This window comes from Phalacrocorax aristotelis, chromosome 5 (genome assembly GCF_949628215.1).
Source record: "Phalacrocorax aristotelis chromosome 5, bGulAri2.1, whole genome shotgun sequence".
NCBI classification, from domain to species: Eukaryota; Metazoa; Chordata; class Aves; order Suliformes; family Phalacrocoracidae; genus Phalacrocorax; species Phalacrocorax aristotelis.
In genome coordinates this window covers 14,060,632-14,348,989 of record NC_134280.1, presented here as the reverse complement: position 1 = coordinate 14,348,989, position 288,358 = coordinate 14,060,632, and the positions used below count along the sequence as shown (strand labels likewise).

Below are 288,358 nucleotides of genomic sequence, written 5' to 3'. Positions count from 1 at the left end.
GCTGTTGGCCTTGCTGGGATGAAGGGCTCTGTACGCGATTTGCCAGCTAATAACATCAGAAGATGCCAGGCTTGCCAAATGTGTGTGGCTTCTTATAAAAATAACTATATGCAGAGATTCATGACCTGATTACTAGTTATATCCTGTGTATACAGTTATTTATCTAACTACCAGTGAAGCCAGGAGCAAGCTGACTCCTCCGAGCTCCTTTCTCCTGTAGGTGATGCTCCTTCCCTCTTGGCTGAAAACAACTGCAGCTAAAACCATTCATCTCTGGAGGTACAACAGTATCTGCTATGTCTCCTCCCTGATTCTTCTGTCAATGTCGCTGATGTAGTCGGGTTGTATGTCTTCAGTAGAGGATTAAATACATGGCATGGCTGCCCAGATTTGGGAAACCTCTCAGGAGTGTAAAATTTATTAAATGTAGATGGGCTGATCTAGAGAGCAGATTACATGGAAACAGCCTCAGAATTGCAGGAAACTCTAAGGTGTATGACAAGGAAATCTTCTGGTACTTATCCCAGAAATATTTGATCTGAGGACCTCACACGGGATGTTGCGGGCCACAGGTTCTTGGCCTCAAGGCCAACCCCTGAAGGTGGATAATCAAATTCTCTGTATTCTCAAGTAAAGAAACTTTCCTACACAATGCAGTCTGGAAAAAAAAAAAAGGGTTTCTTTGACATGGTTCGATCTCCAAAATAATGCATTTTCAAGACTTTACAGGGGAAGTTGTAGAGCAAAGGGCAGATTTTAGTTGGGTCAGGTTTCTTGCAAGCTGGATATGTTGTACAGTGCTGATTTTGGTTTCCTGCATTGCTTCATACTGTTATTGTTTTGATTTTATTATCTGCATTATCCTAACACTCTAAAATCCCAATTTATAGGAATCCCACTGTGCTGGGGTTTATACAGACAGCAAAAAAAACAGCTTTACTGGCTGAGTTTGCTCTCTAAGTACAAACCAGGAGAAGAACATGGTTTGCCTGAGAAGCCGTCATGTCAAACATGTGCGACCAGGGGGATTCGCTAGCAGAATTTTCAGACTTTTTGACAAACTTCCAGAGATGCACACATCCTTATCATAACTGTGCATAAGTCTAATGAAATCTGGAACTAATAGTACATAAATCTTTCCACTCAAGCCATAAATTAAATGGTCTAGAACTGTAGTATCGTAATAAAGGCTGTATTCATAAGTTGATTATTCTTTTTTTTTTTCCTGTCCTCATGGGAGCTGTGTTCAACTCCTCAGCTGATGTACTCCTAATCTCTGACTATGCATTCATTACCATAAAACTTACTCCATGCACTTTGAGCATGAAACAAAACAGAAATTTAATACCATGCTCGTTTTAGATCCCCATTTCAGGTTGTTTATACAAAATGAGGAAAAAAAAAAAAAGGAAGTTGATCTCTTCAGTTTTTCTTTAAGGAAAATTGACAACCTGCTTTGAAGACTTGCTTTGAGGCTAAGTTATTAGTTTTGCTGTGGTTTTAAGGAAAAGGTGAAGACAGAAGATGAAATTAGATCAGCAACAGGCTAAAAGTCCTTTCCCAGAACACCTGGAGAGGTTAAATAAACTGCATATGGCCCGCATTGAATTTACACATTGTTAAGACTTCTGGGAGTCAGGGAAAAAGTAGGTAGACTGCTAACTTGCCATCTTAAGGAAAAAGCAGCTGGGGGAATGATTATTGCAGTCTGAAATAAACATAATATACAATGAGATATACGCCAAGCTTATAAAACTCAACTCCTTAATTTGACTAAAATCTCCACGAGTGTGATTATGGTCCTGCACGCAAGGTCCTGAAAGCTAACCCATGCAAGGTAAACTTTTTGTTTGGTTTTATTAGCAGTGTGGGGACTTTGTTTGGTGGTTTGATTTATTTTTTTTTTTTCCGGGGGAGAGGGTGCATTTGTTTGGTTTTCTTGCTAAACTACAAATGCCCTGGCTCCCTATGGGCTTGCAACAGCATCAGATTTTGCTGATGCCCTGAAATAAATGGCAATCACGGTACACTTTCACTCAAGTATTCAGGGTATTGAGGTTGGTTCATTGAAGTACCATTTGATGCTATACACTGACAATGTGCTTTTGTTTGTACAAACTCTGAAGCCACAGTCCTCACCCTTCTAGTGTTAATCCAAGATCTTGGCTTGCTTTCAGGCTATAGAATTAACTGGGAAGAGTTGGAACTGCTTGAGATCTCCCAGCTGTCTTGCACAACGGCTTTTCTTCCAGTGCAACTCCTGAAGGGAGTCAGAAGCAATTAAATGTTTGAGGGTTGAAATACTAAGGAATTTTGAAAAACTCACACAGATGAATTTAAAATCCACTGTCCTTCAAGTGGCAGAAGACAACAGGTGGTAGAAGGTGATTTATATGTTTCTTCTGGGAAAAATTAACAGTGTCACATCTTACTTAGATATTTTTTGTGTGTTTTGAGTAGGTTAATTCTCTCCATATCGTACTCTGGGGGTGATTTTTTTGGACTATTTTTGAGAAAATATACACTCCCTACTGCTAGGAGTAGTTGCTGAACCCACAGAGCTCTAATTGTTCTGTTGCCATGCATTGGGCCCTTCACTGATCCCACCAAACCTGTAGCAACAGCCCATGGGAAGGGGGTCAAAAAAGCATTAAAACAGATTCTCACTCTAAAATCCTGGGATTCTCATCTACACAGGGAAGGCTAAACTGTTCTGGCTCATAGATTGCATATGACACCCCACAAAGCCTCATTTGAGGGTCATTTCTCCATAGTATAGGTTGGTTGCCAGTGTTTATGGCAAGAACTGGCTGAAGAAAATACCTCTATTTTGGGTTGTGTCTTATAATTCTCAGCCATATAAATATAAGTATGTCTGAAGCATTTATTATCTTTGGTCTATAAATACATGGTATGTATGAAGCTCTAAGATTATCCTGAGTTTGACCATTCTGTGCTCTATTGTCAGAAAAGGTATTTTTGAATTCTGTAGATGTTTCTGAAACCAATTATGAAGAGTAGGAGTGGGAAATCTTGGAAAGCAAGCTCGTGATTTTGTGCTGTGTGGCCAGGTTAGTTAACTTAAAGGTTAAGTACGCGTGTCTGACAACTGGTTATGTAAATGAGCGTATTTTTGTGTTGAACTCAAGGCAATGGAAAGGAGGCAGTAAACAGACATGTGGTGGCTCATGTGATATTTTTGCATCTGAATACTAACAGATGTTGAAGCAGCAGCCCAGTATAAAGATGGCTATGTGAATGGTATGTGTAGAAGAGAAGGCCAGTAATGTTCATTCAAGAACTCCTACCAGGATTGAAGGTCTGTTGTGTTAGACACCACACTAACACATCACCAGGTGGAGTGGCTACCCAAAAAGCTTTTACACTGAAGAGTTAAGGGACACACAAAATGGTAGCAAAAATAAGCAGTCCAAAATAATGCAGCCAAATGCAAAATCCTACCTCTATGAACACAGAATGTAGGTCACACTTAAAAAGTGGAGACCATTTCCGTGAATGCAGTGAGATGAAAAGGTGATTGGAGTGATGACAGAAACCCAGGTAATTCTGGGCTCCCAAATCCATGCTGAGTCTTAAAATGGCAAATATGATTCTTGACTGTGTAAGGAGTAGGGAGGTAGGGAGACAACTCCTGGGTTACTGAGGCTTAACTTCACAGAATGTGTGGAAAAATAGAAACAGCATTTAGGACAGAGCTACTAAAACGTGTTGAGGACTCAGAAAGATCTTTTGATCAGTGAAGAGAAGTGAAAGTGATGTTTTGTTACCAGTGCAACAGAATGACAGACGAGAAGACTACAGCTACTGTTTGAGGCTTTAACCCTACTGATAGACTTATTAAGGACATAATGCTCTGGATGCCCAATCTGGTGCATTTTATATGGTTAGATGGTGTCTATGCACTAGGGAATCCTTCTTTGACAGTACTGGAGTGGATTAAGGTATGTACTCTTGCACAAGACCTCCCTCTTACATCTAATTTTTCAGCTTGACAAGATGCCAATACCTAAGCTTTGCGGGGAGGTTAAATCTGGATTTTAGCCTTGAAGTTTCAACCTTTCTCAACTCTATATGGAAAAGAATATTAATCCTGACAGTCTAGTTTCTTACACAAAATCAGTGGTAGCTAGCACTTTGATAAGTTCTCAGAAGAGGTGCTTAAAAAAAAAATTTCGAAAGTCAAAGCTTTCTATTGTGTTTCCAGAAAGAATAATAGATGAAAGCTAAGAAGATGTGCCAAGTAATTCCGAAATCAACTTTAAAGCACATGATCATGTCTTGGCAATCTGAAAGCAGTGTGTGGAGAAGAGAAAAGGGTTGGCAGAGGAATGAAGAAAAGAAGTATTCTACAAAAAAAGAAATGGCATGTCTTGGCAGAGAGACAATGTTTGCTAACCTGTTGAAGGGTTCAGTCGAAAAAGAACTGTGTTCATGAGAACTGAAATAGAGCAGAAACCATTTACCACTTGATGTTTTAAAGCAAACTGCCAAATAAAATTCTGAAAGGTTTCACTTTGCAGATCAACTCGACCTTATCATGTGATAAAATAGCAGGAAAATCTGTGCTCTCACTAGGTACCTTAATAATGCATCTGAGAAGAAGACAAGTCACATTCTGCTCTCAGTTACAGCAGAGTAAGCCATAATATATCTGCTGAATTCATATTTATTTAGGCATAGCTGAGAAAATGATGTAGTCCAAAGGTGCAGAAAGAACAAAAACAGTCACTTGGGTGGTAAATTAGAAATATAAACCAGCAGTTGGATGTTGAGTATGACAAGTGTCAATCTGTGGTGGGTGTGGTTGATTTTAAAAGTGCAGGAGATATTGTTAAAATCCAGATTTGGTCTTGCACATCAACATCTTCAGTGTTTGTTTCTTCAGATATATACTATTATTTTACCTCGTCTCATGTGACTTTCTAGGTCAACTTTTATACAAATATATTGCATGCAATTAGATATACTCAAGAGTAAAGGGAACCTCTGATGTAGCAGCAAGCATGGGGAAAACCACCTGAAACAATTCTAAAATCACTATGGAAAGACATGTGTGGGGAAGGTGAGGCTTTAGTAGCCTGGAGAAGACCTGACTTTGTGTGTGACTGTGGTGGTGGCTATCTTGTGCAGACTTGTGCCCTAGTATGACAGTCGGGCAGCACTGCTGCTTTTCTGCAGCACCATCAGGAATGCCAAAACACGCAACTGGCCACCTCTGATAGGTTTTAAAAAATAATTATTTAGACTGAGGTTTTACTAATCAAGCAGGGAGTAGCTGAACTTTACTCATCCAGACAGAAGCCCTCTTACCCCTATCCAGTGACAGATAAACCTGCTCTTTGCTCACCCAAGTGGATGCGCAGGCAGGCTCTGAAGCTGTGTTTGGATACACAGGGGGTTTGTCCAGCTTGAAAGATCCCTGTGTTTGTACTTAGCAATTAACTTTGCTGTTATCTGTCTTCAGTGTAACAGCACTGCTGCAAGTGCTCCTCGGGAGGGCTCTGCCTTGAGTACACAGCTGAGGATGTAAGCAGGATATATACAGCGAGTCTGTCTCATATGGATTGGTTTTGGTATGCAAGGTGTTTCTTGAATGACTCGCATTTTCTGAGTAGAAGCTCTCGTTATATGGAGATAAAAGAAGGGTTAATGCAAGCCCTTTTTTAGCCCCTCCTCTGTCCCCCATGCCAAACACACACACTCTCAACAAAATCTCTAAATCATGCTCTCTTCCCGGAGCTCCAAGACTGCAAGTTACACATAGGACCTCTGTAGCTGCACAGTGCCACACTATTCTGAACGAGATGCTGAAGGCACTTGAGTTTCTTTTACTCTCTCCCCTCCCCTCCGCCCCAGATTTAACCTAGTTTTATGGCATGAACAGCCCCAAAGAAAGTCGGAGAGAAAAGAGATGAAGGCCAGAGAGCAGAGGAGGACCAATGAAAGAAGCAGTAACCATTCTGTCATTCCTTTGGAGAGCAACACTAGACACCTTTAAATGCAGAGAGTGTCCTCTGCCTTTTTGCCAAAGCCCTTTTATCTGTATGAATAAAAAGGGAGGCAGGTCAGCCTAGTTTCTGTTGCCAAATAAAAGCATGAATAAATTAGGCTATTCTTAGTAGGCAAGTGAAAGGGGGGGGGGAAAGTCAGTATCTATTTCTAAAGCAATTTCATATTCTGCCCCAACTGTTTGCACATGATAGAAAGGGGCTGGAGCTGCCTACTATTATGATTAGTACTATTGTTATCGCTGAAGGGCCTCATTGTTCTAGAAGATGTTAGGTTTGCACGATTCACAATCCATCTCTATTCATCCAGGAAAGGTTAGGAGAGAGGATCTGATATTCTGCAAAGGGTTTTCTCCCCCCCCTTCCCCCTGCCTTCTCCTTTACGGGCTTAAGGCAGAAAGCAGGCAGAAGGTCTCCTATTAACTAGAATTAGGAAACAGGGATCTAGGTGCCTGGGAACAGCCGCTCCGTAGCTCTAATCCCAGTGAGGACCTTAATTGTATCTGGTTTAACAGTTATTCATGCAGTTTTACTGCAGGCAGGCGTGGTGATTAGGGACATTGGTTGGAAAAATCTGTTCATTAGCCTAATAAAGGCTGCCTAAGCCTGCTTGTTCAGCCACTAATAATCCAACTATTAGTGCTATGCTAGATGCCATGGTATTAATATGTGTAGTTTACTAGTGTCACAACAGCAATATGGGTCAGTTTAGTAGTTCTTTGATTTCACAGTCAGACACCCTGTGCTGGTGCAGAAGAAAGAAATGAATGAGTGAATGAGTCTGACAAAATATATCACACCATATAGCGAACCCCCAATATAGTTTTGTCTGCAATTCAGAGGCAGCCCAGGAGCCTTAGGAACAGGGTTGTTTGAGGACAAGAAAATCAGCCCCTTCCAGTAATGGATGTTCTTGAAAAGCAGTTTATTTTTTCATAGGTGGTTCACTCATTTTCTTCACAGAAGAGCTTTGGCTGTATATCAAATATTAATATAGGGTAATTGTGGGGGAAGAGGGGTGTTTGCCGTCTTCACAGCACTGCGTGGTGCATGGGCACACACAGCTCCTGGCATGTGCTGAGACCAACACCCATCTTGGGAATGTCCAGGTTGTCTTTGGAGGAGGAAAAAAGGAGGTATTACTGCTTTTTCCTCTGCTTCTCTGATTTCCCACAGCTGACCTAAACTTTTCCTTTTCTGGTAGAAGGAGGTAAAAATACTGCCCACACTCTGGGGGATTCATCTGCCCTAAGCATAATCTTTGGGTTGCTAATTAGAGTGTCAGTGGTTCCTTCTGTAATAAAATCCTGTCATTCATCTTTCTTTCTTATTTATGGGAATGATTTGTTGTATTTTCCAATGGAAGATGAAAATGACACTAAAGCAATATTTTAAATAAATTGTTGCTAGATATCTTTCTAAAGAAGCTCTTTCTAAAGATTTCAATGAGAGATTAAAAAATTAACAGATGAGGATTATTGCTTTTTCCTTCTATAGCTGATCTTTCACCTGCTTGTTTTCAACACCTCTCCCTGTGAGACATTATATGTAACCAAAATCTGCCCTGACTAGGCTCATAATCACAAGCGGGATACAGAATTAAGCATGTACACATACCGTGTGTGTCTGTTACTAGCAGTGGTACCATGAGAAAATGAAAAACCCACCAACAGAGCAGGTAGGTGACCTGTTGTTACCTCTAGCTACCCATCCAAATCCAAATGCTAATCTGTGATAAATACCCCTTAAAACACAGATGGCAAACCAAAACCCGTTCATATTGAGAAAAACCACACTCCTCCATCTTCACTTGCTGTCACCTGCTCTCTTCCAAACCCGGAAAAAAAACTAACCCAAACCATCCGCCAAAGCACAAGAACCAAAATCTGTCCTTGCTGAGAGCTGGGTTGTCTATGTAGGAATGATCCTGTATAAGTATAAAAGAAGTCAGCTATTACTCAATTACCTTTATAATACGTAGATATCTTAATGCACCCCTTTTTAACTAATGACTTTATTTTCTATTCTAGGTGTATGTTTTAATTGCAATTGCTGCATGCCTATTTATAAAAAGATTATTTTAACCCATTTGATTAGTATGTCGGGGGTTTCATGTCAATGCTATTCATTATTTTTTGATAGTATTGCATTTGAACTGTTTGTTTAGTGCGGTTAAGAGAGAACATACCAGGTGGGCATGTACTGTTCACTGCTGTGTCCATGTGCAAATGTGCAAATCTGGGATGCTGGTGGTACAGTAAGTGGTGCTACACATTTCATAAATTTCAGTCAAGTGAATAAGTGTATTTTTCATGCTCCTGCGATCATCAGCTTAATTTCTGTGTTCTGAAACACTGCTTCCAGAGATACCGCTGCAGGTATCGTGTAGATCCAGGCAACAGTGAGGGATGTACTTTTCCTTCTCCGTGACATGTTGGCTTGGAAAAGAAGTGACCAATATTCACCTGTGAAAAATAATAGTGCAAGGTCTTATGACTGACGTTCCCTAATGTTTAAGTCTGGGATTTTAAATGTTATAGTCTAAAAGGTGGACTATTTCTAGGACTACACTAAGTAACATCCCATGAGTTCATAATTCAGAAATGACAGATTTTATCTTTTTCAGTAATTGTAGTAATTTGGAAAATATTATTATTAAAATCAATTCCTCCTCCCTACAGAATTAGACACAGACAGTTGTTTAATACGTGGAAAGCTTCAGGAGTAGAAATAGCTTGTCTTTGTATGAATGCTGCTGTGTCTCCCTGCCTGATGAGAGATGCTTTATGTTGTAATATATTATAAGAGGTTTTATATAATTTTGTTGGAAGTAGAGAGATTGATTTGATATGGCTGAAAGAAAGGTTGTTGAAGAAACTCTGATTCTGACTATGAAGTACCTTTGAAAAGTCCTGGATGTTGGCTATTGCCACATTTTATTATAATAATTTTATTATTACCGTATTTGCTTTTCCTTTTTAACATTCAGCTCTATATCTCTGTCAGTCCCATTTTTTATTTTATTTTACTTTTAAATCATCAGTGAAAAACATAGCAATTTGTCATAGAGATTAAGCCGTGGTAGGAATCTGGAAATAAGGCTGATCCCATTTTTAAGTAAAAGTAACATGGAAATGTTGCTACAGATGCTGCTGTGTTGGGAGTAATTCTGTAATAAGGACAGAAGAGGCGGCTCTCTTGTACTCTATTTCCAACACTGACAGTGCTTGTGAAAAGTTTAGAAAGCAAAAATAAACTTTTTATTACTAGCTTCCAGAATCTGTAAAATTATTATAATGACACTTTCAGTCTTCAGAGGACCCCATAAGACAATTATCTTGGGATTTCTGGGTGAAAAGCTCATAAAAATGAACTTTTTTGCTGGCCACATCTTTTACAAACCAATATCTTTGTTTCATGAACAAATTGCTTTGTTTACTACTTTGTTTATTTTGGGGGATGTATCTTAGATGAAGGGGTGCAAGAACTATATAGGACAACCCTGGCTGCTTTTTAGCAAAGTGAAAAATAATTGCTCTACTGATGCACTCAGGGGAATTAAAGCGAGGAACTTTTCCTGCTGGGGCGTAGCTAGACCTTTGCAATAAAACCTGTAGACTCTTCGTGAATTTAAGTGATCAACAGTATGACTTCTTCATTGCATATTGAGATCTGGCAGTGCATTATCCCTTCTTAGGGGTCATTCAGTGAAGAAAGGGTGCCAGCTGTTGAATCGTGCAAGCAGAACTTCCCCTAGCACCTAAACAGTTGTTCATGGTCAACAACCTGTTGTATTAGTGCCTTCATGTGGGAGTACTGCAACATGTATAGTGATAGAAACAGTTGACCATGGTAGCATGTGATGGAGAAGACAAATTGCCACTTCTTGAAGACAGTACAGTAGAATGAACCATACCTCATTTTATTTCAAGCTGCATCTATGGGGATGAAGGACTAGGATAGAGTAGCCAGAATGCAAGAAAATGCCTAAATTTTGCAGAGGATGTCCCAGTTGCGTAGATTAGATATCTATGTGGACTGTGACAATGCAAGAGAATGGTTCTTACCTCCCTGTAGGTCTTCAGCAAATAACCTCAATGTTGGCTTGCAAAACTGAGATGCTCATAGTGTCTGTGTTAGAAGAGCCATCATGACTGTGGATATTCAAACATTAAGGAAAGAAAATCAAGTGCAGGACTAGTTGCCAACTGACAGCTGAAAAATCTGAAAAACACAGCAATCATTTTTCAGCTGTATTGCATGCGTGTCCATCAGATGTTACTTCAAGAAGATGTAATTTAACTCCAATAGAAGCATTCAGCAGAAGTTCAATGCAACCTTCTAATTCATGCTACCAGTAGTTCACAAAAAGATAATTCAGTCTAGACTTCAGTACAGTTTTAATTGGATTCCGTGGGTTTTAGATAAGCCTATGGCTAGAAGCCTAATTCCAAGAACCCTTAAGGAGCGGGAAATGGTAACTTTTATTTCAGTACCTGCTAAATAATGCCCAGTGAGATGTCCAAAAGTTAACTTCCACATGTGCTTTCCACAAGCATCTGGCTGGAGAAAACCAAAGAAATCCAATTGCCACCTAATGTTGCGATGCTTTTGAATACTTGAAAATGTATGGCAGTCCACATGAGGGTTTTCTGAGGCATTTCTTCTCTACCTCATTGCTTGGTTTGCCATAGCGCTGGTTTTAAATTCAGGCCTTGAGATGAAAAGGCAGAGATCAAAGTCATTTTTTGTAACATTCTGTGACCTTATTCAGCCGCTAATGAATGAGGGAAGGAAGGACGGACATTTATTTTACCTGCTGGTAGGTTAAGATTGACTGTTCTTTCTTTGTAGATTAAAACTTCTGGGTTTTCCACACACTACCAGTATTTATCTCCTCAATTAGGACAGAGTTATCTAGAGTGAGGAATGTAATTTGTGGCAGGCTGCTGAAAGAACAGACGAACAGTGAGTTACTGTGAAGGACTACACTATCTGATGGCGAGAACGTTGGATGAGAATTCATGAGACTTGTCATTTATTCCCAGCTCTGTCTTGTGCCTGTTGAATGACCTTCAGCAAGACACTTAGCCGCTTTTGTCTCAGCTATCATTTTACCTGTTAAAATGTGATAATGAAACACTTTTTTTAAAAAAAAAAAAACCAAACAACAAACTGCTAGGTGCTGATGAACAGCAGTGATGAAAAGTACTGTACAGAAGCTAAGTGACATTGAGTATTAATTGCACTTGGCTTCATGGAATCATGGATGATAATACAGATACTGACCAGCAAGTAGCTTTATTGGTTCAGTAGCTATTATTTTATATCACATTTTCTCCTTGTCTACCATTTTTAGTCTCAAAAATATTGTTTCACAGATGACACTGATTTTACTTTCTGCATTCATCTCACAGAGAAGCTAAAATCCTGAAATCTTTTCATTGACGTTTATTGTGTTTGCTGATCTTTGAAGGGAGAGGAGCTCAGGATGCCTATTCTGATCAGGTAATTTTAAGATTAGTTAGTAGTAGGCTAAGGAGTCCAGAAGACTTGTATTTAGGTGCAATTTCTTGTGCTTTTGCAAACATATAGTTTCTTCCAGCCATGAATCAAATTATTCCATTGCTCTACCTGACCCACCTGCTGTCCTGGTGGGTGGGAGAGCAGTGCTGTCGCCATAAGCTGAAGGAAGCAGAGGTGGCTGAGGTGCTGTGTGGGACACCCTTGCTTAGGAATGGTAGGCAGTTTTAATGCACCTTTTTGTTTCTGTGTGATCATGCAAGGGCCTGCTAAAGTCTAGAGACAAGTAACATTAAGGTAGCTTATGTGCTTTGCCAGAAATCTGTGCTGAAATAAATCCAGCTAAAATTTAAGGGAATACTGTAGGCCTCTTAGCAGACCAAGAAGCCCAAAAGAACTGACCAAAGATCCATCATGCCGCTAAGCAAAGAGATTACTACTAACTTCAAAGGCTTTTTGTTTTTAAAGAGCACCATCTTGGTGCAATTTTTCTTTGGCATTTGACTTAGTCTCACCCTGAGGTTCTCAGCTGTAGGTGCATTGAGGCTCCTGTTTTTTCTAATAATATCTGAAAGTTTGGTAAAATTCAGCCCTAAAATACCAGCTACCTGTTAGTGTTTCTTAATACTAACCTATGTATTTTCGGTACTAAGGTATATGGTTATTTTGTTGCGGGATTTTTTCAGAAACCCAGAAAACAAAAAAACTTCACATGTACTCCTTCAGTGTAAAATTTGTACTCTGTTATTTTTAGATCACTTGCCAAATTACAGGGTTAATATCTCCATTGAAATTTGTTTTAAAAACAGTCTTTTATATGTCTCTATTCGTTTGGAACTGGTACCTTGAACTCTCAGACCCTCTCTCTTGACTGAGTGGTCAGCAGCATAACTTTATTTGATGGCTTTTGGACATGATACAGTAAGGATATGCAGACTCTCTAATTGTGGACAAATAAAAAGAGTATCCTGAAAAAGGGTCCAATAGCTTTGAAATTACAAAGTCATAAACCGGACAAGAAAGAGATATTCAAAAGCTCAGATAGGGAGTAGGTGCCCAGAGTCCATCTGTTCTCAGTGTCAGGTAGATGTCTATCACTCATGTCTCTGAATATCATCTTTCCATCTTAGAAATAAAGGTTGTCCGAAGGGATCTATATTTTAGTGTTTCTGTCATAGAAAAGATTAACTCGTTTCCATAATTATGGAGTGTGCTGCAAGTACTAAAGAAAAAGATATATTTGATATAATAAAAATAGTGAACCAATAAAATATGAGTCTCTGATAATGCTGGATCAAACATCAGAAACAGAAGATTCTGTAAACTTACTCATGTATCCATATGCTTGGAAGGTGTGATTTAAAAATATTTCCCACCTATGTCTAATTAGGAAAATTACCAGGATCAAGGGCTGTCTTATTTCTTGTCTTTTAAACACGGACTACCCTTATAACAGAAAGGGAACTTTTATATCAATGCTGTTATTTCGGTTTTTGTCTCTATCAAGAAAAAACAAATATATATACACACATTTGTCCCCCCAAAGCATAAGAGCATGAAATTTGTTCCCTGATTTTATTGCTCACCGATGTGGAAAGATAAAAATGTCTCCCTGAAACTCTAGCCTAAGCAGAGGGAAATCAGAAAATCAATGACAGCTGGACATCTAATTCCCTTGGGCTCCTCTCAGCTTTTGTTGTTTTAGTTTAATTTCCCAGTTTTGTAGATATTCATTCAGAAGCTGAACTCCTTTGCTTCTGCACCTCCCCATAAAATTCTTGTTTGCTTTGTAATCCCATCCAGCCAGTGAACTTCATCACAAGTAAGAATACAAAATCCAGTAAAGAGTGATTCATCTTCAGCTGACTTACAGACTTGAAGGCAATGCTAAAAGGTATTATTTTAGCACTACTATTATGCATTTGCATTAGGGTAACAACTGGAAACTCTGCCCAGGACTGGGATACCACTGAACTAAGGCTCCTTTAAACACCTAAAAAGAGATGATCCCTGTTCCCAAGAGTTCGCAAACTAACACTCTGATTAAATGTGATCTTGAAAAATGTTGGCAGTAAGGCTACTTTTAAGAAGTTTCTGATGTTACTTCTCACTTTCTTACACAATTTACTTAATACTTCTTATCTTATTTAGTGATGTTATGTATAAATTTTAAGGAATAGAAATTTTAAGTAATATATATTCAGATTTCTACTGTTTAGATATGTGGATTTGTTTAGAGGCTGTACTAATTTTGTCAAAAAGGATAAAAAGAAGAGGTACTCGGATTATTTGAAACACTTAGGTTTACACATAATTTCTAGAACACATGCTGCAGCTTTCAGAGAAACCCCCCAGATAAGAACGTAGTATACGGATATAAAGGTATTTATACGTATCTATGCTATACCAGCTGACTTCTGTGTTTGGTCAGGATTTCATTTAGGTCTTTGCAACACTAAATTTACATGCTCTCTGCCATGCATGATTTTTTAAGGGTTTCATAAACGTGCGTGTGTTACAGCTCAGTGGGACCTTGGGGCAGCTGGTGCTCTCTGCCCCCCTTCACAAAGGCAGAGCAAGGGGCTGCTCCCTGCATTGCACCCCGTGCTCCCACAGCCCTTGCTCTGCAAACCTCTCTCCTTGATGCCACAGCATTTGTGTGACTGTGCTGTGCTATGTGGGCTCGCGCTGGGAAAGTCATAGCTGTCTGTAGGTCACCTTCCTTCACCTCCTTTTGCAAAGGGGGGAACTGAAACCAAATGAAGCTGAGCATTAGCCAGTGAACAGACTACTCTGCTGTTCTGACTTTTAGATGTGCTATTTCTTTAACCTTCTTGCTTTGAGCTGAGAACATTTTATGAAATAGTCATATTTTTCTCTACAGCCTCCTTTGTTTACTTTTCACTCTCAAACTGGTGTTACAAGGAGCTGAACTGATATCCACCACGATTTCCCTACCTCAACAGAACAGATGCACTTGGAGCAGAGTGCAGCAAAGAAAAACTTTTAGATTTATTATTTAACAAAGCAAAGCTAATCTCTGGATTAAAACATCCCTGCAATACTACTTAATTAATTAATTTCTTTCATAGCTCTTCTCCCAAGGCCTGCCTGCTTTCTATGTTCTTCTTTCCCCCCAATGCCTTCCTTGTAGATACGGTTATGATGAACCTCACTTGCGGTGTGGCTGTGGCACAGATGACATGACTGCTCTTACAGGCCCCGTTACTGTAAGGTAGCTGCCAGTTCCAGTTAGCCTCAGATTAGTGTAAGCTGACAGATACTTTGTAATAAGAGGAGGATGATGGTTTCAGTTTATATATTGTTAGGTTATGACCCAGCATATATTACTGGCTGAATGATCTGGCTCACAAAGGCCATGCATGGTAATATACCCTCAGAAGAATTACCTGCTGCAGGTGGTCACTGTGGCATGGAGTAAAAACAAGAGGGACAGGGGCCTCCACTGGCCCTCCGCCTCTGTTGAGGTGTCAGGAAGGGCTTGAAGACATTGTGTGCAGGAATAGGTTATGCCAAGTGGTTTTGGGAAGAAGTACTGTCAACGCATGGATGGTGGTAAGATGATGCTGAGTCTCCAACCAGTTGGAAAGTTGTTGGAATTGGTTATATATAGTCTTCAGTGCAGAATGGGGAGAGAAAAGGAGCCTGAATTACAACAGGAGGCTACCAAGCTGGGCTTTCTCAGCATTCCCCCTTAGCTTTAGTTTCACTAAGCAATTTCTCTTCATAAATGTATTGTGAGTACATACCTGGGACAGAAGGAACAATTGAAGCTAAAGGACAAAGCTGGCTAAGAGTGAATGAGTACAAAAGTGGACAGACAAATGTAGGTTGAAAATGAGAAGGTGACTCCATTCAGCACTGACAGCCTTATAGCTTCTATCCCCCTGTTTTTATAAAAGCCTGACTAATTTTCAGCTGGAAATGCAGAGTTTTAAAGATTAAATATATGGTATGGCTGCTAGCCATAGCAAGGCACAGACCTGTTACCCACACTGCTCCTTCCACAGTCATACATCAGAGCCTTATCCGGCAGTAAAAGTGCAAGCCCATAATATTGATTTTTCACTAACTGATAATCAAAATGAAACTGGGAAATGAGGTGATTGATGTCTGACCTGCGTCTGAATATCTGAATAAAGTAAGTTAAGCTTCTTAAAGTTGACATAGATATTATAGGAGGATGTTTGATTCTTGCTGCTGTTGACTCTGCAGAGCATGAAGAGGAAGTTTAGGTTCTGAACCAGCTCTAGCTCTTGTTTCACTTCTCAGCAAGTCTGTGGCTTTCTCTCTTCAAAATATTTATTTCTTATTCAGTTTTCTCTTTGCTTTAAAAAGTCAGGTTTTCCATTATCATATTGAATAACTGGACTTGTCATTTTGTTCTTACTCTTTCGGCTACTTAGAAAAATTATATCAAACCTCCATCTGTAATCAAAGAGCTAAAGAAAGTTTGTCATCCTCTTCATATAAAATCATACGCTTCACTTGTTCAATAACATTTATTTTCAGTACAAGCTCTGGATTGTCAAATTGACATACAGTAACTGGTTATTATTTTCTTCAGTCCTTTGAAATTTAGCTTTTCTCCAGTGTCAGTTGTGGTCTTCTGAAAAAAAAAATCAAGCAGTCTTAGCTTGAGTTGTTTGTGTTCAGGAAATTATGACATTGCATATCCAGCTTTCGGACATGGCCTCTGCTTTTGAGATATTACTTCTGTCTACCCCTGTAATACTACCATGCTGATACCTAGGTAAACTACAAAATCTTTATGGGAATCTGTTATCACGGGTGAAAAATGTTATTTTTCCCATTTCTCAGTGATGAGCAGTTACAGTCTATCATTCATTAGGCAATTTTTAAATTATGTTTTTGGAGCATAAAGCCATCTACTGAAATAAGACAGTAATGTAACCTTCATGGAGATCTGCTTCCTTTCTCCACTGAGGTTCTGTGTTCTGGCATCACCCCCAGTGCATTCCACCAAGCAGAGAATTTTCTTTGTGTACAGCAGCGACACTTTTGAGATAGTTAGAAACATGCAATTCAGTCCTTAAAGTTTCTAGTGTCCAGTCTATAGCAGTCCTACTTGATCTCTATATGTGGTTTTCTCTATATATGAATTTAATCTTTTTTCTACTTTAAATCTATGCCTTATGCTCTTACAGTTTTATAATATTTTATCTGAAGGAAAGAATAACTCCTGCCCAGAGGTAGTTTTTTGGTAGGACAATGAGATGTAATTCAGGTCTCCTGAAAACTGTTGTTGGAGTTAAGGCAATGTCAAAATGGGAACTCATTAATTCTGTAGTTTACTTACATTCACGTTGTCTCTATATACACAAAGAAACAGCCTGAGTGCACAGCCCCAGATTGAACTTTTATAAAACCAAAACAAACCATGATTCAATGAAGTGCAAATCCAGCGTACTGTTTCAGTCTTCAAAGTTTTGCCTCTAACCCCAAAAGGCGTTTCCTCCCATAGTCTCTGATCATCTTTTCTGGGCCAAAACTGAAGGTCTGATTATTTTCTCATCCTCCTTGATCAATTTTGGTATCAATAGATTACTCCTTCCTTCCCTTGTTTTCCTGCTTTTAAGATTAATTCCTTTTACAAATCTCTTCACCGGATGAGCCTATATTCAATGTCTTACTAGCCACACTTGCATTTCTGTCAGAGACCTAGTATCAATTGCACATGCAGCACAAATGCGTGAAGACCAGAGGGAAATGGTGTTTAATTGACCACAGTCTATCCGATCTGAGCAGTTGCCTGAGATTTTGTTCACCAGGGAACGCTGAAGTTGGACAAAAAGTTCCCAAAGTTCCAGAGGAATAAGAAAATTCTATTAAAAGGCAGATAAGGACAGAGGAAGCTAATTGTCTAAATACAGCAAAGGAATTTGATTAATATCTCAGCCTGGAAGTAACTGGTTTTATGATTTTCATCTTACTGGCATTTAGAATGACTTACTGAATGTTAGAACAGCCACAGTCCTTCAGTTAAGCTCAAGGCTAACTTTCGTTACAGGACTCTGCTTTTAATCATGATCAACTTGTTAGTCATCATCTTATAGTGCAGACCAATTTTCAGTTCTGGAAGATCACTGTAGTCAGTTCATAAATATCTGCATTTGTCAGAGAAAATGACTATCAGATAATGTCTGAAGTGGTGAAGACTAAAAATTAACGTCTTCTTCAGTTCTGACAGCATCTGGCATTTAGTAACAGCTACTAATATTTTTTAAATGTAGGGACCATCAACAAATGATGCTGTAAGTGGACATAACTTTAGTGCTCTGCTTTGTACTGAAACATAACTTCAGTTCAAAACAAGACTATTGCTACCAATTTTGTATATAACCATAAACTTAAGAAAGGTGTTGAAACAGATAACTTCAAGATGACTGATGTTACAAAGGAATTAATTTCAAGACACTTTTAACTGACAACATTAGAATTATTTCAAATATATGTAATTTGTTAATCTTTAGAAACCTGCTTTGTACTATGACTAATTTTGTCCAGTTTTGATGAAATGAAGTAAGTCAGCTTCTATTCCACACTTAGTGTTTCCTTTACTTATGCAATTGCTCCTTTCTAGACCCAATGGACAGGAGTTTTCAAGCAGCTGAGAGCTGCCTTTCACAGACAGAGATTGACTGAGGTAATGATTTTTTAAATGTGCCTTTTTACATGTTATTTCACAACAAATATTTCTGCTCCCATCAGGACCATATGCATATGTTCTATGTCTTCTTTCCTAAGTCATCCTTATCTCAACTATTCTGCTCTCCTTGTACGTTTGGCTTCCCCTGACTGTTATCCTGGGACACTGCAAATCAAAGATTTGATCCCTTGAGTCTGATATTCCAGTTTTCACATCTTCCAGCAAAGACAGACCAAGTTTGATGGCAGTATTGTGTAATCTACTGCATGCCAGGAATATCTTACATACAGTTCTTTAGAAGGACAATCTGGTAATACATGTCACCACAATGTATTTTAAAGATGATTAATGGGCTTTTAAAATGATCCCTCAGGTGAGCTGTAGATCTTCATTACCTTCTCTGAGGACATTGCTTTGGATTTATTTGGAGAAAATGAAATTAGGGTTGTGAACCTTTCTTGAAAGGCTAATTTATATCTTCTGAAATATTGAAAAGCATTACACTCTAATGATGTGATATGATTGTTGATATTATAAAGGCAACTGTCAATAACATCCAGAAGATAACTGTTATTTCTTATTTAACAATGTGGGAAGTTGCTGCTGTCTTTAAAGTTATTTTTAATAGCTGCCGTTCCTACTTTCAGTTTCATCTGGATACACTCCAATTTTATCTGACTAGCCAATAATTAGGTGCTGTCATTCCAATCAGTGTAAGATTGGCTAAGCTCATTTTTTTCTAAAATGCAAAAGTTGTCTCAACACTTCTTGACAATGTTATGCCATGATGTCGTTAGGTACTTAGCCACCTCACACACTGCATAATGACTAATTTGAGTAATGTTAATTGAATTATAGGATTTGGGATTTTGATGAGCCACAATTTGCCTGAAGAAGTCTTGGCACATGGAATATTTGTATGTAATTCATTGGGATGAACATCATCACAAGGAAAAAATTCTGTCATTTCCTGTTGATATATTAAACGCTTCCAAGTAAAACAAACATCTAGATCTGAAAATAGCGGCTCTGACCTATTTTGCGAGCCCCTCATTAGCTGACTGGGAGTTTATGCAGCAAAGAGTCTAAGTGCTTGGTTTTTTATGCGTTATCATTATGTGTGGCCGTATATTTAAGTCTGTCAGGGTTTATGGAAAACTGCACAGCAGATGCCTTGTACCTCCATGATGCTTGGGAAGTGGGTGGTTTGACTGGAAGTACAATTCTGCCTTTAAACTTTACTGCTGATCTTCGGTTTCTCCATGGTTTCCCATGCTGTGACTATCTAAACACTTCCAAAAAATTGTTAGCTTTAAGTGGTCTTATACGTCCTCTGTGGTGCAAAGGGGCTCTACTATTTGGATTGCAATCATTTTAATACACAATGCATATGTTTTAATATATAGCTGAGATTAAAGAGGGCTTTAGCTGTGGACTGCTGATTAAACTGACGTGTTCTAGAATTACCATACATCACCACTTAACAGTACAGCTCCAAGCACAAGTCAGCTGCTTGGAAAGAGTGGGTCTTTTGTGACACTCCGGTGACCCTACTCAAACTGAATGACCGTGTCTCTGAAGACCTGCAAGCACCCATGGAAGCCACTGGTGCACCTAGGTTTAACCGTGTTGCCCTCTCAGGGCTGGAATTAGCGCCTACCACACGCGTGCAGTGCACAGAATGTTTTTCCTTTAAAGACTGGCAGCCCTGGCTGTGTTTCTATAATGGGACTGTCAACCCTGTAATAAGCATCATCGCACCAGTGTTTTGGGCAACGAGATCCATTGTGTAAGCACAATGTCTGCTTGAGGTAAAACGTTCTCAGCGCAATGGCTGTCAGAAGAATAAGTGTTATCTCCCAGATACTGGCAAGCACTTAAAGGTCAGTTTTTAGGTTTTTGGGCTGACAATAGTATCTCGCTAAGCATGGACTGTTCATAGCATGTGTAACTCTTTCAGCCAGCCCTCTCTGAAGAAGGCTTATTGCTTTTCACACACAGAAGATAAATCCACGCCTTCACTCCTGCGCAGCGGCTTTCACAGCTTCTTCAGGGTTTGCTCCAGGTCCCCTTCCTTTCCCAGGGCACACATCTTCTGTGCGGTCCCTTACAAAAAGAGCCTGAGCAGAGGAAAGCAGCATGGACTGTGAGCATGCTGGAGCCAATTAGCATTCTGTTGCCTTTGTGTGTGTGTTCCTGTTTGGCTATAAAGTCTTCCAAAATATTAATATGAACTAATCCCTTCATCTTTGACATTTCTTTTTAAACTGAATACAATCTGTTACCCAAGATTACATCATTTTCTAATTAAGAAAACTAGACAGACTACTACATTATATATTTTTCACCTGAGGTATTTCCAACAGCCCTTAACAATGGGAGTTACTCTGGTGAGTCTCAGCATAGTGAAAAAGAAAAAAAGACATTTTGTATACCACTGCAGAATAATTGTGGTAGGACAAGTGCCTAACACCTCCCCTGTATGTTGCTGGGGATGTCATTGTCTGTGATTTAAAGCTCTAGAAGAAATGTACAGCTTTTTGCTGAGGGGCTCAGCAGCAACGGTTAAAATACCCTTCAACCACACTATCACTTTCCTTTTTAAAAGTCAAAACAGGTCAGCGATGGTGACAGAAAGTTCTTTCTCCTGCTTGCCTTCATTAAGCTTTTGCTTAAAAAAAAAAGAGAGAAGGGACTGAAGCATGCAGCAATTGCTTCAATAACCTTGCAGCAAACTGCCAGAAAGTTTTCCAAGGCTCTCATGCAATTGAACCTGGTGAAAGGAACAGTCCCCTACTCCAGCGCACAGCCCTCCTTAATAAAGTTTCTGGAAGTTGGGTTTTTTTCTGAACACTTAATTGCACAGGTCTCACAACAAACCGATGCCAGCCTGAGAGAATCAGAGCTGATGTATCTAGCAGGAAAGGGAAAAAGCCGAGCTGAAGGAGGACGCTCAGGGGTGTGCGGGAGGCTGGGGATCTGCAGTTTCCAGTTTCCACAGTCAGCTGGCATACAGAAGTCACCAGTTATGACTGGGTTACAGCTCGTGTCTATTTAGACCTGGACACGGACTTGAAGCCACTTCATGTCAGTACAAAGGGAAGAATGTAACACTGTCTCTTCAGTGCCAGGGCGGGGAGAGATTTGTAGGTTGGTATGTGACCTTCACTGCTGGCCCATGCAGGTGCCATTCAAAGGCCCTCCCCATTCAGCTCTTGATACTGATACTAGATTAAAAAGAAGGACTGAAAAAAGTCGTTGTTAAAAATGTTCCTCTCGGTTTTTTCCCTTTATCTCTGTGAACAAGTTGTCTTTTGATTTGCTTGGGTTTGTGGGTTTAGGAGGCTGTTTTCCTTTCAAGGACTTACTCTTGTACTATGTATTTTTCCTTTAGTGACTAACATTTAACTCAGTGAAAAAAAGATTTGTCTTAAGGAAATTCTTGGGTTGTTTTAAAAAAATTTTAGTTTGTGCGGTGTTGTCACAGCAGTTTTTTACACTTTAAATTGCAGCTCCTTAATTTATACCTGTATTTCAGTGTGTGTGTGTTAAAAGAACCAAATCAAGGAAAAGAGAAGCATGCAAAGACAGTAAATTCACATCACTCAGGGCAGTTAAAACAATAGGTAATAATAATCACTAGTTCTTACTGGCTGCCGTTCATGGAAGGGACCAGCATCCTCTCTGGCACCGTTTTCTCAGCGTCAGTTGTATTTCCGAATGGTCCGCTGTTCTGTGTGCTTAGGTAATTCATGGTATTTAAGATGTTTTCAGAGATGACGTGTTTGAAAACTGTTTCTGTTTAGTGAATGTGCTGCGCCGCCCTGTAGACGGAAGAGGAACGGTCAGCCTTCTTCATTCTGCAAGCAGACAACATCTATCAGTGAAGGAAGACTTTGCTTAATGCAGATGTTCAGGACTGACTTTTGGACTAGAAAGATCACAGGGTTTCTGAGGAGCTGAAGTGTGCAACAGAGCAAAGTTTATGTAAATATCTTATGCTAGTAAGTACTTAGGTCAAATTTCTTCTTGAATCCCCTTTGGAAGGCTACAGAACTATGATGCCCTCTTTTAAAGACTGTTCTTTTCCTGTCTGCATGCTAAAAGGACCAAAATATGTAGAACAGAATTGCTCCCTCTGCTTCCAAACTCCCTCCCTGGAATGTACGCAATAGAGCAAGCTTGCCCAGCCTTTGCAGCAATTTTTTCCTAACCTTTATAGGGTTTTCCTATTGAAGTGGTTGGTATAATTAAGAAGCAGCTCAGCTGCTGCTGATTTTCTTTGTTTTATATTTACTGGAGAAAACCACTGTGTTGTTGATCTGTGAGTTTTATGTTATTATTTGATTACATTGAAGGACGATCCTGCATTTTGGCCAATTTATTTTGAGTGCTGCATTTTCCAGGGCCTCGTTTGGTTCTGGTATTAATCCCTTTCCTTCACAGAAGTTTGCATATTGCTTTGGATTATTTATACTTCACTGTGCTTCCAAATCCATTATTAATCACACAGGTATTGAAATACATTTCACAGATAATACCGGACATACTGCTGTATTGTTTGCTCACATAATAGTCATGCTTTCACTCGGCAGGTTTCTCATACATCAAATTATCATTAGATAAGAAAAAATGTTACGGTGAAGATTTGCCAACAACTTAATGCTGAATGCTCAAGCAAAACCCTGATGTTCCCAATTCCAGGTGATGACTCCTGGGAACAATAAATGAGCAGATGCTCTAGTTAGATGAGAGCATATCACCTTCAGGGATGTGAACGTTGCAAGGTTCTGCTCAGTGGACTTAAAGGAAACCTCTTGTTCATTTTTTCTCCGGCAGCAGTCCAGATGACTAAACAAGAGAGATTTCTTTTACAGTTGTATTTTGGTCCCTTTTTAAAAGGGACCATATTTTAGTTTTGAGACTGTCCTGTAGCTGTCAGTGACTCTAAGCCTAAGAACACAGGGCTGGATAGGACCATCTGGGTCATGGTGTCCAGTTTCTGGGTCACCCAGCCTCTAGCAGCTCATAGGCTGCAGGCCATGCTTCCCCAGGCTCGATTACATCATTACAATGTCACAGCAAAAACCCAGAAACATCAACTGAAAAGAAAGGAAAATCAAAGGAAAAAAGCAAGAGTGATCAAGAGTTTTCACAATATTCTAGACCCTTGCAAGAGTAGAAAGTATTTGATAAAGCTCCTTGATGATCCCAGCAGTCAGCCCTAGCCTACTGTACAGAGAAAGACAAACTCCCCTGTCCCCTGCTTTCTTTGAAGGCTTTTCCACCTGAACCCTTGTGTAAAAATTGGTTTAACCCTGGGAGTTAGAACAAGTACATCAGTCAAACTCTGGGAAATCCTAACACTGCTGGGAGCCACAGCACTTTCCACCTTCTGTATAGTCACTGCTTACCAGAGTGAGGTGTTTTAGAGCCAAATGAGAGCACAGCTTTGTACATTGCAGGCAGCTAGCTCATGAGCGTGTTTCTCTGCACCGTACAGAATAGGGCTGTTTGGGGGAAAACGATACACCTACGCTGTGCAACATGGAGGTCTGGGTTGTGTCCCTGGGACAGATTTGCCATGCTCGGTCTGGTAGGGATCTCAGCATGGCACTGACCCAAAAGCCTTCTCAGCTGGCACTGGTTTAGGGAACTTAAATCTGGGCATATGTGCAATGCAGGGACTAGGGAAGAGCACATGAAAATTGGACATCTCGGTGCTGTCCCAAGTCAGAGAAGAAACCTCAAATACCTCTAGTTTTCCATTTCCTCATCTGTACTTAAGGGAAAGTAATAGCAATTTGACATAAAAGCATTTTTCTGGTCCTTGAATAGATGGTTGGTGCTGACATTAAGATATAAATCTATTAGAGCTGAGAATTGGTTAAATAAGTAAAATATTGTGATTACACTAACTCTTAGCTGTTCAAAATTACCTTTTTTCTTAAATTAACACAAGTGAAAAAAGAATAATTTTTTTTTTGTCTGCCCACGCAGTCAGGTACACATGAAGTCCTCTGGGTTTATCAGACTACACAACAGAGTGAAGGAGATCCACTGTGTCATCCTCATCGGTTTCTGCAGTGTCTGGCTCTTTTCAGCACAGTAAAATGTTGGTTTCTGTATACAAATAGCAATAATAATAACAATAACAACAACAACAACAATAATAATAATAATAATGTCTACATCATTCAGATGGGACCTCTTACCTGAAATCCAGAGGAGCAGCAACACAGGTTTACAAAATTTCCTTTCAGTCATCTCAGAGGACTCTGCAAGTGGAAAAAAAGCTTCAAAAAACCCACCCCTCACTCAGTCATTGGCCCCAGAGAAGTGTGACTATTTTGCAGGTGGCAAAGACATGTCACAAGCAAGAAGTGACTCATCAGATATACACAGGAGAGCTGGGGCCCAGCAAAGAGCAACAAAACTTGACTCTGTTGCCTGCCTGTGCTAAAAGCTAATCTTACAAAAATGAATAAATGCATAAAATAAAACCAGGGATTTGTTTCTGTTGCCCTTTGAATTTCAATTTAAGTCATGTGCAAATGATTCTGCATCCTTCCCTCTAGTGTAATATCAGCTCTAACTTGACTTAGCCTTTGGGAAAGATGTTTGATTGACTGAATTAGAGAAGGAAGCTCTGTCCACAGGCAACTCTACCAAAACAATTTTAAAGATTGGCTTAAGTTCAGCCCATTTTGGGGACTCATGAAATCTCTTCATATGGTGATATTTATAATTTATGTGGAATGATCTTAATCTTTATAATTTATATAATTACAGCACACTAATGTGGTTGCTCTAGATTAATTTTTCTGCAGACAAGCACCACTGTGCTTCCCAATGTACAGAATTACAGCTGGGTTGAGGTAGCATCCTCTAAGCTGTCATTCTTCTACCTCAGCAATGGCCTTGAGAGCAGCAGTTTCAGCTTGCTGTTATGAATTCCTTGGTCATAATTTTTCCTCCCAGAACTGTATATGGGCTCCCCTTGTTTTAGTTGCTAGTTCAAAAGCCTCTGTGCTGCTTGCTCTTAGACTGTTAGTTCTCAGCTCAAAATAACGGGGTTGCGCAGAGGAAGCAAAGGGGATTTCTTGGGGTTGAACAGTGTCTTTGATGCATCTAGGTGGAGAGATCTCCAGGCCATCACCATCTTCCTGGTTTGTCTGTTGAGTGCCCAGCTCACTGAAGGGCCGGCGCTGGGACAAGGAGCTCTTGTCAAAAGGCAGTTGAGTGCAATGCAAGAGAGCTTTACAGTAAAAGAGCTCAAGAGTTCATTTTTCCTGTAGGAAGGGAAAAGGTTATCAAAAGGAAATGGAAGTTTTATTTGAGGGGAGAGGGCTGCTGGATCATTATTTTTTAAAACAGCAACATCATGACCCCTTCTGTGTTCATGTGTCATTACTTCTGTGAAAATTCAAACTATCTTCTCTGTGTTCAGGTTTGCAACATCAAAAGGACCATAGAACAGACTTCTTTGATGTTAAATTTTTCTGCTGATGCTGTCTGTGGTCAGGTAATACCACATGATTAATGTGAAAAGATTTGACCTTTGCTTGTTTTCCCATGTTCGCTTGGAAGGCAAAGATGCAATGCATCAGTAGGATATGAGATATAGTCAATCAAGAAATTCCTCAGTATTTCAAAAACAGACTTTTAGCTTCCCAAAATCAGCCCTGATGTATTTTCTTTGGTTGTTTTTTTTTTTGTTTGTTTGTTTGTGTAATTGTTTAATACTAAAGAGAGTGTGGTTTGATCATTTAGTTAATAAAATCAGGCCTTGGGACTACCAGGCCTGGGAAGAACTGGCTCCTCTCGCTCCGCTCAGCTCGGCTATTGGCCAGCCTAAGCAAGTCACTTTACCTCTTTATAAAATAAGGATAATGGCTCCTCCGTTGTAAAAATGTGAGATCTTCTGCTGAAAAGCAGTACATGAGAGTTAGGTAATATTATTTCTGGCTCTCCTACAGATGTGCTTAGTGTTCAGTTTTCCCATCTGTAATGTGGGGATGTTAGAAGTAATCTACCTCCCAGGGTTGTTTTGCTTAATTCCATAAAGTACTTGAAAACCTCACATGGAAAGAGTTATAGGAGCACAAGGTTTCTTAATAAAGCTCATTCATGAGTAATGTATTTTTGAAGTAAGTGACTTGAACCTTCACCCATAATTGGAAACCAACATGAGCCAAGTCGTCTTTGTTGTTCAGCAAAGGTTGGTTGATATTTTTTTCCCCTACATATTTAATTCTCATAAGGCTTCACATTTCTGGTTTCTGGCTATGATTGAAAGCAGAAATGCCAAAATACCACAAGAGAAGACTGGGGTTTTTAACTTTTTTTTCCCTGACCCTCCCAGAAGCTGGAAGTTCTGAAACACACACGAGTCTTCCCCACCATCCCCAATTCTCAGTTTCCCCCTCCAAAGATAGGTGCTGTTTTCTCTGAAGATTTCACAGAATCACAGAATGGTAGGGGTTGGAAGGGACCTCTGGAGATCATCTTGTCCAACCCCCTGCTTGAGCAGGCACACCCAGAGCAGGGGGCACAGAAATGCATCCAGGTGGGTTTTGAATGTCTCCAGGGAAGGAGACTCCACAACCTCCCTGGGCAGCCTGTGCCACTGCTCTGGCACCCTCACAGGAAGAAATTTTTTCCTCATATTGAGGTGGCACTTCCTCTGTTCCAACTTGTGCCCATTGCCCCATGTCCTGTCATTGGGCACTAATGAAAAGAGCCTAGTTTGATCATCCTGATACCCTTTAGATATTTATAGGTATTTATGAAATCCCCCCTCAGTCAGTCTTCTCTTCTCCAGGTTAAACAAACCCAGGTGTCTCAGCCTTTCCTCATAAGGGAGATGCTCCAGTCCCCTGATCACCTTCGTAGCTCTCCAGTGGACTCTCTCCAGTAGTTCCCTGTCTTTCTTGAACTGGGGAGCCCAAAACTGGACACAGTACTCCAAATGTGGTCTCACTAGGGCAGAGTAGAGGGGGAGGATAACCTCTCTCCACCTGCTGGCCACACTCCTTTCTATGCACCCCAGGATACTGTTGGCCTTCTTGGCCACGAGGGCACATTGCTGTCTCAGGGTCACCTCGCTGTCCACCAGTACTCCCGGGTCCTTCTTAGCAGAGCGCTTTCCAGTAGTTCAGCCCCCAGCCTGTACTGGTGCATGGGGTTGTTCCTCCCCAGGTGCAGGATCTTGCAGTTGCTCTTACTGAATTTCATGAAGTTCCCCTTGGCCCAGCTCTCCAGCCTGTCACGGTCTCGTTGGATGTCAGCACAGCCTTCTGGTGTATCAGCTGCTCCTCCCATTTTTGTATCATTTGCAAATTTGCTGAGGGTACACTCTGTCCCCTCGTCCAGGTCATCAATTAATATATTAAACAGGACTGGACCCAGCACAGACCCCTGGGGAAGACTGCTAGTGACAGGCCTCCATCCAGACTCTGTGCCATTGATCTCAACCCTCTAAGTTTTGTTGCTGAGCCAGTTCTCAACCTACCTCACTGTCCCATTTATCCAAATGTGGTCGGTGCCCTGTGCCTTTTGAGATCTGCCTGGCCATGTGGAATGTGGTATGCAAGCAACTTTTAGGTGTATCAGGGCTGCTCTGTTCAGATAACCACTAGATGCTTTATCAGCATTTATCTACCCTGCCTTGAGCTATACAAGACCACATTCAATCTCATCCAATGCACAATTATTGTTGTTGATTATCGCACAGCATGGTAAGGATCTTTTGAGATGCTGCTCAAATGCCAAGGCTGAGATGGTCTTTACATCAAGGGGCTGCAAGAGGAAATTAGCCAAAACTCATTTATGTCAATGTCAAAATTGCTACAAAATGGGGAGGAAGCAAAGTTGGACCAACCCAGGAGGCTTTTAGAAAGCCTGGCCTTTGCACTGTGGGATGCATTACAAACCCGGATTTGCAGGATTTCTGCCTGCAAATAATCCATACTGAGAGTGCTCTGCACATATCATTTGATGTGTGTAAAATAGAGATCGTGCCAGGAGCACAGAAGCTAAGTTGGAGCTTGGGGAAGTTTTCAATCGGTTTTGCCAGGGTTTCCCTACATGGGAAGGCACGGACGGCTTTCTCCTGCCCCCTCCTGGTGCAGCCCTCAAAGCGTGGCTCTGAAAGCACGGCAGCAGGGATGTGCACCTAGAGCGTATGGCAAAGTTGGTCTGTTCTCATGGCACAAAAAGGAAGCGTTATCTTTTGTTTTCCTTGCTTCTTGGCATTGTAAATCCAGTTGATTTCTGTGAGATTATACCAAAGCTGAGTCTGCTTCATGCACTTGCAGTCGAATGGTTAGCAAAGTTTTGCTGCAGAATTTTTCAGGCGTATGATCTAAAGCACTTCATCATGGGAATATGGTCTTAGGAAATATTGTTTTTATTTCGTTTTAAGCTGTCCTGATATTTAGCCAACCAAAGAATAATGTAATGCAAATCATTTAAAGAATGTAGATAAGAATATGTCGTCCTCTACTAAATGTAGGGACTCCATTCTAGGGGGTAGCTGGAAAATAAAAATTTAATCTCAAGAATAAAAATTGGCAGTTTGCAAAATATTCCTGTTGTGCACTTAACCAAAAGACAGCCCCTAATCACTGTGCTACATAGAGAGATAGGGCTGCCTGGCAGTGCGGAGGCTGCTGGGGCCTGTGGTACCACTGTATTTCGGCTCAGTCGGGTGGACAGACCAGTGTGGTGTTAAGTTGTGCAGTGGTTGCCCACAGAAACAGTCAAAGTGTAAAAAGTCAAAATAGCTACTATATGGGGTTGTTCCAGACTCAAACCCTTTAAACTTTTGGATAAAGCACAGACTGAATGCAGGTGAACACAAACTAAAATGGAGCTCCTTAAAAGTGGGCATCCTCAGTCCAGGCTATCTGTATCTCTTCACCTCTGTGCTAAGATATTACACTTTTAAAAGTTATTATCATTCACCAGAGAAGAAAAAGGACTTTCAGGCCTTTTGGTTACAGTGTTTGCTTAAAATAAGGCTAAATCTCCTTATCTCTGGACTAAAAATTCTACCCTGGTCTTGATATAAGTTCCCTTGACGCCAACAGATTTCTGCAAAAAGTCTTACCTTTGCAAACTTAGAGTTTTCTAGTCACAGCAAAAAGAACTGATTAAGAGTTTCTGACTATTTTGTTAAATACCTGTTCCCATATCATGTGTAAGATATGACTATTGGAGAGGTTGATAGTTCTCCATTTTCTGGCAATTTTGTGATTTTTTTTTTAAGGTAAGTTTTAGCCAGCTGTGATTGTGCTCCATTTTCAGAGGGTGTTTGTGTTTCATGGGAAAGTATTGAACTTTCCACCAAGACCCATGTGATTGTCCAAACTGGAGGGAGCACTATATCTGCAGTATGTATAACACAGCTATATCCTAAGCTGAGCTGAAGTGGTAGATGCTTGCTAGGGTATTATCTTTTCTTCAGTATGCATGTTTGAAAGACATGTCTTGCAGCATTATATGGTCAAGCTTAATGGTACAGATTCCTCTCTATGAAAAATAACATCTCTTTCTTTCATATATTTTGGCTGAGAAATTTCTGTACAAGGTCTTGCAACTCAGCTGCCCCTAGGTACCAGACTTTCTGTACAGTAGCTGGAGAAAGGTGTGTGACAGGCTTTGTGGTTCTGGTGGCTGTGTAGCTGCAGCGTTGGAGGGGATACAGAAAACAAAGTCATTCTCGCTAAATGGACAGTATGGGGGCGGGGGGCGGAAAGGCAGGACTTTCAATTTTCTTTTAGTCATGTCCAGTAGTTTTAAGGAGGAGGTCTGGCTTCACAAAGCTTTCTCCACCTGAGTGATGTTTTTTAGGGAAATTTCCAGAGAACAGTTCCTTTCATTGAGTTTCTCTGGGCTTTTCCATTGCAGCGTGCATCTAGCCAGCTTGAAGGGCCATGACTCTCTGACACCTTTTGATACTATCTGCATCCAGCAGTGTAGCTGTTGAAGCTGAAATGCATAGAAAGCTCTGAACAAAACCACAAAAATTCTGGGGGGTGAATCATTTGTTCACCACTCAAAAATTCCATTATGGGTTGACTTTTCAAGAAAATTTTCCATAAATTTATGTTTATATGCAACAGACCACAAAGACAAAACAATTTCAAATCAAATGAAACTGTTTAGTCAGCCTGATGAAAATAGCTTTTTTTTTCATAGTTCTTTCCATCAAGAAACAGACATGAACTTCACTTCAGGGCAGTAGGAATGTTTTTTGTCCCTTCAAGTTCACCTGGCAAACTGAAAAATTTGTTATTTGTACAGGTCTGGTTGTGAATCATGTTGACTCAGATGTGTCCCTGCCGGGGAGAACAGGTTAGCCCCTGCCACCTTTACTTGGTGCTTTTGATTTTCTGCTTTTCAAGTTCACCATGATCCAGTTTGCCTCAGATGGCCTGAAAAACACCATTTCTCAAAAAACACTCGAACTGTTACAGGGCTTCAGGGCAGGTAAGTACCGAGATAGGTATTAGATAACCAGAACCTCCATTTCTGATCTTTCCCAGACACTAGGATATCCAAAGAAGAAGAATAAAAAACCAGGCAGATTTTCCTTCTAAATAGAGTAATTCAGATACAGAAGTTTTGTCAACGTGACATAATGTTATGTCCAAATTTTCATTCAGTTAGACCTTCTGCGTAACTAAGGACCTATCCCTACCCTCTAGTTTTAGAATCATGCCCGCTGCTTGAATCATAGCACAGAAATGATAGCAGTAGATGGGACCTTAGGAGGTAATCTAGTCCCATCCCTGCTCTAAGCAGTATCAGTGGTAGAATAGAATAGAATAGAATAGAATAGAATAGAATAGAATAGAATAGAATAGAATAGAATAGAATAGAATAGAATAGAATAGGGTAGGGTAGGGTAGGGTAGGGTAGGGTAGGGTAGGGTAGGGTAGAATAGAATAGAATAGAATAGAATAGACTATTTCAGTTGGAAGGGACCTACAACGATCACCTAGTCCCGCTCCCTGACCACTTCAGGCCTGACCAAAAGTTAAAGCATGTTATTAAGGGCATTGTCAAAATGCCTCTTAAACACTGACAGGCCTGGGGCATCGACCACCTCTCTAGGAAGCCTGTTCCATGCTTTACCACCCTCTCAGTAATGAAATGCTTCCTAATGTCTAGTCTAAAGCTCCCCTGGTGCAGCTTTGAGCCATTCCCACATGTCCTGTCACTGGATATCAGGGAGAAGAGATCAGCACCTCCCTCTCCACCTCCCTTCCTCAGGAAGCTGTAGAGAGAATTGAGGTTGCTCCTCAGCCTCCTTTTCTCCAAAGAAAGGTTCTTCACAGAGATTTGCATAAACAAGTCTTAAAAAATCCAGTGATGGTGACTCTACAACTTCCCCAGATAATTAATCTGCAATGCTTACAGCTAGAAAAGATTATTTATCTGCCTCTCCTTCTGGGTTTTGGGGTTTTTTTGGGGTGGTGTTTTGTATTGTTTTGGGGTTTTTTTTAAGACATCCACCTTACATGTACAGTTGTTGGAGTTGTAGCACCATCAGCATGTCCAGTGGTTAATTAAAATAACTTTAATATTTTTAGCTCCTTTTCAAGTTTGGTTTTAAAATATTTTTCCCTACTGGATTGTATTGCTATATCAAATTAGAGGTATCTTTCTTGCAGACATCCAGAGCTTCTGCACTCAGAAAGGACCATGCAGTCATCACGTTTTCTGTCCTGCATGCCATAGACTTTTCTATTTCGTGCTGTTACCCAATACTTTGCATGTGAATTAAGCATCGCGTTTATTTTGGCTAAAATATATTTTCTGGAAAAGCATCTCATTTTGATATGAATACATCAGGAAGTGGGTAATCAATCATTTCCTTTAGAAGTTTGTCACAGTGGTTAATCGCCATCACTGTTTGAAAAATTGTGACCGTTTTGAATTTCTGATTTCAACTCCCAGTCACCGGTTCTCATTATGCTTTTCTCTGCCAGATGTAAGAACCCTTTAGTATCCAGTACGTTCTCGTCTGGAAGTAACTATGCAGTGTAATCAAGACATTACTCATTTTTTTCTTCCCAATAAACTCAGTAGATGTGTCTCTAAATCTCTCACAGTCAGGTGTCTCCTTCATTCATGAGGTCAGTCTAACATTTGTTCTCTGTTGCCATTTAAGTTGTTAATAGAGGTTGGTAAAAACTGGACTCCAGGCTTCTGTGAAGCGTTGTACTGTGAGGAGGTAAAATCATGTTACTGCTCACTGCTCCCTTGTTTGCAGGTGTATGGATCATGGGAACAGCTGGCCTTTTTTTAATCTTTCTGGGATTAGTAATCTCATGCTGCCTTACTTGGCCACTGTGATTCCTAAATATTCTCCAGAATCACAGCTTTCCAGGATCCAGGGTCCCATCAGGTTTATTTTGCTCTCCGCCATATAGAACACCTTTGCACTGGCTGCATTTTGTTCAAATGGTCTCCCTTTAACAAGTGACCCAGAATAATCTCCGCATGAGTGTTTTCTCATCATCATTATTTACCAGGCTGCTAATATTTGTGTCAGCCATCTGTCTGTCAGTGCTGACTTTATATTCCCTCGCAGAGCATCAGTGAAAATGCTGAATAGCACCGAGTATACTTCAAAGCCCTGCAGAAAGCCAGTAAAGCATCCTCATTTGATGATGGTCTGATTGATGCAGCTGGGTTTTGAGTTATGCTAAATAGCCATGTCTTAGCCATTTAACCTAAGTTTCCTTGATGTTATATAGTGTTTATCTGGTATGTCATGCACTAAGTCTAAAGCCTAGAGAAAGCCTGCTACATCTATACAGCTACCGTTTTTGCAGGCAGAACATGAAACCAGTTTTATTCGAGAGGAACTATTTTCCATAAAACCCGTGTTAACTGGCAATAATTAATATATTGTTCTTTCATGTTTTGGCAGTGCAGTCCTGTCTCAGCTTTTCCACTATTTTACCTGGGATTGATGTGAGGTTAACTGCTCAATAACTCCCCTGTAATTGCACTTGATTTCCTGTTCTCCCTCCCTTTCTCTTTATCTCTCGTTTTCTCTTTTTTTCCAGGTTACTATCCTGCTTCCAGTCACCTGGAATCCCTCTTATATTAAAATTTATTAAAAATTAACATTAGCAAGCCAGAGTTTTCCTCAGTCAAATATTTTAGGACTCCTGGGTGTGATTTATCTAGGCCTGCTGATTTAAAAATGTTTATCTCTACTAGATGATGTTTAACATCCTGCTTGTTTTTTTTAATGGGCTGGAAAGTACTTATTTAGCCTTTATCTCATGCAAACACCATCACGCTATTACTTTCCAAAACACCAAACAAAAATATATATTGAACAAGTCTGGCTTTTTGTATTGTTGTTTGCAATTTTACTTTATTCAATTCAAACACTCTCAAAAAATCCTGCTTAGCATCATCATGGACCGATTTTTCACAATCTCTTTGTGTTCCAGTATCAGTTTCTTCTGCATCATAACTCTGCACTTCAGACAGTTGCTGTATTTTTCCCATTTGTTGAATCTTTAAAATACTTTTGGTTTACCACTGAAGTAGCTGGGCCTTAGCCAGTCTGTCCTTGATGATGCTGATGGACTGACTCTATTCTGAAAGAACTTCTGATTTTCATTCATGTTTTCCTCTCTGATTTCTTCCTCCCACTCAGTGTTTTCTCATAATTTTCCTCAGCTGGAGGATATTAGCCATTGGGAAGCACCAGCTACAATTGTCTTCATTTTGTCCACTTTTAATTACAAGCTCTTAGGATAATGTGACTTTCCAGCTGTATGACTGATATATTCTTTGTTAATCAGAATGAGTTGCAAAATAAGTAGTTCATGTTGGATGCAGTATCTTCTCCTTATGTAAATGTGTAAGTGCATGTTGTCATCAGATCACTTCCTCACTCTCATTTAGATGAACTGCATTGCACCCAGGATTAATGAGGTTATTAAGATTTCTCCAGAAACACAGGTCAGATCTGGGAATCTCTGCACTGGATTCAGGCCTGAACCTCATCTTCTCCAGGGGATAACAGGCATCAGACTTTGCTTTTCATTCCGGTCTTATCTCACATTCGGTTCATTCCTTTCTGTCTAAATTGCTCCATATTCTGATGCCTTCCTCAGGGCTCACTGCTGCAGATGGTGTATTTATATTAACTTAAAGATTACATTCCATCTTTCAAATGAGATTAATAAATTTTTCAGGCCATTGTGGTTACCCGACCTGACCTCCTATAAACACAGCCTGTAATTCTTCACCCGGATTCCAGCATCTGGTCCTATAACTCATACTTGAAACATGGCATATCTTTTTTAGAAATGCATCTTGTGAATATGTAAAGCCTCTGTCACTTGGACATTTTTCCTTATTTAGAATAAAACCTAGTATCTTGGTGATGTATAGACATCACAGTACCTATGGCTGTTTGTAAGTGTGCAACAGTGACATACGTCCAACTGTATTTCAGCATGTGCCTTCTGCCTACCTAAAATACTGCCCTCAGTTTCTTTCAGGTGGATATTTTTCTAGGCATGAACATGGGATCTGAAAGCCACTGAGAGTTACAGGTGGTTAACAAAAGATGCAAGATAAAAACCAAAATAATCCAATTACTTATGGTTGCATCCTTCTTAGACACATGTGCAGGGATATGTTGACTGTCTGTATCTCTTTGATTGCTATGTTTTACTTACTAGAATGCCTTTCAAATGACGATGGAGATATAGCTGCTGGAATTAGGCATTGTCATTTGCTCTGTGAAAAGGACGTATCTTTTTGTATCTATGATTAGCATCAGAAAGCAGGAACTAGGGTAGAGTGTTCAACTTCTTACTAGTACTCCTGGGTTTTACACTTATTTTTATTTCATTTAATTTCTTTTTCTATAGTGAGATTTTACAATGAACCCTAATATACTCCTGCAGAATGGCATTCTCCCGGGCCTATTTGAAATTCTTGATCTTTTCTGCATCTGTTTAAATCCTGCGTTCATGCACGTACAGTACAAGGTCAACCCTTTTGTTTGTTATTTTTATGGAGTTTAAAGAAAGTCCAAATACCTGACCGAGGTACCTGTCTGGTGCAGCCTTGTGACAGTTGCAAAATCTTCAGACTCAGAGAGTCACATGATTAACTGTTTCATGAGGAATACAAGAAACCATAAAATCGGGGGGGTTGCCACATAAAGGGTAGGCTTTGCAACGAATGGGTATTTAGGGCTGGCTTACCACTGATCAGAATACAGAAGGTGGTGAATTGTATGCTCCAAGGAAACCAGACAAGCAATCTGTTGCTGTCTCGTGCTTCAAAAGGGGCCCCACATACAAGAAGGTTAACAGCTCACAAACAAACCACAAAGCTCAGTTCTTCCTTAGACTCATCATCTTCAAATTTGGTCTCACCCTGCAGCGCAGCTAACCAGCTTCAGGGATCAAAGAGTGTACAAGCAGAGATGGTCAGCCAAGAACACTTTGGATTATTTCTGCAGAAGTTACACACTTGAGTCCAGTACTGGCACTTTCAAAGTCAGTATTGAACCAAGCCACCAGTTTGACATTATTAGAGACATCCTGCTCCCAGGGGGTTGTCATTCGTCTCAAATACGAAGCTGAGCTGCCTGTTGTGGAACTGGCTGCACTGCTGAAATCCCAAGAACTTGCTCATGAAAGGTGTTGTTTTGGAATGGCTACAGTTAGCCCTGAAATTATTATTACTTTCAATTTTTATCTTTTTAATTCTTTTTTCTCCCAAAAGATAAACTCCCTTTAGACGTTTGAAGGGATTTTGTTATATTTCTGCTACATTTTATTGGTGTGAATCTTTGGGGAGAGGCTCATGTCCAAAGGAAATTTATTATTACGAACTAGCTATACTGTTTCCTAGTAGTGATCTTTTTACTGCCACATCTTCGCCTAAACTCTATAATTGGTAATTATGTTTGTCTGACCTACATTCTTCTCTGTAACTGTAGCAAGATATGGTATTTTTCAATTCCTGAGTAAAAATGTCCACACCAGTTGTGGAGTGTTGCTGGGCAGAAGCTTTCGCCCTCAAAAGGCAATAGCATTTTTGTGGTGGAGGATGCTTTTTTTTAAAAATGTATATAGCAGTAGGATCCTATGGGGGTAAAAAGCAATGTAGAAACAAGTTAGATGTAATGACATGATTTTTTCAGAACCTAGGAAACTAACGGTCAATTAAATCCCAGTGGAGGGTGTGTATTAGCTTCCTAATTTGTTTTGGACCCATGACTGGAATGTGTATGCACATGCTATTCAGTCCTGGAGCATTCAAGTGAATGATCCTTTGGGTAATTTAACAGCTACAAATGGCACTTCTATCTCAAATTGTTACTGTGTTGTGTTTCTGCACCAATTGAGTCTTCAGTAACAGATCTGATGATCAGGTTAGAAAATTCTCTCTCTCCTACTATTTTTATCATATAAAAAATGAAAATTCAGATGTCTTCTGAGGTTCTTCAGAGGACAGAAAGTCCTCCTTTCCACTTAACAAATCATTTTTTATTTCCCACAAATAACATGAGAAGTATCTTCCCTACTGCTTCACCTCAGAAGTTTTCAAAGGTTCGCACCCATGAAGACCGGAGGATCTAGCGGATCGTTAGCATTTCCCAGTATGTGGACAAGATAATCCAACCAAAAACCTGGTTTCTGAGCCTTTCACTCTCTGGCTTATTGACCCAAAAGTTTTTCATCTGTTCCTTGGGGGCTACTGAGAATTCTGATATTTTCTCCATCTGTTTCTTGAAATTTCCCCTGTGAGCACTCGGCAAGTTTCCTTGTTCCTTCCAGATGACCCTCTCTTGCTGTTCCCACTGAGTGCCATAAACTCCATGACTACTTCCAAGAAATGTTAAGGTGAGTCGCATTTTATTTATTGTGCTGAGTAATGCCATTAACACATTCCAAATTGATCCATCAAAGAAGTCAGCCTGGAGAGCTTGCTCAGTGGCAACTTCAGGTCAAATATCTAGGTGGGGCACAACTGAAGTTGTTATTGAAGTATATTGCCTAAAATACCCCTCTGGGCACTGCTGGAGTTGCTGGCCTATTCTACGAAGTTGACCAGCTGCTCCTTTTAGAGCCCCCCTCTGAAATGCAAACACAGGACAGTGAAATTGCTGTCCCACTGGATCGTTCATCTGGAAGAGATATTATTAATAAGGAGAGATAGACTTCCCATTGAACTGGGATGAAGTATGTTTATTTTATCAGTGTTTTTTGGTTTTGCATTTTTTAAGCCCAGCACTGAGCCCCTGAGCACAGCCTGGCTGAGGCTAAATATTGCTTTAAGGGAAGCTCGCAATATTGACACTTCCAATGGCTGCAATGAACGTTGGCGAAAGCACTCCCTTCATCTGAGGGAGACCAAAGCAGTCAAAAAACCACAGAATTAGGTAATTCCCTGTGACGCATTAGAGATATGAGGGCTGCTGTCTGGAGCTTCTAAGGAATTGCTTTTTGGTCTTCAAGCTGCTTATGGGGTACAGGGGGCAGCTATTTGTTTCCCAAAAAAACCCAAATAGATTCATTTAAAAAAAGATAAATAGTTTGTACTAAACCTATTCCTCTTTATGTATTTTGCCATGTGACTTCACTGAAACTGTGTTATAGGTTCCTCTTGATCCTGTTCTCTTCCAGCTAGGCAACCACTTTGAGCTGCACATACCATGATGTTCCATGGTCCACCCTTTGGGAGAAGGGGAAGCAGCCCCTAACAGGAGACGCAGCCACAGGAGTGCTGGGCAAGCTGGAAGCCTGGCACACGGGGGAGAACGGGAAGAACAAGACCACAGGATGACAGTGTCCCTAGTTACCAGGGAAACACTCCTAAATTGGAGCATTTTTTATTTCAGTCGGAATATTTGTTTTCATTTGAAATATTTTGATGAGGGTTTTGGGTTTTGATAAAAAAAAATTATTTTTCAGGGGAAAATCTGTTCTTAAAGTCAACTTTTTAAAAATCCTTTTTTATAATTCACAGATTTGATTTAAAAAATATGGTGAGCTAAGTCATCATCATCTTTTCATAAACACCTAATGTACACATAACTTCATAGAAACAGACATCATTGATGGGGCTGGAGGGACTTAGAGAGGTCCGCTGGTACAGAACAGGATCAACTGCACCTGACTTTCCCTCAACAGATATTTGTTTAACATGCTTGTAAACTTCCCATTGTGGGGATTCCCCAGTCGTCTTAGGTGATCTCACAGTTTGCCTACCCCTACAGTTAGCAAGTTTTCTCTAATATCAATCTAATCTTTGCCACAATATTAGAATAGTTAAATACAAATTTTGGCTTTACTCTGTAAAGCAACCTTGTGCATATTTGCAGACCATTATGCATCCCCAGCCTCTTCCAAATACAGCAATGTCAACATTACTTTCTTGGTCAGAGGTCTACAATCCATGACCTTTCATGCTTATTCTCTTCAGACTCTGCATCTTTCTTGAAGTGTCGTGCCCACAGCTCACATGAATGGTTTTATCCCAGTATGCACATTTCTGATTGCAGAAAGGATCCTACTTTTTAAGCAATATCTGCATCTTTTCCTTTGAGCTGAACAGATATCTCACTATATCCAAAACTGTGTGTTTAAACATATTTTACCCTTCATGCCTATATAACAACAATATTTTGACAATGTAATTCGTCAGTAGCGTCCTCCTGTTAAGAGCTATCATCTATAATCTGAAGAAGTGATACAAATCTTAAGTACTCATAGCCCTCTTGACTTGTTCATCGAAGATGATCTTACGTAGCCTTCACACCTGCCATTTCTCTGGCATTTTCCTCCACAGTATCCATTTGATGCTCATTAGGTTTTCAAGTTATTTTCCCAGCTTTTTAACTATGTGTGCAATCTTGTATTCTAAATAGGGTTGTTTATGCCCCATGTGTTTCAGTGAGTATTTTGGTAACAGTACACATGCAGGCGATATATTTGTCCTACACATCTTTGTCCCAGCATTCTGCAGTTCCTTCCCACTCGTGCCTGAAAATTGGAGTACACTGGTTTTTTTCTTCATCTCATCATTGTTGTTGTATTTTTTTTTACCCTCTAGCATTTTTAGAACATAACATATTTTCATGTAAGTAGTGTTAATTATGTAACAGCAATTTATCTCAGATAAGATCTTTTATTTTTGTTGCAATTTTGCAATTAGAATGCAGAAAATTTCAGGCTTTGAACCCTGCCTTTTATGTCAAGTTGTCTGCCCACAACTGATGAGTAGAAGTATCTTATTTGCCTCAGAAAAGGAAGTGAAAAAAGTACCATCTGTAAATTTATTGGGAATTTAAATATCTTGGAGGTATGGCTGAAGGACTAGATCATGGGGTAATCAAAGAGTTGTTCTGTAATGGTGACCATGGAATACTTCGATTCAACATCCTAATAACCATTATCAAAAGGGATCAAGAGTAAAAACAGATCTTGCTGCAGAAAAATCAATATAAGGCAACTGGTCAGTGTCTGATGGCAGAGAATTGTAGGGCAGGAAACCTAAATGAACTTTTTTTGTTCATGCATCACAATTTACTGGGGTTCTTCGAAGGGGTCAGCAAGCCTGTGGATAAGGGAAAGGCAATTTTAGACAACTGGATGTCTAAAAAGCTTTTTATAATGCTTTTGTGGGAACTGGGTAATGGTTGGAGAAGAGGAAAGGCTATTGCATGAATTTAAATAGATTAAAATGTGTAATATAGAGGAGTAAATGGAAAGGCTCATAGTGGACCTCTGATCCAACCCTGATCTTATTAACCATTCTTATGCTCTAATTTAGTCAATGCACCATGTGCTTGATCCAGGACTCTGCGTGGATGGCAAGCCTGACTTCATGTTTCCAAATATGTTGCTTCCACACCAACACCTTCTTTAAAGGGACTTCACGTAGACTTTTTTTATTAGGGACCTGAAACTAGTGGGGCTCTGCTACTTTGTCAGGAGGACTTGATTTCTAACATAAATATCTAAATTAAATATTTGCTTGTGAGCACACAAGCAAATTTGATCCAGTATTCCCTAGCTGCCTTCCTACAAATGTGGATGTTGATATTGTATCATCTTTAGGAGATCTTACAGCTGTGGCACAGAGCAAGCATGCTAGGTTTCCCATTACTGCTGATCTTCCCATGGGAAGAGATGTAGTGTCCTGCTTTATTCTTTTAATTTTACGGTAAGCATCTCTTTAGACGTTGATCTATCTCTCACCATCCCCTGGGATACCTTAGTGACACAGAATTACCACAATTACAGATCCTAATTTAGGTATATTTTTCCATGTTGGTAGAACACCATAAGTCCCATATTCTTTATGAACCCCCATGGCACTCCTGGGTTATGAAGGATATTCCTTACTCTGCTGCACCTACTGCTGTCAGATTTGACAGTCCTCGTCAAACTGATCAGCTGACAAATAGACTGTATTTCCTTGAACGTCAGAGTAGATTTTTCTAACTAGGTCTAGCTACTGAGCATATGCAGGAGCCAGAATAGCAGTTGCCTGCCTTTATTTCATCTTCCTCCTCTGACAAAGCTAAACTAGCTGATGTTCCCTGCCCAATGTGATCTTTCAGGCCTTTTAGCATCCTCTATTCAAACAACTTTTAACTCTTTGCGAGAAAAAATGTAACCCCTTCAAGCTTGCTGGGAGGGTATGATGGAGTGGAATTACCTCAGGTGGGTAGACCCTTGCACATATGTGACTCAAAGGATATCCTGTATTACCAAGACTACCTTCTGAACATTTTGAAATATGTACCTTTCTAACATCAGACATCCAGAAATTAGCATTCTCATGACCCTCTAGGCTGTACATCTGAAAAGAAGTGTAACTTCATCAGTGTCGACTAAAGAAGAGTCTGCTGTCTTTTTAAGTGTGCTAGCATTGATGGCTCTCTGCTGATTTGCAGCAGAGCTCCCCGGTGTACAGAAAGTCCTTATGAGACAAAATCCTGATGACCCTCACTCTTACACCCTGGCAGTGGCAGATCCTGCTCAGCACGGCAAGAAGGCAAGTGTTTGTTTTGGGACCTGCGTGACATGGAGAGAGGGACGCTTCCCAGGGATGCACAGTGCCGAAGGACGTGAGTGCACATTCAGTGGGTACTGTAGTGCTGCAAAGAACATACCTATTTGAGACGTTTTTCTCACACAGCCAGGTTTAAGTCAGTCACCAGATCTGGGCTGAGAGAAGAGTATTTCTACAGCAGGTACCAATGTCTGTCTTTCTGCTTCCTGTAGTTTTGTCCTCTTCTGCAGCATGGTGCAATGGTCCATTTCCCAAGGCCTGTACATCCCAAAGCTTGTCTACTGTATCCACCTATATTAACTGGCCAAATAACAGTTATCAACATTACTAATGTAAGATCACCCACACAGTTTCACCCACAAATGCCCATGAGTCACAATGTCCTGTTCCCCCCACTCCCCAACTGGCTGTGACATTAATTTATCCAATTCTTGTCCTCTTGCATGGTCCAGTCTCTGAAGCTTTTGATCTTTGATGCTGAAAGTTTAAAATGGGTGTTGAAAGCTGTTTCGTGATTAGAGATGTCTGCGGCTGGGGGAAGGTAAAAGGAGAATATGTATTTCTTTCCTTACTGGCCATTCATATATGGTGGCAGGGACTGTAGAGACCTGGTCCTGATGACCCAGCTAGCCTGTTCCAGTTCTGGTTTTCCTCTCTTGAAGGACTGTGGTTCTTCAGCAAAAGGTAAATAACCCTGTTTCCTCTGACCCAGAAATACTTATATGAGTCATAATGTTCTAAATGTGCCTGTCGGTGTAAAACTACATGCCGATGTGAAATCCTTCTTTGGGTTCAAGGTTGGTTCAGAACAAAGTGGATTTTAATTCTTCACAAATGTTTTACTTTATTGTTCCTAGAACGGGAATGAAGGAATCTATATGTGATTTTATTAACACAGAACAAATATATGACTATTTACTTCTGATCTCATAACTGCACCCTAGTAAGGAAAGAAAGGGGAGATGAGGAAAAAAAAGTGCAGAGATTTAAGCAATTCTGACAAGGACAGGAAAGAAATCAGTGCTTCTCAAGAGTCTCTGCCTCCTAAATTGTTCTGTAGTGTCTACTGGACCACCCGTAATCCCCATAGAGTGGGATTTTCAGAACTTAGACTTAAAGTCTTTTAAAATTTGTCTTCCTGAGCCAAAGAGATTCCACTCAAACACTGTGATGTTACTCAGCATAAGGTTATTCTGACTCAGTTAAGTGAGGGACCTCACCTTCTAATGAACTCAGGTGGACACAACACCATAATTAAAACTTGCTCTTAAAGTTTCTTGAAACAAATTCTTTTATGAGTGGAAGAAGAGTAGGAGAGAAGGGGCAGACCAAACTGAAAAATTGCTGTGAATATGAGAATTATATAGGGCCAATAATGAGTTTATCAAAAAGAAGAGCTGGCTAAAAGCTGTAGGAGGACAGTGACAGCTTTGTCAGGTTTTTGTGGTTTTTTTAATCACTATTTTACTGTTTCACAAAAATGATCTGTTCTGTAGAAATAATGCTTTGACATATTTAAAAATATAGCCAGAAAAGCCTCTTGCAACTCTAGAGGTATTGATCCTTCTGTCTCTGGAGAAACTGTGACTCTGCAGGTCTCAGGTGAAAACCCCGTGTAAGTTTATTTGTCAAACAGTCTGTCTAACATGGGCATTGCAGAGTTTGGAGATGCTTAGCTCCATTTGCAGCCTGGATCTGAACCTTGGGGGACTACAGAAGGGAGGGTAAAGGCAGTGAATTCAGGAAGTATTTAAGATAGTGCCATGGAATGTGACTCTATTGCCTTGTGCTCCCCTTTGTAAACAAAGCCATGAAGACAAGAATTCCTCATATTGGACTAATGTCTAATTGGACTAGCAGAACTAAAGTCAGGTAATGAGTACAGGTAAGCAAAGTGCAAGGCAATATCTGGTGTGCCAAGAAGTTAGGACTGAATAATCAACTGGATCATGACAGACCACAACAATAGCAGGCAACCATGTTAATATATATCAAGGTTTTAAAGGTCTATATGTGCCTCTTTCTCCTGTATAGAAATCACATCACAAGCCATAAAATACCATAAGAAGCTTAAAATCAGTAGTAAAAGGTGTGAAACGGAGACTATAATATATTGCATGGTAACAGCAAGAAAGAAATAGTTCTGCTGATGACCAGGGTCCATGTGATAGCTAGAAATCTGTTAGAGAAAACTCACCAATGGCCCCAGGGAAGCAGATTATGGTCCAGGGTACTGAGAAGGTTGCGGGGAAAGCCAACAGCACCCCTCCCAAGAAGTTTCCTCCACATCCAAATTTGTTTGTCAGCTTGAAATAGGGGTGTGTGCATGGATGCCCTGACTATGCACCAGATTTAGCATTTGTGAAGGCAGCGGTACAGGATGGTACTGATCTACTCCAGGCATGAAGCAGAGACATGAAGACATCTTGGTTCCTATCTCTTGTGCTGATTTTTCACAATGGTAAATTAAAGAAGAAAAGAGAAAAACTTTGATCAGAGAGCTGTGATCGTGTTTACACCTGAGGGTGTAGGGATCTGGGTTTTACTATGGGGAAATGATCATTAGCAAAGAGGGTTTTGAGCTCACATAAGGTCAAACAGAAGGGCTGGAAGCAGAGGCAGCAGTGCGAAGTTTTGGGGTTTTTTTTTTGCCTTATAACTGTTTTTGTGCACACTGTAACTGCTGTACGTTGCTGCCATCTACTGCCTGGCCTGTGGCTGTCCCTGCCTGGGCCCCTGTGAACTTCACCAGAGCTACGTGTAGCAAAAGTGCAACACAGGTAGGAAAAACTATACAATTCTCTGTTGATGTCTTGACATGAGAAGAAAAATTGTAACTACCTGTCATGACGATAGCAGCAGTTATTTAAAGAGAACTGACCTGTTAACCAGCAATACAGCTCACTGGTTTTGGAGGTAGGACAGAAACCATGGGCGAGCATCTCTTTGGCCTGGAGGAGACAAGAAGGAATCAGCTAGTTTCCTTAACTATGTCCAAGTGCTATGGCACAATAAGTCTCATCTGACCCAGTAGCAAATACCAACAGCAGTGAGACAGTACTCCTGAGAGACAGGGGAAGAGGTGCTGCAGCTTTTGCAATGCTGATGGTATACGGCATCTTCCCTGGTGTCAAAGCAGAGGTTCATGTGGCATCCATGTCAGGAGCCTGGCACTAGAGGATAGCCCCCACCTCACACCCCACAGCCGCTGTGATTGTCATCATGAGCAGGCAGCTGTGCACCTCTGAAACCTCTCCTTGCATGCTTCTCTGTAGTTCATCTGTCTCTCCTAATGTCATTTCAGTAACCCACACATAAAGCTTTTGTGGTGATCTCGCAAGCTGCTGTTCATGGCTGCTGTAAAATTCATACATGTAAGGGATGTCTCAATCAGCTGGTCTGAGCTGTACAGCACAGTTCACATCATCACAGTTAACTCGACTGAGGCTGCTCCAGAAAACTTTGTGTGCAGGGAAGCCAGGAGATTGATGTTTAAATGTGAAAAAGCTTCTGGTTCTGCATAGGGTTGTGTTATCAGGGGACCAAATAATGACTGGACAGCTCCTCACATGTCAGATGTTGGCTCCTTAAGTAGCCATAGAAAGTGTGGAACATTTTTTAATCTAGCACAATTATTCAGAATAAGCTTCAGTAATATCTGCCTGTATGTTGAGTTGAGCTGCAAGATCCTTATTAAGAGCCTGTATGCTGCCCCGCATTCATCAGCAGCGGTGTTTTCAGCGAGCAGTGGCGTTTGACAAAAAAATCCAAAAGCTATAACAAGGGCAGAAAGAAGCAGAAAGAAAAGTCAAAACTTCTCAGGAGAAGAAGGGTCCAACCTAAGCAAATGGAAGTTCAGCAGGGTATGCTTTGTGCCTTGTATCCTCAGAAAATCCTAAGGAGGAACACTTCATAAAATTAGAAGAGGGTAAATTTAAAATCTGAAAAGAAAAGTCTTTACATCACATATTATTGAAGTAATTCACTGTCCAAAGAAGTGGCTGAGAGGGAGAGAGTGTACGACTGATGACCAAATGACTCTGACATTCACGAGCGCACTGTAGCACCCTGCTCCTGAGGAATTGCTTGGGCTGGTAATGGTGTTCCTTTCGGGGGACAGCCACAGGGATCAGTAAAGAGACCTGGCATCCTCCCCTTGGGGGACAGAAATAGGGTTAACGTTCCTCTCAATCCATGGCATTTGTTGTTCTTAAGAGCTGGGTATTTACAAAGTCCTTAGAAACGCTATGGTCAAGGATTTAATCATATTCAATATACTGTGCCCTCTTTGTGAGTGTGCTATCCTCTCTATCCTCCTTTTACAGGCAATAGCAGCCAAAGTCTGAATCCCAGGCTTGTGATCAGCCACCAAGCCTAGTGACAAGAGCAGTGCCAGCAGCAGTAACAAATGCCATCTTCCGATAGACCTGCCCAGAGGAAAAGAGGGAAGAGTACTTGAAGACATGGTGTTTACCTGACTCAGTTTAAGGTGAAGTCTCATTTAATGACACTTTTTTAATGACTGTTTACTTTGTGACAGAGAGAGCCTCAAATCTTTCCAATCTGTGGGTAAATGCTGACTTTTCTAACGTGTTACTCTGAAGCCTTGTTTGATCATTATGATTACAAGGTAATCTCATAACCAAAGAGTATTTTAAGTGCTTATGGAGTACGTGGGTTCAAAAGGATCTGCCTTAGTTTCACTATTCAGTTTACTTCAAATGAAGATCTATATTTATCATAAACATCCTAAAGCCAATTGCTATCTGCAGATGAAAGTTTTTATAGATAAGAATGTATATTTTTGTTATTATGGAAATTACCATTTAGAAAAGAAAAACACAACAAAAAGTGTTTCATTCTCCTTTTAAGAGGGAAATTCTTTAGAAATTATGGAAAACAACCTTTCTTGATAATTCAGTTTTATACAAATTGAACATAAACTCTTTCTGAGAATATGACAATAAAGAAAGAACATCTTCCCAGAGCTGCAAATCAATGGAGGCTGCCCTTCAGGAGAAGAAGCCTGAGTTTCCCACTGGGAGCTGATCACACACATGACTTTCAGGAAGACCAGCCATGGCCACCAACAGATGCACCATAAGAGCCAAACGTAGGCCTTCAGGCGAATGTGATCTGACAAGCAGCTGCCACTGCTGAAAACTTTCTTTGCAGACCCTGACATCTGGCTTCTTCAGCTGCCAAGCTTGGTCTCCTCCAAGGTGCCACAGGAGACAAGTTGCTGCAGCAGGTAGGAAACTGGGATGACAAAGATCACAATCTGATGTGACCAGGAGGTAGGAGGTGAGGTTTCCTGCATGTAAGGCACTAATTTGCAAACCTTTTGTTACTCCTTTTTGAAAGAAGGGAATGGGAAGGGTTGCACTAGAACTTTTAATCTATGTTGCATATTTAAAAGGTTGGGATAATTTGACATGGCTTCAAACCAAAGCTCTAAATCCAAGTGCCCCACTGCATCTGAAAAGGATCTGCCTAGCAATATTGAAGGTGTCAGCAGAAAGAAATGAGATGGGGCAAGCAGTCGTGCATTAGTGACATCTGAGCTTTAGATAGTGAGGGTGAAAATGAAGGTTAACAAAGCGGTGGTTTCAAACCACACTGGATATTGGGGGCCTGGTGACTGGAGACTCACCTGAGCTTGACATGGCATAGCAGTGTTCAGGTCTGTGTCTGGAGCTCAGCTCCCTGTTGGTGTACAGGGTTTTTGTTTGATGTACAGGGCACTGGCACTTCCATCCTTTTTCAGGTGCAGGTGAGAGTAGGCTGAGGCCTTTGCAGGTACGGAATAAGCCAAGATTTCATTCCAAGAGGTGGTCACTTGAGATCTGAATGGTGAGACAGGGTGAAGGGAAGTTCATATTGCTACGCTCAGTGCGACTACATCGTCACAGTGAAAACAAGGTGTTTGTTTTCCATGGCTTGCCAACTGCACGCTGTACAGGGAGGGAGAAAAAGACCAAGATGAGCCACTCTTTGAAAGCAGTGTTTCCTACTCCTTGCTCTGAAGTATCTGGTCCCGTGTGGGAGACAGGCTAGGCCATTCGTTTCAGTGAGGATAGCACTCTGTGTTGCCTCTTGGCACTGTGCAAATATCTTTTTCCAAATGGTTTAAATAGTTCTTTGCTTTATAATAATTTTTGCATATAATTGACTGAACTGCTTTGTTCAAAACTTGGCTCCTACCTAGACCTCAGTGAGGAGGAAAATAAGTTGCCTGAGTTTAAATGCTCCCCTGTTTATAATCCAAGCACTGCAGCATGGAGCTATTGCGTGAGAACTGGGAAGTGAACCTGACTACAAGCCAGCTCCTCACAAATGTGAAACAAATGTCAACATTTCATTATGCGAGACAAAATGTAAAGCAAACAGCTACAGATACTTTTTAACCTATATCATTGAAGGATGGCGGTATTCCTCGCACTGCAGAAGAGTGTCTTTACCATAAATATTTTAGCTTATGGGTCTTTAGCAAAAATCTTTTATATCCAGTCACATAGTTACCGCCAGGAATTATTAAACAGTACCTTTTAAAATCTACCACGAGATGGCAGAGTTGGATTTAGAACAATTACATTTTAGTGTAAACTAATGACTCTGAAACTTCCCACTATAAAAATGCCTTTGTGTCTTGTAGAGAACAAAAAAAGAAGAGCCAGTCATTAAAGAAACATCTTCTCATGGCACGGATTTGCACATGTGTATAAAACAAATAGTAGCAAACAAACTAACCAACTCTGTCTAGACCTGAAGTCAGACACCAAAGTGTGGGGTCCCTTCTGAATGCTCCTGGCCACAGTGGAGGGAATCACCTGCATCACGATGTGTAAGAGAATTGAGGAGTGATTTGGTGGAACCTCTATTTTTTCCAGGATCAGGCAAAGCAAAAAGCCATCCAGCAACAGCTGCAACCTGATTTCCAAAGATGCCAGAAACACATGTGATGGCCCACTGCTAACAGTCATTGTTACCATTACACTTCCTTGAATACATTTACCATAAAGAGAAAGTTGCACACTTCTTGGAAAGTGCTGACCCTTACGGGTTGTCCCTGCTAAGCAGCTCCCTCCAAAAATGATATCTACCCACAGCTACAGTGGTGTCTCCCACCTAGTAAAGTTGCTATCTTGAGGGATATCCTGAGAATTAGATTTTCTGTGCTTCAAAATTGTGAGATGATTCCCAGGATGCTAATCACCAACATGTCATACAACAGGTCGCTGCCATTTCTACATGCCAAGATAAGGTAGGGAGAAGTTGTGTGGAAGTGATGGAGATGTTTCACTGTTAGGAAAGAAGTTGGAAAAACATGTGCGCATGTCTCTGGAAGCACAGGTCAGCGTTCCTTGGCTACTGGCAGCAGAATTATACAGACTCCTATGGGGAAATCTGGCTCTGTCTGTACACCTTAGGACTGCTCTGAAACCATGTGCAGTCTCCCTTAGACACATGAAATTTTGTTGTTGGGTAGCTAGAAGGTAACTTAGGCTATGCTGAGTTATCAGATCAATAGGATATGATGACTGTTAATAAACTTCTGGCTAGTTATATTGTAAATGTACAAGCACACACACACGACTAATGTTATGAGCATCATATATGGTATAAATACAAGTTATACATACATGCTATACATTTTTGGCCACATACACTGCCCTTTGGAGATTAAAATGCCAACCTAGGGTTATTTATCCATGGAGAGCCTTGCCCGTGCATCTCTTGCCTTTCTAAAATAGCTCATCCCACTCTTTCCAGGTTTCGGGAAATTCTTTTAGTACTTCCTGTGCCTAGTTGAGGTGCGATTTTCACTTTTCCACTGGATGGCAGATTTTCCTAGTAGAAATCCTTGTTCTGGTCCGTTAATGAGCATCGTCTACTTGTCAGCTTTGTAGTTGAGCTGCTTCACGCACAAAGAAAGCATTAAAACCAGAATAGATATAGTGATGCACTCTTCACCAATTTGTTTAAAATTCAATAAGTTCATTTCCTTATTTATAGAGCTTACTATATGTCAGTCTGACATTTCGGTACCTATGCAGCAGAACACATGGTTCCTGGAAGCATCACATGTATGCACCTTGTAGCTCCATAGTACCTGCACAGCGACTTCGGCCCTCTTCAGAAAGGAGTGTGTTGGCCAAATCACTTGTGTACAGATCTAAGACATGTACTGTGGCTCTCTGGGATTTCTGGACACAGGGCATCTCAAAAAGTCCAGCGCTGTATCACGAAACAATTCTTTTCCTCTCTGAACCCTTAAGGAATTGAACCTGCTAAGAGCTGATGGCTCTCCTGGTTGTGCAGAGTTTTTCAGTGCTGCTTCCCTTGCAAGTTGTGAGCTCTTTTCACTAAAGCAGGTCCAGATCTTCAAAAAATCCCAGCAATAAAATCTGCAGTCCTGATGCTCCTTTGTGTGAGGTTCTCCACGTTCCAGCTCTGGCTTCAAAATTCAAAGCAAACTCCACTAGAGCAACCAGATTTTTCCTGTTCCACTCAAACCCATAAATTGTTACAGACCCCTTGAAAGCTGGCCTTGAGTCACAGGACCATTCTGCTGGGTCCAGGTTTTCTCCTCTGGAATTTATTTATAACCTTAAGAAATTCTCTGGTTGTAGGCTTGTCCTAGTGTCCTTCACTGGGTTTAATGGATTTTTTCCTGCTTTACTTTGGTGTAAAAGATCAGAGTCAGTCCTGCGGATTTCTCACCTACCAATAACTAAGTTTGCTGTAGTGCCCTCCTGACTCTGCAGTCTGTGCTAAGGAAGTAGATTAGCTGTTTAAGCATTAAGGTCTGTCCATCTAAAACCACAGCACAGTTTTCACATGCCCAGATCAAACAGTGATGGGGATTGGAGCTCCATTAATTGGGAAGCAGCACCTGAAATTTCACTTCTGAAGGAACACGTGTGATCTTTGCATACAAAGGCAAATAACAAATTACACTTCTGCAAGTGTCAGGTTTATCATGTGCTGTTGCCTCAGGAATGGGGGCCTTTTAACAGCCCCAGAGAGGTGTGATGTACTCACACTTATCCGTATCTGTTTTCCTAAGTCTAGTGCAAGTCTTTCAAACGTTCATTTGGGAGGATCAATGCTTCCTAATAGGTTTTCAAAGGCGTGGAGTGATCTCCCACTTTCCTGCGACCTAGGTAAGGACCTTGACATCTTGCACTGCTAATTGGAGCCTGTTACAGCTGGACTGGCCCATTAGACTGTGGCAGTGTCAGGCTCACAAAGGTCACCCAACATCTTTTGTTTTTGTAAATATGCCCAGAGCTGGCCGTGTCCTGGAAGGTAGTGATCTAGCTTCTTCACACATCTAATTCGAATGACTCCTGTCGTGGTGGATTAGCACTAACTGGACAAAACAATCAGGACAATCCCTCTGCCCCATGCTGCTGGGAGCTTCCTTGCCCGTTACATGTTAATCTTTTCCCTGCGCTTTTGTACGTGTCAAGCTTCCAAACCAATTGTTTGGGTTTATTTGTTTGTTCTTTCCTTGCCCTAGGACCCTACTAGTTTGTTAATGTAAAATGTGGATTTACAGACCTATCTCTTAAGGAGGGTTTGGCTCTTCAGAGAGCTGTACAAGTCCAGCAAATACAGCCGTGTGGAAATATTTCATTTTCCCCAGATGTAGCCATTCCTTCAGGCTCCCAGCCTGCTTCAAGCCCATTCCAGTTTGCGTCCATCTGTAATTTGCTGCAAGAGTCTTTTGTTGCCAGATATCCTTTTGACTACACACAAACAGAAGATCCCTAGAAATCTGAATTGATTTAATGGAAATCTGAAGACCTGTGGCAATGAAAAGACCAGTCATATGGCAGTGGCAGATTTTCTAAGCATAAAATACTCCTGACTAGAAGTCCAATACTTCATAGACTGCAGAAGTGGGAGCTTTATATCATTTCCAGCTCACTAATAGTGTTGCCAACTCTCATGATTTTATCATGAGTCTCATGATATTCTTCTTAAAAGCTTAGTTTCTGGAGTCAGGCAATTACATGAGAATCTTTCTTTCTCTTTTTTTTTTTTAACATTCTTTTCTTAGCAGCAAGTTTCTAGGCCCTGCTGCTTCCAAGAGGGAAAAAAATGAAAGAAGAAAAAAAAATAAAAAGAGCTTTAAAACATGACCAGGGTTTGTCTTGAAGACTCAAAAAACCCAAGAATGCAAACCAAAAGAGGTACATAGATATTACTGTTTTCTTGTTCCTTTTTAATCTTGTTGGCTTTTTTAAAGCCAACCTCATGCCCAACTCATGATTTTTGAATGCTTGGGATTGGCAACACTATTTTGACAGACCTAATACGTATGTGTAGCACTGGAAGTCGTGTTGTGGCATTTATTTTTAGAAAAGCTATTTTAGCTCATTTGGCACGTTCTTTATAGCTCCATCTACCTTGTGTAGTTAGACTCATGGGGCCAGATCCTTCACTGGAGCAAATTAGAGCAAGACCAATGATTTAAACCGGCTGGAGATCTAGCCCATGGTGCAGTCATCTGGCTTTACTGGCAAAGGGATACAAAATATAGTCCCAATAACATTTTTTAAAACTCCATAAAATGTGCCTAAAATAGTCTTTCGTCGTTCTGGAGCAGATGTGGTATATGCAGAGAACACAGGATGAGGAGCTTCAGAGGATTCTCTTGCTGCTTGTCTGAGAGCATCCCTATAGCTCACTCCATCAGATCTGTCTCTTGAGGGTTTTGTGCTCTTCCCATGCACTGCACCACAGCTGAGCTGCTGCTTAAGCCTGTCTGTGCTGGGTGCTGTAAAATCATCTTCACATGGGTGATTTTCCATACCAGAGTTACCTACTGTGCTTCCTTTTCTTCATAAACTTTTACACATTGCAGTGAAACCATGCAGCTTAGCATGCATGCAAGAGCCCCTCATATAATAGCCCACACTCAAATCTCTTTGTGCTGGGCTCTCAGATGTCCTCCGAGGTCAGACAAGGTCAGTGCCGCACTGGGGTTGGATACCTCAAGGACCACAGAGGAGCTGCAGGAAGCGGTCTTGGTGACTCAGCTGATGGCAGTCCTCCCGCTGGTTCAGCACCGAGACCATGCCCCAGCGTGACGTAAGAAGGCAATGTTTGCTTGGACATCCTTCAGACGAAGTGCAAGGTGGGGACTCTGACCACTTTGTTTCTAAAAGATCTTATGAACATTTTTTGTAGGAACAAAAATCGGAGTATCCTTTCTGGAGACACAAGTGGTCAAAGAAATATGATTACTAATTCAAATCTAGGGAAATGTATTTTTAAAAAGTATGTAATTCATTCCAAGCTCTTCCTTCAGACTTTCTGCAGTAAGAGTCCCCACAGCATCATGCAGAGCTCCTGAATGTCACTGAATGTTCCACTGTGCTGGCTGCACTTCATGAAGCTGAGTTCCCCTGGATGAACTTCTACCAGTGTTAGAGTTGTTCAGAGCTGCTCTTTGACTTTAATTTCTGTGACTGTATTGTTGACACTGCACTAGCAACATGTGAGCCCCTCTGCTACTATTCAGTACTTCCAGTGACAATCACCAGAGCAAATTAAAGATCAATGCCCTGAGCCTCTGTAGTGCCTTCTGCTCAGCTGTCTCAATTCACTTCATGGAAGCTGAATGTTTTGCAGCTCACAACTCTCTTCAAAGGTGGTGGTGGGAAGGAGACCGCAGCTCAGTTGCAGATTGTGCAATGCCCTGAACCACGTTTGTGGCTGGAGCTCTTTGCTCCCAGGAAAGCGTTGTAGCTAGGATGGCCCATTTCCTCAGGGACTGTACCCATGCAAGACCCAGGGCTCACTGTGGTCTTCTAAACTGCAGGTTTTGTTTGTTGTGGGCTTTCTGGTGGTTCTGCCTGCGTCACTCCTCGATTGAGTTATTCTCCTATAGTACAGTTTGTGCTCTCTACCTTGTTTCTACATGGTATATGCTGTCTCGTGTTACATCAGCTCTACCCTTTTTCCATGTTTGCTTTGGTATTTTTCTCTGGACTCATCCAGAACCTGATTAAATAACTTTGTCTTGGGTAGTTAACTCTTTAGAAAAGCTGGAGTAAATGGGCATTGGCCAGAGAGTTAGGAAAGAAAACCAGAGGTGGACTGTGCATAACACCCCCTGGAGGGTCAGGGACCCAATGCAGGCTGATGGAAAGCACTGTAATACTCTGTAGACTCACTCGCTTCTTGTCACAGTCTTCAAAGGTGGCACAAACTTCAGACAGTAACTGCGATGTTCTCTGAAAGCCAAGGAGAAGGCTGGGCAAGCACAATCCTTCAGGGTATACCTGATTACTTTTACCACAATCTATTATTGTGTGGTCAGAAGGGGAAAATGTAAGTTAACAGCGTATGAATATGTTTGCTGGATTAAATATGCTCATATCAAAATATTGCACATTTTTCAGACGAGTTGTAGGAAACATGTTGAGAGAAGTCTCAGGATGGGACAAACTGTTGAGCTGCACCAGGATCCTGTGAGTTCCCAGCCCTGTTCTGTGGGGACACTACTGCTGCTTAGGGGCATGGGATTGAATGACAGAAGGACTTTAAATAGTATTTCTTCTGATATTTGGAATTTATTAATAAGCCAGACTACTGGGCTACATTCAGTGTTTGTCAGCATCTCGAGATGATCTTTGCAGAAAGGAATGTTGTTCTTCACATTGATTACAATCTTCATGGTCAGTATGGAGGTGTTCACACCGTAAGCACCTGGGTTGGGGAAGCTTAGCTCCCCTTGGGGCTGTCTGGGTGGCTGGGGGAAAGCACAGCTTCTCCAAAGAGGGATTCGCAGCAACAGCCTGATTTACATGCTCTGACAAGACCCATGCACAAGTCTCTCTCCCTCTGCATTGATACATAGGAAACCTAGAGCAGTACGCTCCTAGATTAAGATGCTCAGCTTGGTGCCCACATTGTCTATCATTCTCACCATGTTACAGTTAGTATTTAGGTTATGTCATACTGGCTTTGCCAGCTGGAATTGAGAATGTTGCAGTGATACTAGAAGATAAATTGGTCTATTAATAGGTCATATTACCACAAAACTGGCTGTATCGCACATTTTTATACCAACATAATACCTTGGGGGTTTTTTCATGTTTTATGCTAAGCAATTTTGTGATCGGTTCTGAGGAAACTGAGGCTTAATAAACTACGTATTAGTAATATAATCTCACTTATCCTTGCATGTATGATTGCTACTACAGTATATTTTCTAGGGTTTGTCTACTCCAAATTTTGAAAGTCTCTACGGATGGAATTTATTTGGTCTTAGTTTGTTTATTAGTAGAAATGTAGTCATTTTCATTCTGTTTTGGAAAACTTGATTTGAATCTATGTGTCAGAAATGATGGATTGAAATGAGTGAATGGTTACAAGGTGGTAAAAATGCATTTCAGACTTTTGGTGAAAGTTTATGTGGTCTTTGTTAGTCACCTTCTCCTGATGCCATTGTTCTATAACTGTATTAACAGATCTAAAATCTTTTGGGTTATTAAATAGCTTCTGCATTTATGCCAAAGACGCTCACATTGCAGTGGTGCTCAGTGTGATTCTAATGTATAGAAGTTGCATATTTATCTTGAGTATGGTTACATAATCTAGCATATTATCTACCACTGAGGACTATATCCCATCTGCGTAGCCCATGAGACGTGCACAGATCATCTCCTGTGTGTAACGCCACCAGGATTTAGGCTCTGTTTTGGAAATGTTTGGGATCTTTCTTGAAGAAAGGAATTATAGTAGTGTTATAGGGCTACATATCCATATATATTACCCTTAAAACCAGTACCAACGAGAGGAGAGAGAAAGGCGGTTTAGTTCAGTGGAAAGGTTTGATGCTGTGCATTTCAACGGAAATAACTTTTGTCTCTGTGGATGTGTAACTTTATAGCATCGGTTCCCTAAGTATATGTAAAACGTACTCTGCCAGTAAACCACTTCTTGTGTAGTCAATATGCATATTTATTTGTAAAACATATGCACACTGTCATCTGTCAAATATTTTACATGTTACCCAATTTCAAAAGAGTAGAATAAAATAACTGCATTAGGTTGCAGTATATTGGTAAAACATATCTATTTTCTTATCATAAGAGGAAGTTCTGAACCTCACTAGTGATTTTGGTTCATAACACCAAACCCTGTTAAACAGAGTATAAAATCTTGCTGCAGTGGCAGTTTGGGTTGTGTTCCCTTCATAAGGAACACTGAGAAACACATTAAGTTCAGCAGAGGATCTAGAGAAAAGGGGTATCCAAGCATTAATCATTCATTGCAGTGCTTCGTAAAAGAAATCTCAGTGAAAACAAAAGCAGGAAACTCAACTATTCTGAGAAGCACTTTAAAGTAGCACTAGTTTCAGCTGCTGGGTGTTTGCACTATCAATCAAAATATATTTATTTATCAGTTGAATCATATATTAAAACTCCAGGCTATGCAGCATAAGAGGCAGGAGAGAAATATTGAATGTATACATACAAAAATACTGAAGCCTACACTTTCTGGAAATAATACATAAATGTCATTTGCTGACAGAAAAACAGATTGTTGTAAAAGGAACTCCAGAAATGACCTGACATCAGAATCACAATTTCCTGTGTCACAGGTTAGTGAGAAATTGCTTCTTTACAGCCTAACAATTCAAGGAATAATGACCTAACATTGTTCCACTGTGAATTGGGGCCAAGAGATATATTTTTGCAGGTAGCAACAAATAAGAACAAACCTTGCAAAGAACTAGAATGCATAAATCCTAAAGCACACCAGAGAATTCACCGGTTTTGACATAAGCAATCTATAAACAATATAACCAATTTGAAATATATTAGGTATGATTGCAAACATTACTTGTCTCTTCAGCAAAACCAGGCTGGACTTCTGTGGGCAGTACATAGGAGGGCTATTATTTAGGGGTTTGGGGTCATTCTGATTCCAGATGTTGATGTCACTTGTTTATTCAACGAATGTAATGGAAATTCACATCAGTTTGACAGAGCTTTCAGGCACCTCATGCTGTTTGGCCTGCAGTTTCATACACCCATGTCCACAGTTTTTGCTCATCATCATACAATATTAGCCAGGATTTACAGTAATAGATGGGTATTTTGGATGCCTGACTTTAGATAACTCACAGACGCCTGATTTTCAAAGAAGGCAGGCTACCTCTGAAAATATGAATACTGAAAATTAGGAGCTCCTTCCAAAACTCTTAGCATTTACACAGCTTTGGCTGTTGTTCTGCAACCCTTGGAGATGTTACCTTGAGAAAGGGGCCATCGGTACACCAGAACTCTGAGATGTTGATGATATGGTCATATTCTTGTTTCTAATCTTTTTATTCCTTTAGGGCCTCTTAAAACAGGGACTGGTGCAATAGTCCATGCTTTAGATGAAATATCATCCAGAAGATTCGCAATTCCTCAAAAAAAAAGAGAGTGACTTACAAAAGCAAATAAGGTGAGATGTTTTCAAACACTTTATATACCCTGAAAGTCAGGGCAGCGGAAGGAAGACTAAGCTCTGACAAAGGATATCTCCTTGAAATGGCACTATCTAGTAGCCTGAATTTGGGTCTAGGAATTGGGATTTCCTTTCCAGGTTTATCAAGGACTCTTTATCTGGTCTTGGATGAGGTAAGCGCTGGATACCCTAATTAATATTTATATTTCTAGAACTGTAAAGGTTAAATGAATAAAAGGTTTTTTTGGGGGAGAGAAAGCGAAAACTTTTACTGGAATCGCTGGCCAGTGTACGTTATGTTTTAATAGTCTGACATCAGGGCAAGTTAGTGCAAACTATTAATCAGTATATATAAACTGATACACAGTGTGTATATGTAATATAGTATAATGTGTAAAGCACCAGATTATACATTTTGCAGTGACAAGGATTCTGATTTTCTACAAAATTCAAGGAATTTTCTCTTCCTGGAGTGAATGAAAAGTCTTCTCTGTGGTTTTTCCCTGATGAAATATAAATAAGGCTTCTATTAAATCTCATTAACTTCATACCAATGGTCGAGTTTTTCTTTCTGTACCTTGCCAACTCCAGTCACTTGCAGTTATTCACACAATGCCACGTACAGGTACCCCAGTTACTGTTTTGTGCACCCCACCACCTGCTCTCCTCTCCTTCCTCTAAGGAGATAACACACTTCAAGTAACCCAATCATCCCTGGGCAAGAAAATTGTTATCTGGCTTCCCATCAAGTCAAGCATTTTGCTGGGGATGGACGAGGTCCAGAAGGGATCTGGTCAGATTGGTGTGATGCCCTTCTCCTTTCTCAAACACCCAGCAGGCAGAGCCCTGTAGCCCATCCCCTAGCTGGCAGAGGGGGCTGCAGACAGGGAGAAGAGGAATGAAGAATGAGAAACTGTACAGGACCATGAGAAGAGACTGACCCCCAGAAGACGTGCGTTTCATTTTCACATCCATGCCAAAGAGCAATGCTTCTGCAGTGCTGCTTATTTTCCATTCCCCATGTAAGCATGATTTCTGGGAATAGACTCAGTCCTGAGCTTTTCATTTTAAACTTTCTGTAGTTTGGGCTCTGGAGATTGGAGTTCCTACTCTTAGAGCAAAACGCACTTTGTGTTTCAGATCTGAATGGGAGAAGAGACCTCTCACCATCTGAGAGTGGGCCGGGTCTGACAAGAGCAGCTGCAGATGAGACACTTCTTGAAAACTGCACAGACACGATGGGCTCCGTGCATTTTGAAGAAGCTTCTGTTCTTCAGCTATGTCAGGTAACTGATGACAAACACATTCCTAGTTCATGGTGAATGCACATTCAGATGGTTTGCTTATCATTGCATGAGCAGTAATTTCAGTGTTCGTAGTCACGTGAATAAGGTCCTGTTTCAGCAGGACATTTCAATTTTTGTTTAAAGTTGAGTAAGATCTTGCATGCTCTCTGAAATGAAAGGGAATCTTCCAGGCCAGTTCTGCAGTGAATAGAAGTACCACTTCCTTTGCTGATATAGCATGGAAGTATCCTTTCATAATCATGGAAAAACCTTTGATAAGTTTATGGCATGAGCTCAATATTCATGATCCAATACAGATTAAACCTGGCAAGAATGGATCCTTCCAGTGGAAAAAACCAAAAACAAACAAAAAAATGAAAACAAAAAGGTATCAGGAAATTAACATCGAAGTTAAACTTTGGATATACTTTGGAGAGAGGAAAAATAAAATAAGGCTTAAAATGTAGAATGCAGGAAGATGGCACCTGCCTCAAGGAACTTACCACTGAAGTTTTAAACAAGAGACAACACATACATGGAGGCAGATAGGAATCAGAGCTGCATATCATCCCAATGAGTATTGTCTCATTGTCTACACACAGTTACAATTTCCCCCAGGTAAAAGGGCTACTTAAAAAAAAATAAGTCAATGTATTATGCCAAAAAATCTTCCTCATTCTCCTAGAAAATTCTGAGCCAGCATTACACACGACATTGTTAATTTATTAAATATCATTGTGATTAATGATGTTCTATAGATTCTAGGTGCATTCAGACTTGGTGCAACTTCATTGACCCCAGAGCTGGTACAGCTGTTTAAATCAGGGCAGAACTGATCATGTACTACTTCCCAGTTGGACTTAAACCAGACAGAATAAAGACATGAGTTCCGTGAAACATGATTTTTAGGCCTCTATCTCCTAGTGATCATCCTAGATGTAATTATTGTCCTTATTCTAAAAGAGAAGCATATTTAAATGTGATTTTTTTTCTGTTAGCTTCCACCTACGTGTATCTTTTGGAATACTCAAATGGGCCTTTTAATTTACCATTAGGATCTATGAAGATTTATAGAAATAAATCCTGTAGATACAAACAGAACAAAATGGAGCATCCCCCACTTCTTTTTAAACATTTTTCTTTAAATATCTTCTTTAATAAAAAATTACAGTCCTCTTTCAGAACTATATCAAACATTATAAAAGCCACATTTGTGCCTTTTGAGGCTAGTCTAACTTCCTCTGTGGTTAATCAGATTCATTCCATTGATCCTAACGGAAATGGGGCAGATCCCAGATTAGCAATCCTGGACCAGGTGGTACGTCTATCTTTCATCATTGTGAGAGCTTTTTTTTTTTAAAAAAAAAAAGTGTTTTAAAAAATGCTCTTCTCTTAGTCCAGAACACTTTTTAATATATCCTCTATATCCACACACTCATGCTACAGCAAGGTACGGTAAGTGTACATTGTAATATATCTTTATATCCCTACTTGGTTTCATCCCCATCAAGTTGTACAAGAGCAGGAGGGAAGACCAGAGGGAAGAGCTGCACTTTGACCCCTTGTTCATATTTTGATTCTTTTATGTATACCAAATGTCAGTCATTCCGTCGCCTATTTAATCTCAGACACCTATGGAAGATTAAGAGAGGGCAGTTCAATGAGCTGAGCAGGAGAGGGAAGGATGGATGAGCTACAGCAGTCAGATAATGTAAAAGCCAACTCAAAGTTCTCAGAAAACTCCAGCCGTTGCCAGCCATCGTCCTTCTGACAAAAAGGGGGAGTTTCCATTCAGGCTTAAAAATCACCATCTTCTAAAGGATTGACACGTATGAATTCTAGGAAGGAAAACTGACCTTCTTAACCACAGAACTGTTCTGAATTAATCCTTTAATTCCTTTTTATTTTTATTTTTAAAAATGTTGTTAGCCAACAGTCTGGATGTGTATGTGTTTGTAACTATACAGCAAGAATTTAGAACACATCTAATGTTAATTCTTTTTGCCAGATTCTTTTTTTTTGTCCATTCAAACCCCTCTTATTCTAACCCACCTAGCAAGCTGCCAGGTCATCTTTCCCCAGTAAAGTAACCTGGGAATACAATTGGGCTTTGTTTTCTGGAGATCAAAGACATGGTTTGTTCCTACTTTTGGTAACCAAAGCCCCTCTCTCCATTGTGGAGTGGTCTTCAGCGGTAGGTGCAGTGAAACCCCTCTCAGCTCAAAATTCTCCATCTGCATGGGGTAAGGTTGCACCAGGTCCGTGCCAGCATGGGCTGCATGTGTGCCATGGTGAGAGGAGGCAGTTTCTCTGCATGAGATAGTGAATGCATGCTAGTGCTAGTCTTTGACCCCCCCAAAAAAAAAAAAAGAAAGTTGTGATGGTGGTGATTGAGAAAATAACCTGTTCCCTTGCAGTCCTCCCCAAGACATCTGAATGGAATAAATGGGATTTGGGGGTGCATGGGGAACCAGTTGCCACCCTCAAACATCAGCCTTCCAGCCCCATCAAAAAAAAACAAAAAAGAGTTGTGCAAGCTTTCAGACAGAAGGCACCCAAATTAGTAGCAGGTTTTTAGGATTAAAATTGTGGTATCGAGCCTGGGGTCCAGCCAGGTAGCTTTGCACAGGCTAGAAGAGGAAGGTTTCTGAATGGCATAAAGCTCACTTTCCACTTGCCCGGACCTGGGCTGCATGTCGGGCGAATCTACTGACAGATGTTAACACTGCCCAAGGGACTGAAAGTGAAGCTGGGGGCTGATGTGGCATGCGGTTGCCATGGTAGTGGCCATAATCCTGCTGGAGTCAGATACCCCGATGATACGGCGAGTTTCAGCTTGCTCTAGGGTACAGCGTGGTGACCCTCCCCAGCAGCATCTGGTTGTTTTTTAAACTTTTGATAAATTCCTTAGCCAAAGAAATAAAAACAAATCAAGTAACGAGCCCAGTCTGGCCGAAGTCCAAGTTAAAACTGCTGCATTCCTCATCGGTATTACTGCTAATGCACCAGATCAGTGCAAAAGTGAAGATATTTGGGGTGGGAGCAGGGCACTTTTTTAGAGATACTTTTTCTTCTCCTCGTAGCCTCGGTCCCAAAACACGGGGATTAAAACAGGTTTTCGTGCTCCGATGAGGTCGGTTACCGTGTTTAGGGAACAATCTTTAATGAACGCTTCTCCCACCGAAGAGGTTTCTTGCGAAGGCTGAAGCCGCCGGTTTGCCGGCCCCCACCCGGGGCACGGCCGCAGGCTGGCCGCGGCGGCGGGGATGCTCCGCGGGGCTTGGCTGCCTCCAACCCCGGCGGGGCGGGGGTTGAAAAGTAGCGCAAACTCCCGGGAAAAAAAAAAAAAAAAATAAAAGAACACCAAACCAAAACACCAAAGTTGGAGGAAAACCACCCCGCGGCTCATCCCCGCCTCTGGGCGACTGAATCTGCTCAAGGCCAAACTTTTGTTGTGTGGGGCGGGAGGGGGGCTACTCTCCCCGAAGAAGGGGGGTTTGTGGTTCTGTTGCAGATGCCCTCCAGCGCAGCGGGGTGCGGGGACGGCCGGCGGCCCCGCTCCGGAGCGGCCCCGTGGGGTGCGGATCCCACCCCGGCTGCGAGCAAGCCCCGCAACCAAAATGGTGCGGCTGGCCGAGGGGAGGAGGGGAGGAGAGGGAGGATCCGGAGCGGTCCCCCGCTCCCGCGCCGAAAGGATGGGAAGGGTTTGATTTCTCTTTCTTTTTTCTTTTTTTAAGGGGGGGAGAGGGCGGAGGGAGAAAACAGACCCTACAGCCGGTTTTCCTCTTCTGTCGGGGCTTGAAAGCGCTCCAACGTCTTCCCTGCTGGCTGCTCAACTTCAGCCTGCGCGCGTGTGTGTGTGCATATATACATAAAAGTATGTATGTGTGTGTGTGCGCGCTGCGTCCCGCCGCCGGGACGGGCTGATGGGCAGCAGGAGCCGCCCCGCACCTCTCCAAACTGCCCCCAGCCCTCCTTCCCTCCCCTCCGCCCTCCCTCCATCCCTCCCGCCCTCCCTCCATCCCTCCATCCCGCCCCGCGGAGCAGCTCCGCGGCAGCAGCCCGGGAAAGCGCGGCGCCGCCGCCGGGATTCGCGGCAGCTTTTGGCGAGGAGCGGAGCGGGGGGGGAGCGGCACAAAAGGGAAGGACGGAGGGAAAGTCCCTCCCACGCCCCCCTCCCCCAAGTTTATGATGGGGGTCCGGAGGAGCAGCTCTGCTCCGCAGCAACCGCTCGCCTGCTGAAAACTTGCTGCTCCGCTTTTTGGGTAAAGTTGATGCTTATTGTGTCTTTTCATTGTGCTTTTTATTTTTTTTCCCCTCCTCTTCTCCTGCTTTTGTCGGAGGTGCCCTGCGCCGGGGTGGGCTGGAGGCTGGGAGTGGGGGGGGGGGGGTGGGTGTAAAAATTTTGCGAGGCGCTCTCCTCGCAGAAGCAGTGCCCGGGGGGGTCCCGTCTCGTGTTCCCACACCCCCCCTCCCCCGCAGGTGAGCGGGGCGGATGCGGCCACGCGTGTCTGTGTGTGTGTGTGTCTGATGTGTGCCCCCCTGGCCCAGACCCCGCCGGGACCGGCCTTTGCGCCGTGCCTCTACGGCCATTGTTTTTCCCGGGGGCTGTGGTGACAGTCGCAGCCCGGGGCCGCTGCGGGACCGCCTTGCCCCGGGTCCCGGAGGACAGCCGGGGTCCCCAAAGCCAGCAGGGAGTTTGTCTTTTTTTTTTTTAAAAATTAAGTTTCCCCCCTCGCCTTGCCAACCCCCCCGGGAGGGGCAATCTTTCGACAAGTATATTTGCTGAGGAATTTAAAAAATTCCCTACTGCAACTTGATCCCTGTGTGATGAGGAGCGGCTTGGAGAGACCCGGACTCCAATCCTATTAAGGACTTAGAGAGTTGAGAGTTTTTCCCCCGGACTCGGTGGCTTTAAAACAATCAGAGAGGCGGGGAGGGAGATGGGCTCATCTAGATGCCTTTTCTGCCTCAAGTGATTGCCATCATTTCCTGGGAAACCTGACTTTTCCAGCGCAGGGGCTTAGGATGGTGGATCAGTGGTCCTGCCGCTGGCCCTGCTGCCGGCTCTTCCGACGGTTACGGGATTTTTTAATATATACCTATTTTTTAATTTTTGTTTTGCTAACCTGGAGCCTGGGCTTCAGAACTTCCCGGGACGGGGCTGCGCCTCTGCCGCGGGTGCGGTGGCGGTGCGCGGTGCGCCCAAAGCCGTGCCCCCCCGGGCCGGCAGCGGGAGCGGGAGCGGGAGCGGGAGGAGCGCTCCCGGCTGAGCCAGGCTCGGTGCCGGTGCCCGGCTCGGCCTCCCGGTACACGCTTGCGAATGAGCAAATGTCCAGGCTGAGCCTTCCTTGTGCCTTCCTATAGATGCCCTCTATTTCATACAGCTCCAGGTACTGGAAACCTGTATGCCCACCTTTGTGCATATAGGTATTAGGACTTTATTGGAGTATCGTGTTTATATTTTTACAGCCATAGATAAAAGGACTAGTTGTAAAACTTTGTCCATCCCCTGCCAATCCCCCCCCCTTTTTTTTTTCTTCCAACTGAGGCTCTTGGGATGTACAAGAATTTGAAAGTAAACGTTTGACTAGCATGCTGCATAAAACAGCATTTAAACAAATATTGTATTGGCATGCACTGCAGAGTTGGTGCCAAAAAAGTAAAGTAAATAAGCCATGAAATTCAAAATATACAGAAGTGGAATAGACAGATTTGTTATAAGACTTGCTGATTTCATCTGTTTGTTCTAGCTACCTTGGTTTAAAAAAAAGGTTTGTGTTTTGTCAGGTTTTTTTTTTTTTTTTTTAGTTCTAAGCCTAATTCCCTTAACTTCACTAGAAAAGAAACTACATTCACCTGGAAAAGAGGATCCTGCTAAATAATTGTTTATGCTCCTGAGATGTTTGAAATGCACGGTAATTGCTGCATACAGCAGCTACAGTTGGTGAATTGGTTTGATTCAACTTTTCTGATGGGTGGATATGGTAATTTGTATCTTGGCTGGAACTTCAGGAAATGTTGACACCTGTCAAACTTTGAATTGCAATAAAAATGTCGTATTGAACGTTATTGCAAAGCTGACAACTTTTAAGAAGTGAATGAAATTCATTATGGCTTTTCCACTGTAAACAACTCTTAGAAATTTGTCATTTGATTGAAAACATGACCTATCTGTAGCACTGAAAAGTGCCTGATCCACTGCAGATGAACTGTTAGTCTACAGGTATGTGCATATCCAAGCCTCTGGTGTACGTTTGTGAAAGAACTAATCTTTAAAGCAAGGTGAGTAAGATGCACTTGATCTTGAATGTTGTTATTGCTTAAAGTATGTGACTTGAAGTGCCCAGAAATGCAACTGCTGTTCTTCAAAGACAAGCAAATCTTGAGGACTGTTTCCAACTTCCTTTCAACGTCTTTTTTCCAGTGTGTCAAAGGGGATGTATACAGATGGACAAATACTGTTTGTGTTAGGTCATTCATTTAGAGAAAAATTAGAACCATAGAAGAATTTGAACTAGATGCATATGCCAGTATAAATTTAGCGTAATTTCATTGAAGCCACTCCAATTTATACTTGTATAAAAAAACCCAGGACCTGACCTCAGATATCCAATACACAGCAGCCTGCATTCCCTAATCTCACACTGAACACTAAGTCACATTTAGAAAAGACAGCCTTTTTGTGGCATGTATATAATGATCAGGATTTTTGGCATTGTTTTGAAAACCACTTTAAACTTTTATGGCAAATAACCATTTTTGACTACGGTTTCTGTGATTCTAATGACCTTAAAGATTTATACCACAACTTCACTCTCAGTGAAATGTTTCTACAGAAGCTGTGCAGGCTCAGGGCTATCTGAACAGCTGTATAAGGGAGGGGTTATCTGATCGCTACAGCATTGTATAACTTGAAAATATGTTTTTCATGATCCTGATACTTTATTTCTGTTCAGAGAGTTTGACTTTTTCTAATGAGTTTTCCAGTCCCATGGCTCTCTTTTTTTTTTTTTGTTTAAGGATATGGTAGAGCATCTGACCTAATATCAATAGCATTATCCTCATTCTCTGCTTGTAAGTACGGAGGACACTTGGTTAACCGCCTCCCCCTGTTTTTGGTGGCCTACTGTAAGCCAGTTGTTTGCCCTGTAGTCTGAAAGGTACACAGATACTTCATGCTTTTGTACTCTGAGAAGTGCTCTGTTCGTAGTGAAGTTTCCAGTGCAGATTAGTGAAGGCGGTGGATTCAGTAAGCGGTCACCAAAATCTGTATGTATTTGTGCAGCAAACACCTATCTAGTGCTCCATCACAAAGCCTCCACTTAATAATCTGGCCAAGGATTTCAAGGCAGTGAGTTTTTTCAAAGAAGCTACTTAGGAACATTGGATGTGACTATAGCATCAAACTAATTAGTTGCCACTCCATTTCTATGAAGCTTCCAGGGCTTTATAGAAATGCGATATTTGCACTTCTCACTTGCTGCTGAGGCACTGAGGTTAAGCAGTCTCTGCTTTTTGTCTGCTTTTTACTGATGGGAAAGATTCCAGGGCATTGTTCAAAAGCTGTGCAACCCCCTAATATACCTGGGTAAATATTTTAAACAGTTGCACATTTGGACAACTTGCCACAAGGCATTAAGTGGTGTTGAGGGTTTGCTTCAGCTCTGTTCCCAGGACCCTTTTAAAGAAAACCAAAACAACATGAGGTATTTGGGAATTAATTAGAACAACACTAAATAAAATAATAGCAAGGAATGAATTGCAGTATGAATGATGATGAGAAGGCATTGTATTAGGTGGTAAATAATATATATGTGCCCACATGTCTCTATGGATATGTGCACACACATTATGTGTGTATGCATGTAATGCGTACAATTTTTGACCCCTGTATACAGCTGATTCTATATATGTGCATCTTCGAGAAATTAACTTCTATTTGGTGTACAAGTAATGAGAATTGGATCTTGCATGGCAATCTTGGTAGCTGAAGAGGCAGAATTGCAGGTTTGTCTTGTGAGCCAGTGACTGGATTGGAAATACTGGGTAATCAGGTCTAATTTTCTGCAGGCCAGCTCCAGTTGGAATTGAATGCATTAGATGTGTATAGTCCAGGAGAGGCCACAGAACTCTTCTTCATTCACACTTGCCTACTGTAAAACCACACCCTTTAACTTCTTGTAAACAAAACAAAAGCAAATACACAAAAGCTGAAATGCACCACACCAAGGGAACAGGAAAGTTGTCGTCCTGTAATTCGAAAGTTCAGAGCCGTAAAAGTTATTTGGGATTCGTGAATATTCAGTACCGCTGAAAAAGAGGCCGTGATGCCTGGAAGTGGTCACCCAAATTAGAAAACATTTGAAAATGGGGTCCTTCGGGCCCCTGTTGTAATGAGTGGAAGCATTTCTGGTACTGTCATGGGCATGGCTGCCCAAAGACATTAGTCACTGGTGGATCTTTTCTCATCGTTTCACAATTATTTGCGACTGGCAGTCACCTTTCTACAATTATAAATATGCCAAGAGGAAACAATACAAATTAGAACTGTAGGTACCAGGCTCTTTGTACTGGATGTATTTCTTTTTACTTTCTAAGTGTCCTTTTTCATATGAAAAGAGTTTAGCCGCTTTATCCTTATTCAAGCCTTTTCTTTTTGTATCTGCTGGGGAGAAAACCATTAATTTTAAGGAATGGTGAGAGTAAGCCTTAAGCTGTCTTTGACATTTTAGTTTAACTTGAATAGGTTAATTTTTTTTTTTTTTAAAGAAAACAAGTTGGTGGGAAGTGTGTTTTAACTGTGAGCGCCCGATTTCGATCATTAGCATAAGAAAAAAAGTTTTAGTGCATTTACTATTGTATTGAATGAAGAGTTCCAACAGTCAGGGAAAAGAAAGTAAAAGGCTGTAAAGAAATGATGGTCTATTCAGATTATTCAGCAGCCTGAAGCTCTGGTCATCTGCCTCTGAAATCTGTGATCGGGATATCACTTTTATCTTCCTGTGCCTTTCTCTCGCCTTTTTCACATGTTCACTTTTGTCAAGGTTTATTGATCACGTTTTCTTCTCTGCAAATCTGTGGAAAATTTAATGAACCAAAAACAACAGAGAAATAAAAGGAACTTTTTATTCATTAGCACTAGATTGAATTTTGTTCTATAGTCACTACCCTCTTGCCTCCCATGTGCGTCATTGTGTCACTCCTGCAGCACTTACAGTACATACAGTGGGGGTGGCTGCATTATTAATTCTCTTCCAGGGAAAAGTTTGTTTAATGTTGTGATCTCATGGCAGACCCAGCCCTGCTGCTTGTCTCTTCTTCTCTGCCCTCCTGACATTCAGATCCTTGACTGTGGTGCTTCTGCTGCTAAATACCTTAAAGTGTGTATTCCGCAGAGCATTTACCTCTTCAAGAATGAAATGTATTTGCTGCCTAGCAATTAAACCCAAATTTAAATGATTGCAGATTAGTAGTAGTTATTTACAACCCCGATTGTTTTGGTGCTATGATCCTTGTTCATTACACATCTGCTTTGCCATGGTGCTGCCCCAGAGCGCTTTGTGATGCAAATGCTTTTGTTAACTTACAAATAGTTTCAGTATCTAGATCATCTCAGGTGACATACTTAAGTCTCTTCTTTTTTCCCAGATGGACTTAAAAAGCTGTAATTAAATGCGGCTTCCAGTATGATTAAGCTTTGCTAACATTTTCCATGGAACGATTTACTTGAACTCTGGCACTTTCTGATCCTGTCACTGGAAGATTTTTCAATAAAGGCCCTTTTTAACATTAATTTCATTTCATTTAGTGCAGCTTGTAAGTGTAGGGAAATGAGTTAAAATGGAGCGTGTGTCTGCCTGAGAGATTTCTTGGGTGTTTCTTGATTCTAAAGAACTTCACTGCTATTCTCTGTTAAATGCTAAGGTGTAAATCCCAGGGGAAGGAAAACCACAGTTCTGTAGGATAGTCCCAAATACTCCTGAAATGAGTAGTACCATCAATGTTGATACTTCTAAGGGATGAGCTAAAAGTGACAAAAGGGCATCCCTACTTGAGCTTGTAATTTCAGCTGCAGTGATGGCACCTCTCTGACTACATCTGTTTTTCCGTGCACTGAGCGAGTCTCCGTTCTGTAGGAATACACAACTGCAGTCTTAAACTGCCTTTAAATCTAGAGCAAGGACTTTGTGTCCAGCAGAATGAACCCTGCTTGGAAAATCTGGGCTCCTGTTTAAGGAAAAAAAGAAATAAAAAAAGTCCTCTATCTCCTGTTAAATGTGGGATTTTACTGTAGATAATTCATTTAAATGAAACGGATGAAATCTCTCCAGAGGAGCATGCCTTCTCTGGGATGCTCTGCTGCACAGCAGAAGCCAGTGTGGGTCCAGCCCCTCGGTGATGAGCACTCTGCGGTCACAGTCCCTCACCCCTGCCATGAGGTGCCAAGTGGGGGACCACCTAGTCCTCCCCAGGATCTGCAAGGGATGGTCAACTGCACAGCTTAATTCCTGCAGTAGCAGTGGAAAAACTTCCAGTGTTACAAATGTAATTCAGATGAGTAGGAGATGCTGTAATATCACAGCGCTGTGGCTTATATCCATCACTGGGAGATTTAAATATCCAACCTTTGGAAGTTAAATCCATTTTTTCTTTAAATGTCCTATATATTTGGTGTTTATATTCCCTTGGAGCAAGTGGATCTCCTGGAAGTTGTCTAGCACTGTGTTAGGCAGTTTAAGTTACTAAAATTCATTGAAAAACCCTTGACAACATCCCACCAATTCTTGTTTTCAGGTTGGAAAGCAGCATCCCTAGCTAAAATCAGTATATCGCTCCTCTCCATACTGATCTGGGCAGTTCTGTTAGAGCTCCTTTTATCATGCCTTCTTTAAAAGCAAGTTCTGTTGATTGCGACAGTGTTAAAAGAGCATCAGTTCCCAACACCAAGATAGCTCCTTTTCAGAGCAACCCTCAGCAATGCCTCTTTGTGCAGTGGACAATGCAATAAGTCAGACAGGACTTTCTGAGCCACCTCTATAAGGAACTGTAAGGGCTACTGAAGTACACTTGTGTTAAGTTGAATTGATTGAAATTTAATGGCTGTTAGTAGCTATGAATGGTAATGATTTTCTAGAGTATGTTCACCATGCTTGACGTTAATAAATGGAGAGTGTGTATGTGTGATGCTAGTGTGTTATTCATTTTTAAAGATGCTTTCTCCCAGCCCTCTTTCCCATAATTTAGTTGTTTTGATGCATCAGAAAAAAAATCTTGGGCTTCGAAGAGCACGTACATCTTGTCAACATAATTTTGTGCTCTTGATTTTTATTTTTTCCAATTCCAACATAAATCAGACTACAATATAGTGAGAGTGATGAATTTGTTTTACATGCCATCATGAATTAATGTTATGCAAATAGAAGCTTTACAGGTGCCATGATTTACTTAATAATTTCAAGTTCTAATATTTAAGCTCATTCATTATGTTTGAGTAAAAAAAAAACCACAGCATGTTCATATTTTTAAATGTGAAAGGCGAGATTTGTGTGCATTTGCTGCGTGTATTTGCTGTGTAAGCACATTTGATGGCTAAGAAAGAATCAATCAGGGTATGCATTCGGCATCTTATTCCTGTAGATGTTACAGAGATATTTCAAAGAGAATAATCAAATATTTGTGCGTAAAGGGAAGATGATGCTGGTAAAACATCCTTCAAGGATATAAAGGAGCAGAAAACTGCCAAAGTAAAGTTTTTCGGCCTTTAAATATTGAGCAGAGCGGTGCGGTTTTGCTATGCAAAGTGGCCTTTATTTCATCCTGAACAGCTCGCTGCGAGCGGCTCCCAGACCTGTCGTCTTCACCATATGGTGAGAATGAGCCTAGGAGCTGGTGAGAGCTATAGGCATCCGTGGTCAAAGGTGAATGCGAATGTGATCGCAGGGTTTTCAGGCTTTGATATAATTTTTAGTGTGCTTCCCAAAGGCTAAGGACAAGGGGGAGAAAGTTTGACACATAAATACATCTTGAATCTCTGAAGATAAGAATAGATTTTGACTTTATTTCTCAAAAAATTGAGGTCACTGTGGTCTGATGACAGGCTGAAAGCCCATCATTCAATTTTTTTCTCTTTCTTACTTTTACTTTTTTTTTCCAAATGAACAGATAGAAGCTTATTTTTGATAGATTGTACACATTGAGTTACTGACAGCATATTCAGGTTTTGAAGTTTGTGGCCCCAGGGTCAAGGCTTAACATCAACATTCAGGCCTCCCTGCCCAGGTAGTAAGAATTTTACTGATTATGCCACAAAAGAACCAAACCTCTTAAATTTGATAATGGAGATGAATTAAAAGTGAAGCTTTAAAAAATGTGTTTGATCCATGCAACACACCCATGTATTTTCCGTGATTGCCACAGCCATTAGTCATGGGCAGAGACCCAAGAATTGGTCCTTGACCTCTTCAAGCCCCAGGGACCATTGGCCAGGGAGCAGAATGGTACTTAGGTTTTAGTAATCTTGACAACTTCTTCTTTTGCTCTGTGTGTTCTTGAAGAACTTGGAGGAAAAACTCATCCTGATGCACCATTCAAGCCAAGGATTTAGCTGGGTGTTAAAGGGCCTTTTGGGAAGTGGTGCACAGTGTAGATATCATGATCAAGTTAATTATGTTGCTTTGGCAACCACAGCTTTGGTATTTCCTGAGTACGGCTCGTTGATGGGGTCATGTTCCAATATCTGGCATGATCAACACTAAAACCTCCTGCAAAATCAGGTCAATTTTGTCAAAAAGTGGCAGAAAAAAGAGTTGGGGGATATTTCTGACAGTGTTAAAATTCATTGTTTTACAGGTTTTGTGTTGAAATAAGTTTTTATTTAGAATTTTAAATTATAATTCCATTATGGGAAATATAGTAGCAATACAATTGATTTTCCAGTAGTCTCCAAGTGATTGTTTTAAAATTACTTCTGTGGAGAAATTTAGTATTTGGGGTTTTGCTCCAATTCACAGTAAGTCAGATTTGGAAATCTTAAATTCCTTTGTAAACTGCAGTAACTGTATTCCTAACTTTGCTCTTTCCTTCTCAGAACTATAAGGGAACAAAGGGCTGAGCATAGTACATGTGCTACTGAGCCATGTCCACGCCTAATTTTTTTGCCTTTGATTTACGGTGTGTACTGTTGTGGTCTTTTCCCCATTTTTCTTTTTTTTTAAAGAAAAGGGAATGAAGGAGAAAACGTTGCGCATATTGGGGTTGCATTGTCTCAGCAAAGCCTGCACTTAACGACTGACCCTGCTGCAGCATTCTTAATCTCTATCTTCTGTCTGAGAAAATGTTCCTACTTCTGCATTTTACTCCAAGGCCTCTGGCAGAGCTTGCTAAAATTTAAACTATGTTTTGGACTTATTCTGAGAAATTCACTGGTACTGCATGAGGTGAGTTCATCCCTCTGGGACAAAGCACATGGGGGGAGGTGGGCGGTGAAAGGCAGGTCTGGATCTGTGTTGAGGGGACCGGGATGAAACAGGGCAGTGCTGGCAGCTGCTGGAGGTTGCACCGTTCTCCCAAGAGTGTGCAAGTTGAGGAATCCTCATTTGCTTTCCAGAGGGCATTTCCAGCCGTGCAGATGGCAGGGGGATCTTTGCCAAGGCATTCGTTTCCTTTAATCTCTTCTCAGGGTAGAGATACCCAAGAGCCAGACGCCATCCAAGCTGTTGAAGGTGGGAGATGAGCAGGGCTTTCTTGGTGGGGGGAACTCACTGGCAGTGAACCGGCGTCATTTTCTGCTGCTCATTCTGGGCTGGCCCATTTCAGTTCACCTTGGATACCTCCACACTGCCTGATGGTTTGGCAGGGAGGCACTGCCTCAGATTAGGCTGGAAGTATTTAGTGTGCTGGGTGCAGTCAGGTGATGATGTGCTCCAGCTTTCAGGCTGAAGGAAGGGGGCACAAAATAACTTGGGGCCCCTAGCCCCGGTTGTTTTGATGTCTCCCTCCTTTGCTGTTGAAGATACAACTTTGCAGCCTAAGGGGACCTCCTGGCTTCACCCCAGCCCCCCCTCCTGTTTCTACATGTGGAATAACCAGCACGTTCATGGGGTTTGCCAGGAGCAGATCTTCTCAGTGCAGTGTAGGACCTGCTGGCAAAGGTGAAGGCGGCGACCACTCAGGATGCCCTCTTCAAAGCGGCTTTTCCCTTCTGTTCTAGGCCGCTCTCTTCTCCTGGCATGGTGTGGCTGAGGGGCTGCCACCCTCGGGCTGGCTGGATGTTAGCTCTCCTGTAATGAAGTGAGAGCAGTTGTTTTTTTGTTCTTTTTTTCCTCCCTTTTGCTATGTGTTGTTAGTTGCTAGGATGAGGTCTGTGCTTCTCACGTGCCAAACAGCGTGCCTTCTGGGTGTACTAAATCACACATCCCAATGAACTTCTCGTGTAGGCTGGACCGGGAGCTGTTGGTGCAGCGGTTCAAACAAAGTGCAGTGCTGCAGGTTCTCTTTTGCTGGCTGATTACTTCAAATGTCACACCTCTCCTCAACTTAACATCTACACTATTTCAACATCTCATATGAGCTAATGGACTTTAGGCATCACCTGTTTCTCTCTCTCTCCCTGGAGGTTACAGATTTCCAGACACCCTTGAGATGGAGTTTTAAGGTCATCAGTGGCAGTTTCAGGTCACAGAACTGCAGCGCTCTGTCTTCTTGCCAGCTAATCAAATGACTAATTAGTTCTTATATTGCTGCTATCTTTTCCTTTAGCTTTGGTTCAGCTCTGCAGGGTGAAGCCTGCTAGGAGATGACATCTGAGAATTATTCGATTGGAAACTTAGAGGCAGATATGGTCAAGAGACTCCATATGAGCAATCGTTGCACTGTTGCCTGTGTTTGTCTGTGTACGTCAATTCACCCATGTATATTAAGGCATCTGCCTAAGCACAGTGTTTAGAAACAGCCTTCCTATAAGGTTTCCTATGATTATGGCAGTGAAGATACCAAATACACGGCTCTCTTAATTCCATTGAATTCGGGTTTTTTCGACAAGATTTTTTGTTGTTATTGTTAACAAAGGCAGCTGTGTACATATATTTTAGTTTATTTTAGTGTACATGCATTTTTGCAGCAGGGCACTCTATCGCGCACCCTCTGAAATGCTTACGAACAGGGACCTGGGCAGTGCAAATGTTTGTGTGTATCACAGCCACATTAACCCACTTTATTTCCCACTTTTCTCAGGTGTTGATGGCATCTGGTTGTGACAGATGCTTTCTGATACAGCCTTCAGATCAACATGCCTTTGGAGACATCAGTGCTCTGTGTTGGTACTTGCAGACTGCTGTATCCAAATACTCTTCTTTAATTGTCTTATTAAGTAGAGAATTAAGCTCTGTGCTTTGACTGTTTTGGTGCCAGTGATTCTTATTGCAGGCGTTGGCATGGCACCACGTTATGTTTTAAAGAGACAGCATCACTTTAATGATCACTTTAATCCGCTGAGAACAATGGCTGACAGAGAGTATGGTACGTAAAATCTGATTTTATGTTCTTCCCTTCAGACTATTAGGTGGGGGGTTTAGTTCAAATGCCTCTGATGATTTAAGAAATAAAAAGCAGAAAGTCTCACTGCTGCCAGACCACAGGCTCCTCAGCGCCAGACTCGCAGACGAATGTCACATGTTGCTGTATGTTTTGAAAGCATACCATGTGTTATTCTTTAGCTGTGTCAGTCCTCCCCCCAGCTATATCATCTTCTCCCTAGCCAATCTCACAGAAAAACTTCTAATGAAATAAACTTTCCTCTTCCTTCCCTCCTGTACAGACCCTGGGATGTGTTCCCCGGTACCTGCCACTCCATGCGAAGGTTTCTGCTTGCAAAACTGCAGAAGTGATTTTAACTTAACTTCATGTAACTCTGTCTCTCATGCTTTAAATCAGGCACTTTTGACACTGATATTGCAGCTTATGTTGTGTGTTAGGATCAAGAGCTCACAAATGACTAAACATATGGTTAAAACTTTTTTTTTTTGTGGAATATAATATGTTTCAGTTTAACTCAGCTGTGGGTCTAGATAACGAATGTTTGCCATTAGAATCATTGTGTTTCCAGAAACAATTTTTTACTCCTTCTTTTCTACTGTCTTGGATTAATGTTTCCTCTAGCTAATGACAGGACCGGACATGCAAACTAGATTAGAGCATAGTGTGAATAGTATGAGCTGAGAATGCTGGCATCTCACTTTATTGCCTACAAGGTTAAGCGGTTTACTGCAAGGTCTCGAGAATTAAACTGAAAGCAAACAGGCAAATTAATCCAGATCTCTCGGGTCCCTCCCATGGTGAGAGCGGCTCCCAGGGGATTTGCCTCTAAAATGTCCTTTGAACCCCCTCCTTGCCTATCCCCTAACCTGCAGTGGTACAGAGCTTTCCCACTGATGGCTAAATTGCATACAGATGGGAGGTCAGAGTCTGGCCACCCATTGGATACCTGGGTGTCACTCCGATAGTGTGACCATGGGATGCTGCTCCTCCTCCTGATCTGCGGTGCCAGGATGAACGTGGCAGAAGAATACATGGCAAGGGCAGCCCGGCACTACGGCTGCTATGGGTGGTAAAGGCTGCTTTGCATTAGAGCTGCTCCCCAGGGCTGCCTTCCATAGGAGGTCTGCTCCTGATTTCAGCAGGGGCAGGAGGCAGCCAGCTCTTTTTCTCGACATCTCTGTTAAGTTCACTGCGCCAAAAAAAAACGTGACTTGGGAAAGCCTGCTGCTTGGGTTTCTGCAGAAAAGAATACTTGAGTTGGTCTGGCGGTAGGACTTCAGATCACATCTCTGATAAGCAAGAAACTGTTGTGGAGTTATGCTAAAATAAAGGATAGATGGTGAGGGCTGGGAAGACCAGAGCAGCCAGTGTCAGGGATCATGCATGCATACCTATGTGTGCTAGCTGTAGGTAGGTTCTAGACCTCTGCTGAAAATTCAACATATTTCATTGATATTCTTTCTATTTTTTTTTTTTTAATTTTTTTTTTTTAAACACTGCCATGAGTGGGATTTGTGCAAGCGCCTGCATCCAGCCGTACCTTGTAATTGTAGGTGGTGCTTTTGCCAGCCTGGGACCTTAGATGCTGGGTATGGCAACTGATGTCCCAGTTTGCAACCATACTGGCCATATTGGGGACTGGATGGGTCTGCACATTTATTCTACTCAGCAGCTTAGATTTGAATCCATGTTGAAAGGCTGGATCCCAGCCTGTGTCTTGGGTGTTGTGCTTGGAGTTCTCTCTCCAGTAGAAATGAATGATTTATTGGTTTTCTATGAAAACCAGACAATAATAGAAAGTTTGTTTCACATTTAGGTGTAATTATGAGTGCGATGCTTGAATGGTGAGGTATGCAGTGTTCAGAAAAAAAGGTGGCACCATCCCATGCCAGTGCAGGGTTGCCACCAGGCCGATCAGTCTGGCAAGTCCCAATGTGACCGGGTACCTCCTTCCTCACCAGTTCCTCATGTTTATTGGGGAACTGCAGTGCTCAAATTGGGCTCAGCAACCAGCTGTGTTGTAGTGGCAGAAATACTGCTGGGACACAGCAAGTGACCATGCTGGGCCCACCAGCCTAAGGGAGAGCAAGTGCTGTGTCCTACCTGGTTGAAATATTTAGCCCATGCCTATGGGGAGGAAGAGGAAGATCCTCATCTCCCACCAAGGATATTACAGTGGAGACTGTTAGAGAACAGGGGGAAGATTGGGCTACAGTGGGGTGGAAGGACCACATGGTATCAAGGTAAAAAGGCAGCAGAAAACCATGAGAAAGCAGGTGTAATGATGTCTCTACTCAAAAAACAACTTGTTAAATTTTAAGTGACTTTTTTCTGTTCAGGAGTTTTGTTGGTTGCAGCAAGGCTTTAACACTGCTTGATCTTAGGCTAGTGCTGCTCACTGAGACAAGGTAGGGGGGGAATTTGGGCCATATTTGGAGCTAGGCCAGAGTTTGTTCTATGAATAAAAGATCTATCGAAGGAAGTATTTTAGCCTGTCAGGGTACAGTTTTCTAAATGTGCAGTGAGGTGGCACTGGTTGCCTTTCTCAGTAGTTTGAAGGGTTCTCAAGAAAGCATTCCTGTCTGCTGCCATCCAAATGTAGCCTTCATCCCTCAGGAGAGCTTGTGGAGGAAGGTGGAGGGTACAGTTCCAAGGCACCTGGAGTCCTCAGAGATACAGTTTTAAGATAAGGAGTTGGAGCAGAAAACTGGTTGCCTACATCTGGCAGCAGAGTTGGATGAGGAGTCAGTGCAGCTGCTGTTAATGCTAACCCACCTTTTAGCATCTCATGAGATGGTTTTGAGCTCTCTGGAGACATTAACAGTGCTTTCCCAAACATTTCTGTTCCCTGAAGAGACCCTAAGTTGCAATGTTGCAGGCTGCCCTCTCCTCTCTGCTGCCCTGAGCTGCCGTGGGTAAGGGTGTTGGTAGGGCCATTTGGAGCATGTTTGCAACAGCAAAGGTATGAAGCCCTGAATCAGTATCTAATACATCTTTCTAGAGGCAGAAGAATGGGTGACCAAGTGTTTTCACGATAGGCATATGCAAGAGGGTATCTTGACTTAGTCCCTTGGAAATACTGGTAAATGTTGTAGCTCTGGCACCCTCATCAAGGAAGCATGGCTGATTTTTCTAACACAGGTTCAGAATCACAGAATGGTAGGGGCTGGAATGGGCCTATGGAGATCATCTCATCCACCCCACTGCTTGAGCAGGCACACCTAGAGCAGGTGGCACAGGAACACATCCAGGCGGGTTTTCAATATTTCCAGGGAAGGAGACTCCACAACCTCCCTGGGCAGCCTGTGCCACTGCTCTGACGCCATCCTGGTAAAGAAGTTTTTCTTCATATTGAGGTGGCACTTCCTCTGTTCCAACTTGTGCCCATCACCCCTTGTCCTGTTGTTGGATGCCACTGAAAAGTGTCTGGCCCCATGCTCTTGACACCCACCCTTTAAATATTTATAAACATTGAGAAGATCCCCCCTCAGTCTTCTCCAGGTTAAACAAACCCAGGTGTCTCAGCCTTTCCTCATAAGGGAGATGCTCCAGTCCCCTGATCACCTTCGTAGCTCTCCAGTGGACTCTCTCCAGTAGTTCCCTGTCTTTCTTGAACTGGGGAGCCCAAAACTGGACACAGTACTCCAAATGTGGTCTCACTAGGGCAGAGTAGAGGGGGAGGATAACCTCTCTCCACCTGCTGGCCACACTCCTTTCTATGCACCCCAGGATACTGTTGGCCTTCTTGGCCACAAGGGCACATTGCTGTCTCAGGGTCACCTCGCTGTCCACCAGTACTCCCGGGTCCTTCTTAGCAGAGCACTTTCCAGTAGTTCAGCCCCCAGCCTGTACTGGTGCATGGGGTTGTTCCTCCCCAGGTGCAGGATCTTGCAGTTGCTCTTACTGAATTTCATGAAGTTCCCCTTGGCCCAGCTCTCCAGCCTGTCACGGTCTCGTTGGATGTCAGCACAGCCTTCTGGTGTATCAGCTGCTCCTCCCATTTTTGTATCATCTGCAAATTTGCTGAGGGTACACTCTGTCCCCTCGTCCAGGTCATCAATGAATATATTAAACAGGACTGGACCCAGCACAGACCCCTGGGGAAGACTGCTAGTGACAGGCCTCCATCCAGACTCTGTGCCATTGATAATGACCCTGTAAGCACTGCCATTCATCCAGTTCTCAACCCACCTCATTGTCCATGCATCTAACCCACACTACCTAAGCTTGTCCGTGAGGATGTTATGGCAGACAGTGTTGAATGCCTTACTGAAGTCGAGATAAACAACATGCAATGCTCTCCCTTCATCTATCCAGCCAGTCACGCCATCATAGAAGGCTATCAGGTTGTCAACCATGATCTCCCCTTGGTGAATCCATGTTGACTAGTTCTGATAACTTTCTTGTCCTCTGCATGCCTGGAGATGACCTCCAGAACAAACTGTTGCATCACCTTTCCAGGGATGGAGGTGGGGCTGACTGGCCTATAGTTTTCTAGGTCCTCCTTTTGAGGAAAAACTCATGAGTTAAGTCTGCTTTGTGACATCAAGTGTGACCGAGACAGCTTTCTTCCTGTCCATAAGTGTTATTGTTTCCCCCCCACGTGGACATCTGTGACCTGTTTGGGCTGATGTAAATAAGGAGCTGTGCCTTGAAACCATCCAGAGGTTGTGCTAGAGCAGGATGGCCATTTACCCTACAGCCCTCCATAGACAACAAGTTCTGCAGTGTGCCTTGTCTGCATACAAGTAGGCAGGGGCTGTTCAAGGTAGCTGCTATGAACCAGATATCTCCACCAGGTTTGGGACTTGCATTGCAGTGACAGACTTTTCCTTTGTAATGTTGTCATGGTGGCACATGAGAGGTTACCTGAACCCAATCGCCTTGATTTATGAAAGAGGTCATTGTAAATTCGGTTATTTCCCATGGGACTCCTCAGAAAGCAACACTTCCTCTGCCCTTTCCTTTTCTGAGAGAACCTTTCCTGTGGTCTGCAATGATCACCTTATCTTTCAGGGTGTTTGTGGGACACCTGTTATGGCTCTGGTTAGTAGCAATGCCTGTGTGGATTATTTTAGGCAGAAGAACTATTGCATTATTATGTGGGAAGTTCATAGACATTTTAAATCTATTTTTTTTAGGGAGCCCTTTGCCTTAAATTCATTCATTCTTCTTCAGTGGAAGGGCCAATGCCCTATAGAGGAGAAGGCTGGAATGTGAAATTAGCAGCACTCTGCTCTGGTAGGCCTGTGGGCTAGTGCAAAAGCACTTCTAGCTCACAGCCAGTTATGGCATATGCTGCCTCTTGGCTCACATGTAGTTAAGGGACATTAAGGACACCTGAAAAGACAGGTTCTCAGATAACCTGCTGGGAGCTGGGGTAAATACCACTGGAGAAAAAGGGACGTAAGACACCAAACCTGGAGGAAACCAGTCTTCATTAGTTCTGCAACCCGTCGGACAACTTGCGTTCTTTTATTAACTTTTTATTACGGCAAAAGTGACTAGAATAAAAATAGTCTATGTGCCAAGGGGATAAACAGTGAATTAAAAGGATTAAGGTCTGAACATTTTATTGCTTTTAGAAAGACGTTGTTAGATTTACTAGCTTAAGTTAAATTCACATGGCTGAATTACTTCTTAACTTAGTAATGAGTTTTGTGGGGGAAAAAACATCTGTTTAGGTGTTTTAGAAGGACTTAATCCAGAATACATCATAATTCTTTAGGCCATTATGGAAGAGTAGGGCAGCTCTCCTTTCTGAACAGATGCTGACTGGGCATTTGAGTCTTCTTTTGGAAGTCAGTGCGACTCACACATTGTGTAGCAACCCCAGCAGGTAAGACAGCAAGGGAACTATTCCCAATGCTGTGTTAGTTATACTGCCAACTGCGATATTTGAGATTATTTCAGTTTTTTTTTTTTAAACTCTTGGGACATTTTAAGATAATTTGGCATTTTTGAACATGTAAAAGCCCTTTGTTTTCTGAAGATAGCTCAAGGCAAACTGACGACTGACAATGGCAGTAGCAGTTCTGTTTGAGGTCACCTGCAATAAGCTTTTCTCCCAATACATGGTGACATAGTCAAGTCCAGTAAATAACTGACATGCTCCTGCCCTTTATAGGGTTCGGGGTTGCTGGAGGTGTGTGAGTTGGTTTCTTCTGAATCCACAGTGCTTGTGTGTGGTTTCTTTCCCCCCGCCGTCCCAGCTCCTCACACAGCACACTTGCATGTTGGACAGAGTCCAAATTTCCTCCCTCCTGGGGATTCCTTTGCTGTTAATTTAAGTGACGGCAAATGCAAACTTCTTGCCAGAGCTTGCTGTGTGTTTTTGGATGCTTTTTTTAGCTGTTCCCTGAGGGGTCAGCTTTTGTCCTTCCCCGCCATACTTTCTGCTGTAGGGAGAGAGGCCATGAGCTGGAGCTGATAGGTCCCACATGGCTTTGAATGTGTCCCTGTCGTGGCTTCAGTACCTAAGTGTCTGTCACAGATTTTGAAGACTTTTGCTTTGTTGTTGTCTATACAAAGCTGGGCTTATTATCACGTTATTATAACGTGACTGTTATATGTAATCTTTTTCTTAATAGCAGAATGAATCATTCATGTCTGTAATATAGTGTGTCTAAGTTCCTGTTAGATGGTTGTCTGCAGCACTGTATCATGATGATTTTAGATGCTGAATGGAAATTAAAATTAGGGGAAAAAAGACTTTTTAATAGGTATGTAAAATAGCTTTTCTCTTCAGAAGTCATGTGGTGAAGACATGGTGTTAATGTGAGACAGAATGAATGTGTTGAAGATAGGCAAGTGCCCATCTGCTCTAAGTCCGAAATGAAGATTAACAGGATGTCTTCTTGAACTGGGATGAGCAGATAGATCAGACCATGATCTGGAAAAGTGCTCAGTCGCCAGCGCCTCCTTCCAGGTATACAAGCAGTAGCCAGGAATGTGGGCTTGCTGGGAAAGCTGGAGGATAGCTCTTCTGTTTGAAGTCATCTGTGCCTTTGCTCACTCCCTCCGAGGGGACTGCCCTTGTCACCAGAGGGGGTTTCGGCGCCTGTCCCAGTGCCGAGCTCTGCTGCCCAGGGTTATTCTCCCAGGCCTTTGTCCTGCTGCGAGGCTTGTGCTTGCACAGCCGAGAGCCAGCTCAGTTGTTGTTTTACCCTGCATCCGCTATTTTCCGCAGTCCTTTTCTTATTTGTCCAGGAAATTTTGTTGGAGGAACCATGCAGCAGGATGTGTTCACAGGACGGGGAAGAACAGTGCTGGCTTTATGAAGACGCAGGTGTTGGAGGAATGTTGTCTGTTTATGCTTCATTTTGTACTGGGCTTCCACGAGGTGCTGCACTTTCTGTGACCACTCAGGCCATTTTTAAAAGCATTGTATTTGGCTTAGCACAGAGGTATAGAACCCCAGTCAGTGCATAGGTGGGGAGGCCCTGGTACAGTGTCCCCTCTCCTGATGGATTGAAAGTCTCTCTTGGTAGCCGTGGTGCATAGAAATGCTTTGTGATGGCACCTGGTAGGGAAGTGGAAATTATGGTGAAGGAGTGCTCCATCATGGCCTCCTGGATGGAGGGATAAACCCTTGAGGCTGGGAGCAGTGTGGCAGGCAGACTTGGCATTTGGTGAAGTTACCAGGTGACTTGTGGAGAGCACACAAGCAGCAGCACAGCACCTCAAAATGGAATTAAAGTAAGAAAACCACCTAGACTATCTCGGGGAAAAATAGAGAAGCAGACACCTAGGAAGAAGCATCTACTGGATACCAAGGTCCTCAAGAATCAATTGCCGACTATGAAGAGGCTGCAAATTTGCTGCTTTTGGTAACCTAAAAAGACCCAAAGAGGGTTTGGGTGCTTGTCCTGCAGTGAGGAGGCAGCTGGGACTGAAGAAGTAGCACTGGTAACCGCAGGAAGCATAATGCATTCAGGTCTGCTTCACTCCATTACAACAGAGATTGACAAATTGGAAAGAGTTCAGGAGGAAAAAAAAAAGTAACAAGAGAGCTTGAGGGATTGACTTATGAGAGAAGACCGAAAGAGCTGAATATGGATAACTTGGCTAAAGGATGACAAATGGGGTGGTAGAGAGATAAATCTACAAATATCTGAAGGGTGTAAACACCAAGGCTATGAAGAATTATTTAGAGTGGTACAATGGGGTGTAACTAGAAGTAATGGGATGAAATTTAAGAGAAGGCAAATTTCAGTTGAATAATGGGAGAAGCTTTTTGACAGTGTGATGTATTATGCCATGGGATACTCTTCCAGCAGTAGTCCTATTGCTCACTATTTAGGACACAACCCTGTTTATTAAGAAGCCAGAGTTTTCCAGAGTCTTTATTAAGAATATTTTCGAATAGTGCCTTTTGTTTTTTATGTATTTGATGCGGAGGCATGCAAGCTGTACACCAAAACTGCCATGCCCCCCTACACATGGACTGTGTCTAGGTGTGACACAGCAGCTCTTGGTATCATGGCAGTGGAGGAGAGGGCACAGGTCCAAGCAGCCCCTTGAGCTGCAGCTCAGCTCAGACGGCCCTGCTGGCATGGAAAGTTCAGCTGGGTCGGTGGTATCCACTCTTTGATCAGGACCTTCTTTTACCTCCCGCACTTCTCCCCATCCGGGTGTTGCAGTATTACCGTTTGGGGGTTAGTTCAGTTATGGTCTCTGGAATAGACATCAAAGTTACACTGCAGCTCTGTGTAAAAACCAAGAAATATCCCACTTTGCTTCAAAGAAATCAGGACAAACAAGATCCCATTGATGCATACAGTCTATGGTCTTATATAAATCTATAATACTGTACCTTAACTTTTTCTTTAGAAACTCCCATTTCTTCTCCTGCTTTTCACTTCACTTGAAATGCAAACTAAGGTCAAAGGATCACTTTCCTACTGGCAGAATACACTGCATTGTCTGACATTTTAAAATGTCCTCCACAGTAACTGAGGAAAGGTTCATTTCTTTACCCTCTATGTTTAAGAGTGACTCTCTTGAACGCATTTTGCTTTTCCTTATCTTGAAAGGCTAAATTAGAAAATTAGGTAAACTAGCTGTGTAAATCAAGTTAGAGCATCTCAACTAAAATGGTAGTTTATCTTCAGCATGGGGAAGATGCCAGATTCATGTAATTAAAGAAACAAATGCAGCTGTAGCACTTAACATACACTGGCAACTCAGCCTTTCTGTTGAAGAGAGGGAGGACAGAAAACTTTAAAGCATTGGCATGCTTGGAGCATAAATGAGACAAGAGCTGCAAGTGTCTTTTATAATTGTTCTTAAATGTGTTTTGTATTGCTTGTGCTGTCCCTGAAGAGGTCTATTTCTGTATGCTTCAGGGAAATTTCTGAATTATATCTTCTTTCAGTCTGTGGGAAGAAAGAACCGCTGAAGTGTTTCATTCTCCTCTGGATGGGGATGAATATTTTCTTTGCTGAAAAATGCAGTTTTGGACTCATTAGAACTGGATTAATTTGGTGAATGCTTTTGTAGGGAATTTTATATGTGTGGAAATGTCAAAACAATTGTGTCTTCATTGCAGCCATTTCTTTCACTGAGGGCTGTGGTGAGAGCACATTTCTGGATAGGAGAGCTTTTCTTTGAACTACTTTTCATATCCAGATCAAGGGTGGATATGTGCTCAGACCCCCTCGCCTCAGGAGAGCAGTGTAACCACTAAGCTACCTCAAGTTTGCCACCTTCATCTAAGTGGTTTCCATTCAGCAGAAATAAATCATTTATGTCAGTATGACTCTAGAATTATTTTTTAAAACTGTTTGGTTTCAATACTGTGCTGCAGTATCAATTATTCTCTGTACCTTATTTCTGAGGCCACTTTAGAAAGGAATTTTAATTATGCAGCTGGGGGTCACTAATAGCATTTGCAGGAGATATCACTGGTTTGTGGGTTTGTTTGGGATTTTTTTCTGGAGTTTGATTAATGATACTTTTGCACCTCTGTTAGTAGACTTGGGCCCTACCCACTTGCAAGGCAGACTTTCTAGCCATCCACTCCACATGAAGAGGATGGGGCAAATGCGGTCAGGTTTCTTTTAACTGCTGTTTCAAAGTCCTCTGAACCCCATTAGTGAAGTATGTCTTGGCAAAGCCATGGCCTGGAGCACACTGAGGGAAGTGTTTGGGGTTCATGAATAAAGGCTTGTGGGAAAGGGCACCTCAGAATAAACTACAGCAAGTTTTGCCGTCACCATAGCAGTGGAGGGCACTTTCTTTAGTGATGGAGGTCTTGGAACACCCTTGCAAAATTTCAATGTGTGCCTGCAGCTTCCTGCCCTTCCTCTACTCCCTTGCAGGTGTGCCTGTACCACTCAGTTCCCAGGCTGGTATTTTAGAGCTAATCCTTCACAGCAGGGCTGGATTATGACCTGGTACATTTGGAGTATTTCCATCTTGTTGTTTTAGGTTGATAATCTGCAACTGAAGGGCCAGGGAGTTGGTTGGGAGCCATGAAGTCCCAGCAGGAGCTGCAGAAGTTCAGCTCCCAGAGGCCCAGCTTGCAAGAGCCAACCTGTGCAGTGTGGCAGATTATAAGGTGCAGAAAGTATACTTTCATCAGTATAAGAAAGAAAAAATGTTGCCCTCTCTCCTTATCTGCTGAGGGCAATGAAAAATCTGGAGCTAGCTTGTGCAGTGAAAGGATTAATTTGCTAACGGTGTTGGACCTGTGTGGATGTTTGATTAATAAAGGAGTAGTTTATCTTCTTACACTTCCCCATAGCAACTGCAAAAGAGTTTCAGATGTGCATTGCCTTTCCTGCTCTCCTTCTACTGTGAAACAGATGTTTTCCTGACTGCCCCTCAAAAGGACAGACCACCACCCAAACCCATCTTCTGGCAGGACATGAAGAGAAATCCAAATAGAGGGAGTCAGCCTGAGTGCAAGGAACCCACCTTTCTTTTTCTTTTGTCACATGGGAGAACACATATGTGCGTGTATGAAAGCCGCACTGTGGAATCAGATTATTTTGACTTGAAATACACTATTCATTTTCTTTAGCAGCATTTAAAAGCTGGAGGGGTTTTAGCTAATTGTACTGGAGGGTTGCACAGTTCCTCGCTGCCTTGTGTCTTTTCCTGCACTTTTACCTTCCATTTCTCCCATACTAGTGCCCTGTCTTGATTTCCTGCAATTCCTGCTCGTCGGCCCAGCACTGAGGGCCTCTGAGAGAAAATGTTTATAATGTTCATTTAGCTTTCGGTGAAATCTCTTCCAACTTTCAAAGAAAGCTCTTTAGTTTGATCTGCACAGATGTGAACTTTCAATAGAAGAAATGCCCTGGATTCAACTAATGGCTTCAGGAGTCCAAGTGCTGCTGATATCCTATAGTTCCATGTCTTTGTAAGTCCATGTAAAAACTGTGTGCTACCTTGGATTTTGAGTTTAAGCATTCCACAAGAGTGTATTTAGGCCTTCTATACTCACAGCATATACTAACAGTACCTATTTTTGTTTATGTATAAATAAGATATCTCTCCGCAAGATCCGTTGGAGGCCAAGATTGGGGTTTAAACAGGAATAAATAAGAATGGAAGAGTTATTCTGTCATAAGGTGCATTGTGTCAACAGAAGTTTATTTTATTTACTTGTTAGAGTAGGAGGTGCTCTGACTTGTTACAGTTTGTTATTGCTTTCCATTTTGTTGGGTGCTAACATGGCTTTCAGGCACTTTTGCTTTCCCAGGAAAAAAAACTATATCAGCATCTTTTTACAGTTATTTTCCTTGGCTAAATTTAATACTTTATTTGTTAGCTGCCATAGACTATAGATGAACTAGCTGATCATTGCAGGTACATAATTCACTCATTTACTTTGCACATTTATTAGAAAAATTGTGGAGATAACACCAGCCATAGGTGATGGAAGTTTTTCCCTTGTTACGTTCTCATTTCACAGGAAATCCAGATCAGTAGTGACTGAAGGTTGTGATAACTAAGGGCTGTTTTCTCTGCCCATCAATACTCACAAAAGTACTTTCCAGCCACACTTATTATAATGCTTTAAAAAAAAAAAAAGCCTGAGCATTATTATGCCACATGCATGTGTTAAGATGCTGCATCACAGATGAACAGTTGCAGGTATCGGGACACCTGATAATAGTGTTTGGGAATGGGGACCTGTGGCTCCCTGTCCTGGGAATTGGACTGCTGCTTCACATCACTGTGTGTGTCAAGTTTCCTTTGAGGTCAGATTCTTAGTGAGTGATGGTCCCCACCTATGTCCCACCACGCCCTGCAGAACTTGGAGGCACATGTCTCTTAAGGTCTCGGCCACCTGCCAGCATTGCGGGATACTCTATTCTAATGCAGAACAAATTTCCCAGGATTTATTGGGATGTCCAGAGAAATCAGCTGTCTTTGCAGTATGTCCACCCTGGATGAATGATTTCTTGTCACTTTTCTCTGACAAGACAGGAAACTGAGCGGCCATGACTCTGAGCTGTGTCCTCAGCATCTCTCGTGAGGGCCAGGAGGAAAGGGCAGCGCTGGAGCTGGGCTCCTTCGGTCTGTGCAGCTCCAGCACCTCTAAGTTGGCATCAGATAAACGAGTGCTAAGGCAGGTTTAGCAGTGTCCTAGCAGCTCACTGACAAGGTCATGCAGCCTAGTACTGGGATGCACTGGACTGGACAGCCCTAGCCTGGAGGTGTCCAACATGCTCCATTCACAGGACAGATGTGTCTGCAAATGACTTCCAGAGCTGCCAGGCTGGGTACTTTCACCAGGGTAAAACTCCCTCGAAAATGTAGAAATGAAGGTGACATAATTAGGAACCAACCAGTGCTGGTGCCCTGAATAGGTCATCCTTTGTTATGGTTTATATCAATGAATCCTGATAGAAGTTGTAGGGGGCTGTGTGAGTGTATATGAGCAGGGAGAAGAGGAAAGAACTGCCAGTATTGATCAAACTGGACCTTAAACTCTGGATTGTGTTGAGCCAGAATGACTTAATTGTATATATTTCACATGCACTGAAAAGCAATGTGGGACTTGGGTAGATCATGCATCTAAGTGCTGCTTGGGATGATTGAGAGCTGCTGAACTTAGATTTTAGATTTTAGGTTTTAGATCTTGGAGATGTGGTTCAGACACAGAACTGTGCTGGTGTCCCTAAACTTTCCTGGTTTTGAACAATATTTTTCTAGCTGAGGTTTTGGAAGTACGAAGCCTGAAGCCAGCTTAAGGAAACTTTATGATGTGAAAATTAAGTTTTCTCTAGTAAGCTGCAGTTTGTCAAAACAACAGCACACATTCCAGTTGGGCTACAATTTGGCAGGATGCAAAGATTTCATCTCTCCCTTTGAATATCCGAAGAAAATGGAAACCTGGCATCTTTGTGCTGCATGGATTTCTACACATCCCTTTCAACAGCTGGGATAAGCTACTCTGCTTTATCACACATTTCCCTTGTGTTAGAATCACCACCTTCTCTCCAGGCAGTTCACATGCAGGATTCTTCAGTCTTTGGAAGCTTGTGTGTTTGGCTAAGGGGGACAAAAAAAGGTTGTAAAGGGACTTGCCCAAGTATAAGATGGATCTTAAATTTGGTTGTCTGACAAGAAAGGAATTGTCATATAATTGGAGCTGGTGTTAACTGATATTTATGCTTTTGGGGGAAATATTTTGAGAAAATTCACTCTGTTTCCCAACAAAGCTCTTAAAAGTGTCTTACGGAAAGGAAATTCCATACTTCCCCCTCCCCCCCACCCCGGAAGCAAAAAAAAGAACTGGTTTTAGCCAATTATTCCAAAAAGAAAGAGAGCAGCTGTCTCTCCTGACTCCAGAGCAGGGGGCTTAAAGCCCCCCTAAGCTTCATGTAGAGCTTGGACTCATGGAGCTCACAAGCTTTCTGCTCCTGCCAGCATCCTGGGATGGGTGTCCAGGGTCCCAGCTGCAGAAGGCAGCCCATGAAGTGGGGCTGCCTGGGAATGGCAGAAGCTGGAGGCTTCCACTGTCTGCTCAGACAGTTGGTGAGAAATTAGGCGGTTTTCTGACCCACCCCACCAACCATTAGCTTGAGCTGATGCAGAGCCACCAGCATTTCCAGTGTAGACAACCTGATGCTTTCCATTGAAAACCTCTTGTGACTGGAGGCTCATGACCTCCATTATGTGTGTGTTGGTGCATATACGATATGTAACATATTGCTAATAAGGATGTGTAAAGCCATTAAGATTTGGACTCTTGCTGGAGCAAACCTCAGTTGGGGAAGCTGCTCGGAAGGTTGTTGTTTGGATTGGAGGTGACCAGGTGGTTGTCAGCAGGAGGTCAATAAACCAGAATTGTCCAAGTTATTCCCTTTCTGCTTTGCGACCTCGGTATTTTAGAGCTTTCCCCTTTATGAAACTCGCCCCTGTATGAATTTACTCACAGCTGTAAGAACGATTTAGTTCCACTCACTAGTGATGAAGCAAAGGTACATAATAAAAAAGAAAGGATAATACATCACCTAATGTATTTTGTTCCTGGGCTTGATGCATACAGGGCCCTTTAAAGTATTAGTTGTTTCCAGATATAGTAGACGTACTGTTGTGTGTTTTGGAAAACTAACTGTCTAAGTAATAGGAGACCTCAGCCATACGCTCCATTATTAAATCTTTGCTAAGAAGTGTGGAGAAACTGGTTTGCTCTGTGTGTTTGTGTGAATTATGAGCTGTGCAGATCAACGAAGTGCAAATTAGCAGTCCTTTACCGTCCTGTCATATCTTGACTCACAATAACAGAGTTCAGAAGTTCATTGCTTGGGGGAGGCAAAAAAAAAAAAAATTAAGAAAGTTTGCTCTGACTTACTTGTACTTTTATGAAGACTGTCTGGAGCTGAATAACCCCTGGTGAACTTGTATCCTCCACCCCAGCTGCAGCCTTTCAGCTCCAACAAAGACCACTCACTAAATCCAGGAAATAGAGCGGCGCGTGGGTGAGTGACTGACTCCACATTCACACCCTGCCTGCTGTCCAGCGGGAAAGCCGCTCCTCCCTGGCTGTTGCACTCGGAGCCTGCAAGCAAAACCCTCTGCATGTGTGTGTGGAAAAAGTAATTCTTTACCATCCACAGAAAACTGCACTTTCCATTGAGTTTTTCCAGCAGTGCAGCATTTTAGAAACCACAAAAGAACTCTGGGCTGCAGGATTTTTATTCTTTGCATACCTCACTGCACAAAAAAGGGGCACCAAATGTTTTTCTGGAAGCAGGATTTCCAGCCATGAGCAACAATTTAGAAGGGTGAGAATATCAGTTTTCAAGAATGTTTCATTTGGAAAACTTTGAGATATACTTGAGACACCACGGATCTGTTTCCTTCGCTTTGATTACTCTGCTTCCATACACATTTATCCACTGGCTGTTGTTCTTTTACCCTCCAAAAATCTGTTTTGATGCCTTAAACATCATCATCTTTGTTATGCTAACGCGGGAGATGGAGCAGCATGCAGAGAGAGAGATAAAAGCAGTGTTGTTTTATGAATCCTACGCAGTGTACTTTGCAGGAACTTTTAAAATACTTTGCACAGTGCTCCTTAGTGGGATAAATGTTCTTTAAGACCATATACAAAACACAAACAAAAGAATACTAACAAAGATGAGTAAGCACAGATTTCCTCATTTAACAGGTGAAACAAAGCTCTGTAAAACTTATTTGTTGGTACAGGCTCTGGTCAGGGTTAAAAATGGTGAGGCTCAACCTGCAGGGCCATCACGTCCATGTGCCATCGTGACCCTAGTTAGAGTGAGATGGTAGTTTAAAGTGACTAATGAAAGAGTTGGATATATCATAGTTTAGTCATTAGACTTTGCTGCTTGAGTGATGTGACATATTTAGGACATGGGTTTCTACCCCCGGGGTGAAAAAAACCAGACCAGAACCTCAACTGCCCCTGCCAGAAGCTGTAATCTTTTGGATCAAGGAACTTAGAATTTTAAGCAAAAATTCAAATTTTGTGATGCTCAAAGCCTAGAAGTTTCCTTGGGAGCTTCCAGCACTACAGCCTGAAATGAAGCGAGTGGGCTGTTGGACCAAGGGGGTTAAGGTACCCAAAGGAGCATCTGTCAAAGAGTAATGCCTTACTGGCCCCATGAATTCCCCTACGCACAGCTCTGTGTGAAAGTCCAGCTATGTGGTTTACAGTTTTTATTAAAACCACTGGTTAGTGGTTTAAAAATAGTTATAATAAAGCTTGTGAGGAGAGGTTAATGCAGAGTAGTTAGAGCTTTGCACGTCTTCTGTTGACTGTCCTGCTCTCCAGCTGCTGCCTCTCTGGGGAGGCGAGGACTTTCAGGCTCGCTGTACTTGGGGATGCTCTTGGTCAGTTATAGTTTCTCAGAGACTCTGTCAAGAGGGGACTCAGAGCCCACATGCCCTGTCTGGAAACCATTACGAGTTCCCCAGAGCAAATGCGAACCAGGGGCTGAAAGGTTGTCCCAGGTGCCTTGTGGAGGCACATTCATGGGCTTTTCTGGCCTGTCCACTTGCACGAGGATTCCCCAGTCTCTGCTGCTCATGTGAGAGGATGTGTTTAGGATTTTTCCTCTGCAAGGTGTTAGTCAAAGGCAACTTAAACACTTAAAATGATACAGCTCTTGTTTCCATCTTTACCCTTCTGGCATTCATATGATGAAAACTGATCTTTTTTTTTTTTTTTCCTTTCTTCCCAGAACCAGGTTTTTGGCTGGATCAGTTCTCTGAACTGATTGACACTGTAATTGCATTAATGTGAGCACAAGAGAATGGAAGGCAAGATGGGAACAGGAGGGACAATGGGATCCCAGCATCCCAGACTCTGTTTGGTGTAAGCTACCTCCTTGGTTGCTGGGGCAGGCTGTGTTTGTGATGGCCAATGGGGCATAAATTTGAAGATAATGTGTGCAGGAGAGTACAGCAAGAAAATCCATTGATTGACCTCCCAGTCCACTGGAGGTAATCCTGTATGTCAGCTACTACACAGCCAAAATAATATTGTCTCTTCGGCATTTTATTTTATTTTATTTTATTTTATTTTATTTTATTTTATTTTATTTTATTTTATTTTATTTTATTGAGTTGGCCTTGCAGTGGTTTCACTCTATGTTATCAGCACTTAGTCTTGCTTCTGCAGTGTGATACTGCTTCTTATCAGTGACCGGGATTACGCTGCAGCTGGAGCTGAACCGCTCATTGAGCAGATCCAGGAGGAGAGCTGGTCCCCAGGCACTGGTCTGAGCAGATGTACACCAAGAGTTTTGCAGCCTCAAATGTCAGGCTGATGTTTTTTCCTCTTCTGACTGGACATTTCTATGTCCCAGTAACTGTAGGTACAGCTGCCTTTTCTTCAATTGCCTGCAGCATCAGGACACAAACTACTTTGGCCTTCAGTGCTTACAGCTGGGTGATTTTTCTCCCTACCTTTTGTACTAGCATCCAGGGACATGGTCTGACCATCCTGGTCTAGCCTGTTTGTGAGCTGTTCCCTGCATGCTTTTAGCTGTTCAATCATGTCGCCCAACAGTAAACTGGAATCATCTGTTTTGCAAATGGTCTCATCTTCAATTAGAAAATCTTTAATGTCTGCAAAGTCACATGTGGGTGCCAGGGTTTGCAGCTCTGTAATGTAAGTTCTGTTGCCTTGCTGGTTTTAGGCATAAAGTTTTAAAAAATAATCTTTCAAGCCTCAGGATAACAGTACTCATTGAACTCTGCTAGCAGATGTTCCATGGGTTAATTTTGGCCCAGAAAAACCCCTTTTATTTATATTTTTCCCTAGTGAAACACATAATAAGGTTTACAATTCATTTTCTCTTCTTTATCCTCTATGGCCAGCTGTATGTGCAGACTTTATTTTTGTTTTCACTGTCTCTGTGCAAGTGCTAACGGTTTTTTTTTCTGTTTTTGTTTTGTCCTGCAGTCCAGTATCCTGAGCCTGTTTGCTCTGTGTCAAGCATTACCTTGTTTTTCTATTAATCACATGTTCTTTCTGGCTGTAGCTTTTGCTGTCTGGCTGCTGCCACCAGGTTTTGTATATATCATGTGCTGGGTAGCACTGAGAGAGGAGCATGTGACTCCAAACTGCAACCTCTCTCTGATGAGAGTGCTCTACAGGAATGCTGTGACTGCAGCCAGTGCAGAAACCATGTAGGCTTCTTGGTATACCCTCCAAATCTCTTTCTTCCATGTCCATCTTGTGTTATGGGAACCTACCTTGCTCCAGACTTAGCAGGAGCCATGGTTAAAGGCAGGACCTTGAGCAGATCTTTACAAATAAAACCCTTGAATGTTTTTCTGACGTTGTAGGAACTAGAAAAGCATGACCATGATTCAGCTCATGCTGCAGTGGAGGAGGCAGCGTCCTTCCGCTGGGATTAATGGGAGCTGGCCTGGAAGAGACAAAGCCCAAAGCTAGATAGACCAGAGATCTCCTGTTTCTTATGCTGTTCTTATATGTTCTAGCATCAGGAAAGGATGCTGCCTCTTTCCAGAGACTAAAACCCCCAACTTGGGGTATTACTTTGTGAACAAAGCTTGTTGACTTGTGCAGAGAAGACTGTTAATGAAATAAAACAACTTCATGTGAAGCAACACTTGGTGCTTTTTCTGCGAAGGAATTGGTCTTTCATGAAAGGCTTCATGTTCCCCTGATTTATTTATTTATTTTTCCACTGAATGAACAAGATTGTTTAAAAAGGGTGGTGGGGAAGGTCAGTGGGGAAAAGCCCCCTCCTTTACTCACTCATCAATTCTTATAACATTAAAAAAATTAATTTAAATTGCCACTTTCCTCAAAATGAAGTGTAAAGCTTTCATAGTTCTGTTGTTTAATTTCCCAACTGGATATGAAATTAAGGAAATTGTAATTGTTTGACCTCTCACATCAGGGAGTCTAGGTATTTTTTCTTCTGTTTCACAGGAGTACATCTATATGAGAATAATGGCTTCCCTAGAGGCTCCATTTCTTGTAAAGTACGATCTAATGAATTAAAATATATCTCTTCTTGTTGGTGCTTTTGCACACTGTGACCTGCCTAGGGTTTGAGTTTGGGTGGCTCCTACTGAATTGTCTGAAGGGTCTCAGCACAATTCTTCCTGGTGAATTGTCCTTCCTGAAGTTTGTCCATTGATTACATCCTCTGGATTGGGTCACTTGTCTTTCTTACAAGGGTCACTAATTTTTCCTCACAAGCATTGCTAATGTGTCTTCCACAAACTTGCAGCTTATTGAGCGTTGATCCAGGAACCTTTCCAAATTAATAAAAAACCACTAAAGAAGCAGGACTTCCCACCGCCACCCCCCCCCCCCCGCCCCCTCCCCTTTGTGTCCTTTGTTACTGAAGAGGGCTGCAAATATTTAATAGCCTTTAAAGCCAGACAGAAACCTCTCTCTTTTGGTGATTTCTCCAAAACACCAGTTGATTATTGTTGGCAAGGACATCACACTGGAAAGGACTAGCTGTTCTGCATGGTTTTGAGGCCAGAATACTGCTGGGATTGTCCCTGGTGTCCGGGTGGAGCTTGTTGGGTACCTGCCTGAGAGCCATGGGGTCCGCACGCAGCAGATGGACCTCTCTTTGCAGGAAAATAGGTTGACAATGAAGAACAAAACTCTTCTCCAAGGGGTGAAAAACAGTACACTGATTATCGATGAGGAAGCAGCAAACATTGGTCTTAAGATCTTTGTGCTCTGAACGTCTGATCAGATGCATATGAGGATTTTCAGGGGATCTAATATACTGTCTTCTAGAGAATAGCTGGATGTGTCAGAGTGTGAGGTAAGGATGCATTCATTTTGAGGGCTTTTGGAGAGAATTCTTTGACATGAAGTCAGCACTTCGAGAGTTTTCCCATGTGGTTGGAATGGAGGCTGAGCTGACTTGCCACCAGAATAAGGATATTTTGCTCTTTAAGAGAAAAGGTGAGCAAACATCAACCTCACTGATATATTTAGCACTCATTTATTGTAAGGATGAGTCCAACTGGATCTATGCTCTCTTGTTTAGCCCTTATTTCCTAAATGGGCCACACAAGTGGCCTTATGCACACCCATAGCAGCTGGTAAATGAGCTCCACTTGTGCAATGGGAAGAAGTTGACAGGAAAGGACTGTCGGCATGGTTTTGCTGGGAGTTTGTGGCAGAGAGGTGGCTTTGTCAAGACCACAGAAGAGTTGTGTCCAGACCCAGTTGCATTTTAGGTGTTAGAAACTCTGGCTTATAAGTACCTGGGTTTTTAATTTGTAAAAATCCTCGTATTTGTTTCCCTTTCTCCAATCCCCATTGCTTTAAAAGGAGAGTAACTTTCCAGCGTGCTCCAAGTAAGATAGTGGCAGAAAGCAGAGGGTTGACCATGCTTCAGGAGAACCCCCTGCGTCCCAGGCCAGCAGAGGAGACTGCAGATGTCGGCGCCCGTGGGAGCGGGAAGAAGGCAGGGGCCGTGCTGCCAGACTACGTCAGTGTGAGAGCTGCAAGCGGCAGGAGTGAAAGCTCTGCCTGTGGCCGTCAGGCAGCTGTGAGGCAGGCAGTGCTGGCCAGCTTGCTGACAGCACCACTCTGGCACCGCGAAGAATCAAGCCCTTTGTATTTAACCATCCAGACCTAATATACTGACATGGTCGTCATCAGATACAGTTGACACATGTTTAAATGGTGTATCTTGCTGCTTTGAACAAGTGGGAATGTGTTCTTGGACTGCTTTGCTCTCCACATTTCTACGGAGTTTCCCACTGTCCATTTTCCATAGTTACTTACAGCAATTAACAGGAATCCAGGGCTGCAGCGGCTGCACGCATAGTCTCTCAAACCACACCTGTGGCTTTTTTGTGTCACGTATAATTCATTACTGAGTGACGCTTCCTGCCTTGTCATCTTTAGTCCTAGATGCATGAATGGTGTAGCTAGATCAGCTTAGCGCCGAACTAAAGCGATGGTTCGTGTTTAGCTGTGGCTTTTGCACAAGTCATGCACAAACTGACTCGTGTTGGAATGGCTGGGTGTTCACTGGAGGCTCCAGCTCTTTTGATATCGGATCCACTCACAGCTTGCATGTCCTGCCTCAGCTTTATTTTCCCTTCTAGGGCATAGATACTGCATGAATCACCGTGTCTTTGCAGAGGCTCCAATGGCTGAAGGTATTTGTGCTGAAACCTCACCAGGCTGTAATTAATCTGTAGACTAAAGGAAATGGTTTTGTGACAGCTAAATGAAAACCAAATAATGCAATGTGATGAAAGGTATGCTCAGCAGTCTGATTCAGGCTCTAAAGTTTATATGCATTTAGCTTTATAGTGAGCTGAAAAACATTTGAAACAAGAATTGCCTCAACTCCCAGTTAGTGGTAGACAAAAGTAGACAGGAAAACATGCACATATTTATATATTAATATGCAGAAAACTGAACAAGATTTAAAAAATTACACCCTGTTATTCTGTGTATTTGAAAATATTCAGAAAGTTTACAGGTAAATTGTATATGAGTGCTGTACATAGAGAGGCATGTGTTTTAAGTGTTAGATCTGTGAGATCGGGGTACATTCCAGTGACAGGTGGTATCTTCTTTGGGCTTTAGTTATGCTGAGATAGAAGACAACGTTTAAAAAAAAATACTGCAGACTTTTGTCAATTAGGCTGTTTCTTTTTTCCCAGATTTGGATTGTTTTGCAGAAGGAAAGAAGTTGCTGATTGTGTTGTTTGAAAGTTAAATATTTCACCAGTGAATTGTTTTGGGTTTTATTTTGATTTGTTTTTAAAGAGGGAAGTAATATTTTGAATTCATGTTTCAGCTTGTTCATCACCATTGCACCTTTGATGCAGGTTCTCTCATATTACTTCATGTGTAGTTGAGTTTGTTTTTTAGCAGAAAGACACAGTGGTAAACCTGGCAGCTTCCCTGCAGTTTGGTGATAGTGACCTCTGGAATGGGCACTCTGAAATTGGTTGACGCTGAACATTTCAAGTAGCAGCAGCAGCGGCTCTTTAGCTAACTGAGTGATCTTCCAGAGCATTGAGATTTCTCTGCTCCACTCATGTAGAATCCTAGAAATTCGGCACAGGGAGAGACCTGGGGGAGCTCTAGTCCAGCCTCCAGCCCCAGTGAGGACTGTCATCAATACCAGGTCAAGTTTGCCATGGCTTGTCTAGTGGAGTCTTGAAAACCCCCAAGGACAGTGGTGCCACAGCCTCTTGGGGTGGCCTGTTCCAGCACTGCATGGCCCTCCTAGAGAAAAACCTTTTCTGAATGTCCAGCCTAAACTTCCCAAGCTGTGTTATACCATCTGCCACTACCAGGAAGGGTTTGGCTCCATCAGATTTATAACTGCAGACTCTCATGCTAGATCATGTGTGCATGCTTATTTTCACTTTTAATCTAAGCCTTTCGTAATGAAACAGCAGTTAGATTGTTTGTATTTAAGCTAAAACAGCATGAGGCTTATAAATTTTTTATGAAATCTTAATTTCACTGTGGCTGTATCATGACTATACCTTAGCAGCATTGTAAGACTGTGACAGTAATGTTATTACGACTACTATTGTTATCATCATCACTATCTCTTTACTTAATATGAACATACCATTTCAGGTTGCTATCCTTATTTTTGACGTCAGAAAGCAACTTTTTTTTATGACTGGGCAGAGTGGCATACTGGTAGGAGAATGAGTTGGATTCTGTTATGACTTTAGCATCATCAACAAAATGATCAAGTACTGTAAATTTACATTATAATTATGATGTCAGTCAGAAACAATATATCTTGATTTTCAGGTTGACAATATGCCTTGGGAATTTGGAGGGAATATATTCGTCTTATTTGGAAGCTGAATAAGTCCTAACAGAAGTATTTCAAGAATATATATGTAGTTCAATAATGTTATATTCAGCAAGTATTTTCTAATTAGCCCAAGTTTTCAGGCCAGAACATTTCATTTTTGGTTCCTGTTTTATTTACTTGTCATAAATTAACTCAGGATTCTGCACTTTTTTTTCCTTAATATAGTTTGCACCCTACACACCTACAGCAATCCCCTTATTTTTTCCTTTCCTTTTTGTCTGAGATGTGAATTATTCATTCAAGTAAGCAGGCTGTAGATAACTTGAATCTTGAGAAATTAATGATGGATAAAAAGCTCTGTTTTCAATACTTTGGTTAAGACATAGGTCAGTATTTTCAAAAGAGTGTAAGGAAATGGCTGCTAGACATCTTAGGGACACTCGGGAACACCTTGTATGTGCAGAGATGGGCTAGCTGAATAACTCCTCCTGGCTGTATAATTTCTTTAAAACAATTTGTCATAGATACCCAAAATCCTCCACATGTGAATGATGGCCATACCTGAGTCACACTTTGCCTCTGTTAGAGAACATATCCAAAGCCATATAGGACCCCAGTTGCTTCTCAAAATCACCTGGAGGGGGTTATTCCTCTTCAAAACAAATCTTTGTACATCTAGTGACTTGGAGCTTCAGAAGGACTTTGTCTTTGAGATCTTTGTGGTTCTTCCTTAAGGAAGGCCCTTCTGGGCCCTGCTCAGGGCTTTAGAGGTTCTCCAGGATGACTTCAACGAGGTGGTGAGAGCAAAGGGCACAGTAACGCGGAGAACGACGCTGCCTCTCATACCACAGTGGGTATGCAGGCACACCTACTGTGATATGAAGCAATAGCTCTTCCAACAGAAGCTGGGTTTACTTCTGTTTGTGCTGGTGTCTGATACCAGTCAGCTGCTTTGTGAACAGACAGCACCCACTGGAGCTGAGCGCCCTGACTGCGCAGCAGCATGGTTATATGAATGTGCTTTCTTACCTTCCTGCCTCTGTCCTCCCCTTCCCCCCATCAGTTTCTACTGTGCTTTCTCCTGTAGACAGCAATATAGGATCAGGCTGCTTTTCATTTCCATCACTTTTCCCTGCTGTGACTGAATCTGTTGCAATTAAATTTTAATTGAGATGCACAGTGCTTAAATAGACACAAGACAGCTACAGCTATTGCTAATTAATTTTCTTCCAAAATGACAACATTTAATAATTATATTCCATGTCGCTTACATTATTTATACAAGTTTAAATCTGGGAATTTTTTTAAAGACACATCAGCTGTGAAAGTGCTTTATGGTGTTTATCTCTTGTAATGCAATTATGATTAACTTGAGAAGTGAAAGTATGTTTATGGTTATTTTGTAAAATAGCATGTAGCTCTGGAAGTTGCAAGAAAGTCTGAGATGTTCCTGTGAAAAGGTAATAGTGTTTCTGGTTACAGCATTCAAATCTAGAGAAGCCCTAATGATAACAGTTTGTGCTTCTGTATCATCTTTGATCTCAGGATCTCTAACTACGTTCTGCCTATGAACGCACAAGCTTTTGGCAGAGTTCCTCCCCAGTTTCTCACTTCACCTTGCATAGCACAAAGAGATCATTTGCTGCCCCAGCTTGCAAAATTCCTTGCCCTCTGCTACCTTGTTCTAATACCAGGCAAAGAAAATGACCTTTTCGTATTTTAGTCTGAAGAATCCATCACTGGTTGCTGTCAGACAGGGTGTTGGATGAGCAGGACCATTTGTCTGTTGCGGCATGACAGTCCTTAGGCAGTGCTGTGACAATTTGGGGAATCTGTCTGTGCGAGAATACATAATTGCTGTATCATGGCATGACTTGATGTTTGCAGAGAGGTGCATTGTCAACCTCCGAACTTCAAATGCTCACCAAACAGGTAGAAACTTCTCGGGACAGCTGTGAAGAGAATTTTTCCAGCCTCTCCTGTGGGGGTGCACAACGGTGATGCTCCTTCTGCAGAACAAAGGAGCAGCTCTGGAAGGTGAGATGCATCAGCCCTGTTGATTTACTGGCAGATCAGGAAGCTTTGGGAAGGACTGGAGAATCATAGGGCATTTCTTTTTCTCAGTAAGTGTCCTGTCTAAGGTGAAAGTTAAAGCTGGAAGGTACAGTGGAGGGATTTCGTGGGTTGGAGAAATAAATGTGGGAGGGAGGGACAGGTAAGACTTTTTGATCCCTCAGAGGACCCAAGACCAATAAAAGTCAACACTAGATGAGAAAAGTGACCGTAAGTACCTGGTTGTGCATATTTCATCTGCTAGCATAGAGTAACTCTTCAGAAACCTCTGCTCCTTTCTGGTTGTCACTATCATGTATCAGTGCAAAATTAAGCTGCTCTGGGAACGGAGCTCTGGAAAAGTGTGCGTTTGCATTTATTAAGGATGTTGGGGATTAGTACTGATATTGTAGAGCAGAATTAGCTGGATGGTGCAACCCCCTTCTAGGAAGGCACAACTGAGAAATTTTCCAGGGATGGCATGAAAAGCAATTCTGCTGTGTGCTGCTATGATCAGAGGAGGTTAAGATGCTGCAGATCTAGAAGGCTGATCCACAGGGCAATTAGAGTGCCTCACCCAAAGGAAATTTGATTAAATATGTTAAACGGGTGGATAGTGAAACTCTCTTGTTGGATATATGGAACTATCATATACTATTCACCTCACATAAACTTCTGTATCTTCTTGAAGCTAGTAATACTGATTCTTTTTATAGTGAATATATAGCAAAAAAATACATCCAGAACCATTTCTCTCTGTTAGGATGGATTTGAATAAAAGGCTGTCTGACTGGTCATCTGTCTATCCTCATGTACTGTCATGGAAGCAAAATGACGTTAAAAAAACAACCCTTTTAATTGTTACTTCACTTTATTTTCCCCTCAGTTTAACAATAGCAAAACAGACTGAGCAATAATTAGTTCTATTTGGGTGTCTGTTTAGTCTTGTGCACTGTTGCACAGTGGCAGAGTTAGGTACTTCAGGAAAGTGCATCTTGGATTTTTTAGGATTAATTGAAACTTTTTGTGCCTTTGTTTTATCACTTCTCAGTAGGTTGTAGCTTATTCTACTCTCCTCCTAAGCAGGTACTGCAATTAATAATATACAGATTTCTGTGCTTATTGGTAATACAGTCACAATTCTTGGCAAAGGCACAGTGTCTTGGTAGCACAGCGGGGTGGCACAATGGTGCGTGCAGCCCCCTTTTTTCCCAGTGGGCCTGTCCTGGGAGCTGAAGGGCTGCTCCATTGCACCTGATGAGACAGGAATCGTTTATTCCCCTAACAAATAGACCTCTTCCTCTGTGTGTTTTCCCTGAAGTTATTTACACACGATGTTGTTTGCTTTGAGGTCTCCCGCGCACTGTATGTAATTTGCATAGGGTGCCGGAGTTACTGATGGTTCCTTTGATTGCTGACTCTCACGGTCCTGAAATATGCCTTTAGCTGCCAGTGCAGTTCTGTAGCTGTAGGGGCTGTAACCCGAAAGGCCACAGGTCTGGTAAAAGGTGGAAGAGTTTTCTCCAAGATGCAGTGGTTGTGTCCAGGTCCCAACCAAAAGACAGGGCAGGAGCCACGTGGCTTTGAGTCTGTTTTATATCATTTCACTGGCCTGCTAGAGGGAAGGCTTAAACATTAATGAGTGTTCGCAGCTACCAGTCCTCTGCTCTAAAAATCTCAGTGGGGTGTAGTGATGAAAGGCCAACCCTGTGCGTGCTTCAGGTCCGTTTCTCTGAAGGCATTTGCCTGGATGTATTCATGTAAACAAGACTGATCTTCAGTACAAGTGCTAAAGGAAGACATCTAATGTATTCGCAGCACGCTGCTACTGATTTGGGGATGGCCAACATTTTTTTATTCTCAAAAGATACACTTTTGCTAACTTCTTCTAATAAACATTTTATAAGTTAGCAATAAATCTGCAAAAATCTGCGTTTACAGTGGAAATACTGGCTCCAAAATACAAAGTGTTTTGAACTGTCTTACTTCTAATACGTGAAAGGCTGGGAAAAACTGAAGGGGACAAAGTGGTGCCAAATGTTGAGTAGCTGTGGGTATGATTTAAAGAGAAGAAATTGTATGGACATCTATAGTTGGTCATGTCTCCCTTCACTGTGCTTTCAGTTCTATGAAACTTTGGGCTCAAATGGGTGACTTCAGAGATGGGACATAACACGTGTTTCATTTCTGCAGTAGAGAAAAACCTAACTTGCTTTTCAGTCAAGTGCTAGGTTATGACAGCAGTTAGGATCAATACTTGAAGAGTTGTTTCGGTATTTCTAGAGTATAATTTTGAATGTCGAGGTGCCTTGACATTACGTGTAATGCAGACAGCATGTGGATACAAGAAATATGCTCTTTCTTTTAGTGAGGAACAAGTGAGTTACGGTAAATGAGTTATGTAAATGATTATTCCCTCACTTGAGGAGAAATACAGTGCAAAGGCAGTTAACTGAAGAACTTTAGTATTTCTCCAAAAATCAGAGAAATGGATCCTAACAGATACACTCGCTAGTTCCTGATTTTTTCAGGGGGATCTGATTCTCATCTCAGAGACCCATAATAGAACAGAAGACACTCCAAGTCCATAGTTTCATTGGTGAAAACTAGATATGAATGAGACTGGAAGTGGATGGATACCTCTGGTCTGTAAGACCAAACTGACTCAAAGAACGCATATTCCTTGATTGCAGAAAGTGCGTATGCATTTGCTGAAGTCTCCCTGAAGCCGATGAGATTGAAAGCATAGTGTGGTAGGCTTTGAAGGGCTTTGAAAGGGGAGACAATAGTTGAGGCAAAACAAAAGAGCATGCCATCAAAGGATGTAAAGCAAAGTGACAGGAACAAAGTGACAAGCTAGGAAAATGCTCTTTGCTCCCACATTCTGAATGGCTGTGAAATCAGCTTTGTACTCATTAAAGCCAATGTAAAGGAACTTGCTGTAAATGAAAATGAATGGCTTAGAGACTGGTGTTTTGAGTTCAGATGTGTAGGTGAGTGGCAGGAAGCTCAAGGAAGCGCCAAACTCTTCAAGACATTGTGCAGAAGGAAGAAGCAGGAGTCAGAGGTGGCCTAGAGGCAGAATCTCACAGTGAGGTTGGGGGAACCTGAGGACCACCCCAGGTTTCAGACCTGAGTAGCAAACAAGATACTCTCCACCTCTATAGCATTTGACATCCTTTGCCGGCTTCTAACCATGGCCAGACTACTGTGAGAAGATATTTGAGAGGCAGGCTGAGGTTTCTGTGTGGTTGGAGGGAATCAGGTCTGAACTAGGTTGATCTGTGAGTAAAATATGGGAAAGATTTAGTGGAGAGAAATCCCAGAGGCAACTGGGTACAGGGGATTGGGTACAGCTTAGCTATGAACAAGGAGGAAGAGGGAATGAGAGTTACAGGCACAAGTGGGATTTTGTTTTTAGAGAGAGGCAGACCAAAGCAGACTGGGTTTGTGGGGAAAAAGAGCAGGAAAAAGGAGAGAAAGGCCAGGGACAACAAGAAAAGTGGCTGTGACGTGGTTTAGAAGGTAGTTGGGGGGAAGTGAAGTGATTAGAGGAAAAGAGCAGATGAAACTTTAGGAGCAGGGAGGGAGCTGCAGATCAGAGGTAAAATACTTATCTTGTTTTGACTGTTTTCTCTAGGAAGAACTCAACAAGATTGTATGCAGAAAAAAGATACAGAGATAGGATATAATTATCTTATGCATTAATATGCAACAGAAATAATGTACAGTAACTACAAGGTAAATAAGTATAACTGTTATTAGCAGTACAAAAAAGCTGTGTCTTTGTGTGTATAAACACATGCTCCTATAAAAGGGTTCTGTACTAATGAATTCATATTAATCCTTTGCATTTTGTCTTAAATTAGATAGTACCAAGGAACAAAGGCAAACAAGGAGGAAATACTTACTGAGCCTTCTCAGGCTAGCCTTAATGATCTGAGTCTTATGTAACGAAATAGTAAAAAATATCTTTTCTTTCGTGTGTTGACTAGTGGCCACGTCAGTCACTGTGCCCCAAAGGCTGGTATAGCCTCTGAATGACCATGGGGACCCAACAAGAGCAAATGCAGTTTCCAGTGCTCAGCCCTTGGCCTGGTTACCAGCAAACACAGTTATTTTGCTTGACTTGCTTTGACTGCCCAGTTGCATGAGCACAAAGTGGTTCCTAAACCAGTCCCCTGAGCCATAGCAACCTGCCGACATTTGCTAGAAGTTTACTGCCAGCCTGAGTTTTGTTCCAGTAAGTTTTGCAGACAGGAGATGTCATCCTGCTTGTTTTGCATGTGAAACAGATAATGCAGGATCAGACCTCCCCACACTTCGTCTTCTGTAGGCTGTGGAGACACCATTGCTGGGGTTGAGAAGGAAGGCTTTTCCCTTAGCTTTTATAACAAGAGAATGAAATAAATTATAATGCTATTTCTTTCCTTTCTGATGCTGGCAGGTACTAATCAGACCAAGAAACCAAGTCAGTTCTTGTAGGCTACCAAGAAAAAATTGCATGGTGTTCTGTTGGTGAACCATTTTATATCTGTCTCAGTCATCAAAATACTTGTAGCACAGTAGACATAACTACATAGTAAAGGAATGTGTACTCGGCAACATTGTCATTGGCAGGACGTAAACACCTTAGAGTTTATCAGTGTTCTGGGAGATGTTTATTATTTGAGTCTTACTAAGTCCTTATCACAAAAGAAAAAAAAGAGAAGTTGAAAGGTAAAAGTTAGTTTTGCTTATCAGCAGAGGCAGGTATGGTAAGATTCAGTCATTATAAATGCAGATATTTTGATCTGTAAAAGTATGGCAAATCAACCACTTAGAACACACTGATACATAGGCACATAAAATACAGAGGATCAAGGTGCTGATCTAGTCTGACTTTATAACACCATCAGAGGACTCTCCTGTAGTTAAACCCATCTACATCCAGTGACAAGTCTTAGTCTACAGCAGATCTTCTGGAAAAATTTCTGAACAAAATGTCAGCTTTGCAGTGCTAGAGAGTCTATCAGCAGCCCGAACCCAGTGTTGTTCTCTGTTCAAACTGGCAGCCTTGTTTCTAATCTGAATTTCTCCAGTTTAACTTATAGCTCTTAGACTTTGTAATTGGTATTAGGTAACTGTAATTGGCTAAGCGATAGGTTCTTGTAATGTCCCTTACTTCTGGGTAAAAGACCATCTGTTATCAAATTTTTGTTGATCATATGTGTATAAATATTACTGATCAAGTCATCCTGCAAGAGCCTCTCTTTTAAGCTCTCTTTCTTTTTTTCTCATGGATAGAACTGCACCCTTTGCAATTTTCATCGTTCTTCTTGAATTGTGGACACCAGAGTCTGGCGTAATGTTCTAGTAACAGTCAATTCAGGGTGAGACAGAGAGGCATTATAACCTTTCAAATTCTGCTTAGACAAACACATTTTACTTTAGTTGTTTGGCAACCTCCATAGAGCTTGTAAGCTACTGTTTGCCCACCATAAACTTGAAGTAATCTTCATTCAGTCTTTCTCAAAACAGTCTTCATTTTAATCATTTTCCAGATGTGTGGCCTTGTACGTGGTTGCTTTAAAATATATAATCTTTGTACCTAACCCATCTAGGGATAGAGAGCAGGTCACTGGTACAAAGCAATCATCTTTATTTGCTGTGTCTGTAGTAATTTGTCACTGACAAAACTCATGACTCTGTATTTGTTCCCAGTCACTGATACACAGAATGATTGTATCTCTCCAATCATATGAATGTTTCCACCAGATTCAGCAGTGTGGGTCAGGACTAATTTGTATATTAAATGAGCTATTCCACTTCTTGTTTATTACTCAGGTTCACAGCGTTAGAGCCTACACAATTAAGGAATCTCTTCTCTTTGAGTCCCTTGGTACCTTGATTAATTTTAATCTTGACATCTTGATTTCTGGCTAAATGAGTGCTCATTTTCACCCTTGTCTTTTGTCATTAGCTTAATACCCTCCTGAATACTTTAGCCTGTCTCCTGAAAGACTTATTCCCTTCCACTGAAATGACAGCCAGCCACATTGTACAGTCTCTTTTCTCGGTAGAAGGTGGACCTGCACTGCTGAAAACTGAGGGGCTCTGTCTTTCACTGTTTACTTAACCGTTAATTTTTGGAATCATATATAGCCCTGCAACTTGAGTCGCAGCTTGCAGAAATGGGTGCTGTTCAGAGTATTAGTTTCATTCTCCCTCATATAAAATTCCTTGCAAGGATTCTTGGTCAGTTTTGAATCTTTCTTCACTGGTGTGTTTGCATCCTTGCAGACTAGGCTGTGTTGCAGTTCATGGGTACATGTTATATAGCTCTGTTCTCTCCTACTACATTGACTGTTAGATATTTCAACAGTTTGGGGGTTTGCAAATGCTTTGTTATTTGTAGGCATGAGGCTGGACTCAGTGACCTCCCTTCCAACCCCAAATACTGTAAGATCCTCTCAGAAACTCTTCTCCCATTCCCATCTGGATGAATTTTTCTCCATTCTCCGGTTTATGAATTGCCAACCATTTTATGTGGTCTGCATCCTGCCTTCAGCTGGAAACTGTAGTCTTATAAAGACAATATGTGTTTCTACCCAGTGTGGAATAGCAGCTTGTGTGGTGTATGTGTTCAGCAGAGGAAAATGAGCCAATTGAAGTGTTGCTTTTTTGTTTTTAATTACATTCTTGTTTCCTTCCCAGGCTTCTCTATTCTACATACTTACACGTGTGCCTCCAGAGGCAGAATTCAATAGGTTGATGTATTGAACAGGAATGTTTAAAAATAAACCAAAATTTTGTAATGAAACTTGTTCTGAAAGAACCCAGTTGCTATCAGGATTTTTGCAAGGACACAGTCCTTCATCTTTCATTGCTTAAAATAAAGGTTTTCCTTCCTTGAGCCAAATGAGGGCTTTCTTATCCAAGCTTTGGAGCCTGTTCAATGTCATCTGGATGGACTAGTCACTACAAGACAATATTACTCATCCCACCCCTACATAAAGCAAACCCATTAAACTTCACTGCATGTGGTTTGTATTTGGGGTTTCATTCATGAGAGTTGAAAGTGCCCAAACTACTGCAGCACGGAAGTGAAACCCTGAGAAGATTTTCCTTCAGTCACCACCAACAAAACATTCACTTCCACCTTCTCAAAAGCCCTCTCAAATCTGTCAGATTTCAAGGCAGCTCTTTTCCTCCTAAACAAATTTGTTGCATTGGTCCTCATCTGCTCCATGGAACCTGCATGAACATCTCTGTTCAGAATCAGTTTTGGCTCCACCTATAGTACACGTAATTTAGTTTGTTAGTATCTTTTACTCATAAACCTATTGAAAAGTCAATAGGTTAATTATCACTCATTTGGAATTAAAGTCTAATTTTGCTGTAAACAGTTTAACTGCTGGTCCTCCACCCTGGTCTTAATACAGTCTGTGTTTAGCTGTTACCCACCCTGGTATATCTGCCAAGTACCACAGATGTTTTATCTGACATGTTAGTTATTAACAGTTTCTGCTCTTGTTGGAGCACGAAGACTTGATGAAGGGATTTTTTTTTTGTTTCTTTATTTTGTGGTTTGTTTTTTTTTTTTCTTTTTCTATTCTGGTGTGCAAAGGCTTCCAAAAATTAAAACAATGTTTTTTCATTAGATACATGTGCACACATATAGGTAATATTTGTATATTTTTTTTTCCTTTTTGGAAAAAACCCAGAGAATTCTATAACGGGAAATTGAAAGCTTCTTTGGATTTACATCAAAAAACAAACTTAGACAACTCTTTTGCCAAAGTTCTCTCTCCCTTACAACAAAAACAAACAAATAAACAAAACCAAATGAAGATTCGTGGACCAGTTATAATGGTGACGCATCACTTTTGAGCAATTTTTGTTTACCTGGTGGCATCCTCCCATATTTTTGCAGCATGTTAACACAGAGTCTGAATGCAGGAGTGTCTTGATTATCTTCTTTGACGGTTTTCACATGTTGGAATTCGCATAGTAAAAATTTTCTCATGATAAGACACGTAGGATTGGCTTTGTAAAAGTACAAGCATGACTTTGTTTTCCTGTTCCACCGCAAAAGGCTCTTCCCTCCAGCCCCTACTCCTCCATCTTCTCAGTTCTTCCAAAGTAAGAAAAAAAGATGACTTCTGAGAGAGGAGGGAAAGTCATGTACCCCAGCCTGCATGTCTCGGCATGGACCAATGCTGAATCTGTGTCTGGCTTTGAGCTTTTATGTCTGCTGGTGTGTTTTGATGATGTATTGTAATTGTTTATAACCCAGCATCTGAAAGATAATTTCTGTTCAAGGCTTTCAGGTTGGCAACTTGAAAATATACTTGAAGTGGGGAAACGATTCAAATTTATCTGATATTTTATAAATTGGTCTTATTTGTAAGGAAGCAGCAACGTTAAAGTGACACTAGTGTTCATGAGAAATACAAGCAGTGGGCTAAACCCAAAGAACAGATGAAATGTGAACTTCTTTGTTCAATACTATCTCCTATCCAATTACCACAGCCCAGAAAGTAAATGACTTTAGAAAGGGAAAAAACATTTATGTTTCAATTCAGTGGCCTCAGAGTTGTCACCTGGTGCCATGGTGTGTTGTAGGATAGCCTGATTTCTGGTTGCCATTCCTAAAGAACACACATCTCCTGTAGGTCCTGTTTCCCATCTGTCAGCCCTGCCCAGGACTGGGGGTCCCAGGGTGCTGGATGCTCCTGTGCAGACATCAGCACTGCACCCTTGCTGTCCAGGGCCCGTTAGTGTCTGGTCACTGCTGGAAGGTCTCCAAGGAGCATCCAGCTGGTGAATGCTAGTTCCGGAACAGGTGGCTGAATACTTAAAGACCTTCGAGATGGTGATGATTTCTGATAACCACCACTAACTCCTCTGGCCTTGTTTGATATAAGTGGAAGGCCACTGTGGTCAGTGTCAGTGTAAGGAGAGACAGTGCTTGTGGCTCTTTCTGAGGTGTATCTGGCATTGTTTCCCTTCACATGCCTGGCACCATGCCAAGTGCTGGATTATATCCTTGTGTCTGGGTACTTCAGCTACAAAGAGCACGCTGGAAGACTGCATTTCTTGGAGCTGTTTGCAGGGCATATTTCTTCTGAGACCCTTGCATTTATCCATTTTGCTTTCCTACAAGTTTCCTGCATGTTTTCTGCCTCTCCTCCCTCTGTGTCATGCCTTCCCTGCCATGCTAGATGTCATGTCGTGCCCTCCCTTGCCCCAGCGGGGCTATGTATCTCCATTTCCCGTGGTTCCATGTTTGTCTTCAGCCTCTTTCTTCTTCTTTCCCATGCCATTCTTTTCTCTCTTCACAGGATTTGCTATTGCCTGCCTTGTGCCTGTACCTCCATTCACTCATATTCTTTAGTAAGATCTTGCTTACTCTAGTCTGTAAGGTCATCCCACTTTCCCCTTATTTCAGCTGCTTCTCTATCTTCCAGGCTCTTCTCCATCTTCAGGAGTCCCCTGCTCTTTCTATATCCAACCGATCATCCTTGCAAACATCCCTCCTTCTCTCCTGTCAAGTTTTTTTCTGTACTTTGCCTCCTTTCTTTACCTCCCTAGGCAGAATTGTGCCCATTGGTACCTGGAATATCCCTGGATCTTCTGGAGCTGGTTGGAGGTGATGTTCTGAGGTTATCCCATTACAGAGAAACACTGCCAAGAACCAGGCAGTCCAGGGCGCGCTTTGACGCTTCACAGTAAGGCAAGAGTGGCTTCTTCCTCATGCTTTTGGTTTGCTGTTGCCATATGGAAATGGCAGATGGTGTTGATCAGGAAGTTAATCTAGAAGCGTATCCGTTTCATGCCATACACGAAAGATTTGTTCATTAAACTTAGAACTCTAATTTAAAGCCAATTAACAGAGTGATTTGAAGAGACTTGTTGTTTTTGAAGTTCAAAAGAGAAGCTAAGTCTCTGATTTCAGCCTTTGTACATTCCAGAACCTGTATAACTATTGCAGTGTTGCCAACTCTCCTGGGTTTTTTTTTTGTCTCTTCCCTGCCCCACCCCCACCTTCTTTTTTTTATTTTTCCTCTTCATTCTTTTGAGTGATGCAAATTTTGCCACGGGCTGGAACTGTTTGGTGAAACCTCGTGAATGCTCAGCTTTCTTAGCAATTTTAGCCCTACATTTGGGGGTGGGTGGGCAGAACTTGTGTTTCTCTCCTCTTTGCTGAAAGCCGGCACAGCTCCCTCCTCCCTCCCTTTGGCAGCCCAGTATTGCACTTCTCTAAGCAGGAGTTGGGGAAGGAGACAGAAAAATGGAAGGAGCCATGGGCAGCTCTGTGCCCTCCGAACACCACTTCTGTCAACATGGGGTCACGTCTGCTTCCTTTTCTCCCTCCTCATAACATCTCCCAGAAGCTGATATGGACTCACCACGGAAGCTTTCACAAGCTTGGAAAGGGCAGAAGAGGCCTCCAAACAGGCAGCTACTGCTCTACACGTGCATGCCCCAGTGTACAACACTAATTTCTGTGTGTAATCAACCCTGTAGGTTAGGCCCAAGCAGACCATCACTAAGAAGTGTCATGATAGGAAACATTATGTCAGGAGGACCCCAAAAGTGATTAGTTCTGAATTAATATTTATCCTGCTTTTACCTGATATTGCTATTCTGTAAACACTTGTAGATCCTTCAACAACAGACAGCGCGTTTAGATAGTCCCAATATTTAGTAGCAGCATGTGTACAGAAAAAACTTTCTTTAGTAATTTGAAGCTGCTGCTGATATAAAAGAAAATAGAAGGGTCAAGTTTTGCTGTGGTACAGAGCCTGTGACTTCACTGGGTTAACTGCTGCTACTTCCGTGTAATTGAGAACATAATTTGGCTCAAACCCTGGGAGTCTGAAAAGGATCACAGCAGCCACTGTATTAAACCAATGTTCAAGACAGTTGGCTCACACTGAATTTCATAAGCAGACTGTGTATTCAGAAGGCTTTAGCTGTATGACACACTCCACTGCAAAAGGAGAGATGGTGGGAGTATCTTTGTTTATCTTAACTAAAATGGCACTCCAGGGAAAACTATCAAACGTGGTATTGCCCCTACATGGGGGGCAATGTGGCAGAACAGATAAAGTATCTCTCCCTGTGGGTGCATGAGGACAAGCCTGGTGAGAGCTGTGCGAAGACTGTCTTTGGTTGTTCCAGCTCCCATGGGTCACACTAGAAGCCAGCAGCAGTGGTGCTTCGTCCTGGCTGTGCTGCGGTGGAGGTGGTGCTCGTGTCAGCAGCCAATACACCTCCATCATGTCCCTTCAGGGTGATGGCACCTCGCTGGCACTGCTGGGGCGGTGTGTGAGGAGACCAGGTAGAGATGGGCTTAAAATGAAGGAGAGGATAGTCATTGGTCTGAGAAAGTGCAAAACATTCATAGAAGCAGAGTGGCTGCTGGAGGCCTCCTTTGGAAATCCCTTCCTGCTGCCCCACGGGGCTGTCAGGCATGGAGGTGGTGTTCAGTGACCATGGTGGCTTCTGGAGGATTTGGCTTGTGTCAGAACATCACCGGCAGTGCCTGCCTTCTGCCAAAGAGGTTCACTCTTGTGCTGGTATTTAGTCTTTGAGGAGAGGCGGCTAAAATTGGTGACTTGTATTTCATAGAAAAGGTTGGGGAGCAGAAATCTGTGTTCTGCTCTGTCAAGAGGGGGGGAAGGGGGTTTCCTGATGGAAGAAAATTCCCAAAGAAGGAAAGAATGTCTTTTCAAGAAAAGGGTGTGCAGGGGATATGGCTGATGAGTATCTGTTTATTCCCAAGTTTGCTGGCAGTCCATCTCAGGCTGATGCCCTCCAAAAGAGATAGGCATTTTGAGACAGCACTTTCGACCATTCCTCAAGGACTTAGCAGGAGGGATTGTTTTATTAGGAAAGTTTATGGCTTCTTGTTTTCCCTCAAAGGCAAATGTGACTTTGTTGTTTTTAATTCTGTTGGGATTTCTGCCTTTTAATATACAACACAGCTGTTAAAATAGCTGGGGTTGTCTAGGGCAAATCATATAGCACTTTCCTTGTTCAGATCTCAGATGGCTGCCTTTTTAGTGTCGCTGCAGAATTATATTACAGGGCATATGAATAGTGCTGGTATTAGTGTCAAAATCAATTACCCAACCCTCCTTCTGCAGAGAAAGCTACAAACCTTAGGAACAATCTGAGTAATCCATTCTGGGTTTCTAATTCTGAGTAATGACGGAGGGCAGAGACTTGTGCTTGAATAAGTGCACAGGGTCTTTCTCCGTATAGTCACTCCTAAATGCATGCTCTTTACAGGAAAAAGCAGGCTCCCTGTGAAACCCTTTTTCATGCCAAATGGCTCGCTCCTAAGATTAATCTGTCACTGAATTTATAAATTCTGTGTGGCACAGAGCAGCAGAAAAAGTTTAGCATTGAACAGAAAGCAAACTATGTATTGCTTAAAAAATGAATGTTGTGCTCCTGGATGGTGTGGATTGACTACCTCCATCAATATATCTTCTTATACTGGTAGTAAAAATACTTCCATAGCCTTGTGCCTCCGAGGATCTCAAAGCACTTTGCAAATAGAGCAAAGTGTTATATCCTATTTTACGGCTGTGCAAACTGGCTGTGAGAGAGGTTAAGCTTTTTGCCCAGGGACACAAAGGAGACTGTAGCAGAGCCAAGATGGGAACCTAAATCTCCAGAGCTCCAGCACTGTGTCCTGGTCACACTCCACACCAAAGCACAGTGGGGGGAGTCTGCTGGTCACTGCCTCTCAGCCATCATCCATGAAACCTCAGGAGGTGAGATACAAAATTGGAGTTGGTGCTCCTTCACTCCCTCATCTCTGTCCTGGGCTGTGGATGGAGGTGCTGAGCAGGGTGGGATCTGGCCAGGGAGGATGCTCGTGTCCTCCTGGGCTGGGACAGTCAGCTCTGGTCATGGGTGGCTGTGGAAAGAGAATGACTTTTGATTGCTGCTGACTTGGGGAAAAGCTCAGAGCCTCGCATCCAGCCTGCTCTGCCTCAAGCACCTTTATGAAGCAAAAATAATTATAAACTTATTATACTAAATCCTCTAAGATTAGAGTAGTTGTATTTTTTTTCCTAATCCAGTATTTGAGAAGGATTTACCTGTTTAATACAGCCATTTATTAGAAAAACTTGATTTTTGAAAAAAAATTTATAATTAATTTGAAAAGAAAGCATGCAGATACAAAGGCCAGTTTTTCAAGTATGGGCCTGATCTCTTGTCAAATTCTGGTTGGATAAATGACACATCTGAAAAACTGGGTCCCGACTGAGGTGTCTGTGGCAGGGATTTAGAGATCTCATTTCAGGCACCTTTCTGTAAAAAAGCATGGCTCTAACCTGCATGTTTTGCAGGAGAACGATTTCTATTACTAGTTTTTTCCTTCCCCTCCCTGTCTACTGTGCTCTACAGCCCTCCAAAGATGCTCCCCACACACATGAGGCTGCCCGGAGGGTCAGGATAAACAGGGAGGAGGGAGGCTGGGAGGGGTGCGAGGGTGAGCGTCTGGTTTCAAACAAAAGTGCAAAGCCTTGAAAGGAGGGACTAAGAAGAAACAGGTGGGGGTCTAGTAATATAGCCTCTGAAGTTTATTTGCTTAACGAACAGAAGCCCGGGCTGTCAGACCTAGGTCAAATACTCCTCCAGTTTGAGTATATTTATTTCATACATGGTCTGTAACCCAATCTGATTTCTGGATTAAAGCGCTGTAAAGTCCTGGCCCACAGGAACCCACGCCATGTTTGCTATCAAGCCCAGCACATGCTGGGGCATGACCTCGGGGTGCCACCTCAGTATTTACTGGAGCCTTGTGTCCTCAGTAAAGCCTGTAATTGTGGGTCCTGTCATTTCTAATGCAAGCTTTGCTGTTTACAGCTATAAATCGTGACCACAGATCCATCACTTAGTGGTCCCATTAATGCAAGCCATGCCTGAAGGCTCCTAGGATAAGCTGCTCGGGCTGCAGCACACGGTCCCTTGGTGGGCCACCAAGCTGCTGGAACCCAGGCGGTTGTGGCAATGCTGAAGGACCACATTCGCCACACGCTGGGTCCCTCTGGGGTGCCAGTAAGGGTGGCTCTGTGTTTATAAGAGAAAGTTTTTAAAGTAGCCATGGAAAAGAGGAGTAAGGGGTCTAGGACAGCCTGTCTTGAACAGTGATGCAACATGGAGGGTCTCCAACAACGGGTGCAAGGGAGTCTGGGACCATGGGTCTGTGTGCTAAGGTGAGGAGCTCATCCTGTCGTGGGGAAAGAGGGACTGCACTTTCCTGCTTGTCTGTCCTGAAGTTACAGCACAAAAACTACTTGAAAACCAGCAAAATAGCGAGAGGGAAAAAAACAACCACAAAACTAAGTGCTTATGCCAGGGTCACAGACAACTAAAGGGCAGAAGTTACAGATCACACACGGGAGTTTCTGAAATCTTCATGTGCTTTTTAGGAGTGTTAACTCCATGAGTTTTTAGGAGTGTTAACTTTTTAGTCTAAGATGCCCAGAAGTCAGAGCGAAGGGAGGGAAGTTTGAGCTGGCACAATGGCAGTAAAACTACCTGCACACACAAAAATTTTCTGGTTTCCCAGATATTTTTTGGCTGATCTCATTAATTCCAGTAAGGTAAACAGACCACGTGCTCCAGAGTATCTCAGGAGCTGAAAAAATTTTCGTCTCAATACTCGCATGTGAAAAATTGCAGATCTGCATTAAAATTAGAGAGGAAAGCAGGAACTAGCAGCAGATTTTCCCAAGACCAACCTGAGGCCAGTAGTGCCAGGTAATTGAGTGGCTTCTGTGAAAACAGGAGTCACATAGAGACATTTGAAATAAAACACATTAAAATGGGGCAAACAAAAATATTTGCAGTCAGAAATGAAGCATGCCTCCTCTTTAAAAGAAGCCCCAGCTTTACATAAAATTTGGGATACGCATATGTTTGCTTTTGGGAGACAAGATACATTTGAGTCATGCAGAACAAATGATCAAACTAACAAAAAGGTCAGGAGCTGTTATTTTTCATGGACTTAATAAAAAAAAAAACAACCCAGGTTATTTGTGTTTTGGTATATTCTTGTTCCACGGAGCTTCCACTGGCACTTAATTCACCATTTATAATGGAGGTAAAACTGTAGCCGATTTTCAGATGCGACTGGTCAGGATAGGAGACCTTGCTTGAGAGGGTCAGGAAGTGGTGGATGTTAGTCCTCACAAGTGACAGCTAGATGGGCTCTGGCAGAGCTGCTGTGGCTTATCCATAAGCACTGTTGAAATGTTCTGGTCAGGGCACTGGTTCAGAACCAGTACATAGAATAAGCACAAGCTGGTGGTGAGGGGGAAACCTTAAATGTATTTTTAGATGTATTTTTATTGAAAGTTTTTAGCTGATTGAGTATTTTTTTAAGATGGGTTAGGTCATATATAGGATGGACAAATTATTTTTATACATGCTAGATTTTTGCATCTCACCTATCCTTTACTCCTGGAAAGCCCTTTGGACCTGTCAGCTTTATTATACAGCCCAAGTTTAAGCAGCGAAAAAGTGTATTTTAGTCTTGGTCTTTTTAGGTCTTCAACTGCATGAAGCCAGTGGGATGTGAGAATACCCATCCCTTTGCAGGGTTGTGCCCTTTCTGCCTGTAATGGCTGTGCTGCTGGATTTAGAAACCCTGGAAAGCTTTGCTGCTCACCGTTTACCTTTGAGCTCTGATGAACCATCACCTGCTTCCTCGTGGAGCTATTTTGCCTGTTTTTTGAGTGGTTACCAGAATCTGGTTTTGTTTCATGTTCTGTAGGGTCGCTGAGCTGGAAGATGCACGTCTAAGATGGAAACTTCTGCTTCAACTGCTACTGGGAAAAAAGAAGGGAAAGGTGCAGTTCTGGAGGGGAATGGCTTTACAGAGACAGAGAAGAAACCCACTCCTTTAGCAGCTGCAGGAGCAGCAGTGGCACAAGGAGGTACTTTATGTTTTCCACACTTTGAAAGCAGCAGGGGTGTTTTTCATTAGACTGTAAGAATTTAATAAGTATGGTGGCATCTGTCCTCCTGTGAACACGCTGAGTTTATTGGGGGTCTTGGCCGTCGGAGGTCACAGGAGTAGGAAACTGTGTCACCGCGTGGTGTCCAAACATCACTGCACTGTGACAAGTCACTGCTGCTCCTAGAGAACTGGACTGGAGTGAGGGAGAGGATGGGTGGTGAGAGGTGGCTGCGGGAGAGTTGAGGCATCCCATCACTCCTTGCCACCGGCCAGCTGGTGCTGTGTGGTGTAGGCAGCACACTGCCTGCAGCTCCTTCATGGAGGAGTTAAAGGGTGGCTGGCGAGGCTGGCTGGAGCTGGGGGAGCACCCTGTTATCATGGTGGTGGAGGGGTGTCGTGTGCCAGCTGTGATCTGCTAATGAGCTAAGCAGACTGTAACGTCTTCAGCCATTGCTGCTGGGATTTCATGGTTAGGGAGGAATTTGGGATTGTCCAGCCCTGATGCAAGAAGTTTCACAAAGAAACCCCCCATTTGCACCATTACTGTTAATGTCAGAAATAGCTCAGGTCCTGACTTCTTTTTCTGTCAGTGTTTCTGGCAAGATTTGGATCCTCCCGGTGTTGAAGTCAATTGGGAAGTTCCTGTGGACACCCACAGGTGCATGGGGTCATCTTTGGTAGGTGTAACACTAGTGTGTGTGGGAACGTGCAGGAACATTGCTCCTGCCTCCTCCCGCCCACTATTGCAGGCAAAATACAGCCCTGGAAAACAGATCCCTTGCTGGTACACATGTGCTGCTGGATCTCCAAATTGGTGCCAGGGCCATTCATGGTGGCTCTAGCTGTGGGCAAGGCTGTGCCTGCCAGGGAGGCATCGCACTGCCCTTGCTGGGGACTGGAACTGGGTGTCCTTTCTGGACAGGGCATAAGGAGACAAACTTAGAAGGGGCTGCACCAGCTTGGATGTGACAAGAGACAGCCCAGCTGTGTAAACTTTGCAGTCAGCTTTTTTTTTCCTCTTTAAAATATACCTTATTACTAGCCAGAGTCTACCTCAAAATGAACCCTTCCCCTCCCCTTCCTTCACTACAGGGTGGTTTCTCATCACCCCAGGAGAGCAGCATGACTCCTCTGCGGGCTCCTCTGTTTCTTACACAGTGTGGCTGGAGAGTTTGTGTTTTCTGTTGGCTGAGTTTTGAAGATAGTTCCCAGCCCAAACTGCTTAAATCTGCTCCATTTATCCTTCCTTTTCAACACATTTGCTACCCAGTTTTCATTTCCACATTGACCAGGGAAGATTCAAATATACAGGGTAAGGCAGCAGCTGCCAGATTATAATCTATCAGATTAGTTAATGCGTTTGATAAATTTTGTCAGTCTTTGTCAGCCAAAGGAACATTTTTCTTAAAAAAGAATTAGAAAATATTTACACAGAATTGTTTGGAGAGAAACACGATTTCATGCTGGTGAATGGGTTTGAGCCATCTTCCTTGTGAGCAGTATGCAAAGTGGCAGAAAAGAAGGCTCACAAGGCAGCAGAAATAGGGGGAAAACAGAGAAAGCAACATGCAGAAGTTTGCCACCCCTAGCAGATTTTGATCCCTGTTGAAGAAGCACAGGCTTTAGGAACGATGAGGCGGCCCACTTGAGGCATCATCTCAGTGACTGGCAGATCCAAAGGGCTGATCGGTGCCAACAAAGTCCACGCATGTGCTAAAATTCAAAACCCACAGACACGTTGTTGTGAATAAACACTTTCTTCCCACTAGGCACTTACCTTGGGTGTGCCTCTACTGAGGAAGCAGTCACTACTTTCCCAGACAGGCAATGGAAATGAGGATGCCCCTCAGGTGGCGTGTCCGTCAGCCCATTTGACACCCCCAGAGGCTTTATTGTTTTTTAAGCATCCAGTATTATATGTCCCGTAAGCAGTGTGCTCTCACCTTTTGGAAGGAATGATTTATGGGCTCAATATTTCTCCTTTTATTAAGAGGAAGTGGAGAAGTAAATGGAGGATTGTTTGAAGATGTCAGGAGAATCATGATGAAAGCATTGTGTAATGAGATATAAAGAGCGAAATCTATGTCATGCTGTGAAGAGAAGTGCTCATAAATGACCTAAAATGGCTAGCAGCAAAGTAGCATGCAATCAGATGCCAGCCCCGGGACTCTGCAGGTGATGCACATGCTCTTGTGGATTAGAGGGCTTTCCTTTGAATTTTGGCTAGACGTAATACATGCTTCTGAAAGGGAGCAGCGTGGTGCCTGTGCTTATAAGTAGAAAAATTAATACAAAGTCATCTTATAACATCAATTAATTGCAAGGTGTGCTTTAGCAGATAATAACAAAAAGGCTGGGTAGCGATGAGACTGTACTTACATGGTATTCATGTTAATATAATGTATTTGCTTCACTAACCTAGTGTAATTTCTCATAACAGGCCAGAAATATACATATTTATGCTCATGTTCTTAAAGAAGAAAGAAAAAGAGGCATGGAGATTAATTACATTGTTCAGCCTGAGGAGGGGAACAGCTTTAAAGGGAGGGCCTCCGAGCTCCCCACCCTGCTTTGGGGCCATACAAACAAGTCTTTATTCTCATCCAAAACAAACTCTTGATTTTATTTATTTTAGAGGTTTTAGTCTTTGTACTAGCATGTGAGAAAGTGGCAGCAAGGCTCAGCTAGTGCTGCAGATCCCCAAGCTGCTCTCCAGAGCCAAACAAACATAATTTGCAACACATTTCTTCTCCTTTATTCTACTGAGTCACACAGATGGAGTGCCAACATAGCATGTTTCTCAGATCATAAGGTTCTCTTTTTCCCTTGTAGAAATGAATAGATTCATAAGGTTTTATTTATAATTAAGGTAATTGAAGCAATAAACTGAATATTAGTTAAATAATTGAAGAATAGCTATTTTATTATATTATTATTCAGACTATATTATTATAAGGTAATAACATGTCCAGTCCCCATTTCTAGTTCCCTTGCTTTGGATATTGGTCCCGAATGTTTGCAGCCTTGAACAAATTATGTTATAGCTGTAGGAAAAGAGATCAGTATTGTTGATGTTGTGAGTGGAGAAGGGTCCTTTCATACTAACAATAGCCATCTCATATTTTTAGTCTACTGAAGCTGCCATTTTAGAGATCTTCTGTGGCATTTTTTTTATAGTAACTCATTGATCAGATGTTCAGAAATTGGTCTTGCAGAAATGACATCAGGGAAGTCTTTCCTAATTTTCTTTTTTTCCATAAATCATGCCAGCCAAGGAGTCAAAGCTCTTCTCTTCTGTTTCAATAGGTGCGCATGTGTGTGTGTGACAGATGGAAGCTGGTTTTAATGACAGTATGCAGGAGCTATAGACAGATCTGCAGGAAAGCCTCTCACTTTCGGTGCCTCTGCTTCTGGAAGGGCAACTCGTAACACTTCATGTTTAGAAAGCCATTTTGCTGAAAGAAAGTGCATATTGCTGCGTAGAGTAAGAGGCTTTGGAGCAGAGCACCATTTGAGCGAGACAGGGTTGGGTCCTCCAGGCTAGCACTGCGGCATCCTCTGTGTCAGCACGCACGAGGAAGCCCAGGCACATGGCTGGAGGAGAAATTTAAATAAGGCACTCTTTCAAAGGCAGAGATATTTAGGAAGATGGGTTTCTCATCTTGTAATAAAAATTAAATACAAATTCTCCTAAATGCTAACTGCTTGACTTTAACAAGGCCCAGAATGCACCTTTCCCTCTCCACCCCATCCTCAGCATGACACAAACACCAAGATCCCAAATTGATGGTGTTTATGTTTGAAACATTTTTCTGATGTCTGGCTCTGTCAAGACTAATTTTAGCATTTCTAAAGCTGGGTAAAAATACAGCCTCATTACTTTGATGTCAGAGCATAGTTTACTATTAGTATATTCTGGGGTTTATCATTTTAGTCATGTTTAACACGGCTGCAGCAGGCATGCACTATTAAATCTGGCTTATTTTACATTCCTGTCCGAGATTATTTATTTGGAACAATTTCCTCTCTATCAAAAGACACGGCTAATGCTGAGTTTTAATGTGTTATTTACACACAAAATAACCTATTTACAACTCAGTATCTGCCGCAGGGAGAATGAATGGGGCAGTGCTCCCTTCATCCTGTTGTATCTGAGTTTAACAATCTGGATTGCTAATAGAACTATTTATCACGGGGTGGTAATTTATTTTATGTTAGCTGCACAGGTCTCCCTGCCTCTGATCTATGGAAATACTTTGTATATAATGAAGTTCAACAAGTCATTTGGTGTAAACATGGGGCAACCAAGCTGCAGAACCAGTAAGACTCTGGCTGCACCTTTTTTTCCAGGAGGTAACAACTCTCTTCTGATATTAAAGCTTCAGCTGATGAAATACAGCCCTTTGCCCTGCGTGTGCTGTAAGGGCAGAGCGTGGGGCTTTTCTGCAGTGGATCAGAGATTGGGATGGAGTTTGGTCCCTTGATTTATGGGCTGGCAGGAATGCTCAGTGCTGCAGAAGTAGCACACTCAGCCCTTTCATAGGCATTGGAGAAGGGCAGGGAGCACCTCCCATCGCTCGCCAGAGGTCTTCTGTAAGCAAGCCCCGAGTGGCGTTGGCAGGGAGTCCTTGTGCAGTTCAGCTTGTCTCAGTGCTGGATTATGGGAAGACCATGTAAATGAGGAGGAGGAAATGCCAGCATCCCAGTAGACCTCAGCGCATTGAAAAAATATATAGTTTGTGTCGCCTAAGACTCAGACAAATTAGAAGGAGAACAGCCCCTATGAAGTCATCTCCTCTGTCCACCCTGGAGGGGCAGGGATCTTCTCCAAAGAACGTTTTTCATTCAGTTGTTCACATTTTCCAGGAAAAGGAATATGACCAGCACAAGCACATTCTTAGCTTCCCTGCCCTGTATTGCTTTGCTGTATACAACTTAAAACTTTGAGACATGCACTTAACACAAAAGTCTTGGTTGGCTGTGGGAGGGAAGGGGGCAAGTGGTTAAAACAGAATGATGGGAAAATCCCAGTATTTAGACTGCTAAATTCTCCTGACAGCCACTGTGTGTCTACTACATATAGCTCACTGGCCCCCACCTTGGGTAGGGCTTCAGTGCAACACTGCTGTAAGAGTCATAGCAATTAAGAATTGTACTTCTTCCCTGAACATTTTCATCAGTCTTATATAAAAGTAAATCTGTTGGGTCTTAAAGTGGGTTTCTTTACCACCATAGCCCCACTGGCTGGTCAGGTTACCCATCGGTCTCTCTTGGGTACACACTCATGTCCCTTTGGGAAGTCAGAGGTCTCAGACACTCAGACCAGTGCCATGCAGAGGCAGTTCCTCAGTCACAGGATATCAAGGCCCACGACTAGCTGCCGGATTTGAATCATGCTAGTCACCTGAAGCCTGCTCTTTGGGATAGTTCAGAGGAATCCCTGTAGAGATGGATGAAGTTAAAGCCATGCTGCACCATTTTTATGTTTAATGAACAGTATTTGATGTGCGGGCATGGTGGAGGACACTCTGGGAGCAGAGGGTTTATTTCTTCACCTACACGGGACAGAATTGTAGTAGCTAAAACTGCTACAAACTGTACCACAAAAAGCATGTCTTTTCATCTGCCTGCTCTCTTTCCTCTGTCCATGGCTTGCAACACTGAGTCTCTCTAGGCTTGTCTCTAAAATAGTCATCAATGCATCTTTGGAGGGTAACCCTTTCCTTTGCCTAATCAAGTGATTGGAGTCCTGCTTCTTGGCCACTTGGGTTTTTTTCCCCTCTTGGGAGAAACCGCCTTCCCGAGCCCCTATACTGGATTTCTCTGTGTGGTAGTCAGCCCTGTGGGCAAAGGTGCAGCCTCAGAGAGGATAACCATTAATGTTTATAGACTTTTTTGTTCACATTGCGTAGCCCTTATGGATGATGCTAGAGTCCATATCACCAAAGCATTTGGTGATGCAGCAACTTTATAATATCAGCCAGCCTTTGCTGATTGTATACAGCTCCCCCAAATTGTCATAGTAAAAGTCCTACAATTTCAGCCCATTACAGATGTGGAGGTACTTTGAAGACAGAGCAATTTAACCTTATACCTAACTACATGGCAGGATCACACACAAACTTGAAAAGCTTTTATGAGTTTAAAATTAAAAAAAGGTATTCTTCACAGGCTGGTTCTGGCCCTGGTGATCCCAGCCACTAAGTACCACCTGAGAGAAGTTTATATTTTGTGAGTGCGTTATTATTATCATTAATAATAGTAATAATCATAGCTTCCACTTTTATATTATTTTGTGAGCTCCAAAAGCTTATTCTGGAAAGTACTGATATATTTTCTTTTCTGTGGATCCAGTTTAGACTCCAGTAAAGTGCCTCTCAGAGATTACCTAAATATAACCTTTTTAAATGATGCTAAATGTACCTATTTGTGGGTTGGCCATTTATAGTCAAGTAAGAAAATCTAGTGGTGATAATGGATTATATTTATCATGGTGCTTTCTTGGACTCTCTCCTCTGTGCTTCCAGCATGCCCCCATAGTTTTTAGTCTCTTTGGAAGCTTTTTGTCTGTGCATCTGAGGATTTGCACAGGTTTTGTAAATTAATTTTCCCAACACCATCCATTAACCATGGCATTTGAGCCTGCCATAATCATGGGGGACCAGGAATTGGACTTGTTTTGTCTGAGATTGGCTGCCTAAATGTTAGACGTGTGCTCTGGGATCCCTTTGCATTAGGGTAGAGTAAATCACATTGTGGAGATGCCTGCTTTGTTCCTTTGCGGGCTTCATACCTGTTTTGAGGTAGCTAATGTTAGGTGGACAAATGCCAGTCTTCCTGGCTTGGCCAAAATTGTAGAGTGGGGTTAAAGCAAGGAACCAAGGTGGGACTAGATTAATGCTTTAAAGCCCTTCATTCACGTTCATCAGTCCATAGCCTGATTTGCAGTCTGAGAGCCCTGACTGCCAGCTCTGAACTGAAATCTCACCCTGTGGCTTCTCAAGTTGGAGGCAAACTCAACACCCAAGTGTGAACACAGCCAGGGAAGCAGCTTCCCAGAGCTGCTCCAGCTTTATACCAGCATTGACAAAACTAGTGTTTTAACAGCCCGTTCAGAGAGATGGACAATTTAAAATTCCCACTAAAAAGACAAGATAAAAACCTAGTAAATTCTAAAGGCTACAAAAGACTCCTAAAAATAACCCAAGTGGAGGAAGGCTATTAATGCAAAAGTAAATAATTATGTTAAGGGAAGCAACTAGAGAGGCCAGTTGTGTAAATCACTTTAAGGGGAACAAGCCTTAGATAAAATCCATTCTTTTATCACACAGATTAAGTCTTTCTTTTGACATTAAATAATTGATAGGGTTTGGCAGTGTGTTCCACGGCTGCCTGTGCAGAGCAGTGGGACTGCTCCCAGGGTCAGACGAGTGGCAGAGAAAAATGTTCTTAGAAATGCTGTGCCTCCAATACCAGCACCAAGAAATGGGGCTTGTATTCCTGGCACTTCCTGAAGAATTTCTGCATGGCCTTCAGAATACAGCCATGCACATCAGAGCAAAAGGAGGACTTGGCATTGTTTGTCTCCTCCTTAAGCTGTCCCCCGTGAAACCAGGTGGTCTGTTTTCATGGTTTCATGTGGCAATGAGCAAGGTGCAGTGGCCTCTGAGGACATAGATTGTTCCTCTGTACTTTTTTTTTTTTTTTTACCTGCGCTGGTGGCTTCTGGGAGCCCGTGGAGAGGATTTTCCAAGGCCAAAGTGGCTATAATGGGATTAGCTCTTTCAGAAAGATGTCAAGAACCGGTTACCTCTGTGACTTCAGGAGTTCATAGGTAGTGTACATGGGACATCCATGGTGGTATAGGACTTAGCCCAGATCCCTTGGGTCACCATATCCAACAGCAAGTCCTTCCTTTCTCACTGATATGCCATGAAACCATGGTGAAGCGACACAAATTCTCATGTCATCTGCCAAATGGAGTAGTTGTTTCTTTCCCTTCAGGACAGTTGAACACAAGTTGCTATGCATCATATAGTGCCTTTGAGGACACCATGTTGCAGCAGTCGGTATAATTAGTTTTGGGCGCATAAGAGTATGAAAATGTTCAGTAGCACTAATAGGATTTTACTGAATTGAAACTCATTTTTGGTAGTGACTATGTCCAGTGCCTAGCACAGTGGGCTCATAATTGGGGAGCTAAAATTTTTTCCAGAACCAGGTGGGACATAACTTGCAGAAACCTTAAATTCTGAAATAAATCAATATCCCATGAATTCTGTGTGGGTTCTATGTTTGGCAGGATGAGTTCTCTGATCTTAATGGTAATGACAGAGAATTAACCTCAGCCAAAATCATAAGTTTAGCTCTTACAGTGAAGGAATGAAGTGGATATAGTCTCTTCATGCTAACTGGTTTAGGATTATGTTAAACTTTTGAGTTTACTTGTGTTTGGAAGTGACCTGCAGTGACTGTTCTGCGGCTGCCATAGTGGTGTTGGGCTGAAATCAAGCAAACCGTGGTGGAAAGAACTGAACAAAAGTTTGGACACATAGGCTGACTGAGCCCAAAACGAAAATAAATTTAAAAAAATCACTGAGTGTGATCCCACAAGAACACAAATGAAAAAGATTTCACATAAACTTGTCTGAAATAAATTCTGCCATTTCTACAGTCTGTCAGAGAGCTCCATGGTGTTTTTCTCCTTTTCTTTTTTATACCTCTTTCCTTCTCCTGGAATCCCAGATGTTTTTAAGACTGTATTCCACTGAAAATGCTTCCAATTTTAAGTAAATTTTAAATAAGAACAGGAGTATTGCAAGCAAAATATTTATATTTACTGCCAATAATATCTGATTTTTAAAATACAGCAACATTTGCAGGGATTGAATGGTGCTGTTTTGGCCAGAAAGCCGTTCTCTTCTTTTACATGGATCAGCTCCTGACTCTGACAGATTTTCAAAAAAATCACAGCTTGCAACAGATGCATCCTTAAGTAAACAGTTGAAGTAGATATTTTGACGACTTCAGTTGTATTGATATAAAAGACCAGTGTCTAAGCATTCCTGAAAACCATCCAATAGAGGAGTTACCTTCCAGTAAGCCCCTGGCCCCATGTGCACTGCTTCAACAATAGTTTAATCATTTAAACAAAACAGAGATACTTCTGCACCTGACAAGATGCTCCAAACCTAGAGAGAGTGGTAACAGCTCAGCACTCCTCACGCCGGGCCCGAAGTGTTGGGAAGTGTTGGGCTTTTCCCCAAGTGAATTTTTTTCTCTGTTTCTCAGGGAAGAAAATTATCTTCCTCTTCTCTGTTTTTCTATTTGGGATTCACCTTGTTTTATGGCTGCTCTTTGTGGGAGGAACCAAACAACTGCTGCTTCTGAGTGCTGTCTGTTGTGAGCACCAGTGTCCTGCGTGAATGCATGGAAATGCCCCTTTCGTAAGGCTTGATGTTAAGCTAAATCTTGTTCGTATCAGTTTGCAGGTAGAGGTGGTGGTGTTCTTTCTGAGGTATTTACAGCCACACTTTAAAGTAAAAACAGAGAAACTTAAAGGTGAGGACTTTAGGCATTGGTTTGGCTGTCCCATTTTAATGAGAGGAATTATTATGTGTTGTGGGAAGCTGACCTGACTCCCAGAGGCTGCTTGTATGAAGGTACCCAATTTTTTTGGTGGCTTCCTACAGTGTGGGCACAGAATTGAGCCTGGGGAAAATTAGTTTCAGTTCCTGATCCAGCCCCAAACTTCCTTCATGATTTTGGGAAAGCTGCTTGACTTCCCTTCACCTCATCCCCCACCCCCCATTTATATAATGAATTTACATTGTTCTTTGGGCCTCGAGGCCCATCCATCAGCATCTGGTTAGCATGTTTATGGCATCGGTCATACTGAAGCACTTAACAGGTCAAACTGCATAGAGGTTGCTGTTCCCCCCTCCCCACTGCCTGCAAGAGGGTGCTGCTGCCCCTGGGCGCTGTGTTACAAGGGTGACCTTGTTCATATGTCTGAGGTGTCAACCTGCTGCTGTCAAAGGGGCCCAATAAAACAGATTTGCAGGGTTAGGGAAGATAAGGTTAAGTTCTTATAGCAAAGGCATTTTCAATATCTATACTGGAGAGACTGTTTGGGGATACATAGAGTTGACTGTATTCCAGGGGGTCATGCTGTGCTCTGCAGTAAGAAAGTTTTTCAGGCGATCGCTCTGGCAAACGCATTTGGAGAACATAGTGTTGTTAATAGCTGTGTAAATCTCTTGTACTGAAACACGAGAAAATTATTTTTTCCAGCTTAAGAGGGTTTCCTACATACATAATCTACGAGTGAAGTTCATCAAATGGTTTGCTGAAGTTCAAGTACCTGGAGACAGTTTTGGACAGACCTGGATGAATTTACAGAAACCTATACAGGGCTTCAGGGTTTCACCCTGATCCAAGCAATAGACAGTGGTTTTAGCAGTCTTTTGTAATTAGACTTGTAGGAAAGGTGTTGTTCTGGGGACCAGGTGATGGAAGGAGAAGAAAATCACTGATGTGGGATGACAGTTTCAGAGAAAATCTTAGTTTCAACTTTCCTTCCCTTTAGCCTTCTGTGCGTGTGCACACTAATACTGTAATCAGCTGCAGAGGAGCTGGCAGTACTATTGTTTGGAGCAATTTTTTCCCTTTGGAAAACTCTGGAGGAACCTTCATATGCTGTTACAAAGATGTCCTTAAAATGCCTTTACTGCAGGGTCCTGTATTTCAGATACTGGAGCAGTGACTCTTAAAATAAATATGAGATGGCTGAACGTTTGAAAAACATTTGCATCTCTCTTTCTGAGATCTGTGTGTGCTGCATCACCTCTGTAAGCAAGCTAAAAGGGTTGGGAGGCAAAAAAAGTGTTTTGCAAATTTCTGTGCTGTATTTAATTCCACTTGAAACAATGTCTTAGTAGATGAAATAAGATCCAGGGCTATCTTGTAGCCATATAGTCACTGACACGTGAAACAGGCTGGATTTATATGTAGTTACTAAAAAATATATAGCAAAATGAAAGTCTCAGACACTGAGTTCATGTGCATTGCCCATTGTAAAGATAAGTAACAGCTGTTATAAGATCACTTAAATGGTTACCTTTGGGACATAAAAGGGATCTTTGAAGACAGTAAGTCTTAATACAGAAATGTTTACTCATAAAAAATACATTTGGAATGGGGGAGGGGAACACATTTCCTATTAATGTGGGTTTTGCCTTTTATGGCAGGTTGTAGCAGGTCTTTAACCTCTGTAGCACTTCAATGAGGATAGAAATGAGCTTTTCTAAGTATCAGCCCACAGGGCCTGTCCTCACTGCCCGTATCTGCAACATCTCTTGTAAAGATGGTTTTAGTTTATTCTTCCTTTCTGTGACCCAGCTAAAAACCTATTCTTTTCCAAATTCAAAACCTTCCAGTAGTTAATTCCTGAGGGCAGAATAGAAATGTCCTCCTGAATTTGGTCCACTTAACATGGTGTTTTGTGAGGTATGGGGCTGGGGGCCCAAGCCGTGCTTAGACACAGTGAAAACTCCAAGGCTACGTCAGCCAACTAAGGCATGGGAGCAGAAGAGGGAATTGGTCCTTGAGTGCCATGGTCATAGACACCACAAAGGAGGGATGATGCTTCTCCAGATGCTCACAAAGGATGCAGATGTGCAAGCCCAACATTCCCAATCTGCCTCTGGGTGCACACAAAGTGGGTGCTGACTCATGTTGTTTGCGAGTTTTCTAGTAACATTTCTGCAGGTAATTTTGAAATCCTTTTTCTAGACCTTTTTTATGCTCCTAAGTGAGGCAAAAGGTGGTGTCAGCAGCATTTGGTTGCTGCTGTGAGAACCCATAACTAGGGAGGGTGTGATTTCTGCTTCAAATTTTTGCAAAATTATTGCTAGATGTAGTAAGACACAAGGTGCCAGCAGTCTCAGAGTGGCAGAGAGAAGTTTAGAGTCCTTTATGGAAACTATGGTGGATTATGATCAAAAGTCTTTGCTTGGATAAGATGATTCACAGAGCAGCAGAGGTAGCCTGGAACAGAGGTGTGGAAGAAAGGCTGAGTTGTGTAGAGGGACTGGAAAGCCTTTGACCAGCTGTTGTCCAGAGGTGTAAGGAGCAAGACTGTAACAGCAGGGTTTGAGCCAAAAGACATCCTTTTGTGGGATCTTCAAGAGGAGAACTTGGTAGCAAAGGGAAACATCATGAAGTATTTGAGCAGAAGAGATATGCTCATGAAAGCATAAGAAGGAGCTGGCTAACTGGCTGGGTGCAGAAAAGGATGAAAGGTAGAGAAGCTAGAAAAAAGTCCACATTTGCTGTGAAGATGAGGTTACCAAGCTCAGATGACTGGATTTCTGATGAACCTTTTCTCTAAGCCCATGGCTCAGTGCAAAATTATGTCTCCTTATGCCAGTGACAACGCAGGAGTACTGGTGGACTTTGTTTTTCCAAACCATGATGCTCATCCAGGCAGTAGTCCTTTAGGTAAGTAACAGAAATTAGGTTTTGAGTCACATACTGACCTGTCTTTGTAGTTAGTACAGCATGTTCTGGTCACCTAATGAGACAAAGGACAGATTAAAAGAAAGACAGGCAGAATTTTTGTTCAGGAAATTGGTATGGTAATGATAGATACGGGGTCTTGGCATATTTCAGATAGGCTTCATCTAGCCTCTTCAGGTAGCAGATACAAGCACAGCTCTCGCATATATTCACCCAGTCAAGTATGAGGAGGTAACAAGTTCTCCTGGGAGGCTGGTATTTAATATCTGCCAGCTGCCTGCCAGAGAATACTAATGCAAACCCCAGGTTTAGTGTGCCCTGGGAATGCAGATGGTTGGTAGCAATATGCGTAGCCCGACAGCCACATCTCTCTTAGCTCCATGGCAGAGCTGCCTGGATTTTCATCCTCTGCTATTTGGATTGTAAAAGCAATGTCTTGGTCAAAGAAGCCTTTCGCTGACTTCCCTGGGAGATTTTTTGGAGGGTTTGTGGACAAGAGAGGGAGAGACACTGAGGTTGCTATCGGGGTATTACACTGGTGGGTAAGGGAAGCGGCAACATCAGTTGCCCCAGGCTTCCCTTGGACCATCTTCTCAGGCAAGGATAAGCCAAGTGCTGTGCTGTGACACAGTGACAGCCACGGGGAGGGTTTGTGCTCAAGGAGCACTTCAGACAGTTCCTGTGGTGCATGCATCTCCCTCCAAGACCACAGCAAGGGGCAAGGGAGGTGGTATCCCTCAGCCCCTGTGGGAAGCCCTGGAGATCCCACAGACTGTCCTCAGGCTGGAGTGGGGAAACGACTTCTATGAAACTCACTGGCTTACAAAAAAAGGGGAAGGAAAAAAAGGAAAAATAACCCCTGCAAGGCTCCATATAAATCAGGGCAATAAAACTGCCTGTGGTCGCAATCAAATTATACGGTCTAAATCTATGTAAAAGAACTGGAGCAGGTTCAGTCCAGCACTAATGTCCTTGCTGCTGTAAGCAGCGAACAGGGAGGAGCAGGAGGAGGGAGGGCAGGCAGGCAGGGCAGGCAGGCACTGGGCTCCCGGCACCAACACACCGGGGAAACAATTTGCTGAGGTGGTTGAAGTACATGTTTTCAAAATCTGTTTGTGTCCATAAGGGTTTGAGAAGAGGATGTCGTCTGCTTACTCGGTAACTTGTGTGTGGCCTGCGAGTGGTTTCAGATGCTTGGCCAAAACCAAATAATCTCTCCTTTTAGGAAATTTGAAAAGTATGTGTGCATCCCAAAAAAGAACGGAGATTTGCAGTGATGTCCCGTGCTCCTGCCGTGGCGCGTTGTGTAATCGTGGCATCGTGTGTTGGCAAGGTGGGGAGAGAGGGATTGCTGAGCCCTCTCTGCTAGACACAGAGACCAGATATTATGATTTGGGTTTTCATGAGACTCTGAGTTAATAGATTGTTTTTAATGGGAGGAAAGTCTACTGGGGTATGTCATATATCTTCAGAATTCAGCTGAATGCCGCAAAAATGTCCAAATTAGGACATGGTACTTACTAGAAGTGAAATAACAGAACTAGTGAACTTCCACAGTGAGAATAACTTGCAGATAAAGTTGAAATTTATGACGGTGTAGGAGATTTTTAAACTGAAGGTTTTGGCTTCTTTTCCAAGTACCCTGGCCATGCTGACAAGTTTATAAATCTCTGCGGTGTTTGGCTAATATCCTGAGGATCTGCACTGTCTTACTTGGAAATGGTAGCTGCCTTTAGTATTAATTAAGGCCTGTATTAGGAAGAGCAGTGGGAGCAAGAGGGGTCTTTCAAGTCCGGCAGCTGCCGCTTTCAGAGGAAATGAGTGGAAAGGCTGCACACGCGCGGCCCAAGAGCCGGAGGGACTCCCTGTGCCCCGCGTCTGCACAGCAGCTGTGTGGGGCCAGCCAGAAGGTGTGAAAGACTCATTGGCTGGGGATGGGGGAACATCAAATCTCCTGGGGAAAGGGGAAAAAAAAAAGCCAGGAAGCTAAAAGCAGTAGCACGACCCATCGAAGACCACTGCAGACTTAGATGAAGGAAATGGCATCAAGAAATTCAATAACCTGTTATATTTATGTAGCACATTTCATCCTCAAAGCATTTTACGAACTTAATGATGTGCAAACTACGTGCACCCGTATCCTTTCATCTGCCAACTGCTGTAGCTGCCTTCGGTGTGAAGCCTGATGATGGCTGCTTTGCAGCATCTCAACAGCACACGACAGCAAGTGAAAATGCCGTAACTGATTGCACTGGGAGCTGGAAACTTTAGGGAAGCAAAAGTTAACCTTCAGGCAAAACGGAGGGATTGAGAACAATGGTGCAGGCAAAGGGCAGGTGTGGCAACATTTTCTGCAACTACAGTCAATCTGTGATTAAACTTTTAGAGATCCCACCAGATAGAGCTTTCTTTAGGGAAAGCTGGAAAATTAACCTTAGCTGGCTAGAAATCTGCTATGAGCTTTCTTCAGTGCCTCTTGGCAGTCTCCCACCTTAGAAAGTACTTGCTGACTCCAAGTTGCAGGAGCTGCTTTTCCACCTGAGACCCAATGGGATCAAATAACAAGGTTCTATGGATGGCAGTGTGATGTTGTCCGTTTCTTAAATTTTCCCACCTAATGGCATTCTTGTCTCGAAGGTGTTTATTTTTAAAGAGGGTCAATTAGCAAGCATTAGAAGTCCTAGGAGATGTACAAATTGATAGCATTTCAAAGTTGTTGGGAAAGAAAAAAAAAATGCCACACCAGCAGCTTTGCCCCTGTTATCTTTCCAAGGAAGTTCTGTATTTTCAGGCATGATAGTTTTCAATGTCACCCACCTTGTAAGAGTTTTGGTGTGCTGTCTAATCCCCCAACTTAATGAGTTCTGCAGGGATGCACCATGATAGCTAAAGATCATTTACCTGAATTGCTTTTTAATTTCTGGAATGGGAAGCTGCTTGTGCAGCAGGATAATTACATTATAATTTACAGCAATCCAAAATCAATAAATTTAGTCATATTGAGATAGAGAAGGAGGGTGAAAAATCCCCCCGCCATTAAATTACTTCACACTGTACTTGATGTTCCAAGAACTCAACAATAAACTTTGGGGGATGGGAGAGAGAAGTGGAGAACCACTGGCTCCCTGAGACCGGTCAGTAAATCAGCTTTGCCCAGTGATTTCTATAGTGAAATAACACATGGATGTGTTTGCAGAAGAGGTCAAATACCACAGATAATGTCCTATTTCTGATTTATTTTAATTCTGGAGTATTAAAGAAGACAAAATGCTTTATAGTCTCTAGCCCCTTATTCCAGTGGGGAAAAGCTGATGAACCGTGACCAGCTGCACACTAAACCTGGGCATCCACCCGAGCTTTTCTCCCTGCCTGAATGTAACAGTAGGTTTGAATAATTATTGGCGTAAGCCACTATGGGAGATGGTGGGTTTTCAAGCTCTTGATGTCTTCATCAAGATGAGATTGGAAGCTTTTCTCCCAAGTTAGTATTTTTCCCATATACAAGCTATTGGGCTTATTGCAGGGAGAAATTAATGAAAGCCTGGCAAGTGTGTCGTAAGTAGAACAGACTACATGGCCTCAGTGTTTCATGAGTTTCAGAGGCTCTGCTCCTCTCTACCCTGTATCCAGGAGGGACAACATGAGGGACAGCCTTTTTTTTTTTTTTTATTGAGAGTCTTCAAAACCCAGCAGCACTTTGGCTGCTGGAAGCACTAAGGGAAGAGGGATGACCTTGCAATGAGAGGGTTGGTCTCAGGACCTTTGTATCTGCTGCCAGCACTTCTTTGGTGCAAGCCAAACCCTGGCAACACCAGGGCTGATCTGGTGGACCCCATGGCCACCAGGCCAGCGGCATCCACAGTGCTCTGTGTTTTCCAGAGTCCAGCCAGGAGACAGGTTCAGCTTCTGCAGGCAGGAGGAACAGCAAATAGACATAGGTAGCCCAAACAGACCCTGCGTGATTTAAGAGAAATATTATTTGAGTAGGCAGTTCAAAGGGGTTCAGCTGGGCACATGGAGATTGGAGCTGTGGTTTGGGTTTGTTTTTTTTTTTTCCTTCTATTTTCCTTAAAAGAAAGCTTCCTCATTGTATTAAATCTCACCCATGTCTTCACTGAGGTATGGCATGCTGAATTCATCTCACAGGAAGATGTATGAGGCGTTTCTGGACTTCCCTCGCTCAGTCTGACTGGATTTTATTTTTCCTTTGAAACCACAGAAAAGCTGTCTATGCTGCACCCAAAAAAGGATGTTGTATGAAAGGAAATCACTTTGTCTCTTGTATTTGAGGAGTATTATGATCTGGCATGACCTCATTATGGGTTAGGCGAGGATATTTCTGGAAATACTAATTAAATACTTTTTCCATCCCTTGTGCCCTTGTAGCATGTGTAGACTTTATAACAAGAAAAAGAGAAAAAAAAAGCTGTCTGCAAGGAATTTTTTAAGCTCTTTCTCCAGTCAAATGAAGCAAGTACAGTTATAGTCATAGTAGCAATATTAGAAGCTATTAAACAAAGTTTTCTTAGTTGTGATGAACTAGAAGAAAATAATTATCTGAAGGAAGAGAGTAAAGCTGGGACTCTGCAGGCACTTTTGTCTATGTTTGACTTTAAGAGTGTGAATAATTCTTGTAGTTTCAGGAAGACCACTCTGGATTACTGAAAACCTCCTTCCTTCTCCGCATTATTTTTTCTTTTAATTAGTTTTCACATTGAGGTTCAGTGAGGACAAGCAGTAGCGCACAGCCCCACAAACCATCTTGGTGGCAAAAACTGTTTGTGAGTTGTGTCATGGGGTGGAAATCTGCTATGCTGGCACAGCCATGGAAGAAATTACATGGCACCACGTTGTAATATATTTATTAATAGATATTCTCCTGTTATTTCTTATGACGGTGTCCTCCTCCTGGGCTTACCCATTTTGCTCCAAGAGCCATGTCCTCAACTTGTGGTATTTCAGTGCATTTGAGCAGATCTGAATCTGGCCCTGACCGTCTGAGCTGTTTCCTATTGAGGTCAGTGGGAGTCTTCCAGTTAACTTCAATGGGAGCTGGACTTGGCTGCTGAAAAAATGTCTTTAAAAATTGCCTTTAGCAAATAAGCTTGTAAATGTTAGCACTAAAATAGCAACGTCCAGGCCCAAATAGTCTGTATTGAAAACACATGCTGTCAAATAGATAAAAATGCATTCTTACAAAACCTTCAAAGATCATCACATAGAGGTTGTAAAGTTTTTTTTTCTTGATTGCAAAATTATTTTATTTGTATGTTTAGCACTTCGGTTCACTCCCCTGCTGCATAGTACTTCGCACAGGGTTGAGTCTAATCAGGCAAACCCCTGACTTCTCTGGAAGAGCGGTCGGTGGCTTTTGTTTCCAGTTATTGTTCTAAATCCAGGGATGTGGTTCTTTTTTCTGTAAATGTGAGATTTTCTTCAAATTGCAATATTCCACTGGTATATAACAGTATCCAGTCCTGCATTTCGTTTGAAGTCTCATTGGCCCCATGGATATGAAATGGGACTGCTATATTGAAGCCAAATGAAAGAAATGGATGCTTTCTCATGTTAACTCCAGGAATTGCTTCTTGACCTGAAAGTGGCCAACCTTACATTGTAGCATCGGAAATGGAGAGATGATGTGGGGGACTTGCCCACGTTCTTAAACTTTTTCTCTCTCTGCCCTTCCCAATGGTTAAGGTAGATGAAAGCTCTGGTTAGGGTGGCTTGGGGCAGTTGATGAGCAGACCATGGCTGGTAGCTCACCTTGCACCTCTGTGCAACTGCCAGGGCAGTTTGTCTGTCATCAGCGTCCTAAGTGCTGTACTTGAGAGAGTGATGGTTAGGGCAAACAGAGCTGGGAGATGGCTTAAATGCCTGTTGTAAATTGTTGAGACCTGGGAGTGGATTGATAATAGATAACTTGATTCAAGGCAAAGCAGGGGTAGCTGTAGAAGGGGTAGCTCCATCAGCCATCCTGATCCATGTCAGTGAGCCAGCAGCACGTGGCCTTTGGCAGAGGGAAATGAAAAGATTTTATCTGGGCTCATCTGAGACGACTTGTGTAACCATCTCCATCCTCCAGATTTAAGTTGATAATATTTGAATGCTCCTCTCACCACGCGGGTGATACAAACCCTGTTGTTGCCTTTGTTTCTGTTTCTCTCATCAGAAGTACTTCTTTGCAGGGGTCAAAATCAAAGCTCTTCCTATGAAGTCTATAAAAATGAGTTGAACCTGACTGCCCGGAACAGGGAACAGGAAAATCTTTGGCACGGTAAGCCCTCTTGGGGAGCTAGTGGAAACTGGAGCTCAACAGATAAAACATTGAGATGGGCTGGAGTTTGCCAAGACAAACACTTGGACTTTTCTAGACCATGTCCTCGCCTCCCATGGGACACACTCGCATCAGGGGGTCCTACTGGTCCCTGTGGGTGATGGCAGAAACATGGTTTTGGAGCTGTGGTTTGGTGCCACCCCCCTACCTTGCTCTCACAGGAGGACTGCTGAAAGAAAATCTGTTAGTCAGAGCTTGGTATTGGTGTTATCTCAGAGAGGCCTCTCCAGCCTCATCTGTATCAACAAAGTACTCCAGTGGAGAGTACAGTTTATACCAGCAGAAGGGCTCCTCCTACAGCTAAAACCCATTCTGAACCCAGCACAAACTGCACAGGAAAAGTATGTTTTCCTCCTCATCCTTTTTTTAGTGGGCTCTTGTTTTTGTTTTTGGTTTTTTTTTTTTTTTTTTGCGAGTGCATCTGTCTGTGCTCAGGACTTCAGGAAGGTAGAGCAGGGTGCGAGGGGAATGGTTCCAGGACCCATCCACCTGCAAAGGAGCTGAGGAAACCTGCAGTGCTTTGCAAATTGGGGGTTGGGTGACCAGCCCAGTCTGAACCCATCCTGAACCCATCACCTAGAGGAGAAAAACCTGCAGAGGTTTCTGGACAGATATTTATGCATGCCATGATATTTTTTGCTTTGCAAGAGAAGGGAGCCTATTCTTCTCTTTAGCAAAGGAGGCTTTTGAGCAGCTCAGACCTTCTTCCTCTCTGACTCCTGAGCTGAAATAGGTCTGTACCTTTGGGTAAACACACTTTTGGAAAACGCTGCAGATGGTTCAGGTCCTGGTCACTGCCTTTGCAACATGCAGTGAGACTACAGCACAGCTGAGCACAGACACTGAGTCCAAGACGATTATGTGAAAAAGAAACATGAGCAGATTCAGGGTGAGGCAGAAGAACAGCATGGGATTTAAAAATCTCAGCCCTGTTATTAATTTCCCTGGAAAAGGTGAACTAATGATTCTGCTTTTAATTCATTAGTATTTAGGCTAAAAATATGTTGGCTCAGAAAGAAAATGATAAAGGGGAAGATGTAATAAAATCTCCCTCCTCCTTTTCAATGTTTTGCACAAAGCAAAGACAATTCAGTGATTAGAAATGAAAGTTGTAGTCCCGTGAGGCCAGGCTGGAATTACTGCATACCACTTGCCTTTGAAATCAAGGCCTCCAACCTTCTTAATGTCCAGGTGGGGAATTCCGGTGGCTTTACTCTAATCCAGGCAAATCTGAAATCCAACCCTGTTGGGAGGAAACAATGTGGGAAACAGATTCATCTTGATCTCGGCTTTGTGCCTTGGAAAACGATTAAGACCAACTGTTAAGCAGCTCCTGATAGAGTTCACAAACCTTCCAGCCTCTGTGTGACACAGATTTCTCAGTTCAGGCTTCACCCCTTAAAAAGCAGATGGAACTGATCCGGTTAAGCTACAAAGTGGGTTTCCCTTATTCCCCAGTTGTTAAAATATTATTTCTGTAGTTGCAATTGATTTTTAATCTGATTGCTTTGCTACGATTAATTTTTTTCACTTTCTATTGTTATTTTAAAAAATCAAAACCAAATAGTTTAGTGCTGCTGACAGGCAGCCATGCTGACTTCTTTGAGATTGATGCCCTGAGACACTAAATCCTGTGCAGTACTGTGGAGGTCACACACATGGTCCTATCAAACTCACGCAGTAGGGCTCCTTCTATACCCTTTTTCCTGTCCCGATCTCAGTCAAGATAACTGGTTTTATAGCAGCTTTTGAGGATTTCAAAGTGATTTAGAAAATCAAGTCCTTTGAGGTACAGAAGTATTCATGTTCTGCACATAAATAAAAGGGGGAGCAGAAAAGCTGCTCTTTGTTAAAGCTTATTTTGGCAAATCCATGAAGAAAACCAATGACTTGCAAGTCCATCTACTGATATAGTTGTTAAAAAAATTTCCTCATGGGAACTTGCTTTCATGAGATTTCAAACCTGGTGAATGCTGGAAGGACATCCTGACCTTGCAGAACCTCTCTGAAAGTGAATATTAGAAAGTTTTGAGGCCTTTATGCTCCTACAATGCTGGTTAAGGAAGGGGGTTAAGAAAAGAATAACTACACATTCATGTAATCTTTATTATTCTCATTTTTCTTACATATGTTACTTGAATATGGTTACAATCAACAGCCATGGGTAGCAAAACTTGTTGCTAGTTTGATACTTGGGTGATTTTGCAAGTGGTTACTAGCAGATTTGTGAAGATTGGTACCTGAGGATGCCATTTAAGGGTGGGATTTCAAAAGCTTCCAGTGGAATTTGGAGCATAAATCCCTCCATTTCTCCCCTGCAAATAGACATTTTATTGTTTACAGTGGATTTATCATTATTGCAGTTTTGACAAGGATGTATCAGCAAATTTTGTTTAACACCATTCCTCGGCACTCCATTACTTAAAAGGCACAGGCAGCTTTGTTCTTCTCCCTTTCTTTTTAGATAGTACATCCAATAGGTGATTTTTTTAAAAGTGCAGTTAAATATGCACTATTGTGTATGTCTTTTGCAGTATGTCAAGGATACAGGGATGGATTCTGTGTTTGGGATTTTGTTTCGGACCATTGATATTTTGCTAAAGCTCTGTGTATGTGTGTGTGCGCGCAGGAGCTCATGCTGGCTACCAGTCCTGCTCCATACTGTAGGCATAGTTGATGTCTTCTGCTAGGAGCAGGAGGAACTAACAAGCCAGAAGACGAATCAGTCTGAAAGTCTGTTTCAGCCTTAAAATGGGGGCAGAAAGATTCCTCAGTTTGTCATGGGGGAATGTTTCTGCCACCCGTGGGGTTCCTCGAGGTCAGGTTTGGCTTCCGCTTTACTAGCCCCCTTTTCTCCAAAGATCGTGCTCTTTCACCCCTTGGAGGTTGCCCAGACATCACACATTTGAGTTGAAACAGGAGCTTTCTAGTTCATGGGCTGGCTCGAAGAGACAATTGCAGCCCCATTCCCTGTGCCCAGCAGGGATGAGGGGCTGCACAATGACACGGGCACGTCCTGTGGGCGCAATGCCAGCACAGCCCAGGCAGGGCAGAGACCGGGGGGTAAGGCCTCCCGCTGCTCTGTTTCAGGGTGGAGGCAGGGCTGTGCTTTGCTGCCTGCAGATAGTCCTGCTTCCCCTTGCTCCTAGTTTGCAGGGCTCTAAGCGCCTTCTCCACTGAATTGCATCCCTACTCCATAAGCACCAGTGCTCTGCTTCCAAAAGCACTTTGCTGTGGTCCCTGCTGAGTTCAGTGATAGTTAAGTATGTCCTTAAGTTGAATTCGGGCACAAGAGTTGGGCTGAATGGGGATGTCAATGTCAAAAAAAAATGCTATATGGTTCTTGCTCTTCACCTTTGCAATTTTGTAGAGTTGCTTGCAGTTAAGGATGGGTTTTTCCTTCTTATGTGCTGGGAATGGAGTAAGAAAATGGCGAGCATAAAAGAGGGTTCTGTTATCACCAAGCCAGAAGTCCAGTCAGATAGTCAAGGAAAAGTTGGAAAGGGTTTGAGAGAAATTCACGCCTGTAAATGACTAGGTTTTTATGTAGCAATATACATATTTAATTTATGCTTGCAGTGACAGCAGTTGCATATGCAAAAGCAGGCATGCTATTACATGTGCACTTCTGCTTGGGATTCCAGGCCTTAAGAAGCGATTATCATCGTAGATGAGTTATAATGTAACGGCTCTTGGTGTTGTACAAGGAGCATCTGTATGCCATATTATGCACATGTGAAACTATTTTTATTATATTAATTTGATTTCCATGGGAGATTGCACAGTAACCATTTGCATTTAAGGGCTGCATAGAAACCTGTCTTGCAGAAAGTTCACCATTTATATACATGGCTCTTGATACGCAGGCTGTACCTAGATGATTGACAATTACCTATGAACAGTTACTGTTTTCACAATGAAATATCCAGTTGTTTTGCCCCAGAGGAGTTGCCTTGTGAGATTTTCATTGCAATTACAAGCATGTAACTTGCCAATTATTCTATTCAGGTACACTTTTAACTAGTAACAAATTTGTTTTATAAGAGTTAGCCCTCTGTTCACTGATTATGAGAGGATGAGTGGAGGCGGATGGATGTGAAGGAGCTTTTGCAGTTGCCAGTGTGAGATATCTGCTGTTCTTTATTTATTTATTTATCTATTTTGAACAGTGATTTCCTCTTAGGCTTCTCCCCATGATAAAACTCCTCACTTTTCACAGGATGTAATTTCCTCATTTTCCTGGTTCTTCTAAGGCTTAGGAAAGTATGGTTCAGAAGTTCAACCTGCTATATTGAGCTACCTTCTCAAGAAAAGAGATGCACAAGACCTTGCCTCAGAGGCACTGGAGTATTTAAACTTCTCCCTTTCCTAAGCTCATCCTTTAACATGGTTATTTATTGTTTGTGAATGTTATTATTCACACCGATGCTCAGGTCTTTATGAATTTTGCTGAATTGTCCACACTAAGTTCTTATGGCAAAGGACTCCCCTAAGGAGGCACATGTCAAAATCTCTTATGTTTGCAAGAGGTAGTAAGCGATGCGTTACAGCTGACCATCTCGATTTCCAGCTGAGACTTCAGACAGCATTGCATTTGAACAGCCGCTTTTGCTTCTGAGCCTTTCCCCAAGTTCCCAGTTTTCAAATTACCTCTGTCACAACCAGGAATTTTTTAACTTCAAAAAAACAGCTCAGGAGGGAGGGTGCATGGATGATCAGCTTTTCATGGTTTTCCTTCTTTACAGCACAATAGCAGAATAAAGAAATTACACAGGGTGAGATGGATTCTAAATAATTATGTTGATTCAGTACACAGAGATATGCCAAGCCTTGCCACAGAGGTACTGCTGCTCTGTTTTATGTGGCTTTTACATAGCATAGAGGGATCCCTCTGAGCACCACAACAGACTTTCAAAGTATTTCAAGGGCTGTTCTAGTACATTACCAGTCCCCTTCCACAAGAAGTGCTCAAGGGGAAGGGGGGAGGACAGGAGGATGCTGAGGACTGCAAAGAATATTCATGTACGTTAACAGAGCATAAGAATTTTTGGTACAGAGCTTAAGGTTATTTATCTGTGAGTTTTGTTAACAGAATATTTAAACTGTAGTAGTCATCTGGTGTTGGTGTATATCTTCTTGGTGGGGCTTTTTCAGGGTCTGGGTTTAATAATAGTAATGTTCTTGTCATATATTTTAGATAATGGTTTAGATATTTGCCTGTCTCTGTAGGGACACTGTGAAAATTAATTAGCTAGTGTTCATAAAGGAGGATATTCAGATCCTGTTGCTCTGACTAATTAGTCTCTGAATACCTGTATTGGTTTATCAGGAGCGTTCCCAGTATGCAACAATGCTTTGCAGGGAGAAGAGCATCCAAGTCTGGCCAGAAGTGCCCTGGGATGACACGCTGCTGGTTTCCCAGCCAGCTCTGGGGAGCATATTGACAAATACCTGACACTTGAATGTGTCACCTTTCCTTCTCCAGGCTCTGCAGGATGCATTTATTGCAACTGATTATCTCCACAGTTTGTTAGACCAAATAAAACATGACTTGAGGAGGAAATCCTCAGGTTCCAGGGTCTGAACACTGAGGAAGGCAGTATCTCTTGTAGACTAATATATGCATGAGTGCATGTGTTTGGGTCTGTAATGTTCATACATGTCAGATCAGGAGAAATGTATTCCAATATGTATATTTTTTCCTGATCTAACAAGTACAAACTTAATTTGGTGGTAAAAGCACCAGTTAGTAATTGTATTTAATAAGAAGGTGGCCTGCAGCCAAGCACCCAGAGATCCCAGCATTTCTGGGTTTGGGAATGAAGCCGGTCTTGATGAGGGCTCCGTGGTGCAGACGCATCCCTTCCCTGTGTTCTGTCCCAGTGAGGGCTCCGGCACCTGCTGTGGGTGACAGATACAACAGCTCCAGCTAAATTTTGCAACCACAGAAACTGGGGCTTCAGGCAAAAACTGGGACAGAAGAATATGAGCTGAAAGGAAAAATCTAATGACTAAGTAAACACCAGGTAATACAAAGTTTTCTGAGTTCAGCTTTTAAACCTGTTGTTCAGATAGCCACAGCAGTTGAACCTTGGCAGCCCAGATTATAAAATCCTCTCCAGACCTTTGCAGAATTAACCTGTCCTGAGGCCAAACTAACACACTTTAGCTTGTTACCTGAACTATAGGGAGCTTGCCCCAGCCACCTCACAGCTATTGGTACAGACAAGCAGCTCCCCTGAGCAAAGGATGAAAGCATTGCATTTGCACCACAGGATTGGAGAGCAAACAGCAATTGATGGTGTAAAGAGCTGGCCATTAGCCTGGGACATCCCCACTTTCATGGCTTGCAGTGCTGTGGGACCACAGTGCAGACTGGAGAGTGTATTGAGCAAGCAGACCAGCTCCTCCGCCCAGCTTCAGAAGCCTCATATCTCATACTTTGCCTATCACGAGCCTCTGAAATGAAGGAAAGTTTATCCCAGGCCAGGTACGGAGTAGAGGATACACATTTCTGCCTGCTATGACTCACAGGCAAAGTAGCAGCTTTGGTCTGGCGGAGGTGGAGCTGGGTGTATGTTGCAGCCCAAGCATAATAAAGGTCTGGAGGCTATAAGTGGGGAAAACCATTCACAGTCCTGACTTGGCAAAGCTCTTAAAAAAAAAAAAAAAGTCTTTGCCCCAAGCCACAGAGCCTCCCAAATCTCGGTTGGTTCCCAGAATTCAGACACTAGTGTTCCTACGAGAAATGAACACACACACAGTTCGTTTTAATAAGGATCAAATTGGCAGCTGTGTGGAGTATTAGTTACAAGAACATAATAGACATGTAGAGGGAATCTTTAAGCTGTTAAAAGTGACTACAGGGATGTTCTGTCACTCCTGGAGTCCTTTTCCTTCTGTTTCTGCTGCACAACTGTTTGGATGAAGCCAATCATTTGATAGAGGTAAACATGTAAATATCCTTTTGGTGGGACAGTGCTGCTCCTGAGACTTTTGCTGCTTCCTAGATTGCATTAAGGCTTGTACTTTGCGGCAGCTTTTGTAGGCCTTTCCCATAACTGTTCCACAAGTCCGGGTGTATCCCGAGTGTTGTGACCTGACAACACAGCGTGTACTTCTTGTGTGACTCTTGTGACGTTGCCTCATTTAACAGTAATGTTGTATCACCTCAGCTTCACATCCTCAAGGGTCAGATGTTGTGATGACTCAGTTGTGGCAGGACAGTACTGCTCACCATTATTAACGTTTCTCCTTGCAGAAATTCTGAGTGTGTGTGTGCATACATACATGCCATGGTTTATTGTTCTTTAAGTACCCTGAAATCTCTGTGGATCCCTGACTCGATGCAAGGAAAGCATAGGTGTGACTCGATTCTAATTTTCTTTGGGACTTAATGGCTTTGCCTGTTGGACCAATATATGTTTTGCTGTAGAAAGGCCTTAGATAAGATAGTATTTCTGTGCAGCTGAGCACAGAAGCCCTACTGAAACCACATAAACCCTGTTTGGAGCATGCTGGTGGTAGCGTACAAATGAGCAAACTGAAGGTTGGAGAGGCTAAGATCAGGGCATCAGAGGAAGAACCTGGAAACTGAGTTTCCGCCCCTTTGACAGCAGGGAAAAGAAACTGAAGTTGCTGGTTCTCCCTCTATGGCCACTAAGCACGACTGCTCTTATTGTATTGTTGCAGCAAAGTGTCTTCATTCAGAGGTGGTCCCCTACGTAGCCTGGATAAACCACTGAGGATTAAACCACAACAAAATATCCTCATCACTAAGTCTGCAGATCTGGAGGGGAAAGAAATGAGGGATAGAAACAATGGATGTTTTTTGCTAGTTGCCAAGATTTATAATGATGATTACAATGATGATGAGTAGCTGAAGGAATGTTGCTCACATTGTAAACCACTGATCTCCTGACGCTCATCAGCAGAATTTCAGCTCTCAGATGTTTTTAGTGCTGGGGTGTTTTCTATCCTTATCCAAGTGGTTTATTTAATACAGCTGCAGCCAAAACCCCAGCATGGTGGCTTCCAGCTGCACAGCCTGTGAGCCCCCTCCCCAGACCCCCCTCTTCGAGCGGCTGCCGTGCTGAGAGCCCAGCACGAGGAGGAGGAGGAGAAGCATCAGATGTCATCATGCGACATATCTTGTTTATCTTTTATTTATTGCAGGTATTTATACAGGGCAGGTCTCTCTGCTCCCTCCTCGCAACTTTGTACCAGCGGCAGCTGCCGCTTGCCAGGCAAAGGCAGGAGGAAGGTGAGGGAAGGGGCATGAATAATGCAGTGTAACATATTTATCATCATTGTCAAGTTGAGCCTCAGATCAAGTTTAGTGGGTAAAGAAGGGGCTTTGAATTCCCGCTGTACAACACATTAAGATTCAGATAAGTTGATTTTGTAAAATAAGCAAGTCCGAGAGGCTGAAACCTGGGAAATCGCTGTACAAAATGCAGCTCTGGTTTTTGTTCTTTCCTTTTTTTTTTTTCCCCCCTCCTGGTGTCACTAGTGGGGGATTTGAGGTGGGGGGGCAACTTGCCTGAAAAACTTAGCTGGCTGCAAACACATGTCTCTCCTTGCTCTGCTGCATGTCTCTCCCACGCTGCAGGATTGCCCTCCCGTGCGTGGAAGTGTTGTTTCTGTGCCTCCCCAATCCTCATGCAACTTTTGGCACTTCTTTGATGTGCACCGTCATTTGTAATTGTCAAGGCAAAAGTAATAAACAATTCCAAGTCAGTAAGCCCGGGCAGCTGGATGATGGTATTCCAACTACTTAAAGTCTCTGCTGGGATTTAGTGAGCATCAGCCCCGATGGGGCCAGGCAGTGAATCCGTGCTGTTGGCACTCCCCAGAAACTTCAAAGCTGTGTTTGACGGTGGCGCTGGATGCTGCCGATCTCCACGGCATCCCTCGGACATTGCTCCTACCCCTGCCGGCACGGGGGAGCAGAGCTCGATGGAGATGAACGATTTCAGAGTAAGTCACCCCCCGGGTGGTCACAGTTACCTCTTTATCCCCTGGCTTTGTGCTGTCCTTTCCCCATGCAGCCATCCCTCCTGGTGTCATCTGCATGTCAGTGGCTCTCCAACCTCATCATGGTACATGCAGGGTACGGCATGGCTCCTGGGGATGGCTGTTGTGCTCCGGCACTGGTGGAGCAGCCCTGCCTATGTCCTTATGCTTGCAGTGGCATGGGCTTCTCATGCTGCCCTGCTCAAGTCCTTAGGCTTAGAGAAAAGGGATTTATTTATCCGTCTATTTATTTATTTATTTATTTATTTATTTATTAGAGCACTGGACTAGGACTCAAGAGATATGGTCTGTCACAAAATTCTCCATTTGTTTTGAACAAGGCATTAAGGCTGGATTTTCTTAAAGCATGTGGCAATGGTTCAACTCTTCTGCTGTTTAAAAAAAAAATAACAGTATGTCCCAAGTAACACCAAGAGGCAGAGAGAAAAGAAGGAAAGTGCAAGTTAAATTAGCACTGAGGACTTCAGAAACCCGCACCCCTTGTGTTCCTATTTTTGTCTCTGTGCAATGGGAATGACATTTCCTTACAGTGCAGAGAGTCCCGAAACTTAGACCACCGAGAGCTGCAGTAGTTTTGAAATGTCATGGACATGAATAACTTATTTCAGCCAGAAGTTGGTATATTTTTATATACAAAAGGGTGTACATAATCTGTTTTTAATGGGAGTTGCTCATAACCTAGCCAGCCTGTGCGGTTTGGGTCCTGGACACCTTTAACCTTATGCCTTATCTCTTTGATGTTAAACCTTGGTTTGTCCCCTGGGTTTGGGGGATGCAGGTGCTGGTCCTGGGCTCTGGGGTTAGGAACTTATCTGCAGCTGCTTGCCCACAGGTAGTCATTCATTAAGACATAATTCAGGGGACCTTTATTTACTGATACCACTTTTTGCTGCAAACAGTAATTGCAGATGGAAAAAAAATAGTAAAGCTAGGTAGAAGCCAGGCTGGCCCTTGTGTAGTGTGCGATACTGTTTTATAGCCCCTAGTTTTTAAATGTCTGTGCAAGGACACCCTGGTATGTGTGTGTGTGTGAAATTAAAATGGGATTGTTATTCAGCCTGCATTTTAAGTGCCTAACCCCTCCATTTTAAAGACATCCTTCTGCTTTGTGGGAAAGCTTATACTCCTTAAATCTTTCTTTTTTTTTTTTTTTTTTTACTGGGGGGGAAGTCCATGGGGAGTTTCTTGGGCAGTTCATACTGTCAACTCAGCATTTCTGCACACTTGAAAAACATAAGTCTTCACAGTCAAAAAAAAAAGCCCCCGAAGAGATGATCTTAATTCTTAGCAATTTTTTTTTTAATTTAAAAGGCTCTGAGCTTTTTTTTTTTTAATCCAAATAAATATTTTCCAGAGAGCAAACATAATTTTACTCTGTCTACAGCACACAAGGGAAAGAGAGAAAAGACTACTTGACCCCAGGACAACATGATGCTCTTTTTTTTTCCGTTGTCTGGTTGTGGTGCAGGAATGTGCAATCTGCAATCAGAACTGGCAGACGCACAACTTTTGTTTGTAAAACTGACTTCATTATTCCTGCTGTAGGGGTGGGCCGGCCGAAGATGTTTGGGATGCTGACAATTTCTGGCCTTCCTGTTGAATCATCCGTGTACTTGGCCTGGACCGAGCGAGCAGTAGCGTCACTAAGATCAGATCCAGAGTTTTGGGAATGAGGGAGCAGCTGGCATGTTTTAACCATAGCTTTTTAGCACTAGGTCTCATTATCTCAGCATTGTCTTGATTTTATTCCACCCTGTCCCTCGGTTTTGTCATCTGCTGAGACTACAGACTTTTTGGACTGGGGTCACCTTCTCACATTGCATGCAAAGAGTGGGGCAGAGGCGGTTTTTACTGGAGCTTTAGATAGCACTATCACATTACAAATAACTATGATCTAATGTTATATATCACCCTAGAGCTAAAAATCCCAGCCGCCCACCAGTACTTAGCTATATTTTACTTCTGATGTCTTGTGCCGTGCTGCACCTCCTGCTTGTATCACTCTAATGACTGTCTTCCCTTCTTTACCTTCTCACATGTCTGTCCTAGTCTGAAGCAATTCCCTTAAGGTTAAGACAAAGGCACTGGGGACAAAAATGATGTATGATTATGTAATTAAAGCCTGTATTATTATACGCAAGATAATCTGAGCAGCACAAACTTTTGCATTTCTTTTGGAGCTCTTGACTCGATCTTCTCATTCATCTAGTAAGAAAAAAAATATTTTTCCCCCTCATTTTCCAAAGTGAAATTTCTTTTTTTCTTCATAGAAAACCCCAGTTCCCCTATGCCCAAAAATGATAGTTCTGTTTCCTTTGCAACCACCCATGGGATTTGGCCCACAGACCTACAGCACTGTAACAAAGGTCTCCATCGTGTGCAAATTAAAGGGATTAAAACCAAAGTGAGACAGAAGTGGAAAGCAACAGCTCATGGCTGGGTGTTGGAAGTGGGGGGTTGATGCAGGGAGACATTGCGTCCCCTCCTTGGAATCCCTGGCTGATCATGCTGTCTCCTTGTGTCACCTCTTCTGTTCCCCCATTGTTGATCAGACCACTGATCATCCCTGTTTGTCACCTGTCCCCTACCACATCTCAGCTGGAAACTTTCCCTTCCCAATGCTGTGGGGCTGGCTCTCTCCTCCCCCTCTCCCTCTCTGCTGTTATTTATCCCTCTAATTGTGTAAAACGTTTTGGGCTGTAGTTTCCATGAAGGATGCTCTGCAGAATAAAGTTGGTGCTGTATATATGAAATTGTGATCTGTAATTTGTATTTCCTCCACTGTATAACTCAAGATTATTAAATAAGGATGTGGCTGGATGCAGTTATTAATATTGAGTAGACAATGCAATTTGTTTTTACTGTTTCCTTTTGTTGACTCCTCTTTATTACTTCTCATCTCACTTGGAAACACAGGACATTTGATTCGTGGCTTTGTGAGCATTGTAGCAGTGGGTCAGAGATGCAGGAGATGGAAAGGAGGTTAGGAGGCATGATATGAGTGTCTGTGACTCAAAGTGAACAGCAAACTCCCCAGGGAGAGTTCAGTGTCTGCAAATCTCATTAGGTTGTTTATTTTGTCTTACCTTACTAGTATTTGATTTTTACTAACACTTAGAAATCTTGCACTTCTGAACCATGTTGGATTGGGATCTGAAGCACCGAACAGCTCATTACTATGGCAAAGCTAAACTCCTCTGTGTCTCGTGACACTCCTACAACTCAATGACCTGTGTGGTGGCCCTACCAAGGCCTCTGATCCTACCTTTTTGTTAGTACAGACAGGAAAAAAAAAAAAGAAAAAAAAAAAGAAAACGCATTAAAATTAAAGTCTCATGACTGTAATGAAAAGGTTATTTCTCCTTCTCTTGCAAGTTAAGTTCTGTGCAATTGCAGCTCACTTTGTCCTGTCCATCTCATAGTCTCATTAGCTGCTGGGCCACAGAGGAATTGAGGAGAGAGAGTTGGGGGTTTTATCTGCATGTCGTTCCAGCATAGAAGATTCAATGAGATGATGGCTTGTCATTTTTTATTAATGAGATGGAGCCTGATTCATTATAGATGTGTGGAATGAGCTCGGTGTGGCTGCAGGGGGAGGGGTGGGACTCTGCCAATGAAGAGGTAAGTCCATGGTGGGTCTTATCCTATTTAGCCTTAAGCAAATTGGCTTACCAGTGTTGTTTGCCAGTGTGCTACAGTGCAGCTGAGTTAGCATACAGCTCCAGTTTCCCACTGCCCAAGCCCGTGTGTTTCAGCATATGACAAGTAGCCCCAGAGGAGAAACAAGTATTTAGCGATGCTCAACAATTAGACATTACAAAGAGGTTTCTAAGTGACCATCCCTTAGGGTCTGGCTGGCTGGCATGTTGGTGGCTGAGAAAAAGGTTTACAAAGTTTCTGTTTGAGGGGGTAGATTGACATGATGGAGAAAATCATGTTCTCACCAATGGAAGCAAACAGCTGTGTGTCTTTCAGTCCTTCCTTATATGTTGTTGGCACAAATCACACATATGTGTGATAAGTGTATATATAGATACAGACATATATATACCTATATGTAAAAAATTATTTTTTGTTTATATTTATAAAAAACTTGTGATAAGAAAATCCTCTTTGTGTTCAGAAGGTGGTGTGTCAAGTACTGGGGATGTTGAGGGCAGGTGACCCTCTTTCCCTTGGTGAATCCAAATGCCCTAGAGCAGAAGTGAATGCTGACACTTTGAGGAGTATTTAAGCCAGGTTAAAAAGCCTAGCCCAGGCTCTTCTTTTTGCACAAACTTAATTAATTCTATTTTTGATGCTTCTGTGTTTCTGCGTATCACTAGAAGAAGCCCTGAAAAGCTGTGGGAAGGATTCCTCTCCTACACTTTTTGTGATATTTCTATGGGCCAAAGAAGTGCAAGTAAATATCCCATCTTTTAGAAGTGTCTGTGACAATAATCTGGCCTTTTGGAGAGTCACCACGTTGCAGCTAGAGGCAGAATGGGCGTCATTTAGCTTGCCTGTTGTATTGTGTTTATTATGTGCTTAAATTTGTAAGTTCTTTGCTCTTTACAGAGATAGGAAACCATTCAGCATTAATCTTGGTGCAGACTATCAGAAAGAGACATGCAGTTGGAGTTGTCTCTTGTGTTCTTAATCTAAAGCAAAAGTCATTCAGATTAAGTTATCTGACTGGACATTATATACAGAAAAGCATCAATTGTGTGCATTTGGCAGTGGTCTCCCACTGGGAAGGCGTGGTATGTACTCCTGTGTCATGCTGGTGCACCGACCATTGCGCAAGTTTCTTCTCTACAACTACCAACTGGGAGTGATTAATGAAATATTCTTGAACATCTTAGAGATTCATTAGTTTAATTGCTCCTGTTGAATAAGGGGAATTTTCCCTGCATTGCATTTACACATGCCCTTAGATAAATTCTAGCTAAGGTTATGTTCTGGTGATCTGCAGAGGACAGAACATGCTTTTCCCAGTATTGTTATTTATAATCATGCAGTGTGGTTCAAATGTTTTAAAGGTAGCTACACAGCTGGGTACACACAGAAATAAAGATATGCTGCTCCTGTCTTTGGTGAGAGCTTTCTTTTCCAACATTTTTCAGGTCCCCAAGTCTTTTCAAATGGTTGGGTGTACTATGTAGAAACTTAAATAAAAACTCAGGGTGCTGTTTGTTATTCTCTGCTTGCAAGGAAAATAAAAGATCAAACTGTCCTTGCAGTAAAAGTGCAGGCTTGAAAGGGTTAATGCAACAAACAGACCTAAAGGAATCTTTTCCCCTTGTAAAATATGCAGCCAGCATGACAGCAGTATTCCCAGAGTCAAGTTATCTTTTACATTAGTGAATGTTGTTCCTAAAGCTTTAGCTGGGGTAATAAATGATTCATGGTAACCACACCTTTGTGCACAGCCGTCCACTTGATGTTCAGTCCATACGCGACTTCAAGAAGCCTTGTGCAGGAGCTCTACGGCTCCAGTTCAGCAGTTTTCTCCTGGTAACTGCGACAGGGTGAAAGGCATTTGAGTAACAAATGGTAAGTCGAAGGGAAAGGTTTCTCTTCTGCCTTTTAAAGTGTAAATTAGCAGTGTTTGTTTGTGCTTTCTGTGCAACCCAAGCTTGATGCACGCTCCTGAGAGTCTGGATGTGGAGAGGAGGCTAAGGAGGAGGCGGCTGAGTCTATTCTCTTCGGGAAAGAAGAAAATAAGAAGGGAACTTTAAAAGTTTTGTGTGTCAGTTCTCCAAGCGCTTCCCCAACATGTAACTAATGAGACCTCCCGGTACATCTGTACTGTGAGGGAACAAGGGAGACCCCCTTGTAGAGGAGATGCAAGGCAGATGATACGCGGAGTTGGGCGGGAGAACAGGTCTCCCATTCCCTGACCTGCTCACGTTAAATGTCCACCAAGAGACCAAGCTCCTCCCAGACCCTTCTGTGCCCAAATGCAGCTGTGGACCCAGGCTCCTTCTTCTGGGAGAAGGCAGCTGGCCCAGGTGGGAGCTTAGCTCTGGATTTTGGAAGGCCAAGCCTCAGGCCTTGCCACCTCCTCAGTTTTTCTTGCTGGGTTAGTCATTTGACAGTTATGCCGCTTGATATGACATGTTAAAAAAGTTAACTTGACCTGACCAATAGCATGGTCTATGCTAAAAAGGTTAAGCCACTAGCATAATTAGAGATACACATCCAGAGGGTTCTTCATCTCATATGGGGACAGATTGTAAAATGGTTGGGAAAATGGGCTTTGGAAGACTCTTTCTGCAGGTGGAGGAGAACTAACAAAGTTATACATAGCAGAGATGAGCCTTATCTTTACTCTCTCTGGTTGCATTTATACAGGTGAAGAAACCAAGGCAGGACAGATTCTCTGGCCCTGTGGGCCAGTTTAACAGCACCACTCATTTTCACACAGCTACACGGCCTTCCTCCCCAAAGCAAAGCAGTCTTGTCTGTACCACATACAGGGAACAGCCCTGGGCCAGTGCTCTCCTCCAAACTGTGCCCACAGCTTACTGGGCACAGCGCAGGAGAAAGGATGCTGTCAGTCAGACAAGACACCCTGATAGTTCTCTGGTGGTATTCACAACCCTGCTGATACTTCTCCAATGGATGTGACTGAGAGGAAAACTGCTAGATTTTGAGATCCTGTGATTACGGAAGACATATTTGTCCAAGCAGTAGAACTCGTGCAAGACTAAAAGAAATCTAGAAAAGAGTCTTCCAGTTGGGACAAACAAGGTAGGCACAAGGTTTGACCTAATTAGACAGTGGGCATTGCTAACAGGCCAGGACTCTGGATGGTCATTTATAATGTTCACTGTGTTCCCAGATTCAGTGAGAAGTGAGTGGAGAGAGGAGGTATCCAAACGTAGGCTTGGACTAACCTGAGAAGTTTCTCAGCAGTTTAGAGAGGATCCCAGAACTAAGCAGGACAGCAGACATGTCCAGGCATGACAAATACTAATGAAGGGAATTTGGCCCAGTTCTTTCAGTTTCTCCACAAAAACACATGGGGGAGGTTTTGATCTTGAGTTGACTTCCAAACAGATAGTCCTTCTGTCATTCCCCTTATGACTATCCCCCGTGCAAGCATGAAACATTAAGCCAAGCATTCAGCTGACTTTCCCAGAGTCTGGTTTCAGGGTGCGGCAGCTCTCTGGAGCAGCAAGCGTAATGTATTGGAGACCTGCATTTTATGTATCTCTCTCTCCAGCAGTTCATGAATAGTAAGCACAGTGGGGTTTACAAGGACAGATACTGAACAGTCTCCATTGCATTTGAGTGGAAAGTGCAGCATACAATTGACATAGCTCAGTCTTGGGCATTTGCTGGTTTAAAAGAAAAAACGATTTCCAACAATTGAGGGTTTTTTCTTACTAGACCAATCACAAACTTTTGAAGCATGAAATGAATTTCAGTGGTCCTTGCCAATAAGCTTCTTTCTCTGATATTGGTTTTTATGAAATGGCTATAATCTTCATAGGTAATGAATGAAAGCTACACTATGAAGTCCCACCTAACATTCTTCTTCTTGATTTATGGTGTATCGGTTAAAATAGTAAACTGATAATGATCACAAAATAGCGATAAATCACTATGGGCTGATGTATCAGAAACAACAGAAAATGTTCTGGAGGAAGAAACTTGGAGCCAGTCGGGGAACAGCTGGGCATTCTACAGGTATGAAAGATACCAGGGAATCCACAAAAATACAAATTAAATTACTCTCTCTCTCTGTTTCTGTCAAGATTGGGCTGTTCCTTGCTTCTGTATGAAATAAACTTGAGACATTTATGATGAATTAAGGTTCCCACACCCCCCAGTGTATCAAATCTAATTAAAAAGTGCTGGTGGAAATCCATTCAGGCCAAAATCCTGGCTGGATCTGAAGATTAGATTGGGACATGATAATTCCATTTTGTACAATTCTGCAGAAGGCTGGTATTTAGATCTTAATCCTGCCAAAAAAACTACCCTTGTGGATGTATTCATGCATATAAGTAGTTTTCTAAAGGTGAAGCAAAGTAATGTTATCTTTTATTGACTCAGCTTCTAGATAATGCACCTTTTCTCTTCTTTTTTCTGTCCCTTAGATGAGTTTTCAGACTGTCCGTATTTTTTTTGTTGCGCTCATAAAATTTGGCTCAGATGTGCTGTGGGTAATGATATGCCAATAGACAAAAGAAAAGATGGAGCAAAATCAGCCCTGCCTAAATGTAGTTTGAAGAGACCATGATGTCCCCTGAAGACTCCTGAGAACCAAAAAGTTACCTGATCTTTTGGGGACTTGACCTATACCAAACTGATCTTCCTAGAAAGGTTTTGGGTTAAATTCTCCCCCTTGTCTTGTCTCGTAATGGAAACTTTCTTTGGACTTGGTGCTAATCATACCAATGAGCCAGCTCTGATTGGTACTAGCTTGCAAAAGGCCTCTTTTGTTCTTGTTAGAGTATCTAACCTCTAAATCTATTTAATACCCTTTCCCTGGTTGTCCATCATTATGACACATGATTTTCCAAAGGATTTACTATTAGTTAGCAGCACAGGGCTTTCTCCCTGGGGTAGCAGCTACTTGCAGTGAAGAAAATGCATGTTCAATGTAGCAATTTGTCTTTTTTTATATATTTATTATAAGAGTAAATGAGTTATTGTGGGGGACTTCAATATTATTGCAAATTAGGTGCTACAAGCCAAGCCGTGCACATTTGTTATGTTTCCAGGCATACACAGCATGCATAGCAGTTCAAAAATCAGCAGTCATATTATATCTAGGCCTTTTCCTGGGCAGCTGCTACTTCACAGGTATTTTTGTAGTGTGACTGTTCCATAACTCTGCTTACCTCAAATGAAGGGAGGGGGGAATCTGTCACAAAAGTGATCGCTATAAAAAAGGTTTTGATGAGCATGAAGGCATGAATTATAAAATCTCTCAAGATTTAGTTTCCAAAGTAGGCATGGGCTAATGAATATACAGAGAGCATTGCTTGTCGTCTATTCCTTCTATAATAGTAATTTATGAACTGGGGTTTTTTTTTTTTCCACTTGTACCTTTCTAGATGTACTTGCAGGATGGAAACTTATTGAAATTATAAATTGCTCCTTTATTCAGAAAAGTATATGGAATCAAGCAAAGCACACAGTACCAAATCCTACCCAATCTCTGCTTCAACAAGGGGCTTAAATTAACTGCTGAACTTTAAGTCAGAAGAATTAGTCAAATGTTTTGATTTCAGCAGCTCTTAAAGCTGAGGTCTCTGTGCTGGGGGGAGAGAGGAGGGAGTTCTGCCCTGGGTTAAGTTTCTGAGTTTCTGGTATGGGGGAAACCAGACTTTCTCCAGAAAAATCTCTTTTCACATAATTTCATCTCACAAGGATGTAGAAATGGACAGCTAGGCAAGAGACCCTTGCTTAGATCCTCTGCTTCCCAATTTGAGCCCTTTTCTCTAGCTTAGTCATGAGCCTAATCCTGGATTTAAAGACAATTCTGGATTCAGACTCTCTTTCTTTTGAGGTTCCTGCAGGACAGGTGCGGTCTGGTGGGAGAGGAAAGCATCCTGTGTACAAAACAGTACAGAAGAAAATTCTGAAAACTCTCCTTGGCTCCATCATCTTTCAGAATAGATAAGAAGGTGAAGCCCTCCTGCATCTCTTCTCTCCTACTTTTCCTTTTTTTTTTCCTCCAAGAAAAGAGAGCCTATGTGTCATGTTTCATGTAACAGTGGTTATATTCATCATAGGTGACCTGGATCATTTGTACTTGTGGTTTATAGTCTCTCAACATGCATTGTTTTCTCTAGCTTGAAATATAGCACATTAATGAGGTATGTATATGTTCAGATGTACGCAGTCAGCTCATGAAAGATGTTGTGGTAGCACTTCAACTAGTTTGTCAACAGCTAGCATCCTGGCAGCTGCAGAGAAAAAACATCCCGAATTCATGCAAGGGGCTAAGAATATCTGACATTAAACTTTTGGGAGCCATGTTTACACATGTTGGAACTCACTGTGTAATTAGGCACGTTATAACCTCCCTAATCCAAGCTCCAGTGAAGTCGCTATCACTTTAGGATTAATGCACATCCAATAATGATGGGGCTACTTTGATACTTCTGTTCCCTCTTTGCTGTGAGTGGACAGCAGCTGGTGTAGCCACCAGCCTGAGAAGGTACAGCAAGCGCTGGAAAATAACACCATGCTCACAGAGGTTCGTGTTGAAGGTTCAGGATGGGTACATTTGGTGAGAGGAGCCAGAGATGCTGAAGACATGGTGGGATGGCCTGGGGAGCTAGTGCCTGGGCTGCTGCCACAGCTGGACCACGTTGTGATCTCTAGCACGGGAGATTCACACTAGCCTTCAGTCTGAGTGGGATGGCCCATACAAGCAGTCTGCTCCTCTTGCTCTGTGGAAACCTCCCGTTCTACCTGTGCTTTCCTGTTGAACATGAGCAGCAGGTGCTCAGCAGTGCCCGGCCAGGTATTTTGCTGCAGCGGCTCCCTGTGTGCCGGTTGCTTACTGTTCCCAATATTCCTGATCCACTGCAGTGGTATTTTTGCCCTTCCTTATTACAAGAAGTAGTCACTTTTTACTATTTTCATATATAAGGTCTGGAGTTGTTTGGTGGTAAGAACAGAATGACTGGGAAGTGCTGGGAGTCCAAAATGTAGCTCCTCATTTGGCCAAAGCTTACAGCATTGTACTTACATGCTTTAGTGGTGCCTTGGAAAGCTGTTAGTATGTCAGTTTATAGGTGTTGACTTCAATAAGCATTGGACTAGGACCTATTTGCAACACGATATTAGATCTACAGGAGCATTGGGAACAATTTGGATTGTGTTCCCAGTTACTAAGGCAAGCTGGGAAGAACTGTCAGACAAATTTGGGGAGGAAAAAATACTATTGCTATTTCTCCATCAGACGAAGAGAAGAAAAAGAATTTTCTTACTGAGAATTTGTGAGGTTTAAGCAATTGTGGAGTACAGTCCTATCGCTGTGCTTGAACTCAACTTATTATTATTAAAATACAATCATCCAGAAAGCTGTCTCAGTTTGGCAGAAACAACTTTATTTGCATGTTAGTGCCTTCTGTATCAATGGATTACGAGTACCAATCTGGAGTGGCATACTAAGGACAAAGAACATGAAAAACTACATCTTGAAATCCATCTAAACTTGAATAGTTCAAGTCTCAAGGGGCAAAACCGGGTTGTAAGTATTCCTGTTGAGTAGTAACAAGTAGTCCCATTAAGCAGTAGCTAGAAATCAGCATGCCTCTGAGACAACCCAGCAACTTTTATTCAGAGACCGATTTGTGGGTGAGATGAGTGGCGGTGTCTTTGTACTTTGCTCTGAAATACTTATCCCCTGAACATCCCTCTGAGCTCCCTGGTTTCCAGAGGCCAGGGCTGCCTTTTAATCTTTGTTTGCATTCACCTCTCAGAGATCGGTATTTTCCTGTTACAAATTGCTGTGCTTTTTGAATTACAATAAAGGTACCTTTTAGCCCAGAGATTGAGCCAGTTGTTTGATTTAACAGAACTAGTGGTGTATATTTAGGGGCTTTCTGATTCACAGGAGTTTGTGTGTATATGTTCTTAGGAGAATCTTTGCTGTCAGGGACTCTTTTTCCTGGTAGACTCTCAGAGTTCATGCAGTACCCTTTGTAGGAGCTGAGACCACAGGAAGTTTCTCCCAGCTGTACAGAAATCTTTATCACCTTTAATTGTTTAGTATTCCACAGAAATAGTATTGTTGTAGTCTTTTTTTTTTCCATGCACTACTCTGATATAAAGGCATCTTTTATGTTTGCAGTTTTGGCCAAGCCTGTATGTTATTTCAGCTACTTTTCATTAACAACTTGGGATGTTTGAGCTGCGCAGTAGCTTTTTCATTGAGTTTCTACGCTACTTTACTATTGAATGAAATTTAATACACTGCTTATAATCAGCAGTGAGGAACGCTACCCTATCATCAGTTCACTGCTACGAGGGTTGCTTAAAGATTTTAACAAAGAAAATATTCTTTACTCTTGAAATGCATTGCAGTTCCACCCAGGCTGCCCAAAATAAACATTGTTTTTGAACCAAATTCTTCCCCCCCCACCCCCCCTTCCAAAACAAACAAACTATTTTCAGTGGCCATCAGATAGAAATTTGACCCTAATTACATGCTATGTCTATTCATGCCATGTAGTAGGGGTCCAGAGAGTGATAGTTTGAATGCACTTTAACATAGCATCACGTGCTGGCAGAAATACACAGCGTGTGCGTTGAAAAGTATAATGAGAATTATGTGCTCTTGTAAGCTACAATTTGCATACACCTCACATAAGTGAGGTGGTTTTTTTTCTATAATGATTAGCAGTTCTGGGACAAGCCCAGAAATCCTTACTCAGCTGTAACTCCTGATGCTTCATATATTTATAATATAAATGGGACTTCTGCACTAGTTGAGTTTCCAAAGGCTGTCCCATTTCTTGCACCACTATGGGTTTCAGTAGTCTCTGGGGCAAATCTCTAGTGCTCAACACCGCAGTTTTACTCTTCACCTCCTGCTCCAGAATTAGGATATGGAGTTTTGGGGGTGAGGTGGGGTTGGGGGGGTGGGTGTTCCTTGGAGCTGATGCCAGACTCTCTTTGCTTGTAAAGTCACCATGCCATTGCTTGCACTCCTGGGCATTTCTCTGGGAAGCCCAGGAAGCCAGGTGGCTTCTGCCGCCCATAGCAAAGCCCCTGTTCATGGTTGGGTGCCTTCAGCCCCCAAAGACCCAGCAAAGCACACCTGGAAAGGCGTCTGCCCAGTCCAGGCCCTGCTCAGTGGGACCTGTTGCAGAAATGGGAAAGCATCAAGTGCAATGGTAGTTCCCTTGGGGTCAGCTGGAGGAATGTCTTAGTAAATACGGTTGCAATTGGTAACAGTGAGGATATTAATTTGGCTACAGTTTTGCTTGTGTCTGTGTGCACCCAAGTGGGGTCAATCACTGGCTTGGACCTAGAAGTGCTGCAGGCTGGTGCTGGTGTGGATTGCCCACATGGAGAGGTGAATCATTCAGCAGAAAGGTTTTTTACTCTTCCCTGGATTGTTATGGCCTTGTTGCACTGTCTCAGCTCTCATGCACCAGTGTCTTTTACTAAGCTCGGTATGCCACACTAAGGTCCTCTCCTTCCCAAACTCAGTGCCTCTTCTGAAACCCAAATTAAAAATAACAACATTAATGTTGTTTCATTTCCCGTTGGTGGTTATTTTTGTTTCCTTGTTTTGAATTCAGTTTATTACTTTTTTTTTTTCTCTGATATACAGGAAAATTTTGTAGTAGTTCTGTACAGGTATTACTTCTAGGCAGCGACATAAAACAAAACAAGAGGGAGAGAGAAAAAGGAGATTGTTTCTTGGTTACAGAATAGCTACTTTGTTTGTGTTGAAAGAGAGACTAACTCTTAAAGACTGCACTGTAATTTGTATTGTAGATCTAATTTGTGTGAGTGTGAAGTGCAGCCATGCATTAGAGTGTTTGCAAAAATTAAAACTTTGAGATGTGGGAAGAGATTGAATTTAATTTGTAATTTTTGCAAACATTTTAATCTTCCTCACAGAAGACTTGTGAGGTCTCTTCAAGACCAGAATGTTTAATTGTTCAGACAGAGCTTTTCCAAGGGGGCCAAGGTAAGCAGGGACAAACTCTCAAATGCATATCACATACTTGGCCTCTGTCCCTGTTTTGGTCAAACCTGCACTTTGCACCTCTGCCACATGAGCTACCAAAGAAAAGTACTGTGGTTGGTCCTATGTGGTCCATGAACAATGTCAGCTGTGGCTCCTGAAGGGGGCATGAGTATGCATCAGATACAGGTATCTCTGCCTATCTCAGCTCTAAATGGCTTTTAATAAAGTCAAGAAATTGTAAGTACAGTCAGTGAAACAGTATTACCATTGGATCCTGGAATAAGAAGGAAGAAGATGATGTGAGGTTATGCAGGGAAAAATTTAGGAAGGCGAAGGCCCAGCTGGAACCTAAACTGGCCACTACCGTTAAAGATAACAAAAAATATTTTTATAAATACATCAGTGACAAAAGGAGGGCCAGGGAGAATCTCTCCTCTGCTGGATGCGGAAGGTAACCTTGCCAGGAAAGATGAAGAAGAAGGCTGAGGTACTAAATGCTTTCTTTGCCTCAGTCTTTAATAGTCAGACTGGTCATCCTCAGGGTTGTCAGGCCTCTGTGCTGGGAGATGGAGACAGAATGCAGAATGAAGTCCCAGTTGTTGAAGAGGTGACAGTCATCAACCTGCTCCTTTACCTGGATGTTCACAAGTCCATGGGGCCAGATGGGATCCACCCAAGGATACTGAAGAAGCTGGCAGAGGAGCTCGCCAAGCCACTGTCCATCATTTATCATCAGTCCTGGTCAACCGGGGAGGTCCCAGATGATTGGAAACTAGTGAATGTAACACCCCTCTACAAGAAGGGTCGCAAGGAGGATCTGGGGAACTACAGGCCTGTCAGCATGACCTCGGTGCCGGGAAAGATCATGGAGCAGATCATCTCGAATGCCATTATGCATCACATGCGGGACAACCAGGGGATTAGGCTCAGCCAGCATGGGTTTATGAAAGGGAGGTCCTGCCTCACTAACCTGGTCTCCTTCTGTGATAAGGTGAGCCGCTTATGGACATGGTCTACTTGGACTTTAGTAAGGCCTTTGACACTGTCTCACACAGCATTCTCCTGGAGAAGCTGGCTGCTCACAGCTTGAATAAGTGCACTCTGTGCTGGGTTAAAAACTGGCTGGACGGCCGAGCCCAGAGGGTGGTGGTGAATGGAGTCAAATCCAGTTGGCGGCCAGTCACGAGTGGTGTTCCCCAGGGCTCAGTGTTGGGGCTGGTCCTGTTCAATATCTTCACTGATGATCTGGATGAGGGGATTGAGTGCACCCTCAGTAAGTTTGCAGATGACACCAAGCTGGGTGGAAGTGTCGATCTGCTGGAGGGCAGGAAGGCCCTACAGAGGGACCTGGACAGGCTGGATCGTTGGGCCGGAGGCAACGGTATGAGATTCAACAAGGCCAAGTGCCGGGTCCTGCACTTCGGTCACAATAACCCCATGCAACGCTACAGGCTTAGGGAAGAGTGGCTGGAGAGCTGCCTGGAGGAAAAGGACGTGAGGGTGTTGGTTGACAGCTGGCTGAACATGAGCCAGCAGTGTGCTCAGATGGCCAAGAAGGCCAACAGCATTCTGGCTTGTATCAGGAATAGTGTGTCCAGCAGGAGCAGGGAGGTGATAGTGCCCCTGTAGTCAGCACTGGTGAGGCCACATCTCGAGTACTGTGTTCGGTTTTGGGCCCCTCACTAGAAGAAGGACATCGAGGTGCTGGAGTGTGTCCAGAGAAGGGCAACAAAGTTGTTGAAGGGTCTGGAGAAGAAGTCTTATGAGGAGTGGCTGATGGAGCTGGGGTTGTTTAGTCTGGAGAAGAGGAGGCTGAGGGGAGACCTTATCACTCTCTACAACTACCTGAAAGGAGGTTGTAGTGAGGTGGGTGTCGGTCTCTTCTCCCTAGTAACAAGCGATAGAAAGAGACGAAATGGCCTCAGGCTGCCCCAGGGGAAGTTTAGATTGGACATTAGAAAAAACTTCTTCACTGAAAGGGTTGTCAGGCATTGGAACAGGCTGCCCAGGGAGGTAGTTGAGTCTCCATCCCTGGAAGTATTTAAAAGAAGGGTAGACATGGTGCTTGAGGATATGGTTTAGTGGTGGACTTGGCAGCGATAGGTTGGCGGTTGGACTCGATGATCTTAAGGGTCTTTTCCAACCTTAACGATTCTATGATTCTATGATTCTAAGTGGATTTGTTCAGCAGCCATGTTAGAGACTCAGTTTTGAGCTGCTTTGATGGTTCTGTGACTACTTCAGTCAAAAAGAGAGATGAAAATGAAGTGCCAGACTTCCAGTCCAAAATGGCTGTGCCAGGATGGGGCATTGGTGGATGCTTGTGGCAGTTCTGCAGTAGAGGTTTTTCAGTGAGGAACATTGGCAAAATGAGCAGAACTGTTCATTTTTGTATAGTCTTATTATTACACTTGAGTGGTGTACCTCAAGGGTCCCTACTGGGACCAATACTATTTTATATCTTCATCAGTGACATAGACGGTGGTATTGAGTGCACCCTCAGCAAATTTGCAGATGACGCCAAGCTGAGTGGTGCAGCTGACGTGCCTGAGGGACAGGATGCCATCCAGAGGGCTTGAGAATTGGACCCATGTGAACCTCAGGAAGTTCAGCAAGGCCGAGTGCAAAGTCCTGCGCCTGGGTTGGGACAACCCCTCGTAACAACACAGGCTGGGGGATGAAGGGATTGAGAGCAGCCCTGCAGAGAAGGACTTGGGGGTACTGATGGATGAAAAGCTGGACAGGAGCCAACAATGTGTGCTTGCAGCCCAGAAAGCCAATCGTATCCTGGGCTGCAAAACAAGAAGCATGGCCAGCAGGTCTAGGGAGGTGATTTTGCCACTCCGCTCTCATGAGACCCCACCTGGAGTACTGCATCCAGCTCTGGGGTCCCTAGCACAAGACTGCAGAGAGGAGGGCCACAAAAGTGACCAGTGAGATGGAACATGTCTCCTATAGAGAAAGGCTGAGAGAGTTGGGGTTGTTCAGCCAGAAGAAGAGAAGGCTCTGGGAAGATCTTATTGAGGCCTTTCAATATTTAAAGGGGGCTTATAAGAAAGATGGAGAAAGACTTTTTTACCAAGGACAAGGTGCAGGAGTTTTAAACGGAAAGCGGGTAGGTTTAGATTGGACATTAGGAAGACATTTTTTCCAATGAGGGTGGTGAGATACTGGAGCAGGTTTCCAGAGAAGCTGTAGATGCCCCATCATTGGCACTGTTCGAAGTCAGGTTGGACTGGGCTTTGAGCAACCATATCTAGTGAAAGATGTCCCTGCCTATGGCAGGGATGTTGGATTGGATGATCTTTGAAGCTTCCTTCCAACACAAATGATTCTATGATTCTGTGATTATAGGTTGTCTGGCTTGAAGAACGTGTGCTAGATATTTCAACAGCATGAGACACAAGCTGTCTGAAAACAGCGGAGTCTCAAACTGGACTTTCAAAATCTCTTAAAACGCTCTTGAAATATTTCTGTGAGTGTGGTGAGGCTCTGTTACACTCTCTTCAACCTGTTCTGAAGAAGGTACAGATTTGGAGTGTGGCTTGCCTCAAAGGCACTCTCCCAGAAAATTTGGGTGCTGTGCTCCTAGTAACACTGAATGGTGTGCCATAAACAGGCTATTTTATATTTTGCACACACCCAATCATCAATGGCTTACCGCTTGGGAATGGTGGTATTCAGACACATTAACAGGAACAGCAAAAACATGTAAACATATTTACACCCATTAAGTCAAGGCCAGAAAAATGTTGGCCCATTCCCACTAAGAATATAATAACTCGCTCACTAGTGCAGGTCCAGCTCATGTACTGGGGTGGTTTCTGGAGCAGCACAGGCTGGTTGCCACATCCCAAGGAAGCTCCATGGCGTTGGGGATGACTGAGGTATGGGCCAACTGCAAGGCCATTCGTTCTTCTGCTCTGCTGTGTGCTTGAGGAATGATGGCCATTTTGGTCATAGTTTATTCCTGTCATAATGTTTGTTTCTCAAAGTCACCAGTGTGTACCCAGTTTCACTATTCATGATGTAAAGACGAGCAGAAATTATGTTGAAACACACCATCAGGATCTGCTTGGGTAAAACCCTGTTATTTCATAATTAGCTTTGATGCTTTTGGCCCAGCTGCTTAGGAATCAGCTCTAATCATCTTACACAGCCAAATTTCTGGGGTTTTTTTTGGCTTTGGCAGTGTTCCTGCAGTAATGTTATGATGTCTGGCTTCAGTGATGCTTACAGTGAATTTGTATGACCAAGTGATCAGGATGGTGCAATCATACCTAGACTGTTGTTAAGCACAGGCTTTAGTGGAGTACATAGTTGTATTTTTGTCTGACATCACAGGGTGACAGTTCTGTGGCTGCAGTGTATCAGTCTTGCTCTGTATTAGAGACGGTATTTTTGTACCTTCATGTGTGTGGGTGCCAGGAGGCACCACTTTACAGGCAACTGAGTATACTGTATCATCGGTGCTCACCACTGAAGATTTCCAGCGTGCTCCAGAATAAGCTCCAAATGGCTGAGAATGTGGAGAGTGAAACCAGACTCTGTTTGTTTGCTTATTAATTGATCTACTGATTGATTTTTAATACATTCCTGGGGTATGTGTGGTTTTTTCACAAGAGGCAACTTGCTATTGCAGCTCCAGCCTCAGTAGCCTTAGAGGACTTCTACACACATTTTGTAATGGGTCTTTGAAGGCAGTGACTCATAGGTGGGTTTGGCCTGCCTCCATGGAAAAGTGATTTTGATCCCCTCCAACATGGGGCACTACTGCCAGTCTGTGTCAGCCAGCACATGCTCTGTTCTCCTTCTGTATATTCACATTTCCCGTGAACCCATGACAACTCTGAGCATGTGTGTGGCAGTGTTTTTCTTTTCTAAGCTAAAAAATGCAGTAGCGATAGTCTAAGTCAAGCCAAACCTAAGCACTTAGATACTTTGGGAATGTTCCTGTTACAATAGATAGGAAAACTTTCATTGTACAGAAGGGATTTTGCAAATCCAAGTGAAAAGCAATGAATGGAAAGCTCATTAGAATATAGTCATTAATTCTTGAGCTAAATTAACAAGGTTAAATATAATTTAGTGAGTTTCTCAGTGTAGGTCTGCCCAATCCATTAACAGGAGTTTAAAACAAACACCCTGTGATAACCGTATTTCCTAAGAGCTGCATCAAAAGTGCTTTCACAGAAGGTCAGCCCTGGATCTGTGATATTTTTGGCTATCCCATGCACTTGGGACCACTTTCAGTGTTTAACATGCAATGAATAAATAAGCACTCTGGACCCCTTTTTCTTTTTTTCATTCTGTTTTTTTTTTTCTTCCCCCGAATGTGAAAGGCTCTGAGAAACAATACTGGCAGCAGGAACACCTTATGCACATCAGAAGAAAAACACCTCCTCTGACTTGAGCTGACTCCTGCTAATTACATCACTGGAGATGGACCTTTAGGGAAGCTGCCCTATGGCATTGTCCTTGACAATCCCCACCAAATTAGGGCCGGTCAGGCCAAATGTGAAGAGAGTGGTGATTACTGAGATTATTTTCTTTTTAAACATGCTCCTTAGCTCTACTTTGCTGGGTGTTGATTTTCAAAAGGGATTTATAATAAACGTGGGCCGTCTATATATAGCCCAACTTTTGTTCGTTTGCACAGTTCAGAAAGCCTACTGTTTGAGGTTAGCCTTGAGTAAACTTGTACCATTTACTTTGGAGCATTTCAAAGGGAACAAAAACACAAATCATGATGAGGCTAATAAGAAGTTTGGGTGTTTAGTTTAAATGTGTACACAGCAATCATTGTAGAGGAAGTCCTTCTCTTTGGGAGTACATTATTATTAAGCAGCATTGCTGTTTGCCTGGTTTTGTCTGGTCCGCAATTTGCATTCACTTGATGGATTGCCAGGGTCGGAGGTGCACTACTTGGGAAACACTGAAGTGCCGTCTCAGCAAACTCTTAAGAGGAAGGGAACACTAATACAAGCATTTGCCCAAACTCCTTGAGTCTTCTTAGGCTTCCTTAGGCTGTGCTAGATCAATATGACAGTTTGCTAAGAAGCTTTGGACATGCATTCACAAACTCTCTCTATTGGCTTTCTTGGCATGTTATTCAGGAGGTAGCTGCTAGTGAAACATGTCTGCTACCAGCACAGAAGATTTATACATGCATTTTCTTCTCCTGCTAAGTGATTTATTTACTAGCAATAATGCCTTGCAGAGCTGCTTGGTCCAGTTTGCAGAACTCATTATGTCGCCCCTCAACAATCTATAGATGAATGGGATAGCTCTCACTCTCTCTCATTTTTAATCCCTCTCTCTATCCCGTTTTTTAAACTGTGATCATGTGGCTCCAATCCTCCTGTTTAGTGGAGTGAGATGATCCCAAGCTGGTGAACCTGGTGAACATTTCACTCCATACTATGCAGAAAGGTAAGTTGTCTTGTGCCACCTGTCTCTGAGCAATGAAGGGGTTTGCTTCCTTGCTTGCCTTAATTGTAATCATTTGCTTTCTGACTGCTTACTGTCAGTTGCTTCAAATGGATGGGTTTATATAGGAAACAATTTATACAGCTTTATTTCCTGTGATCTACAAGCCCTGCAAAACAGAGCAAAAATGTAATATTCTGAAAGTTTTTAATGGCAGAAACTTTGGACTGGCCTTTACTCACAGAGCACTCAAATCTCTTCTGTTCTCAGGCTGCCAGTCTCATGCTGGTGCCTCTCCGCCTTCCCGCTCACTGGCTGGCTTTATTTCCTGTCTCTCCTGAGCACTTGGTGAGATTCAACTCTCTCACTTCCCGCTGGCAGATGGGAAACTGGCTGGTCCGACAGCTCTCGCTGACAATCTGTCAACCAGGGAGGTTATGCAAAGGTGAAAGGTGACTAGATTATTCACGGTATTATCTGTGAAGCGCTATCAGTGCTCTTCATGTCACTTACAGGAGAAATGGAGGCAGTCTGGGCTCAGATGTGCCAGGGTTTTAGCGTTCTCCTCAAAGTCCCATGGCCCCGTGTGTTGGGAAGGTGCTGGCCTGACTGTGGCAGAGCAGAGCTCCCAGCTCCCTCCATGGCTGCAGGCAGGCTACCTGCAGAGCAGGCAGCAGGACCTCTCCATCTGCGATGCACCGAATTTTCACTTAGTGGTGGGAAGTGCGATTCAAGATTTGCGTCCTTTTAGGGACTGGGGAACCCCGCCCACATCTTCCCACTTCACCCGAGTCTTTGTTTAGGGAGCTGCCTGGCACATTTGGCGGCGCCCCCTTCCCCAAATGCCTGAATGGATATATGATTCCTTGGACATGTGATTAAAAAATGTTCCAGGGCATCTTAAACTGTTTCACATTTTATCAGCCCTGCCAAGTTCTAAGCACACCTTGAATAAATTCATAGTTGGTGGTTGTGGCGTATGTACCTTGGCTATTGTGGGTGGATAAAAAATGTTTTATACCCCCGAGGAGCAGCAAAAGAGCAAGCGAGCTCTGTGCAGTGAGAGGAGTGAAAAAGTTGGATTAAATCATGTCTGTCTGCCTGTGGTTGAACTAGCAATGAGGCATTTTCAATCAGAGGTCAGGGCTGTGGTCAAATTTCTGCTTCAGTTTTTGCTTGCCATAATTTTCCCTCATACCAGATTCTCTGTGAAACTCCAGAAGGACCGAGACACTCTCGGTGTCTGACCTTTTGGAGCAGGACTTTTCAGACAGTCCTGTTTCAATTGAACTTGCTGCCAGAGCATGCAGGAAGGAAGCGACATGTGTTAGTCATACACCCTGGTGTGTGTTTAGCATCCAATTTGTGTACAGTCCAGGAATAACCCAGCATAATTCTGCAAAGCTGGAGTCACGCTTAGATGTTTTGATGTTTGGGCTAGGAGGGGATTTCTTCATACATGAAACAGAGTTTCAGCGCTCAGGAAGGATCAATACCTCCCCCCAGGGACCTCAGTCAATGAAAATATTTTTGCAATAGATGCCGCAGCTCAACCTGCACATGGGCGTCTCAGGCTGAGTGAGTGCATTTCAAAGCTGGAGTTTACCCACCCAAGCCAGACCCACCATGGGTGCACGTGGGCGTCACTGTCCCAGCTTCATGGGCAGCATTGCACCCCAGGGACAGCTGATGTACGCAGGTTTGGGGGGCAGCATGTGCCACAAAAAGCGGACTATGGGAAGGAAGAGCCTAAGCGTGCTTGCCTTACTCACCAGCCTTTGGAACCGGTGCTGGGGGCAGCCGCACCAGGCTTGACATCTTGAAACAACATTAATTAAAAGTAACTTTTTAATCCTTGAGGGAAGAGAAACCAGAAGTGACAGTCTCCTGGCTACAGCCTTTCAGTTTTAATCCCAGTTTTGACTTTTTGCCTGGGATCAACAAGCCACAGAGAACAAAACCATATTTTTAAATGTTTCTTTCAAGGCACATGAATGTTAATCATGAGGGTGGGATTTTTTGTTGGGGTTTTTGATTTTTTGGCCTTTTTCTTTTGTGTTGTTTTTACTGCTGCTAGTCTGGAGGAACTGGAACAGTAGACAGCCTCACTTTACATGGGTATCATTCTGCTCCTGTACCTAGGACAGTATTTCTGCTCTTCAGCAATCACAGCCGTACATTGTGTCTGGCTAATTTTTGGGATGTCAGGCTGCTGTGCAGGATGGCTGGTCCGTTGCATCACATGAGTATGGTGCTGGGATGGTTTCTGTGAAGGGTCCTTGACTGTTGTACTCTGTGGTGGGAGGGACTGGGATGAGCCACTAGTTGGATCCATGCAGTTGGTTATCCTTAAAAATAGGCTTTTTGAAACCAAACTGGAAGGAAAGTGATGCAAGGGGGGCAGGAGATACTGTTTCTCTTCTTGCTCTAAAATTCCACCCTGTTTTCCCTCTGACACAACATACTAGTCAGCACATCTGCTCCCTCACAAGGACCTTGGCCTTTTGGCAACTGGGAACACTTTAGCAGACCGTCCCTTGTCAGCTACCTGTTAGAACAGCAAGACCAGGATTTCCAAATAAGCCATTGATCCAAAAATGTGTGTGTGCAGTACCACAATTAACATTCCTTCTAAGCGCCTTGCATTAAGCATCTCTATATGTGTCTTGAAGGAAACCTCTGAGAGATTCTCCTTTATGGAGGAGTTATAAGAGATTTCTTATGGCTGAGTTCACCTATAGAAAATACAGAATTGTAAGTCTATGTAGTTCAAGAAAGAAACTGAATTAGCCAGACCCAGACAAGAATAAGTTAACAGTACTCACTAAGGAGCCTTGAGTGGAATTAGAAAAGAGAAAAATGGCCTGCTGATAAAAACAAAAGCCTAAAAACTGGAAGAAACCCTTCCTTCCCCCATCCCCATCTAATCAGTCCAGGACAGAGCAGGAGCGGGGGTAGGAGGGAACACAGGATCTACTTGATGCCAGTGGTGTATCTCCTTCTTTATTTGACCCTCTTTTAGAAGAATGTTTAGCAAAGCTGTTTATTTTGCATAAACCCAAGTAATAACGTGGCCCCGGGTGACAGGACCTGAATGAAGATGACAGCAGTTTGATTTAACGATTAGCCACCTGACCCGATAGCACCTCTGGAATCTCAGCTGCAGAATAAATTCCCATTCTTCCCGCATGGGCTGCATGTTAATCACGGGAAGAAAAGCAAAGGGTGGTTGCAATAGGGCCATTGTTCCTGGGGACGAAGGCTTGAAAAGAAGCTGCCCGTCCCTGCCTGCTTTGTGCTGGCTTCACGCTGAGTCTTGGACACTCAAATTTCTTTTACTGCTTCTATATCCCCCCTCTGACGAAATATTGGTTTCCAATGGGGCAGATTCTGTCGGATTCATTCACCGAGGGACTTGTCTTCCCCCTGAATTATCACTATGTAATTTCTAATATTTGTTTCAGCTGAAAGTCAGCACTGGCAACGCAGGAGTCTATTCTATTTGCAGAGTTAGCAGAGCAAGTCGCTGAGGGTTCCCTGCTTTTTCCAAACATTCCCTAAGGCAGCTTAGCAAAGTGGTAGGGCTTTGTTTTGAGGGAAACCAATTTGGGGAAAATCTTGCTGTGCTTTTTGTTTCCTCCCTCCCCTCCCCCTGCCCTCCCAACTCTTTCAAAGCCCCTGCATTAAGTGCAGTTGTAATGGTACAACCCTCGCCGTAGCAGGCTAATATTCACTTACAGTTCAGCCTTCTAGCTTGGTAGCACAGGGAGAGATGTGGCAAAGGGGAATTAAAAACTGATTGCAAAGTCAATGGTTTAAAGAGTAATTACAGAGTTATTAAAGGTTATTATGGGGAAATGTTCAGCTGAGCACCGATTAGCATTCCTGATACCTCAAGTTCACCATGGTCTGAGGTCACAAGTGAGAGGAGTTGTAGAGGTCTCTGCCGCAAGGGGGTGGAAGTGGCTCCTAGCCCTGCAGCTCCTCTGGGGCTTGCAGCCACGGCCAGGCACTCTCTGCCTGCCCCCTGCCTCTCCTGGGGCCACCAGCTCAGCCGTCATCTGCACCTTGGGATCATAATCAGCTCCAAACTACACACTGCCATGCTCTGCCCAGAGCAACACTCACTCGGGTTAGCTTGTGGCTGGTGATCTTGGCCAACCATTTAGAGCTGCCTCAGTCCTGCCCCACTTCCTACCCATGCAAAATCCTTCAGGTGCCATCAGGATTCAGCTCTCTTACAACACGGGTGGTAGAGGGCTGTGTTCTGCTATCTGCACCTGCAAATAATTTTGGAGGTTAGAACTCCCAGCAGGCAAATTCTTAAATCCAGCACCTCAGCATTGCCCTTGCATGGTCACCACGATGCCCTTGCATGGCCGTGTCACCCCAGTGCCCAGAGCTGCTGGGATGGACATTGCTCAGCCCCAGTAGGAAGCTGGCAAGGCCTACTGTCCCTCCAAACTGTAATTGTGAAAGTCTTGAAGAGCAGCAGGAGCAAATGGTGTTGTCTCTTGTGTGTTTGTGTTTGTCCATATGCAGTGAAAAATCCACAAATCAAAGTCAGTTCTGTGTGCAAAAAGAGTGAAACACTGGCCAGAGTCCCTGATGTTTTATAGTGGGGAAGGCCAAGTAAGTATTTAAACAGATAAAACACACATGTAAAATAAAACTAGGTAAAATAAAACTAAGTATTAATGATAGTATTAGCAAATTATAAATATTTAGGTACAAAGCAGGTACCACTCTCATTGCTCAGGCCGTTGGCTTCTGGTCTGTGCTGCTGTTTGGATTTTCTTTTGAGCATTGAAAAGGGCATTAATATGTTGCCAGAAAATATTATTTCCAAGGTAAATTAAAAGAAAAAACAACACAAAAAAAACCAGAAACTGGCACAGCAAGCCAGCAGGAGCCCTGGGATATGTAGAGTCAGACCCAGCCAGAGCCCAGTATCGGGGCAGGAATGTACTTGTGCTTGAAAGGGAGCGATAGACAAGCACATCCAAGGCAGGTCTCTGGGCCGGTGAGAAGGACTCAGCCTTCCTTCTTGGGTAAAAGAAAATGGGGTTTGTTTTCAGGTTAAAAAGAGGTGTATTTTTTAAAAATCAGGGATGATAAAAAGCTACTATTTTTTCCCCTCTGAAGGTGAAAAGCACTTAGTTTGCTTACCAGCTGACACCTCGGGAGGAAAACACTACTGCCTTTTCACCACGCTGCTCCCTGCATGTCTTCCCCAGACAGACAGACAAGGCACGTCCCGCCAGCCCGGCCAGCTTCTCCGGGGATTGCAGCCTGTCCAAGGAGGGAGGCTGCGCTCTGAGTCTGTCCGGGCAGCTGGTATTCATTTATGTTTTACAAGAAAGCCTCTCACTACAAATAGCTTTTGCAGATCTCTAAGATGTCGGAGAAGGATAGGGAGGGAGGCCGTGTTTTTGGCTGCACGGGGCTCACTTCTGCACCGTTGCTCGACACTAGCCTCCATGTTTTCCCCCTCATCAGATCTGTGCTAGTCTGCTGCTGACGGGGGGATTTTCACACCAACGTGACCAAAGCTCATCCAAACACATTCAGTTAATTCAGTTGATCTAATTATTCTTGTAGGCTGTTTCCACCCTCTCTTCATAAATCCTGTGACATCTGAGACAGGGAGTGGTAGAGGCAAGACTTTGTATCCCAGGCTTTCAAGGCCCAGCAGCAGCAGCGATAACCAGGCATCATGGCTGGAGTGTGGTGCACGATAACTGCTTTACATCTGAGCTAGGGGTACTTCTGAGGCCATCAGGTTTGCCAAAATATCAAGGACTGAAGCAGAGCCTCTTGCTGCTGGTGCAAAAAAGTGAGCTCCCAGACCAAGAGCTGGTTTAGGGCCAGGAGACAGAGGTTTGCAACACACTGAGTGAGCAAGAGGTTACCCTTCAACAAGCAAAATACCAAAAGAGAAGGATCTCCACCTGCTGCAGGCATCTGGGAATATTTCTTACCTGTTTTTTTCCCCTACTGATGGAAAGAAGGGCAGCCATGAGGTAGCTGTTATGTTTAGCTGACCAAAAGACATTGGAAGTAAGAAAGACCTGACTCAAGCAGGCATTGCCATTAGTCCAGCTGGCTACCTCCCAGTCTCCCCACTGCTTCTGCGCACCACTGTGCCATGTCGGGGAGGGGGGCCCCATGAAACATCAATACAGGAGCAGCAGCTTAGGTGGAGGTCTAGGTCTGTCTGCCCTGGCTCCAGCTTCGGACAGGGCAAGCTCCCAACTGCAGGGCAGGTGTGTAAGCAGCTTTCCAGTGGGGTTCTCACAGCCTTGCAAATCTTCCAGTTCAAGGACTGTCTGAATTGCAGGTGGCATCGCAGGATTTTTCTTCCATGAATTTGAAGAACCATTTTCTGAAATGGTATAACCTTTTTGTGTGAGCACCATCCTACAGCGAGGAGTGCCACAGCTTAGCTTTGCACTGCACAAGGGAACACTTTTGGTCATCTTAGCCTGCATCCCTTCTGTGTTATTTGGTGGATTGCAGGTCTTACATGGGAAGAAACTGAACTAGCAACCTGTAGCGCAGTCTCCATTCCAGCCACAACTTGCTGAACCTCCTTTGGTTGGTGGTTTTTTTTGCAAACTGATAAGTGTAGGTCTGCTCACTCTCTGCATTGAACCTCATCACAGGAGCAGAGCTCAGTCCGCCAGACCTGAGGCTTCTTGCTTTTAAGTGCCAGAAGTAGGAAATTAGTCTCTCCAGGCCTCCTGAATAGTCAAAGGAGAGAAAAAGCCTCCCTCTGGCAGGAGAGACAGGCCACCCAGTCTGATCCCCTCATCTTTCCTCTTTCTTTCTGCATTGTCTTTACAGGGAGACTCTTTATGTAGAGACCTACAGGGTTCAGGTGGTGTGATTGTCACCCTGTAAGATAAACAGCTCCTACCTGTGACTTTCAGAAGGACTGAGGGACTGGGTGCTTCTTGGTTTTTGGTGAGTTCCTACTAGCTAAGACAGGGTGCTGTTCGGTTTTTTTGGGGTTCTTTGTTTATTGGGGAAGGGGTTGTTGAATTTTTTTTTTGGGGGGGGTGTTGGATTTTTTGGGGGTTTTGCTTTTGGTTTTGGATTTATTTTTTCTAAGAAATGGGTTCAGGGCACATCTTAGGAAAAAGACCCCTCTGGTCAAGTACTGGTGATTGCTGGTCTCCTCTGAGAATTCAGGCTATACTGTCTTTTCTGTTGGCTGCTAACAGTATGTAGTCCTGTATTCATAGTAAGCCAAATATATAGCTTCATGGTGGGAGTCCTTTCTGCATGGCTTGCCCTTTCTGTTTGTATTTTGTTTGCAGGGGACTTGCAGTCCCTCCCTCAGACGTATCCTCCAAGGAGCAGTATGTTTTACCTTAGAAATAAGATGCAAACACAGAGACATGTTCCCTGCGTAGTTAGTAACACTGATGACGCTCAGCGGACTGTGCGAAATGCCTGGGGCCGTACAGAGGTGCTTTGTGCGCACTCGCGACCTGCTGGCTATCCACTTTTTCCTTGAAAATATTTTGCGTTCATGACGGTGCATGGGGAAAATGGAGGAGCCGGAGGAAGGGCAGGAGCCAGGGATATTTGGGCAGGCACTCAGCTCATCTCTACCAGCTCAGCCTCGACCTCTGCCTTCTCTTGCCTTACTTGTCCCTACCTGGCGGTGGGGCTGGGAACACAGGCAGACGCCAGTGGGAATCTGCAGCCCCTTTTTGAGTTCAACCCACCCGGGCTCTGAACACAGGTCTCCATGGGTGAATGACCAGTGCCTTAAACAATTGCGCTGCGCTCTCCCGGCATCTAATTACCAGGACAAAGCAGTCTGTAATAATGGATATTACAGAATAGCTTATTCTCCTGGAGGATTTGATCCAAACCCCAATGAAGTCGGTGGAAAGAGTCCCATTGATTTCAATAGACTTTACGTCAGGCTGCTAGTGTGCTGTTGGTTGCTTTGCCGTTAACTGCAATATGTTTTTTCAAAACTTTTTCATTTAACAGAAGATCTCAAAATCATAAAAGATTTACTCAGAGCAAGGAAGTGCTGCCCTTTTCAGAACGACTGTCCCTCTGTCTTGTATTAGGATATCAATTGCTAGGAAAATGGCATCACTTCTGAATATCGCCTAATTTAGCTTTGGTGATGACAATTGGTAGTTGGTTGCATTTTTTCATTTTCCAGTAAGTAAAGCTGTACAGGAATTTCTCTTAACATCGTACCATTTCAGGAGCCTGGCAAAATATTTTATTTGCTTCCTCTGCTGAAAGCATACATGAAGGCTGACATATACACTAAAACACTGTTCTCCTGTGCTTTTGCTGCTTGTGGCTACAGTCTCATTAACATTGCTGCATGTAAAAAACTCCTAAGACTTTTTTTTTATAAACAAAAATTTCCTCATCTGATATTTTCATGAGTCTCAGGAAAAAGTTTTGGTATAAATTGATGGAAGAACAGTGAAAATTTTTATAAATTATATTACATATATATCTAAAAAACATGTAATGCTTTAAAATTCTTATGGTCCCATGGGATACCCTATCACCACACACTAGACTGGGAAGAAATGCTTGTGTCTGGCTAACACAACCCTGTCTCTTTAAATGGACCATTTTCTTTACAACACTAAACTTTTAAAAGTTGATGACATACCTTTACCACTTCCTGGTTTGACCCTGGTTAGCAGGAGGATGTGAGGTGACCATGCCTTAGTGAGGATTTCAGCTGACTGTACAAAACCCAGGGGGTGAGCCTCAGAAATTCTGGGGGAGGTACAGCCTTGACCCACAGGGGGAAGGTATTGGGAGGGATGGTGCACATGCAGGAGGGGGAGTGCTTTGGGGTGCCTGAAGGTGGTGGAGATGTGCCCAGGAGCAGTGGTGATGTACCTAAGAAATGGAGAAGGGGTTCGATGTGGGGACTGGAAAGTGCTGAGAGCCCCAGAGCTGGGATTCCCCTAGGGGAGGAGCTGGAGAGGGGCCCAAAGGTGGAAAAATGGGACACCCATTGTCATCATGCTTAGGGAGATGGTAGAGAGGCCAAAACTGAAGCAAAAAGAGGATATTGAGAGCAGGACATTCAGAGCTGCCCCAGAGGAGGGTGCCTGGGAGAGGGCAGCCGGTGGGTGATTTCCTCCCAGCCAGGCACCACCAGTGTAGGTCACGCAGCTTCTGAGCATGATCCTGTCCCAAAATGAGAATATCACGAGCTACCAAAAACAGAGGAAGAAAGCTAGTACCAAGAGGGAAGTTTTCACTGCCTCTTCATTACCTGGGACGGGGGGGTATCGGCACAACAAGAAATCCCCTTTGATCCCTGCATAGGAGCTCATCCCAACTCAACCAGCAATATTGGGGTGTAAACTTTAAACTACGACCATCCTTGCACGTAAGTGCACCAGTCAGTGCCCAGGCAGTGCATTCTGTCTGCCGGGCAGACGAGCCTGAGGACAAGCTGCACCAAGTACCACGCTCAGCCCACCGAGTCAACTTGGCATGCTGAGTCCAAGAAAAACAGCGTGCTTTGCCGCCAAGAAAGCAACAGCTAAATTTGTCTTCAAACTACAACGATTTGAAGCAGGATCCCTGCAAGGGGAAGCTGGTTCGTCACGGTTCAGAAGATTATTCAAAATGCATGAAATTTGCGTGGAATTTCCTTAATCTGCCTTTACAGGAAAATTCCTTTCCCACTTCCTGAGGGCAGGCCCATATTGTTGAAAGCAGCATTCTTTAACTGGGGGATATCATTTATTATAAAGGATCATGGGTCAAAGTATCTTAACCCAGATCAAGGGCAAGGTCTGTGGGGACTGCCTGGAGCCTTTCGTAGTAACTCACAATAAAGGGCCAATTATAGTGCGAGCAGCTGACACCAAACCCATGCGGTGGCTGCAGATGGCAAATGCACCTACTTGGGTCGTGCATCTTGTAAAGGGAGAAATTACTGTAGGTTCAAATTCTTGAAATGGGTGACTACATCTAGCAAGCTAATTAAGCCTCTCCAAAGTGAAATCCATGTTGCTTAACACTCCCTGTATTTTTCTTAGTAGTTTAACCTTGATATCGTTCCTGGGATTAGAGTGTGATGAAAGGTTGAATTATTCCTCTGAACTCCCACCGTGAGCAGTCTGACTGCATCTGTTCAAGTTCATGGTTTCTCAATATTGGTGTTGCATGCGATGCTCTGAGGGTGTTAGGCACTAAGATTGTATCACGCTAAACTACTGTTATTCACTGGGGATGCAGTCTACTGGTTTGAAAGAGACAGCAGTTCCAGGAAAAATAAATATGGAGGTAGGGAATCCCATGTAATTAAAAGAAAATTTTAAAATTAAGACTTTTACATACATATGCATGCATTTCTGCCCAAGCTTTTTTGAAGAAGTTTGCAAGTAGTGTTATAGTTGCTAAAATTTTTTTTGTAAAGCTAAGGGCAATTTATTCTTCATTTTTCTGTTGGGGAAACTGATGCCCAGCTTGGAAGGGAAGCCTGCCAGAAGTTATTAAATACAAAGGCACATCTCTAGCTCAACCCAAGGTGAAAAATTGCTTGGCGAGAGTATTCTGAAGTATTGTACAGTGCATCTTCTGGCCTTGGGGGTCTTCTCTGGGAGATGACTACTGCTGGAGATGGGACACCAGGAGCCTTGTCTGACCTGGTGGGGCTGCTTGGAGGTTCTTGGGTATTGCTGGGTATTGCAACTGCTGGTCAGGAGGCTGGGAGAAGAAGGAGGAGGAGGACACCAAATGTACCATCTACTTCTAAGCAGTAAAATCTGCTTATTGAGCTGTTTTGGAAAGCCAAACAAAACTGTAGACCCATCTTTAACTCCTGTTTTGGGTGTGCACTTTTGACATGTCCAGCTAACTGGCCAAGCTGTGTATTTGCAAACGCAGCCCTGGTGCACAGAGAGCTCTGCAGGGGAGTGAAGGCTGAGGGAGGGTAGCAATGCGTGGGATATCTGTAGCTGCTTTATGCCAGGCTGTGCTAGGAGGTACTGTAACCTCTCCCTGTGTCATTAAGGCTTATCATTGCCACAGACAGTGATTGGAAAAGGCTTTTTGCAAGGTTGAACTGTAAGCAATAAAACTTGGATTCTGATACAGCATAGTGCACTTAGCTAATAAAAATAGCCTTGGTGTCAAAAGGTTTCTGTAAATGTGGCTGAACATATTAGCAGCTGTTGTGTTCACCTTTCACTTCTCTATAGACCCAGGATGAGGTGAGGTGATAAAAATGGGCTTTTTGTTTCCACTGGGAGCCAAAGTTGCAGAACCTTACTTAGGTTGCTGAGGAAGCAGTCCTGACATTTCCCAGTGCAGACCCGCTCTTTTTCCCTCTTGGTGGCCCAAATATACTCCCAGCCACAATGGGTTCCATCTCGGGCGTCCTGGTGTGGGCAGCAGGATTGCCCTTTTCTCCTGACCCTGGGTGGAGGGCTGGTGATGTGCGTGATGTGGGTGGATGGAGACCTGGCCCTGACTTTCTCACTGCCTGTGTGTGACCAGGCTGAGATGCTTGTGTTGCATCACTTGAAAGTTCAGGCTATGAAAAGAGAGGGATAAGTGTGCTGTGGTAGACATGAGAACACATACAATCACTTTCCTGATTTGAGAGCTGTTTTCCAAAGTCCAAATCTGCCATCCAGCCCCAGCTGGAACTCCGTTAATCCAGTGGAACTGCTTGCAAAGTGTGGTATTACCAGACATATATAAGTGTAGCAAAACTGGACTTACAGCTAATAAATTAAGGGTTTCTTGGGACCAGATGTTGATAAAAAAAGAAGCACCATGTAGTTGAAGGTGAACCTTGATTTGACAACAAAGCATTATTTGACAACAGAGCAATTATTGTCCCTTATTTGCCCAACTATTAACAGATTTCTTTCATATGACCACATAGTCATTTGAGTCAGAGGAAAATGTATTAACCAGTCTACTTACATTTCCCAGTCATGTGTAAACCCCATGGTGTTTGCCAGCAGAGGTGACAGGGGTGCCTGTGAATTGGATTATACTCCAGAGGTCTGTTCTCGGCTGGGAGTTGTGGTCGCAACAGTTTGGTAATAATAATTAGCACTTATATGTACGGACCAAGCTGTGTTTGGTAACTGTTTTGGGCTATGGGTGTGGCTTGTGTTGATACTAGATGAGACAAAGATATGGTAAGAGAAGAACGCACCCTGAGAAATGGAGAAAACCCAGTAATCAGGAAAATTGTTGTGCCCACAAACTCATTTGCTGGCCAGCCAAATAACTGAAAATCTCATAGGGAAGTGTGTGAATAATTAAACATAGGCATAGCCATTTGTGGCCATTGTAATTCAATTAATAATTCAGAAGGGTATCTGCAATAGCCTGTCTTCCCCTTCCTTCATATCATAGCTTCCCCTGCTCTTTTTCTTCCTCCTCATTTTCTTTCCCATCTTTTAGTAAGTGAACATGGCAGGATCTGTGGTACCAGCTGATTCCTGGAGAAATGTGATAGGGTCCTGTAAACGCACCAGTGTGGGTAGTTGTGCCATCACCTCAACCAGTCGCAGCTTTGACAACCAGCACAATGCTGGCACAGTTTATCTGGGGCCTTTCTTTCCTTCCTCTTCCTCAGCACCCCCAGCGATTTTCAAGGTGCTGGTGCCTACCTGGCACTCTTGGTCCCTGAGAAACAAAGTCACTCTTCTTGCAGTGTGGTTTCTTTGTCTCCCAGTTCCTGACCCACATCCCTTCTCCTTTTAAGCGCATGCAGGCGTATTTGCTTACGAGTGAAGAGTTGTGAAATCAGGGTTGGTAATGGGAAAATGCTTATTCAAGTGTTCAAAGGCATCTGCCGCTGGAGTCTTGCTGCTCAGCTGAGGATGTCAATGACACTCTCCGGCAGCAGGTGCCCCTTCCTCCGGACACTTCCAGTTTATACTGATACCTGCCCTTGTGAGGCTAGGTGAAGGAAATTGTCCTCGGACTGGAGGCTGGGAATCTCAGCCTCGATGAGAGCGCTGATGGCTGCTGGCAAGGTGGCGTGGGTGATGTGATATGTGATGATGTGAGTGTGGAGATTAAGGCACCATGGCTTCCTCTGCTGTCAATACAGCCTCATTCACACACATTAGAAATTCACTTGCAATTTTCAGGAGGATATGTGAAAAAGTTCCTCTAAAACGACTCTCAACATGAATGTCACTGGCTCGGAGGACAAGCACTCATGTAGGCCATATTTGAGTTATCAAACCCAACAGCTAGAGGCAAATGTCAGCTTATCATAACTGCTCTGTAAACAGAAATCATCACATAATCTTTTGTCTCACGCACCACATCCAGGTGACAGCTCAGGAAGCCTATTAGCAAATGCCAACACGCCTACTGCACCAGGGTGAGTTATGTGCCTGGGTTAAGCACTGCAAGGGGAGTATGGGAGCCTCAGGAAGGTAACAACAGTGAGTCACCTGAAGTCAGAGAAGTGCTAAGTGATTTTCTCGTGGGAAAAACTGAGATCTAACGTCACTGGAATTGAAAACCTTTTTTTTATTCCTTTAAACTTTCTTATTGAAAATATCATGCATGATAAAAGGAGAGCACAGAGTGAGGGTGCATATACTTGTACCACTCTGGATAGGCATATTACAGTCAGAATTTTGCAGTGGGAAGGTAAATTATAGAAATAACCAGAGCCAAACGAATACCAGAGCCAGGAGTAGAATTGCAAAAATTACACTGCATACTTCAAAGTAAAGTGCTTGTACTAATAGCCTGATAGCAGTACCAGTTTCAAAGTTAGAAGTGTGTTGTCAGTAAAACACAGTGTTCACAGATGTTTTGATCTGCCAGTACTACATTTCTGAAGAACTTAATATGTCCATTTCTGTTGTTGCCCTAGTTTGGCGGCCCAGTACACGAGCAGTTGTGGAGATCCCATCCTGAAACAGTGCAATGAGCCCCAATAAGTGGGTCAAAGCAAATCCAAGGGTCTTTCCCAAGCGTCTCCTACCAGGACGTCTGGCTGCTTTTCCTGTCCTGTGCTGCTCTGCAGGTGTTGCTACATTGCAGTTGTTGATTTTATGCCAGACCAACGCTGAAAATGAGAGAAAAGTCCAATATGATGCTATATTCATTGTGCAGTGGCTTTCCAACTCAGTCAGTGCTAACGTCGCTTTCAGCAGAAAGCTAATTAATAAATAAAATGCTAAATGATATCTGAAGCTGTTTGCTATAGGTGGTTCCCCATCTTGCAGATCTCTCAAGTTAGCTTGAAGCTATCAGTACACATCAGCCGAGCTCTGAATTGAGAGTGGGGAAACAACTCCTTTTTCTGCTCACTGAGGACAGATGCTAGTAGAGGTACATCCTGCAGGATCACCCAACCTGAAGTTAAATGTGGTCTTTTACAAGTGGGGAGTTTGCTGTGAGTGGTAGATAGAGGATTTTTCTTTTTTTTTTTATAAAAAAAAGACAATTAATTAGCTACAAATTAATAAAACCATCCAAATTTATTCAAAACATGAGGTTGCAGGTGCTTGTTTCAGAGTCCTCTATGTCCTTAAGAATATTACTGCTGTCACAAAACTCTTTTGGTTGGTGTCACCTTTTTGTCCTTTCTTTTTGTGCATCCTTAAATATTAGATGTTTCTTAATAAGAGGGCCTCTCCAAAGTTGATTGGAGGGTGAAGGTGTTGTGATGATCATTAGATTGTTTCAGTGCAGATGTCATTTGATTTATTTTAGCTTAGCTTAAGGCTGCTTACGTTTAGTCCCCCAAATTGTCAGTTTTAACCCAAGAGAAAAAGGTTTGCACAGGTTGTCTTAAATAACAAAATGCACATAAATGAAACAGCACAGTTTTTGTGGTTTGATCTGGCCAAAGTAATCTGCTTCACTTCCCAAAGTTATGGGGTAGATTGACTGGCTGAATTAATATGGGGAGTGATACAAGATATTTGAACTCTTGCCAGTTATTTCATTCTGCTTTTTTCCCAGCAGTAAAATGGATTTGTTCTGAAACCTGGAAAAGAAAGAAATAAACTTGGCAGATGTAGCCAGTTTATGATTTATTCTGAGTTTGTAGCCTGATCCAAACACCACTGAAGTCTATGGAAATCTTTTGGGGGATTTCAAAAGGAATCTCATCAGGCTTTTGATTAATATGCTGGGGAGTTGGGGGGGCACATGTTTGGGGCTGAGAGAGTCTTGCAGAGCTCATCTTTTTACTTCCAGGGTTTACATTCTCTTGGTGTACATACTTTCATGCAAGTGTCTCTCCCTGAACCATATGTATTTGGATTAAAAGGTAATATGAGAAGTGCTAGGAAAAGCTGGAGCCAAGTCCCATTTTATTGCAGGAAGGCCTCAAAGTGATGTGAGGAGGGACAGCATGTCTGACATCTGGGGCTGTGGGAACATTACTTAGCAGTTGCAATAGAGACAGGGGTTTCTTGTCTGTCCTGTTTCCCTCATGTCCACACTCCTCTGCTCATGTGCCAACTCTGAGCAAATTCTAGGGAAAGGAAATGGGGGACACAGGAGGAAGGTTTGCATCGTGTGATCTCCTAGCACAAGCCCCATTGCGTGGGATGCTCAGCAGGCAGGCGTCTTGTCTCGGGGTGGGGGTTGACTGAGGTGAGTGCAAAGCCTTGAGCTCTGGTACACTTTGGATCTCAGTTTCATAAGGCAGCATAAGTGTGTGTCCTTAATCAAGCCGATTAACCTTGCTGAAGCATCTGGAAATAGACATGAGTAATAATTGTAGCAAAATTTAGCATGCAGCATCTTTTACCTTTACAGTTGTCTACAGTGTTTTCTAGACTGGAAAATTTCCAGATTTTTCTAGGATGGGAAAGACCACTATGTGATGTATAGAAAGGAAACAGGCTTTGCATCTTGATTTATTCCTAATCTTATTATCGTGTGACAGGATCAGTTATCTCTCAAGGGGCAGTATTAATTAACGTTTACAAAATATTTGTAGTTCTTGGGGAAAAATGCATCACAGAACTGTGTTATTACTTAAGATATTTATTACATGGCTCCCGAGATATGAAACCTCCTGCTTGTAACTGTCTGTGACCATGTTCCAGTGTACATTGTGAGCTTTTCAACTCCTTTTGGAAAAGCTGGTCTTTTAAAATCTTATTATTTTTCTCTCTCCCCACCCACCCCCCCTAAAGTGGGAGGGAATCACAGATGATCTTTCACATGATTCTTCCAACACCCAGTCATTCATCAGCAGAGACTTAAAGATAATAAACTTTTTGTTTCAGGCAATTACTTAATCTCGACAAACTCCTGTGTTAAGCAGGGCTATTAACTGAGCAGGCCATAAATCAGCGTGTTGCCAGGTGGGTGAGTCTCCTGAACTGCAATCACTCTTCAGGACCTTCCAGAGACCCCTTACAGTCTTAAGCACCCTCATTACACAAGCAGCATGCTAACAACCAGCACTTTGCATGAGCTGCCTGGAGAATCCACTGCAAACTGCACTGGGACCATTTTTAACACCAGGCGGAAAATTTTCATACCACGGCAGGATGATACATGGGAGTTATTAGCCTGCACCAAAACCACAGCTGGGTAAAACAGATAACTTCCTCACCCCTCTCCTTGTCAGACCTTCTGCTTAGTTAAGAGCAGCAGTCTGCCTTATGCTTGGTTAAAAGCTAGGTTGTGCAGTATCCTTTTAGTCTTTATGGACTACGAGTGTTTTGGGAACTGATGTCCTGAAGCATGAAAGCTCCCAAAACTCTTCTTTGAAGGCTACTGAGATGCTGGGTACAAGTGCAAGAAAAAAAATACCCAGCCCTGTAATTTTATCATGACTCTACTACAAAGCAGATATCTTTACTTCCATTTCCAGAAAGGAGTTCGGTCAGAACGCACAGCAGACTCCATATGGGTTTTTTCCAGACTCGATTTGTTCAATTTTACAAATTATATAAACAGACCTTTCATACAGAGGGGAAATTTTTCAAGCCATTGCCTATAGGAACAGTTTGATTCCAGTTTGTTTTAGTGCCTGGAGGAGCATATGCATAAAGAAAGCAAACTTGCTCCTGTGGTTTGGATTGGAGAGGCTAGAAATGCCAGCGCTGCATTGGAAGCACAGCCTTCTCCTGAAAGATTGAGAAAGTCTTTGTAACATGACGGGGTACAGGTGTCCCCACGATGGCAGCAGGCAGCCCTGTGGTGGGGGAGACCTTTCAGGTAGGTCTGTGCTCAGGGCGGGCTGGCATGCCCTTTCGTGTTGGCACTGGCACCTGTGCTTTCATGGGATTTAAGCATCTGCTTGGGAGTTTTTCTTCTGCAAGGCACCTTTCCAGCTCCTGCAAGTTGCGCTGGCTCCTTGTGCAATAACTCCTGGTGTGCTACCTGATGAATTTGGGGAAATGTATTTAGTTTACAATGGATGGCCAGCCCAGCCTCTTGACACATGTAGTTTGGCCAACGCTAGAAGCAGTCATGCCCCCCAGGACCAGCATCTGGGAAGGTGGGCTAGAAGCTCACCTAGCTGAGCACCTGCCCTTGGGAAGGGGTATATTATTGTTCAGTGGGATGCACTCCTCACTCCAGCCAGCCCTGCAGCCACACAAAAAAGCCTAGCCACCATAATGGAGAGTGGTATGACATGAGGATGAGTGGCCAAAAGAGATCAGGACTTCTGTTTTCAGTGGCAGCCTGGGCTGGAAGCAGTCACTGAACTGCAGCCTAAGGGCTATATTTGCTCATTCATACACCAGCAATCTCATGGTAAACTGGTTCAGGGAGCTAATCCAGCCAAAGCCCCATGCAATAAAATTTTAGGTGATGAGTTTTCAACTGGATGAACTCCCTGAGCTGGCTCAGTGTGCAACTGTATGACTGCCAGTGCCCCCTTCGGGGAGGGGTGTGAATGTGTGGCTGGGTGCATAAGGCAGGGTCAATTTGAATGCTAAAAGACATCTCTACCTGTAGACCTGCTCCAAAGGACACAGCTTGGGATGACACTCCTCTATAAGCTTTTATTTGCATGAGTGGAAGGCACACAGGGCTTTTCTAGACTAGCTGTCGGATGAGAAGTGTCGTGCAGAGAGCACTGCATGATAGCTGATGTGCTCTCCCTCGTTTTTCATTCACTAGTTTTGCCCTTTGGTGCTTAAGCAGTCTCCTTGTCTCCCGTCTGAGGCTGCTGAACTTCCCCATCCCTCTGCATCTCACCAGCAAAGATCCTGGTCTTGGTTGTGTTGGATGCAACTTGAAGACTTGGGGTGTCTCTCACAGCTGAGTATTGGAGGCCATGGGAGAAAGGCAGGAGATATTGGGGAATACTCCAGGCACTCAGCAGTCAGCTGAGGTTCACACAATCTCTTTTCACCAGCTGTTTCAAGCGATGTGGCTCCCACTGTGAAATGAGTTTCAATGAGAAATACACAGGTGAATGAAAGAGTTTGCCCTTCATTGGCCTGGTCCCAGAGCAGACAATCCCCTTGGCCAGTTTTGTTTTGGAAATTGCTGCATCAGCTTGAGGTGCAGGCAGTTGCTGAATCCAGGATGCTACTGGCTTCCCAGGAAGCAGGATGATAACAACTTGGAGAACCTTCTCCCCTTAAACTTGTAGGCATTTTTTCTTCCGTGAACGTGTCTTTCTTGAGGGATCTGCAAGTTTGCATAGAAGTTTTTGACATACTGATTTTTCTCCTGCTGCCCATCCAGGCAAGCACACGCTGAACCACCATCTGCTCTGCCTCCACCTCCCTGCCTGCCCCTCGCGCGCCGGGATGTCTTCCTCACTGGTTGGGATTTTTTTTGTTGTTGTTGTTGTTGTTCTTTTCCTTCTTTCCATTCTCTGGCAGCAGCTGTTGGGAGAACAAGCCCCAAGATCCATCTGGCCCTTCGAGCTTACCGGGCTGTGTCTTTTCTCGACAAAGCGGCAGCGGCTGCGCTTTCATACAAGAGTTACATTATATAACAGCAACTTGCTTGAAAAGCAAACTGCCTTTTATTCTCTTGTGCTGCCTTTCTCCCTTTAGAATTGCAGCCACAGCTGAACCACAATGTAGCCTCAGATCTGAGTCAGTCTAGAGGGCTGCTTTTCTCTTTTTCTTTTTTCCTTTTCTTTCTTTTTTTTTTTCTTCTTTTTTTTTCCTTTCCCTCCTCTTCTTTCTGGAGGAGTTGGCACAATCCTGTGTTATTAGGACATAAGCCAGCTTGTTCTAGTGGAATTTCCTGTCTGATTTTAATTTCCCCCTCATTTTTTTTTCCCCCCTCAAAGTGAGACAGAAAAGCTTTTTAATTGCACTGCCGTAGGTTGGCCTTTCGGGATATTATTATTCTTATTAAGTACTTCCTGTTGGGAGGCGGCACATGAGTAGAAGTAACAAGGATCTTGGTGCAGTCAGGGCTTGTGGCCTCTTTGTTTGTTAATAACTGTCAGATTGGCAGCGTCCTCAAAATACATCTTGCCCTGACAGCTTGGCAATTAAGTGATTTTCAAGACTCTCAACATTTGCAGCTCAAGACCTGTGGAATTAATACGTTGCATTAGGCCTTTTGGGTTTGTTTTCTGCCGTTCGGTAGTTGCAGCTCCTCGTCTATCTAATAAAAAGCCAGCACCAGTAGGAAAGTCTTACTCTTGAAATCCTCCGCATGGAGGTAGGAACTCCTGATCAGGTGTGTGGGGGGGGGCAGACTGGCACATCCCAGGTGGGATTTGCATCCTATTGTCCATCTCCATCCCGGCCTCGGTGGCTTACGTTTCAGCAGACTCACCGTACCTGCAAGGCGTCTAGCGATGAGCCTGGGCTGTTGAAGCAGAGGGGCTGGCCTTGACAGCAGCCCTGTGCCGTGCAGCTCAGACACCAAAACCTGGGTGAGTTCTCCGGCAGTGGTGTATGAGTGGAGCTGGTTGCCATGTGCCATCGCACTGCTGATGTTTTGAATTTCATTGTGTCCCAAAGAATTATTCAATGGTTACTTAGCAGAAAAAGGCAATTTTGTTTTCTTCTTTATTTCCCAAGAAGCAAAAATTCTCAACAGTCTCTTTCAGAAACTTCCTGTGTTGGCAGATACGGTTGTAATAAAGTCAAAGCGTTTCAAGTTCATCACTTCCACATTCTTCTTGTAGTCTAAAATATAATAGATCATAAACCATATTGATCTCTTCTGTGCCACTTTCAGCAGCAGCTGCAGGTTCCTGGAAAATGTTTTCTGATGGAATACTGTTCTGCCTTAAACCTTCCTCCAACTCAGGCTGTTTAGGACTGAAGATGATAGCTGGTGGCAGCAAGAGTTGATCGGGACACTTTTCTAATTATTGCTTTTTGGAAAGCCATCAGAGTTTCAGTGTTTGAGCACCCTGCTGCAGGACTTCATTGTGCTCATGGGGTTCCCCCTGGCTGCAGGAGAGCTCTGCTTTCATGTTATTTACCCTTCCTAGTGGTATAAAAAATAATTATCTGTCCGCTTAAGGCTGCCACATATCGGTAACCTGAAGACCCCAGGAATTCTTGTAGAATAATAAATAATTAATCACCTTTATTTGCAGATGCCCACCTAAATGTCTGAAAATACTACTATAGATGTGAATATATTAATCCTCTCAACATAATTTTGAAGTTTTTGAAAGTTTTGGGTACAATCTGTTTTACAAAAGCAAAGCCAGAACTTTCCATACAGGTTGTCTGCAAGCTTCAGAAAATTTCTGTTTTCTCACCAAGAAGAAAAGTGCCCCATTTCGGTCACACCTGAAGCATGCTGCAAAGCCAGCTACTGCATGGGAGTGCATTTCTGGGTTTCCTGGTGTCCTTGCCAGCAGCAGCTGGGCTGTCCCCACCAGGGCAGCTGTCCCCAGCCCTTCAGCAGTTGAGGCAGAAAGCTCCTCATGCAGTGTCTCAGAGATTGTAGACAGCAATTGAGGTATTTCAGGGTTTGATTTCTTAACGACAATTCTACGTTCTTGCAGAAAATGTCAATGAACTCTTACATTTTTAATCTAAATTTTCTATGTAGACCGAAAGGCCATTTTTAGCCTCACTCTAATTGTTTCAGCTCTTTTGCCCAGGAAAAGACTGACAGGTTTACTGCCCTTAACAAAGGTCAGGTGGTGCATGGAAGCGAGCTGAGGAGAGGTGCCAGCAGCTTCAGGATGGGTTAGACAGAGATGAACAAGAATATCCTACTTCTATTAGGGCCTGAGTTCATTTAAGCGTGCCGCCTCCTTCTTGGGGTGGGGAGGAAATTTATGGGCAAATTCCTTCAGTGTTGCCTCGAGTTGGTCACGGGGCCGCGGGGGAAGCTCGTTGATCTAATCTCACCCCTGTCCCAGCTGCAAGAGGCAGCTCGCTCTACAGACGCCTGCCTGCCTGCCCCACTTTTGGCTGTTGTGCTACTGAATGCAAGAACAGTGTCTCGGGTGAAACATGTTCCCTGGCTGTGTGGCCACCAGGACTGCGTTTCTTCCTGCCATGTGCTGTCAATTCCCGTGTCCCAGGTGGGGGCTTCATAATGGAATTCCCCAGCATCTTCAGAAGACTTTTTATTTGTTCTTCTACCTGAACTGAGGCAGTAGAATAATTAACTTCATAGGAGGATAATGTCATCTGGGCCATCCCTAAGAGGATGGATGGTTGTTGTGATGGCTCCCAAGCATGTTTCCTCTGGGATGCTGGAGAGAGGCAGCCTTGCATTTGCAGTGTGTGGCGGAGCTGTTTGCTCTGTCTCGTGGCGTTTATAACAGCTTTTATTTTCAGGTAACCCCAGGAATGGCCTTTATTCTGCGTAAAGTAAGTACCGTATCCACATGGGCATCCAAAGTCTGTATCCCTGCAGGGACCTGAACGGCCACACATGTGGTCTTGCTGCTGGCTGGCAGGGAAATAAACGGCTTGCTCCCGCTGCTTTCTGTGGCAGCGGGGTGCATAAGGGCAGCTCCAGCAGTACTGCTAGAGAAGAGGCAAGTGGAGAGGCAAGCCTTCTCGGTGTTGTCCTCTGCTCCTCAATGCACCTCAGTTTCTCCAAGGGTGAAGTCACACTGCCTCTGTCCTGCGGAGGCTTTGATGTGTCAGTACAATAATGCTTGGTTTGAGGCTTTTTTTGGTGATTTTTGTAGCTGAAGGACAACATATTTTTTTAGTATTTCTTGTTTACTTTTCACATATATGTGTCCCAGCAAGGCCCTTTCTCCTTCCAACGCTCCTATAAGGTATTTACCTTTACCGTCCAACAGGTTAGTTGTGTGCTTTTTATTGCTTACATGAATGGGAAGCTTGGCTTGCTGTACCCAACTCTGTAGGGTTTACATGGAAAGGTTTTGGGAGCGGGGTGGTCAGCAGGGGTGGCTTCTGTGGGAAGTTGCTAGAAGCTTCCTGTGTCCGATAGAGCCAATGCCAGCTGGCTCCAAGATGGACCCACCACTGGCCAAGGCCAAGTCCATCAGCAATGGCAGTACCACCTCTGTGATTACATAGGTAAGGGGCTGGGGGGGGAGGGGAAGGGGAAGCTGTGCAACTGCAGCCAGAAAGAGGAGTAAGAATATGTGAAAGGAACAACCCTGAAGACACCAAGGTCAGTGAAGAAGGAGGGGGAGAAGGTGCACCATGCACTGGAGCAGAGATTCCCCTGCAGCCCATGGTAAAGACCATGGTGAGGCAGGCTGTGCCCCTGCAGCCCGTGGAGGCCCATGGTGGAGCAGATATACACCTGCAGCCCATGCAGGACCCCACACTGGAGAAGGTGGAATGCCTGAAGGAGGCTGTGACCCTGTGGGAATCCCATACTGGAACAGGCTCCTGGCAGGACTTGTGGACCCATGGAAAGAGAGAAGCCCACACTGGAGCAGGTTTGCTGGCAGGGCTTGTGACCTCGTGGGGCACTTGTGATGGAGCAGTCTGCTCCCGAAGGACTGCACCCCATGGAAGGGAGGCACGCTGGAGCAGTTCATGAACTGTAGCCCGTGGGGAGGACTCATGTTGGAGAAGTTTGTGGAGGGCTGTTTCCTGTGGGAGGGACCCCATGCTGGAGCAAGTAAGAGTGTGAGGAGTCCTCCCCATGAGGAGGAAGGAGCAGCAGAGACAGCATGTGATGCACTAACTGCAGCCCCCATTCCCTGTCCCCCTGCACAGTTGAGGGCAAGGAGGTAGAGAAAATCAGGAGTGAAGTTAAGCCCCAGAAGAAAGAAGGGGTGGAGGGAAGGTGTTTTAAGATCTGGTTTTATTTCTCATTACCCTATTTTGTTTTGATTGTTAATAAATTAAGGTAATTTCCCCAAGTTGAGTCTCTTTTGCCCCTGACGGTAATTGGTGAGAGACCTCTCCGTGCCTTCATCTTGACCCACAAGCTTTTTGTTATATTTTCTCTCCCCTGTCCAGCTGAGAAGTGGGAGTGACAGAGGGGCTTTGGTGGGCACCTGGCATCCAGCCAGGGTAAACCTACCACACCAACCTGTGGTTAAACTAAACATGTTGCCTTCTTCAGCATCCTGACACGCGTTGTCTGAAAAAAATAGTTTTGTAAATCAGGCTACCATCTTTCTTCGTTAGGTATGTTAGAAGAAGAGTAAACTGGTTCCGTGTCCCTCTGGATGGAAACAGCTGGCTGGATGTGTTTCAAAATGGCCTGTAATACTTGGAGTGGGAGAGGGGTCTCCTGTAGGTGAGCTGGTGGGAGCCTGCCTCCCATTTATCCTTGCTATAATGTTCATAGTGGGCCAGAATGAATATTTACTATTATTTTACCTGTGTAGTTCCTCTTTCATTCTTGTCAAAGCCACTGAGCAGGTAATAAAACAACATAATAATTAACCAATAATAATTGAAGCATGCTGTACGAAAACCAAACCAAATGCTAACAAGCCAAACAAAAGAAAAGCACACACGGTGCAGCCCTGTTTATAGTGCTGTCTGTTGGAATCATTATACACGTTGATATAATAATACTGAGCACTTAATTACCACATCATTTTTAAAGTGCTGTATAAACATTAACCAAACCTCTGAGGTAGGGAGGTATTATTATCTCCATTTTAAAGAAGGAAAATTCTGACAAAGTGAGGTTAGTTGGTAATTTAATGTTGTGAAGCTAGGCAGCTGGCAGGGTGGGAGATGAAGTTGTGGCTCCACAGCCAGTCTGCCACAATTCTGGAGACAGAAAAGCAGAGCTACTGAAGCACCTGAGATGGCTTTCTGTGAAATGCATGGCACTGCCGTTCAGGGAAGGCAGATATTCCCCTAGACACCTTTCTCTGCTTAGAAAATATGCAGATTGGTGAAATCAGCAACCACATCCCTTTTTGAGGTAGGCACGCAGTTGGTGTATTTTGTAAAGTATCTAAACACCATTAAAGTGAAGCTCTTAAATGGGCGCTCGTGGGGGGACTAAGAGGCAGCTACTGTAGCCTTGTATGTCTGCTCCCCCTCCTCCCTGTATCGATCCAAGTGGTGGTTCTGGGAATGGCTTTCCCTGCAAAGCCCTTAATATTCTGCGTGGTGGTACATGACTTCATCCAAGGAGAATCCCACAGGCGCATCAGTGTGATCTGCTCTGTCATGTTTCTGTGACCCAATTTTCCCCGTTCTTTGTCTCAGACCTTCCCTGACCCCAGGCCTATTATCTCTTCCAATAATTCACCCGGGCCATTATTAATGGTGCATTAACTTTGTCTGCGCTTTCAGCGAAGATGTTTTTCTTGTGCTCATTCATTTGCTCAACTCACTTAAACAGCAAGATCATTATTCTGGGGACGTCACACAAACACAAAAACATCTCCCTTGCTGACACCTACAGCCCTGCAGCACTTTGCAGGAGGGGCGGCCATCCAAATACAACACTGAAACACCCAGGAGGGACTATCAAAGGGAGTCAAGTAGCCACACACACACTCAGATGCCCGGGGGCTGGGGTTGCCTTCCCTCACACTCGAGGCTGTCTGGGGATGCTCTGAAGACAACCAAGCCCAGGGGAGCACTGACATGAGGAAAATCACTGCAGGAAGGCTGGGGAGCAAAGCACAAGCCCCTCAGGTTTGTTTCAAAACAAACCTGATATTTGTCACCACAGTCATTGGATGCCAAAACGTGGCCCTTTAAAATGTACGCTGTGGGACTTTAAAAAGTGTAACAAGAAAACAAACGACACCTACAGTTTATTTCTCACTTGATGCTTTGGGTTTCTCTGGGTGACAACTGAGTGAAGGCCACTTCATGTTTGTTGGATCTTTAACCTTGTTCTTGAGAAAAGATTGAGATTTGGACATCCAGGAGAAAATGTGGGCAGTGAGAAGGGCCTTTGCTCTGGAGATGGGGAAAACTAGCAAATGCCTCCTCTCATCTCATAAAGGTTTCTGTGTAGTGTCTACTGCAGACAGCAGTTATTTTACTATTATCCTTTTCAAAGAAGCTGGATCTGGAATTAAAAAACAGCAGAGGCTGTTGCAGGCTGCCATGTTGCACCAAGCAGTGTCATCCCACCACCCCCAGTAACAGGGATGTGGGTCGTGACAGCACAGCACTGCTGCTGCGAAAGCACTCGTGGACACTTACCAGCATCTTCTGGGACATACCCTTCCCATTCTTTTTCCTGTGTCAGCTGCTTGTGCACAGCTGCTAATGACACTGCAGTGACAGGAGTGTGTGAGCTGTTGTCTGGAGAAGTTTTTCTCCCGCTAATCCAAATCAATCCAATACCCCGGGGCTCCGAAGCCTTTTAGAGATGAAGTTACAGTTTCTGCCTGCTGTGGTTGAGGTTCGCTGGGAAACCTGCTCTTGTTTGACTGCATAGACCTGGGCAAGTTATTTTACATTACCCTGTTTCAGCCCCTTTTGAGTGAAAAAAAGGGCTGTGTTTCAAATGCACGTTTCCTTCCCTTCCTAAGGAGGGCTGAAGCTTTGTTAGTCTTTGCAAGGTAGCTTGTGATCCCTTTATGAAAGCTGTGTCCCATGCATCACTAAAACCATAAGAAGTTAAAAGAGATCTCAAGAAGTCAGTATTTGTTTTTTCTGTTTTATAAAATGTTCATTTTTTTATGGGTGTGTTTGCAAATTTGTTGAGAAAAGCACTAGAGGTACTGAATTATCCAGACAGCAATCTTTTATGATTTTTCCCTCAACAAATGACTTTCCCGTTTGATTGCAAAATGTTTAAGCTCTACTTCTCATGGCAAAGAAGTCCACTCACAGCCTGGGCTGCTGTTCCCACAGAGGACTGTTGGACATCTGTAGGAAAACAGCATTTTTTTAGCCCACCCGGTGACCTGCGCAGCTCACGTGTGCTTTAGATAAAGTAGTGGGAGCCTGGTACATATTGGATGGGGGGGGGGGAGCTTCTCGGGGTGTCTCCCTAACAAGTCTTGCTGCAGCATACCAGTTACAAGTGGGAACACAGGACATCCTTTAAGTGCTTTCCAAATTATTTTTGTCAAAGTGAACTGCAAATGAAACCCAGTGCAGCAATGTAGGGCCTGATTTCTTTTCTTCTGCTGCCTTTTTTTCTTTTTTTAAGCAATCACGTGTGCAGGCTGAAGTATTTGGAATAGAAAAAACCTATTTGACCCTTCCTAATTCTCCTTTCTGGGCTCAGAAAGATTTACTGCTGTGAGTGATGTCAAAACGGCTCCTTTGCTTGCCGTACAAACCCATACTGCAGTCTGTGTTTCTCTTGAAGCACAGGTTTATCTGTGGAGATAATCAAAAGCCTGCATCATCCTCAAAAAATGCCTGTTCCTGATGTGTCCCTCCCTGATTCCTGGGATTTTCGGCAAAGGGACATCCCCTTTAAACCTGTGGTTCTGCTTCATATCTTTCCCCTTTGAAGCCAGAAGGTTGGCTGGCCTTTGAATAGACAAGGACGAGAATATAGCAGTGGGAGGTCCGTGTCTTGCTCATAAACCTTGGCCAGAAAATCAGCTCCAACAAGTGGGGACAGGTAGCAGCGTCTTTCCCCTTATCAAATGCTGCGGCAGAGCAGACGCATTCCTGCACGAGCAGCGGCTGGGTGGAAGGTGGGGCCTCCCGGCTGCGCCTGGCTGCTCTGCCGCTGTGCTTCACCCCAGGAGCTGCATGCCACAGGCCTGATGAAGAGCCGAGTTATTTCTGTATGAAACACCGTGTTTTCCCGTCGTCCCTGACCCTTGGATGCTGCTTTGATTTGTTCTTCAGTTTTCTCTTCCTTCCGCAGGAGCCAGACAAAATGGTTATCTGTTGTTCCAGTGCTAGGAGACTTTTGGAGGTGCCATGTCATGCCTTTGTGCTGCAGCATATTGTACCACATGGCTTGGTGTGGCCCAACTTTTTGCTGGGGGAAAGCTTTCCCAGGCCTCCTGCTAAAAGCTTCCTCCCTCCGTGTAAAACAATCACCATTAGCACTAATTGGGCAGCTTTGGGGTTAAATCTGCAAAGATTGCTTGGGTTTGGTAAATCCTCTGCCACCGCAAAGCAGATAATACTAAACAAAAGATTGCTTTGATTAGATTAAAGTTGGCAAATTCATTGCCCTAATCATCATATTGCTCTTCCTGTGGCTATTCAGGAATACATCACCATGACTTACTTGAAGTAATTGAATATAATTGTCTTTTTAACTCGTATGTGTAAAACATCCATCTTTGTTAACAGCGTGTGTTGCTGTCCTGCTGCCAGCTCGCCGTCCTCTTCAGGAGGGGTGGGAACAAGAAGCAGAGCCAGGCTGACATTTATGAATTGGTAGCTGATTGCCTATAAAACCATTCATTATTTCTGACCAAGCACCTGGAAGAGAATAAAAAGGAACAGCACCAGCCACCGGAGCCCATAGGCTTGGCTGGTGCTCCCAGACAGACGAGCAGAGGGGAAGCCCTGAAGTAGGACATTGCAAAGGGATGTCACCAAAAACAACCCTTCCCCTTGCTCTCAGCAGCAGCAAAATATAGGGTATGTGGTAGGGTTGGAAATGAGAGTGGCAGAGTGAAACAGGCACCCAAGGCAGGGGCATTGCTGACCCTCCTGCAGTCCAAATAGATTGAAATGCTAAAAACAAACCAACGGTGCCAGTGGGAGGGAGGAATTTTATGGAGATTTTTCTCCCATTAATAATCAGAGGTGTGAGGAGGGAGAAATTCTCTTCAGATGTCATTTTTGTACCAACAGATAGCTAGGAAAGGAGGCCAGACAGCAAACACCCTGTGTTTTCTTTTCCCCAGCTCTCCTGAGTGACAGGGAAAGACTTTTTTTTGCACAAAAATTTCCTATATTACTTCAGCAATCAATCATTTAGAAATGCACAGTTACAAAATAAAGCATAACTGGCCTGAGTTTTCAGAGATTCAGCATTTGTCCTGAATCTCCTTAATAAGACTCCTTATAGTTTTATCATTATTAGTGAATTAAACTGGTCCAGGGAAAGGGTCCAAGGTTTAGGATATGACTCTCCATATTGTTAAAACATTACCACGATGCCCAGCACAGTTTCAGCCCAAGTCAACTGGCACTTCCCTGCACTTTGGGGGTTAATCCTGCTGTGGACCTGCCTGTTACAGGCAGAGTGGTTACCCTGTTTTGGGAGCTTGCAAAATTTCACCTATAGGAATGCCAGCTGGGCTGTGTAGATTGGCCCCAGGACCGCAGAGGAGCTGGGTTTATGGCGTACATACGGGGTGAGCACTGCAGGAAGCCCAGACTAGGGGTTCAGGCTGGAAGAAATGTATGTGTTGTCTAGCATCAGATGTCTGTGTAGGGATAGTTGGTTTTGTGACCGTGCTTGGTGTGTGATGATGCAAAACCTCCTTGCCCCACTCCCTCTGGTCCCCACAGCAGCTGTGGGTTGTGGAGGTAGCAGTGTCCCAGGGAGAAGAGCAGCACCTCTAGGTGCCTGCCAGCCCTGGCAGTGTTTTGGGCTGAGCATGGTTTGGGGAGACCAGAAGCTGTATGGTGTGCGCGAGCAGGGGAAGGGGTGTGACAGCTGAAGCCTGCTGCATTTTTGATGTGGAAAAACACTGGCTGCCTTTTATGATGTAGACTCCTTACAAGTGTCCTTATGTAACAGATCATTCCTACCCAGGACGGTTAAAGGTTGAATCTTCCTCCTACCAAAGTAAATCCTAAAGGATGCAAGTTTATTCTCTCCCTGAGCTGCTTTTGGGGGAAGGGGGAGGGGAGCAGAAGCGAGGAAGGCGGTTAACAGTTACCCTACTGTGTCCTGACATTAGGCAAGCTGCTAAAATGCTCCCAGTGTATCAGGTAGTGTGCGGTGCCAGCCCTTCACTGGAGCACGGAGAGTAAGCCTGCTGCAGAGCCTTAAATACTTTCCACCCCGACTACCTTAGCCTAACGCCTTTCAGCAGAGTTGGCAGGAGGGTTGTTTTTGTGTAGTCTCTCACCTCTCCCGGAAGCCTGGCTGACGCGCCTGTGCCGCGCTCTGCTCAGGGATTGTATGTTGCAATGGGAGTAGGAGCCTCAGATCCTCTTGCTGATATGCCGGGAAAGACGTATATGGGGATTTCACACAGGCTTTGCACGACGGACCCGCTAGGAACACAGCCTTGCTGGATGGAGTCAGCGTAGCTCTGTTGCAGCTGGAGTCACAGATGCGAAAGGCTGAATTTTAAGTCTTTCATAGAAAAAAGTTTGGCGTTTTCTGGAGTTTGTTGAGCATCAGCGAGCGACTTGGCCCAAGCTTTGACACTTTGGTTTTGGATGGTGCTTCCCCACTCTACAGAGAGATGCTACCTGTCGCGGAGGCAAGTCACAGTGAAATACTGAGTGCAGACTGGGTTTTGAAATGCTCGCTCAGGAGGTTGGTTTTGTTTTGCTTTCAGTCTCCAGTTAGACAGAAAGGCCAAGAAGCCAGAGAGGGCATGGGAAGACCTTATTGTGACAATATTAAGTAATCTTTAATGAAGAACTTCTGATATAAAGGCAGAGCAAGACCAGCCTTTTATCTTTAAGCCCATCGCTGGTACAAAGCTAGAAAGCAGCATCATCACAGACGCTCTGAGCCCTATCAGAAGGCGATTGTACAGTATCATTATCAAGGCTTTGCTAATTGTATTTCTTTAGCTTCTGTAATTTTAGCAGGAAAGGCCGAGGCAGCCAGGCAGCATTGTCAGCGGTAGCAAGGAGAAATAACCTGATAAATTTTCCATCAGCTCGACTCACTCAAATATTCTCACCGTTAACTTTTGGGGTCAATAATAAATATTAAAACCTGTAGATTTAATAAGTCAATGTAGGTGTTCTGTGCCTTTTGAGACCACTTTATCTTTCCATCAAAGATGAAACAAGCTTCTCAAATGAATAAAAAATAGGGCCTCAAGTGATTACAAGTGAGAGCAATTTGGGCTTTTCTCTCAGAACCTGGCAGTAGGCACTTTTGAGCTTCTTCTGACTGCCTAGACGGTCTGCATAAGCACTGCTCTCGCTGTTACATTTTTAGGTAAATATTTCCAATCTGTGTGTACAGACCTTCAGGAAAGGTGTTTGCTGCCACTCCAGGCATGCGGGACGATGCAGGTCTGGATCCCGCCAGGCTCTGTTGAGTCTGATTTGCGTTGCAAGTCTAGTTTTCCTTGGTGCTTCCTATAATCTCCTCAAGTTCAAAGAGCGCTTAGCTGCTTGTCTTTGTCAAAAACCCTGTTGGAGATCTTTTATGTCGAAGATGTAGGATTTCTCCGCATGACTTTGATTATTTATTCATTCCACTTCTCTGGTGTATGATAGCGCTGATATCATGAAGACCCCTTGTCTTGCACTGCTCTTGCTCTGAAATTCATGGAGATTTAGTGCCTTTGAAATTGTTTTAAAAGGAAAGGAAAAGTTTTTGAAGTCCTTTTTTTTTTTTCTTCTTCTATTCCCCTCAACAGTGCCGCAGCACATTTTTCCAGCCTTCCACGCTCCTTTGCCAATTGACATGCGCCACCAGGAAGGACGATACCATTACGAACCTCATTCTATCCACGCTATCCATGGGTAAGTCTTGCACGTCCTCTCCCATGCCTTACTAAAAAGTTGGCTGCCCACAGTATGCCGAATCCCACTGCTAATGTCCCAGGGATTTGCTGCCCTCCTGGCAGGCTGGTCCCATCCAGTGGCAATCCTGACCTGCCTGGCAGAAGTGCTCTACAGCTCTGTTAAACCTATAGAAGTGTCATGTAGCAGTGGGATGGGAGTGCAGGGCTTCTGTGTTGTTGTCCGGCTGAGGTCCCGGAGACAGACTTGACTTGCATTTCTGCACCTGTGGTCATTCCTGGCACTGTCTTGGTGAAGACCCAATGTGGCTCCCTCTGTTGGGAGACCTCATGTACCATTCCTCCCTGCTCTCCAGTTGTGGGGTTAGCAGGGAAAGGCTGCCAGGAATACCATAATTCACTTTGATTTCACTGGACAATGGCCTGGACAGGCTGGATGTTTTTTCTAAAATGCAGTAAAAAGGCAGGTTGTCATGTGGTGTCAGTGTCTGCTCTGGAGGGGCAGGACCCTGGGCTTCAGTGGTGACCTCCTCATGAGAAACCTCCTCCCCAGGGCAGCTGATGGCCAGCAAGCACAGGCACCAGTTGGGGGCTGTACCCTGAGAAAGGGGATCGGGGTTAATCTCCTCATCCAGGACATGACAGCTCAGTAGTCCATGATGCCTTGGAGGACATGTTTATAGAGAGATCTGTGCTCAACTCCTGTAAGCTTTGACCAGGGCAGGGAAAGAGGAGCCAGCATAGATGCGAGCAGAGGCTGTAGTGACTGTGTGGTGGAAGGGTTTGTCCCTGAAACACACCATCCCTGTGCGAGGTGAGGAGCAGCCTGGTGGTTGGTGGTCCCATGGCCATCCTGAAATTGCTCAACCCACGGCTGTAACATGGGGCTCACCCATCAGCTGAGGGACAGGTCCCAGGGCATTTGCTGTAGGGGAACCCATAAGGGCTGGAAATATTTTTCAGGAAGAGCAAGGAAAAAACAAACAGGGCTCATCACTTAAACTCTCATTTGATCCCTCTGTTGACTCCAGAGCCCTGCTGCAGCCTCGCCGTCTGGCTGGGGTCAGCGGTCACCCAGCTTTGCAGGGGCTGTTTCTAGAGCTGTGCTTTTTCTGGATAGATGCGAGTGGGGGAACAACCCCCAAGAGGCAACTAGTGCAGACAGTGGCAGCCAGGAGATCTGTGGAGTCTCACAGCTACCGGGGATTTATTCTGTTTCCAATATGCTGCAGGAAAAAATGACAGGGCATTCCCCTGGATCCTACCAGAAGTCAAACCATTGTATTTTTGGCTGAGAGTCCATTTGACTGGATGTTTAAAGGGACAGACCAGCTCCTTCCATGCTGTGAGAAAAGGGGAAAAGACAGAGCAGGTTACTAACATGGGATTTGGGGGAGCTGAATGAAATAGTTCTGCTCTTGCGTGCAAGTGCATGCAAAAATTGTAGACAGAAGGAAAACAGATTAATAAAATATATACTGGAAGATAGTTAATAAGCCGGAGCTCTGGCTGATAAAGGACAGACTGACTTCTGAAAGGGGCAATGTTCAAAACAGTGGTTAGAAGAGAGGTTGGCAGATGTCTCAGATGTTTGGCACCAGGTTGAGTATCCCACTCGGTGCTCTATTTCGCTCCTTGTGGGCAGGACAGGGTGCGTGGCATCTGCAGCAGCTTCTTCAGTGGGATCACGGAGCAAGGTCTTCTCCAAAACGCAACCGACAGCTCTCCAGCTGGTGCCATGTACCTGTGAATCATAAAGCTCAGTGACGGGAGCTGGTATTTTATTATATTGGGGTTGTCCAGCTGATCAAGCCTGGCCAAGCGTACAGTGCTGGCAGAGCAGGTTTCAGTTCATCTGCGCCAATATTAATAATCCACTGTCTTAACAGTGACCGCATTTTTCTGACAGGACCAAGAGTGTCCTGCTTAGTATTTGGGTAGAGTTGTTGGTAAATAGCTATTGCCATTCTTCTTTGGGATTCTTCACCTTCCCAGCAGCATGTCACACAAAAACAGCTTGTGAGGTACTGGAGAGAAAACTTGCTTGTTGTTCTTAGAAGACGAAACATAGTTTTCTCTGAAATGTTTGGTAAGATCAGTCTTACTACCTGGGCATTGTGCTGAAGGTTGCCTTTGCGGCTGGTGAAGCACCAAAGCTGAGCAGCCAACTGCTTCTTATCTGTGGGGTTTCTTTAGGGTCAAGAAAATGCCACTTCTGTTCAGCTCTTTTCCAAGTGCCTTGGACTACAGCACAACCACCGTGGGAAAATTCTCACCAGTTGTGGAGTTAGACTCTCAACCATTTTTGCTCTTTCAATTTTATCTGCAAACATCTTAACATCATGTCCTGCCCTTTCCTCCTCTAGTTTTTGTTCTAATTCTCTTTTGTTTTCCTCTTCTCTTCTCTGGTCTCTGCTCTAAAGCTTATAACATAGTGCCACCCTCCTCACAGGAGGCTGTCCAATGTGAAATTATCCAGAACACAGTGGTGGAGCTGTGCTAGAGCATGCATAGAGGTTGTGTGTCTCTTGTTCAGTAGGCTGGGTGGACTCTGTGGGCATGGTCAAGCCGCTAAAGCCTCTAGAAATTTTAACTCCATCCTGGTGGTGCAGAAATCCATCCTTCTGTCCATCCTCCTGTTTAAAGTAAACAACTAAAAATAAAAAAAGCATGTGCATATTTTCACTCTAGAAAATTATGGTAAATGTTCAGAAGAAAAATTGTGTCAGAGTTTTAGGTTTATGATTAATGTGATTGGTGCCTGACAGAGAGCGTCCAATTCATCAACCCCATATTCTAGCTGTCTGCTGTCTTGCCGGTACCAAATTTATCTAATTACATGAACATTGCACAGCAAATTAAGTGTAGTCTCATTTGTTGCTAACTATGGGGTCTTATTATCTGCCTGCTGCATTATGTCAAAGGTTGGTTTCCTGATTGCTCAATGTGACATGGCAGTGCATTCCCCTTCATCACTGTTTGCATTTGGCCTAATGAGAACATATGTTATTTTATCATGACTGGAAGGAATTCATCTGCAAGGCTCTCCTAAGCAGGACAACATGTGGGACGCTTTTCTTGAGAATATGGTTGGGAATATGGAAAAGTCAAGTAATAAAAGATACACATGCTAAGACGGGGGCCTGAAAGATTTGTTGCCTTTCTGCTCACTGTTGTCAGTCCATATCCCTCAGTCATTTCCTTGTTAAACAGCATGACAAATAATTTTCAGGGGTTGAGTCTTCTTCCAAATCACTGAGCATTTATTGTATACATCCAGAAGCAGGTCATGGTGGTATTGCCTTGAAATATACTTCTAGATATATTTTTTTCCAGGGTAAAATAGTGTTTCTTCAGTCATTAGGACAACTCACTTTTCTATAAACCCCTGCTGGTTTTAAGTCTTTAGTGATACACCACTCTTTCCTTTTTTTGACTTTAAGAACAATTTGGCAGAATCACAATGCTTGCTTGGCTAGTCTAGAAAAATAAAGTATCTCATTTGGGTGATCCTTGAGCTCTCTGCAGTGCAAACCAACAGGAATATTTTGGATTCAAGGCATCGACCTGGATTCTGATGCTTGTGAACTTATGTTCATATGGAGGATTGGGGGAGAGGCAGGATTGGAGTCCTGTGGACACTGAGAAAGGATGTAATCCAGAATGGAGTAAAACTGAGTATGGGATGAAATCTATTCCAGGGCTCTAGAGTTAGAGCAGAATGAATAAAGGAGATTGTATTAGTAGGTATACATTTTACGAGGTACTGCTTCCACAAAGCAACATTGTTCAGTATTAAGGCTGTGGCACTCAAAAGCTAAGAAATGACAGAATAAGTTTGCAGATTCCGACTTATTTTATATGCCATTACAATAATGCATTAAATTACACAGCCACATACTGGTTTCCCCTGGGAGACTTGCCTCTCCTGCAGCACAGGGTGGCCCAGGGTATGTGAGAGAGCAATGGTGGGTGTTATGCGCATTTCCTGCATGCAGCTTTTATCAATTCGTTAGTATTTCAGTCTGCACCATTGGTTGTAGGCAGAACATAGATCAGTGTTACTGGAGCAAAAGTCATCAGCCAGGGTGTTTCAGCAGGTTCAAGCTGAACCAAATTCACTTCATAAATTTGAGCAGGTCCTTTGCTAACAAAGGGGATATTTCATATTATAGTGAGCTTCTTCACGAAAGCTGGAGCCCAGTCTCTGCAGTAACTCCCTCCACTTTAAACCAAGGGGACTTTTTAGCATCAGCTTTGCAAGATCAAGCCCTTGACTACAGAGGAAAGCTGCTGGCAGACACAGCAGGTGATTACTGATATCTCCCTTCCACTCCCCACTTTTAGGTGTGCTTAGCTACTCTCAACTTTTTTTTTTAAAGCACAACAAAAATAACTAAAAACTCCTTAGCTCAGCTCAAAAGTCCCTGCCAATGCAAGAGCCTTCAGGGCTAACCCTTGTAAACAGCATGCCTAGGCTTGACTCAGCAAGAAGCTTTTTAACAGTAGCTCCTAAACTGTGGTTAAAACCAATCAAGCATTATGCAGTGTAACGAACAAAAGCAACCTTGTTTTTCTACTGACATCCTGGTGGTGTTTCAGAATGCAGTTCTGACATTATTTATTAAAAATATATTTTTGTTGCTCTTCTGTCCACACATAAAAATAGTAAAAAATAAGCCTGAGATGATAGTCACAAATTTCATGGCTTTCATGAAGACTGAATTGTCCCAAAGACCTAAACACAGAGAAGATTGCATCTCCATGATAATGTGGAGTTGCCCTTAATTTCCCTCTGGTAGGGATTTTATCTGGTTTAATCATGGGTCTTCCTCCACTTCCCTGAGATCTTAATATATTACAGATTTTCCCTGATATTCAGCCTACACTTTTTTCTTTATCTGATCCTGTTACCCCTCCTTCTTGAAGTTTGTTTTCTTTCTACTATGTTAAAAATTACAGAATACCTTTTCGAGATCAGTTCCAATGTTCCTGAGCTGTTTAGGCAGGGTAATTCACAGGTGAGCAAGGTGACTGTTAAACTTTTAATCATAAAAAGGTTATGCCTCAAGTGTTTAAAAATTTGCCAATTTTTTTTGTCGAACCCAAGATTTTCCATGTCAGATATCTGTTTCAGGCTAGTTTTCTCTGCCCTTAGTTGTTTTTCTGAGATGCAGCCAAGGAGGCCACGTGGGGTTAAGGGAAAATATGTTGTTTAGCCATACAAAAAATAATCATCATCTTATAACTGTGCTTTGAGAAATGCCAATGTCTCTTGCTTTAGAGGTCGAATTTGCTATTGTCACAGATGTGCCTTTTGCTGTTCCTATTTAAAAAACAAAAACACACTCAAAAACACTCTCAATTTTGCTGGATAGAAATCCTCTGAAAAATCTCACTTCCAACACACTCAGTGAAGGTGTGTTGGAGTTTTGCAGCAAAATTTTCCGCACCCCCCCCCCCGACCCTGACCACACTCCAGCCAAGCCCTTCCAGGGCTTTACTGCCAGTGCTCCCCATTTTCTGATAGGGGCTCTCAGTCGTCCCTTCCACCCAGGGGGATTCATGACCACAGCTGGTGGCGGAGGGGAGCTGGTTGCATCACAAACTCGTGGAGCCACCTCTGTGCGTTATCGGGTGTGCGTAAAGTGCCTTTGGTTAACCTCCGCGGGACATGGCTCCCACGAGGCTGCAGCTTTGATCCCATCAGGCAGTTTAGGATGGGACCCCAGGTAATGTTCATTCCTGCAGCAAGGATGCCGCTCGGTTGAGCCACAGAATGTACATGCCAATAAAACTGGTGTGTTTTCATATTTTCTTTGCTACCAGAGTAGAAAATCTTTGGCAGGTTGTGATTGATGGTACTGTGCTGCTTTGGAGATAGAGCGAGCTCCCTCCGGAGTCAAAGCAAACAGCTGCTCAGAGAGGCCTTCTTATGTGTTTTTTGAAGTTTTACGACTTTCACCAAACAGATACATTGCTCATTTGGGAAACAGGTTTGGGGGCTCCCACATCCCATTTATTCTGTCCCCTTCTTTCCCACATACTTCTTTTATTTATTTAAGAAAATAAGAATGTGTGAGTATGCGATGGTTTGCAGAGGCTGGTCCCCTCCAGAAGGCTGGGTCAAACCTCTCCCTGGTCTGTAATTAGCAGGAGTGTGTTGCTTTTAGGTGGCTCTATGGTAACCTACAGGAGGTGATTTGGGGAACTATCAATGCCAATCTCACTGTAAAACTACCAGGGTTAATACTTGATGGTCATTTGATCCATCTCCAGGAGACCACAGACTAAATACTGGCCTGCTGCTGTCCTGTTTTGGGAGCAGGAAAAATTGCTTTAATTTCACCTGTTTTTTAGTTTTACCATCTCTAAAATGCTGCTACTGTAATACCCTCCTCATGTTTTCAGGGCTGTCAGGTGGTCTGTGACTTGCTCGGCTCCCCAGAAGGGGCTTGTGTCATGTTTTCAGGCACCAGGAAAGCAGTACACAGTGCTACCTACCTGTGCAGAAACTGGGAAGGTGCATGCTTAACATCTTCTGACCTCAGTGGAAGGACAGGCTGATCAGGTCTTCTGAAAATGGGGCAGACATAATCCAAAACACTCATCAGGGCTAGAATGTTTCTGTAGTTTTTTCCAATCTGATAAACTATTCTATGCAAAAAACGCCAATCAATCAAACACAAAACCCCACAGCTTTCTCTTTTGAATCTTGTTAACAATTTTTAAGCATTTTCCATTATGAGAGAGATTTGCACATCTATGTTATTCCTTAAATTGAGGAGATAGTTTCATCGTATGTGTTTAGTTAAATAACCCTCAGAATAATTTAAAATACTCAAACCTGAATTCCAGAGGCACCTGAATGTACGTGGTTTCAGGTTCACTGAACTACACAGTAAGAAGCAGATTGGACTTAGAAATATTTGGGTTGGATCTCCAGTTGCTGAATGCCGGCATCACTGCACTGGCAAAAGGGGCCTCGGTGAGCTCAGATGGAGTCGTGCCCATTAGCACTCAGTGAAGATTTGGGCCACCAAGCTGCTGGTGCTGTGACACCACAACTTAGTGAATGAAAAACTGCAGCTCTAATTTAGCTTAATCACCACCAGAAGTGTAAAAACAGCTAGGAGGTTTTAGTATTGAGAACAAGAGCCTGATCTCTGGTCTTTTATGTAAATCTCTGGCATGTGTTCATTTAATATGATGTCACTCTGTAATCCACCATTGCTTTTAAATGTCATTCTCAGAGCTCCATGTCAGCAAGTCTTAAGTGATAATCCCTTTGCTTACCTCACTTTAGGGTAGATTAAAAGTGACTTCATGCTTCCACCTTATCCGCTGTTAAGCTTGTGCTTTAGAAAAAATGTATTTGAACTCTATTCTCCCGCTGCTTTCTAAAGCGTTTCTAAACAGAGAGTGCGGGTCTTTCAGAAGCTATCTCAATGGTGTTTCCCATTCTCCATTTCTTTCAGCATCCTGTGAAAATGGATAAATGTTCAGTGCCAATCTCCTGCCCTTTTAAACTCCAGTGTTACAAATTTATTTTCCAAATTTTCTCTTGGCTAAATGTGGAGCATTGCCCCTCCTGGCCTCTTCTTTTTCGTAATCCTAAATCAATCCCCTCTCTAGATACTGTTTCACCTCTCACCAGCTTCTCACAGTCATGAGGACAGTGGTTTGACCCTCTGTAGCACTTTCTCCAGTACAGCACAGGGGTGTGTTGGTTCCCCCTTTCTGGTCCTGTATCTCCTGGTTAAACTTTTACTCTATCCTGTAGCAAATCCTTTCCCAATATAAAAAGCTCTCCATGAAGTTCACCATCCTAGCCCACCCTCCTTTTTTTCCCTCCCTGATTTTCACCCTTCTGCTCCTAGCACACCTCCTTGTGTAACATATCCCTCCAGATATTTGCTGCATGTTGTCATATCCTTCCTCACCGCACTAATGAACTGGCCAGGCTGCAGCTTGCAGCATATACTTAAATATCATTCTGCTCAGCCTCCTCATTTTCACTGAGTTTCTCTGAAATCCTTCCAGTTTGTGTGGAGATAGATGGACAAAACCCGTCCATCCCGTTGGCTTGTGAAATGAAGCCTGCAGCACATCACTTTTCAGGTGCTGGTTAATCTGGGTTCCCAGTTACCAGTGGCCATGGGAAGCAAATAACACAAGGTGCTGAGAGATAAAAACTAATGGCAGGAATGCTGGCTTGTAATACTGGAAGAAAAATGTAGGATTTTTAATGTCCATACAGAGCGGAAATTTTAAAATCTCATCCAAAAGTTCCCCCCACGCAATAAAGAGCAGAGAAGTCAATTTACCCTGGAAGGATGAAGGACTGAGTCAACTCTGCTGGGATTAGAACATGTGGTTCGAGGGATCCTAGGTATTTCGGGTCTGATTCTCAGACCACCCAGATGGCTGGGGAGAAAGGAAAAAAAAAAAAACAATACTACTTTAAAAAGAACCCTGTTTGGTAGAATCTGGACACCCCGCCTGCAGCTAATGCTGTACCCACGCATCTGCACAAACCAAAGGGTAGAACTGGGTGCTGTTACTCTGGCAAATCTCAGATCTGCAGAGCTCTCTTGTGGGAATGTGTGTGTTTAAGTGAGCTTTCTAGATCCCTGGCTTTGACACTAAACCATGTAGGTATGTTTTTCTTCTGTGTGCCAGCAGACCATTTTGAGAATTTGTGATTTTACACAATTTTCTGCCTAGGAGGCTTTTCATGCCTGTTCTTTTATGTTTCACTGTTGATATTAAATAGACAACTAACACAGCTAAAATTTAGAGCAGTACTCAAGGGTCAAATTCTAAAAAGTGCCTGTATGGTTTCAGATTGTAAATCCCACTGTATAAGGTCTGGCTAACAACATTATTTTGAAAGTGGATGTTGTGGGTTTCAAAATAATGTTGACCCTTAGGGCCAGCTTATCAAGCACTGGTAATGCAAAGGCACAGTGGGTTTTTCAAAAAGGGTGGATCCCAGTTAATGTCTAACTCCCTCAACCTTCATTGAAACTCAGGACCCCAAAACCAGCCATAGTGAAGGAGTTAAGTACCTAAAAAATAAGAAAATGGCCAGAATGGAGTTAAGAAATGCAAACACGTTAAGGAGGTGGCTTGTGCATGCTTGGAGTCCGGCATACTTGTTGAGGTCATACAGCTCCTGTAGGAGCATGCAGATGGCAGATCTTGTGGGAGGATATGCTATGGAAAAGCTATATTCAAGGCTTAATTGATATCAGTTGGCCAGACTCCAAGAGCAAGTTTACTACATTCCCTGCACTCACTTTATTGGAATGTACAGGGTTGGGTTTTGATATAATTGATCGTGGTAGCTGATAGTGAAACCAGGAGATTGAGAGCCTTTTGATGATTTTTTTAAGCTGATGCTTGCAGGGGGTACACCTTACAGCATGGCAGGAGCCTGGGAGGTAGGAGCTATCCTTTTCTACCCCCTGGGCTGCAGCAGGACCTGGTCTCTCTGCTGCTGAACAACTGCTGTTAGATTAAATGTGAGAGTTAGGCTCCACCACCACCTCCCGTCCTTTCTACAATTGCAGCAGTGCATCAGTGTTTCTTTCATAGAGGTGGAGCCTCCTTACAGCAGAGGTATTTCCTCCTGCTGCAACTCATTTTATCTCTCTTACACCTCTCTCTACCCTGCACACATGTACCCAAGTCACTTATAAGAGCACCTGGGTGCAGTCAGGCAAGCCTGAAAAAATACGTTAGGGTTATTTGAAATGCAGTCATATTGAGCTTTTTCAGTTTAAGTCTCTCTAAGAAATAAATGTGTGTTCCTAAATCCTGTAAGGGCCTTTGAAATATTTTTCTTTTGATCCTGTAAAAGCATCCTGGAGAAGAATTTGTCTTATTCCTCCTCTTGCCTCTTCACGAGAGGCTTTGCTAGCTTGGTTCTGGAGCTACTTATATGGCTTTTGATTTGCAAACCAGCTGCAGAACATGGTACCTGTTGATTGAATGCTTCATCTGAAAGCTTCTTAAGATCCCACAGAGTAACCACACATGCCAGATTACCACTGGTAGAGGAAAGACTACTAGAGTGCGGTTAATACATTAAAAATAGGAAAGTTTCAAGCTTACAGCTGCATTAGGGTGATGTTCTTACATGCATATTCTTGTTTAAGACTATTTGTCTTCACTGTGAGATAAAACACTTGATTTCATATGCTGCCTTTCATTCCAACTCAAGTGCAGTACAATATTTTACACGAGAAAACTGCATTGTAGATAACAAAAAGCAGTGGGTAGAAAGATAGGGTGGTGAAGGAATTAATGCATTCAGTCATCAAATCAGTAAATGGAAGGAAGATTAATCTAATGGGTATTAGCAAAGCAGGAGAAGAGATATTTGTAGAAGGTATTTGAAAAGAAGTGATGAGCTGATGGGGCAGAGGGACATACAGTTTTCTTGTGTCAATATAGTCTTGGCGGTTGACTTCAGACCTGTAACAATAATGGATTATTTGCTGGTATTCTCATGAAGGGCTTCACTTCAGTTGGGTTTCTTTAGATAATTTTGTCAAAGTAGAAGTCAGGGCCTAATAAAGAGGGACTAGAGCTCTGTGGTTATTTCCACATAACATTGCTGTGAGTCCAGCAGCATCACAGAGATCCCAGAACTGGTGTCAAACAGGCCAACTTAGAGGAGCCTAGCCACAATGGTATCATGCTGACAAAATGTCCCGGTGTTTGCTTCTTAGGAAGAGGAAGTTTTCAAGTGTTTGAGGTGCTGCTTTGAGTAACTGATCATCACTCAGGTCAAACCGTGTGATGGTTCTGCTTGTTTGAAAAGACACTCAGGGAGCCACTGATGCTTTCAGTTCTTTGGAAGGAACCAAAATGAGATCTTTGCTGCTGTTTTACTCTGATCACGAGGCACCCATTTTGTGACGGCATCTTGAGGGGGTCAGGGTACAGCATGAGAATTAGTATGTGGTAGGGACCAGGTCAGGGTGAATAACTATCGTCTGTAGACCAGTGGGAAGGATTTTGTAGTTGGTTCCCGGGGGAGAAATCATATAAAAGTTATTTCTAGCTTTTTCCCTTTCTTCCTAGTTCTCCAGCCCAACTGTTTCTCTGTAAGAAGTAATGTCAGGAACTGATGAAAAGTGAGGTATCTGCAAAGTTTTATCCAGTACATTTGAGTGTTTAAATAGTTATTACCTGTTTGTATATTATTCCCAGTAGAAGCCTCTAAACAGAGAAATTATCATAGTGAAATCAGTGTCAGCAGATGCCAAACCACTTTATTCACTTGGAAAAATAAAAGACTTCCAAACTCCAAATAAATTTCTAGCCATCGTTGGAAAAGAAATCATACACACACACATAACCAAACCAGTTTTCAGGTTAGGTCAGGAAAGTTCAAACCCTCCCTGAGGGCAGACAGCAAATGAGATGACCAGAATGTAAGAGACTAAAATGGAATTGAGCCAGGTTAGATATTTTACAACCCACATCGTTTTAAGAGTCCCACAGGACTTTTAATGAGGACAAACGCACTGGACTTTTGGGCTTCACTGGATAGGAATGACAGCCGCTCTGTATTCCTCACCCGAGCACCGTCACGTGGCTTTGCCTAATGAGTCAGAGGGAGAGGCACTCTCCCACCAACACCACTTCCTCGATGTCCTGGGATTTTCTTTGCAAGTCATCTATTCAAGCCTTGGCTAGGTCTTGACCTCTCTTGGCATGTGAGACCTAAACCTGGTATGACTCCAGACTTCCCTCGACCGCGTCTGGTTTGAACCCTGTCAGTGCCGAGACGAGTGTTACCGCAAGAATAAGAAACTCTTCAAAGAGTTGTTTGTTTGTTTGTTTAAGAGCCAGCTTCTGCCAAATGTGAAGAAGGTAGGAGTGCTGTGAGCTGTAGCTTCTTTCCCTTCAGGTTCTGATGTGCTGATGGACCTCAGGATCCTACCAGCCTGGTTTCTCCATGCTTGATCTCTGCAAGGCAGGGTTTGCATTTCTGCTGAATTATGTGACAGTTTCTGACAAGGACAGATGGTGAGCAGAGACTTGGGCTTGGTTTGCACACAGACATTGCATTCCTCCAGGTATGTCACACTGGTGCAATGTATTGGGTGAGTGACCTTTTCCAGTGGGACTCAGTGAGTAAATGGCACAAACTGAGGAACTGAAAATTCCTTGAGACTCCTTGCACTGAAGAGCAGATCATGCTTCCTCCCAAAATCTTGCACTAGATGCAGCGGTTTACCATCCCTTCACTTGGTTTTTAGCTGTTGCCAGACTGGCCTTCATCCAGACTCTGGTTACTATGATTGATTTCATTGCTTTGCCGTTCATAAACCCAACCCCAACCCTACCAACTCTGTGTTCATTGGTGACTTTTCTCCCAGGCAGGGCAATTTTGTGGTTCACACATTTACCAGCAAAATTGCTGTGATCTATGAACTTCCAGTGCAGTTAGGAATTGTGACTTCATGTGGTTGCATGTGTGCAGTCTCCCTTACTTACCAGTACAAGGCCTCAGTCTAATTTCCTCCTCCCATTATCATTCTCAGTGGGTGAAAGCTAGGCTGAAAGATAATCTCCTTGCCTACAATACATCACGGTCTGCACTCCCCCTGATTGCATTTGAGTTTCAGATGAAAGACCCTCTGGAGTCGAGGAGCAAATCTTCAGTGAAAATGAAACTGGAGACTTTTAGAAGTTCTTAAAGGTTGAAGGTAGGAGATCGAGATGGTACAGCCAGGGAATCTGGCATCATTGGAAGTGTCACAAAGCTTGACAAAGACCAGGAGCGCAGTGACCAGGACAGGCAAATGGGGTGTGGTGCATCAGTTTGCACAGGCAGGACATGCAGGGAGGGCCATGCCACTTTAAAAGGAGGCTGCAACCCACTTGCAAGGAGTTGAGAACAGCAAGAGCTATGTTATCCACCAGGCAAAAGTCTGTGCCCTCAGCACCCTTCAAAGCCCCTCCAGCTGCAAGAACTGATACAGACACCCAAACAGACCTTTCAAGGGAACATGCAGCCATCCAGGTCCTGGGCTGCCAGAGTGTGCCTGTGTTTCAGGTCAGTATCTGATGGCAGCAAGTGAGCTCACCTGTGGGAGATGTGCCCAAGTAAAGGAGCCCCTCAGCCTGGTAACAGAGCTTCAGGAGGAGGCATCTAGGCTGAGGAGTATCAGGGAGTCAGAGAAGATGATTGACTGGTGGAATAGTACTCTACCATCCTGAGACAGATGCACCAGCCAGCCATGGCATAAGAGGCAAAGGACCCCCTACCCCCTCACCAGCAGGTAAGAGGAGACCCAGGAGACAGGGGAGAATGGAAGCAGGTTACTGCTCAGGGGTACCAGGTGAATCCATTCTCAGCCTTCCTCACCCTCCAAGGTGCCTGTACACAACAGGTATGAGGCCCTGGAATTGAACAGGCAGACAACTGATGATGTGGACAAAAGTCCTTCTGGGATAGAGGGGTCGTCTAAGCAGTCTACCCCCCACATCAGAACCACTCATGTTAAGAAAAAAAGAAGGGTAGTTGTCATACATGACTCACTTCTGAGGGGAACAAAAGGTCCAATATGTTGACTGAACCCAACCCACAGGGAAGTCTGCTGCCTCCCCGGGGCCAGGGTAAGAGATGTCACTGGAAAACTTACTAGTCTGGTACGGTCCTTAGACTATTACCCACTATTGGTTCTTCATGTCAGCAGAGAATAGATAACAAAGAAAAGTCCAAAGGCAATCAAAAGGTATTTCAGAGCTTTGAGGCAGAAGGATCAAGTACTCGGGTAGTATGTTCTTGCATCCTTTCAGTAGCAGGGAAGGATATTAAATGTAACAGACAGATCCAGCTCATCAACACATGGCTCCGAGGCTTGTTTCATTAGCAGAGCTTTGGGTTTTTCAATCACGGGATGGTCTAGTCATCACCAGGTCTACTGACATCTGATGGGATGCACCTTCCTCAGAAGGGAAAAAGGGTTTTTGCTCAGGAGCTAACAGGGATGATTGATAGAGCTTTAAACTAGGTTGGAAGTGGGAAAGGGACAATACCTGGTTAGTCAGTGATGAGTAACGGGATGGCATGCCAAAGTTTGAGAAGCTGTGTGCTAGTGAGATTCTTCAGACTGCTCTGAAGACTGCTTCAGAGTCTTCAGACTGGGCACAATGAACCGCACTTAAAGTGTTTCTACACAAAGCACACAGCATGAGGAACAAGCAAGAGGAGCTGGAAACCTTGGCCCAGTCCTAGAGATATGACATCATTGGCATAACTGACACATGGTGGAATGAGTCCTGTGACTGGTGTGCCATGATAGATGGTTACAGACCCTTCAGGAGGGGTAGGCAGGGCAAGCAAGGTGGGAGGGTGGCATTGTATGTAGTGGAAAAGCTGGAATGCATGGAGCTTGAAGCTGGTGATGGCACAGTTGAAAGCCTCTGGGATTAAGGGACAGACAAACAAAGCAGATGTTGTCATGGGAGTCTACTATAGGCCACCCAGCCAGCATGATGACACTGATGAGTTATTCTTCAAGGAACTAAGGGATGCCTCTAAGTCATCTGCCCTTGTCCTTATGGGGGAATTCAACTTGCCAGATGTCAACTGGGCATACCACATGGCTGGGACAAGCAGGTCCAGAAGATTCCTAGCCCATCTGTATAACTTCTTGGTACAGGTACTAAGGGAACTGACCAGGAAAGGTGCCTTCCTCAATTTGCTGCCCATTAACAGAGAGGGTCTTGTGGGTGAAGTAGTGACTGGTGGCTGCCTTGGCCACAGCAACCATGAAGCAGTCAAGTTTAAAATCTATGGTAACAGAAGGAAAACTGCCAGCAAGAGGTCAACCCTGGATATGAGGAGAGCAGACTCCAGGTTGCTCAGGGAACTACTTAGTAAGGTCCCCTGAGGAAAAACTTTTGAAGGTGCTGGGGTCCATCAGTGCTGGTCACTTTTTGAGTACCACCTCCTAAAAGCACAGGAGCAGGCAATTCCAAAGTGTAGGAAGTCAAGCAGGTGAGGCAGAAGGCCAGCTTGGCTGAGCAGAGATCTTTTAGAATTAAGGTGAAGAAAGAAATTATATGTCCAGTAGAAGCAAGGTCAGGCAACATGGGAGGACTACAGAGTTGCTGCTCACCACTAGAGGGAGGAAATTCATGTGGCCAAAACTCATTTAGAATTGAAGTCAGCCAGTACTGTGAGGGACAATAAAAAGGGCTTTTAAAAATATGTCAATGGCAAAAGGCAGGCCAGAAATAACATTGGCCCATTGCTTGCTGAGAATCGTCACCTCACAAACAGGGATGTAGGCAATGCAGAGATGTTTAATGCTTTCTTTGACTCGGTCTTCAACGCTGATGATGGGCTCTGGACTAGAGAACCATGACTGGGAATGATAAACTCCCAATCAACCCCAAACTAGTGTGGGACTTGCTGCTCCAGCTGGATCCCTATAAGTAGATGGGGTATGATGAGATTCATCCGAGGTACTTAAAGAACTGGCTGATGCCATAGTGAGACCTCTCTCAATGATTTATCAATGCTCTTGGGAATCTGGAGAGGTCCTAGTTGACTGGAAGCTGGCAAATATTGTCCCAGTCTTCAAGAAGGGCAACAGGGATGACCCCAGTAACTACAGGCCTGTCAGTCTCACTTCTGTGCCTGGCAAAATTATGGAGATTATTCTGGGAGTTACTGAAAAACACCTGAAAGACAACACAGTTACTGGTCCCAACCAGCACTGATTCATGAGGGGAAAGTCCTGCTTAACGAACTTAATTTCTTTCTACGACAATGTTACCCACCTAGCTGATCAAGAGAAGCCAGTCGATGTAATCTTTTTGGATTTCAGTAAAGCTTTTGATACTCCCTCTCACAGTACCCTCCTGGACAAAATGTCCATCATACAGCTGGATTAACACGTAACACAGTGGGTGAGCAATTGGCTGGCAGGTCAGGATCAAAGGGCCATAGTAAATGAGGTTACATTGGGCTGGTGGACAGTCACTAGCAAGGTTCTGCAGGGATCTGTCTTAGGGCCAGTACCCTTTAATGCCTTGATAAATGACTTCGGTGCAGGACTTGAAGGAATACTAATTAAGTTTGCTGATGACACAAAATTGGGAGGAGCTGTTGACACTCTCAAGGGCAGAGATGCCCTGCAGGGGGATCTAGACAAATTAGAGAGATGGGCAATCACCAACCACATGAAGTTTAACATGGACAAGTGCTGGATTTTGCACCTGGGGCACAGCAACCCTGGATGTACATGCAGGCTGGGGAACAAGAGGCTGGAGAGCAGCTCCACAGGGAGGGATCTGGGGGTCCTGGCTGATGGCAAGTTGAACATGAGTCAGCAGTGTGCCCTGGCAGCCAAGAGAGCCAACCATGTCCTGGGGTGCATCAAGCACTGCATTGCAGCCAGTCAAGGGAGGGGATTGTCCTGCTCTGCTCTGCACTGGTGCGGCCTCACCTCGAGTGCTGTGTGCAGTTTTGGGCGCCACAGTATATTAAGGATACAAAGCTACAAGAGAGTGTCCAGAGGAGGGCCTCAGAGTTGGTGAAGGGTTTAGAGGGGAGACCATAGGAGGAGTGGCTAAAGTCACTTGGTTTATTGAGCCTGGAGAAAAGGGTGCTGAGGGCAGCCCTCATCGCGGTCTGCGCCTTCCTCACAAAGGGGGGGGGGGGGGGGGGAACTGATCTCTTGTCTCTGGTGAGCAATGATATCACCCAAGGGAACAGCAGAAAGATGTGCCAGGGGAGGTTTAGGTTGGATATTAGGAAAAGGCTCTTCCCCCAGAGGGTGGTGGAGCACTGAAACAGGCTCCCCAGGGTTGTAGTCATGACACCAAGCCTGGCAATATTCAAGAAACATTTGGACAATACCCTCAGAGATATAGTGTGAATTCTGGGGTTGTCCTGTGCAGGGACAGGGGTTGGACTCGATGATCCTTACAGGTCCATTCCAGCTCAGGACTTTTTACGATTCTATAATTCCGTGACATATTCCAGTGAAAATCCATGGGTACAATAGCATGAGCTGCATTTGCTGTTTATTTTTGGCTCATCAACTTTTGTCCTGCTTTGTTGAACAGAAGAATGAGAGCTTTCAAGTGGGACTTCTGTAATTAAAAGTTTATCTCCTACGCTTAGGTTGTTACAACTCTTCTTGTGGTTGCATTGTCCCTCAGATACTCTATGACTGAGCTTAGAAAATGGCCTGTGCCTTCTTGTACATTTTTTCTATTGGCTAAAAGCTTTTATAGCAGGTGGGAACGGTTGTATTAATCCTTACAGCATTCATGAGTACCAAATGTGTACTGCAGTGCTGAATAAGAGTAATTATTTTGCTTTAAGAGTAATTATGAACGGCTTTAAAACTTGCACTGTAATGTGATGAGCATGAAGGGAATTGTTAATATTAGAAGTTCAGTTCTGGATAGTTGAATTTTTGTGGTTACTAATAAGACTGCAGATTATTTAAACTATAAAATTTTTTTTAAATCCCCTTTATTTTCATCTGTTATGTCCTTTGGTTATTTTAGCAAATCAAGCAGAAGATACAACTAAAAAGAAAAGAAACAAAAACAAACAAACAAACAAACAAAAGTATAGGCAAAGTACAGGACCTTAAGTCCTACTTTCAATGTAATCTCCAAGCCAGAAATATGTAGACATCAAAATCCCATCAGCAGCCTGCTCTCACAGTGAATGCATGTAGGAGTTTATACCCCACTGAAATCAACTTGGGCTGCAAAAGATACTTAAAGGTGTAAAAAGATGACTGATGGGACTTTCAAAAGCTGCTACCACACAGAACTCGCTGCTGGGATTTCAGCATAGCTTTGATTTCCAGTTTTGGTTTGTTCATTGCTGTGTTGTCTAAACAGGTAAAATAATCCCCTGCATCTGAGCAGCTCTATTTTCTCATTCCCAGACTATACTACAATGGCCCTGTGTTTGCCTTTTCCAAAACTGGAGAGAAACATTTAAATAAAATTTTGTGCTGAATTATTAAAGCCACTGCAAATATTTTCATTAAAATTTGAGTATGTTTAACATCCCTTCTCTTGAATTTTAAATAGAACCAATACTTGCTGACTTAATTACCCAGAAATATTTCTTTTTTAGATTTTTACCTTATATTAATAAAACAAGTGTATTTACATAGTTCCAGCCTAAGCAAATCTCATTTTACTGACGAAGTGCATCATTTAAAGGGCACACAATGTTAACACCTTTTGGCTCGCCTGAGACTTTACATCATGCTACACATTGAATCCATAGTGAGCTTTATCCTTCCTGATAAAATGTTAAAAAAACCCCTCCCACAACTCTGGTCATTCTAAACTGTCTCCAAAACATACCTGTTTTCATTGAGGTTGTTGAGTCAGATGGACTTTGGCTGCTGTTGTGGCAAGTGATGGCTATAACGTATGAGTCCAGCAGTATGGACCATCACCAGAACAGTTAGCATGAGGAGGATGTCTGAGGGTCTTTGCCAGCATTGATGTTGTGAAAAAAAACAAAACCAAACCTGTTTTTCAGACAGCACCCCAAACCCAGCTGTAGTTCCCTAGAAAGGAGAGGGTAAAGAGTGACTGTGCCTCTGTTGTTGCACTGTTTAGGAGAGAAACAGCTTCAGTGACTTGGCATCAACCTCGTGCTTTGGGGAATTAGATGTGATATCTAAGGTTGGATTGGGGTCATTTAAGGTTCAGCTAAAGACTGGAGATGCTGGATTTCCTATCTTAACCCAGCTGAGCTTAGTGCCCTGCTTTTACCTGAGCTGAGGGAAGGATTGGGGCATCTAAAATTGATGTGGGTTACCATGCAGGCAAAAAGGCAAGCGAGAGTGGTGGCCAGGGGAAGTGAGGCCACAGCACAGCCTTGAGGACAGAGGTCACCGGAAGGTGGTGGCACGGTGATGAGCTGTGCTGTGCTCAGCCATCCTCTCTTGCCAGGCTGGTGAGCGCCAGACACACTGTACCCTGACGCAACCACGGCAGATGCATAACAGTGGGCTCTTTGGCCTCAAAAGGCAATGTGTGTGTTTGCCTCACTGTCCAGCTAAGATGACAACAACTCTTTGAGATATTTTTCTGCATTTGCATTTACAAAAGCTGGATAAGCCTTTTTTAAAAAAAAAAAATCTGATAAGTAGCAGGCAATTGAATTAACCACTGTTGACTGTATTGCTGTCTCTTAACAAACTCCATCTGTATGGTCTCCCTTTGTAGACACAATTTTATAACTTAATTTCCCTACCAAAACATCAGTGTTTACTTAGTAAGAAATCTGTTCTTTGTCAGCTTAAAACAGTGATTTCTTTATTACCACTCTGCACAAGGAATGACAGCACAGAGTTGGCACTGGAGCAAGTCTGGTTGAGTCTACAGCGTTGTAATGGAAACAGGGTGAACTGAGGGTCAAGTGTAATGGGATTTGTATACAGAAATGTGTCTGCATAAGGAATAGCTGCATTAGATAAGAGAATGAAAGATGAGGTCTGCAGGTTTCCCTTTGCATGGCATTGGGAGGGAGGTGTCTCCATAGGTATACGGCACTGCTGACGTGGGAGACGGGGTTACATCTGCGCCAGCATAGCAAAGATGCCTAAATCACACATGCATGCTCTGGTGCTAGCTGACGTTGGTGGGTGTTGGATGGGTTGGGGCGGTGGTAGGTGATTACTCTGAGAATGTCTTCTATGTAATTTTTATTGATTTTGGAAAGCATAGGGTCAATGAGGGGTTTAAAGGCTGTTACAGTCTGTGGCCTCCCTAAAAATTTTCCATCAGGATTGCCGAACATGGCATCATGAATTTAATCCAAATAACAAGAGGTTTACAGGGGTTTTTTGCTATCCTTCCCAGCACCTGAAGGAGTTTTTTGTGATTCCCAAGGGTTTTGCAAACCACAGGTTGAAAAGCACTAGTGTAAACTTTCAGCAGTAAACAGCTAGGGAACATCAGATGTCTATTCCTTCCTTGATAAATATGTTATACTTTCCTGTGTCATTGGAAAACTGGAAAAATAGGGGAGGAGCTGTAGAGAATGACACCAATGTATCTGGGAGAAAAAGGGATTTGGAAGGTAGGCTTCTCGGGTGGTAAGTAGATGACAAGATATAAAACACCTCATCCATGAGCTAATGATCTGGGGGATGGGGGGAGCATCCTGGCTCTTTTAAAGTCCTTTGGGCTTGTACAGTTCAGCAAGCAGTGCTGGGGGTTTACCACTGTACTGGGCTTCTGTTTATTGCTTTTAGTTTCTCCTGCTATAGAACCTTTCTCAGTCTTACACTGCAGGCTAGAGCTGGTAGAGAAATGCCAGTTGTTTATCACAGTCAACTGTAGAGAGATTCAGCTTTCTCTGAATTATTTGTGTTCATCTTTTCCCTATGGAAAATTAACTCCCAGCTGAATGTTGTGCAGCTTTTAAAAACATCCATGTTTCATTCTGGTTCACTTTCTTTCTAATGATAAAAAAGAGGACAGTAAAAATTGATAAGTTAAAAATAAGAAATTAAAATGGAATAGCTAACTTGTTAATTCTCTTATTTTGTACAGAAAACTCCAGACACTTCCAAGAGAAAAGCTTGTTTGGAATAAAAAGGCTTTCTCCCTGCAGTCATATCAGTGAAAAACTTTTACCTAGTTCTGCTTTTCACCATATAATTGCTTGCTTTTCAAAAGCATACTCGTAGCAAAGCAAAGGATGGTTAGATCAGCCAGCCTCCTGGATCAGATCTTACATTACATCTTGAGCTCTTTGAGTGCTATTAGCATTTCCTTTTAGAAGTGAAGAAATATTGACAGTTTGGTAGGTTATCTCGCATTTTACTGCACGTTAGGGCACTTCAAAGTCTTTATGTAGTGATGGGAAGTGTCATGAAGTAGATGTGAAAAGGGCCTTTGGTCCAACTAAACCTGTCAGCAAGAAGATTTAGGGCAGATGGTTATTATTAGAAATCAATGTATTTATTATATATTGTTCAGGAATATTTCCCTTTGGAGGTTACTGTGAGTGCTGTTGCTGTTTAAAATGTGTCAAATGCCAGTAAAATTAATTCCTGCAGAAAATCCAGGGAGCCCTGACCAAAAGCTTTGCTATTATAGGGATGCATGTCTTTTACTTCTTTGTGCTGTGACGTACCGGGGCAGGTACACACGCAGCATGCCAGCAGTGTGTCTGGGGTGTGTGTACATGTGTATGTGAGGTGTGTTTCTGTGTGGCTATCACAGTCACCTCAACATACAGAGCTCCTCTGACTGCTCGGGCTAGAAAGGCTTTGTAGAGATCTGCGGTGTTCCTGTTCCCATTTCTTTTTATTCCCCCTTGTTAACCATTGTTTTCTGGTTGCTTCCAGTTGGTTACAACAGCTTACTGCTGATTCGACCAAGAACAACATCTTTCTAAAGCCTGAACACTGATGGTTTTCCCCTGCACTGCAAGAAAGAGAAGTAGGACATTTCAGGCTTTTTATAATTAGTTGGGTGTAGGTTTTCCTTCCTTGGTGTCTTGCTTAGTTATAGGATTTAAGAACCTTGGATTATGGGAAGAGGACATTCCCAATAGAAATGGAGCATATTAGCGGCAACATTAAAGCTGGAAGTCGCTGTCCTGGAACAAAGATTCATTTTCCATTCACCCTATGATTTACAGTACATTCCAACCAAGTGATTTGGCTGTGGTCTTCTGGCATAACATTGTTTGCCCTTTCCCTGACATTTTGCATATAAAGAAAAGTTATGAGCTTCTTGGGTATTCAAGGTACCAGGAAATGCAGGAGTCTACCTAATTTGTTAATACAAAATTATAGATGTCAGACATAGACTCTGTTAGTTAACGTTGGTTAGAGTAATGCTGCAGCCAGTTGATTGTATTACAGTCATGATGAAGAGGAATGGTCCTTTTTTGCTTTTCTGGGATATGACAGGTAGAGAGCCAAGGCAGATTTAAAGTGTAATGAATGAACAAGTATTTTCTATGGTTTGCCTGACTCTTCCATGAGCTCCACTGCTGTGGTGTTACTGCCACTGACTTGCTCTCTACACAACAGGTTAGAGCTGGCATAACATGGAAAGGGACTTTTCAGCAGTACTATAGGAATAGCCTTTTAAATGTTAAATCCCTTTGTAGCACTTCAATGTTACTTTCTTTTAAGGGAGAAAAGCCCGTGCCCAAACAGCATTGCAAGAAGACACTAGGCAGGGATCAAAAATTCAGATTTCCTACACACACACGTACACTTCCCATTTGTTTTCCCAAGCCCAGTGTCTTCACAGCTACAAGCAAAGTATTCACTCGAATGTGCTAATATCCTCAACATGTGTCTCAAGGGAAATCAATCAGATGCAGAGAAACGGCTGTGTTGCATCCGACACATCTTTCCAACACCCATTTTCCACATGCCCTCACCAGCACAGAAACCTCTCAGATCTCCCTCAGCTTTTTACTCAGCTCTGCCGTCAGGACCTGGTCCATGTCCACACCTTTCCTGTCTCCTTCCCCACTGCTTCCCACCTTGCTTGACCCCCCACATTCACAATGCCACTGCCCTGCCCTAATCCCCTCCCCTCCCTGAGCCTGCACTGTTTCAACACCCCAGCCCTCAAATTTTGTGACTACTGGAATTAAGTTCTCATGCCTGGTGGTTTCAACCTGAAGTTCACATGCCTCCAGGTTTGTATTGCTCTTTCGGTCTGTCACTGAACTGCTTTCATTGGCTATTGCACTTTTATCCATGCTTTCTTTCATGCCTTTTCTCTCACTCTCCTCTCTCTCCCCCACAGCTACCTTCCTTGAAGTTCCCCTTCTTAAAATATGCTTCTTCTATGGAAGGCTTTCATCATTAATCTCTCAAGAAACTATCTTAGAGACTCATCTGCTGCGCTTTGATTTATTTGTTGTGGGGTTTTTTTGGTGGGTATCTCACAAGAACTGAGCTGGTCATCCTTCTACCTCCATTGCTAAAGGAAAGCTTGTGTGAAAAGGTGGGCTTTCAGAACTTAAATTAAAAGATCATGTAAGTAAGATAATTGGATAAAAAAGGATATTAGGATCTGAAACAGAATGTTTACTTGCTTTGATGTGCTTTGGGAACATATGTCTGCACAGTGGGCTATGTGGCTGATTAAGTATAAAACAACCTAAGAAAAAATCACCACTATTAAGCTTAAATCAAAGATCTCTCCTCAAGACACTAATTTGATTTAGGTTTGAAGGTCCCATATCAACTTTAATTTCTACCTTTGATGTTTTGCTTCTTTGTGTGTTGTATAATGGAGGGCAACCTTACTTATGAAAAATTTGCATTTTCTTCCATTTTAAAAGCAAATATTGATATTGTTGTTGTTATTGTGTTGCAGTTGTGCCTACAAGTGTCAGCCAAAACTAGACCTGCATTGTGGTAAATGCAGCATAAATGCAATTAAAAAACCATATGTAGTTAGGAGAGTTTCTAATTTGAGGGCCTGTTCCTGTACTTAGGCTCACAAGTTCGCTCCCTCCAAATGACGCCGCCAACAACCTGTGAACTTAAAAGCATTGTTAACTTCTGGTGGACCTTAGATGAAAAAAAAAGTTGCAAGTTTTAAACCAAAATACTTTTGATTTCACTGATAAAAATAATAATACTCTTATATCAGGTGAAACTAAACCTTTTGCTCCATTTGTTCTTAGTTTTAGATATTTTAAACTCAGAACTGACGTCAGGTATGTTTGAAAACGGAATGGTCTTTTGAAAGGAAAAATAAAGAATGTTTAGCTTTTTTTTATTTTTTTAATTTGGAGACAAAAAGTCCTTTTTCTTACTGGGAGCAAATATATTAAATTGGCCTCATATGCTAGAAGTTGCATTAATTCTTGAATATGTTTTTCTAAGGGATGGAAGAAAAATAAGCTAAGAAATGGCACTCACGTTAGATTATGATACTGTTTCTATGGTGCAGATGGAAAACAGAGGAATCGATGAATTGGAGGCTGTCCTTGTTGCTCCTGCTGTCAGTGGCAGAGTTTCCTTTGACTTTAGTGGTACAAGATTAGATTTTAAGGTGTGATTTTTAAAGGTATTTAGACAACTACCATTGCTAATGGATGCATGGTGGGATTTTTCATTGTGTCTGCCTAAACTCTTCTCAAAGCAGTGCCCGAACCACAAATCCGCAAATAAGAAATTTGTGTCTCTTAAGGCCCAAAAGAATTACCACAGTTATCTGATCTGACATTTGTGACACTAGCCATAGGATTCCCCCCTTTAATTTCTACAGTGGGAGAAATTACACTTTCCTACTATTAAAACTCCAAACCTTGCAGTATACTTAGAGCCCATCTTTTAGAAAAACATCTAGTTTTGCCATAAAGTCTTGCAACAGTGCTGAATTTACCACTTCCCTCCATAAACCCATCTAATGGGAACTTGGCCTCACTGTTAAAATATCTTTTTTGTTTTTCATGCTTTCCATGCCTCAAAGCCATTTTTGAGGGGAGAGGAGAAAATGGGAACTGCTTGAAGCGTGCCTGTTAAATTTCTGCAGAAAAGCTTTAGCAATTTTTGTCCAGCTTCACAGCTTCTTATAAGCAAGTGCATTAATTGCTGAATTGGCAAAGGTACCTCTGATTTTCTATAATATTCACCTTTGTGGGTATGGAAAAAGAAAGAAGACATTATTAACCCCATCTTAGAGCTGAGAAAATACAGGAAAAAGAAATAAAATGGATTGTGCTGAGCATCCCGGCAGGGGAGGGCTGGGATTTAGCAGTGATGTCTCTTGGGGTCCCATCCTAATCTCTTCTTAGCAGGACACGTAAGCTGGCATCTTTGAGTTGATAGCCCTATATTTGAGCATCAGGTCACTTTACTGGATAATTATCAACTTGTTGCAGTGCTGGGAGAGCTGGGAAGCATGAGTGATTCCCTGTCACCTCATTACGGGGCTGTCCCGCTCTCCCTGGCAGTGGCTGGAGGGGAGAGGCTGTTGCAAGGCAGCTCCGTGCCGATTCCCCCTGCACATTCTCCGCTCTCTGAGCCAAGAAAATGGTAGGGGGAAAATCTTTGTGAATGATCAGACACTATGTGAATTCAATAGTTTTGGCCCAGGTTTGACCTCTGAAAGGTATCATGTTTTGAGGGACCTTGTGGGGTTTAATTCTGTGTCACGACCCCTTGCCCTTCCTGTTGTAAGGGACTTTAAATCAGAAATAAACAGAGGTGAAGTTGAGGGGCTGGCGAGAACTGTTTAGACTGAATCATTTAGGATGGGGCATTTTAGGTTTGCCGCTGGATACAGCATTGGCATCCCATATGCAGAGTGTCTGCCACAAGCGCGGTCCCTTTTTTGGGCATCCATATGGGTCTTCTCCATCTCGTGCAGACTTTGGGTGGTGTTCTGGGTACACAGGACTTGCAAAAACCAGGCCAGGATGTTTTATTTAAAACAAAACAAAAGCAAGGATTTTTTTATGTGGGATTTAGAGGGGTTTGTTGGCTTTAAAAGCTTTTTTTTTCTCATAGCAAAGCTCTACCAGGCTGATATACCTCCCCACGAGCAGCTCTGTTCCTAGCTTCCATCTCTATGTAGCAGCCATGCAGATTTTTTTTATTGTACAGCAAAACAATTGCCTGCAAGTGTCCATATTCCGTTAAGCATATGGAAAAGTATTCAGCCCTTTGTTTTCCACTGAATAAATATATTTGGTACATAACTATTAATTTAGACTAGTCATGGGACATTAGTGCTGCTTAATTGTTCCCATTTTTCTGGGGTTTATTTAACTGACGGAGATTATTTCAGAAATGTGCAACTTCTTTAACTGTTGCATTCATTGCTGGGTGCCCCTTACAGGGGCTCCAGACATGTATGCAGCAGCAAGGAGATGGTGCTGCCTCTCTATCACACAAGATTTTGGGATTGCTGGTGCACGACCACAGGGGGAGATCAGGATGAGGAAAAGTCACCCCAAAGCCCTGTTCATAGCAGCTAGCACTGGTTTTGCCAGTCCCGGAGAGGTTTCCCTTCCTACTGGCCCAACCCAGAGATGCTGCTGCTCCTCTGCCATGGGACCACAAGGATCCTTTCTCAGCATTGTGTCCAGCTGCAATGCCCCGAGCACAGCACACAAACACCTCCAGTGAGCAGTGGCATCAGGGGCAAGTGACTGTCAGGTTCCAAGGCACACTTAGGGACACACAGGTCCACCTCACTGAAAGCCACAGGCTGAATTGTTTTGCTTTGCTTTCCAAAGAAAAACCAACAGCTTCTTCCCCCAGCCTTTGGGATGAGACTGCGGAGCTTCAGACAAGATGGTGCTCCTTTCAGCAAAACCCAGGTGGCAGGAAAGCTAAGCAGATCCCTTTCCCCAGCAAAGGACTGTCAAGGAGTGACCAGCCCCTGGGAAACCACCAAAAATCTCCTGGTGTCCTACCAGCAGTGTGTGTCACATCTTGGATGCTGGTAGCTCTCCTTGTGCTGGTCATGCTCCTCCACTGTTGCATGTACCCACTGCCCCATGGTCCTGCTCTGCAGCTGGCTGGAGCCAGGTAAATAGTGCAAGGATTTCTGCTCTCCGAAGATGTTTATACACTGCACCAGTAAAGACCTGCTCTGTAAAGCCTTCAGCAACGTGCATGCCCCCAGCACCACCATGAGGCCCTGCAGCCCTTAGATGGGGTCAGATAATGTCTTATCCACCTCGGTGTCTCCCTCTCTTAGAGAGTGGGTGCGGGCAGAAATGAGTCCAGGCTCATGTGCTTCGTCAGAGATGCAAATTGCTCTACAAGTCCTGAGCATTAATTATAAAGCCTGGGATTCTCGACAGAGCTGCAGGGAAAACATGCCCCTGGCTCCCATTAAATTTAATGGTGTTTGGACACCCAATTCCCTTAGCCTATTTGAAAGCCAGAATCCCAGTTTCTTCAGAAATATATGTGGTCAGGTGAAATCCCTTGTCCCACTGCAAACAAGATTTTTACAGCATTGGCTTCACCAGGGCCAGAACCTTTCCCCTAGGTGCTGGGCTATTTTCCTTGTGCCATCTGTGGGATCCGGGGAGGGAGCAGGGGTTCTGGGCAGGGAGCTCTACAGACACACTGTGAAACCCAGCTCTGGCACCATGGCACAGTTGCACAGGCTGGTTCACTGCACCAAGCTAGAGATTGTCCTGCTGCGGGGTTCAGGGCACGGGGACCGGGAGCCCTGCTTGCCCAGGAGGTGACCTGGGCATGGGGGGAGAACAGCCTTCCCCCAGCATCACTTCATGTTTCTTCTGTTTAAGCCAGTGCCTCTAAAAAGCAGCGGCTAGTTGTTGTCCCTTTGCCAGTCTAGGAGCAGACCTGTGAGGCTACAGCTGTCTCACGTTGTGTATTTGCAGAGTGCCAATGCAATGGCACTATCTGGGGCTTGGGGATAGATAAAAAATAATGCCAGCGGAGCAACTTGGAAAAAAGGGGAAAAATAAAACTTTTGGGGAGTTAGGAGCAGAGGATCCCTCCAGCCAAGTGAGCCATTCCTGGTAAGCAGCTACTGGAAGCCACATTATTTTGGGACGTGCTGCACCATGGGATGGTGCTTTGCTAGAATTATAGGTGTACAACGGTGAGAGGTGATCCCTGCCTGGGAGGGCTTACAGGAGCCAGATTTAGCTGAGAGCATGGTTATCATAGTCCACAGATGGAGAGATGTATCAAGGAGAGGCTTTAAGCAGAACCATAAGCAGAAGCCTGGTCTCCAACCCAATCTTTATGCACATGGTCAGCCTCATATTGAAACACCGTGCAGGTCTCCAGCTGCATGCATTTTAGGTGAATTCTTGATCTTTTTCCTAGTGTTACCTTTTTGGCCAAGGTGGAGTTTTCTTGTTCTGAGGGATTCCAGCATTTCTGCCCAATTTAGCACCGAGAAAATGAACAGCAAACCCTCCATATTGTTATACACATTTTAGATGTCAGCCTCACAGTTTGATCAGTGGAGGCTCCAAAGGCTCGTAAACCTGGTAATACATAGTTTCAAGCCTGCATCAAAGAAGTTCACAACCCTTTTGGGAGAAGCTGTGAGTACTGATGAAAGAGGGAACGTATTGTATATGTAAGAAAACTTCTTTCATGGCTTATGGATTAAGGCAGGCTCTGTGGCCCAGGGAAGATTGGGGCTGCTTTTAATTTACATCCCCCCTCGTTTATATTAAGTCTTCATCAGAAGAAAAATTAGTCAGATGTTTTCTTAATGACATCATTTTTTTAAATCCTGTTTCATTTTTTCCAGATGAGGCAGTGGAGATTATTAGAAATGAATTGAAACTAAATCTGGAACAGAGACTTTGATTCACTTCTCCCTCCTCCCCAGTAGAAATAAATTGGTCGGCTCCGTGCTCAGCCACCTTTATTAGCAGCCTCGACAGAAACCAGCCCTAGCGGCCTTGGCTGCAGTTTTCCTGAGCTTGCCGCCACTCCAGCTGATGTCATGGTGAGAGGCACTGGAGAGTGAATCGGAGAAGGACTTCAGTTGCCCCATAATTTTAGTAACAAAATGCCATAGCGATGCAGGTGGGGAGGTTATGAGGTCTGAAATAGCCATGCCATCATAAGTTTGTCTTTCAGTGCCGTGAAAGAAAACAGGCTTGATACTGGTGGGTGTTCCTCTAGTGAAACCCTGGTCTTGGTCTGATGAGCGTGTGTGAGTCGGTAGCAGTACATCTCTGCAAGTTCTTTATATCTGATAGGTTTTCACTGCCTTGTATTTCACACCAGTGAGCTATAGAGTGTATTGCTACAGGAAAGTACTTTGAACTATAAATATTTTAAAAGGCATTTAATTTACTACCCATCAGCAGAAAGTGTTCAAAAAGCCACAAGGTTTACTAATTTATCAGAAAGACAGAGAAACACACAGAAGATCAAACAAAGACAAACATGCTCGTAAACTGCTGAATAAGTCTGCAAAGCTTATTTTACATTTCTGTGTGGTTTTGTTGATATGCAAGTATTACAAATAAATTAAAATGCACCTGAACTGTTGATAAGGCAGGGTGGGACTGAGATTCTGAGATGCAGGTGGCATGTCTAAACTGCTCAGACCCTCATGTTTGTGGTTGTCTGTGCGTGGTGAGACGGATCTTACATGCACTCACTAATGGCATATTTAGATATTCTTAGGGAAGGACCTTTGTAATACTATGCCTTAGCTCAGCCCACATCCCAGATCCCTGACCTCTAAAATCCCAGATCCTCATGGTCTCCTGTGCCTGGAGTGCAGCCCCATGGGGTGCACATCCATCTCCCTCAGCTTTGCCAAAGCACCCAGCCAGAGACGAATGCTGTCCCTGCTGTGACCTGTGTCTCCACACCAGGTCTGCTTCCAGCAGTCTGTGAGTACTGAGAGAGCTAATGCAAAGCAGATTTTCCTCTTTCATTTTGCCTAATGATAACTGTGCCTCTTTTGGTGTCTAGCTCATATTTTCTGCTTATCAGCTCAGAGTGTGTAACTTTTTTCCCCCTCCTTGCACCCTCTGCGGCTTGTCTAAGAGTCCAATGGTACAGTAGATGTGACTGGGAGATGTCTGTGCACTTTCTCTTCCATCTTTGCTCACCCTGAGAAAACTGCTTGAGTGCCGAAACATGCCTGTGACTTTTTTTTTTGTTACCTGCTGAATCCCTCAGCATTTACTGACTTCTTTCTCAGGTAACACTCGGCCTGAGGAAGATCTGAGGGATTTAAGAGGTGGCCCCCAGAAAGCATGCAGTAAAACCTCTCCTGAACTTTTGCCCTCTGAACCGTACCACCGACCTGTCAAGGAGGTTTGTGCAAGCTGTGATGGACGCAGGCAGGGAGGGCTGCTCCACCGGCACTGGCAGAGCTGTGCACGCTGGGCCAAGCAAAGCACGTCGCCTCCAAATCATAAAAGTACTCCTTGTGCCTTTTGCATCCTTTCATAGGCAGCCCTGTCCAGGGCTTACCTGCGTTTGGCAGCACTAAACACCTGGATACCCAGGGGCAGTAAGGAGCTTGCAAACCCTGGGTCCACCTCAAATGTCTTAATGTAGCCAGTCTCCCTGTACAAAGAGACGGGGTGAGATCTCTAGCACGGGCCATGCTCCACACAGCCTGCATGTGCAGGTGGTGCCCAAAGTAGCTCATGCCCCTCTTCAAGGCAACCACACTGGGGTGACCCACCTTGCACAAACACGTTTAGTGCAATGTGGGTGCGGGTCCACAGGAACCTTGTGCTGGCTTCAGGACTGGTTTCATTTTTTCCCACCATGTCCTCAACCTCCTCCCTCATGGGCGAAGATGGTGGGGTGGGAGGGAGAAGGGCAACACGTGGCCATGCCCACTCTGGGGAGGCTGTGAGTGATGGCGTGTCTCTGTTTCCTTCCCAGGCCTCCTCCCCTGAGCGGCAGCCCCGTCATCTCTGACATCTCCCTCATCCGTCTGTCTCCACACCCCGGCGGGCCCAGTGAGTCACCCTTCAGCCCGCCACACCCCTACGTGGCACCCCACATGGAGCACTACCTCCGCTCCGTCCACGGCAGCCCCACGCTCTCCGTTATCTCTGCTGCTAGGGGCCTCAGCCCCGCTGATGGTAAGACTCTGGGCTACTAGTACCGCAGTGATTTTGTAGCTCACCAGAACTGAAATTCCCTAAGACCCAGGGATTTACAGCTGCAAAGGCTCTGCAGCTGCTCTCTGAAGTGGGAGAGCTGTCTCTTTTTCTTTTTTTTTCCCCCTTTAACTGCACATTTGTTTTGCATCATTGCACTGAGAAAGCAGAGCGTGAGAATAGCTATTACCACTGGATCATATTATAAATATTTTGCTTAAAGTACGTTCCTTTCTGCAGCGCTCTCGGCTCTCTTACTATCTTCCCTGCTCTTATGTCTCTACTGGGAGCCCTGCTTCCCCCAAAGAGGGTCACAGTTGCTCTGGCTGCCTGGCCTGGCTGGGACTGACGTTGCAGACATGAGGCAACACTGGCTGGACTATCCCCTGTTGGCCTCGTGTCTTGGGGTAGGATGACTCCCGGGTGAAGAAGAAGGGCTGTATTTTTTCCTCCTTACTCCTGGGCTGTCTCACCTCAGCTTTCAGGAGAAGGCAAGGGCATGCGAGCGGCTGGCGCTGGGTGCATGTGGAGGTGATGTTGTTCTCTGAGCCCCAGCAGACCCTGTGTCAGGGAGCTGGGGACAAAAACGGCCAAGCAGGGAAAGGGGAAAATGCAAGACACTGCTTTCACTTGGGAAGGTGCAAGTGGTGACTTACTTCATCAGAAGTGCTTCATTACACAATTACAGGCAGCTGGCTTAGTGCCCAGGGAGCGGCCAGGGTTGGGGGACCCAGTGTCTGCACACCCAGGAAACGCCAGCATCTCTCAGCTCCTGAGCTGTTGCAGGGGCAAGCAGCCCTTCTCCACCACAAAACAAAGTGCGCCAGAGAGCGACAAGGCCCTCGACTTAGTGTCTGGCAGCATAAAACCATCTTCTATGGCTAAAAATAAAAACATCACAAGGGTGATGGGGAGATGCATGCGTCTTCTTCCCTCCCCTAAACGTCATCCGAACTCCCAGCCACCCGCCGCAGAAAGGTCTGATGGCTGACATTGTGTGTGCTCTGCCCCATCCTTCCCTCCCAAAACCAGTTTCTTTATTTCTATGAAAAAAAGGCATTGTGTTTTGGGTTGCTTTTCTTTTCCTTTCATTCTTTTTTTTAAGGCAGTGGTAAATAAGTTAATGGGGCAAGAGGGTGGGGAGGCAGGTTTGAAAAATTACAGCTGGGAGAAAGTGAGCATAATTGGCTTTGGCAGCCAAAATGGTTTTATGCTGCCAGACACTAAACCTAGCTCTATGCATTAGACCTTGGCTTTAATTTCCTCATGCTGCTATCGGGAACTGGGCTGCATTTGTCTTTCCTTCCTAATAGGCAGGGATGTTAATGCTGACAGGGTTACTGCTGCTGGTGGGCTGGGCCCTCTCCCCCCTCCCCGGGGTGCCGGCTGCATCCGAACGGGAGGATTATTAGAAGGGGGAATGAGAGATTGTTTATAAATTTGCGGAAATGGAGGAATGCAGAGGCCCCAGCTTAGTTTCTTTTGTCCGCAGAAGCACGCCCAAGCACACGTCACGAGAGCCCTACACGGAGCTGTGCGGCCGGGGCTGGCGGGGGGCACGGGGGGGAGACGGGGCCGCCAACGTCAGCGCTGAGGTCTAACATTGCAGTGGGAACCTTCTCCCCATGTTTTTCTCCTCACCCGCGGCTCCGGCAGTGGCTCACGAGCACCTGAAGGAGCGAGGTCTCTTCGGGCTGCCCCCACCGCCACCGGGAGCCAACCCCGCTGACTACTACCACCAAATGACGCTGATGGCCAGCCACCCGAACCCTTATGGGGACCTCCTGATGCAGAGCGGGGGAGCAGCCAGCACAGCCCACCTCCACGATTACCTCAGTCCCGTTGATGGTGAGTAGTGGTCTGGGTCCGCCCCAGGGTGGCTGAAATTTTGGGACAGATGGATGAGGCTGTCCTCCAGGTGGAGGTTTCTGTATGTGGTCCCTCTGCCCTGCTGAAACCCACCGGTGCTGTGCTATAATTTTTGGCTTAAAAGGTTTCCTTGTTCCACATACATGTATAAAATCTACATCATTTTAGATACATGCATTGTGGCCTTTTTGGGAGGATGGCATGGTTGCTGCACGAGCAGGAGATGGGCTGGTCCGGTGGCAGGGTATTGCTACCATCCTGCTGCCCTGGCCAAGGGGTGACCATACCGTCCCTGGGGGTGAGCTCCAGCTCCCCATCCTACTCTGTCTGCTCCCAGGTTTAGCTGGGTTGGTGTCTGGGGAAAAGGTGGCCATTTCCATGCATAGCCATGCTCAGCACGATGGACTCCTCATCTGCTTTGGGACCTCTCAGATCCCCAGGGAGAAAAAATATGTTAACAGGGAGTCATGGTGGAGAGGATATGTTAGTACTTTGCGGGAGAAAAAAATTGCAGGAATGCAGTATTTATGCTAGTATCAGGCATTATAAGCCCAGAAAGTTCTGGCTCCTGACTAAATGAAGAAGAAATAAAATCATGTTAGGCGCTGTGGTGCTGAGTCACCCCTGCGGCCTGACCGCTGCCCTGGCGAGATGGGTAAAATCTATGCGGAAACGTATTCAAGGTCCAAATGATTTTTAGAGCTGTTAGAAATTTCTTTCCTTTCACTTCATGCCACATCTTGTAAGAACTGGGGTTGTGCAGATATTACAGAGGGCAGTTTGGGGATTATTTCTGTTGCAAGAAAGAGAAGTCTCAGCTTGACTTTCAGATGCCGGCTTCTGTTTCCTGGGCTGCCTTCGGATTTGACTGTGGACCATTATAATATTTGGAGTGGAGATCTGCATCATTTCATTACTGCTTCAAAGTTTCTGTTGTTGAGCTTTTAAGATGAAAGACTTTGCGGTCTTGCTGCTTCATAAAGTGACTGGTTTAGAATGATGAAAGCTGCTCTGGCTGTTCAGTGATAGGGGCTTATAGATATTTCTAACAAAAAAACAATTTCTCATCTGCAGCTGCTGCAGAAGTTTTACCTGAATAGTCATTTTTCTGCTGCCAATTCCTAGATTGATTGGGAACCTGGATCCTAGCCTGAAAAAGAGAGCACATGCTCCTTAGTACCATCCTGCCTCTAATACCCAAAATATATTCTAAGCTTCTCTGCTACAAAGCTGGTCAGTAGGTCTTCACTACAAAGGGTTAATGTCTGTGGTTATAGCAGATGGGTGCAAACCAGCCCTGCCAAGTTCTCCTTGGGCTCACGAACAAGACTCTTTCCTCCTTGCCTCCTTATTAGTCCATCTCTGACCAGCGGTGCCTCACTGAAGTGCCAGATAAACAGCCAGTACGGGAAGCAAACACAACTGTTTTCATGCTAGCACAGGCTGACTCTCGGCACACCAAGACACCCATCCTCTGGTTTGCTACAGATCAGTCTTTATCTGAAGTCGTCTGAGATACCCCCCTCGGCAGAAGACTCTCTTCCTGCATGCCTTCTCCTGAAAATGACTCTAAAGTAAATTACATATCAGAAGTCCCATTTTAATGCAGCTGAGATAATCATTACTCATTGGAAAGCCAGGGCTCACCAAGCATTTTGATCTTTCAGCAAAGCTTTGTTCACGAGTAACTGGAAAGCCTTTTCTGGGCCTTCACATGCTCCAAATGAGATGAAAACTCTCAAACATCATGAGGATATGACATGAGACACCGGAAGGCTACTTTTTAAAAATGTGTAAAGGAGCAGCAGCCAGTCTCCGGTCTATGTGTTTGGGTTTATCCATCAGCTGGAAAGAAGAGACACTCATGCATTATCAAGGTGGAGGTTAAAAAGGATGGCTCTGAAACACTGGCTGAGGAACCAGAGTGTTCCTCTTTTTTTAGAAAGTTATTTCAAAAATTTAAATCAGCAGGGACTAAGTAAATAGTTGAATGGATAGTTTAATAAAGCATCCTCTTATGGTGGTTTTCTGAGACAAGAATATCAGTAGCATGCATAAAACCCCAATGAGTCACCACCTCACAGCATCTTTCATTCAAAGAGCCCTTTTATTCCCAGAGAGCCCCAGAGAACATAAGAACTTTACAAGGATTAGTTCGCTGAAAATGCAGGTAGCTCCTGTCAAGCCACATGTAGCACCATCACACATCTGTGATAACATTGGCATCTGCAATAGAAAAAGAAGCTGATAAGCATATATTAAAACTGGCCTATTCAGTGTCATATCGCAGGATATCACAGAATCACAGAATCCCAGGTTGGACGGGACCTCAGGGATCATCTAGTCCAACCTTTCTAGGAAGAGCACAGTCTAGACGAGATGGCCCAGCACCCTGTCCAGACGACTCCTGAAGGTGTCCAACATGGCTGAGTCAACCACTTCCCTGGGGACATTATTCCAATGGTGACTGTCCTCACTGTGAAAAATTTCCCTCTCATATCCAATCGGAATCTCCCCAAGAGTAACTTGTGTCCATTCCCCCATGTCCTCTCCATGGGACTCCTTGGAAAAAGGGAGTCTCCATCTTCTTTGTAGCTGCCCCTTAAGTACTGGTACATGGTGATGAGAGCCCCTCTGAGCCTCCTTTGCTCAAGGCTGAACAAACCAGCTCTCCCAGCCTATCCTCGCATGACAGGCTTCCCAGTCCTCTGATCATCCTGGTGGCCCTTCTCTGGACCCCTTCCAGCCTGTCCACATTCTTTTTGTATAGCAGGGACCAGAAGTGGACACAGGACTCCAGGTGTGGCCTGACAAGCACTGAGCAGAGTGGGATAATGACTTCTTTCTCTCTGCTGGCGATGCCCTTTTTGATGCAACCCAGCACCCTGGTGGCCTTCTTGGCCGCAGCAGCACACTGTTCGCTCATGTTGAGCTTCCTGTCCACCAGGACACCCAGGTCCCTTTCCACAGAGCTGCTCTCCAGCCAGGTGGGTCCCAGTCTGTGCTGCACTCCCAGATTATGTTTTCCCAGGTGCGTGACCTTACACTTGTCCTTGTTGAACTTCATAAGGTTCTTGCTGGCCCACTCCTCCAGCCTATCCAGATCTCCCTGCAGAGCAGCTCTCCCTTCTGGAGTGTCTACTTCCCCACTCAATTTGGTGTCATCTGCAAACTTCATCAGGCTACACTTGACCCATTATCCAGATACCTTATGAAGATATTGAATAACATTGGGCCCAATATCGATCCCTGGGGGACCTCCAAACATCTGTAGGTCCATGGGAGGTCTAAATGCCGGGTATGGTAGTTCTTCTACAGACACATACCTGGGCTCTTCTGGTTGCTGTAATTACATTTCCTGAAGAATTTCCCAGTGCATCTGTGTTGATGTTCTTTCATCCTTCCAAGTGTGTAGGGTCTATTCTAGAATTGGGTGCCTCATAATGGATTATTCCAGGTGACCTAGTGGTTGCATAACAACATCGCTGGGGCAGTGAAGACTGGTGGGGAGAAGAGGTGAACCTGGAAATGACTACATCTTTCTAGGCATGTTTAGTGCATCTGATGGGGTTTTTTTTGTCCTAAGCACAAGGGCTCCTGATTGCCCTCAGCCCTTCAGGAGGTGTCATTTGCTCTCAAAAGGAGTATATCCAGACTGACTCAATGCTTGTACTGTTATAGCCCTGTACAACCTGTACATCAGAAGATCCTGAAGTATTGTACAAAGCAAAGCTGTTTCATCACTAGAGACCCCAAAGAGAAAAGAGATCAAATGATCAGTAAGCAGAGCAGTGGCTGCTCTGGGTACAAGACCCTGCTCTTCAGAATAAGGACTCTCATGGCCAGGGTGAGAAGCAGAGATCATCTTTAAATCCATCGCTTACTTCTGTTTGCAGAGTGTCAAAAGTGTGAGTGGGTTGTCCATACTGAGCCAAGGAATGGCGTCAAGGTCTTTTGTTCAACTTACATTCAAGCCATGGTGCATAGAGGTAGTCACTCAGGTCAGGAAGGCTGCATAGGTGTGTTTGTGCAGCCTTACAGTTACCGACAGCAGGAATGACTCTGCAGTGCTAATCATGGCATTTCAACCAGTTATGGGGCTAGAGGGGGCACCCCTATCCTGTTTCTTGCTGCCTGGTGCATGGCAGTCACAAACGTCTTGATCATGACCAGCAGTTTAACTGGGAAAAGTCTTTGTTCAGCCCAGGAGAGCCAACTGGCTAGCAGCTGGTGCAGTTGCCTGGGATATGGGCAAATCATCAAGCAAGACTTTATTCCCCCAAGTCAAACAGTGATTCAGCTTCACTGGCCTCTTTCAGTCAGTGTTGTTGGAGCCTTTCTACTTCAAGTAAATGATTTAATAGCCATCCGGGTAAGGAGCAGGGCTGGCAGTGCAGCCCAGTGGTTACTGCAGCCAGCAGGCGTGTCTGTGAGAGGTGAGCTCAGGACTCCCCTCCAGCAGGTTTATGCAAAGTGACTGCGTCAGGATGGATGGAGAGAGCCCAGCCTCACAGTGTCCTAAGAAAGAAGTGCCTCGCCTGGGGCTTGAGAGTCCAGCAGCTTGGGGTTTGCAGGCTGGATATGCTGGATCACAGATGGCTTCCTAAACAAGCCAGCTGTTGGCTACTCTGGGCAGACGGCGCGCCCTGTAGTTGCTTCCTTAAAAACTCTGAAAGATCTTTTTTGTTGTTGTTTCCTTTGTCCCAGCACAGAATGGAAACTTGCTGAAATCTCAGAAAAGGTTCAGAGAATGGGAAATTATTTCCCACCCATTTCTAGCCAGCAATGCTGTTTTCTTCCCCAGAAAAATATGTGCAGAAGAGAGAAAAAGTCCCAGAGCATCCCATAAGCTCTCTGTCTGGAATCCCACTGCACTCTGGTTTCTAAAGAATTCAATTTACATATGCAAGTTGGGTCGTCTAAACAGTTACCTTGTGGATTGGGAGTAGAAGAATGCAGCCTTGTCTTTCAGGAGGATTTGAGGGAAACATTAGTATGCCTTGAACTGCAAAATTGATCAGCCCTGGGGAGGGAAGAAAGAAGGGTCCCAGAACAGCATCTGGTGCCAGAACAAATGTCCAGCATCTGCTGCAGTCTAAGTAAGATGTGTGTTGCCGCTGCAGAAGGGAAGAAAGGAATAAGGACCTGGTTATGTGAAGAGTGTTTGTAGTTTATTGCTGCTGCTTATCGATTAAGGGATCATCCTGTATTTTTATGCTGCCCTTGGATTTAATCTGACGACGGGAGCAGGGGGATGTTTCTGTACATTTTGGATGGAGTTTTCTTGGTGAGTGGCCAGGAAGAGGGACCATTTTGGTAATGCTGTATTTCTCCCAGGGCTTGGTCAGGGGATGCAGGGCAAGCAGTGGCTCTGGCTGTGTTCCAGCGAGGATGGGGGGTGAGCCAGCTACAGCCCACTTGCCTTATGGGCTTGGCTGTTTGGAAGCAGATTCCCCGGATGTCCCTCTGCAGTCGAGATGACGGCAACATACTTGTCCGTAAAGAGATGCCTGAGATTTCCTTACCCTGAAGGAGCTCCCACTGAGTGCATGGCATATCCTTTCAGGAGGACTTTGCTGCCACTATTTCTAATGCTACTGCATTAGAAGGAGGCCTGATTTTTCCTTCCATAAAAACCATCTCTTCTAATGTCCCTCTGATACATCACAGCCATGGTGAGTGCTTGGAGCAAGGACCTCTGCTCCCGCCTTCCATGAGCCCTGTGGGGTCTGATCATGATCTAGCACGACAGTGCTGGAAGCAGCCACAGGAGTCAGACCACAAGCTGTCACATGTCAAAATGAGAGGCTGACCATTTGGCTCATTGTCGCCTGTTGTGGATAAATCTAAATTGGGGAAGAAAATCCCAGTTTCTGAGCAATCCATGAATGTGATAATTCATAGACTTTGTAGGAAATTGCCAAGGAAACTCATACCTTTTCACCCAGAAATCTGGACTTTCCTCCCAGCTCTAGGCTGGCTGGAGGACTGGGCTGGGACATTTGGCAGACGTAGCCAGTGTCACTTAAAAATTCAGCCTTGAATTCTTGCTAGTTTAGAAATGGGATATTTACACCCATTCAGGAGACAAATGGCTTTCAGTTGTGAGCTGTGATATTTACATTTACCCTGCAAAGATAATGCTGCTGTAAAGGCAAGCTTTTTCTACTGAAAAGTTATTCCAGACAGTTTTAAAATGTTTTTTAAAATGCGTGCGTTATTTTTAGTCTCTAGCATAGAGCTGAGTAGAGCTCTAGAGTAGAGCCGAGACTGTGACAGCCAGTGTATCTGGGTCTGTGTATGAAATGGTATGGAAGGGCCAGTGTGGTCCAGTTAAAACACTATAAAGTATATCTGGAATGGACTTTCTGTAAGAAGAGGCAGCAGGGGGCAAAGGCCTATGGTAAATTTTTTATTTACCTTCATGGACTGCTATCCACTATCGCCAATGCCCAGAGCTCTGGGCTCAACCTTTACTGCACCCTTCCATTCTCCATTTCACATCTCAATTTTAATCTCCTCCTAGCTCTGAGAGTGTAGGGAGATGGGGACAGTCTTTTGGCTTAAAATTTCCTCTGCCTTACTTAAGGCAAAAAGATACTTTTGTTGTTGCTTGAAATCTGAAATAGTTTTGGAGTCTAAGCAGGCATCTTTATCTTTTACAAAAACAACAACAAAAACAAAAGTTTCTTGCTTTCAGAGCTGATTCTTTTAATATACACCAAATAAATAAAAACCAAGCTGTTAGTATGTCCAAAAAAAGGAGCAGATAAATGTAGCATGTTTTCCAAGTGGGAAAGAATTAGTTTGAAAGTAAAGATGAGATAAGTCAAAGACACAGGGGTGTTTCTAGGTCAGCTTTTAAATTTTTATTTATTCCATGCTCCAAAGTCCATAGCAGTCAATGGAAAGCACCTGCTGGCTTTAGTAGGTGTTCATTCAAGATGCGAGGTAGATGTAGCAGAGCAAATTGATACGGGAAGAGCCACCACCAAAGAACCCCCATCCTGGACATGCTGTTAATGTACTTGGCTGGAAGTATTATTGAACACCAGAGGAGGCAATGATATGGATTACCTCCTGGAGTTGACTTGGCTTGTTTCTTGTTTTGTTTGTGGGCTTTGGCCCATCATTTCTTTCTGGATCTAGGAAAAAGTTTTCCCACCTCTCAGAAGTATTCAAGGTAAAGAAACTGAAGGTAAAAAAGGTCTCCATCTGAGGTAAAGAGGGACAGAGAAATTAATTTTTAAAATTGAAATTCAGCAGATGACGACTTAATTTTAAAATAATTTCCTATTTTCATTATAATTTTCAAATTCATTTTAACCTATGATGATTTTATGTTTCTCAACAAAGCATCTTTTAGACCAACAACATAAAGTAACAGATTTTTTTCTGTCGAGATAGTTGAAGGGAGTACCCTGCCAGTTTGGAAGTTCTTCCAGTAACATGTTTTCCAAACATCAAAAAAGTCTTAAAACTAGCCCTGTTCATTTTGATAAGTCAGCATTTCTGAAGGGGGGTTGAGAGGAAGAGTGCTAGTGATAAATCCTCCCCAGGCTCTCTGTCTCTGTGTCTGAAAAATGGATCCCACCTTCATTTACTTCTCTGGGCATAGTCACTGCTGAAGAAGTTGTATGTGGTTTTTCCTTTGAAACATCACTGGACCTCAGGCAACAGAGGATTTTGCTTACGTATTCAAGTGGCTGTCAGTCAGCCCATATTGAACATCTTGCCTATGTATACAGCTGTACTAATGCTTCTCTTTGCTGCTGCCTGGTATCATTTCACATTCGTGCTCAGATCAGGGGATTAGGTCAGGCCAATTTTATTATTAAGAATGATCCTGGTGCTGGCTGCTAATCTCGTTTTGAATAACAATTTGAAAATATTCCCTCTTCCTAAATGCACTAGCAAGTGCTTCTTCATGTCGTTAAACTCTTTTTCTGTTTCCCAGACTCTTCCCTTCCCGGCACCTTCAGCGGGCTGTCGTTGAGAGAATTGTTCATCCGTAGCATGATTTTAGGTCACAGCTTTCCCTAGAAGCCCACAAGACCTAAGAGGCTTTTGTGTAAAGCATCAGCCCAACCTATTGGATCTGCTATCAAACATTTCAGATAGCCCACGGTACTTGCAAGATCTAAAGTAGAGTGGACAGTAACACAATGCATATTACTGGGTTTGGGCTGGAGAAGTCCCAGGCCAGCTTGCAAATCTGACAGCTTCCAGCAGAGTTTTACACGGGGAAAAAATGATGTACCTGTGTGCAGCGGGGAAGGAGGGCCATGTTGGATAAACTGCAAAAACCCAGGTTGCTGTTGGACATGAGGACTTCTTCCCTCTTCAAATTAATGGCGACCAATGGCTGAACCAGCACTGTGGACATAAATCATGGGGAGAAACAGCGAGAAATGAGTACAAGGCTTTTCTTTCTATTTAGTAATTTATCAAGGGAAGTGGCACATTAATAAACAGATCTCCCTTGAGGTGTGGGAGTAACAGAGATAAATATGACTGTCAAATCTGGCCTGCTTCCTTCTGTTAGAGAGGGAGGAGACTGTGGGAATGCAAATGCAGAAAACAATATCTATATCTAGAAAGTTGCATATTATTTGTTGGACAGAAACACTGACAACTCATCTGAGATTGATCCCCATCACACTAGGTACAGTACATACAGAATAAAACACAAACCTTATCTAAGGAGCTCATCTAAATAGATGACACTGGGAAATAGGGACACAGAAAGAAGCAGCAGCTTGCTTAAGGAGATATGTCTGCAGAGGGCTGAGAACAGCACCCAGGCCTTGCCAGGTCATGGCCCATGTATTGAATCAAGACGCCTTAGTCAGAATAAAAAAAAAAAAAAAAAAGAAAAAAAAAAGAAAAAGCACAAAAAAATTTAATTAGTTCAAATCAATACATTAATATGTTGCAGACAGAGCAGAGTTTTGATCATGATGATCTGAACACACACACACGCAACCCTCATTTTGCTTGGTCCAAAGTTCTGGCAGGGCCTAGATTTCATGAACCAAGTGTGGAGTTTGGGAAAGCTTCACTGCAGCATTTAGGCAGGGCCAGCCTTTGCTGAGGGGAGTTTGTTTGCTTGTTATGGTTTTGCATCCATAGTGCCTTTACAAACCAGTTGGTCCTTTTCCAGCTTCTGAGGGAAGTGCCACTCACCACAGCAGAACAGGGCTGGAAACTGTCAGCTACAAACATTAGGAAAGTTTGAGCCTAGTCCTTCCAAATCATGGGACAGCTTTAATACTCAGGAGGTGATTTTTACAGACCTGTGTGTTCTTTCCATTTGCTACCTGAGCCTTAAGTCATGTTTTCAAGCTTCTCCCTGCCCCATGGGACTGTGGTTATACAAAAATACTGTAAGATGAAGGTGTTCAGCAGATGTACAATGACCTGATTTTTAGGAGAAATTCCCAATATTGTCAGTCTTGCACCTAGCAACTGTTGAAGCTTCTTAGGTATAGGACAAACATCACAAGCATGCTTGGTTCAAGTACCAACTTAGCCTTGGACTTCCAGGGGCACCTTGGGCAAGTCATATATCTTGTGCAATGAGGGTCATTGTGGGTAATAAGGGTACAGTGGTACTAAACCCCACCAATTACACAGTACCCAGGCATGGTAATGACAGAGCCACTTAGGTACATGGGTGAGTCATGTGGAGACCAGGAGACTGCAACCCAGCACAAACCAAGGAACTATGTGGTCACACTGGCAGAGTATATGTCACCTCCTTGTGCATCCCATTCACCCTCTCACATACCAGCACCATCGTCAGTACGAAAAGTTTATGCTCTTGCAAAGTGTTGGGCTTGTAATATGTAACCAAAATCAGTCCCTCCAATCAAATATAGCTCATATTGCCTCTCTGGGCATTATTCTGGGCACTGTAGTATTCACAGTGTTTAGTAGGGTATATGCACAGCAAGCTTTCTGGGGAGACTGCCACTCGAAAAGCCAAGTAGTAATACAGTACTGCACTCATCAAGGGAAGGAGCTGGAGAAGCTGAGCCCTCCTGCCCCTCGGGGTGGATGATGGGGGTTACCAGCTGGACCCCATGGCTGAGTGACGTATCATACCCTCAGAAATTTAAAAAAAAAAAAAATAGGTGACCTAAACACTGCGCTCATTTCTTTGGAGGGATGAGCCATTCTGGGCTTGGGAAGGCTTTGGATCTGGTACCCTGGTATCAGGGAGTGCTGTGATATCGCCCATTCCCAGCTCCATCCATGCTACACACAGTTTGCAGGTGGGTCAGGCCTGGGCAGAGTTTCCTCTGGATGAAGTCAGTCGTTCCAGTTAGCAGTGCTGAAACACTGGGGGAGGCCAAATTCATACAGTAGTAACTCGCCGTGTATTGCAGATCCACAAATGGGACTGGCAGGGCTGGAAATGACTTCATGCCCGAATGATTGACAATTGCTAATAGGGTCCAGGCACTGGCAGGTCCCTTCGGAGGGGGAGAGCTTGAACTTTGTGCCTGAGCTGCCAAATTGGTTTTCTTAAAACTCTTAATTTACTTTCGGGGCTCCTGGAGCCTCGCCTCCTTCGTTAATTGGATGGTCAGCATTGTGCTCACACTCATTTGGTTTCTGCTCCCTCTGCACACAAGCACATGCACCATTTCCAAGGGTTGCCCTGGCTCTGACATACAGCTCTTCTGGCCCGCTTCTCCTGCCACTGAGTCAACGGGGACAGTTACGCTCATGAAAACCTTGCGGGGCCTTTTCCCTTTTAATTTTAAGTTAATTTAATGCCAATAAAAGGGGACGATGGATAGGCTTCTGTTTATCCCCTGAGGAGGGTGAAGCAAGCAGGCATTTGCAGTGTTGCCTGACCATGTCACTCAGCACCCAGCAGAGAGGAAACCTCCCGTCAAAGCGTAGCTGGTCCCTGCACTGCTCCCAGCTCCTGAACATCCCACAGCAGTCACGAGTGCAGCAGGTCTCAGCACCTCCCACCCCACTACAGGAAGGGACCAGCCTGCTGGTTTTGTCTGACAGTCTCTCTTTCCTACAGTGTCCCGGTTTTCAAGCCCACGGGTGACTCCGAGACTAAGCCGAAAACGAGCCCTTTCTATTTCTCCACTGTCTGATGCCAGCATTGATCTCCAGACGATGATCCGGACCTCCCCAAACTCTCTCGTGGCATATATCAACAACTCCAGAAGCAGTTCAGCAGCAAGTGGCTCCTATGGCCATTTATCTGCTGGAACAATCAGGTAAAGCTCTGGGACTGGCTCCATTCGACTGTGTAACCATCCCCCTTTGGGGTGATCCTCTGGCAAGGGAGACCTTCCCTTCCTCGCAACCTCTGCTTCTGTGCATTGGGACTGTGTAGTGTATTAAATGAAAGTCTCCATCTGGTTTTGCATGTGGAAAGGTGCTTTGTGGCATATGGGGCCAGGGGGGTTGCTGGATTGAGATTATCGGTTACCAGATTTACAGTAATTACAGTACGATCATGCCTCCCTGCAAGCAGAAATGGAGAATAAATTAGTCTAAAAAATGCTTATTATGAGCTGTTGGACTGATTAAGAAACCCTTTGATTTAAGAGATCACCCCAAAGTAGTCTCCAAATTATTGGTCCCCATCCTTAAAAAAAAATTGTTGCCTGGGCAGATTTAAGAGCCTAATTCTAAAAACATATTTAAAACAAATCTAAGCCCTTGAGTAAAGTTTTGCTCAAAGCTTAATTAAAAAGCACTTATACTAGGCGGTTCACTGTTGTTAATTCCTGCTGTGATTGCTTCACCCACGTTTCACAATATTATTATTCCTTTTATTACTTAACTGTTAAAAATATTAGTTTTAATTAACACTGATGTTGCAAAGCAAGGGTTTTTAAAGATCATGCACTCCTAAAATTTGTAGGGGAAAACAGACACAGTGCCATTAGTAATAGTAAAATTAATTTTATCAGTTACTTTATCTGGCAGCATCATTTAGAAATTGACTATAGAACCAAACATAATGCTAACTTAAACAAATAGCAACTCCTTGTCTGTTAATTGTATTTTTCTAGTCTTGTCACCTGTTGTCTTTAACTGGGCGTACCTGTAGCATCTCATTTCATGCCCAGATTTTAAGCTTTTCAGGGTAGCACCTGGTATTTTTAACAAATCAGTTGAAATGGTCAGTTGTTGGCCTCAGAGGGAATAATCAAATAATAATACTGAATCCAAAACTCTTCTTGGTGTTCTAAAGGGGTATCTTCAATGTCAGGAATTGTAAAATAGGTTACATACATAACAGGATAACTGCCAGCAATTTGCAGTGAAAAGACTTTTTGTTATTATTTTAACAATGTCTTAGAGACAGGAATGAAATCCATTCTCACCCACTCAGACCCAGATCCTAGTAGCACTTCAGAAAGTCGTTTTTGGACTTTGCTGTAACATAACAAAGCTGTGCAGCAGCCTGCCATCACACCTCATTTGCTGCAGTATGTATTTAACTCCCAGAGCTCTTTTACACTGTAGTGATTTTTGCCCTTTATTCTTTTGGTCAAGTTGTCATTAACTGGTTTGGAACAGAAATACTAATTGTATGGTCACCAGAAATAAGTATTCTCTCTAAAAGCAAAATGGGAAATTAAGCATGTTACTAATTGTGGCCCTGCTGTCTGAGCACTCACACCGTGGGCAGTTTTAGTGATGTGAAAGAAAATACCATGAGGGTAAAGGTTCAGGGCAGCCACCCTTTAGAGGTGGCAAATAGTTGATTTTTGGCCTGAAAGTCTATCATTCGTACAGCACTCACATAGAGTAAGGGGATCAGAGCATCTCCCATGCTTCTCCTTTGCCAAGGCGACTCACATCTGGGAGTGAATCCTTTGTTTCCAGAAGCAGCACTCTGGTTTTAATGCTGTTGACTGCTGCATCCTGGCTTGGACCTGTTGCCCGCAGTTAGTGCCCAAGCAGCCAGGAGCTGGTGGTGTTTCTGATCATCACTGACCTAGATTGGAGCTGAACCAGTGACCTACATATGAAGGGTGACATACTTCAGCAGTCCCCTGAGCCAGCTCGCCCCTCACCTGAATACAGAGCAAATTGCATAGTTTTGGGCTATGTTAAATGTATAGTTATTCACCCCTGCTGTGATCTGTGCTAGGCAAGCCAGGTGATGTTGGTTTTCTATATCCAGGGTAGCATAACCCCAAGGTTGCGAGTCTGCAGAATAGGTCTGCTTGGGAAAACCCAGGAGCCTCAAGGGCTGAAAAGCCAGATGTGTCCCAAGTCCCATCCTCTTCTGCACTCCCTGCCAAGGGCTTTGGCTGTTTTTAAACATAGGAAGCAAAGACGTTACAATCAGTCTGATATGTGGGTTGAAATGATTCACAAGTTTGCTGAGGCACACGTAAGATAAATCCTGTAGTTGCAGTAAAGCAGGCTGTTAGGCTTATTGAGACATTGAAGGCATCTAGCTGGGGCATTGCATCTTGTCTCCTGGAGTCTCCAGGAAGCCAGACTTGAATCAGTTGCTAGCCAATGTGATAAATATTGTCTAAAATAACTCCTCATAATTTTTCCTCCTCCTATTGCTGCAGCCCAGCGTTCAGCTTCCCTCACCCCATTAATCCCGTGACATACCAGCAGATCCTGACCCAGCAGAGAGGCCTGAGCTCAGCCTTTGGACACACTCCTCCCCTAATCCAGCCGTCCCCGACCTTCCCCCCGCGGCAGCACATGGCCGTCATCTCTGTCAACCCACCACCAGCACAGATCAGCAGCAACAGCAACTGCATCTCTGACTCCAGCCAGGTATGGACGGCCATCCCAGTTCCCTCCATGCATGGCGCACGGGGAAATGGAGGCATGTTCTCCCTGGGTTAAGTGCTGCCATTCATGGTGGCCTTCATGGGAGTTTTATGCACTCTTTACTCACACTTTCCCTTTATGTTGCTTATTCTTCCTCCTGGGAAAGTGTTTCTGTACTAGTCACAGCCAAATTTTGCGCTCATCTCCCTCCCTTGCACAAACACATAGCTACCTATGCAGGAACCAAAGGCCTTGATCCATCAAAGCAATGAACATGATATGCAGTGTCATTTCAGGCAGCAGATCTCCTTGAACAAGTGTTATGTGCTATTGAAATCAAGGGAATTCAGCACATGCTGGAGTGTTTTGCCAGATAAGCACCCAAGCACTGTGAACTTCATCAGTTCCTTCACCAGTCCCTCTTTTCTTTTTTCTACTGACACGAACCATGCTGATGATCTTAAAACACCTTATTCCTTTCCTCTTCAACAAATAACCGCATCCTACCTAGGACCTCTAGCCATTTTACTTATTGTTCCTTCTTTTTCAGTAGTTTTCCCTCTTGGAGTATCCTTGATGTTGATTTTTACTGTTAAGGTTAAAACCAAGGGCCAGATTTTGACAACTAGGAATGCCATGATGTGTTTGAAATCCCACACCTCAAAGCATCCTTACAAATACCTGTGAGTTCACACAGGCGCATGCATGTGTGCACAAGCCCTCCATATGCGTAGGTTTAGTGAATATGTCTAGCACATTTTTAATAATTTTTCCTTCCCATTTTCATTCCTTGGAAGTTTAAATTGCCGTTGCTTTTCTCCCCAAAGACTTATTTCACCTCATTTCACACCCATTCCAAACTGTTGTTTTAGTTGTATCATACTGAACTTTTCAGACTGGTTTATTGTTTTAGGGTTTCTCATGGCTGTTGCACTGCAAACTCTGTTTGTTATTGAAGGTTATTTGATTGATTAGTTTTGTTTTCTTCTCACAAGCTTGCTACCAAAATAATGTGGTTGGCAGGAGTTATGCCTCTGTTTAATAACTTGCAGGACCGATCTTGAGCAATTAGCAAGACTGTATTTAAAATGTTAATGTTCTGATTTTATGCACATATAATGGGATGTTTTTTCTACTGAAATTGTTCTCATTTTTTAAAAGTTTAGCAAAATATACACATAGCCTTTCGTGAACCCAGCACACTGGAACCCTCACATGAAACCAGAGCCCCCCCCTCCAAGGAATTAATTTTATCAATAAATCATTTCATCACATTAAGAAATAAATTCGTGGCTGGGGGTGGGAATTGCATAAGGTTTTGATGGCTTTGACAGGGACTGGGTTGTTCTGAAATGGAGCAGCAGCAGCAAGACCAAGCTCACTAGTAAGCCTGCAGAAGCTGGCACTATCCTTGCTTCTTCCCTCTCTTCCATCTCTCTGCCTTGCAAAAGACCGCATGGCAGTATGACCAGCAGGCCAATACCCTGTTGTCCCCAGCCACCTCTGAAGTACAGCCTTAACTGATTTTTTAGTTAACTTTTAATGAGGAGGTGGCCTGCAGTCTGTCTCTCATCCCAAACCCTGGTGCCATATCTTGCTTGGTTTTCTTTCCTAGAGCAAGCAGAGCAGCGAGTCAGCCGTGAGCAGTACAGTCAATCCAGTAATTAACAAGCGCAGCAAAGTCAAGACTGAAGTCGAGGGCTTGCCCCCACCATCCCCCACGTCACAGGTAATCTTCTTGGTGTGAGATGTGTTGCAGGACTGAGGCAGCGAGCTGCTGGGTCTCATTGTCTTTGGTAACAATACTCTTGACACCTTTTGCTGCAGCTGGGAGCAAGGCATCAAAGTCTGCCAGGCAGGCAGGTGTCTTTTGGAGCATGAAGCCCAGCAAGGTGCAGGGCAGAGCTGCAGTGACAGAGTGAAGCATTCAGTGTGTGCTTGGGGCTCAGCTTGCTGTTGTTGTGCTTGGAAAATAAAAAATGAGGGAGGGAATATTTCAAGATTCATAACTTTAAAAATGATGTCTGAGTTTTCTGTGCTGCAAAGCAAGCAGCATTAGTGTCTCAGACCAAACATAGATTATGAGGGAATCTTGCATGTAGGTCGAAAGCTTGCAAAAAAAGGACGACTTCTTGATTCAACAAGGAATCGCTCCTAGAAACATTCTTTACTCTGGTGACACAACATTTGACACCAAGAAGGGCCCAAAGGCCTTTGCTTTCTTTCCAGAGCTCTGTGATTGCAAACTGTTTAATGGCTGACAGTATCCATCTGACCGTCCTTTATCACAACTGTAAACTATCAGGAGTGCTCTGGGCACTTCATTTTCATGAAATATTGGGCTGTGTTATTGTCAAGTGAATGGAAGAGTTGATGACAAATTTCTCCTTCTGCCCTGGTTCAGGAGCAGGTCTCAGCATGATGCATGGGGACAGCAACGTGTGCAGTCATCAGGGGGCTGGTAAAATTGATGAAGATAGCATATCAGGGAAAGATAAACATGCTGTAGTCAGCACGATTAGGGCAAAGAGGCACCTCTCTGGAGCTTTGAGTTTAGGAGTGCATCTACACACTGCTGCAAAACCACATGCCCCGAGAAACCAATCTGGCCAGCACCCAGGCTAATAGAGCCACGTGTTTATTTCTTGCAGCAAATGAAAAAAAAGATCTGAAAGCCATCATCTGCTTTCTCAAGCATCTGTAGCAGAGGAGCTGTGGCACAGAGAGCTGCTCACTTGACGGCTGTCATCCTCTGTTCTCTGCTCCAATTCGAAGAGGTGTGCACCCAACAGCAGGGAGTGCTTGGGTAGCATTAGCCTGGCTCAACCTGCAGCCCTGCCCCAGTTTCATCCACTGAGCCTTATGTGAAATAAGCACTGAAAGAAGGGGGAGAATCATTTAAAGTGGCACAAGGAGGCTTGATTAGAATAGCAAGGTGAAATTAAGAGAAGGAAAATGCGCACTGGTTGTCTAATAGTTCCTAATGAGGAGACCTGTGAAATAATACCCCAAGGGATACATAGGCTTCACGTCTTGCAGCATTTCAGTATTGTCTGGGAAATTACTGGAAAGTACCTTGTCTTTAAAGGACAGCCCATTCTTGGCAAGGAGAATAGGTTAAAAGGTGGAATGTATTGGGTGTCTCCTCTTCAGTTGGTCTAAGCGACAGTAACTTGTTAAACTTGGGGGTTCCTGTTCTGCAGGAGACTGTGCTGAAAAGTTGAGTTGCAGTCAGTTAATTACTGACTGATACATTTTTGCAGAGTATGAAGCTCAGCCATCCCAAAAAAAGCATGCATATGTGTGTTTTGTTTTGGAAATGCTGTTCTGGAAAAGCCTCATGTGAGTTGTGGTCTGGGTGTTTAAAATCCTTGGCCAGACAGTATCTCCTATGATGGCTTACACTATGAGAAATGCAATCCAGACAAGATCTGTGGGACACAGTAGAGTACCAGGCATGAAGGGACCTGAGTTACCGTGCTTTTATGACACCACAATAGCTCCAGTACACATTCAGTTTGACGTTGAATGAAACAAGTCAATCCTCTTCAACAAATTAAAATGGTTTCTATTCCATTTTCCAACAGAAAGTATAAAAATTATGGCAAAATAAGATTTTTGGTAGAAAATTTCATTTTTCTAGAGACCACAGTTTGCATGGAGAGAAATGTTTCAACAAAAAATAATGCTCACAGCTCAACCAAACAGAAATTGCAGGAAAAAGAAGCCTCTGTTTGAACTTTCTCAGACTATTGCTCTGGGCTCTGATATAGTTTGAGTTTGAATCTCCAGAAGTCTTTCTGTATATTAATGCAGTTTTCTCTCCTAAAAGCCACCTTACTTTTTTTTTTCTTTAATTTAGAGCTAATTAAAACAAATCTCTTCTTCTTCATATCTAAACTTTTGAATTGAAAAGTCACAGCTGGCATGTAAGTCATGAGCTCGTTAATGAAAATTGTTGAACTTCCATACAGTACATCTCACTTCCAAGCCATATAATGACATTCAGTCATTAATCGTTGCAGCCCTTCAGTAGGCATTGGGAAGGTATTGGTGGGAAGAAGATGGCAGACAGATAGATCCATTTGGACAGGTCAGAGGCAGTTTGAGATGGGTCTGGTGGTGTCTACACACTTATGGGGCCAGCTGGAGCATCAGATCATGAAGAACAGCATCTGATGTGGTCAGTCACCCCAGACACTCCTGTCTAAAGCTGCCCTTGAGGAGGGATGCTCTGAACTGGGCAGTAGTAGTAATTAGGAGGAAAGGGAATGAAGAGGGTCAAAACCTACAGGGTGTTGTATTGCTAAATTCCCAAGCCAATATTGGCTGTTGATTGCCTTGTCTGTAGTACAAGTGTCTGACACACACAGAGGTGACAGTTGGCCTTACCTCTGGATTGTACTAATTATGTTGTATGTTACACTATTGTGTAGGTGTCAAAGCTATAATCCTCATAGCAGCCATAAAAAAACCTTTTGTGCTTCATTTAGCACTGAGGAGCTGGCTAGACAGAGAAGTTAAGGACAGAGCTCACAGCATGCCCAGCATTAAACTAACTCATTTATGAGTCCAGAGCCCCTGGAGTTCTGCTTTGCAACCCGCTCGTCATGGGGCCTTGCTTAAGCTTCAAAAATTTGCTAATCTCAGAGGAGTGCTTTTGGGGGCTCACCACTTTGTCCCTGTGGAGCACCCTGCATGCATATATCTTTTGTAAGGGTTAGGCATCATTTTCTCATCTACTCAAAGACGCAGAAAACAGGAACCCTCCCTCCCCAACACATGTCAGGTTAGTGTGGTAACCACTAGGCTCTGACTGCTCTGTGGTTTCTTCATGGTCATATTTCCCCACTCCCCACAGATCACTTTTGCTCCAGCAAATAATGAAACAAAGGTCAAAAGCCATCTTTTTCCTTTCTCCAGCCTTTCCTGGGACTGCCTGGCTAGAGCCAGCCACTGCTGCAAATGTGGCTTCAGGGTGTGTCCCATCTTGTCATTAACTCTGATCCATTTCTAACAAAGCTCTGTAACTCATTATTTCACAGTAATCAAGGATGTTATGTTGCCACAATGAGCACGGTTTTGTGATCTGTTGATACCTGCCCTGTAATCTATGAGTGACGGAGGAATTCAGATGAAAGAAGTTCACCCTATACAATGCACCATTGTGTGTTGCAGGAGCATCTGACAGACCTGAAAGAAGATCTAGATAAGGATGAATGTAAACAGGAGCCTGAGGTTATTTATGAGACGAACTGTCACTGGGAAGGGTGCACAAAGGAATATGACACTCAAGAGCAGCTCGTCCATGTGAGTAATGGTTGGGAGGAAACCCCAGTGATAAATTTGGGTTTCTCTGCACTTGTCCTCATTTTTTATCACTAGCTACTGTACAGCAGAGCTCACTCTGGGAGCTACTAAAGGTGCAAATCAGAGATACGGTGTGTAAACACTGCCAAAGCAGGTCGCTGCTCCCTGAGGAGTTTAGCTGCAAGAAGCCTCTCATAGATTATTTGATGTTGCTCTTTTCTCAGCTGCTGAGGCTGCAGTTTCAGTCCCCCTTGTGCATGACCCAATGACAGAAGGCTCCTTGCAGAGGACCTGGTCAGAAAATTGGGAAGGGGGCTAAGCCCTTCCCTCTTCCCTGGCTGTATTCACTGAGGCTCCCCATGGTCTTACACCAGCTATGGGACAGGGATCATCCATACTGTCCTCAGTCCTTGTCCAGGCCATGAAAGCCTTTTATGCTGCTGTGGCAAGAACTGTGGGGCTGTATTGCTTAGGAGGTATTGACCGGCTCAGTTTCTCCTTCCCACAGAAAAATAGAGCACTTCCAGAGTTTGGAGACATGCTCCAATATCTCCATCAGGGCCTGAAATAAAGAAAGTGGGTTGATTTTTTAAAAATTGGGAAATAGGGCTTCCGTAATCACAGTGATGTCCCCAAACCAGTGTCAAAACTGCTCTCTGAAGGATCCCCAAACCAAGTCATTAATCAGATTTTCAGTTCTAATTAATTCCAAGAACCTTTTGTGTGCTTTACTTCACCTGGGAATGCACAGTTTGGTTTCCTCTTGCTTCTGGGGTCAACAAATCCCTCAAACTCAGAACAAGTCCCTGCAAAATCAGACTGAGCCCCATCCTGCCCTCAGCCTAGCACCCTCCCAGTCCTCATTTTGGATCTGTGGTGTGAGCCCCATTTGTTTGAAGCCAGCCTAGAGCTGCTGGGAATTCACCAGCCCTAGCAACCCTGCTGCTTGCAGTAAATTTTGGGTTGAGCAAATTTTGTGACAGGAGCCACTACCTTCTCCTTTCCTTTCAGTCTTTTGCTGCTTGCCCCAGGCTGGCTCCAAGCCTGCCAGGAGCCACCCAAGTGCAATTCACATGTAGCCCTCTTTCTGAGGGCTTCTGTCTGCTTTCATCCTTTTTTATATATCTTCATTTTAGTCATGTTTAGATGCCACCAAGTAGGCATCAGTCTGTTTCCCCAAGCTCTGCACACAAATATTACCTTAGCCCAGAGGGACCATACTGTAAATTATAATTTTGGGCATGTGCTCTTCTTCCATCTAAGGCTAGCACCTGCCAGAAGTCACTTGTTTAGTGCAACAAGTCCTTGAGTAAAGGCAGATTTGGAAATGGTTTTCAGGGCCAAATGAGTGATAAGATGCTTAATGAGTTCCACATTGCATGACACAGGGTGTTGCTTTTCTGGGTTAAACCACAGCAGCCCTTTCGGATAGGCTGGGCTCACATTTGCCCAGCAGTATTTGTGTGTTTCCCTCTCAGACATAAGAAAAACTCTTTATGCCCATAGCAAAGTGCAGGGCAGATCGAGGCAGCTCAGCACAATTTATTTCCAGAGAAAACCCAAAGAAAAATATTTGACGGAATGTCCAAGATTTTCCTAAATTTGGAAGGTTATAAAAATGGAGACTTTTGTACTATGATTACTAACAACATAGGGTTGTGGATTTGGGATGCCCAAAATACACATGCAAATGAAATACAGATGTTGTGGGCCAACTTCTGAGAAGGTGTCATCCCACTGTGCATGGAAAAACTCTAGTTTGTGTGCAAAGTACTTGGGTGTGCAGGGTCTGTTCTCCACACAGAGTGGGTAATAAGCTTGTGGGAGAAGTGCATGTCAACAGGGAGCAGCAGGAGTGGGGACATATTTTTTGCAAGCACCATTACTGCTCCGAACCTCAAGGTCACACAGTTAGAGAGAAGCCCAAGCAAAACCTGCAGCCAGGTGGGGATTTGATTGGGGCTATTGAGCCATAGCTGAAGTACAGTAAGTTGTGCAAGTGCTCCGCCACCATGTGATGGGAAGAAGATGTTGCCCAGACAGTGAGTTACCAAGCCTGAAGGGGGACTAGAGTCCCCCTCCCATAAATGTGTCTTCCTCTGTCCCAAGCAGGACCAAATGGGTGAGCACCCCCCCAATCCCAGCACTGCTGTGCACACTCTTGGTTGCAAGTCAGATTCCCACACAAACAAACAGAGCCAGGAGACTTATCTTCCAAGTCTGCTCTGGACATGGTTTAGCATGCCTATGGGTCTCCTGGGGGGTTCACCAAATTTCCACCTTCTCAGGCTAAAATCTCACGCCAATGCCATGTTATAAACCAGAACCATAGGTCAGCTGAGCTCCAAAGCTACCCAAAACCTCTCTCAAACCCAGCCTCCCCTGAACCTCCTGACATGCAGCTTTGGCTTTCAGTGTTTACCTGTAATGCCTGAGGGACCAGATGAGCTTCACACACCTCCTCTTGCCCCTGGGTAGACCTGGTGCCTCAAGCAGCAGGTATCTGTCCCCATGATGGGGCTGCAGCACAAAAAATACCAGGGTTGGATCCAGGTGGGACTACAAAAGCCGATGACTCTGTTTTAACAAGTTTTTATGTCCTTGTGCTGCCCCACCACCCGGAGAAACTCTCATCCCAAGCCACAACATATGTGCCTGGCCTTGGTTAGGGGGATGAAGGCGGGGACTGGAAAAAAATCTTAGTGCAAAAAAACAAAACCCAAACCCAGAGTGGTTTATTTTAGGGTTTCCTGTCAGTGAATGTCTGCTAAAAACACAGGAGCAAGGACAGGCATTATTTTTGGCAGCAAGACCCCATTCAGAGACACAAGGTTGCTCAGGAACAGTGCTGCTGACTGGCTGGTCTCCGGCTCTGTTTATTTTCGGCAGGGCTTCATCTGCCCCTCATATTCCTCCCAGGGTGGACGAAGGCACCATTCTGAGTCTGGCTTTTCAACACCCCAATGCAGGATTTTACAGACCTGAGTAATTAGCAGTAATTGAGGCCACAGAGCTTTCCTTGGTGCATAGCTTACAGATGCTGTCATTTCCTGCCAGCCGCCAGCACTGGACAGCAGGTGGATGTCTTAGGGACAGCGTATGGGCTGGCGCTCAAGCAGGCTTCGAATGATAAAATCATAGAATCATTTAGGTTGGAAAAGACATTTAAGATCATTGGGTGCAAATGAGGCTTGTCTCCTCCTCTCCCCCATCCTCCAGCAGCACCCCAGGAAAGGGTCCCAGCTGTGTAAATGTGGCACAGGAGGGTTTGGCACAGACAAAAATTACTCTCTCTCTCTCCCCAACAGAGGCATCAGGCAGCCTGGGAGACACTGAGAGGGGACCTCGCTCCCTGACACCATGGTCCTCATTGCTTTTGCAAACCTCCTTTTGTTTGGGCTTTGAGCCCAACACCCAGTGTGCTGGGTGCTGTGCACCTTCTCCTGCAGGACGCACCAGACTGCAGAGCTGGCTCCCATGTCCCTGGTGTTATCTGTGCACCTGGGACCCAGGTGCAATTCCTGACTGCAAGCACTGGAAAGGGAATAGCTGGCTTTCGGAGCACCGTGGGTACTTTGCTGGCATCAGCTCTTCCAGGAGTGACCTGCTTCTCCCTTCTCTCCTACCAGCACATCAACAATGACCACATCCACGGCGAGAAGAAGGAGTTTGTCTGCCGCTGGCAGGACTGCACGCGGGAGCAGAAGCCCTTCAAGGCTCAGTACATGTTGGTGGTGCACATGCGAAGGCACACTGGAGAGAAGCCACATAAGTGCACGGTGAGCTGGCAGGGACACAGGGTGCATCTCAGCTTGGCAAGTGGGACAGTGGACTTTGGTGGTCACACAAATGTGTGTGCAGACACAGGCATGGCTTCAAGCAAGGCTCTCCCAGGGTACCTGCCAGCACCCAGCTCAGGGCCGGTCCATTCCTTTGTGTCCAGGTTATAGCTATTTGCATGTTATGCCCTGGGGAAAGGGCAAGTGGTCAAAGAGGGTGCAGAAGGTATTCGTGGGCAAACTGCATTTCTTTGGGGAAATGGGTTCAGCTCTACCACAGAGTTCCAGAATTATTCTGGACGAGCCACTTAAGATAGAAAACCAGCCAATTTAGTTGCTTATATCCAAGGAAATCCAGTAACCCCACACTGTGGGGAACCAGCTAACACTGGTCATGTCTAACTCAGCATCACACAGTACTGCTGCTGGCGCTGCAAGTTTTCCTCACCCATGTACCCAAGTGTGCACACAGATCTCCTTCCAGCCTGGGGTGCTGGACCGACACCTCCTGACTCTGCTCTCTTAATTCAGAGGTGAGATAAAACCCTGGGTGCTTAAACCCCAAGAAGAGCTCAGTCCCCACACCTTCTGCATGCAAGCAGCACTGTGCCTAGTGTTGAACACTGCCTGAGGAAGAGCATGGGGTGCTATTTTGTGTCTCAGCCCTGTGGGTACAGACTCCTCTAGCACATGGGAGAGCTGGGCTCACCTCCTCAACCTCAAGATATTAAATCCCACGGAATGTCCCACCACACCACTGGCTGACATGGGGCAGCCAAGGATGGGGGCCACAAAGGGTGTGGAGTTTAGTGGCTGTGGCCAACTGGTAGAAGAGAGGTGGTCACCATCTCTTTCCACATATGCTTCAGCCCTTTTTCCTCCCAAAGGTCCATCCTTGTCTTTTGATATACTCTGCTCCCTGCCTTCTCGTCCTGCCAATTTTCATACCTCCTCCATTGTCAGCATTATGCCGTACCTCTCCCCGAGTCTCGGGCATGAGCCTCTCCCTCTGTGCTTGGCAGATGTCTGAGCCCTCCTCCCAGATCATCTTCCTCTTCTGCTCCATTAGTCACTTCCAGCCCTGCGCCCTCCCTGGCTCTGCCCCAGCTCCTGCTTACAAATATTAGGATATGTATGATTTGCTTGCTGCATGACTCCTTTATCAATCTTCCAGACCTGTGTTCATTTAATTTAGAGCATAAGCTCCCTGGGGCACAGGGCCATGTCCTTTGTTTTAATCTTCTAAAGCACTTTGCCCAGTTCTAGTACTTTACCAATTTTCCTTAAAAGTATCAAGTAATATTGATCATCGGTGAGCTACAAAGTGAGAAGTGAGGGAAAGTCTAGCCCTGCCCTTGCAGGTAGAGGGACTCAGAAGACAAAAAGCAGCAGGGACTGCATCCTCTTCAGTGCTGTAATGGAGCAGGAAAAAGCACTGCTGCATAATCCTGCCTCTTTCAAGCCTCAGTTTTGTGGCACTGGAGCAATGGCAAGGCTGTGCATCATCCTCCATGTCCCGGAGAACTGCAGTCCCTCCATGTGCAATATGTTGCAGCAACTCTCCCTGAACTGGAGTACCACTGGTTTCCAATTGCCTGGGATACATGGCAGCTCTGCAGACGATGCCCTTCTGTAGCAGAGCATTCCTGGTCCAAGTCTGGCAGTGATTTTTCAAAGTGCCATTTGTTTCAGACAAGAAGTTTGTGGTGTACATAAAGCTACAGATTAGTCCAATTGCAGCCTGGGATTCAGTCAAGGATTATTTCAGCAGATGACAGCCAGAACGCCCACTGACATAATCAAATCCACGCGTAAGAGTGGGAACAACTGCTTTGAACATGCACAGGCTGCTTTGCTGAGAAACTCTTATTTGAAAATATGGCCTCAGTAGTTTTGCTCTTAATAACTGCATTTTTGTGTCAGTATCCAGCAAAACCAGAATGGACATGAGTTGCCTCATAGTGAGTTCCTTTTATTTTCCAGCAAGTGGAATGATGGAATTCACTAACCGTAAGCAACTTGAGTTATAAAGGACTATTTGCACAGGGCAAGAGAGGAAAGGGATAAACTGTCCTACCTCAAAGTTGTGGCATGTTCTATGGGCCAAATGGGCTAATGAAGTTTGTCTGAGGAAGGGGAACTAGATCCATGCCACCATGACAAAGCTATGGAAGGAATCAGCTCTTGCAGGATGCTCCTACTGTCCTTGAAGAGATCTGTAGATCTCAAGAGAGCAGAGCAAGTTTGCCTTATGTACACCATCACTGTGCTAGACCTTAAAGGGAAGCTTAAGTAACCCTACTTCTTTTCCAGCACAACAAAGTTATATGGGATCAGCCTGTGCCTACATGCTTCACAGGTTTCATGGGCTGCCTGTTTGCCTGATTCATTAGCAGTACAGGCGATTCCTGTGCCTTTGGAGCACAAGGAGGCAGGTACTGTTGCTATTGCATGCAGCTGCCTTTGGCCTCTGCCCAAAAGGGCCAGGTCTCTGGACACATAGGACCACTCATCTGCCCACAGGGAAATCAGACACTTTGCTGCAGCATGACCTGTCCTGCTATGACACCAGTTTCTTCACTGGCCAAAACTCAAACATAGAAATGTGAAGTCCTGTCACATCTGGGCTGAACTTGTAGACACGTTTAAGAGATCTGACTAAAATACAACACCTTGCAGCTTGCATACATTACAACAGGAGAGGTTGCTTGTTGAAATGTAAAGTGGTTTTTAAGGTGCTTGCGTAGGAAGTGCAACATGGGCTTTTCAACACTCCCAGCTGAACAGCGAGGGCTGCATTTAGCTAGAGTTTGGAAGGGAGCCTTGCACTTCTTAAAACCTCTTCCAGTGTTTGTAAGTTCTGACTTATTTTGTCAAAGAGCATTTAAGATGGCCTCCCTGGACTGAAGTGAAATCCTCCCATGCTGCAGACAGGGCAGGTGCAGGGAGAAGCCTCCAGCCCAGCCAGAGGTAGAGGGTGGCAGGTCTTACATCAACCAAAGCCTCACCATGTCTCTGAAGCTGCTCCTTCTCGTTGTGTGGGCAGCTGGTTTCCTTCCAGGAAGAAGGTTCCTGGCCTGTTTTGTCATCCAAAAATCCATCTGTCTTCAAGATTGAGAGTCTTGTTTTTTAAACTGGTAATGTCAGATGGCCTGGCCACAGCATCCTCTGAGAGTAGACCCAAACTGTAATTTAGGAAACTTCAAAGCTTGCTAGATTTCTGCTTGTGTGTTAGAGAATGGTCTGGCCTTTCCAGTGCTGGTGCTAGTAAAGTTGCAAGGCTGGACAAACTGTCAAGAAGTCGTCAGTTCTCTGGCTGGGAAGGACAGGGCCTCCATTTCTGAGTGTGTCAGCTGCAGAGGGATGGCAGGAGGGGCTAAGAGAGCCCTAGGAGGAGTGGAGGGGTGTTCAACCCTGCTGAAAAAAGAGTTTCTTGTTGAAATGTCAGGTGGGTACCCAACAAGAAGCAGCACCTTAAATATGACTCACTACTGAAACTCTCAGCCTGCCTACGGAAGCGAATTTTCCCAACAAAGTGAATGTTGTTCCCTAAAACACAAGCCCTTTAAAGGGAAGAAAAAAAGAAAGAATGAGAAACAGATGAGAAGGGTTTAGGCAGGGGGAAAATCAAATTTTTCTGGTTAATTAATCACTCCTCTTGTGTTTTCTTATTTTAGTTTGAGGGTTGTTCCAAAGCCTATTCCCGCCTGGAGAACTTAAAGACACACCTGAGGTCCCACACTGGAGAAAAACCCTATGTCTGTGAACACGAAGGCTGCAATAAAGCCTTTTCCAATGCCTCAGACAGAGCCAAGCACCAGAACAGGACGCATTCCAATGAGGTAAGCCTGGGCTCACCGCAGCTCAACGGAGGGCTTTTTTTTTTTAATTTTGCTGACAATAAAAATACACTTTACACGCTGGAGTCATGTAAAAAGAAACCTACTGTAATGAGAGGTTTTTCTTATTTTTTAATGGGATTTATTTTGCTGGAGAGCCAGACCACATTAGCTTTATATTTATGAAAGCCATGTTTGAAATCATAAACAGATGTTAAAGTATGCAAACTTTTTAATCGGCTTTGGAAATTAAAGCAAGCATTTTCCAAATTTATGATTTTTAATAGCACAAATAGGATTGTACGGTTGTGCATGTGGTGTTTAATATTACTGTGGAGCAGACTTGCAGTAGTATAACAGCTACCCTGGATCCTGACACTCTGGAAATTATACACCCTCCATCTTTTGATGTACAATGATAGAGCACAATGCAATGCTTTGTTAACCTTGGCTAATTAAGACCCACTATTAGTAGTTGAGGAGCAGAGGAAATTGCCTTTATTGTAACGCATGTGATGGTCTGTTGCAATCAACCACGGCCGACGACTGAAATTTATATTACTACTAATTAGCTGACAGGGGGAGAAAAAACAACACTCCAAAGTTCTAATAGTGTTTGCAGCCATGAAGAATTCAGTCTGTAGTCCAATTTGCAACAGTTAAATATAGACTGTTCGAGAATGGAACACAATTGCCACAGATGACAGCTTTTTAAAGCAATGCTGTGTCTACAAAGGGTTTGTTGGGAGTATTTCTATCACTGGCATAATATCAGTCAGTGATAACCAAAGCTCTGTAGGTTTCAGAGATTCTGTTGGAGTCGGAATAAGTCTAGGATGCCCTTCTGTGTGATGTGATGGTGAGGTGGACCAAATGAATGACCTGGATCCCAGTGTTATTCAAATTGGTTTGGGTGTGAACATAGATGTCAGGATTGTCCTTCACCAATGAGCCACTTCCCCAGCAGGACACAGGTTAAAATTAAACCATATCCACACTAGCACTGGATAGTTTAGGGTTGGTTTAAAGCTACACTGCCATTGAGGCCAGGAGGGACCAAGACGACATGCAGCCTCTCATCTGCTCAGCAACCTGCATTCCCAGTAACTGATGTTCAACTAAAACATCATTTGCTGTCTGTTAAAGCTTCTTCCCCTGAAAGATAGGCAGTCATGATTTAATCTCACATTTCAGGTATTAGAAATTGCTTGTTTTCTAGCCTTAGATGCTTTTTCTGCCTTCCTCCCATGCTGGATCCAATGTCCCTTTCATTGTTGGTATTTCCACCTCATAACAATACAGTGTTAAGTCACTCTCCGTCTTGTTTCTCGTAAGTTAAATGAGTCAATCAAGCAACTGAAGATTCCCATTACTGCAGCACTTTTTCCTGTCCTTAAATCAGTTTTGCATCTCTCTTCCATCCCTAAGGATTCTCATGTGGGTGCATCAAGACTGCTGGTACAACTTTCAGTACTGGATACAGACTCACTCTGCTCAGTTTGTACACACTGATGCAGTATGTGAGATTTTTTTTGCCTGTAGAACACTCGAGGTTGGTTCCTTAGAGGTTTTCCAGGAATCCTCCTGGGCAGGCCAGAGTGTCCCTTGTGGTGGCCAGCTGTTGTCCCATGTTCCTCCATGTGGAATTTTGGCTTTGGCTGTTTTATTAAATTTAATTTCTTTGATGGGTTCAGTTTCCCAAGTGATCCAGATCAGGAGCTGCACTGGATCTGGGGTGGCTCCTCACTTCATTTGAGCAGAGCTTGGACACACTTGAAGGTCTGCTCCTTTGTGTTCCCACTGTGCAAGAAGGTGAGGCTGTCGGGCAGGAGCATCCAACTCTTGTTTGTGGAGGACCCTGATCTAATATGCTGACACTTGGCACAGGCTGCATCCAACAACACAAATTAAAGACTCAGATAACAGGCAGGGATTTTATCCTCTGTTGTTGCATCCCCTGGAGGACGAAAAAGCCTTCTCAAGTGCAGAAACAGCATAGCCACTGATGGAGGATTTGTACCAGACCAGCTGAGCTGTACCACAGAAATTACATGGCACTGTACGATCATGCATTTTGCGATAATGCTCACTGCTGAACTGCTGTTCAGCCATCCCTGATGCAACACAGGCATGCCCCAAGACTTGTGGGAGATCTGTAGGCTGCCTATAATGGCTCTCTGGGCCATATATTTGACACCCCCTTTTTGGGGAACATATAACGTGATCCTTTGCAACAGATGACATCCCTCATGGCAAAGGTCATTGTATTGAGCAGCAAGCCCAGGTGAGTGTCCTGCAACCACCTGTGACCATGACCAGTGTGTTAGCAAACTTCACTGAGACCTTGGCTCACAAAACCACATGCATGCAAAGCAGGAGTTTGTGGCTGTGAATATTTCCCATTACCGATTGGAACTCTATTGTGGTTCCTAGCTACCTACTAAATATTTTCCTCTGCTTGCAGTGTTTACCACAGTTTTAGAGTTAGTCATCCATGTCTCCTCTAAAGGAGAAGTTCCAGGATCCCTGTATTTGTCTCTCTCATTGTGTGACAGGACGTAGGTGTATGGTCCAAACATGCCAAAGTTCAAGGCTGGGGATATATTGCTACACTGGCTTTCGTTTCATTGTTGAAATGTCACATGCCCTATTTCATTTTAAACTTTCAGTGACTATTTGAATCTCTTCAGGGGATACCTTCAAATTTACTTCTGGGAAAAGGACTTTCATCCCATGATCACTCTCCAGTACATACACAGAGAGTGGCATGAGTTCACAGCCAGCCAAAGGCTCAGAGTGACATTTTCTCCACTTCAAGCTAAACAAGGGTGAAATGCAGAAATTCAGTTCTGCTGAGTGGCTGGGGACTTCTCCCACCCTAAGGAGTATCATGCTGTACTTGCATGGAAGGAGGAGGGAGTCTATTAGCATGGAGTAGGAGGCATCTGAGAGATCTAAATTTTTGACTTCACTAGGGCATGCATATGTCAGAATCTGGACAACCCAGGGAATACACGAAGGTATGCCAAAAAAACAACAGTTCTGCTCAGTTCAGTTCAGGAGGTACGGCCTGATGAAGAGGATGGCTGTACTCTACTAGGTGGAGTGACTGCTGTCCAAGCAACAGTGATCATGTTACCCTAACTACTGGTGTCTGAAAAAACAGAACTATTGGGCCTGAAGAACCTTTATAAAAAATCCTTGAACTGTTTTATGTAGTATTTTTTATCATGTGTGGTGGGGGTTCCATTCTTTAGAACAGGTTTTAATCACAGCAATAGTATTTCTATAACGCCTCATCAAAAATGTTGCATAAGATTTATAAACAAACTATTTTACCTTGTATGCTTTGGTTTACCCAGCTTTAAAATATATTAAATATTTACCTCAGTGGGGTGTTATGAGGATTTAGTTTGTTCAAGTGATGTGCCAAGATCAGTCCGGAAGCGTGCTTTTGAATAAAAAACAATCTTTCAGTGTTTTTCATGTGATGATGCTGGCTTTATGCAAAGAATATATACTTCTTTATATTTTTTCACTTAAGCCTCTGGACAAAATTACAACACAGATTAAAAAAATTATAATGGTCTATTTGGGTAGCCTTCAAACAACATCTATCTGTTTTTTTTCATGTATCTATCCTAGTGCTCTGGCAGAAAAATACTTAGAATAGCTGTGAGGCTGAAAGCAGAACTTGTGATGAATTCAGAGCTTCCAGCACAGCAGCACCAGCTCAAACAACTGCAGCACTAATACACTTTCGAATAGGAAACTCGATAAAAAAGGTTAAAAGAAGAAAAGTATCTGTTTGCTGACTTCTGTTTTCAGAAGCATGGCTTCAGCCTTGTTTTCCTGTGGCAATCAATGATTCATGAATTCAGGACTAGAGTGCTATCATCTGAAAAAAACATTGCATGCCTGTGGTTTGTTTTGCACAATAGCAGATTTCAGGGTGACAGGTGCTGGAGTGGTATGATAGATTGAGCAGGGTGAATCCAGTCTGGCTTGGTTTTGCTGGAATTCCATCAGCCAGAAGGTCTCACACATTTTCTTGGTGTAGACCCCACCTTAGCAGAGAGAATGTGTTGTGGCCAGTCCCCTACATCAACTCCCTCCCATCCGTAATCAGGAAACATTCCTGTGGCCACCAGAGCAAATACATACATGGGAAAGTAATATTAGGAAAGTATTTAATGAATTCTTTGCTGTCTTTTAATCCAGAAACTGAAAACAAGGAGTTTAGCCAACATCAAATGACTGGCCAGGTCTGTGTGGATCAACAACAGCCCATATATCACATCTTACAAAACTCAGTCTTACAGAATCCTGCGGAGCAGACGCTCCACATTTTGCTGCTGCCAGCTGCTATGCTCATTGTATTTTCTTGGCCCATACACTGTACCTGGAATATTTGGGATTATTCTAAATATAACCCAAGATTTGCTTGTATTAACAGAAACCCTATGTCTGTAAAATCCCTGGCTGCACGAAGCGGTACACAGATCCTAGTTCCCTCAGGAAACACGTCAAGACTGTACACGGGCCTGATGCCCACGTCACAAAGAAGCAGCGCAATGATGTTCACCCGAGGCCACCTCCGCTCAAGGAAAATGGGGACAATGAGGCAAGCGCCAAGCAGAGCAGCAAGGTTTCAGAGGACAACCCTGAGGCCAACAGCACCACAAGGACCATGGAGGATTGCTTACAAGTCAAAACAATAAAAACGGAGAATTCTGTGGTAAGAGCAGTTGCTCTTGGCAGAAAAGGCACAGCCTCTAATTTCTCCAATGCAATGGGGGCATGAAGCATTTGCATGTCATTTACCTCCCTGGGCAGCTATTCTTCACCTGCCTACACCCTAGAGTTCAAGTCCAGAGATGAAACTGCAGGTCAGGGCACAGTTCAGTACATTTTGCACCTTCCTACCCAGCATCACAAATTCCTGCCCTCATAGTCATGGGGACCACATGATGCCCAGTGCTGAGCTTGGCCTTCCTGTGCTGTGAAAGTGGGTAAAACTCAGAGTGTTGTGGTCAAATGAGCTTTACCTACCTCACCAATTTAAATTGGGCAACAACCATAGGGTACAGATTGATGAATGTTCTTGAAGCCGAAGTCCTGGCTTAAGCAGTCCCTTTTCTCCTCCTCCCTTCACCCTTCAATGTTTTTCTTTCCAGGCCGCTGCTGCACAGCAGTTTTGCTGGCACGATTCTGTTGAGGACTGTCTGATGAAGCCAGTGGGGGTAAAAGTGGCTGGTTTATTTTTGTTGGGCATCTTAAAACAAGTTCAGTTCCTCAGTCCTGTTCACCATACACAGAAGCACAGAATCATTAGGGTTGGAAGGGACCTTTTGAGATCATCTAGTCCAACTTTGCTCCTCAAGCAACTAGAGCAGATCACTCAGGAGTACATGAGTTCAATACGTGACCCCCTGCTGCCACAGAAAATTGTAGTGGGACATTGGGGCTGGGGAGCAAAACCAGGAATAAACACAGGAGCAATGCTGTGGCCTTCAGAGTAGGGGCTTGCAGACAACCATGATCATGTTTTTGTGTTCAGTTTTGGGTCCCTCATTACAAGAAGGACATCAAGTTGCTGGAGCATGTCTAAAAAAGGGCAGCAAAGCTGGTGAAGAGTTTGGAGAGCAAGTCTTATGAGGAGAGGTTGAGGGAACTGGGGTTGTTTAGTCTAGAGAAGAGGAGGCTGAGGGGAGACCTTATCACTCTCTACAACTACCTGGAAGCAGGTTGTAGTGAGGTGGGTGTTGGTCTCTTCTCCCAGGTCACTAGCAATAGAACGAAAGGAAAGAGCTTCAAGCTGCCTCAGGGGAGGTTTAGATTGGATATTAGGAAAAATTTCTTTACTGAAAGAGTGGTCAGGCATTGGAACAGGCTGCCCAGAGAGGTGGTTGACTCACCATCCCTGGAGGTATTTAAAAGACGTGTAGACATAGCACTTCAGGGCATGGTTTAGGAGACATGGTAGTGTTGGATTGATGGTTGGACTTGATGATCCTAGAGGTCTTTTCCAACCTTAATGATTCTATGATTCTATGATTCTGCACTTTACAGCCCCATGACAGGCCACCAGCTGAAGCAAAGACCATTTATCAGCCTTCTGGCCATTACAGCATCTCCACAGTAGGCAGTAGTGTGGTTGATGGTGCTAACAAGATGTGTACAGTGATGAGTCCAAACACATTCAAGCCTCTTCCACCCCATGCAGAGAGCCGACCTTCTCCTCAGCACACCACTGCTGGTGGAAGTGAAGGAGCATTGCAACACATGGGTCACTTTTGCTTTTTGATGGTTTTCTTGACTTTCATACCCAAAGTTCTGGTCTGCTACCAGCTTAGAGTGGTGCAGGGTATGGGCTGGATACAGCAGAAAAGACCTTCACCTGCAAAAGAGAGTGTTCACATAGTCCCCAGACTTCTCACTAGAGCTGAAAGGACTTTAAGCTCCAAAATATATATTTTCTTTATTTGAATCCAGGCTAAAAGATTGTTATTCCTATGAAACAACATGCCCTAGAGCTACAAAGATTTTCTAAAAAAGGTTAAGCGATGTGTTGTTGGGCAAATTACTAATAAGCAGCACATTTCTCTTAGGAAGGAATTGAGTATTTTCTCATCCAAAGTGTCCCTAATTGACTAAAGGAACAGTTTTACTGTGATGAGGCTCTATACTGGGTTACAAAAACTGAGTGTGAGAACCACTGGACAGAATGACCTCTCTCCAATGCTCTTCCTCCATGGTTTTTTTTTTTTGTTGTTTCCTTTTTTTTTCCTATGGAAACACAGGCACAATCATGGCTCCCCACCCCATTTCTCCCAAAGGTGTAGGGTTGTTTTCCTAGTGCTCTGCGCTCCCAGGCTTGAAGCCAAGCCATCTCACTGTCAGCAGGGCCATGGGTCGGATGTTCTTCTCTTCTCACCCCATCCAGCACTGTGTACTTCACTTGTGCACGTCAAACAGGCAGCATCTGACCTGGCAGGCCCACCTCCAGCTCCTGTTTCCTAGTTAAGGTCAGGGTGGTAGGAGGGGTGAGATGCTTCACTAGTTCTAATCACTCTGAGGCCCCTGGTTTTGACCGATGTTTGGGTGACATCCCAAACCCATGGAGATGGGTGGGAAGTCTCTGCCAGGGGGTTTTATCTGGGCCCCCAGAGAAGGAAGGCAGGGAAGACGGGATACGGGAGAGTGGGAGACATTGGCAATTTGTGTTGTATTCTGCGCTCCCCTTTTCCTCCTTTTACTAACATGGTCCTTGCTGTTTATGCTGTCTTTGTCCTAACAACCTGTTCTTTATTCCCACTCACACTTCCTTACTCTACCTTCCTAAGGACAGTCGGTACTAAGGTGAGCAAAGAAATCCTTTGTATTAAAATAGCTGTATAATGCATAGTCTCCTGCAGACCTCCTGTCTCCAGCTAACCCCAGTGGGGTGGAGGCTGAGGAGTGCAGACCAATGGTGGGTGGACAGGGGATATTTGCTTGAGTGTGGAAAGGGGGAGGACACAGTCCCCGAGGATTCTCTTTGCCACCTTTCTCCCAGCATCACAACTTGCCATTAAATCCTTGGATTGCAATCTCTGTTATCCCATTTGAAGGGCAATAAGGCCATTAGAGCCAGTCAGCCATGCCCATAAGCGCTGCTATGGAGCAAAGTAAAACACTGCATCACCTTGCACTCCCACCTTGGCCTGGAGCAAAGTACGTTGCCTTTTCAGCACTCCCATTTTCTGACAGCTGCTGGAGCATGGGCCTCGAGCGGAGAAGCCAGGCATCCTGTCTGGTAGCAGCAAAAGCTACCTCAGAGCAAGTTCAGACCATTTAGTGTTTGCTGCAAATAAACTACTCAATGTGAAATGCAATTCCTAATGTAAATAAAATAAATATTTATGGTGCTTATCTGCCTTATCTGCAAGTGGGAGTTTGAAAACAGTGAACCAGGTTTTTATCTGGCTGGGAAGTTTGTCAGCTAACCTAATTATATGTTAGGGTATTTTACAGACAGATATATGTTATGTCTTAAATACCTAGGCCTTGATCCTTTGTCAGATAAGCCATTGCTTGCTGCAATATACCTTGCACAACCAGGTAATATGCTGCTTTTCTTCGAGAAGCATCTGTCCTTAACCTTTTGGAGGAACAGCATTTGGTTTCTCTCCTTCCTCCAGTTGAACCCACCGTAGTTTTTCCAGCTATGGGGTGTTGCCCTGCCTTCCCCCACTAGGGAAGGTGGCCCTGCCCTCTGGTAGAGCTGAGATCCTGCAGCAGGGAAGGGTAATGAGAGGGGAGAGCCTGGGATAGGGCCAAATATGTAGACCTCGTTGGGGTTGCTGGGATCCTGGTTTCTTTCCATCCATGTGTCCACCTGCCCAACTCCTCCTCTTTTCCTTCTCCAAGATGTGTCAGTCCAGTCCTGGTGGCCAGTCATCATGCAGCAGTGAGCCGTCACCCCTTGGCAGCACCAACAACAATGACAGTGGAGTAGAAATGAACATGCACAGTGGGGGAAGTCTGGGAGATCTGACAGCGTTGGATGACAATGCTCCTGTTGTGGACTCAACGGTATCATCTGGTAATTCAACAGTCAGCCTGCAGCTAAGGAAACACATGACAACAATGCAACGACTTGAACAGCTCAAGAAAGAGAAACTCAAGACAGTTAAGGATTCCTGCTCATGGGTGAGCCCAGCTCCACAAGCCAGAAACACCAAACTGCCTCCCATCTCAGGAAATGGTAAGCCCTGGGCCTAGGCCATGACCTGTAGGAACCTTGCAGAGTTTGACTCTGGTTTCATAACCAGGACAGACTTGTCCTGGAGGAAGATAATTTCTTATGATCTCTAAGTCAGCCCTTGCCAGATAGAGATGTCAGGTAAAGTGGAGAGCTTGGGTGTAAACACAGCTGTCTGGTGATGTGCAACAGAAACCTAGATGCTCACTGCTACAGAGTGGAGAGGCAGAGCTGTTGGCATCCTTCTTATTCCTGGGCTTGCCCAGGACCCAACCACAGCTGTCCTCACTGTCCCAGCGACAGACACAAGACTGCTTGGGTTTGTTCCAGCAATAACAATTCCCCAAGGACTGATGTGCCCATAGGGAGATTGCTAGAGCACAGCAGTAATCCAGACAAGTCCTTCATCCTTGATCTTGCTCTGACAGGTCTGTGGTCACTTGAAGAGATCCTGGCTATTGCCCAAAGCTTCATATGCTAGTTTCCCGCTGGCTAGGGATTCCTAATAAAGGCATCTTTATGAGCCCTTCAGTGCTCCCTAACTTTGCCAAGAAGTCCTAAGAAGCCCCACAAGAGCCTGGGCTATACTAAACCTCAGGGCTTAGTATATTGGATTTTCTTGGTTTACTCTGGGAAGAGCCTTTGGGTGTCAACTTTTGGGCTCTTAGCCTCCTATCCCTGACTGCTGTGTATCTGTCCCAGTGAGCAGCTGTGGTTGTAGCTACCTACTCTCCCCATGGCACTGTGCACACTAGTCCTACCATTTTCCTACTAAGAGAAGCCCTTGTGGAGGCACTTCCTCAGCAACTGAGCAACCATGGGATACACACTACAAAGACTTTGCAGCAGGGGCTTCTTGTCTTCTCTCCCCAGCCTTCGTGTTCTTTGTGCATGGACACAGAGCTGGGGATGAAGCTTTCAATTCACTGACAGCAAATGAAATTTGCTATTTATCCCGTAAAATATTTGGGGGTGGGTTTGTGCATCTGTATTCTGGCACCAAGAACACTACCAAGTGGAATTTCTTAGCTAACTAAACCTTTTCCTTCTCTGCAACCTTTCTCTCAGGCTCTATTCTAGAGAACAGTGGTGGTTCTTCTGCTACACTGCCTAATCCCAGAATAATGGAGCTGTCTGTCAATGAGGTTACAATGTTGAACCAACTCAACGAGCGCCGTGATAGTACGACAAGCACCATCAGCTCCGCCTACACCGTCAGCCGCAGATCATCAGGGATCTCCCCATACTTCTCCAGCCGCCGTTCCAGTGAGACTTCGCAGCTCGGGCACCGTCCCAATAACACAAGCTCTGCCGACTCCTACGACCCAATTTCAACGGATGCCTCCCGTCGGTCAAGTGAGGCGAGCCAGTGCAGTGGGATGCCAGGTCTGCTGAACCTCACTCCAGCTCAGCACTACAGGCTGAAAGCCAAGTATGCTGCTGCCACAGGAGGCCCTCCTCCAACTCCCCTGCCAAACATGGAGAGGATGACCCTGAAGAACAGGATCTCACTTATGGATGGACCAGACCCCACCTTGCCCGCCATCCGCCTCCCACCAGGCCCCAGGCGTTGCAGTGATGGTAATACCTATGGCTACCCATCAGCTGCAACATTTCCCCACGAGGTGCCAGGCAACTGCACGAGGCGGGCAAGTGATCCAGTGAGGAGACCTGCTGGAGATCCACAGGCCCTTCCACGCGTCCACCGCTTCAACAGCACCAATAGCATGAATCCCTTCCATCCTCCACATCCCGCAGACAGGAGGAATTTTGGCCTCCAGAGCTATGGTCGCTCAGACGGGAGCCTCCCTCGGCACACCTACTCACCCCGGCCACTGAGCATCAGTGAAAACATCGCCATGGAAGCCATGTCTGGGGAGGCAGAGGCACCAGTTGGAGATGATGACATTATGCTGCCAGATGACGTGGTACAGTACATCAAATCTCAGAGCAATGGGACGGCGGCTGAGAGCACTTCCATGGGGTACAGCAATGAGATGCAGAGCTTTCAGGGAAGTGGGAAGCTGCAGCCTCCAGCCTTGCCTAGTCAGCGCAGAATGGCAGTGGCTGAGGCAAGCATGAGCCACTTGGGACCCATGATGGCAGAGTGTCCCATGAGCTTTGATGCTTCTTCAGACATGAGTAAAAATAACATGCCCGTCCAGTGGAATGAAGTCAGCTCAGGTACAGTTGATATCATGTCCAATCAGTCAAAGCAGCAGTTTTCACAAGGCAACTTAGAGGTGGTCCAGCAGAAGCAAAACTTTGGTCAGTACCAGAACTACAGCCAGCAGCAGATGCAGCTGCCAGAGAACAATATGCATGTAACACAGCAGACCTTTATGCAAAGAAATGTGGGCATGGATGGGCAGAGGCTAAACTGCATGCAGCTACGACAGCAGCCGATGAGCCTAGGCTCTGGTATGAACCCTGATCTGGGTTTGCATGCAGGGTATAACCAACCTCATCAGATGCTGAGCCCCAGTGCAATCAGTGGCAATCCAAATCAGATCTCTCCTTCTTGCAGCAGCATGGCAGCAAAGTCCGGACCACAGCTTCACCCTCAGCAAATGGACATGGTGACCGACACTTCTTCAATGGTTGCCAGCAACAGTGAGCGCACAATGCTGGGCCAGGTCATGCATGAAACAAGCCATCAGAACTACTCATCTCAGCCAACCCACCTGAACTTCTCCATGGCTCAGGAGGCCTTTCATCAGCCCATCATGACTGCAAACCAGCCTAGCTTTGATCCTCAGCAGAGCATGATGGGCTCAGCTGCACAGGCATATCCATCTGGCATGGTCCAGCCTCGTCCTCCGCCCGAGCCAAGCCCAGCCAGCAGACCCCGAGGCCTCCGCACCATACAGCAGCTGGGCTACATGAGAACTCCCCACCCTACAAACGCCATCAGCCCAGGCCAGGAGGCAGCAGAGGTTGCACATAAAAGAACCAGCGACATGTTACCAGCATCAGCCCAGCAGTGTGCAGATGGCATGAGGGAAAACAATTTGATGTACTATTATGGTCAAATCCACATGTACGAACAGAACAGCAGCTTTGATAATCACGCGGACTGCCGGGTCAGACAGCAGCAGTGTGCACTGAACAGCAAGCCAGATGCTCTGTCTTCCCCGGGCACGAACCAGGTGTCCAGCACGGTGGACTCGCAAGGTCTTGAGCCACCCCAGATAGATTTTGATGCCATCATGGATGATGGGGACCATTTGAGCCTGATGTCGGGAACCCTGAGCCCCAGCATCCTGCAGAACCTCTCCCAGAACTCCTCTCGCCTGACGACTCCACGAAACTCTCTGACACTTCCCACCATACCCGCGGGAATAAGCAATATGGCAATAGGCGATATGAGCTCCATGCTAACCACGCTGGCAGAAGAAAGTAAATTTCTAAATATGATGTCATAACAGTAAAGCACAAGGCCTTAGTGCTATCCAAGGGGCTGTGCATGAAGCAATTTTATGAATGTGCTTTTCAAAAATAATCTGTTTCAATAGAGTAGATTTTTTTTCTAAGTATTAAATACATTAAAGGAATTAAAAATGAAAATTTTAAAAAGCCTTTGTACAGAATTATGTAAACTATAACCAGGCAGTTTAGCACTGCAAGAGTGCACCTCTAGTGTTACTTTTTGGCTTGGTTTCCCAGAGCACTGAATGATATCACCACCAAGCTAGGAGACTGCATGAACGTGGTTAGAGATGAAACCCTCCCTCCCCAGCAGCCCTGTAAATAGCACGCCCCATCATTTTCTGTTAGTTATGTTCACAAAAAATTCCTTTTTCAACCTGCCCCAGAAAGAAACGGGAGGATGTGGGTTTGATCAGAATAAAAGCCATACTATGTATTCTGCTCTGATGATAATAGGGTTTAGTTACGTCTCCAAACAAGCCCTCTGCCAGCAGTATTGTTTTATACCGTAAATACCTTTGTACCTTGCAAAGAGCGCTGATTCCAAATGGCTTCTCAGCAAAGTGCCTTACCATGCTTTCGTGTTAAGTAGCCAAGGCCTCTCTTCCTTTAAAAATCAAATATAGTGTATTGCCGGAAGCGTATATAAAATGTACATTTATAAAAACATAGTGGTGTTTCTGAGAAAACATTGGAAAGACACATTGATGAGACACATAAAAGGTGAATGCATACTTTGATCAGATGTGTTTACAACAGTTTATATCATGAGCAGAGTGAAGCAGGGGCCTGGGAACAGCAATCACTGGGAAATAATCCCCTGTGGCAGGAAGGCTCCAGTGTGCAGACTGACACACATGCATAACTGCGCCCTCTGAGGGCAGTGACTTTCTGCAGGGCCCTGCATGCATCTTTAATGTCAGGTTTCTGAAGCACGCATTTCCGTATCCCTGTGCGGCTTTGCAATGACTTCAGTTTCTGTTGGGGTTTCCATGCTAAGGTGCTCGCATACAGAAGCGATGGTGATGGAGACTTCTGTGATTGTTTCAGCCCCGTTGGCACTGTGGCAGCACGGTGGGAGTTGGTTTTTCCAGCCAGGGTTCCTCTGTGTAACGTAATCCATGCAGAGCTCTGCCTGGGCTCCATGCACACAACAGGCACACGGCTGCATGGTCGCAAGGCCAAGCATAAGGTAATACACCCTGTCCTGCAAGGAGGCTTGTTGGCATTTACCCAGAGCTGCATTAATGTGTCCCACAGCTTTGGTCAGCATGAAAAGAGCTGCTGTATCCAAAAAATATACCATGGACAACCCAGGATGTTGGTTTGGCTAGTGCTTTGTGCTACAGTATATAGCTACTCTTTGTACCTAGCCTGGTTCGGTTCACCATTCAGCACTGCACCTGCGGTCTACAGCACAGGCACACATCTGGATAGTCTCAAAACAGGTATGTGAGTCAAAATAGTAGCTCAGTCAGTGAGAATCTCTTGGAAATGTCCTTGGGGAAGTGATGGGAGAGGCAGGGCCTCCCAAAGCCATATCCTCCACCAAAATATAACTACTTGTCATAACAATCAGCTCTTTCCAGGCCAGTCCCTCCTGACACTGAAGTCAATCTTAGTTGCATCATTTATTTTTACTGTCCTTATACAAAAAGGTAGAAGGGGTGAGGTGCATGTACTTTGGGCAGGATGTCTTGCCTAACTTCTGACTCTGTTGAATAAGGACAACCCTCCTCATCCTGCTCTCATAGCATCAGATACTTTGTACTCAGTATGTTGAAGGGCAGGGGACAAGTGTGACATCCCCCTGAGGTTCTCACAGTTTGACCAGACAAGTGTCTGCAGAGCTTTACTCTCTCCTTCCCATCTCACCTGTTCCCCTCATATCGATGTGATGTTCTCACTTGCATCCAACTCCATCCCTTGCATGGGACAGGGACAGCTCTATAAGGGTGCTTTCTGGTGTCCTTGCTTTCTTTTTGCACAAAGTGATATCAGGCTTACTGCTCCCAGCATGACCAGGGTCTGGCACGAAAATGCCACGTGTTACCTTCAGGCAAACTTTGCAATATCAGATGCACCAGCAGCCATGCTTGACAGTGGTGTGTTGGGACAGTGCTGCTGCCACGTAGCCCTGGGTACGGCTGGTACAAGGAGGTGCTGCTCGGCCCCCTGAGATCTCACCTGTTCTCATCCTAAATGCAGAGGGTATGCACAGGACGCTCTTCACCCATCAAGGCCTCCATGACTCCTGCTGATGTCCAGGGTGCATGAGGACAGGAAAGCAAAGCCTGGCTGTTTATTCATGTCTCTTGTGAAAGTTGTGTTTAAAGGGATTGTTTTATAGTCCACTGTATATATTCTCTTGCAGTTACTGACCTTGCCCTTGCCTTTGCATTTATGAAAAGAGGGCGGTTCATATTTTAGGACATTGTATGTTGTCCTGGACGCTTGGAGTACAACTGGGCATCCCTTGTGCTGAGATGGATCAGTCTTTCGTGTGCCCTTCAACTGCTAATCTGATTTTTTTCAACAGCTGCATAGGGCAACGATGGCTACTGAGTCCCTCTTCACGGATATCTCATTAGCAAAAGATCAAATACAAAAGCAAAACTAAATCTCCAATGATGTGAGATTTCTCAGACTTTCCAGTGGTGGTCTTCCTTCATTTACTGAAAAAGTATTATAATAACAATTCCAGCACTGTATATATTATGTATAGAAGACGTCATTACTAAAAGTACTGTAGGTGAATTGTTCTGTCAAATTTATATCTTAAGAACATTTTTAGCTGTTTTCTACATCATAAGAACGGAGGTAACATGCTGAACCTGTATATAAACCTTTTGTACATTAAAAAGTAATTTTTTTCATAATTCCTTGTGCCTGTTGTTATTGTTTTTTATTGGTAATGGTGGTTGGTCTTGGTCTGTCATTGCCACATCAACAGTCAGTTGGTCTCTGGTGGAGCTTAGGAACAGGTGGTGAGGAGCTGGGTAGGCCTGGCATGTGAGTCACTCCCGGATGTGCCGCGGTCTTGTCTTGAAGAGCTTCCAGTCAACTATGGGATGGAGATGGCAGAAAGAGAGAGACAGTGAGACCAGGGTGCTGCTGCAAGCACAACCATGCTGCCCAGGTGGATTTCATTGGCCTCTTGGCAGACGTGATTTGACAGAATGACAGTGCGGCAGGGACAGCACAGGAGAAGGGCTCAAAGCAAGGGCTTGGCAACCAGATGATTCATGGCGAAGTGACTTGTTGACTGTCTTTGTCAGTGTCCAAAAGGAGACAGAAATAGGAGAGATCATCAGAGCTGTGATGGGCCATGACAGCGACTAGTGGAATATTGAGTTTGAAGAAAGAAGAAAATAATCTGTCCACTATGTGTGTGATGGGAAGCAATGATATGGTGAGCAACAGATACATCAGTCATGATCCATTAGAGGGTGGTCCACCCCATTGATGAGAAAGATTTCATTTGACTGCTGCAAGAATTAGCTCGCCCACTCAAGAGACATTTCTTAACTTGGTTTCATAGATGTGGATTGGTGTGGACAGGGGCAGAGCTTTAAGGGGGCGGGGGAAAACTGTTCATAGGTGATCCTTATGGGCACAGCAATGAGTTTGGAATAAAGCAGGCTACTGAGCAAAGCAGTTGCCCAGTGAATCAGCCATGGCACTTGGTGCAAATGAACCAGTAGTTTCATGCAGAAGCAACTGTAGGTGATGGCCTCATTTTCCTCCATTCAGGATCCCTGCTGAGTTGATTGGTAGAATCAGGTAAGTTTGGGACAAGTCCTCACCCTACTATCTGGGTTCCCTCATACTCCATGGCAAGAAACCGGCATATCCCAAGACAGAATTAATCTTTCCTGTTTTAGACACATAGGATGGGGTGGATTTTCCTCTGGAAGACATCTGTCACTCTCCTCATTGATTACAGAGACACCATATAGTCAGATTAGATTCGATACTTTCTTGTGTAGGGTGAGAAGAATCTCATCGTCCTGTGACTCTTTTGCATGGATCTAGTCACCCTCAGCACAGTCTGAGGTTGAGCCAGTGAACAAGATGTTGATTAATGTGTTAATGATCCTGTTAGTCTGCAAATCCACTGGATAAATATCACACCCTTCCATACTATCCAAGAACTACAGAAATCACATTTTTTAAAAATGCAGTAATATTATTAAAAGGAAATTGTTCAGAGCTTTTCTATTGACAAAAGGCTTTGGAGACTCAGATCAGCTCCTACTGCTTTTCTACTTCAAACACTTAAAGTGGATTTCTAATCTAGATCAAATGCTGCTTTTAGCTGGTGTTTCACTTTAGAGTTCAATCAGGGCACATGTCTGCCTGTGTAAGAACATATTTATTACTTAAACTGGGCTAGCGTTTCCTAGGAGCCCACCCGAGGTCATGCACCAGCATGCGCATTTTTACTGCTCAGCCATCCTGGAATAAACAGGGATCGAAAGACTCATTGCTCCAATTGTAAGCAGGTAATAACCCTTCTGCTACAAATGTTGTTTATAAGCCAGAGCCTGGATTTTATACTACTGTGGCAGCTTCATCATATTTAATTAACCTTTTTAATCAATCATATCCCTTATGAAAATGAACCATCCTAACGGGTGCTTCTGACCCTCTTTGGTGAGTGTTACTTCACTCCACTACCAAAACCAGCGGGGGCATAAAAGGACCAAGATCCCACTCCAGGTAAAACCGTCACAGCTCTTTAATATTGCACTAATATCTCAGGTTTTCCTGGAGGGGAGAAAAAGCCCATAAAAGCTACTGTTGCTGGATCTGATTGCACTTACTGAGTACAGAGTCATTCCAACAGCTCTTTATTGCAGTGGTCTCAGTAGGGATGACATAGGAGCTCTTGTTCTTTACGAGCTGTTGGATCTACTTGGAAGAGCATACGTGTTGTAAATAAATGGTGTGGTTTATATTATTGGAAGGACAATTTATGACCAACCAAGGCCTCTTGCAGACAGCTATTTAACTTGTAAGTAAAATGACCTAACACTTAAGAAATTTAGAAGCTACAAAACAACCTATGTTGTGGCCAATATACTTATTTCTCCTTGATTTATGTTTCATGTAAAACTTGAAATGGCTATATTAAATATGTTTGCTGAAAAAATAAATAAAAAATTAAAAAAAAAAACCCACAGTGATGCTTTCACACATGTTGAAGGTTTGTGACTACTGTAGCTTCCTCCAATTGCACTAACAATTCTGATTCATTACACAGGTCCCTTCCCCTCCCTATTTCCATTTTCCCCATACTGGCCTGTCAGGCAGATATGTAGGGGGCAGGGCGGCCTGCCTGCTGTCAGCTTTGAAAGAGCTGCTGCACTCAACTACAGTGCACTTGCTGGAAATGTCTCCCTAAGTATCAATGGCTTACCGAAAACCAAACTCTGTGGCTGCTACATCTGTCCATGAGAGGCTGTTTTGCCATCACACCTTTACCATCAATTGTAGGGTATTATCAGCGAGAAGCAGCAGGCATGGCTACACCCCCCGAAAGGCAGCTTCTGCTCCACAAAACAGAGCATGGGGCTACATAAATCTTTGGTCTATGTTGCTCTGGTTAGTCTTAACTCTCATTAAGTGCAGCCCAGGCTAGTCTCCGTAGAGAAAGGACATTTAAAGAAGGACTCAAAGCAGAAGCTTCGTCTGATGTTCTGAATGCCTTCTGAAGGAGTCTTTTTCCCTTTCCCTTTCTCCCTTTCTCTCTCTCCCTTTCTCTCTCCATTCACTATACAGAAAGTCTACAGATAAAGAAAACCTTCACAAATACCCCCTCTCTCCCAGCCGTTTCTGTTTCTCTTTGGGAAGGACCCCAGAGTGCTCTGCCCATACAAACATCCCCTCTGCCAGGGTTTGACAAACCGACAGTTGCATTTTTTGACTCAGGAACATGAGGAACAGCTTTCCTGACACCTGCAGAGGGAATCGTGCAGAAGAAGAGCACACATTTCACAGCAGGATGTTGGCCAAAGCACGAAGGTTTGTGCTACAGTGTGGTGCTGGTGGTTAAAATAGATCAAATGAAGAGACCAGCAGGGAAAGACGCAAAACTGTGGTCAAAGCAGGGCTAATTTTCTTTATGGCTTTGTGTCTCCCACCTGCAAAATTTCAGGGGCCGTGAAGAGTTATTGGCCATGCAAAAGCAAAACAAAGAAGTGATGCTTATTTAGGTATGAGAGAGATCTGTTTTTGAAGAGTTTAGATCTGTAGAGCTTCACATAAAGGGCTTTTGAGAACACAAGCACCATTTTTAGCTCTGTTACCTCTTCTGCCCACTGCTCGGTTGACCGATCATGCAAGCAGCTATCACCTGAAAAGGCAGTGTGACCAGTGGCGCAGCAGCCATGCGGCACTTGGAAGGCTTCAGCCACCTGCTCGTGTGGAAACAACCATGGCAGCAATGGCGACTGAGGAACACAGCTGGGACTGATTCGCAGCAAGCTTGGAAAGGCGAAGCAGCCCCAGGCCTGGAGTCTGTAGGTGGGCTGCCCCACCCTTTGGCAACACCAGCATCCTGCCCTTGGCTGCAGACCTCAGAGCAAAGGCGCTCCCAGCCTCTGCGGCTCAGCCAAGCTGCAGGAAACAAACGTGCTTCTCCTTTTCTGCCCATTGTTATTGTATAGCAAGAACCCGGTAATCTCCAGGTGGCTATATTGGCCCCATTTCCCAGCTGGCAAAGCAGTGCTCTGAGGAGGTACCTGCCTGCTGCAAGTACCCATCTGACTGGCATCTGAGCAAAGTGTCTCAACTGAATTAAAGTGATGCATTAATTTTTTTTTTTGAGCAAAATGTCTTGATGCAAATCATTTAACCTCTGTGTCACTCATCGATAATGATGATAAGTGAAATTCAATAGCACTACATGAAATGCACAGAAGATTAAACATCACTCCAGGCACACTGAAAGTGAGAGGTGTTACCATATCTGGGAGATCTTAAGGAGGGGTGAGAAAATGGGGTTTGCTCTGCGGTCCAAGAGGTTGCACCCCTGTAATACGAGCACCAGCTGAGGACGGTGCTCCAAATGGTGATCATAATCACTTCCTGCAGGCCAGTGAATTTCCCTCATTAGCAGCCATCCAAGAACTGAACAAGTCTCACCTTGCTTGAGGAGCTCTCAGGAAATGATCTCTTGTCTTAGCAATGTCAGGAGATTTGTCAGTGAATATGAAAAATGTTTTCAGGGAATAGAAACTGGGGCTGAGCCAGGTGAAGGTTTCTACTTAATTGGAAAAAAAAAATTCCAGCATTTCCATCACTAACTGGAAGTAAGTGGTAGCATTTTGAACAGATCAGCAGTGGTCTAGGTTTTAAAAACACCAACAGGACCAAAGTAGTTGAGAAGGCTCTTCTTAGAAATAAGAGCCAGATTTTTCGCCACTGAACACTTCCAAAAAATGACCTGTAATTGCCCAAATTAGAAGGGAAATTTAAAATCTGATCCCGTTTAAAAAACCTTCCCAAAATCTAACACATACTGATAGTGCATTAACAAGTTTAGCCTAAAAGCCTTCCAAATATAAACCTTGAATTTAGAAGAGCATGGGGCTGAGACATGACTTCCCAAGTAGTCTTGTAAAAGTGACATCAAAAGGGTTTTCAGCTAAAATATTATCAGTAAAGTTTTTCATTAATCTTTTAACTGTCATTTATGTTTAAGAAAAAAAATAGTATGCAGAGAGCTGTGCTGGCTTCATCATGGGTGAAATCAGTAACACAAAAAGTCACAACTCCAAGGGGGCCCATGAGGAACTGTTTTCCACCCTACTCTTCCAATAAAGTTCTTCCACTTTTGAGAAGTTATGATCCAGCAGATCTTATAAAAGATGTAGGTGTAAAATAAAGTCAGGTGTTGAGGGCCTTTTAGATTAGCATAATCCCTACTTAGAAGAAGAAAATCCATATTGTTAGTGTTTAAAATTATCGTCCCTAACACACAAAGTGTTGTTGGGTGTTGCAATTAGATTAGCTGAGGTAAAACGTCTTTCCCAGCCCTCATTGCAGTGCTGACACAAGGTACTTCAGGCAAAGTGCTGGTCGACAGATGTTTCGGCAGATTCAGCAGGGCTCAGAAATGGTTCATTTGGGAGCACAACTAGTGAACAAAGGGGGTCTTTTCTCCCTTCAGAATAAATCCCGTAGAGGGAGGGGAGGAGGTTTATTTATTTTAAGATATTTCAAACACCTCTACTACTACTAAAAAAAAGGCATTGCTGTTTCTTGAATAAAGATAACTGCAGAACCATCAGGGGTTGCAGTTGTAAACTTGCTCTTGTGTACATGCATCAGTGCTCTCTATTAGATTGAATGAAAACTACTCAAATTAGGAAAAAAAAGAATCCTTAAATGAACCGAACTGGGTATCATGCCAAAAACTGAAGAAGATTCTCTTCTTGCATGAATAGAGCAAGTGAGGCAGCATAATGTGTCTCATTAGCTACATTACCACAGGGCCATCCTGTCACATGTGAGGACCCAAGGAAAGGGCCTTGGCTGTGTAAAGAATAGGAAAATAGGTGAAATGTGGAAAGGCTATATTTTAACAGCATTATGAAGGAGGAAGGTGAGTACAAGGATGGGGTTAGAGGTCCAGCTGCTGTGGCACTCTGCCAATGGAACTGTTACCCTGAGGTCCCCGCTCCCTTGGCAGGAGGTCATCCCTTCCCATCTTCTCCAGGGAGACCAGTGGCCCGCGGGAGGTCTTGCTGCTCCTGCACTTTGTAGCTACCTTTCCTCTACCAAGAGCTGCTGTTCATTCTCCCTGCATCTTTCATGCTCTGCTCCTTACACTGCCACGTCCCTTCAGTCTGACAAAACCTCTCTCCTGTCAGCAAAATCAGACCCTCTCCAAGAGTTTTGTCACTACACTGTGTCAGCTAGGAGTATTTCTTATACGCAGCCCATACAATTAAGCCAGAAAAGGTCTTGAGGCCAGGCCTGAGCTGTATTTTTCTTTTGGTGGTGGTGGTTTGTTTTTTTTTTTTAAGACACTGAATTTTGAGACTACCGTTGCTTACAGCTAAAGAAAGCACAGAGAGACGGCACTCATGGGCAAAACTAGCCCGAAGGCTGAAACCTTAGCCAAGAAATAGCTCACTGACCTCAAGGATTTAGCTAATCCTGTCCTCAGAGGGATTGCTGCTGGAGGCAGATGAATGTAGAAGCTTAGTAGAGCTGCAAGATGATGCTGTGTTGTGCTTTACCTAGGTGTGGCCAACAGTATAGGAACCAAAATATTCCTGTAGACAAACCACAGGGATGGGGAAGGCGTGGAAATGCTGATCCAGCATTGTGAGAGAAGACTGAAACATGGTCACAATTGCCCCACGTTCCTGGGGCTTTGGTGTGTTTCATCTGGGCAGGCCATGCCACTTTTTAATAGAAACTTGCCCTGGACCAGTGCCACTGCCAGAGGACCAGGCTGCTTTCGCTGTCCCCAGGGGGGAACTGCTGCCAATATTTGCAACTCTTCACTGCAAGGCAGGACTGAAGCTGCTCGTTGTGGGACAGTGCTGAAAGATGTGGGGCTGAGCTGGTCAAAGCGACATGAGCACGCTGGTCTCTTCTGAAAATAGTTTCTCCAATGCTCAGGCCTGAAAACTTGCTGTTTCAAATGACCTATTTGATTTTACAAGCTGCTTTAGTTCAACTCTTTTCTCATAGAGCTACCTGCTGCTTCATTGAAGAGCAGGCTGGATTTTTTTTTGAGTTTTCCGACTATATTTTGGGGTTGTTGGTTTGGGGCTGCCATTTTTTTTTATATATAAAATTGCACAAACAATTACTTTCCTTTCAGCTACAAGCGTAATTTTACCTTTGCCCAATATGGTCAACCAGCAATGGGAAAAGCCCAAACCAACTTAGTTTTAAGGTTCAGGGCCCAAAAAACACCAGTCAGAGGTAGCTTCAATAAAGAAGTCAGATCTTTCTTTCCATCTGTGCAACTGAGGAAATCCATCTCTACAGCTCAGAACATGAAATTTCTGTGAAGAACTATGTGACATCTATCGAGAAAAGTCTTTTATTTTTTTCACTGAAAGTTATGGTGGGAGAAACAATGGTGAACATTGCGTGAAGTGTAGCAGAAAGTAGACAAAGAAGCAGGAGTAGGTCTGAGCTTAGTGACTCAGAAGCAACAAGCTGTATCACCCAGGTAGGACAGAAAACTAAAAGACCACTAAGACATACAGCACAATAAGTGACAGCAATCTCCAACCACCCCCAGCCTTCACCGTGTGCTCCTGGTGACATACAGCGAAGGACAGCTCAGTATGTGCTCCATGTGCCACAAAGCAGGAGATGGAGCAAGTCAGGGTATAACCAAGGTATGGGGGACATCTAAAAGACCATATGAATACTGGTGGCACAATGACTCTGGATGGGGTTTTCTGGCAGCCATGAGGGCTTCTCTTTTGTTGTTTTGCAAGGTACAGGATGAGACAATGCTGGTACCATGATTGCTTCAACCAAGAGGCAAAGATCTCATTTAAAAGTTTTTTTTTTAATGAAGTCACAATAAGGCCTCCAGCTGGAAAGGTTATTTATTAACCTCTTATTTACAAATTGAGCCCTGATTTGAAAATTAAGGCATTGTAATTTAATATTAACCCACATGTCAGAAAATAATGAGACAAACTACAGGGAAAATTGCATTCCATATTGCAAAAGACCCATTTTATTTATAATGGCCAGGATTACAAGTCATGCCAACATTGATAGATCATACTTTAAAAATCTTGATAGCTCATTCATTTCTATAATTATATTTATTACAAATTAAATAAGTTGCGGACACCCTTGATATACAAAGAGACAAAATTAATTTGTGAATCAGTATTAATCTGTCATCAAACTAAATGAACTCTCTTTCTGGCAGCCTACTGAATGTAATGTACTGTACCAGGCTTTCTGTGATCCTCAGGACACGAAAGCAGTGGAAGTTCAAGGCCAAGCTGTTGAAGGAACTTCTCTTCACTTGAATGTATGTAATTTCTCAGTATGGCTTTTAAAACCAAAAGATGGGGTTGTGATAGAAAACAAATAATCAAAACAAATTCTAACATTTCCATGAGCCTTGGTGTGAAGGCTCCGTGGCCAGTTGCCTCAAAGCAGTCAACTGGTAGAGCTCCATGGACCTCAGAGCAACCAAGCCCTCCAGCCTTGCCACCCCCAGCCAGCAAACTAACCCAGCAGTCGTGGCTGCTACATGCCACTGCTCGGTTCAGCAGTGAAATGCCGTGCGCAGCGTTTTAGCACTTTTCCTGTGACCCCTACACCTAGATCACACTGTAGAAGCTGAAAAGGCTTGTACATTACTGATGTCCTGACAGTGCAGGTCCTGAGTCCTTGGGGCAAAATCCTGCGGTGCACTGTGGCAGCAGTGAGAGACATCCACCCAAGCAGTGTGCATGATGCTTGCCCCTCTCGGCTGAGGGAGAACTGAAGGTGGCTGTTCAGATGTGCCTGGATGAGATTACAGATCCTAATGCTCAACAACTGCCACTGTGGTTAGCCGAAATGTGTGCCCATCTGCTCTGGGGTTTTGTGCCTGTAGACGAGTTGTTCTGCCAGTTTCAGGCTTTCTTCCAAATTAGTAAATTTGGAGGGGAGGGAAAAAAAGAAAAAGGCTCAATGCTGCAAGTTAGAGCACATTGTCCTAGTGGACACAAGCAAAGCACAGTAAGATGGGTGGTGGCTGCAAGGTAGCCTGTCCCCTTGCCACCAGCCTTTCCATCCCAGCATCATCCCCAGTGTCAATGCTGACGAACCGATGGTCATGCTGTTCCTTTCCTAAATAGGATGCAGCTCACCTAAGACAGCAGAAGTGCTTGCTTGCCTCTTTGGGGAGCAGGGTATCATCCCTGTGTTTATAATCTATTTATTGTTAATTTTTTCACCATCTTTTCTTACTTTCTTTTTTCTTCTCCCCACCCCAAGCTCTCCCAGAGGGAGGTGCACAAGCTCATCGTCTTGGAGGCAAATTTGCAACTCCAGAAGGTTGGACCCCATGTAAAATTGGCCAAAACACACTGAACTCCCCTGCCATAGTTTGCTGATCTCTCCATGCCATTTAGCAGCTAGGATCAACTAATAAAGTGCAAGATGTAGAAATGTCATTTAGAGTTACCTACCCGTAACTAAATAACTTCATAATGAATGAAAGGCCATTTTGAACTGATGTGTTAAAGACTAACTTCATCTCCATAAAGAAAGAAATATGTCTTGAACAGAGACAGCCTGCATATGGCATTAACAAACCTGCTTTGTGTTTCTGCAGGAAAGACTGACACCAAGTGAATTGTGTGCTTGCATCATCTTCACCTTATTTTGCTTTCCTACTGATGACTCCACCTCAAAATATCCCAGGGAGCTTGTGGGCCCCTTCTCTGGGAAACAGAGAGGTGGAAAGGTGTTTGCGAGCTAAAAATCTTGTCTTAGGTTAGCTTCAGTTATGGAACAAGAACAGTATCTGGTTTTGTAATATAACAGTAATTAATTCTGACTGTTCATGAAGGAAAATGTGGTATTTCCAGAAGAAATGTTTTATACATCTTTATATGACACTGTTTTTCTATTCACCTTTTTTTGGAATGTTTCCTTCAAAAGATATTAAGCCCATACATTACTATTTAAAGAGTCTAATTCAACCCAGGCAATAATGACACATAAATATTCATGATTTTGTTTTAACATTAAAATAACATCTGTTTCAAAACATCTGCAATCTGTTTTCAATGCTTCAGTAACATTTAAATTAACTGTAACTAATACAATAAACCACTATTAGGGATAATGATAATGAAAGATGCCCTATTAAGAGACACGAACAACATGGAATTGAATGAAAAACAAAACGGGGGGTGGAGGGGATGAACCCAACAGTCAGATACCAAAGCTCCTTGGAACTTAAATCCACCATTATGGGAGATTTTCCTCTGTGTAGGACTATTGTTTAACCATCTCAGCTGCTGTGTCTCAGCTCCGCTTGGGTCTTGTTCAAATTTCCACTGCGAGAGCAGTAACTTATGGTGCAGGCAGTGTGACTACTTTTAACGGGCCGGGGGGGGCGGCGGGGGGGGAGGCTACTGCTCTCCAGCTGAAGGGGCCCGCGAAGTATTTCTGAGCTGGAAAAGCCAGCCGCAGCCTGCACGGGGCTCTCCCAGCCAGATGCAGTTAATGAGCCCATTAACCTCCCCGCTGGCCAGCCAGACGTCCCCAAAGAGCAGCAATGTGCTCAAGGGTGCTGCCATGATCCAGGGCATGGAGTTAACCAAAAAAGTTAACTTCCTCCCAAAAAGGGCTATTATTTTCTGCTGTGATTTCTCCTCTTTTTCTCCCCGTGCCCGGGACACACGATATTATGCACATCTGCACATCGTTGCAAGGGGAAGGTAAAGGTAGGGTGTGTGATGGTGCCGGGGAAGAAGGTTCGCATCCTCTGCTGGCGGCTGTCAGTGGGCTGACACTTGGCACCTGCCTCCATGAGAGCCGCACGCGCCTCACACCCACAGCCACTGGCTGGAAAGTTTTATTTTCATGGGAAGTCTTGGTGGGTCAGATCATCAATCATAACTCGATTTGTTTAAAAATTATATTTAGGGGGTTTGGGGTTTTTTTAAGCCAGCCCTCCCTCTTTGCTTCTCCCACTCCCCAAGAAAAATTCAGGAGGCACTTTTAATCTCCTGGAGCAAATGCAAAAGGCCAGAGCAGCAAAAAGCAAAGATTACAGCAGCTGAGTTTGCTCTTATCTGATGATTTCTTTAAAAACAAAATTCTTTAAAAATGAAATTCTATGTTAAAATACATTTTTTCAGTCAAAACAAAGCCAGGGCTTGCCTCACATCTGTGCAACATCAACATAATAAAAGCAACTGTTTATGTTGCCAGAGTTATGTCTTTTTACCCCTAAATCCTCAGGCGATCTAATGAGGGCATTGCATAGGTACAAATAGGTCCAGGAATAGCCCTGTGGCTGTTCATCCTCCTTGGTCTGAGCACTGCACCCCTGGCACAAACCCTGCACCCTGGCTGTGCTCCCAGCCCCTGGCACCAGGCTGGACCAGGTCCTGGCGGGCCACCGTGGAGCTGTGCCTCTGCTCCTTTCCAGCAGTGACAGGAGCCTGTGGAAAGCAGAGCATAAATCCAAACCATTTAAAGTGTGATTAAGACTTCCCCTGATTACTGCTCTGCATGATATTGAATGCTTCGGCTGTTGGTGATTTATTGAAGTAATATATAATATGCTGTATTCAGTTAACAGTCCCCATCAAGCACAATCTAGCTGAATAAAAAAAAAGAGAGAGAGCGAGAGAGCTTTAAGAGGAAATCTCCCTGGATTTAAGGGAAATTGAAATATGTGTATGGTAATCTGTGTCCAAAGCTTTTAGCACTTCAAAAAGTGCCAGTTGCTAATACCACTGGCTAAAATCAGTGTTGCTTTGATGGCTGAAGGTCTCGATGCCATCCTCACCCACCGCTTCCCTCCACCAATGACAACTGGCTCCTTCACCTGGGCTACTTTGAGGCAGACACTTGCCGGTTTGGGATTTTTTAGCTTTTTTTTTTTTTTTTTGGGGGGGGGGTGGCGGGCAGGGTCAGTTGTATTCCAGAGTGAATTTTCAGTTTCAGGTTCTTTGTCAAAGGGGAGGCTGCACCACAGTGTTTTGTGCATCACCACCGGCGCCAAACCAGAGCAAAGGAGGTGAAACTGGTGGTAACTATAACATGAAAGGGAATAAACTGAGGCTGACATTAAAAAAAAAAAAAAAAAAAAAGGAGAGAATAGCAATATAAGCACTCAGTATAGTTCCAGTGCTTTTTAATGCTTTAGTTTTAATAGCAGAAGTAGCTATGTTAGTTAAGCAGGGAAAAGGCTTATTTATTTTCATATGTGATATTTGATGTATTATTGCTCCTTTAGGACCTGATTCAATGAGATACCTCCACAGTGGGCTAATATAAGGTGTCATCTTCAATTAACGCTGATCTCAATCACAAGCCTTCCAAAATAAGGTGGCTGGCTTAGAAATGATAAGATTATAAATCAAATGTTTTATTTGACATTAGCTTTTAAGGATCCATGCCTCCAGGTTGTTGGGTGATTTTTTTTCCCCTGAAGGCATAATCATTGAAAATAACTTTTAAAAATCAGCCACAATGAAAGCAGATCCTCTCACACAAGCACCCCTACTCCATAACCAGGGGCTTTCACAAAACCAGATGTGATGCCCAGAAATCATAAGCATTTTCAGTGCAGTACTTGAACTTTTCCAGCTCACCAAAAATGGCACCTGAAAACACACATGGGGTTTGGTTTCATTTCCTCAGTTTCTAAAACTGGTGAAACTAGACCCAATACCAAACCTGATATGGAGGAGAAGGGCTTTTCTTCAGCTCTCATGCTCCTGCATGAAATTTGCAAAGTTTTTCTGCACCACAGCAGGGAGCTGACTTACAGTCGGTGTGTGATGGACATCGGTCCCCATGTGTATTTCTCTCCCAGTGAATGCACAGTCCAGCAAACAAGGGAACATTCTTGGCATTGCCCTGGCTCAACTGGCAAAGAGGAAGACTTCAGTTCATGTCTTTAGTTACTCTTCGTCCTTCTGGATGCCAGGCAGCTGTCCTCCATGATGACTGCAAGGATACACAGCCCCTGGAACAGAGTTCCTGCTGTCAGCTGACAGCAGCAGAATTGCAACAACAGTCCTGTTTAGCCCCACAGCCAGGGGATGCAGGCTTGGATCCAGCTGGGGAGGTGGTACATGTACATTTGGGTGGGGGTTGGAGCACTCACTGAACTCATGGAGATGCAGAGTTTGGATGCTGAGCTCTAACATCTCTAAAGAACACACTGACAAACAGATTTTAATCTTTTTACCTGCAGTTAATGTGGATGCATTTTGATGGGAGCAGCAAAAACACAGCCCTGACCTGAGGATAGGCACATGCCAACTCTTGAGGTCTTGCTCCAAGGTCCAGGAGCCCTCAGGAGCCCTAGAGCTCCTCTGGAAAATGTCTGTAAGAATATTTTAGCCTGGGCATCATATTTTCCATTAATGTCACTCTCAGAAATGACGGCATCGTTTTAGCTGAAACTTTTCAAATCAAATTCAGCCCAAGGCACAGACCATTAAAAGTCTGGCAAAGTTGTAGACTGCTGGGTGTTCAAATGGGAAGACTTAGGCAGCCTCGCAGAGAGGTAGAAGTCCCCGTTCTGCCAATGAACTGTGGCACCTCCTGAAACCCAGAGAAACATCACCAGCCCAGAGCCCGGACATTACAAACCTCAATATTGCAGTAGCAAAACCATTGCTATTTCTCAACCCAATAAAGCAAAAAATGCATATGCAATAAATTGCCTTATTTTGTTGTTTTTTCACAGTTTGATTATCCGTCATGATAAGACATTACTTAAAGCAGTGGTGACACTGTCTAATCATTCTTGTGAAATACAGACTTCTCTCTCCACTTCAGACAGAGCCGGCATTAATACACATTTATGCAAAGCAGAGCTGGAGCTGTCAGGGGCTAATCTTTACAAGTATGATAAATGATGTTTATTTTCAGTGATGGAATGAAACACCCGGGCTGACAATAATTGTAATAAAAAGGACAGATCAACTTCTATAAAGTGATTGAATTACCAGTCTATTGCATTAATGCTTGATCTTGGCTCTGTCATAAACCTGCTTTAGGTTACCAACAACTGCGCATTAGGAAACATCCACCTTCAAATAGACACCCTGCCCTTGACCTGTGGGAATGCAGGGGAGTCACTGCTGGATGCAGGTTTTGGTCACTCTTACTTTTGTTTGTTTACAGTAAAGTAACCTTTCCTCTTCTCGGGCCGACAAAGCAGCATCCCATGTCTTCTGAGCCTTGCAGAATAGTTACAAAAGCTCAGGAGCTGTACGTGCCTCCTCCACGCACATACAACATCCAAGCTCCCATACCCAGGGACACCAGTACTTAATTTGCTGCTTGTGCCTGCAACACAGGTCAGATTCACCAACATCCACAAGGACCAGCACAAGGGCTGTGGATTGCCAAAGCCCCCTTGAAGCAAAATCTGGAAGCGGTTAACCTTCCCCACCTACCTGGGCAAATGGCAGTGTCCTGCACCGGGCAGACCATGATGCAGCCCAGAGCTGTGGAGAAAAAGAGGTGTGTCAGACCACTGGATCAAACCCCATGTCCTTTGTGCATTCAGACGAGCCCCCAGCCCAGACATGAGACAGTGGCCACCCTCCAAGTCTCCAGCAAAGACAAATGTCCAAAACGCAGCCTTGGAGGACAGAGTTCTCTTTGCCCTAGTCTTTAGTTTCACAGAGGAGGATGTTTTGATAAAATGTAGGCTCCAGAGAGTCCATATGTCTCACCTTTATCTGTTGGTTTTGTCGAGTGGGTGCTACCACTAGATATTCTGTGGTTGCCCTGGCTGTGACATGAAGGGAAAAGAAGGGCACTTGAAGTCTTCACAGGGCATCACAGTGTGTAGGGGTGCTCACAGGTAGCATGGAGACATGTTGCAAGCAAACCGAGCTAAGAGTGGGGCTTCCGCAGCTTTCCCAGGCTGCAGAGTGATTTACTCCAGATTCAGGACTCAGCCACAGCCCAGTGAATAATGGACTAAACTAGGAGATGTTGTGCTGCTTGCCCTGGTCTTCAGCTCACCTTAGCATATGTGGTACGACTAAAACCTCTCGTAAATGACTGGGTCGATTGTTTTGTAAATAACTCTGCCATAGAAAGTAAAAATAATTTTTAATTTACAGAATGGGACAGTTGTGGGAAAAAGAAGGAAAGACAGGCAAACAGAACAAAAGACTGTGTATGTTTATACATGTGATCATGTATCTATTGTTCTGTGTTTCCCTCCAACTGGGAATTCTGACATAAGAGTGAAAACTGAATAGGAAAGATGAAATAGGGTTCATCAACAATCTCTCACAAAACAATACTCTGGAAACGCTTTGCTTCAGGTCAATTGGAACATTTGTTTGTATTTTTGGATTATTTCTTTTATAGGTTTTCCATTCCATTATGTTTATATTTAGCGTATATTTCATATTTTGAGTATTCCATGTTTCTGTTCCAGTCCAGATTTGTAGAGCATTATTCTGTTTCATAATTCATTTTGCATTGTTTCATGTAAGAATTTGTATTGCAGTATACATTAATGCACCATGGTGCCAAAGAGAAGCCATTTCAGACTGAAAACTTGAAACATCCCATTCTGACAGCTGACTGCTGTGAGTTTATTAAAATGAGCTATTCTGATTTTTTTTTCCCTAAATTTCAGTTTGTCCGAAATGACACACTCCCATGGGATAGTTCAATTTTGGCAGAGCAGCATTTTCTGACAACAGACGTTAAGCAGGAAATTTTCTAAGTTTCTTAGTCATGTGTATTTGTCTGCATATGAGTGTGTGTGGTGCCAAAGGGCAGGACCCCACAGAGACTGGGAGCGGATGACCAAGGTGTGGGCTGGGCAGGAGGAGCTCTGATCACAGCCTAGATGATGGTTTCTGACAGCCCTGGCTCCTGCACAGCTGATGCTGGAAGAGTGATGATACTCCTGAAGGTCCTAACAGAGAGGATCATGATTTTGCAAGCAATATAAGGCAAATAAATACAGTTGACCTAGAGAGTTGGTTCACTTTACTGAAGAGCATCCCAAGCATCAACTCCTCAATGAAATAAACCCTATTTCTCTTGCATCTATCTGTTCCCAGCATTGCTGTTACAAGGTTTCATCCTCCACAGGCCTGCCTGCAGTCAGAAATGTGACAGACCAACCTGCAATGTGGCTGCTCTGTGCAGAACTGGGACCATCTGGTGTGAAGCCAACAGAAGTGACAGGTTCCTGGGATGGTCCTTCAGCTTCCAGAGGGCATGGGGAAAGAGGAAGAAGGTGGGCAACAGGACCTGCTCATCCAGCTGGGACTGTGTCCCCCTGCAACCTGCTCAAGATTGGAGGCAGTTCTGACCAATAGATCAAGGAAGAGAGATACATGAGTGCAAATATCCCCTGTCCTACTACTGCAAAGGGTGATGAAAGCTGCTACCCCCAAGCCCTATTCTCTCCCTCCCATTTCCTACTCTGAGCACTGAGATTTTCTGAATACTCCGCTGTGTATTAAAGGAGAGATATGTGCATAGGATGTGCATCTCATAAAGAGGGCAGAAACCTCTAAATTACATCTTACCCCAATTTTACACGTCACAAAAGCTATTGTCAGAGTGAAAATCAACCTCCTTCGCAGATAAAGATATTCTTCCACAGACAGCAGTGAGAAAGGCCCAGCACAAACACCTGATCATTCAGCATTGCTTGTGTCTACACAAGCAGAAGTGCTTGAGGCATGAGTCAGAACAGCTAAAGCTGCTCCTGTCACATGTCAAAGAGACAGGCAGGATCCCATCATTCAGTAATGTCAGCAAGACACCAGCATTCTCAAGGCATTGCCAACCCTAAACATGCTGGACTGTTAAGCAAAGTGCAAAGTGCAGGTGTTTAGCTAAAAGAAAGAAAGAGTGTCGAAAGAAAAGATTACCTTCTCCCCTTGCTCTGGGACAGCTGTCGCCAGGATGGCTGCATTTCCCTGCCCTGCTTACAGGCTTCCAGGATGCAAAACACACGCAAAATGGCAAGAAAACCTGTGGTATTTTCACATAAAATGCTTGGCTTGTTTTCTTTGGGTACCAAAGCAGCCAGCCTGCATCCCAGTGCTGCTCCAGGCAAGGAGAGGGATGGGAGCAGTGTTACAAGCCTCCCTGGCACTTCTTAGGAGGAGAGCAGGGAAGCCTGAATACTTTTCGTTTTTAAAATAACTTGTTTCCTGCCATATCAGTTAACTTCTTACTTTTCTCTATTTTGCTTATACCAATCAACCTGTCATAAGGAAAACTAGAAGCACCTTCTTGTTTGGCAAGAGCAAAGACATCCTTCTCAGAGAAGAACAGAGTGAAAATCCAAGTAAAGCCCCTGGGTGGTGGTGGGAGATGCCTGGGATGGCAGCAGGGATGAGCTGGGAGCTGCAGGATGCAGCACGTGGCAGTGCGCAGCCTTTTTGTGGAGCAGCAATTGCCACCACCATCCTGGGGACACCGATTTCCAAAGTGCATGTCTCTAAAGAGGTGGCAGCCCCAAACAAAGCCTCCATGGGGTGGTGGGCTCCTGCCATGAGCGCCACTAGGTGCTTGAAGGGTGATGGGGAGCAGGATGACCAGTGGGAAGAGGTAATGTGATAGCAGAGACTGCTGGACTGGTCCTCTCAAACCACAGGACTAAATCCGCAAACACAGAAGAGGTCACATTTCAAAGCCAGGAGTTAGTGAAATGGCTTATGGTCCCCAGCTCCCACTTTGACCCCTCCAGCAGGAGCTACTGCTCTTGAGCTCTGCCCAAAGCAGCCTGACCCACTCATGCTCAGTATGTTAGTGGTCTGAACAGTCTTGGGTGGGTTTTTCCTGGGGGGAAGAAGGGGACACTTGCATAACCTGCTCCCCCAGCAGTGATGTTACAACCCTGGATAATGGAAAACCAGGAGGAGGCAGGGCACAGAGACCTCATTCACTGGCACAGACCATGACCAGGTCATCTTGCTATGGCAAAGAGGAGCAGCATGAGGCTGGGGGAGAGCAAGGCCAGGGCGTCGGGCATTGCACAGTGGAGAGGTCACACATGGGGCTTTTGCTGGGACTGCCAGAGTGGGGAAAGAGGTTTCTGATGCTTGAAAGCATCAAAAGGCAATACCATAATAAAAATTGTGCAAACAGCAGGAACATTTCTTTAATAAGTCTCCAGACAGATAAATCACAGCTTAAGGAGAGATTGCGGTACTATTTATTAGTCATTTGTGCATGATTTGCTCACACCATTGGTAGTGGAATTTCTTTTTCAGGAATTTAATTTTCATCAGAAGTTATTTGTGTGCTGCACAGTAGTTCATACCAACACCACCACCCTGTAGTCCATGGGCACCTGTAACCAACCACCTCCAGGCGGCTCCAGCCTCAGAGAAAAATGCTGACCGTGACCTCCTAAAGGAGATGGCCCAGTAGTTAAAGGCATCAACTTTTACATGTATCTTTCTTATTTTCCAGAGCTGTTAGTTTTCCTTGCATGGCTGAGCAATACCAGCCAGGTAGCATATGATCCTTTAAGCTGGATTCCTTTTTTTCCAGCCATTTCCACCTCCCACCTTCTCACTGGGAAGTAACAGGCTGGGTGGTAATGGGAGACAAGGAATGAAATGAGGGAGTTAAAAGGCTGGTGTAAACACAAACAAATGACTTTTTAGAAGACTGAGTTAAATGCCACCCCAGTTTGTACCTGCTGTTAATCCAAGGGGTTAAGTCGAAGCTGAATTTTCCCCCTGTATGTAACATCCAGCAATACAACAGTGATAGGACTAAAGTGACATTGCAGAAGCTCTATAGCAATTACTGCTGTACAGTGGAGATCTCACTATTTGATACTTCTCCAGAGCAAATATTCCTAGCTTTTGGAGAAGTAATTAGCTGTTTTTCAGAGATCTTCATTGTGGGACCTAATGGCTGGTTTGACTGCGTATTCATTGCTGTGCAATTTTTACATTCCCACTAGCAAGAGGTAAAAAGGCAAGATCTTGCATGGTAGCCTGAAACTTTCATGCTCTCCAGGACTGGCAACAGCAAATGTTGCATACTTGGAATAGCTTAACTTACTTACAAACTAAAAATTATCCCCATTTCATTCTTCTGATAGTTCAAGACACATGCATTTCACTCAAAGTCCCACTTACTAGAAGAAGCTGTAATGCAAAGGGTTTGGGCTTTGGAAGCCATTATCTGAGAAGCATGAAGAACCCCGGACTGATGTTCTGCCATTGTGAAAAATGTATTTTCAACCTTATCCAGACACACAGAGAAATTCAGTCCCTAGTCTACTCCCTGCACAAGTCCTTGAACTTGCGAGAAACGCTAGCAGATGTTCATTAGTGCATTGGTAACTAGAGAATTGAAGGCACTTGTCGACTCTGTATGTGATGAATAAATGTTGGAAAGTTTCTTCTGGGTAATAGCACTTTTGGTGTAGGGCCAACTGGATGCACTCAAAAAAGCGTGTGAGGGGTGGGGAGAGTTATATCCAACAGTTCCACTTTGTTGTTCCTATTATTATTAATTTTAATTATATGTATGAGCTGCCAAAAACCTAAGGGTATCTGCCCCCTACCTAAACATAACAAATAGAAAATATTTGGGTCAGATTAATAATTTTTTTGAGGTTTAATAAAGATATGGCTCTTTGTGGGTATGTGTACGATGTCCTCCTGCTCCCTGGCACCATAAGATCCTGGATGTCACAGTCATCTCACAGACCAGTGGCCAAGAAGAACAGAGCTGGCACAGCAGCACTGCAAGCACCAACGTCACTTGAGGTCACAGCACACCTCCCAGACTCATCTTCAGGCTTGCACTTACCTGGCAAGTTCAGGATGTTTTCCTTCCCTGCAAATACACCTCCAGAGCCTGAGTCCACCATCAACCTCTCCAAAATCCAGCAAACATCTCCTACCCCCGGGTAGTTGTCACTCACACCAACTAGCCTTGTTTAAAAGCAGACAGGTATTTTCCTCAGCATTAAACTATGCTGTGTGCTTCTCAGGTTAGCCTGGGACTGCAAGCAAGGTAACGCTGGAAAGAAAACTCCTGAACTGTGCAAGAGAACAAAAGCCACACGTGTGCTGGTGGTGGAAAAACTGCTTCATTTTGAAAAACTAAAATGATTAAGCATTTCTTGTCAAAGTAATTCAAAAACGCAACACTGGCCCAACAGGAGAAAAGCCAATGCTTCTCCCAAGGCAGCTGTCTGGGCCAGAGCTCTCTCTGAATGTGGGAGTGAGCTGCTCCATTCAGTCTATTAGCAAAAAAATAACTGAAAGTGATCTGTTGGAAGCTGTCTCCATACACACAGGCATGCAGACACACACACACACACAGAGAAAACTTTGATATGTGGGCCTGACTTAATTATAGCTGGCAAATGCAAAGGTTAGATATGCTTGGGAATGATGCTTGACAAAACCATGCTCTGCAAAGGAGAACTAGTTTCCCAGAGGAAAATAAAGTAGATAGTGGCCACATCTGGAATTTTTCTCACTCTCACATCACTCTGCATTTTCTGGTTAGAGCTGGGATCTCCCCAAGAGAGGCTTGTCTTGTGGTATTTCTAGCTGGGACTGGACACACCACAAATCTCATGAGAAGGTCTTTCCTTCCAAGATTCATAAGCTGGAGGCTCATGAAGCACAGATAGTTCAGGGAAGTGACCGACTGTGTGGATGCTTTCCAAACTCTCAGCCTTTTGGGGGGTCTGGTAGCACTCGCAATGATGTAGGGTCCCATCTCACCCCCTTCCCACCATCATGGACATGATGTTACAACTGCCTGGAAAGCTCCCCACTTCAAAAAATTAAAAAGGGAAAAGAGAAGTTCCACTGTGTCAGAGAGGAACAGCAGGGCTTGGAGGTCTGCCTGACTGCTTGAAGGTCATAAAGCAGCCATCTCCCCAAAAACCGCTGCTCTGGTTGGTAACATACCAAGAGGAGAGGGAGACCCTGTAATCACCCAGCTGCTGATTTCCATTTCCAGGGGATACTGGCTTT

The 288,358-nt window shown here is 43.8% G+C and overlaps 1 protein-coding gene across 6 annotated transcripts; it reads left to right on the top strand.

Moving 5' to 3' along the window:
- The first annotated feature begins 62,107 nt into the window (after positions 1 to 62,107).
- GLI2 (GLI family zinc finger 2) lies at positions 62,108 to 267,538 on the top strand. Of its 6 annotated transcripts, none has more exons than XM_075093059.1 (14): positions 62,108 to 62,362; positions 114,225 to 114,387; positions 193,182 to 193,287; positions 223,676 to 223,878; positions 225,553 to 225,744; positions 236,813 to 237,014; positions 239,343 to 239,556; positions 241,169 to 241,282; positions 244,732 to 244,863; positions 248,493 to 248,642; positions 252,320 to 252,484; positions 256,938 to 257,219; positions 260,894 to 261,230; positions 262,296 to 267,538. In XM_075093059.1, exons 2-14 carry the CDS (start codon positions 114,255 to 114,257, stop codon positions 264,650 to 264,652), a joined length of 4,587 nt encoding a protein of 1,528 aa, XP_074949160.1. In that variant the 5' UTR covers positions 62,108 to 62,362; positions 114,225 to 114,254; the 3' UTR covers positions 264,653 to 267,538. The 6 variants fall into 6 exon arrangements, with proteins under 6 accessions (XP_074949160.1, XP_074949161.1, XP_074949165.1 ...); XM_075093064.1 differs by lacking the exon at positions 62,108 to 62,362 and adding an exon at positions 133,118 to 133,206 and having other exon boundaries at positions 114,261 to 114,387; XM_075093061.1 differs by lacking the exon at positions 62,108 to 62,362 and adding an exon at positions 169,235 to 169,354 and having other exon boundaries at positions 114,330 to 114,387.
- The last annotated feature ends 20,820 nt before the right edge of the window (positions 267,539 to 288,358 follow it).

Coding starts and splice junctions, on each gene's coding strand:
- GLI2 (XM_075093059.1), top strand. CDS start 114,255: ATGGAAACTTCTGCTTCAACTGCTACTGGGAAAAAAGAAGGGAAAGGT. Junction 114,388..193,181: donor AGCAGCAGTGGCACAAGGAG/GTACTTTATGTT, acceptor TCCCCTCAACAG/TGCCGCAGCACATTTTTCCA. Junction 225,745..236,812: donor TTACCTCAGTCCCGTTGATG/GTGAGTAGTGGT, acceptor TCTTTCCTACAG/TGTCCCGGTTTTCAAGCCCA.